The sequence below is a fragment of the Muscardinus avellanarius genome, assembly GCF_963383645.1.
Source record: "Muscardinus avellanarius genome assembly, chromosome: 8".
Classification (NCBI taxonomy): domain Eukaryota; kingdom Metazoa; phylum Chordata; class Mammalia; order Rodentia; family Gliridae; genus Muscardinus; species Muscardinus avellanarius.
Genome location: NC_137794.1, coordinates 53,915,790 through 54,203,289, shown reverse-complemented (window position 1 = coordinate 54,203,289; position 287,500 = coordinate 53,915,790). Strand labels below are relative to the sequence as shown.

At 40.8% G+C, this 287,500-nt stretch overlaps 4 protein-coding genes and 3 pseudogenes across 12 annotated transcripts; 5 read left to right on the top strand and 2 right to left on the bottom strand.

Moving 5' to 3' along the window:
• The first annotated feature begins 50,418 nt into the window (after positions 1-50,418).
• On the top strand, positions 50,419-55,282 carry LOC308266050 (HIG1 domain family member 1A, mitochondrial-like; annotated as a pseudogene). Its single transcript has 3 exons — positions 50,419-50,472; positions 52,265-52,375; positions 54,937-55,282. The product of its transcript is annotated as an HIG1 domain family member 1A, mitochondrial-like (transcript).
• A 618-nt stretch (positions 55,283-55,900) lies between these two features.
• LOC308266049 (large ribosomal subunit protein uL15-like) lies at positions 55,901-56,847 on the top strand (annotated as a pseudogene). Its single transcript has 2 exons — positions 55,901-56,115; positions 56,533-56,847. The product of its transcript is annotated as a large ribosomal subunit protein uL15-like (transcript).
• A 39,486-nt stretch (positions 56,848-96,333) lies between these two features.
• On the bottom strand, positions 96,334-104,345 carry PRDM13 (PR/SET domain 13; the record flags this gene model as incomplete). Its single annotated transcript, XM_080700779.1, has 4 exons — positions 104,080-104,345; positions 102,476-102,607; positions 102,075-102,195; positions 96,334-98,057 (listed from the first exon to the last, which is right to left on the bottom strand). The coding sequence occupies exons 1-4, from the start codon at positions 104,221-104,223 to the stop codon at positions 96,334-96,336; spliced, it is 2,121 nt and encodes a 706-aa protein (XP_080556905.1). The 5' UTR covers positions 104,224-104,345.
• Positions 104,346-140,686: 36,341 nt separating this feature from the next.
• CCNC (cyclin C) lies at positions 140,687-164,128 on the top strand (the record flags this gene model as incomplete). Of its 2 annotated transcripts, none has more annotated exons than XM_080700022.1 (12): positions 140,687-140,718; positions 144,159-144,265; positions 146,602-146,686; positions 146,845-146,914; positions 150,384-150,435; positions 153,996-154,051; positions 155,182-155,217; positions 155,895-155,986; positions 157,019-157,086; positions 160,614-160,693; positions 162,515-162,633; positions 164,046-164,128. In XM_080700022.1, the coding sequence occupies 12 exons, from the start codon at positions 140,687-140,689 to the stop codon at positions 164,098-164,100; spliced, it is 852 nt and encodes a 283-aa protein (XP_080556148.1). The 2 variants fall into 2 exon arrangements, with proteins under 2 accessions (XP_080556148.1, XP_080556149.1); XM_080700023.1 differs by lacking the exon at positions 164,046-164,128 and adding an exon at positions 163,406-163,457.
• Positions 164,129-171,343: 7,215 nt separating this feature from the next.
• On the bottom strand, positions 171,344-178,010 carry LOC308266048 (thiosulfate sulfurtransferase/rhodanese-like domain-containing protein 3; the record flags this gene model as incomplete). Its single annotated transcript, XM_080700089.1, has 4 exons — positions 171,344-171,416; positions 172,535-172,694; positions 172,782-172,955; positions 177,749-178,010. The coding sequence occupies 4 exons, from the start codon at positions 178,008-178,010 to the stop codon at positions 171,344-171,346; spliced, it is 669 nt and encodes a 222-aa protein (XP_080556215.1).
• A 2,792-nt stretch (positions 178,011-180,802) lies between these two features.
• LOC308266456 (actin-related protein 2/3 complex subunit 5-like) lies at positions 180,803-181,261 on the top strand (annotated as a pseudogene). The gene has a single exon. The product of its transcript is annotated as an actin-related protein 2/3 complex subunit 5-like (transcript).
• Positions 181,262-190,323: 9,062 nt separating this feature from the next.
• Positions 190,324-274,041, top strand: USP45 (ubiquitin specific peptidase 45; the record flags this gene model as incomplete). Of its 5 annotated transcripts, none has more annotated exons than XM_080700194.1 (17): positions 190,324-190,423; positions 193,886-194,055; positions 196,275-196,378; positions 199,505-199,605; positions 223,538-223,680; positions 224,693-224,788; positions 227,887-228,017; positions 230,607-230,694; positions 242,922-243,003; positions 246,306-246,397; positions 247,387-247,443; positions 248,216-248,356; positions 258,244-258,859; positions 261,400-261,497; positions 269,000-269,086; positions 272,732-272,885; positions 273,911-274,041. In XM_080700194.1, the coding sequence occupies 17 exons, from the start codon at positions 190,324-190,326 to the stop codon at positions 274,039-274,041; spliced, it is 2,391 nt and encodes a 796-aa protein (XP_080556320.1). The 5 variants fall into 5 exon arrangements, with proteins under 5 accessions (XP_080556320.1, XP_080556319.1, XP_080556321.1 ...); XM_080700193.1 differs by having other exon boundaries at positions 193,883-194,055; XM_080700195.1 differs by lacking the exon at positions 248,216-248,356 and having other exon boundaries at positions 193,883-194,055.
• Between the last annotated feature and the right edge of the window lie 13,459 nt (positions 274,042-287,500).

Genomic DNA, 287,500 nt, shown 5'->3' with positions numbered 1-287,500 from the left:
CCTGTGAGCTCAGCTCACAGGTTGAGCTCAGCTCTGTTCAGCCACAGAATAGAGCAAAACACGGGCTGCTGGGCATATCCCACAACAAGAAGAGCATATCCCTGTCCTCATTGTCCTAACAGATGCCACAATTTAGAGGAAGTCAGCTCCCTCCTGGACCGCTTGACCACTAGAGAGCCCCATTTGACCCTTGGGATCAACTGAGTAAATAACAAAAGGAGTTTGTTATATATATATTTTTCTTAATATATATTTATATAATCATACATACCTATAATTATAATTAATTATATATTATATATATGCATATGCATGTATGTATGGATCCACTACACATGTAGAGCTTACTGGAAAGTTGCTGCTTTTCATCCCTTAAAAGGATTAGTCATCCCTGATCAAGGAAGCAGAACAATTGTCTGAACTTAAGGCATTCTTCTGAGCACTGTATACTCTGCCCAGGAGTCAGTCCCATCTACACATCTCTGCAGATTCCCAGGCCATTTCTGGTGGTCTGGCCAGTGACAACAATTCTTACCCAAGACTGAGCCCTATAGAATAAAAAACAGAATCTCTTGCTTTGTAGATATCCAAAATACAAATCAAAATCACACATCTCTACATGCTATATCGCACAAGACCTCACCGACACTCTTTATCCCATTCAGAGTTCCCATTCTTTTTTTTTTTTTTTTTTTTTTTTGCAGGTCTGGGGATGGAACCCAGAGGCATTTGACCTCTGAGCTACACCCCCTGCCCTATTTTTTATTCTTTATTTTTTAAACAGGGTCTCACTAAGTTGCAGAGAGCCTCACTAAGTAGCTGAGGCTGTCCACGAACTGAGATCCTCCAGTCTCAGCCTCCCAAATACTGGGATTACAAGCATGCACCACCACACCCGGCTTCCCATTCATTTATGTACTGTTAAAAGTTACTCTGGGTTTGTTTGGTGGGGGGAAGTTGGTTGGTTGGTTGGTTGGTTAGTTGGTTGGTTGGTTGGCTGATTTTTAGGCAGGATCTCATTACATCGCCTAGGCTGGCCTTGAACTCCTGGGCTCAAGAAATCCTACTGCACATAACTCCAAAGATAAATTCCTTGTAGATTAAGGATTTAAGTTTCAAAAATTAGACAACAAAAATATCAAATCAATGAGAACAGTTACTATGTTGACATGGGAAAACTAAGAAGTTTTAAAGTATATAAAATATAATATGGATGTATTTTACTAATCAAAATAAACATTTCCTGATGGCAGAACATTCTATACTAAAAGCAAAATACATATTAGGAAAATATTTTTAATACAAAAAAACAAAAAAGGATTATCATATCTAAAATTAAAAATGCCCATTAGCCAGCCATGGCTTTTACTTATATTTGCACTTATAAAAATATACATTCATAAACCAGGCGTGGTGGTGCATGCTTATAATCCCAGCATTTGGGAGACTGAGACCAGAGGATCGCGGTTTGCGGACAGCCTCAGCTTCCTAGTGAGGCTTCTGCAACTCAGTGAGACCCGGTTTCAAAATAAAGAATAAAAAATGGGGCAGGGGGTGTAGCTTGGAGGTTGAATGCCCCTAGGTTCCACCCCCAGACCCGCAAAAAATATATATGAATATATATATATATTCGTAGTAATTATAAGTTATATTTATTTATAGTTACAGTTCACTCCAGGTAGAAAGTCATTATTCTGAATAGCCCTCCTAACTACTCCGCTTGGCCCTAGGAGTTGCTAGCTGGAACAGTATGAACCTCTTCTTCAGCCTTCAAACTTGTGATCCTCCTTTGAGAGCCCAGCCATTTTTTTTTTTTTTTCTTTCTGGTACTGGGGATGAAACCAGGGGCATTCTGCCTCCAAGCTACACCCTTAGTTATATTTTTTTATTATTTATTTGGAAACAGGGTCTCACTAAATTGTGGAGGTCCTCACTAAGTAGCTGAGGCTGGCTGCGAGTCTGTGATTCTCCTGTCTCCACCTCCCAAGTATTGGGATTACAAGCGTGCATCACCACGCCCAGCTGAGACCCCAGCCTTTGCTATTTCTACCAGATACCTATCTAGTAAGGCAACCCTCAGTTCCATAATATTTTTATGTCCCTGCTGTTTCTTTTTTTAATATGTATTTATTTACTCAATTTTTGGTGCATTGTAATCATACACCTTGATGAAGTTCAAGATGATAAAGGCATGCACGCACACAGCACTCAGTGCCCTCCCCAGTTCCCTCTCTCCGCCTTCCTGTGCTCAGCACAGTGACTGACTGATAAGTTCGTGTGTGTGCATCATGTCTATTAAGGAATTTTCCTTTTTCTCCCTCCCATTCCCCCCAGTTAGGTGGCTTTCTTTACTCATCTAAGGTTTTTTTTCTCCTTCAACAACACTAGAATCTACCATAAGCCTTAAACATTCAGTAGATAAAAGATATATTATCACTGTTTTTCTAATTTGCGTTTCTCTGATTTCTAAATACAGCATGTAATGCAATAGATTAAATTGAGCAAAAGAGGCAAGTTACTAAAATGTATAAATCAAAACTGAAAGTGGTTATCTATGCATACTGAAGCTTAAGAAGAATTTTACTTCATTATGTTTAAGTATTTATACTTTCTAAATGTAATTCAATATACATGTATTGTATAAGGGAAATAGCAATATTAGCCACCATTTTAAAATATCATCTACTCCTACAGGCCTGACTAAAGCCACTAGTGAAATGCAAGTCATCTATTCCTCCTTTTCTCCACACAGCATTTTGTCTTAACTTCCTTGTAGCACTTTCTCATCCTATTTTAACATGATCTTACATCATAAATGGAAAACCTTTGAAACCTGAGATATATAGCCACCTAACTGAGGGGGATGGGAGGGAGAAAAAGGAAAATTCCTTAATAGACTATATGTATATATATATATATATATATATATATATATATATATATATATATTCAGGTTTCAAAGGTTTTCCATATATATATATATATATATATATATATATATATATGACATATCTTACAATATGAGAGAAGACAAATCATTGCAGAAAAATTAGTGCATAAATGAATGGCTAAAAAAAAATTACATGGGACTAAGCACTCTTGTAACTCCAGCATTCGGGAGGCAGAGACCAGAGGATCACTACTTATCAAGGCCCTTCACAACTTGATGAGACCCTGTTTCAAACAATAAATAAAAAACTAAAAATAGGGCTGGGTGGGTAGCTCCGTGGTACAATGCCCCTGGGCTCCATCCCCAATACTGCAAAAAAAAAGAAAAAAGAAAATTCTATTAGTAGTGTCTATAATATCATAACTGTTTGATATCTTAAAAAGTGTTGCCCAGAAAACATACAACAATGAAAAAATATTGCCCTTTTTGAAATGAGACCGGCATATCTGAACTGGGGGCTCCTAGATTGCCAGGGGAAAAGGAAAGGATTCTGGCAATGTGCTGTTTACCTCCAGGCTTTCAGTGAATCTCCAGACCTGTCTGCTAATCTCCTGTGACTCCTCTTTTTACACAGGTGAGCCACAGACATTGGCCTCTTCTTGCCTCAGGTGTTGCCAGAATCATCATAATTGATTAAGCTGTGGGCCCAGAACACAACTTCTGTGCATGCATGGTGAACATTAATATCGTTTTGTCTCCTAGCAAGCTATTGTCAAGCCAGAAATAAAACCCCACTGTGAGTACCTTATGACCAATCAACTCCCAAAAGGTCTCCTTTGCCATGGCTAATTTCTTTTCTCTTCTCCTAACTCACATGAAAAATGTTGTTTCATTTATTCCTGGATTTGTTTGTTTGTTTCTGTTTTAGGCATCTTTATCAAAATAAGATTTGAGGTCTAAGGGCAGGCATTTGGACCTTTCTGGCAGGGACTCATGCCCTGGGCAAGCACACTTGATGATCATACGGTGCATGGTCCCTCCTCTCATGACCATCTGCTTGACTGGCTTGCCGCCCACTCACAAGCTCACTGAATTGTTTCACTAGGACACAGGTGCCAGGCTATCATGGGCTTAAATGAACAGCTCACATAATACAGCAAAATGTTCTTCTTCCCTTCTGAAAGATCCATTCCTAAGACAGCCTTACAGTCGTGCCTCTACACAGTTCTGAAGCTTGATTAAAGCTATAGACATGGTTGAACCAAAGATAATATTGTAATAGGAAAATCTTGAGAAATTAGTGGCCTTAGATCAAAGTAAGAGGGACCATTAGAGCTATGATGTTGGTAGAGATGTAGAATAAACAAGAATCATAGGACTCTAGAAGAAATCCTCTCTTCAAATTTATTTAATTAGATCCTTAAAAATCAAGGAAGGAAATATAAATTATAGGTATGCATTGTACCTTATCCTCTAGCAGAGAGGCAGAGGTAAGCCTTGTGTGCATGACCCAGCACTGTCACTTGAGACTTTCAACCTGCTTCTGAATCCCAATGTTTTTAAAAGTTAAATGGGGATGATAACTGGGCGTGGTGACGCACGCTTGTAGTCCCCGCGCTTGGGAGGCGGAGACAGGAGGATCGTGCAGGTTCAAAGCCAGCCACGCTGGCTTAAGAGGCCCTGTTTCCAAATTTAAAAAACAGTATAAAACAGTTCTGGGAGTGTAGCCCAGAGGTAGAAGGGCTTCCAGGAACCCCAGTACCACCAAAAAATAAATAAATAAAAATGGCAATGATAATAAAACCATGTGCTATTGTCACGATAACTATATACATTCACTCCAAAACATAATGGCTTAAAACAACAGTAATTATTGTCTCTCTGTGGATCATTATTTGGGGAGTAGCTCAGCTGGGCAGTTCCAACTCAGGAACCCTTGTGAGGTGGTGTTAGAAGTGGTACCTGAGTCGTCTCAATGGCTTCTTTATTCATGCATCTGGGCTGCAAAAACTAGGAGATCTTGGAGCATGGAACATTAGGGCTCCTCAGACACCTGCCTGCATCCATGGATGTTCCTTCTGCCTGGCTTCTCTAGAAGTGCTGCTTCAGGGCCACCAAACTTCTTACGTGATGCTTCTAAAGGAGTACATCCTGGGACTGGGGTGTAGCACAATCCTCAGCAAGCACACACACACACACACACACACAAAATCCTAACAGGAGAGTGCCCTGACAGAAAGCCAAGAAGAAGCTTGATTTTTTTTTTTTTACGATCCAGCTTAAAAGAAAAGTAGTGTCACTTTTACGTATTCTGTCCTTAGAGACAGTCACGAAGCTTTACCCCACCTCTCCATGTAGAAATGTCAGCTTTTGAACTCTAAGAGATGAAGTATATATGTTCTATTTTTGGAAAATAAAACCTACAATTCCATAGGAAGTCATACAAAATCTTTCATATTCTTTTTATGAACTACAAAACTCTATATAAATGTTATATTCAACACTAATAATAATAATAATAATAATAATAATAATAATAATAAAAACATTATATCTCTTTTTATCTTAGCCTGTTATGGGAAGTAATTTCTAGCGATTAAGCAAAGGGCAGAGTAAACTTAAAACTAAATAAATAGTAATAGCACAGAAACCATCTCTACTCAAAGATCAATGAGACATTATTTATAACAAAAAGTGTAAAGGAAGAGGTTTATCCATTTCTTTTTCCTCGTTTCTAAAAGAAAAATCACCTGTCTTAATAATATCTTTTCTTTTTTTTTTTTCTGCAATGTAGCAGAAGCTTAACGCAAGTCTTAGATGCGCCCCTAATTCAGTAGAATGAATATGAGGATTGCCTTGTTTGGAGGTCAAATACTTTCCAAACTTTCTGGAAGTTCTAGGAAGTTGAGAGCCACTTGGATTCACCTTACTAATTCAATACATTAAAATGTTAAGGGAGTTATTTATAGAAATACCAAATTTCAACTTTTGATTTAGAAGCTGAGCAACAGCGGCACATGCCTATAATCCCCGGATTTGAAAAGCTGAGGATCACAGGTTTGAGGCCAGCCTGGGTATCTCCATTTCAAAATAAAAATAAGAAGGACTGGAGATGTAGTTCAGTGGTAGAATGCCCTTCCATCCCCAGTACCTCAAAAAGAGAGAATTGAGATGGCCCATATCTGTGTTCACCGTGTGGGTAGATGAGAAGATAGTTTCCAGGATTCAAGATCCCTGAAAGTATACCTAGGTAAAGGAAATGTGGATCTAATCCCTACTTGAGACCCTATTTCCTTAAACAATCCCCTGATTCCTTCGTTCCTTTGTAGTCTTCCTCCCATGTCAGCCCCCTCAACAAGATAAATGTATCAGAAGATATGAGTTCTCTAAATGCTGAAATCATTGAACGCTGTCATTGCTGTTAGCATTAGAGAACTTTGCCTACATTCTGTTGTTAATCAAAAATTACTCAGGTGATCCTTCTAAGTGATAAAGGCAAGATACATAATGGTTTCAGGATTAGAATATAATAATATATGCACACATAATCATTCAATAAATAAATACAAGTCAGTTAATATATGTGCTGTCATGTGCATGGACTGTCTCTCTGAGTTGGCAACAGTGGTGAAAAAAAAGAAAAAGAAATTATTCTAAAAGGAAACACAGGAAGTGAGACAATTGTTGACATCTGGCAAGGAAAACTGGAGGCGGGGGAGGCTGAGAGAGAAAGGAAACCACGTGTTCCCTCAATTTACTTTTATACTTTTAAATTTTATGCCATATACATTTACTACCTAGTAAAAAATTCGTTTCCAGGTACTCTGGGATAGCTGTGGCCAGCATGCTTGAAAATCAGCTGGCATGGAGCTCCATGACAAAAGAAAGAACTCTAGGCTTTTCATGCCAAGCTTCGTTCTGGTTGGGATTGCACTGGTTTCTATAAAAAGTCACATCACCGTTTTAATTTAACATCTTATCCTGGATTCCTTTGAAAGCAGAACCTGAAACTGAAGCCGAAGTACAAGCAGTTCACTTGGGGAGTGATTTCAGGTTGCAGAGAGGAGAGGGCAGCTACCCTCAGAGGGGAAAGTCTCCGGCACAGGGTCCTTGTTGGCCACTCTTAGGGACTGCCATTCTTATCCTGTTGGAATATCTGAGCAGCTTTATGAAATGTGTCCATAACTTGGCTGGTAGAAAGGAGTAGCTACCCATCAACTCCCATCCCTGCCAGTTAAAATGAGATCAAAAGGATCTCACTTTCCTGGACTCGCAGGTAGACATTCTCGAGTGCCAACAGGACTTTCTAAGAAGTTCAATCCACAGGTGTCAGAGAAGCTCCAGGCAGAAAGCAAGAGTTACTTGCAGCCCAGACCTGAGATGTGGTGCTCCCGAGCTGCCCCTAAGCTGGGCCAGATGAAATGAGGCCAGCCCAGGCCACTCCCCTTCCCTGGCTGATAGAAGACAGAAGACACAGGGGAGTTCAATACAGTTACAAGAATTTCCTTCATCAATTGTCTTCAGCAATCTTCATATTTTTGTCCCTGAAAACCAGAATTAATTTTGTACTTATGAAGAGGAATTTAATATATAAAAAATTATCAACTTTCTGTTTTACATAAAGAATTTTTCTGGAAGGTTTTTTTTCTTTTAACAATTTTTTTATTGAACATAAATAGTATACATTTAAACTATATTTGGTGCCCTCTCCCCCCCTCCCGTTTTCCCTTCTCCCCTCCCACCAATGGTTGTCCAGGTTAACCATGTCATATTCATAATTTTACATATGTTCAGATGTAGACCCTCATTAATCAAGATCAGCCTTCCTCCTCTCCTATCTTTCCATTCAAACTTTGCTGATATTTCCCCTCCATTATCTGGAGTCCCACTGGTATCCTCTGTGTTTCCTAGTTTGGGCATATTAGAGGAAACATATGTACCTTCTCCTTCTGTGCTTGGCTGATCTCACTTAACATAATGTTCTCCAGGACTTTCCATCTTCTTGCAAATGATATAATTTTGTTCTTCTTTATGGCTGAATAAAATTCCATTGTGTGTATTTCCCAAAGTTTTGCTATCCATTCATCTGTTGATGGAGATCTGGGTTGGTTCCATATTTTGGCTATTACAAATTGTGCTGCTATGAACATAGGTATGCATATGTTGCTGTATTTCTCTGAATTCAACCCCTTTGGAAAAATACCCAGGAGTGGTATAGCTGGATCATATGGTGGATCTATTCCCACCTTTCTTAGGAATCTCCACACAGATCTCCATAGTGGTTGAACTAGTTTGCATTCCCACCAACAGTGTAAGAGAGTTCCTCTTTCCCCACATCCTCACCAGCATTTGTTGTTGTTTGATTTCTTTATGCTTGCCACTCTGACTGGGGTTAGATGGAATCTCAGTGTAGTTTTGATTTGCATCTCCCTGATAGCCAGTGATGAAGAACATCTTTTCGTGTATCTATTGGCCCTTTGTATCTCTTCTTTTGTGAAGTGTCTATTTAGTTCATTTGCCTATTTCTTGATTGGGTTGTTTGTTTTGCTAGTGTAGAGTCTTTTGAGCTCTTTGTATATTCTGGATATTAGCCCCCTATCAGAATGGTGGCTGGTAAAGATTTCTGGAAGGTTTTGAAGAACAATAACATTAGGTCTTTCTATAGAGAAGAATTGGAGGTCAAGGAAGATTTTCACCAAATGCTTTCTGTATCTTGAATGTTGAGCCATATTGACTGTATTTCCCATTTAAAAATAAAATTGGCTTTTAAAGATAAAAATCTTAAGCACATAAAATTAAAATATATTTGAGAAATTTTGCAAGATATCAAAAGAAAGAACACAGGCATTTGATTAAAGATGAAGGTTTGAATATGTATATTTATATCTACTCTATCTTAACCCCCTCTTAATTGAGCACAAAGAAGTGGGGTTTGGGGTTGTGTGTGTGTGTGTGTGTGTGTGTGTGTGTGTGGTACTGGGGTTGGAACCCAGGGCCCTTCTACCTTTGGGCTATAATCCTGGACCTGTTTTATATTTTATTGGGAAACAGGGTCTCACAAAGTTGCTGAGGCTGGCTTCGAACCTGTGCAATCCTCCTGCCTCAGCCTCTCAATTACTGGGATTACAAGTGTGCACCACCATGCCCGGAGACAAAGAAATGTTTTAAAGCATAAAACACCAAAGCAAAGACAAAAGAAGAGAATAAAGCAGCAACAAAATGTTGGAAACTGAAAAGTAGATGCAAGAAAGTGACATGGCAGAGAAAGAAGCAGAATCCTCCATCAGCTGTGAGGGAAGCAAGATGTACACGAAATTGCATCACAGAACCAGACACACTCGGGTGCTACAGGGACAGGTGCCTGTGAATGCGCAGTGAGGGAGGCTAGCCCAGGATAGTTGGCTTAAGTGAGTTTGGGAGAAGTTAGACCTGGGAGTCTCTTCTCATTCCACAAAGCTAGGGATGCCCCTCTCTCGCCCTAGCAAAGAAGGAAGAGAATAAACAAGAAGGACACTACTCTAAGAAAAGTAAGGATTAAGTAAAAGTGAATACTGAAAGTGAAGCCCCAGTGGTCCTTCCACTGCTCAGCTTCAAGAAGATTAACCAGTTTTATGCCTTTTGACAAGAGACGGGAAAGTCCTTCTCCAGAGAATCTAACCAAGCCAAAAGAAAATACCCAAAGATACTGACAAGATCGTCCAGACTAAAGTGCTCAAAACAATAGGTTTTAAAAGTCCCAATTCGCCTGGCGTGGTGGTGCACGCTTGTAATCCCAGCATTTGGGAGGCTGAGACAGGAGGATCACTGTTTGCAGCCAGCCTCAGCTACTTAGTGAGACCCTTTGCAATTCAGTGAGATCCTGTTTCAAAATAAAGAATAAAAAATAGGGCTGGGGGTGTAACTCAGAGCTAGAATGCCCCTGGGTTTCATCCCCAGTACCACACATAAAAAAAAAATTCCCATTTCTTGAAGGGCTCAGACAAGGATTGCAGGTTTGAGGCCAGACTCGGCAATTTAACAAGGCCTTCAGCAACTCAGTGAGTTGAAATATCAAAATAAAAGATAAAATAGGGCTGACGGTGTAGCTCAGAGGTCAGTGCATCTGGGTTCAGTGCCTAAAACCACACAAACAAACAAAAAAATCCTCAAGCCATATCAGTCAAAACTTTCAGAACACAAGGAACAAAAAGTAGATATAAAAGCATAAACAAGTCAGGCGTGGTGGCACACGCTTGTAATCCCAGCACTTGAGAGGCTGAGACAGGAGGATCAAAGCACAGGTTCAAAGCCAGCCTCAGCTACTTAGTAAGGCTTTCAGCAACTTAGTGAGACCCTGTTTCCAAATAAAATAAAAAATAGGTCTGGGAGTATAGACCGGGGGTAGAAAAGCCCCTGGGTTCCACCCCCAGTATCACCAAAAAAAAAAAAAAAAAAAAAAAGCATGAACAGAGGGGAAAAAGAAAAAAATGTATGGGAATTCGATTTTCAGTAACATTGGGAGCAATAGAATGATGGACATGCCTTTGAGTTTCTAAGAGGAAAATGCTTCCAACCTAGATACCTAGATTCACCTAGTTAAATTATCAATAAAGGATGAGAGGGAAATCTAGTGCTTTCAGACACACAAACTTTAAAAATATATACTTCCCATGTACTTTCTTAAAAAGGTCTTGAAAGAGCCGGGCGTGGTGGTGCACACTTGTAACCCCAGCATTCGGGAGGCTGAGACAGGAGGATCATAGTTCGCGAACAGCCTCAGCTACATTGTGAGGCCCTCTGCAACTCAGTGAGACGCAGTTTCAAAATAAAGAATAAAAATAGGGCAGGGGGTGTAGCTCGGAGGTCGAATGCCCCTGGGTCCCATCTCCAGACGCCCCCTAGCCCAAAAAAAAAGGTCCTGAAAGATATACTCCTCCAAAATGAGAGAGTGAACCAAGAAATAAGGAGATGTATTATCCAGAAAACAGAGACAGCTCAAGAGAAAATGGGCCATCCCAGGAGTGGTGACAAGAAGCCGAGGCCCTAGCAGCACCAGCCAGAGGAGCACACAGAGGACCTGGGGGAGACGCCATCGCAAAGACAAAATGCAAAAAAAACACATGGTGTGTTTGGGAGTATTGAGAGAAACTTTAAGTTTATTCCAGGTCAGCCTTGGCAACTTCACACAAGACCCTGTATCAATTTATTTTTTTGGTTGTACTGGGGTTCCTGGAAGCCCTTCTACCTCCAGGCTACACTCCCATACCTATTTTTATATTTTTATTTGGAAACAGGGTCTCCTAAGCCAGCACGCGCGGCTGGCTTCAAACCTGCACGATCCTCCTGTCTCTGCCTCCCAAGCGCGGGTATTACAAACGTGCGCCACCACGCCTGGCAACCCTGTATCAAATTTTAAAAAAACATTTTTTTAAGGGATGGGGGTTTAGCTCTGAGGTAGAATGTCCCTGGATTGGATCTCCAGTACCTTAAAAAAAAAAAGTTTATGTTTGAGAAATTAGAAAAAAAATTAGTGATAGGTACATAGCAGTGAGAACAGTGACTGACTCAAAAGAAAAACAAAAAGTCGTGTCAATATATATAATCAAGGACCAGATCTTAGCTCTGAATAGTATTTTACATACTCCTAATAACGGTGTAAGTCGACCTAACCAGAGCCTATGTTGACAGGACATCAGGGTGACAATCAGCTGAGGGGTGACCACTTGCAAAAATAAATAGACCAAATCTTTGTACTCCCCCATGGCAAAACTATAGAAAACTGAAACACCAAGCAGATACAGTGTAAGTATGATGTTTATAAATATGAAAAATATCAAAATAAAAATAATTAGTCATTACCTCCAGAGAACAGGAGGTTCAAGGGGAAGGGAGATGATTAAAACACATTTTTATTTAATAAAACTTATAGATCTTTTTGACCACTTAATCTACTTTTTTTTTTTTATTTGGCAGGTCTTGGAATGAAACTCAGGGGCATTCGAATTCCAAGGTACACCTTCTGCCCTATTTTTTATTCTTTATTTTGAAACAGGGTCTCACTAAGTTACAGAGGGCCTCACTAAGTAGCTGAGGCTGTCTGCGAACCGCTATCCTCCAGTCTCAGCCTCCCTAATACTAGGATTACAGGCGTGCACCATCACACCTGGCTGAAATTTACCATTCTCCTTTAATAGTTCTCCAGTTGTTGTTTCTTTCTCCAGTTGTTGTTGTTTTTTTTTTTTTTTCCTCTCTCCAGTTTCTTACCAAAGATTCTCTGGGTGGGTGGATAGATGACATTTGTCTTGACCCAGGACTGTGGTTGAACTACTTTCTGCATGGAAAGAAAGGAATCTGTCCTCTACTTGGGCAGGGTTATATAGGACAATTCAGGAATATCAAAGGGGTTGACCTTTTCTCAAAAAGCCTCTGCAGACAGGTTCACCCCTAACATTTGTGAGGTCCCAGGGTAAACATCCTACTTACAGTGTTATAAACAACCAGTGCCTGGCAGACAAGTAGATCTCAGGTTCCCCACCAGCCTCAGAAACTCAATGAGACCCTCTGCAAAAAATAGTGAGACCCTGTTTCAAAATAAAAAATAATAATGTAGGGCTGGGGGTATAGCTCAGAGGTTGAATCTCCCTGGGTTCAATTCCCAGTACCACAATCAATCAATCAATCAATAATAAATAAATAGTAAAAACATCTAAGTCAGATTCTTTGTTGAATGAATATGTTTTATTCTGCCACCTGCTTAAATGTAGCATCAGAACAACCTGGAAGGCCAGATTCAAATTTAGAAATCTCAGACCTTTCTGAGCTCTGCATGCTGAGAGAAGAGCAGACTCCCAGCCTCCAGCCGCCTTCTTTTTCTTCTCTGCTCCTTCTCACATGCAGGCTCCATCTTCCACCGCCCAATTCCATTTCTCTCTTTCTGGCTCTTTATGGGCTTATATCTCCGAAGGTGGCCAGGAGAAGAGTGAGGCCGAGCCAGCTGGAGTCCCAGTCTCCTTTCCTCTCCTGAGGCCCAGAGTGCCCAGGCCGGTCCTGCTTCCTCGGGAGCTCCCTTCCTCGGCATGCCTTCCTTCTTCCACCTGCCACTCCCTGCCTTCCTAAATAACAACCAAGCAATCAGGTGGACTGATCCTAAAGAATGTGCTCACAGTTATTAGATGTCCATAAGAGCCAACATATCATGTGGCAACGATGCCTTTTCAATTCTGAAAACAATGCCTTTCTGAAAACAATGTATTATTCAGAGAAATATCTCTGAAGCTCAGAATTACATATCTGTTGACAATACTGTGCCCAGAAGAGATGAGTCTCTACTTTGGCTGTGTGCTTTGGGAAAACCTGTGTTCCTGGCCTTGTGCCTCCCTATAGGATGAGGAGTTTGGAAGAGTTCCTCCAGAACCTGGTTCTCTCAGGAATTCTTTGCCCCAAAAGCCCAGGACTGTTCCTAAGGCAGATGTGTGCCTTTACTTAGTTTATTCTCGCACTGGTGGACCCTGCTATTATTTGGTTCATGAAGGTTGCTGGGCTCCTGTGGGAGGTGGAGGAACCTCCATCCCTGACTCCACAGTTTCTTCTTCCAAAATCCAGCACAGCAAATCTACCTTACACGGGAGTAAAATATGTGGCCAACTGCTAATAGTGCTTTTTGGTAGATATTTTCAATCCTGTAGGAGTTCAAAGGCAATGATGGCATCCATTCTATTTCTACTTTTTAAGAATATCAAAGTATGGAATATTAACTTCAATTATTTTCCCAATAAAGCCAAATGGTTTGAGACCCTGTGAGGATATGCCAAATGATAAAGATGGATAATAAATACTATTGCTAAAGTCCTAGGTAATCACTTATTATTTGACTAAATACTAGTAGCTACCTTGAGGTTTGGGGATTATGCAGATTCAAATGCTTTATTTTTAGTCATCTATTGCTTTTTAAATAAAGACCAGTCATTAAAAGAAGTATAAAGGGCACTGCCATTGAATAAAACAACTTGATGTGAACACCAAAAAATGAAAGTATGTCAGTACACAAAAATGATTTCTACCCAGTCAAGGAGGTACAGCCAGCCATTCTCAATTCTCAAATAGTACACCAAGGTGTCTCCACGACATTTTTAAACTGTCAAGGATAAAATACAGCACCTACTGGTTTGTCTTTGCCTTTGTTGGAAACAAAGATAGGCCACACTAGAAATGAGCACTTTGAACTGGAATGTTTACAGAACTTATTTTGCCTCCTAAAATAAAATGCAGCCAGACGTGGTGGCGCACGCTTGTTATCCCCACACTTGGGAGGCGGAGACAGGAGGATCATGCAGGTTCGAAGCCAGCCGCACTGGCTTAAGAGACCCTGTTTCCAAATAAAAAATATAAAATACATCTGGAAGTGTAGCCCAGAGGTAGAAGAGTTACATCCCTAGTACCACCAAAAATAAAATAAAATAAAATGCAAATTATGAAAAATAAGCTGCCATATTTTAGTCCAAAATACAAAAATGTAATAGTCATAAAAGCAGTTTTATCTTTGTATATGTGTTTGTGATACTTAGGATTAAGCTCAGAGGCATTCTACCTCCAAGCTACCCCTCCCTGCTCTTTTTATTTTTTTGTTTTTGTTTTTGTTTTAAAACAGTATTGCCGGGCGTGGTGACACATGCTTGTAATCCCAGCATTTGGGAGGCTGAGACAGGAGGATCCAGGTTCACTGACAGCCTCAGCTACTTAGAGAAGGCCATTTGCAACTCAGTGAGACCCTGTTTCAAAATAAAGAATAAAAAATAGGGCTGGGGGTGTAGCTCGGAGGTAGAATTCCCCTGGGTTCCATCTCTAGTAAAAAATAAAAATAAAAAAGTTAGACTTTTATATGTAAGTAAATATACATTAATTTTTTGAAGCAAAATTGTGATTAATAAATTTGTCAATAAATTGTCAAATTAATAAATTTTTCAATAAATCCTCTCCAATACAGAGAGGTGGCAAATGAAAGTGACTAGCATAGTAACTAGGCACACAGCCAGCATTCAGTAAGTTACAGATGCAATGTGCATAACATTTATTTGTGCTATACATGTATAAATACGTCCCCAGAAGAAGAAAAGCACCAACTTGAATTTTCACTAAGTGCTAATTGATATCAGCAACCTCTAAAAAGAGAAGAAAGCAGCAAATTAAAAGAGGAAAATCACTTGTAGAAAAGGAAAGGAACAAAAAATTGAAGTAAAATAGGCCTAAAAACATACTTTTACTCATAGTATGTTTAGAATAAGCAAAACACCACCCAAGCATGGCGGTACACACCTATAACACCAGTAGTTGAAAGCTTAGGACAAGAGGGTCTCAGGTTTGAGGCCAGCCTCAACAACTTAGCAAGACCTTGTTTTAAAACAAAAAATGAAATGGGCTGGGGATGTAGCTCAGAGATAAAACACCACTGGGTTCAATCTACGTATCAAAAAAGCAAAAAAAAAAAAGAATAAACAATATCTTTAAATAACATAAATATACATGATGTCATCACATATGTGGGAACCTGGCAAAAAAAAAAAAAAGCAGTCTAATGAAACAAAACACAAGAAGGAAAAATTGAATCAGGACCAGTTTGCAGAAAGTTGCTGCATATAAACCTAATGCTAACTAAATACAATCACAGGCCCACAAGATGGTACAGCTAAAGGAACCCAAAAGATCACCTAACCAGCTATGATATTTTGCAAAACACAAAATAAAGAGCCCAGGCGGTCTATCCAAGTTTATACCCAATCAGAGGCAGAAGCCAAACCTGAATCAGGATTTCTATCTCAGTGCCTTTTCTCATTTGCAAAAAAAAAAAAAAATAGCCTTTGTGTAGATGTGGCGGGGCAGAAGCGATGGTGGGCAGCCACTGGAGCATCCAAGGCAGCGATGTCTCACAGTACGAATAACATGCACTCGGCTGGCAATCAAAGGTGTCCGGGCAGCAAAAGGCCCTGAGGACTGAGAAGATGCTGCATTCTTCCTCCGACAGGACGTGGCTGCGGTAAAACATTCCTGCTGTCAACATGACCACTGTTTTTCAGCTATGTTTTCCACCTACCCTTCAGAATGGAAAAAAGCTCGCATCTCTTCCTCAGAATAGTTAAACACAGTTCATTACTCAAACGGAGTAAGCAGCTTTCAGAATGGCTGCAATGAGTTGGTTCCCTGGTAAATAGATTGAACATTATCACTGTACTTCATACCCTCAATGGAACTCTGTCTCGTGAATGGAATGGTATATTATAACTGGCATAAAATAGGCCACCACTTTAGTTACAACACAGGATTGTCCAAATAAACAAGCATTAATCATGCACATTATGTAGAGCATAATGCTTCAGAGAGCTTCTGCAAGCAGCTCCAAATGAACTCGACCAAATTATACCATCTGACAGCTGTTCCGTGACCTGTGGGAAATGAGTTGGTGGTCTCAGTCCAGTTCCTAGTGGACAGGTGTCCAAAGCACAAAAACTACCCTCACAATTGGGCCTAATTAGCAACCTGGTTGTTGCAGCCACAGGAAAACCTGGAGCCCGAGTCACCGCCATGCTGTTGGAGGCTCCTCCTGCCATCAGGTGGCCAAGAGCTGAGGGCTAAGTACAGACACGCTCGCAATGGCGCCTGCAGAAAATGTTGCTTCAGGAGAAACTGAAGGCCGCATCCAGGACGGGCTCTGCCTCTCGCCTGACTCCCCAAAGCCCGACTCCAAACTGTCAGAGGCAGGGGATGGAGTTCTGGGCACTGTTTTAATCTGCAGAAGGAACATGCTTGTCGTACTTAAAGTATTATGAACTCTCATCGTTTGTAAGGGCAACGGATTCATCCATTACACAACAACTTAGATTCCCCTGGATGCACAGCCAGTTTTCAAAACAGTTTCATTCATCCCTTTGCCTTCATTGTAACCTGCCTGCTACTGAGGATGCTACCTTCTCAGTAACCCTCTCTCCCAAGTGTTCAGTTAACTGTCCTCCAAGGCTCTACATGCCACAGTACCAGATGAAAGAGAAGTATTATTGTTCCTAAATGTCATGCTGGGCCATTTGCTCCCTTTCCTTGCACACTCGTTTTTCTTTGATACCCAAAGCCTGTTCTGCTCTCCATCTTTCTGTGATCACCTCTTCTGGATGCGCCATGTGAGTGAGCTCATGACGCAACCTGTCTTTCTATGCCTGCCTATTTCACTTAATATAATGAACCCTGCTTCTATCTACATTTGTGAAAACAAATGACAGTAGTTTATTATATTTTATGGATAAGCAGTATTCCATTGTGTACACATTCGCCATTTTCTTCATTTGTTCATCAGCCGATGGACACTTAGGTTGTTTCTATTTCTTGGCTTGTGTGAACAGTGCCACAGTGTGTGTGGGAATGCAGCTGTCCCTTCAACACACTGGTTTCATTTCATTTGGATATATCCCCAAGAATGGGATTGCTGGGTCTTGTGGCTTTTGTATTGTATTGTTTGTTTGTTTGTTTGTTTGTTTGTTGCAGGTCTGGGGATGGAACCCAGGGGCATTTGACCTCCAAGCTACATCTCCTGCCCTATTTTGTATTCTTTATTTTGAAACAGGGTCTCACTAAGTTGCGGAGGGCCTCACTAAGTAGCTGAGGCTGTCCGCAAACCTGGATCCTCCTTTCTCAGCCTCCCAAATGCTGGGATTACAAGCATGCGCCACCACTTAGTTTTCTGAGACATCTCCATACTACTTTCCGTGATGGTGAACCTATCACCCTTCCAATCAACAGAATGCAAGGGTTGCCTTTTCTCCACATTCCCAGCAGCACTTGTGATCTTTAGTTTCTTTGATAACAGCCATCTTAATAGGGTGAGGTGATTCCTCTGTATGAAGCTTTTTAGTTTGGTATAATTCCATTTGTTTATATTTGCTTTTTTCCTGTGCTTTTGGGGTCTTGTGCCCCAAAATCCTTGCCTATATCAATACCCTACATTTTTGCTAGCAGTTTTATAGTTTTAGGCCTTACATTTAAGTCTTTAGTCCATTTTGAGTTATTTCATAACTGGTGAGAGATAAGGATGTTTCATTCTTTGTGGATCTTCAATTTTTCTCATCATCATTTACTGAAAGACTAGCCTTTCTCCTTTGAATGTGATATTTAATAAGTGCCATTAAAAGGTTTGTTTGAGCCGGGCGTGGTGGCTCACGCTTGTAATCCCAGCACTGGGCAGGCTGAGACAGGAGGATCGCACAGGTTCGAAGCCAGGCTCAGCTACTTAGTGAGGCTCCCAGCAACTTAGTGAGACCCTGTTTCCAAATAAAATATAAAAAAAGGTCTGGGAGTATAGCCTGGAAGTAGAAAGCCTCTGGGTTCCACCCCCAGTACCACCAAAAAAAAAAAAAAATGGTTTGTCTGGCTGGGCATGGTGGTACATACCTGTGATCCTAGTGCATGGTAGGCTAAGACAGGAGGATAGGAGGATCACAGGTTCAAGGGCAGCGTGAGCAATTTACCAAGACCGTGTCTCAACATAAGAATTTTTTTAAAGGGCTCAGGTTGTAGCTCAGTGGTAGAACTTGCCTGGGTTCAATCCCCAGTATCGGGGGGGAAAAAAAATCTTTGTGGCTTAGCCTAGGTAAGGATCTCTTAAATAGGACATCAAAGGTGCAATCCATTTTAAAAACTGATAAACTGTATTTAATATTAAGAACTTCTACTCTTTTAAAGGCATTTTAAAATACAAGGCAAAAATGAGCCATTGAGTGGGAAAAAAGAGTTGCAAACCATATATCCAATACTGAACTTATGCCCTACACATATAAGAATTCTTAGAATTCAATTATAAAAAACAAACAATTCAATAAAAAGAGTGGATTAAAAACAGATGCTTCTCCAAAGTCGAGATGCAAATGGTAAATAAGTAGATGGCAGAAATGCTCAATATCCTTAGTCATTAGAGAAATACAAATTAAACCACCCTGAAATAGCACTTTACATCTATTCCAACTGCTAAAATTTAATTTGAAAAAAAATAACAAACAATATCCAGTTCTGGCAAGGATGTGAAGGAACCAAAACTTCTATACATTCCTAGTAAGAACACAAAATGGTACATCCACTTTAGAAAACAGTTCACCCATTTCTTTAAGCATTTGATTACCATATAACCCAGTGGTATTATGTACCCTTGGTATATGTCCAGAAAAAATTTGTCCACACATTTGTCCACACAAACACCATTACACAAATCTCTATAGAGGTTTTTATACACTGTTGCCAAAACCTGGAAAGGGTTTAAATATCTTTCAATTACCTAGTGGATAAATAAATTGTGCTATACTCATGGAGTGTAATACCTCTCAACAATAAAATGGAATGAACTACTGATACGTGAATGATTCTCAAAAGCATTATGCTAAGTGAAAGAAGCCAGACTCAAAAAGATACATACTGTTCGATTCTATTTATATGACATTCTGGGAAAGGGAAGATTGCAGTGACAGAAATCAGTTGCCAGAGCCTGGAGGAAGTAGGAGTCGACTGACTACAAAAGACCACAAAGAAACTTCGAGGATGATGGGGTTATTCCATATCCTGAACACATGTATGACAATGTATATTTGTCAAAGCTCGCCAAAGGGTGAATTTGACTATACACAAAGTATACTTTAAAAACCTGACTTCTTGAAAGACGGTCAAGAATAGGTACATGAAAGCTCATTGTCTATTCTCTCAAAACGTGTGTACACTTTTACATTCCCACGATAAAACATTTTAAAAGGGATGCCAATTTCATCCGAGTGTTCTGTGACTTCTGTTACAGCAGGCCATGCATTTTTTCTTTCAGGTCATGTATTTAGAATGCAAAAGTATAAGAGCGTAACTCAAAGCAAGCCAAAGACTAGAATTAAATGTTTACAAATCATATTTTGATGAAGTCCTTGCACCCAGAATACATAAAGAATTTTTCTTCAACTGAAGTCACGCAGAGCAAGAAGATATCAGCATAAGGGAATTTAGTATTCCTATGGAATTAATTCTCATCTGACTCCAACTTTTCACATTGAGCACTGTCTTAAATATTGGAAGTACCGAATGATTACTTGTACTTTTAAACCATTCTTTCGCTATACTATGAAGACTTTAGTTTCATCATCCTTTTTCATTAACAATAATTCATGATATGCCAGGAAATCAATACTTACCCCAGTACTTGTGTAAGGGATTTTAAGAAAATAACATTTACAAAATTTACAAAACTTATTTGTACCCCAAGGTATTTTAAGACATGGAAACAATTAAAGAAAATCACAGTACAATATTTATTAACTCTCATCTGACTCCAACTTTCCACACTGAGACAATGTCTTAAATATTGGAGCTACCTAATGATTACTTGTACTTTTAAACCATAGAGCTTATTTGGAGGAAGCAAAAAGTCTTGAAGACAAATCTGAGAAATTATACACTGCTTGTTATTTAAGTGTTTTATAAATTTGTACCAAAAGTGCCCTCTTTCTTGAAGACATTGGAAAAACCAGGTAAGTTCATCAATGTAAATAAAGCCCTGCCCTTTCATAATTCTGTTTAACTGCCTTGCAGGACTACCAGGGCCATGTGTGGTGAATGACTGTGCCAGCTGATCTGGAATTGAGGCATGCAGCCTAGGGGATGCATGTGCTTTGAAATCCAGCCCCTCTCCCTGTCAAGCCTTGTGTGCTTGCTGAATGGAAAGTAGCACCTTTTCTCCCCCCACATGGCGTCCTTTATGTACTTTGTGAGTTCAGAAGAGGGCACCTTTTTAACACACACAAAAATACTGTGAATGCTAGCAATGGCCCAAAGAACCACTTCCTAAAAATCAGTACAAGAATAACCACCCACATTAGAAATTAAATACTCCAAGTTTTTCTTCATTCATTAAATATGTCATATACAGAATAACTAATAAATATACATAGGAGATAGCATTAATTTAAATAAGTAAGCAATCATTGGTTTCTTTTTGACATCATATGTGTCATCATTGGATTTTCACATAATCTCTATCATCCCAATCATTAGGTAACAAACACGCAGATTAACAAATGCCCCTCTACATACATACAAAATTCACCCCTTAAGGAGAGAATGATAGGATATTTTCCCATCTCACTTAAAAACAACCAAATTTCCATTGTCATCTGAGCAGCAGAAAGCCAATCAGCCTATGCATACAGCCAAGCCATATCTGAAAATTGTAGCAAAACAAGATTGTGTAGAGAATTGGCAGTCTATTGTAAGTGATCCTACATTTAGCTAAGGAATACCAGATAAAGATATCATAAATATATGCCACCACGCTCATCTTGCCTTCAGTAACCATAACAATAACTTCTAAAATCTTTTATTAGCATCTCTTTGTTAAACTCTAATTGCTCTTCCTACACAGCTGTGCCACAGTACAGCTTAAGAAAGAGGGCTCAACTGTTAAGACAGTTATTAATAAAGTAATGCTGTAACAAACTGAAGGACCTGAGGAGTTCAAGAAAAGCAGGTCACCCTCACATCCTTTCAGAAAACCAAATCATGGACCATTTCTTAAATGCTAAGTTTCTCTATCTTTTTCTCTTAAATATAAGTCCCTAGCCGGAAGCACAAGAATACAGAGGTTAAGAACATGGCCCTGTAAGCTAAACTGTATGAGTTTGAACTCCAGCTCTTCCACTGACAAAACTGGGTGAATGGGAAATATTACTCAACTTCTCTGTGCCCTAATATATTCCTCTGTAAAAAGGGGTTATGGTAGCTTATAGAGTTATAAGATCTACATGGCTTAACAGCTGTAAAGAGCTTTAAAATGTGCCTTATAGCCGGGCGTGGTGGCGCACGCTTGTAATCTCCCCGCTTGGGTGGTGGAGACAGGAGGATCGAGGAGGTTCGAAGCCAGCCTCGCTGGCTTAAGAGACCCTGTTTCCAAGTAAAATATAAAATAGGTCTGGGAGTGTAGCCCAGAGGTAGAAGGGTTTCCAGGAACCCCAGCATCACCAAAAAAAAAAAATGTGCCTTATATTTTTGAGTGCTCACTGCTTAATACATTTAGACAAATAGTATGTATTTTTTTCAAGTATTGCTGTGTACCTTCCCTTACCAGGTTTGCTTGTTTGTTTGTTTTCAAATTTTAACCTGCACCTGCTACCTAACCACATCCCCAGAGACCAGCAAAGCTGAAAACTAACATTCAAGCTTACATAAACCACCCATTAGTGCTCCAACAGCTCGACGGTGAAAGCAAAGGAAAAGATTGTTTCTGGGAAATAGTTGCAAAGTGCTACAGATTTTCATTGAGGACCCAAGCCAGCTCTAAACCTTGGAGCTTTTCACCCTCCAGAGTGACACAATGTAGAATGACAACATTCTCATCCCTTTCTACTTGAGAAACTCCAAAAGCTGTTTGTCCCAGAAATATCTTGACATATTAGAAGTTTTCAGCTTCAGGAAATGAAATGTTCTACAGTGGAGGATTGAAGTATCTACAGATTTGACATGATATTACTTCATGTAGCACAGGAAAAAAAATTCTTCAAGAAGAAAAGTCTGAGATTTTATATATATATAAAGGGACATTATATATATATATATATATATATATAATTGTATATATATACAAATTTATATAAATATAAATTTTATATATAAAGGGATATCTATATATCCCTTAAATATTTAACCCATTTCTTGCCCTGCCCTCTTTCTGTATGCCCCCACCATTATACAACTTATTTGACAAATTCAACAACCAACAATATAGTTTCCACACTAAATTATTAAGCTTTACTTGGTTGATAGTAATTGAATCTCTGAACAAGAGTAGATTAACAATAAGTACATTTTATTTTTCACGAAGAAGCTCTAAGTGGCTTACTCCCCTCTCGCCTTCTGCTATCAGAAGGCTGGCATCTCTGTCCTCAGGCATGTCATATCATGGTTTCAAGATGGCAGCCTCAGCCCCAGATCATAAACTCAGGTAACATATTCCAAAGAAAGAGGAAAGGAAAGGAGCCCATTCTTGCCACTTCTCTATTTTTCTTTTTCAGAAGCACCCCTCACTCCAACCCAGCAAACGTGGCCTTATATCTCATGGTCCAGAACTATAGTACATGACCAGTCCTGACTGCAAGAAAATATGAAACAGGATCCAGGACTCTCAGCCTTTGTCATGAGAGGAGGAAAAAGAATGGCTCTTGAGTAGGCAGCAACAGAACCTGCCACACCTGCTTATAAAGGCTTTCCCCTGATTTTCCATCTGGAAAACCCTAATAATCTTTTAATAACCAATGAGCCTGTCATTTTTCTAGTAAATGTCCCCCAACCCAGCCATAGGCAGTGTTGAGCAATCACTCTGCAGTGATTCGACAGCATTTTGTCTATGTGAATGTCGCACTTTGCCTTGTGATTGTTGATGATAATTGTTTCCCCAGTAGAAAGTGAACTGTTGGGATGGGAAAAGAACACCTAGCATCTGCCTGGCTCTCTCTCAGGAACAGAGATTTTCAGAACTCCGGATGTGGACCACATGGCCCTCATCATGCCTGGGTTCATAAGAGAAGCTTCTGTTCCTAGCATCTTGGAGAAGAAATATTAAGCTCTTCCAGAGCCCTAAAAATAATGACCACCTAGTAAGACATCATTCAGGGCTCCTTCAGATCTCAAGTAGGAAATATTCAGGCTAAGCCTAGAATAATGGGTCCTATCAAGAGCACAGAGCTGTCAAAGGCTAGTTAAATCAAGAAAAGTTAGGATCCTACTAGGAGAGACTCACTGGCCAAAGATGGGATAATTTCAGCATCGTTAAGGATAATAATCGCAATGAACTGAAATATATCCAATATGTAGAATTACAAATCCCTAGTGACACTTTAAATTGGTCAGCTTTAGAAGATACTAGGATATCACTTCATTAAGTAAAAATTCGTTAGAAAAAATTATTTATCCTAACTTTCTCACCAGTAGATTGGAAGTTTCTCTTTATAAGAGTATTACAGTAAACTAATTTTAAAAAAAAAAAACTGACAGTATGATATCATCACTCTGCAGTCCCTAACAAATTAGTGATCAGGCACTGATTTTCAAAAGCTATTAACAGCCAGGTGTGGTGGCACATGCCTTACTTGGGAGGCTGAAGCAGGGGGATAGCAGATTCGAGGCTAGTCTCAGTAACTTAGTAAGCCTCTCAGTAACTTAGAGAGACCCTCTCTTAAAAATGAAGAAATAAACCAGACGTGGTGGCGCACGCTTGTAATCCCTGCACTTGGGAGGCGGAGACAGGAAGATCGTGCAGGTTCAAAGCCAGCCTCGCTGGCTTAAGAGACCCTGTTTCCAAATTAAAAAACTATAAAATGGGTCTGAGAGTGTAGCCCAGAGGTAGAAGGGTTCCATCCCCAGTACCACCAAAAAAAAAAGAAAAGTAAATAAAAGGTGAGGATGTCTCAGAGGCAGACTTGCCCCTGTGTTCAATCCCTAGTACCAAAAGAAAAAAAAGTTTACATTACAAATTAATAACAACCAAATATCACATGCATTGTAATGAAAGAACACCTCTATAAAGTAGTCATGTCAAAAAGAAAATTGAGCAGGGCGAAGTGGTGCACTCTTGTAATCCCAGCATTTGAGCAGCTGAAACAGGAGGATCATGGTTCTTAGGCCCCTTGCAACTCAGTGAGACCCTATTTCAAAATTAAGAATAAGAAATAGGCTGGGGGTGTAGCTTGGAGGTAGAATGCCCCTGGGTTTCATCCCCATTGCAGCGGGGGGAAAAAAGAAAAAAAGAAAAAAGAGCTTGAATCTGATCAGGCCTTTGGATCCAGCTATAATGTTTATTTTTAAAAAATAGAGATGGAAAAGGGCACGCTGTTTAACATGATACCTAAACAGAAAAATGGAGTTTATGGAGCTGGGCATGGTGATGCATGCTTGTAATCCTAGTATTTGGGAGGCTGAAAAAGTAGGATTGCAATTTGAGGCCAGCCTTAGCTACTTGGTGAGGCCCTTTGCAATTCAGTGAGACCCTGTTTCAAAATAAAGAATTAAAAAATAGGGCTGGGGGTATAGCTCAGAGGGAGAATGCCCCTGGGTTCCATCCCCAGCACTGCAAAAAAAAAAAAAAAAAAAAAAAAAGAGTTTTTGGGAAATGTCAGGACAAACAAACAGCCCAGATTCTTCAACCTATGAATTACAATAAGAAAAAATGTAATAAAAGAACAAACCTGCATATCTGTCCACTAATGGCAATATGTGAGACTTATTTAGATCCCGATTTCTAAGAAACTTTTTTTATAGCTCTGGGGATTGATTGAACTCAGGCCCGTGAGCATTCCAGACAAGTGTTCTATCACTGAGCTACCTCCTCAGCCCATGATTTCAAAGAAACTTTTAAAAACATATAATATCTGTCATATGACTAATCTAGTTTACCTACTGGCCATATGTTTTATCAAATGAAGAAACTGCTATTTTAAAATGTTCAATGTGGGATTGCAAACTAGACCAGCTGCTATGGAGAGCAGTGTGGAGAGTTCTTAGAAAACTGGGAATGGATCCACCATATGATCCGGCTATACCACTCCTGGGTATCTTTCCAAAGGGGTTGAAACCAGAGAATTACAGTAATATGTGCATACCCATGATCATAGCAGCACAATTCACAACAGTCAAACTATGGAACCAACCTAGGTATCCATTAACAGATGAATGGATTACAAAACTATGGGAAATAACACAAAAAAATGGAATTCTACTAGGCAATAAAAACATTACATCATTTGCAAGAAAATGGAAGGACCTGGAGAACATTATGTTGAGATTAGCCAATCACAGAGAGTGTAGAGTCATATATTTTCTTTAATATGTGCAGGATAGGGAGTAATTGGGATACAAGAGAGACTCCAGATGATGAGGAGAAGCCTCAGGGGAGCCAAGGAGAAGATTAAAGAGTAGGGATGGAGGAAGACTTAGGTTCATATATGGAAATACTACCATAGACTATGTTTATACATGTGAATATATACCAGCATCAATCTGGGTACTCTATTGGGAGGAAGGGAAGTGGGGAGGGAGCACCAGGAACATGTGCATGTATGTCATTCATTGTCAATATTATTTACATTGTAATACAAGACTATAATGCACCAATAAAAGCACAAAAAAGAAAAAATAATAATGATATTTAGGAATGATGATATTCCTAAATAATTATACTTAAAAATTTTCTAAGACTTTTTGCCTCTTGGAGATGCCTTTTTATCAGCAGATAAAAAGTGACATGTGAGGGATTTGCTTTTGGGTGATTTGGGGAAGGATTCTAAAGTGGTTAGAAAGATTATAATTTGTGGATCATTGGGGTGGGTGGTATTAAGGGATTTATCATAATGCCTTATCAATTTTTGCATATGCTCATTATTTCCTACAATAAAACATTTTCAAAATGCTTTCCTAGTTCAAAATACCAGTAAACTTTTTAAAAAATTAACTAGCTCACCCGGCTCACTAAGGATAAAGAAATGGAACAAAATTGGGCAAGACCGTATGTCAAGGGGAATTTGGCCAAGTGCCTAGGAGGAAAAGACTCTTTTTAAAGGTGGATCTTAAATAATCAACATAAGCGGCTCTATTTATTTGCTAGACTGCCATGGCCAAAATACCCTAGACTGGATGAGTTAAATAACACAAATTTTTTCCCTTTAGTTTTCTGGAGCCTAGAAATCCAAGATCAGAGTGTCAACAGGTCAGGCTTCTCCTGAAGCCTCTCTCCTTGGCCTGCAGATGGCCACCCCCTCTCTCTGGGTCCTCATGTGGCGCCTCACACAGGGGCATGCATCCCTTGTGTCTCTCCTTATGTCCAAATTTCCTCTTCTTATAAAGACTCCAGTAAGGTAGGAATAGGGTCTATCCTAATGACTCCATGTAATCATTCTCTCCAAGCACAGTCATACTCTGAAGTATTGCAGGTTAGGGCTTCAACACATGCTTGGGGGAGGGAGGGACAATTCAGCCAGAGCTGTGACATACTTAGCCATATGACATCATGACCTAACATCCTGGGAATTTGTCTGACTATACGACCTCCATCTATAAGACTAGAAAAAAAAAAAAAAGGTGGGAATTGTGTCAAGTTGGTAGGGGCACTTCATTTCAGTTTTTGCCGATGGATTCTAAGCCTCCCAAAAAAACTAAACCAGATCTAAAAGATATTCTTCTTAAAAGAAGACAAGGGTTTTGTGTTGAAATGGATTGGGGTGTACAGTTTCTCATCCAAACCCAATGAACCTGTCATAGCTTGGCTACTCAATGTCTTTCTGGCTTTGCTAGAGGCACCTTATCCCATGCAGAGAATGGACGTGTGTAGAGAAAACATGTCTCTGCTGCATACATGGCGGTAAAGAGTTAGCACGAAGCCCTCTGTGTACCATCTGTATTGACAGGAAGAGACTCGAGAAGCTGTCGGCCCACGCAACCACAGAGCTTGCCCTCCAAGGTCCAACAGTCCCCCAAATGGTCCCTCTCTACCTGGGTTCCCTGCCAATCTCTTGTTGAAGAGTTCAGCCAGAGCACGCAGGGCATTCTGTTCACAGGTGGTTTGGTTTGTCCTGTTCCAAAATTTCTAGGCACCTAAACAAATCACAGCACTCTTTCTGATCTTACTCTTCACTTGCCCATTAATCTGTCAATGAGATACAAAATTGTGGTGGTTTAATTGGGCATTGTTTTGAGGTTGTATTTCCAGGGACTCCTGCATCCCCACCATTTATAAAAGCTTACTTTAGTCCAAGGTTTCCTAATGGCTGATCCGGCTTCTTTGTGGGCTCAAAACCAGACCACTGAAGCCTATCAGACCCACCTGCACTGTGCTACCTTCTCACATCAGCTAAAATGTAGGAAGATTTTTTTCTAATACAACTCTACACAAGCTTGCACATTGTGGAGTTATATCCATTATAAATATAGAAAAACCCCTGTACTAATTCTCATACAAAAAAGTTCTCAGTCCTTAATTCATGAGGCTGACATAACAAGTTTCACAGTTGACACATTTTCTCTTTAGATGGCCACTAGGATTCATGCAGCCACAATACCTGGCCATTCCACATTCCCAAGTTCCACTGCATTCCTAGTTGAAAACAATCACGCCAAGTATTCCCTTGGCAAGCCAAGGCAAGGCCCATGGAAAGGAAATAGAGGGGAGGGTCTGAAGGGTGCAGGGAGAGCCGCAGTTCCAGTGCAATCAAAAGGGGGACCAGAGCTACGGAAAACTGGGAGTGATGAGCCTGCGGGCCCTCCGACTGAAGTTCCTGGGCAGCCACCCCAACCATTCTTTGCCATGGTCAACTTGACCTTTGTGCTTTCCAGACTGGGAGCCACAAGTGCTGGAAATCAGAAACCTGGGCCTTGATTAGGGCACCTGCCAGCCAGAGTGAAGGAAGCCGTGGAAACCCCTGGCCAATCCTTCCCTTTGCGTACAGGAGAAACAAGGGAAGAACCTACAGGTTGGAATTGGAGGAATTGGGCTTCAAATCCAAACTCTTCTGTTTGTTGTTTGTGTACTTTGGGTAAATAACTTCCTTGAACCTCTAGAGGATGCCAAGAAAATAGGTTTTAGAAGTTGAACCCAGCCCGTGTTCCAGTTCATGGATCCCAGTTCATGGTAAAAGACTCAAAAGAACTTGAACAAAAGGAGAGAGTTATTGAGAAGTTAAGTGGTTTGTAAAGTCACCTTACTAATTTAATAACAGACCATCTGTTAGACTCCTTGCAATGCTAAAAAGAAAAGCAAAATTAAAAAAATTAGCTAGTAGGAAATTTAAGCAAATTAAAGTCTTTCAATAGATAAATGGATAAATTTTGATATTTTCTCATAATGAATAACAGTTTAAATGAATTAATTATATAAAATTTATTCATTATATTAACATGTATGATAGAACTTGAAAACATACTTTTGAGTAAAAAACAAATACATCTTTTTTTGGGCATTGTGGAGTGAAACCAAGGCCATTCTACCCCAGCCTTTTTAATTTTTTAGTTTGAAATAGAGTCTCTTTTGTAAGTTGCTGAGGGTCACACTAAATTGCTACGGTGAGCTTAGAAGCTGCAATTCTCCTATCTTAGCCTCCCAAGTATTGGGATTATAGGTGTGTACCACCATAACCAGCTTTAAAAAAAGATATATCTCTTAAATAATTTTTTTTGGTAATGCTGGGGATCAAAAGTAAAATTTAAACACATAACATAGCTGGGCGTGGTGGCGCATGCTTGTAATCCCCACTCTTGGGAGGCAGAGACAGGAGGATCGCGCTGATTTGAAGCCAGCCTCCCTGGCTTGAGACCGTTTCCAAATAAAAATATAAAATAGGAAGCCGGGCGTGGTGGCGCACGCTTGTAATCCCCGCGCTTGGGAGGCGGAGACAGGAAGATCGCGCAGGTTCGAAGCCAGCCGTGCTGGCGTAAGAGACCCTGTTTCAAAAATATAAAATAGGTCTGGGAGTGTAGCCCGGAGGAAGAAGGGCTTCCAGGAACCCCAGTACCACCAAAAAAAAAAAAATATATATATATATATATATATATATATATATATATATATATATATAATAGGTCTGGTAGTGTAGCCCAGTGGTAGAAGGGTTTCCAGGAACCCCAGTGCCACAATAAATAAATAAATAAATAAATAAATAAATAAATAAATAAATAAATAAAATATATTATCTTAGATATATAATATAGAAAGAGAGCAAAAATATAAAAATGTAGACCTGGCAAGTTTTTAAAACGTAGGATAATTGTTATTTCTGGGGCTCTAGGGTAAATGGGAGCAGTAAAATATATTTGGTTTTAATACATCAGCTTTAATTGGATCCTTGTTGATGAAAAAAGCCATTAAAGATTTTTTAAACAACTGGGGAAATTTTAATATGGACTAAATAATTGCATCATCTTAGAGTTAATATTTCTAGAGATGATATTATTATTTGTGTAGGGAATAAACTGTATTTTTAGGAGGTGCATACTAAAATCTAATGATATCTACAGTATAATTTCAAATGGTATAGCAAAACATATGTGTTATGTACAAAGACACACACACACACACACACACACACACACACACACACACACCCCAAACAGGCAAAATCACTTTAGGGCTTTAGTAAACTAAAAAAAGCAGAGAAGTCCCTAATTGGCAACTTGAGACAGCTACAGCAAGCATTTCTGGGAAAACTGCAGATGAAGGTTAATGCTTCCAGGCCCAAAAGCCCCAGTACAAGAGTGGAGGCCAGAGTCCCCAGGCCCGCTTCTCTACTCTGACCTACGCATGGATGATTTCTACTACCTGCAGGACCAATCTGTCCTCTCAGCATACTTTGTTTGCTGCCATTATAACTCCAATTAACACAGAGAGAGCAATTTCCTTTTTGTCTCTATCCCTGACCATCCCTTGAGCTTCATGAGGACAAAGACCTGTCTGTCATTTTGCTGTTGTTCTGCCAGCATTTGATACGATGCCTGACACATAGTAAGTTCATAATAAATATTTTTAATTAATCTGTTAAGGCCATCTTCTAAGAGGAAAATGTCCCATCTCTTCCCTTCAGCCACCCAGCCATGTCACAAGACACAACAGACCCCATCCACATGCCCACAGGAGCACCTTTCTGATCAACATCCCTGCAGCGCTAGGTACCAGAGTCACAGTTGAAGCTGCCACAATCCCCATGCCTGTCCAATGGTTACTTCAAACAGTGTTTATTAACCGGGTGTAGTGCCACATGCTTATAATCCCAGCATTCAGGAGGCTGAAACCGGAGGATTGTGGCTCACAGACAGCCTCAGCTACCTAGTGAGGCCTTCCACAACTCAGTAAGACCCTGTTTCAAAATAAAGAATAAAAAATAGGGCAGGGGGTGTAGCTCGGGGGTGGAATGCCCCTGGGGTCCATCCCCAGTACTGCAAAAAAAAAAAAAAAGTGTTTATTTACACCTATAGAAATGTTTGCATGGCGCTGTAGTCCCCATGCTTGGGAGGCTGAGACAGGAGGATCACACAGGTTCAAATCTAGCCTCAGCAGACCGGGCGTGATTGCACATACTTGTAATCCCCACACATGGGAGGCAGAGACAGGAGGATCGCCCAGGTTCAAAGCCAGCCGCACTGGCTTAAGAGAAGATCCTGTTTCCAAATTTAAAACAAAAACAAAAACAAAAAAGTATAAAAGAGGTCTGGGAGTGTAGCCTACCCCGGAGGTAGAAGAGTTTCCAGGAACCCCAGTACCACCAAAAAAAAAAAAAAAAGCCAGCCTCAGCTACTTGGTGAGGCTCTCAGCAACTTAGTGAGACCCTGTTTCCAAATAAAATAAAATAAGTAAAATCCCAGGATATATTCAAATCGACTGTGTAGGAGTCAGTCCCTTCATACTTAAGACATCCTAATCAGAGTGTGGCCTATGCCTTGGTCACTGGGTGGCCAAAGGGGCTGGCATAATTTGTCCTAGAGAGAGAAAAATAAATATGATGTGCCTTAAAAAAAAGAAATGTTTGCATGATATGACTTGATTATCCTAAATATTCTTCACTTTCCTGATCATCTAAAAGTATTTACTATATCTTTGAAGCTTTAAGCAGGGCAAAGGCAGATACAGTCATCATCCCCAGTTCATTTACAAATATAAATAAATTAGATTTAGGAACTCCTTATTTTGTAAGTCAGTTATAGACTCAGTAACTCATAATCTCCCCTATGTATGATACTGTCTTGCACTGGCAGACTTATTAAGTTTCCAGACACAAACTTGCTGCATATAATCACAAATTAAGTGCATGTAGATTACTCAAAATGTAACTTAGAATATTTACAACTGAATTGTCCAGGGATTTCTCATCCTTCCTACTGTGGTGGCTAAGGGGATGTCCAGAAAGTTCAGCCTGGCTATGGACGTGGTATTAACAGAAAAGAAATGATGGCAGGAAAAGAAATTCAGGAGAAGTAGGGGAAATAAGCCAACATGAAAAATTTCCTAAAAAAAATTAGCTGATGAAGCCAGGTGTGGTGGTGCACGCCTATAATCCCAGTAGTTGGGTGACTGAGACAAGAAGATTGGAGATTTTCAGACAGCCTCAGCAACATAACAAGACACTCAGAAAACCTAGAGAGACCCCGTTTCAAAACCAAAAAAAAAAATTTAAAGGAAATTAAAAAGGACTCAGAGGTGGAATGCCCTAGGTTCAATTCCCAGTCCTACCATCCAAAAAAAAAAAAAAAAATCAATGGATGAAGAAATATGAAAACTACAGCTCAGTAAGTAAATATGATTATCACAAAACATGGAAGGACAAAAGAAGAGAGAAGAGTAGGTGGTGAAAAAAGAAGCAACACAAACGAGCAGGTTAAAAAATATCATGGGAACTGTGTCAATAGTTACAGGAGGTTGACAGGCTGTACCCTCCCACCTCAGCTCTTTCCTAGTGCAATCAGTCTCTGAGTATAATTTCTCTTAACTGAATTATTTGTCAATGTATAGGAGTTTACCACATAGAATAGTCCTTTTATTAACTTTTTTATTTTTATTTTTGTAACTTATGCATTATGATTACAAATAATAGTGGGTTTTGTTGTTACATATTTGTACATGTACAGACATGATTTGACCTATCTCATTCCCCAGAACCTGTCATTTTTAATGAAGCATCGCCCAGCAATTTATCTATTGTGCTAATACAGGTCTTTACCAATTCATGTTGTTGAAATTGTAGAACACCTGCAGCAGAACACTTTTTTCTTTAAAGTAATAGTTAAAATATCAAAATTCTTTTCCCAGAAATCCTAACATTTCTTGAAAATTCACTTGGGTTATTTGGCATAAGGAGGCTTATACTGTTTAATCCAATTTTCAACTACTAAATTGAAAGCAAATTATTTTAAGAGAAATATTTTAAACATGCCCAATTAACATCATACTGGATCCAACCTATGATTTCCAATGAATCTTCATAGAAATGCTTTTTCAGTGTAATTATGATTTCCGATGAATCTTCATAGAAATGCTTTTCCAATGTAATTACTAACTGAATCCCCTGAAAATAGTTTTTATCTTTCATTTTAAATATTTTAAATCAATATTATGTTTTACTTTCCTCAGAAAAAACTTTAGAAATGTACAATTAATCGCAACACAAAGTAACATGTTTTACTTTAAAAACAGACATTTTAACATAAGCTATAGCAGCAGAAATCTTCTGGGAAAAAAAAAAAACCTTCTGGATATCAGCCTTCAGGAAGGTTCTTCTGTAGCAACCTGTGGCCTGCCTACAAACCTTAATTAGTTTGAGAGATCATGATATAGAGCCTCTTCAAACTGGACAGGAATGGTAGCTCTCTGTGGAGAAATAGAGCAAGCTTTTGTACCAGGTAATTTAAGGAGCAGCAACAGGCTAATATGAAGACAAGAGACGGTGCAGCATGTGGTGTGGTTCTCAGCAGAGCCGCAGGCCCCTAATGAGGCCCAGTAGTGGATAGCAGCTGGTAGACTTGGGCTCAAAATAGGAGGCTCTGAGAGCCTTTATTTGCTAACAAAAGACTGCAAATTGCTCAAAGGCCCGAGTAGGCAATGAGAACATGTTCATATGGTGAGCCAGTATATAAATTTTCAAAACAAATATTACAATATATGAATTTACATTGCAATGAGAATCAAAAGAGTCCAATGATTGTAGACATTTTGGTAAGAATAGGTACAAAAATTGGCTATTAAATTCTGTATAAGAAAATCACCACCTGCTCTTCTGTCCATTCTGGAACACCCGGACTAAAATACATACAGCGTGTGTTGCAGCTATTTGGATAATCGTGCCGTACACTCCGTCTGCAACCCTGACCACTGACGGTTAAAGCGGGATGCATTTTGTGGTTGTACAAAATTCATGGAACTTATGCATGATGAAATTACTTCCAAAGCTACCCAATAATAAACCAGTAATTTAACAAACCATTTAAACCACAAGAAACAGCTAAATCTCATGTGATAAGAGAAGACCAAGACTGAACTAGGTTTTAAGGACTGATCCTAACTCAGTTTTTGTGGATGTGTACACACTTTTTGTACTCTGCTCAGTTCATTTTTTAATATTGAGCATTCTCTTCAGTAGTAGTTCTACTGGCAGACTATATACTAAAGAGTCTACTTGGTTAGAAATTAAATTGTTTCCTAGCACTACTGTAATCATCTCAGAGGTTTGTTTCTACAATTCTATATCACTTGAGAAAACATTTTTTATCTTTATTATGGTATAATTGATAAATAAAAATTGTATATATTCAAGATATACAAGGTGGTAATACACACACATACAAACACACACACACACACACACACACACACACACACATATGTAAAACAAAAATCTGTGTGAGTAGCACTGCAGATTGAAACCAGGGGCAAACTATCACTGAGCTACACACTACCAGACCCCCTTTTATTTTTTTTTTGAAACAAGGTCTCACTAAGTTACCACATACTGGCCTCGTACCTGTGATCCTGTTGTGTCAGTCTACCATATACTAAGGTTATAGGTGTGCACCACCATCCCTGGCTAGAACCATTTTAAATCATAAAGAAAAGGTACCAGTATAAATTGTAATTATTCTGTGTGCACCTTTAAACAAAGGAGAGCACTTCTTTCACCCACTGCAGATTCAAAGTAAAGACTCAGTCTTGTGCCTCAGGTCATGATTTGTTCATTCTCTTGTAATATGAACCATTTATTTAGTTTTAGCATATTTTGACACAGATTCTAATTACAATGCTTTGTTCTTCTGGTTCATGTTGTTGTTGTTGTTGTTGTTGTTGTTGTTGTTGTTGTTGTTGTTTTGGTACTGGGAATTAAGGATTGAACCAAAGTCTTTATACCTCTGAGCTACACCCCCAACCCTATTTTTTTATTTTGAAACGGGGTCTCACTAAATTGCTGAGGGCCTCATGAAATTGGTGAGGCTGGTCCTGAACCTGTAATCCTCCTGTCTCAGACTCTCAAGTACTGGGATTACAGGTATGTGCCTCCATGCCTCCTGTGTCAGCTTCCCAAATACTGAGGTTGAAATTTTTGGACCACCACAATTATGACTCCGTGACATAATTTGAGGATTTCTCTTCTTTTTTGTTGTTGTTGATGTTGTTATTAATAGTATTAGGGATTGAACCAAGGGTCTTGTTCCTGCTAGTGCCCCACCACTGAGCTATCTCCCTAGATCTTTTTTATTTTACTTTGAAATTAGTGCTTCACTAATTTTCTAAGGCTAGCTTCAAACTTGCAGTTCTCCTGCCTTAACCTCTGGTATACCTGGGATTATTGACATAAGCCACATGGCCCAGCCAATTTGATAATACTTCTGATTCCCATTTTTCCCATTCTTCCACATCTATTTTTAAATTTTTCCAGCCCATCAGTTGAAACGTGCCTCCCTTCCATGAGCACACACTGGGCCCTGCCCCGCCATCGTACCTCCATCTGGTCAATTCTGTCTGGCCCTGGATCACCTCACACTTTAATCTCTCTACTGTTTCACTCTGTGACCAAAGGCCTGTGGTGGTTCCTTTTCCTGAAGGATCTGTCTTATCCTGAGCCTCTACCACTTATCCTGGAGTTGACGCTTGTCTAAACATTTTACCTCCATGGGACTACTATAGCTTGGATTTGAAATTTTCCCAAAGATTGATATGCTAAGGGCTTAGTCACCAGCCTATGGTGCTATCGAGAGGTGATGAAAACTTCACAAGGTGGGGCCTAGTAGAAGAAAGTTGGGTCATGGGGGACATGCTCTGGACGGGGACACTGGGATCCTGGGCCCTTTCCCTCGCTGTCTCTCTTTTCTGCTTTCCAGCTGCTATGGTGTGAGCAGCCTCCTTTGCCACACATTCCTCCTATGGTGGACTGTGCCACCATGGGCCCAAAGCAACAGGGCCAAGTGACCATGGACTGAAGCCTCTGAAACTGTGAGTGAAAATAAGCCTTTCCTCCTTGTAAGCTGATGATCTTGGGCATTTTGCTGATTAATACAGTGGCCATTTCCTGGCCATTGCAACTTCCTCAAGCCACCCTCTGCTATTGTGTGGGAACATGTCACCCCCTTCTCACATCAGGCCCAGTTCATCAGGTGTCTTTACCTAGCCTCTGTTTTCTAACTGTTGCCCCTGTACCTTAATACTTAAACTAGGTCGCAGATAGAAAAAAGTTTCTGCTGACACTCAAGTAATTTCAAAAAGAAATTGAGGGCACAGAATGAATAAAGTTCATGATTAATTCCTCGCAATCTAGGCATGCATATTTAAACTATAAGTCACAGCCCACATCCTAAATTAGATATAATTTTTAAAGTTACTGCCTCCATTTAGGATAATTCATGCTACACACACACACACACATGCACACACACACACACACACACACACACACACACTTGCTCTCTCCCTCCCCCCCACAACTATGCAATTCATTAAACCTTTTTCATTGTTCATGATAGTGTAAGTAATAGCCTCATTGGAAAGTGTCTCATCATTCATTGGTGACTAGGGTAAGAATTTGATTGTTCAAGAGAAAATGTGGGTAATAGTTAGCCCAGGGGAAAGTACGAGGACATTTGGCTTTCCCCTTCTTCTGTTTATACCACATCCTCCCTACCCAGGCTGAGCCTGCCTCTATTCCATTTAGGCTTTGGTGTAGGACACACCAGAGGGAGAATCTGGAAGCAAGGAAGAATCTGTAGACAGTACACATGGGAGCTGGTCCACCCAACCAGAAGATTTTCTATTCCCATTCATCATTAGTACTAAAGACACAAATGTTCGTTTATAATATGTGCCCTAGTGGAAGCTGTGCGTGGTGGCACATGCTTGTAATTCCAGTACTTGGGAAGCTAAGACAGGAGGATCTGGGTTCATGGGCAGCCTTAGATTCTTAGTGGGGCCCTCTGCAACTCAGTGGGCCCCCATTTCAAAATAAAGAATAAAAAACCAGGCTGAACATGCAGCTCAAAGATTGAACCCAGGTGATGGTTCAATAATAATAACAAAAATAATAATAACAACAATAACAATGATCATAACTTATGCCCTAGTGAACTGATAATCCTGGACACTAAAAACAGATCTTTGCTTGGTTTATCTCCACAAATGGCTGCAACGGTGAGCAAGTGTGCCCAGAACCCCATTGCCCTTCTCCCTCACACAACCTCCTTCAAATCTTGATGAGCTGAGCCCATCAGAGGTCTCCAGAATATGATGCTTGTTCAATTACAATGTCCATTCAACTTTATTGTGGATTATAATGGAAATACCTGCCTCAGGCTAGAAGAGTGGTCTGGTCAGAAGTGAAAAAATAGGAGCTACTAGGCAGGGGCCGAGCAGAGCACCAGACAGCCAGGGTTGGTGGCCTTAGGGGCCAGTCATTTGTCACAAGCTGCAGTTGGTGAGCTTCTGGCGAAATTACCGAACCTCTAAGATGCCACACTGTGGCTTCCTAACTGACAGATGGAGCCCTGGTTAAAATATTCCCAGGCTTTTGATGAAGACTTTAATCTTTCACAATGTTTTTTGTTGTTGTTGTTGTTTTCTTATTAGCCTAGTGCTTTAACCCATAAAAATGGACATTTCTAAGATAGACTTTGCTCAGCAATGCTCTTTCTTTATGTACTCAATTTTTTAAGAAAATCCCAATACTAATGAATGTGACCAAAGAGTTATTAGCTTTTTATCCCAGTAGTAATAATTATACTCTTTGCACATATCTTCTTTGTATAAGTGTTCAAACCACCACTGTTTTTGAAAATAACATCACTGAACATACTTTTACACACCTACTAGTTAGAGTCTCCTCTTGTACATAAATAACACCATTATAATTGCTTTCTCATCCTACAGAGAAGCAAATAAGGCGACCTAACTGAGGGGATGGGAGGGGGGAAGAGGGAAACTCTAAAGCACATGATGTATTTAAACATATCAAAGTCAACACTAAGCCAAGCATGAGTAGGAGGGATGGGGAGGGAGTGGGGTGGGGATTGGGTAAGGGCTAATTGGGTGGTGTGTGCATGTATGTCTCCACAAGTCTTTTATCTCATTAAGATGTATGACTACAATGCACCAATAAAAATAAAAAATAAAAAAATTACTTTCTCAACTTTTTTCCTTTCTACTGGGTAATAATATCCAAGGAAATGAGAGGAACATAAGTTTCTGTATTTGGTTCATCAACATATGTCCAGCACCTGAGACAGTGTCTACCCATGAAATAAGAAATCTGTCAAATAAATGGTTAAACTGTGTAAAAAACATTTTAACATTCCTCAGTGCTATCATCAGGATATCTATGTCCAATTTTTGGATATGAGACAGTGATTTCCAGATGTCCCTTAGCTTAATGTCTAATAAGTCACCACCAAGAATCTGCCTTATTCCAGTATAGATAAAAAAAAAAAACTAGGATGGATCCCAAAAGAATATTCTCTCGATTTCCTATATTATGCAATATTTTAGATGACCAAATAATTTTTTTCTCTTGCTGCCCTTCAGTCCTGGCACGGATAAAGTATGCCATCTCTCAGGAAGCCTCCGGTCTAAACTGAGCTATCTGCAAATAGCATATAAGGACACCTTTCCTACCTTTTTGCCTTCAAACAACACACTTCAGCAATACCAAAGTACCTGTAGATTACACGTTCAGGCAAAGGTTCAAAATCTTTCCTCTACCTGGAAAATGCACCTGTTCCCTTGGTTATTTCTTCCTTGTCCTTCAACTCTCAGGTTGGATCGTTTCCTCCAGGGAGCCTTCACTCACTGCCCACAGCTGGTCCCTGCACCTCCCACAGAGCCCTGAGCTGCCCCTGTCATCACAAGTCACATATTTAAATGATCCATTTATTCACTGTCTCTCCCTTGATTATTAGCTTCAGAAGTGCAAGGGTTGTGTCATCTTAAGTTCTTCAGCTCTTAACCCGATACTGGGCAAAGAGTAGGTGTTCATGAATGTGTGATGAACTGATCAGAACCAGCAGTCCTGGCTTGGGAGGAACATGAATGGCAGGACAGGGTCACAGCCACGGCAGCACTTTCATCCAAGAAACAGAGAAACATGATGGGCAGTGGAAGTGCAGTGAGGCGGAACACGACCAGAAATGGCCCTTCCTTGCCCCGTGTAGGCAGAGGGCAAGACAGAACAGAAGGAGCAGGAGGGAGTGAACCAGGGCCAGGACCTGTTCCCCCAATTGGAGGTATGAGTTCAGTCCAGTAGAAGTTAAGCAGACTGAACAGAAAAAAATCAGTTCTGAGAAACTCATGAACAATAGAGGTTAACAAAAGGTTAGTAAGACAAAATAGTAAGTAACCGGATACAATGGCACATATCTGTAATCCCAGTACTTGGAAAGCTGAAACCAGAAGATCACAGTGTTCACAGCCAGCCTTAGCAACTTAGGGAGGCCCTTTGCAACTTAGTGAGACCCTTTTTTAAAATAAAATCGGGCTAGGGTACAGCTCAGAGACAGAATCCCTGGGTTCCATACCCAGGTATACACACACATACACACACACACACACACACACACACACACACACACACATATATACTCACACACAAAAAAAATAGTCACTTAGATTCTACAACTGCCCAAAAAGGACATACATTCTTGCAAAGAAAAGCCCCCAATAGCCGGACATGGTGACACACACTTGTAATCCCAGCATTTGGGAGGCTGAGACAGGAGGATCACAGTTCACTAACAGCCTCAGCTACTTAGTGATGCCCTTTGCAACTCATGAGACCCTGTTTCAAAATAAAGAATCAAAAATAGGGCCAGAGGGTATAGCTCAGAGGTAGAATGCCTCTGGGTTCCATCCCCAGTACCAGAAAAAAAATAAAATAAAATAAAAAGAAAGGCCCCTGGACTGGATATACCACAATAGAACACTGTGCAATCTGAATATTGAACTACATTTTACTGGTAATGACACACTTTGTTTCTAACTGGGTGATTTTCCATCTAAAAGGTGTAGCTCATCAAGAGAGGTAAAAGTACCTCATTTTTGGCTGGTCAACGACCACCATTAATTACTAGCCTAGTCACATTTTTTAATTCTACATAAAATAAAGAATACAGAATAAAGTTTAAAAAAAAGAAACTCAAAGAACTGAGCATCCAAAACTCCTTACAACAACCCAGATCAGGAATAACATACAATTACTGGGTGTGGTGGCTCTCACACTTGTAATCCCAGCATTTGGGAGGCTGAGACAGGAGGATCACAGTTCGCTGACAGCCTCAGCTACTCAGTAAGGTCCTTTGCAACTCAGTGAGACCCTGTTTCAAAATAAAGAAAAAAAAGCTGGGGATGTAGCTCGGAGATAGAATGCCCCTGGGTTCCATTCCCAGGACCGCAAAAGAAAGAAAAAGAAAGAACATACTATTTACACTTCCCTTGAAACTCCATGACCATGACAGCCTACGTCAGAATTTCCAGACAAAATAATTCTTCTAAATGCAAATTCCAGAAGGTTTTAATAAGTAAGGATGACTTACAGGCTTCCAAGATTGAAATGCTGAATTAAATACAGACAAGCAGGCTTCTTTACCATAGGACTTCTCAGAACCTTTATTATGTTAATGTGTATTATAAATCTCTAAGAAGTTAGTATCTTGAGCAGCATTTTACCAACACAATTGACTGCAACCCCTTTTTCATGGCCTAGAGTGAGCTCTTTTTGAGAGGCCTGAGCTAAATCCTGTGAATGGTTCCTGAACCAAAGTAGCTTGTAGTTCCTTAGAGAAGAGATGGATCCAAGTCCTTGAAACCTTAGGCTAGTTACCCAGAGATCCATCCCCACACAATACATTGTGATCCAGGAATAATATGCTTCCAGCCTGTCAGAAACCTCACATGGAAGTGGCAGATGCCAGGTGAACCAGCTGCTGTCAAGTGAACCACATCCCTTGGCAAGAGAAATGAGAAATTAATTAGTGAAAAACAAACACATTGACATGTCAGCTATTTCCAAGGAAATCTTACCCATTTTCTGGTCACCCATCTTTTGACTAGATTAAAATATCAAAGGATAGCAAGACCATGCCAAACTTTTAAATAGTTAACCTAGTTTTATTCCAACACTGAATTAAATTGAAATTATGAATCAGAAGTACCCTCAGAGCTGGGCATGGTGGCACACACCTGTAATCGCGGTACTTGGGAGGCTGAGACAGGATGATCGCAGGTTTGAGGCCAGCCTCAGCAATGTAGCGGGACCCTGTTTCAAAATAAAAAGGGCTGGAATTGTAACTCAGAGGTAGAATGTCCCTGAATTCAGTCCCCATTATCACACACACACACACACACACACACACACACACAGCACCTTCAGGAAAACCTTTTCAAGATTATACATACATGAATTAATCTGGAAGAAAAGGGAAAGCCGGGCATGGTGACACACACTTGTAATCCCAGCATTTAGGAGGCTGAGACGGGAAGATCGCAGTTCAAGGACAGCCTCAAGCTACTTAGTGAGGCCCTTTGCAACTCAGTGAGACCCTGTTTCAAAATAAAGAATAAAAAAATAGGGCTGGGGGTGCAGCTCGACAGTAGAATGCCCCAGTACCAAAAAAAAAAAAAAAAAAAGGAAAAGTAACAATGCAAAAAAAAAAAAATCACAGCCAATAGTAGCCTGAGTGGGAACACCAGCAGACAAGGCCTAGAGGAAAAAACATTGGAAGCAATAGAAGAGAGACTCTGATTTTCCACTCCCGACACACACAGGTCTCACCCAAGCAAAGCAGCCACTGGCCCCGGATGGCACAGAAGTTGTAGATCAAGTGATCCTCCCACACCCTCTGCAGCTGAAAGGACTGGGAATGGTGCTAAACCCAGAGACAGCCCCCTGCAGACGATCCAGTATGGAGAGGCCAGGCTGAGGAGCGTATTTCCCAGGCTTTGTCTTCCTTTGGATGGCAAATCCCACCTGCTGAGTCTTGGAATCTCATTTCTGATGCAAAGGGCTCTGATTTTGAGATAACTGTACATGAGCGGAAAGAATACAGGTATGGAGAAAGAGAAAGCGAATTTACTTAGTTGTTCTATTTCTTTTCAAAGTCTGGAGGTTGATGATTATACCACTTATTTCTTCTCCTGAAAATGGTAGTAAGATTCAGTTAACACTATTTTCATAACAATATGTCCAATTTTCTTATTCTCCCAAATCAACAGCCAGTGTCTTAAAAGCAAATTTCTGTGGAAAGAGATACTTTTAACAATCTATCCATGGGGAAGGAAAACATTCTTGCATAAAGTGGTTTCTTATTTATTCTAAAAATGCACACATTTTTCAAACTCAATTTCTCAAAAATTTCAGGTACAACCATTGATTTCAATTTTCCATTCCTTATCAAACTTCAAAATAAAAAGTCTCTTTTCTTTCCTATTCCCTCTCTAACTCCCACATATGAGAGAAAACATGTGGCCTTAGAATTTTGAGTCTGGCTGATCTCATTTTACACGTTATTCTTTAGGTCTACCCATCCAGTCAGTCATACCACTCCTTGGTATCTTCTCAAAAGAATTAAAGCCAGAATACTGTCTTGACACATGCATACCCATGTTTGTAGCAGTACAATTCACAATGGCCAAGTTATGGAGGCAATCTGTGTCCAGCACAGATGAATGGATAGAGAAAATGTGGTAGAGACACACAAGGGAGTTGTACTCACCCATACTGAACAAAAAGATGTAATTTGCAAGAAAATGGATGGAGCCAGAGAACAACCTTGAGTATCCACATATGAGGTGAGATGCCTACAAAACGACAGCAGAGAAAGCCAATATGAGATTGAGGGTAACTTAACATAAAGCACTGCTTATAAGACATTAGCCTATATTTTTCTGCATCCTGTAATTACCTTCATAATATGCCATATTCATCTCTTCAAAACTTATTGGAACTATTCATCTATGTTCAAATCAAATTATATTATTTAACAGTTCACTTCCTGCAATTGAGGCTCTTCTTTCTTACTAATTCATTTCTAAAGATCACATAAAAATAGATATATAACCCCCAAAAAAATTACAAATATGGCCTATCTGCAGATGAATGACAGCACACACTTGCTAGTCTAACATGCCCTCTCTTATTCTGGCCATGAACCAGTTTCTCCTTTTGGAAGTCAGCTCCAAGCAGCCTTTGTTTGTTGGTTGGTTGGTTGGTTTGCATATGCCAGGGGCAGGGCCAGAGGGCCTAGATGTATAAAAGCATCTCACACTCAGAAGGAGGCCCTCGGGCCTTTGTGCCAGTAGATGTGCAAAGAAGCTTAAGTAAGTGTGGGAAAATAGCAACTGCAGATCCGAATTTGCCATAAGGCAAGACCTAACACAGATTTTTTCTGGTTTTCCACAGACAGATGGAATAGCAGCATAATAGGCTTGGCCAAAGGGTCTCCTGAGCTATTCTCTCTATTTACGCACAGGACAGAGACAGTAAAAACACAAAGAGACCGTGCTTAGGAAGGAAGTGTCTCCTCAAGAGCCAAGCCCTCTACCGTCCATCATTTTAATCAAAAAGTGGGGAAAGGGACTAATGCAAAATGTTCCATGTCCCCCTTGAAGGTCAGTGCATTTGTTTCTGAGGGTAAAGCTTGCTGTAGGAGTGCCAGTCTTCAAGCTCAGTAGAGAGATAGTCTGCTGGCAAAGGGCAGCCAAGGCTTTTATCAAGTTGTATCTTAGCATCTCATCACTGACAAACTCAAATCTCACTCTTTGGAAAAAACAGCTGGATATTAGCCACTGGATATTGCCAAGGTAAAGGCAAGCCAAGGAGCCACAGAATGGTTTCAGCCACACCAATCCAGCTACACTGTTTCTTTGCAAGACCTGATAGTCCTGTGACTTCACATCAGTGAAAAGAGAAGGGGGAGATTTTCCTAAATATTCTTCACCACTGTCTTGGCAAGGACTCTATAATCACTACTGACCAGGAGTGGTGCACACACCTGTGATCCCGGTACTGGGAAGATTGAGAGAGGAGAAGCATAGGTTCATGACCAGCTTCAGCAAATCAGTGGGATTCTCAGCAACCTAGTAAGACCCTGTTTCCAACAAAAAGATCAAAAGAGCTGGGGGTGTTTCTTGGAGGTAGAATGCCCCTGGGTTCAATCCCCAGTACCACAAAAAAAAAAAAAAAGAAAAGAAAAGAAATCACTACCGGTTTTCCATCATTGAACAATTGAGCAAATAATGAACAGATAACAGAAAGAGTATTTTTTTTTGCAAAATTGCCTAAATAGATAAATAAGATTGGCCATGAGTTTATCATCATCTGAAGCCAGGACATAAATGTGCTGGACCTCAATATACAATTTTGCAATGCATCAATATATAATATGAGCTTCTCATATTTTTGAAAGTTTCTATAATAAAGTGTTTAGTTACTTTATATTTGTGTAATTTTTCAGTTGTTCAAACAAAACATGGCACTCCTATATAGTATGTGATAGAATGCTCATTTTAAAGATTTTTTAATAAGACTTCATAAAAACAACCCAATTGCAATAAAATTCTGCCCCCAAATACAATTCTTCCCATAAAACATGTTGCCTACACTCACCTAAGGAGGAATAATGTAACAATATTACCCTTTCAGAAAAGTTTTTAAAGGAATTCAGGGAGTTTTTATGAAATTCTAATTTTCTAGGGATATAACTGTGAGTCAAGTTTTGTGGTGAAAAAAAACTAAAAATCACTCTACTCCTATTCACCAAGATGCTCCGTCCAAGCAGAACCATTTCTAAGAAAGTGTCCCTGCTCTAGGGTCCACTAATGCAGACTGATAATGCCAAAAGCATTTTAGCACAATTTCAATCTGTTCTCAGCAAATGTTTAAGTTCAAAGAGGAAAGCCTCCTTTTTTTCTTTCTGTCAGCCTAACTCTATATGCTTATACACACTGTGAATGTAGCATAAATGATCTTTTCTGCACATTTCCAGCAGTAATATTCAAGTGCAAATGATTCATTTTAAAGCCTTTAAATTTTTTTCAAGCAGGTTCCATGTATGCCACTGAATGAAGAAAATTTTTATATTTTAACGCTATAAGAGATAGTAATGTCTCTGGGTCAAGAAATAAAATAACATGTTTTATATAAGAATAATGAGACAAGATTTCCAATTAAGTCTAAAAGTGATATTTGGAGAGAAATACATATTTCAGAGAAATAGCTGGTTTCACCTTACATATTAAAAGCACTAGAGTAGCCAGGCATGGTAGCGCACACCTGCAATCCCAGTACTTGGGAGGCTTAAGACAGGAAGATCACAGTAGGCCAGCCTTAGCAATTTAGCGAGATTCTCAGCACCTTAGCGAAACCCTGTTTCAAAAAAAAAAAGTAAATAGGACTGGGGTTCAATCCTCAAGACCTCGCTCCAGAAAAAGTAATGAATAAAAATTTTCAAGAACAGACTAAGACCATTTTCAATATGTCAACTTAAAATACAAGAGAGAACAACTCTTTGCTCTGTTAAGAAGAAAGGGTTTTTTAAAAGTCATTAGAAATCCTACCAAAACACGTTAGGAAAAGCGAAAAGTGTTACCATTTAGTCATCCTTACAATAAATGTACAATAGATATGCTCTGCAGAGTGCTAGCAACCAAGTGTCTAGTGATCCATAGGATACAATCCATGCTCTCTGTACTTGTCGGTGAGACATATGTAAACAGACGCGGACAATCGCTGCTCTTTTCATTCACAATAAAAAGCTGGGACAAGATTAAAATGCACCTTCCCTGATACGCTCCCTATTAATTAATATTAAATTTTATATTTTAAAGTGTATGTACCAGGGGTTCTATTATTAATATTTAAATTTGAAGACCTCTTAGAACTTTAATTAAAAAGCACTTGTTACGTATCAGTAATGACTCAAAATGTAAAATCCACTTAACTTCTTGATGTATTATCTATAGTTTCTCATTAAATATATTGAAAAGTACCCGTGTGTTTTTACTATAATTGACTTCCTTTCTTCTTTCTACACTGAAAGCATCAATCTGAGTATCATGCTCATCGTCTTATATTTTGTAAAGAAGAAAGGACTAAGAAATGGTCAGTCTAGTAGCTCCCTGAAACAACAATAACTCCCCTTGGATCCAAGGGAGAGTTCAGGAGAAACAGTAATAGAGTTCCCACTCAGCCACACCGTATCACAAAAGTGGTAATTACCTACAAAACCTGCCGCCTCTCTTCTCTTTTCTGTTTATCTCTCCTGACATTTCCTCAGCAGTGCTGGCTACAAAACATACTAAGCTCACAACAGACCCCGGAGAACTGAAACAGACTTTTACATTTTTAAGAAAAAGAAAATATCTAAGAGGAAGAATTCTATTATTGTTACAGGAAATAAACATATACTTTTTATTATTTCAGTACAGCATTAAATTCCATTGGTATCTAGTGTGTGTTTCTGTGTGCCAGCAATGCATTTTCGATTAAAAGACTATATCACAATATGTATATATAAAAGACATATATATATATCACGATGAATCCCACTATTACATATAATTATGATGCACAAATAAAAACCCAGAATTGTAGGAAATATATAAAATTAAATTGTATGTAAGGTACACTTATCATATTTCAAATAAAAAAGATATACTCCAGTAGGTTTGTTCAAGTGATGTAGTTTATGTCTAATGTGGAAAAAGTATATTTAAAATTTGATAGATTGATGACATAAAGTAATGATGTCCTATGTTAACAAATAATACTCCATTTTAATTTTTTAGACTAAGTGAAACTGTTGAAAATGTTTTATGGGTTTACATCATTTGAAAAGACTTCACACAAAAAATATATTTTAAAAAGATACCTAGCTGCATGTGGTGGCGCACACCTGTAGTCCCAGGACTTGAGAGTCTGAGATAGGAGGATCACAGGTTTGAGGACAGCCTCAGAAACTTAGCAAGACCCTATTTCAAAATAAAAAATAAGCCGGGCGTGGTGGCGCACACTTGTAATCCCCACGCTTGGGAGGCAGAGACAGGAGGATCACGCAGGTTCAAAGCCAGACATGCTGCCTTAAGAGACCCTGTTTCCAAATAAAATATAAAATAGGTCTGGGAGTATAGCCCAGTGGTTGAAGGGCTTCCAGGAACCTCAGTACCACCCAAAAAATAATAATAAAAAAAAATGAAAAATAAAAATGTCGGGGGTGTAGCTTGGAGGTGGAATGCCCCTGTGTTCAATTCCCAGGACCACACACAAAAAGAGGATGTTCAAGATTAAAGCAGCCAATGGAGAAGCGAACAACACTACACTCAAGGCCACACTGCAGAGCTATACGGCTTCAACCTAAAGGGGAAAGAAGCAAGGGTGACCCAGAACCAACAGCTGTAGCACTGCAGATGGATTCAACCCAGAGGAGCTGGGCCCACAGGAAGAAGATCAACCTCCTTACAAGGGAAAGGAGCCCCTCCCAAGGGTGAGAGAAGTAGCTCGTAGCAGGCCTGCCTCGCATGCAAGAGGTCCTACATTTTGTCCAGAGTTTTGTAGGAAAATATGATTTCAGTTCTCTTGGAGAAAGATAACGATACATCTAGGACATATGTAACTCTGTCCAACTTTCTGAGGATGCAATATGGCAAAAGTTATTTACAATTTAATGCATTTAATGATATAAACTCGAAATGCCATATGTTAACAAATAATTCACAGAAACTAGGATTTCCCCACCCCTCATTACACAGAGTAAATGTAACTGTTGAAAATTCTTTATGATTTCACATCGTAAGAATGCCCTCATAACATTATACTAAGTGACATTAGTCAGTCACAAAAAATAAGAAATCAGATGCTTTCCCTAATATGTGGAAGCTAAGGAGAAATGGGTCATAGGAGGAACTCTAGATGAAAAAGGAGATCCTATAGAGGAGCAAACAAGACAACCTAAAGGAGGAGAAAGGAGAGGGGAAGAAGGAAAATCTCTAAAACACACAAAGTACTTAAACATATCGAAGTCAACCACTAAGCCAAGCAAGGGAAGGAGGGATGGGGAGGGAATTGGGTAGGGGTTAAATCAGTGATGTGTACATGTATGTACACACAAGTTTTTTTTTACCCCAATATGATGTATGAATATAATGTACCCATAAAAATTTTTTTAAAAAAAAGAAAGCCCTCACAAAAGAATGCTTAAAGAAGATACTCCTGGATGTGATGGCCCACACCTGCAACCCCAGCATTTGAGAGGCTGAGACAGGAAGACTACAGGTTCAAAGCCAGCCTTAGCAACTTAGCAAGACTCTCAGCAACTTAGTGAGACCCTGTTTTAAAACAAAAAATAAGCTAAAAATAAGCAAAAAAAATTTCAAACGTGGTAGCCCACGTTTGTAATCCCAGCATTCAGGAGGCTGAGACTGGAGGATCGCAGTTTGTGGACAGCCTCAACTACTTAGTGAGGCCCTCTGCAACTCAGTGAGACCCTGTTTCAAGAAATAAAAAGACTAAAAAATAGGGCTGGGGGTGTACCTTGGAGGTATAATGCCTCTGGGTTCCATCCCCCCTACCGCAAAAATAAAATGAAATAGGGCCAGGGGTGTGGTTCAGAGGTTCAATCCCCAGTACCACACACACACACACACACACACACACACACACACACACACAATCTCAAGATTAAAGTAAACAACAGGGAGTTTTGAAAAGGGTGACTACAATGAGGATCCCTAACAACCTCTTCCTAAAGAGGAAAGAAAGGAGAAAGACTGAGACCCAACAACGCTGTAGCACTGCAGGCAAATTTAACAAAATGGAGCTGGCCCACAAGCAAACCTCCTCATGAGGGTTAACCCTCCCAAGGGTTAGAGCAGCAGCTCAGTGGTCAGGGCCTTGCCTCACATCTGAGAGCTTGGAGGCTCCTTTAGAGTTAGAACCATCTCATTTTGATGCTGAATCTTAGCCACCTGAGCCTGTTCCTCCAGAGAGAAGGCGTGTTCGTCAACAGTGTCAGCCCTGCCATCTCATGCAGCTTAGACATGAGCTATTTTTTGGACTCAGTGGCTACTTTGCTGATCATCATTACTGCTTCCCTAGTCAACTCAGACCTCACCAGAAACTTGGTGTCCCAGGCATAACTGTTGAGTGTGTAAGCTGCCTCTTAGGTGAAGTTCTCTTCTACTTGGTTACAATCATATTTTCTATTGAGTATCATGGTTTCCCTTATAGAGTTTGTATTCAGTTCTTAAACCTTGGCCTGGTGACAGCGATCTTTTGTTATTTGCCTTGTGCTGTTGATATTGCTGTCCTTTAGGCCCGGAAGCTTCCTTTGAGTCCAGAACTGATTACTGATGTCCTGTGTGCCAGGAGAGCCAGCTGAGATGTCTGCCGCCTGTTGCTCTTTTTCACACGTGGTGTAGCACTGTAGAAGGCATACTAAGAAGCCAGGCGTGGTGGCGCACGCTTTTAATCCCAGCATTTGGGAAGCTGAGACCGGAGGATCATGGCTCGCAGACAGCCTCAGCTACTTAGTGAGGCCCTCTGCAACTTAGGGAGACCCTGTTTCAAAATAAAGAATAAAAAGTAGGGCAGAGGGAGTAGCTCGGAGGTTGAATGCCCCTGGGTCCCATCCCCAGACCCACACACACACACACACACACAAAAAAAAAAAAAAAAACCCCAAAGTCATACTAGGAGAACCAAAGCAAATACATGGCTCCAGAACTTAGAATCTAGTTGTAGAGGCAAGAATGTTGGAAAGACAAGACGATCAACTGCTATCTAATCTTGTCAATGTGGAGAGGTGAGGAACTTCTTCATAAAGAATTAAATGTAGAAACCATAAAAGTTATGATCTAAATCTGTGTTTCTTCTGCTTTATGAAACCATCATATGTTCCCTATATTCTGTAAGTGACGAATGTAGGTGAAATAAGGAAAAGGAACTATTAGTTTATGATAAAATGACAAGAAGAGCTTCATAAAACATTGAGTTTGAGCTTAGCCTTGAAGGAAAAGAAGAGCACATTCAGGAATGGGAGACTGCACGCGAACAGCGTGTGTGAGGAACAGAGGAGATGCTAGCTGTGGTTACAATTAGGTCAGAAGATGCATCGGGCCTGGTGGGTTTCACAACTGCAGCCACGTGGGTCTCACAAGCACAGCTGCACCATGATAATGCAGGGCACTCTGACCCAATCTAAGGAGCAGTTACCAAAAACAAGAAAACAGTCACAAGGGGGAACATTCCAACCAAGACCGCCAAGGCCAGCCCCCACCGCCTATGAGCAACTGAGTCCTGCTGTTCCCAGGACCAAGCACCACCCCTTCCTTGCTCCCCTGATATAAAAATGTTCTGCTTCCCCTCAGTTCTGTTGCTCTCTTGCACAAGACAGCCCAGCGGCTTAACCTCACCTGCAATAAAGTTTCCCTAATTGGACCGGCCTCCAGTTGTCCTGTGTCTTGGGTCACGCTAAGCATCTTACAGTTACCTAAGTGGCACTAGGGGATGGCGATAGAAAAGAGTGTGAGCCGTACATGGAAGCAGGGGGAGCTGAGAATTGTGAGGAAACAAAATTACAAGTTCTTCAGGATAAATTCACCAAATGGAATCAGAGAATTCAGAGTTTTAAAAGACCTCAGAAACCATCAAACACAATTTTCTTTTTTGTGTGTATGTATGATACTAGAAATTTTTTTGTTTTGTTTTGTTTGCAGGTGTGGGGATTGAACCCAGGGGCATTTGACCCCCAAGCTACACCCCCTGCCCTATTTTTTATTCTTTATTTTGAAACAGGGTCTCACTAGATTGCAGAGGGCCTCACTAAGTAGTAGCTGAGGCTGTCTGTGAACCACGATCCTCCAGTCTCAGCCTCCCGAATGCTGGGATTACAAGCGTGCGCCACCACGCCCGGCGATACTAGAAATTGAACCCAGGGGAATTCTACCTCTGAGCTGCATCCCCAGCCCTATTTTATTTTTTATTTTGAAACAGGATCTCATTAAGTTGCTAAGGCTGGCCTTGAACCTGTGATCCTCCTGTTTCAGCTTTCCAAATTCCAGGATTACAGGCATGTACCACCACACCTGGCATGCAATTTTCAATCCAGAGCAATAATATAACCTACACATTGTCAGATGGCTTCTGACAGAAATTTTTCAGTAAGAGAACAAAAAGTCACTCCCTCTCAAGAGAGAATTCTAATTGTTGAAAACATCTTATTTGTGAAGTGATTATTGTTCCCTTTCTTACCTATTCAGATATATAAAGGCATTAAAATATGTCATCTTTTCCCATATGTCAGGCTATTAAGTGTCCATAATAGGTTGGTATTTATGGCATTGCTATGCAGAATATATTAGGATGATGACTATCAGTTCCAAGGTGATCCTATCCCAAAACTTCAGATCTACCTCAGTCCAAGAGGCCCCTAGAAACTGAGTCTTTTCACTCTCTTTACTATGATAAAATAAATTTATATCTCAACCTCCTCAAGTTACTCTGAATGAGACTAAGTTTGGTATCAAGATGAAATTCGTGTTTTCACAAAATGGAGCCTAACCTCAAGAAGTAAGTGAAAGATGCAAACAGGCTTTAGCCAAAATATATCTGATAACTGCATTCATGGGCCATGCAAGTTCTCCCTGCTGGGGAAAGAACATGGTTCTCTTAGGGAATGTTCGGGTTAGTCTGAAGCATATCAATATTTAGCATGTTGTAAATACCTTTATTTGTATTTCATATGACAAAGAAAGAAAGAAAGAAAGAAAGAAAGAAAGAAAGAAAGCAAGCTAGCTGGGTGTGGTGGCCCATGCTTGTAATCCCCGTGCTTGGGAGGCAGAGACAGGATAGCACTGGTTCAAAGCCAGCCACGCTGGCTTAAGAGACCCTGTTTCCAAAAATTTTTTTTAAAAAAGTATAAAATAGGTCTGGGAGTGTAGCCCAGAGGTAGAAGGGTTTCCAGGAACCCCAGTACCATCAAATAAATAAATAAATAAATAAATAAATAAATAAATAAATAAAATAAGCAAATTTCTACTGTACTATAAAGGCAGGACTTTTTTTATTCCTTATCTCTGTGCATAAGGAGTCCCCATAATAAGATGTGGGAAATCCATCCCTTCTGCAATTAATTCCAAGTTCTCTACTCAACCAATTGTTCACTCAAACCATTCAAATTATTGACTGTTGGAAATAGAAATCAAATATGCCTCTGTGTTGCCTTTATACTGTATGAAGCAGAGTTGCACAATCTTGGCAGCATTGCCATCTGGCGCCAGATGATTCTTTACGGTGAAGGTCTGTCCCGTGCACTGTAGCATGTGATCAGCGTCTCTGACCTCTTGCCTGGCAGATGCCACTAGCACCTTTGGTCTCCAGTCATGAAATTGAAACCAGACATTGCCAAACGTCCACTGAGAGTTCAAACTGTCCCATGTTAAGAAACACTGATATAAAATACAGTGTGAGTTCAAACCTGCTCTGGGCTCTGCATTCCAGGCACATTTTTAAAGTGGTGGTGGCTGCCCCTCTGGCTTACATCCACATCAAATCTGTGGTTTATTCCAATCCCTTCAGAGGAAAGTGTGAACACCCTGCTTCTTGACAAATGACTTTGATTATTAGATTGTACCACAATGTGCATCAAAGTACAAGGACAGAGCTTTACCTCCGCTGTCAAGACAACCGATGCCTCTTCAAGCGAAAGGAAAATCAAAGACTTGTAGGATGCCAGTCGAGTAGGAACCTTAAGCCAAACGCAAGTGCTGTGGCCACGGATGAGCACCTGGCACTTCCCCACGAGGGCTGAACACTCAAGAAAATTGGGACTTCAAATGAGCTTCCGTCTAACAAGCTGTAATTTCATTTCATTGGGGGGAGAGTAGAGGATGAGTTGGAGAAGAAACCAGGGGAGAATTCAACAGGACGGTCCATTTGCTAATTTAGTGAGGAGTTCAAGACAATCTTCAGAATGCCGCAAGACAAAAGCGTCATTATCTGTAATTACTGCTTACCAGTAGCGCAGATTGATAACAAGCTTCCTCCGCCAATCTTACCCCGCCATTATGAGAAGAGGCGATTAAACTAATTAACAAATCAACTTTTCTGTGCAACATTGGGCTCAATAGCAGAAAATAACAAGAAAAAGCTAGTTGATTGGAAAGGATGAAATGAGACAGAAATCTGAAGCTAACCACAATATGGATGGGGCGCTCGACTGACGAATGTATACATTTTGACATTAGAAAATCTGATTGCACATTGGAAAATAGGCAGCTATTTGATCAAAGCTACAGTTTAAATGGAAGGCACTTTATTTGATCATGAAAAGCATCTACAAGCACAACAATCGTGCACAATCTAGTATGTGGCTAATACAAATATTAAATAATAACTCACCTATGAAGAAGTCAGACTGTCAGCAACCTCACAAGTCTTGGTCATGAACACTAACTCAAAAAGGAATCACAAAAAAGCCCTTTTAGCCATAAAGTCACTTTTAAAAAAGAAGAGAAACAGAACTACTCTTACAGCATTGCTATCTTGTATTTATCTCAATTCCCAACATACACACTGGCAATAGAACACAGGGGCATTCTACCTCCAAGCCCATCCCCAGGCCTTTTTTTTTTTTTTAATTTGGAAGCAATTGCCTCACTAAATTGTTGAGGCTGGCTTTGAACCTGCAATCCTCTTGTCTCAGCCTCACAAGTACTGATACTGGTTTATAGACATGCACCACAAAACTCTGCTTATTCTCCCACTTTTAAATGGGGAATAGGTACCATTTCTTTTTCTTTTCTTTTTTTTTAAGCTATGGCACACAAATCTATTTTATTTAATCCTGACGAAATCTGAGGAGGTAACCATTTTATAAGGAAAATAGGAAAAGAAAGTATGTATACAAAAGGGTTAGCTAATATATAAAATGTTACAAAGCTAAAATAGATACCAGGTTAAAAAATTAGGCACTTGGATTCTCAGTCACGCATGTAATTCAAAACAATCACAAACAACACATTTTGGTTTAACTTCTACGTTAAACCAAAATGCCCATATTCCTGAAGAGCTGAAATGGAACCTCTTTGAGAAGTTACTCATTCGAGTCCTCTATATTCAGCACTATTCCAGTTGGGTCATTGTGCGATTGCTGTAGCTTTGCCATAAGTCATGAAATAGGTAAATGTAAGGCTTCTGACTCTTCTTTTCAAGATTATTTTGTATATTTGGGACCTCTTGAGATGTCAGGCGCTAGTTCTTTTGTGTGGTTGTTTGGGGATGTTATTGTTGCTGCTGTTTTGGTACTGAGGATTGAACCCATGAGCATTCTACCTCCAAGATACACCCTCAGCTCTTTTTATGTTTTGTTTTGAAACAGAGTCTCAATAGATTGTTGAGGGTCTCACTAAGTTGCTCAGACTAGTCTCAAACCAGTGATCCTCCTGTCTTAGCCTCCCAAGTACTGGATTACAGGCCTGCATCACCATGCCCAGCAAGGAAACATCTTGTTTGTGTGTAGTGCTGGGAATTGAACCCAAAGGCATCCTACCTCCAAGCTACACTCCCAACTCTATTTTTTTTTTAAACAGGATCTTACTAGGTTGATGAGAGTCTTAGTACTTGCTGAGGCAGTCTTCAAACCTGTGATCCTCCTGTCTCAGCCTCCCAAGTACTGGGATTACAAGCATGCACACCAAGACCAGCTTTAGGGAAACTTCTAAATGTGTTTTCATATGTGAGTCTATTCCTTCAACTATATATTTCACGAAACTTAAGTAAAGAAATGTATCTAATTGAAATTTATCATAGGCTGGGCGTGGTGGCACATGCTTGTAATCTCCGTGCTTGGGGGGCGGAGACAGGAGGATCACGCAGGTTCGAAGCCAGCCGCGCTGGCGTAAGAGACCCTGTTTCAAAAATATAAAAATAGGTCTGGGAGTGTAGCCTGGAGGTAGAAGGGCTTCCAGGAACCCCAGTACCACCAAAAAATAAAAAAAAATTTTTTTAATAAAATTTATCATATAGAAAAGCTGGTCAGGTAGTGAGGGCTTTCGCTGGTGTCGGAAATTTCTTCAAGCAATGACTGTGTCATCCAATACAGATGTCTCTCTTCCTTCATATGATGAAAATCAAGGATCTAAACATATCTGAAAAGCAAAAGAGGCACCATTTGTACCTATTGCAATGGCAGGTTTTGCAGCAATTGTTGCATATGGATTATACAAGTTGAAGAGCAGGTGAAATACTAAGATATCTGTTCACCTTATCCACATGAGTGTGGCTGGCTGCCCAAGGCTTTGTGGTAAACGCAATGACTCTCGGTATGAGCTATTCCATGTATAGGGAATTCTGGGCAAAACCTGAACCTTAGAAGAAGAGATGCTGTCTCAGTCATGTTGGAAGTGCTGGCTTTAGTTAGGCATCTCATGTTGAGGTTACAAGTTTATGTCAAAAGAGTGGTGGTGCATGATTGTAATCCCAGCGTTTGGGAGGCTGAGACAAGAGGATTGCGGTTCACAGACAACCTCAGCTACTTAGTGAGGCTCTTTGCTACTCAATGAGACCCTGTTTCAAAATAAAGAGAATAAAAAATAAGGCTGGAGTATAGCTCGGAGATAGAATGCCCCTGGGTTCCATCCTCGGTACCTCAAAATAAATAAATAAATAAATAAATAAATAAATAAATAAATCATTTGAGTGGATTCAGACTCAATACAATATTTTGCATAATGGCTTGTTATAGACTTGATTTGCCTGGTGACCAAATTTTTAGTGATTAGTTTGTTAACTAGGTTATTTAGGGGAGTCAACTTAACATAAAAGAGACACCGTCACCTAAATATGTCCATCCACCTTCTTAAACCTTCATAATGAAATTCCATCTAAAAAAGAATGTCAGCTAATGCTGAAGTACTCTGCTGCAGAATATGCTTTGGATGCTATAATGTTATATAAAAATCCCATTTACTCTTTCGTCTCGGCTGCCAACATGCCATCCAGACTGAGGAAGACTCAGAAACTTTGGGGCCACGTGAGCCACAGCCACTGCCGCATCGGCAAGCACCGGAAGCAGCCCGGAGGCCGGGGTAATGCAGGTGACATGCATCACCACACGATCAACTTTGACAAATATCATCCAGGTTACTTTGGAAAAGTTGGTATGAGGCATTACCACTTAAAGAGTGCCGGAGCCTGCCGGCAAGAGTAGGGATTCTGAAGTGAGGCATGAGGATGGAGAATTTTACATTCTAACGTGGGGGAGCCGCCAGCCTACTATCTCTACTGGTCGACCCCTGTTCGTGGGTCAGTATTTCCTACGGGTCGACGACTATGCCTGGGTCAGTATTCTCTATTGCGCAGACACTCCTGTCCAACACAACTTCTGGGTCGATCTCATCTTTATTGTGCCGACGCCAACTTGTTTTTCCAGAAGTATTTATTATACACAGCTACAGGTCAATCAACATTCTCGTGCTACCACCACCAGAATACAATAAAGAACAATACAAAACACATATTACAGATAGGTCAATCAGTACCCTTGTGTCATCACCACCTGATCTTCTCTCAGACCTTTTTGAACTTTCCATAACCCCAAACCTTGTTGACTCTGGGCGAAAGACAATCAGCTGAGGTAGAGATACCAATCCAGGGGAAGGCCTTAATGGCTCCCCACAAAAAAAGGAACCAGAGCTTTTGCCCAACTATCCATCTTGGTAAATTGTGGACACTGGTCAGTGAGCAGACAAGTTAAATGCTGCCAAAAGCAAGACCAGAGCTGCTCCTATCATTGATGTAGTGCGATAGGGTTACTACAAAGTTTTGGGGAAAGGAAAGCTCCCAAAGCAGCCTGTCATCCTCAAGGCCAAATTTTTCAGCAGAAGAGCTGAGGAAAAGATTAAAGGTGTTGGCGGTGCCTGTGTCCTGGTGGCTTGAAAGCCACACAGTTCCAGAGGTTCATTAAATGCTAACAACTTCTCTTCCTTTGTGGTCTGAGTATAGGGTTTTTTCAGTTGTAAAGTGCAAGTGATGCCTGAGGATTGAAGTACGTGTTAAGAGGCTTTTTGGTATTGTACTCTGAAATTTATAACAAGTGGGAAAGGGTGCCCTTAACCTATTGCCATTTTGGTGTTGCATGGTCTTTGCAGAATTTTCATGGGGCACACCATAAGGAGGGACAGTGTTAGAATTGAGGGAGTACTTTAAGACTTAACTCCTGAAATGAAGATTTTTGTATCTGGCTTCCCATCTTGGACCAAATACGTGGTCCAACTTGAATTTTAAGCATATCAAGGCTTTTGTGTGTCTGAGTGCGCTTGCCACTGTAGTTTGAACCCAATTGCATTCTACCCCTGAGCTATATCCCCACTCCAATTTGATTGTTTTGTTTTGTTTTGAAATTGTCTCACTAAGTTGCTGGGACTGGCCTTCAACCTATTCTGTCTTGCCCTCCCAAGAACTGGAATACAAGCATATTTGCCACCATATCCAGCTCATAAAAACTTAAAACATCGAGACTTCCGGGAAGATGGCGACCGAGAAAAGCGGGGCTTAAGAGTCCCGCTAACAACCAATCTCCATTACCACAAAAAGAGCGCCTTTCATAGCCAGAAAGCACCATCACCAGAAAAACAAAAAAACCCACCAGGCTCCAGAGAGAAAGCGGACTGAGAACAGAGCTCAGGGCCACAGAGGAGACACACGCGCCTGAGGACGCGGCAGCAGCGCCATACTGCCGGCGGCAGCGGCGAACTCAACAGACGGCTACAGCAAGCCAGGTGAGCCGCTGTGGAACAACCAGGCAGGATCTTTCGGCGCAGACAGCATTTAAAGCTCCCAGTGGCTGAGCTCAGCACACGCTGCAGGGATTCAGAGTGGAAATCAAAACCAGAGAAGAAAAAATACACCAGCCTCATGGCCGAGGGCGTGGCAGAGGCGCCATATTGCCACCGGCGGCGGCAGCAACAGTGAATTCACCGAGTCCAGTACAGCTACATCTGCGTACTCAAGAACAGTGAGTCAAATTGCGGGCCACAGAGGAGAAATCGCAGTATTGGGCCTCCTGGGACTTGACCCAGTGAGGGAGTAGTGGTGGCAGAGATATCACACCATAGGAGAACGTGCAACCTGGCACCCCCCATAGTTTAAAGCAGCCTCTATCGACTCCTTGGGTTGGAGACTCTGTGATACAACCCAGTAAAGGAGTAGTGGGGTCTGAGATAATACAGACTCGAGATCCAGAGCACCTTAAGTGAAGCCATAGTGACCCAAGGGAAGAACCCAGAGAAGGCACAAACCTCCGAAATCATGGGAAAGAGGAATAACACTGGAGTAATGAATGTGCACAACCCCACAACATCAGAACCTGATAAAACAGAAAATCAGAGATTTCTAGAAGATCAAATCAGGAAAATAACTGTAGAAATAATAGAGGTGCTTCGAAAAGAACTCAGAGAGAGCCAAAAAGAGATAAAGGATGCAATTAATGAAGTAAAGGCCTCAATTCAAAGCACAAACAACCGATTAGACCACATGGGGAACAGAATCTCGCTCTTAGAAGATGAGCAATCCAAAAATGAATGCATAGTTTCTAATCTAGAAAAAAATATCCAACAGCAGGAATCTGACATGGAAGAAATATGGGCCCATCTTAAGAGAGCTAACCTAAGAATAATTGGAATAGAGGAGGGAAAAGAAAGTGATACCAAAGGGATCAACAATCTCTTCAAGGAAGTAATAGCAGAAAATTTTCCAAATATAGAGCAAGAGGTTGATACACAGATCCAGGAAACTTATAGAACTCCCTTTAGACAGGATCGGAGAAGAGGATCCCCACGCCATATAATTGTCAAAATGACCAATGTGGAAGCCAAGCAGAGAATCTTAAAGGCAACAAAAACAAAGGGCCAACTGACATTCAGAGGCAAACCAATTAGAATCACTCCAGACTTCCCAAACCAAGTCATGAGAGCCAGAAGGGCTTGGAGTAACATATTCTAAACTCTGAAAGAAAACAACTTCCAGCCAAAAATTTTCTATCCAGCAAAACTTTCTATCAAATTAGATGGAGAAATAAGAAGCTTCCATGACAAACAGAAACTGAAGGAATTTATGTCTTCAAAACCAGCGCTAGAGAAAATACTCAAAGAGATTAACTACAAAGAAGAAATAGGTAACACTCACCAGAACCAGAGAAACAAGAGTTTCCATCCAACAGACAACTAAGATTGGTTATCTGTGGAGATTCATTATTTATGTTAGTCTTTTACCTATCTCTAAGTTGTATTGTTTGCCTTTATTGTTGTTAATTTTTAGGATTTCTAGTTGGAATATTAATATACCTTCAGATATAGCATTTGGAAATATTTTATCCAATTCTATTAGTAACTTTTAACTCTGTTTACATTGTCTTTGGATATACAATATTTTCTTTTATTTTTTAGGGAGTTTGTATATTCTTCTGTTGTCTGTGCCATTGAAATCATATCCAAGAAATCACTGCCAATTTCAATGTTGTGAGGTTTTATGACCCAGATTTTCTCCTAAAAGTTTATAGTCTTAAGATTTATATTTAGGTCTTTTATCTATTTTGAGTTAATATTTGTATATGGGATTAGGTAAAGGTCCAATTTTATTCTTTTCCATGTAATTATTATTTTTCAACAATATTTAGTTAAAAGATTATTATTTCCACCACCAAATGTTCGTGGAAACCTTGTCAAAAATAACTTGACAATATAGGGAAGAATTTAGCTCTAGGCTTGTATTTAACTCCAATGGTCTATATATCTGCCTTTAGAACAGTACTACACTGTTTCAATTATTGTAGCTTTATATGGTTTGAAATCAGAAAATATATATCTTCTAGCTTTGTTCTTTTTCAAGATCGTTTTGGGTATCTAGAATTCATATTCCATATTAGGATAGATTTTTTTCTGAAAAATAAATATATAAATATATGATAGTTTCACCTAAAAAAACAGAAAAAAATATGCTCTAGTAAGAAAGAAAGCGAAAAGAAATATTGAAATGCTATCTTTAAATCATCAAACGCTTGGTATCAGACAAATGAAACTGTTATGTGAGATTATCATTTTTAATTTTGGATAAATTGCTATAATACTAGATGTCAACCACTAAGCCAAGCATGGGAAGGAGGGATGGGGAGAGAATGGGGTGGGGATCGGGTGGGGGCTGACTGGGCGATGTGTGCATGTATGTCTACAAAAGTTTGTATCCCACTATGATATATGAATACAGTGCACCAATAAAATAAAATTAAAAAAAAGTAATTACAACAGGGTTATGAAATTAAAAATAAGACTATTTTACTTTAAAAAAAAAAAAACTTAAAACATCAAAGTGGATTCGATTCCAGAAAGCAGTTGTCAAGCATTCATAGATCCTCATGCACAGGAATCTTGATGTTCCAATAAATAAATCCTCAGGGCCAGAAATTAAATAATAATAATAATAATAATAACAACAACAACAATAAATCCCACTTAACCCATTTCATTTAACTTTTTCCATCGGCCTTGTGGACTGGTTTAAGAACTTTAGTTTCTAGGGTTGGTTGGCTCTTGAAGAACCCTTGTTCAAAAAAATGCATGATATGCCAGGCGTGATGGCGCACACTTGTAATCCCAGTGCTTGGGAGGCAGAGACAGGAGGATCGCGCAAGTTCAAAGCCTGCATCACTGGCTTAAGAGACCCTGTTTCGAAATTTTAAAAAGTATAAAAATAGGTCTGGGAGTGTAGCCCAGAGGTAGAAGGGTTTCTAGGAACCCCAGTACCACCAAAAAATAAAATAAAATAAAATACATACACATATACATATACATTGTGGAATGACTAAATTGAGCTAATTAACATTTATTTTACCTCACTGATAATCATTTTTGTGATAAGAACACTTAAAATCTCTTTGAATGTTCTTCTTAGCAATTTTAATAATACAATACATTGTTATTAACTAAAATCACTATGTTGTACAATTGATCTTTTGAACTGATTTTCCCTATCTTCCTGAAATTTTATATCCTTTGACCAGCATCACCCTAGTTCCACCACCACAATCATCTGGTTATCACTATTTCACTTCCTACTTCTACAAAGCCATCTTTCTTGGGTCCATATATGTATAAGTAAGATCACAGTATTTTGCTGATTTGTTTCTTTTAATATAATAGCCTCCAGGTTCATTTATATTTTTCAAACGACAGAATTTACTTCTGTTTTTGTTTGGGGGTTTTGTGTGTGTGTGTGTGTGTGTGTGTGTGTTACTGAGAATTGAGCCCAGAGGCATTCTACTTCTGTGCTACATCTCCAGCCCTTTTTATTTTTCATTTAGAAACAGGGCCATGCTAAGTTGCTGAGTTTTGCTAAATTGCCGAATCTGGCCTCAAACCTGTGATCCTCCTATCTTAGCCTCCCAAGTACTGGGATTACAGGTGTGTGCCACCATGCCTGGTTGATTTCTGTCTTTGTTAAGGTTTAATGATTGTGTGTGTGTGTGTGTGTGTGTGTGTGTTGTGTGTACCACATTTCCTTCACACATCCATTGATGGACACTTACTTTATTTCCATTTCTTGGCTATTGTGAAAAATTCTGCAATGAATATGGAAGTGGCATACAGATTTCATTTCCTTTTTACATATATGCAATAATGGGATAGCTGGATCATATGATGGCTCTATTTTTAACTTTTTGAGAACCGTCATACTATTTTCCATAATAGTTTTACTAATTTGTGCTTCTACCAACAGTGTATGAGAGTTACATATTCTTTTCATCCCTTCATCTTTTTTATAATAGCCATTCTAATAGGTGGTTTAAACGAACTGACCTTGGGAATAAAAGTTTCACCAAATGCCATGAGCAAAATTCTGCCATATTTTCAAATGTCAGTAAATAGGAGACCTGCTGATGCAGCAAGTCTATGAGATTTACTAATAAAAGCTTTGAATTTCTGACTGGGTTGCTATGATTTTTTAAATTCTCTGTGGCTCTTCTACATGGTGAAGAATATCCTGAAAAAAAACTTCTAAGTATTACCTGCAATCATAAACGAAATGCAGCAGTATTGTACCACATGCTGATATACCAAAAAGAAAGATAAATATTGTGTTTTATTAAACAGAAATTATCCCTAATCTTTATGAGCTTCATCCAATGTTTAAAAAGTTGTATCAATAGCCAGGCGTGGTGGCGCACGCTTGTAATCCCTGCGCTTGGGAGGCAGAGACAGTAGGATCGCGCAGGTTCGAAGCCAGCTGCGCTGGCTTAGGAGACCCTGTTTCCAAAAAAATATATAAAAATGGGTCTGGGAGTGTAGCCCAGAGGTAGAAGGGTTTCCAGGAACCCCAGTATCACAAAAAATATAAATAAATAAATAGTCGTATCAATAAACAGTGAGAAGATGTGACAAGACACCTAAAAAGATAAAAGGCTGAATTTGAACGGGGAAGAGGGTAAGAATTAAGAAGCCTAATGATTAAGTGGCACTAGGAAGTTGATGAGGAATTTGTTGAGAGTGACAGCAGCGTGCACTGAGAAATGAGGTACTTTTTATTTTTTATTTTAGTTTAGTTTAGTTTTTGTGGTACTGGAGATGGAACTCAGGGGCTTTCTACCCCCAAACCTATTTTATTTTTATTTTTTATTTGAAAATAGGGTTTCACTAAATTGCTTACAGTCTCACTAAGTTGCTTAGGCTGGCTTTGAACCTGGGATCCTCCCGTTTCAGCCTCCCAAGTACTGGGATTACAATAGTGCGCCATCATGCCTGGCAAAATGGTGTACTTTTTCCTTTCTTTCTTTCTTTCTTTCTTTCTTTCTTTCTTTCTTTCTTTCTTTCTTTCTTTCTTTGTGTGTGTGGTACTGGGAATGGAAATGGAACCCAAGGGCATTCTACCATCAAGCAACACCCCCAGCCCTATTTTTTAATTCTTCATTTTGAAACAGAGTCTCACTGAGTTGCAAAGGGCCTTACTAAGTAGCTGAGACTATCTGTGAACCACAATCTTCCTCTCTCAGCCTCCCAAATGCTGGGATTTCAAACGTGCACCACCATGCCCAGAAAAATGGGACACTGTTTAAGTGTGAAAATTAAGCAAATATAACTTAAGAGCACAGAGTGCTTGATGTATTTTGTATTGGGCTCTTTAGTTTGTCTATTTTCTATTTATTACTCTGTTTTTCCCCCTCTTTTATGGTCTTTTTTTTTTTTTGCAGACAAAAACAAATTAATAGACTCAGAGTCCAGGTATAGTTTCGAGACATGAAAAGTAAAGCATGTGGAATTAGGGTTCTTTAGTTTTCATATAAAGAATACTGAACTTCACCTCTTACTCAACCATTATCTGCTTTTTTTTTTTTTTTTTTTTTTTCCCCAGTACTGGCAATGGAACCCAGGGACATTCTACCTCTGAGCAACAACCCCAGCTTTTTTTTTTTTTTTTTTTTTTTTTTTTTTTTGGTGGAGGTGGTGGTGGTACTGGGGTTCCTGGAAGCCCTTCTACCTCCGAGCTACACTCCCAGACCTATTTTTATTTTTGGAAACAGGGTCTCTTAAGCCAGTGCGGCTGTCTTCGAACCTGCACAATCCTCCTGTCTCTGCCTCCAGAGCACAGGGATTACAAGGGTGCGCCCCCATGCCCGGCTTTATTCTTTATTTTGAAACAGGGTCTCACTGAGTTGCAAAGGGCCTCGCTAAGTAGCTGAGGCTGGCTTCGAACCTGCTCAATTTTCCTGTCTCAGCCTCCCAAATGCTGGGATTACAAGTGTGAACCACCACACCTGGTTTATTATCTGCGTTTAACCTATTTGGTAATATGGTGTGGGGAGTGATTATTAAAAATGCTTGTGGAAGCTGGGCGTGCAGCTTCCACATACAGGTGGTGCATGCCTGTAATCCCAGCATTTGGGAGGCTGAGACAGGGAGATCGTAGTTTGCCGCCAGCCTTAGCTACTTAGTGAGGTCCTTTGCAATTCAGCGAGACCCTGTTTCAAAATAAAGAATTTTAAAAATAGGGCTAGGGGTGTAGCTCAGAGGTAGAATGCCCCTAGGTTCCATTTCTAGTATTTCAAAAAGAAAGGAAGGGAGGGAGGGAGGGAGGGAGGGAAGGAAGGAAGGAAGGAAGGAAGGAAGGAAGAAAGAAAGAGAAAGAAAGAAAGAAAGAAAGAAAGAAAGAAAGAAAGAAAGAAAGAAAGAAAGAAAGAAAGAAGGAAGGAAAGAAAGAAAGGCTTCTGGAGCTGGGCGTGGTGGCACACGCTTGTAATCCCAGTACTTAGGAGGCTGAGACAGGTGGATCACAGGTTCAAGGCCAGCCTCAGCTATTTAGTGAGGTCCTCTGCAACTTAGTGAGACTCTGTTTCAAAATAAAGAATAAAAAATAGGATTGGGGGTGTAGCTCCAAGGTAGAACGTGCCCTAGGTTCCACCCCCAGTACTGCAAAAAAAAAAAAAAAATGCTTATGGACTAGAGAAGGACTGGCATTCGGTAGATGCTGAGGGCTGCTCTGACTTCTTCTGTGAATACAGGAGAAAACATAAGCCTGAACACATTTAGTGTTCTTCTGCGGGCTTCAGGATTACTTCTGGAGAGCAAGTCCTTATCAGGAGGAAGGAAGGAATTTTTCTTTAATCTCATTAAGCCTCTATAGCACAGGCTGATTTTCTCAGAAGCTCTTTAGTGACTTTTATTTGCTGCATTTTTCCAAACAGAAAACCAAAAGGAAAGGCACACTGGTGGCCTGACACTTCTGGATACTCTGGCAAAAGTCCTGGCTGTCACTGGGCATGGTGGGGCACACCTATAATCCTGCTTCTTGGGAGGTTAAGACAGGAAGATCACAGGTTCAAGGACAGCCTCAGCAACACATGGAGACCCTTTCTCAAATTAAAAATAAAAAGGGCTGTGGTATAGCTTGGAGGTAGAATGACCGTGAATTCAATCTCAGTACCACAAAAAAAATAAAAAGTATACTTCTGGCTGTCATCATGAGGATTTATCTAGCTTGCCTTACAGGATCCCTAACTCGTAATGTAGCTCAGGTTTCCTGGTCATAGTCACTAAAGAAGCAATGAGCACTCACCAACATGGAGGTCTCCAACCAGGTCTGATTTGACCAACAGCATGTGCTATTACTATATTCTTTGCTAAAAAGGTTAGAATCAGAAAGCATGCCTTATGGAATATTTAATATAAGGGAATTTTAAACTATTAATTGAAGTTTTCTATCTTGAAATGGTATCTTTCTCAAGATTCTTTATATTACATAACTTTTTATAGATCTCCTTGTGATTTAAGCCCTTGGGAAAAAAACATAGACCTTTAGTATTGTATTATTTTTCCAAACCCATTGTGTTTAAATCCTAAAACCAAGTTATAAAGTAGTGGCGACAGAAACTACAATTCTAAACAATCCTAACAAAAAAATCCACATATAAAGATATAATCACATTTGGGTTACTTTTTCATGCTTATAAATACTCTTACTGCCTTTCATCTTTGTTTCTCATAGATAAGATTTTGGACCTTCAAAAAGAATATACTTTTTTTGCATTCATTTGAACATCTTTTCTGGTTTAGAACTTGTCTCAAGGGAAAACCTTGAAAGAAAATTAAAACTTCTTTTTTTAAAGCCCACAGCAATTTATTAATATTTTAAGGCTTTTCAATACAGTTGCATTCACAAATTGAATTTGCACTGTTTGATATGAAACAATTGTTTTATTCCCACTTCAAGTGCTCCACTGTTTTCAAGCTTGTTAATTAAATGTTTTATTTTTAAAAATACTGTACAAGTTTCTCAAAACTTCATCTGCACCTGCTCCATTAATGAAAGGATGTCCTTGGAACAACTCCAGTTTATTAAGTGGAAAGCCATTTATTTCACACAAGAATTCAATCTTTTACCTGTAAGCTTTAACATGAGTTAGTGTGCATTGTATTCCTTCACCTTTTTATCTGCTGTCAATTAATTCAAGCATTTTTAGTGTATAGATAGAAAAGAAAAGATACGTTGTTTGGAATGTCACATCCAGTGCCTGCTGCTCTCTGCGTGTGATGAGCTGACATATTTGTACAGCTACTGAGTGTTTTTTTCTTTTAGCCTGGCCTTTGTGGTCTTGCCCAGCATCTTTTTGCCCAACGAGATTGTGTAGTATGATCTGATGAGATACAGGGATGGCGTGGAGCTGTGAAACTGCTACAACTTCTTGGGAATGTCCACGGCACCGCCAAATTAGCAAACTGCTCTCTGTCACATAAACGAAACAAGAGACACATGGGATCCTATAGGACCACCAAGACCGCATTAGTTCTTGCCAGAATCATTTAAAATTGGTAAGATAAAACAAGTCTTCAGCAAATGAGTTTTGGCCACAGATCAGTTTGAACCGTCCAACTACTGCAGTTGCGAACCCATTTACCCCTACTTCGCAAAGAAAGTTCATAGAGCCTGCTAAAAGAACCCTTAAAGCTGAAAAATATAAATGATATATTAAGTTAAAATTAATTAGGACTAGGGGTATAACTCCGTGGCACAATACTTGTCTAACATATGAAAGGCTCTAGATCTGATCCTTGGCACCACAAAAAAATAGCAATGGATTACAAAATTGCAAACACTAATTTTTTTTATTTACATAATATGCACATATGTCTATATACATAGTATAGAAAATTTGGGGTGATAATAGAATGAATGAAACATTCTCCTGAAGTGTACACTTTGATATTCTTTTGGCTTGTTTGAACTTTCTGGTTTTTTCTACAATAGACATGTTCTTCATTTGTGGAGTTAAAAATACTCTTTTTCTTTTACAACATGGTTTTAAAGACTTGTCAGACTGGATATACTGAATTCAAGAATTGAATAGAAGCCAGGCATGGCAGGGCATACTTGTAATCCCAGTGTTTGGGAGGCTGAGACAGGAGGATCATAGTTCATGGACAGCCTCAGCTACTTAGTGAGGCCCTTTGCAACTCAGTGAGACCCTATTTCAAAATAAAGATTAAAAAATAGGGCTGAGGGTGTAGCTCGGAGGTAGAATGCCCCTGGGTTCTATCCCCAGTACCACAAAAAAAAAAAAAAAAAAAAAGAACAGCCCTTTGGTCTCCAAACTGAATCAATGAAATAAAACCAAAAAAAACCTTATTTCTTAAGATATACATGTTACTAAATCATTTGCTTTAAAGATAATATTGATCATCATAAGAAAACATAAAAATGTTAAGAGTTAGAAAGGTCTGTGTCTCACCACTGCCTTTCCTTCTTGACATCACAAGCAACTGACTGTTTTACAACTGGCTTTGTGGGGTTTTTTATCTTATTTGTTTCAAGTCTAGAATCCAATCAAGAATCACACATCTTATTTAATCATTTTCTCCTTAATGTCCTTTAATCTAGAGCAGTTTTTCAGCTTTTTGGCCCTTTTTTGGCGCTCATGACATTAACATTTGGGAAGAATTTAGACCAATTGTTCTTGAAGAATGCCCTTCAGTCTGAGTTGGTCTGCTCCTCACAATTTGATTCGGTTTAAACATTTTGACAGAAACACGACATGACTGGTCTTGGCTCCTGAGTGCAACTTATCAGGGCACATACTTTTGCTCTATTACTGGTAACACTAAGTTGGATATGTTGGTTATGGTGTCTGTGATAGACTGGAGAGCTGTTTGGTAAGTAGACTGTGGTGTGAAACGAGTATTTAGTCCTACCAAGTTGTAACAAACAACTTCACCCAAAGTTTTGTGGCTCTACACAGAAACCATATGGCTCTTATTACTCTCCAACTACAAGAGCCTCTGAAAGTCCACCGTCCCCACATGTCACTCTTAGCACCTTCCCAAAGCCCTCCTTCAACCCCCCAAACCCTGAACCATGGCTTATTTTTCTACTCCCTTCCTTAGTCTTTTCTGTCCTTCCATTTGAGCCTACAACAATCCCTTATCAGCAAGTTCCCCTACCTCATGATTTTTTTTTTTTTTTTTAGTACTGGGGATGGAACCCAGGGGCATTCTTCCTCTGAGCTATACCCCCCAGTCCTATGTTTTATTCTTTATTTTGAAACAGGGTCTCACTAGTTCCAGAGGAAGGGCTCACTAAGGCTGGCAGCGAACCTGCGATCCTCCTGTCTCAGCCTCCCAAATACTGGGGTTGCAAACAGGCACCACCATGCCTGGTTTCCAGCTGGATTTTTAGTTCATATATGCCATGGAAATAAAATATTGATTAAAGCCCTGGCAAATACACTGCAGAACTTTTTTTTTTTTTTTTTTTTTTTTTTTTTTTTTTGCAGTACTGAAGATGGAACCCAGGGGCATTCTACCTCTGAGCTACACCCCCAGCCCTATTTTTTATTCTTTGTTTTGAAAAAGCGTCTCACTGAGTTGCAAAGGGACTCACTAAGTAGCTGAGGCTGTCTGCAAACCACGATCCTCCTGTACCATGAATATTTAACAGAATGCGTCCTGTATCTTCAGAGACCAGCTGAAACTGAGGCCTCCAGCCCTTCCAGGACCCCACAACCCTGGAGCTCTCTTTATTAAAGAACATTCCCTGGCCTCTTCCAAGGTATGTGGACTTTGCCCTATTTCCTCCTGCACCCACACAACTCCACTTCCACACAAGGCTTCCAGAGTCCTGTCACCAGGAAAGTAACGTGACTTTTCTCTATTCCCTTCGAATCTCTTTGTATCTCTTGGTATCTGCTTATATTCTTCCCTCTATCTTGGCTCTTTCAATCATTCTTTGGGATTTCAATATCCATTCTTAAGGAAACGAGAAGAAAAGAAAAGAAAAGAAAAGAAAAGAAAAGAAAAGAAAAGAAAAGAAAAGAAAAGAAAAGAAAAGAAACTTGCCTGATGTGATGGCACATGCCTGTAATCTCAGTACTTGGAAGACTGGTTCAGGAGACTTGAAGGTTCAAGGCCAGACTGAGCAACTTAGTAAGACCTTGTTGCAAAAATAAAAATAAATAGGGCTGGGGGTGTGGCTGGCTCAAAAGTAGAGTACCCTTCAGTTCAATCTCCTTTGCTACATACATACACACACACACACACACACACACACACACAAAAAAAAAAAAAAAAAAAAAAACTTTTCCAGCTGAACATGGTGGTTCACACCTATAATACCAGGTACTCAGAAGGCTAAAACAGGATGATCACAGGTTTGAGGCCCACCTGGGCCTCTTAGGAAAACTCTATTCCAAAATAAAAAATAAAAAGAGGGAGCTGGGAATGCAGCTCTGAAGTTAAGTGAGTGTGTGAAGCTCTGGATTTCATCCCTAGTACCACAAAGAAAGAAAAAATAAAAAGGTGGGGTGTGGGGGTGTATGTCTGTAACCCCATCACTTGGGAAGCTGAGACAAGAGGATGTCAAGTTCAAGGCCAACTCACTAACTCAGTAAGGCCCTCAGCGACTCAGTGAGACCCTGCCTCAAAATAAAATAGGACTAGGAGTATAGCTTGGAGGCAGAATGCCCCTGGGTTAAATCCCCAGTACTAAGAAAGAAAAAAAGGAAAGAAGAATGAAGAAAGAAAGAAAGAAAGAAAGAAAGAAAGAAAGAAAGAAAGAAAGAAGAGAAGAGAAAGAGAAAGAAAAAGAGACTTTCCCAATGGTACCACATTTTAAAGGCTAAAGAGTTTCCCTTCATTCTATTTAGGCAGTTCATATCCACCACCACAATTTGTATCTTAAATATATCTAAATAAGTTCCACATCTGAAGTCTTATATACCAATGTTATGTCCCCTCTTACCCTTTAAGCTTCCTCCCACCTGCCTGTACACCTGAGCCTTTCTTCTTCATGACCTTGACAAACTTCCTGTGCAACTGTGAGACTGTCACTTCCTCAACCCCTTTGCAGATCTATCATTTCTCCTGTTCACATTCTCTTAATCCTGAACTGTTACCAAGATCTTCAGGAAAATTAATCATAATTCCACAAAGCTTCTGCCTCCTTGTTTCCTTGACTGCTCCTCCCCAACTTTGCTCTTCTCAATAATAGCACCAAGCCCAGATCGCAAGCCTGAAATGCACAGGTTAGCATTACTTTGTCTCTTTCCTTTCCCTCAAACATGAAGTCTGTCTGCAGGTACTTAAGATCCTGTCTCCAAAACATAGGCTTCAACCACCAAACACAAGTCACAGCCTCCATTGTTGATACCACCTCAACCCACTGTCATCTCTCCTTTGGTAGGCGGCAATTACCCAGACAGCCTTTCTGTGAGTGTGTGTGTGTGTGTGTGTGTGTGTGTGTGTGTGTGTGTGTGTGTGTGTGTGAAAGACAGAGACAGACAGAGAGAGAAAGAGAAGAGAAGGGGGAAAGGAGAGAAGAGGAAGAAGAGAGAAAGAGAGAGGAGAGGAGAGGAGAAGAGAGGAGAGGAGAGGAGAGGAGAGGAGAGGAGAGGAGAGGAGAGGAGAGGAGAAAAGAGAGAGAGAGAGAGAGAAGAGGAGAGGAGAGAGAGAGAGAGAGAGAGAGAGAGAGAGAGAGAGAGAGAGAGAGAGAGAGAGACTGACTCTAGGTATTGAATTCAGGGTCATCTACATTTTAATGGATTTTCCAAAATTCCCCAAAGTAGAGGAAATGGTAAAATGAACCTCCTGATGTTTACCAATCTTGATGTTTTTGCATATATATTTTAGAGTAAATTCAAAGCCTTGTGTCAGTTCACCTGTTAATATTTTTACACCAGACAAAGTGGACAGTTATTCCTTAAAATCATCTAATACCAGCCCTATTTTGTTTTATTTTATTTTACAGTACTGGGGATGGAATCCAGGGGCATTCTACCTCTGAGCTACACCCCAGCCCTGTTTTTTATTTTTTATTTTGAAACAGGGTTTCACCAAGTTGCAGAGGGCCTCACTAAGTAGCTGAGGCTGGCTGCGAACCACTATCCTCCTGTCTCAGCTTCCCAAATGCTGGAATTACAAGCGTGTGACACCACGCCCCGTTTGTTTTTTATTTTGAAACAGGGTCTTGCTTATTTTCAAAGTACTAGGATGACAGGCAGGTGCTATCCAAAGGTCACTGTGACTTTTTTGAAACTCGCCTGCACTGCCTAATGCCTTTGGAGGCTTCTCCCACACTCAGTATCTCTGCTCAATTTCCTCAGTGCTGCCTACCTTGATTGCTTCAGCTCACCCTCACCCCTCCTCACACAGGCCTTTCTCTCTTGGGAGCAGTAGGCTCATCGCTGCCATAAGGCATTTGCCTATTCTTTGCCCTTTGTCTCGAATGCTTTCCATTCCATACCCAATGTCTGGTCATTCATACCTCATATCAACGCTCACTTCTTCAAAATTACCCCTCCACAGCCAGACGTGGTTAGGTGGTACACACCTATAATCCCAATATTTGGGAGACTGATCGTAAGTCAGAAGCCAGTCTTGGCAAATTAGTGGGACTCTGAAAATTTTTAATAAATAAAGAGGGCTGGGGTGTAGCTCAGTAGTAGAATGCCCCTGGGTTCAACTCCCAGTGCCACAAAAAGAATGATCCCCTGACAATCTGATTTATAGAAGCTCCTGATCTCTTCTGCCACATCGCTCAGTTTTGCCTGCATAACACAGCCCTGGTACCATGCTCACCCACTTACTTGTTCCCCTTTGTCTTCTGCCACTAGAATGCAAGTTGCATGAGAGCAGGGACTTCACTCACCACCGAGCCCACTAACACCTAAAAAGGCACCTGGCACAAAGTAGATAGATGCTCAAATGTTTGTTGAATAAATGCAATGCAGACTGGAAACAAATATAAATCTATGGGTTCATTTTTCTCATCGGCAAGGTGGGGAATAATACTACCCAAATCATCAGGTAATGATGAGGATCAAAGTAATTAATATGTATAAAAGGTACAGGGTGGTTTCTATCATACAATCTGCTATTATTGCTGTATGTTAAATGAAAGAAATAACAAAAATAAAAAGGCTTGACATCCAGTAGGAAAAAACCTTTACCAGAACTATCACCTACTGAGTCATTAATTTCATTTAAATGAAATGTATTATCCAGGCGTGGTAGTGCACGATTGTAACCCAAGGACATGGGACGCTGAGACAGGAGTATCGCAGGTTTGAGGCCAGCCTCAGCAACTTAGCAAGACCCTGTTTCAAGATAAAAATAGGCCATAGATGAATATAGCTCAGAGGTAAAATGCCCCTGGGTTCAATCTCCAGTACCAAGAAATGTATAAATAAAAATAAAGATATGTATTAATTACTTACTATTTTCCTGTTGCTAAAAGTAGCACTGCAGATATAAAACACAAGACACAGTTTCAATTCTAAAGCTCACATTTTAGTAAAGACAACAAATGAATAAATAATGGTGTCAGATGTGTTAAAAATACCATAATATGGATTTATACAGGATGCACTGGGAATAATACCACTGCAAGGAAAATCCAGGATGTTTCAACCAAAGAAATAAGACTTGAGTGGGGTTTCTCTCCTACACTAAGGAAAGAAATTGCATTCAAAGCAGAGGGAACAGCACGAGCAAACAGCCATCCATGCAGCCCCTGCACCCTCAGCAGCCCGGAGCATCCTCCACCTGTAAACCCAGTCCCGCTCCAGTGATCATTAGACATTTGAGACTCCATGCCATTATGATGCATTCAAGGTCACCAGAGAGCACGTGGAGCTAAGGTTCCCCTCTCTGGGTCACCTATTTCTCTCGTGCTGAATCAGGTGTGTGCATGCCTGTCGAGGCTCTGTCTGCACAAGCATGCTGGATCGCTGGGACCCATCCATCTGCCATCCCACACACTCAGAATAAATGCAACCCTCCCTCCTCTTACACTGAAAATAAACCAGCATCATTACCAAGTTGAAAGCTGGTTATTCCCACTAAGCCAAGCATGGGAAGGGGGTGGGGGGATTGGGTAGGGGCTAACTGGGCGATGTGTGCATGTATGTCTACACAAGTTTTTTTTTTTATCTCATTATGATTACAGTGCACCAATAAAAAAAAAAAACTTAATGTAAAAAAGAAAACTGGTTATTCAACTCTTTCCTGCTCCCATTGGACTTTGTATTTCTGAAATTCTTATTTTCCTCCCAAACTAAACTCCTGACCAGTCTCCCAAATAGCCTTCTAAAATTCTATTCCTGTCTATCTCTGCTCAGCAGGCCCCATGATTTCCTGGGCACCCAGGTATGTGTAGCTCTAATGGCTGCACAGCACGTGGCATGAGCCAGGCACTCAATAACATTTTCAAGAGTGAGTGAATGAAGGATGGAAAGACTTATAATATGTGCATATGATTTTTATTATTATAAATAAAATTATAAATGTATATATACTGTATACCCACATGCAAAAATGTTGTAGTCTATATATTATCCCACATATCAGCTTTTAATCATGTCAAATACTAGAAACGGTTTCAACTGAATAAAGTACTATGGTATATAATGTCTGAACATAGTAAATACAAAAATATTGTGAGCTATCTAACTGTAGATAGATAATAAATCTATGAAGGGAGAAAAAGCTGAAAGTTTATCTTTAGTGAAGAGAGAATTATTATTATTAATGCTCTTGTAATGTATAGATAACATACTTACAACCACCTGATCCCATCATTAAATAGACAAAGAAAGCTGATTTATTTTATTCTCTTCCATTTCCTGCCCTGCTTTTAAAGGATGTTTCATAATGGAAGAAATAACCACGAAAGCCAAAGTTAATAGGGGAAGAAGAAACCATCCATGTTTATATATTATGTGCTATTTGCTACCAATCAGAAGAGTTGCAAGTAACTAAAAACTATTGGCTTAAAGCAACAACATTTTCTGAGTGGGAGTCACTTCCCTTGCACTGGCGGGTGTCCACTGATTCACCTGGATTCTGTTTGCTTGCACTGGGTCTGACAGGCAAAGGACATGGCCAGCTGGTTTCCACAGAGATATGTTTCCTGGTCTGCGGAAGGCCTGTGAGACTGTCAGAAAACAGCTGCCTCTATCTCCCCAACCAGCCAGAAATAAGCTGAGCAGAACAAAACCTTGAATAAAAAAACCTAGACTTTTCATGCAAGGACAAAAGGCAGTTATTAGGCATACCAGGAAGGTTCTTTTATAGCTGGTAATTACATATAAATTGGGGACATATAATAAGAAAAAAATCATTTCCCTCTTCATTCACTTAAAAATGTGATTTCTGCAGTCATTATATAATTACTGGTATTTTTCAGTAACATTATTAGGAATAAATGGACTACTGTTTCTGAAATTATCATAAAGATAAAAATACTGAAACTTCCTTATTAGAACTGGTTGTTGAGTAGGTAGAAAGGGAAAATGGTCCCTTTCTCTAAAACAGCAATCTGAACTTTTTTCTATGGCAAAAGGGATCAATCTGTCATTTTGCACCTTTAAAAAAGTGATCCCTCCTATTTTCCCATATATTCTTACAAGACCTCCATCTTGCTTAAATTCAACCTCCAAAGTTCTTATGTCTGTTGCTCTACGATTTGGTGCCTCACCATTTCCTGCTCCCAAACCAATATTCTAACAAAGACAAAGGTAGGAAGTAGGTTCCTTTTTTTTTTAATTTGAGAACTTAGCCAGTCATTGTATTATCAGCTTTACACTGCCGTAATAAAGTACCCGAGGCAATTAACTTATAAAGAAGAAAGGTTTGTTTGGGCTCACAGTACTGGAGGTTTCAGTTTGAAACCACACGGTCTCATTGCTTTGAACCTCTGATGAAGTCAGCACATTGTGGTGGCATTGCATAACAGAATAAACCACTTACCTCTCATGAAGCAGAAAGTACAGAGAGGACAGGCCAGGTTCCTACCATCCCCTTTGGGGGTCTTGTCCCCGGTGGCCTAAGGACCACCCATAAGGATCCATCTGCTAAAGGTCCACAGAACCTCCCAATAGTGCCACCCTGGGGATCAAGCCTTTAATATATTGACCTTTGGAGACACTCATCAGATCCATATCAGACATCCTCAAAAATACAAAGCAGGGAGTTTGTTTCCCCCATCTTCAACATTTTCTTTCTCTGCTTTCTCTCCTCCCCCAACCGCAGTACTAGAGATTCAACTCAGAAGCATTCTCCTTCCAAGTTATAGCTTTTAAAATTTCTCTCTCTCTCTCTCTCTCTCTCTCTCTCTCTCTCTCTCTCTGTGTGTGTGTGTGTGTGTGTGTGTGTGTGTGTGTGTGTGTTAATAGGAATTGAACCCAGGGCATTCTATCTCTCTAAGCTACACCCCCAACTCTATCTTATTTTTTATTTGGAAACAGCGTCTCACTAAGTTGCTGAGGTTGGCCTCAAACCTGCGATCCTTCTGTCCCCACCTCCAAGCAATGGGATTACAAATGTGTGACACTGTACCTTGTTTCCTCTGCTTTCTACCCACTGAACAATCTTCATACCTAGAAATTCCCCGAGTAATATCCTGAACCTAGCCCACAGTACATATATGGTCTTTTTCCATTGTAATGATCTTCCTTCATCCAAGGGAATAGTCTCACATTACATTCCCAGCTATACATTCCCATCTACACATTTCATTTTCAGATATGCATAGAAACAAATGGTAGTAGTTAGCGGATAATTAGATAAACAAAATGCTGCTAATATGTTCATAAATGTATCTGTCTTCGTTCTTCTCATCCCTCTCCCAGATAACACCATACCTTGACCTGGTTACAATTCACAAGTCTTCCCAGGACCCTAAAAGGAGAATACCAGCCTTGAAGGCAGGCACTATAGCTGAAGAGAAAAAGTACTTTTCTAGGCTGACCTTTCAGGTCTTCCCAAATCATATCACAAAGACATCAAAACTACACCATAGGAAAAAAAGAGCTGACACAGTCTGTAATTGTCATTACCTAAAAAGTTGAAAGCTAAGAAAGGGAGAGACTTCCCCATGAATACTTGGTTCCTGACCATTTCTCAAAGTAGTGTCAGAATTAGAGCTGCCAAGTTCCAACTGTGCCGAGAACGTAGCCAGAACTATTTCCACCGGAAGGATGAGTGAACCAAGCAGTGGCGCTAGCTATGGAGATGTGAGCTTTAAAAAGGTAACAACGAGCCGGGTGTGGTGGCGCACGCTTGTAATCCCCGCCCTTGGGAAGCAGAGACAGGAGGATTGCGCAGGTTCAAAGCCAGCCGCACGCGCTGGCTTAGGAGACCCTGTTTCCAAATAAAGATATAAAAATAGGTCTGGGAGTGTAGCCCGGAGGTAGAAGGGCTTCCAGGAACCCCAGTACCACCAAAAAAAAAAAAAAAAAAAAAAGGTAACAATGATCCGGGCATGGTGGCACACACTTGTACTCCCATCACTTGGGAGGCTGAGACAGGAGGATTGCACAGGTTCAAAACCAGCCTCAGCTACTTAGTGAGGCTCTCAGCAACTTAGTGAGACCCTGTTTCCAAATAAAGTAATAAAAAAAAAGGTCTGGGAGTATAGCCCAGAGGTAGAAAAGCCCCTGGGTTCTACCCCCAGTACCACACACACAAAAGAAGGTAACAATGGAATTTTACTCAGCCATAAAGAAGAACAAAATTATGTCATTTGCAGGAAAATAGATGAAAATAGAGAATATTATGGTAAGTGAGATTAGCCAGCCTCAGAAAGTGAATAATTGTGTGTTTTCGCTCATATGTGGAAGCTAGAAAGAAAATGAGTGACAAAAGAAACCTCAGATAGAGGAGTAAAGACTTCAGTGGAGCAATAGAGGGTGATTTGGAAAGAGAGGTAGGGGAATAGAAAAGTAATGAAAGTAACCGTTTAACAATTTATTAATCATACCCTTGGATCCCTGAAACATAACTTTTATCATCAATGGCTTCAAAAATCATTCTGGCATTGGTTTTAATTCAGGTGTATCACAGTGTTGTAAAATTCAATTTAGCCTATAAAATATAACATTAAGTATTTGGGGGATTACATTAAGTAATATATTTTTCATTAATAGTGTACCATTAAGAGAATAAGAAATGAAAGTCTATTGTATGATTCTTTAAATGTGCTGTTCACCGGGAAGATGGCGACCGAGAAAAGCGGGGCTTAAGAGCCCCGCTAACAACCAATCTCCATTATCACAAAACCAGCGCCTTTCATAGCCAGAAAACACCATCACCAGAAAAACAAAAAAAACCACCAGGCTCCAGAGAGAAAGCGGACTGAGAACAGAGTTCAGGGCCACAGAGGAGACACACACGCCCGAGGACGCGGCAGCAGCGCCATACTGCCGGCGGCAGCGGCGAACTCAAAGGACGGCTACAGCAAGCCGAGGTGAGCCACTGCGGAACAGCCAGGCGGAATTTCTCCACGCAGAGAGCGTCTAAAGCTCCAAGTGGCCGAGCTCAGCACACGCTGCAGGGATTCAGAGTGGAAATCAAAACCAGAGAAGAAAAAATACGCCAGCCTCATGGCCGAGGGCGTGGCAGAGGCGCCATATTGCCACCGGCGGCGGCAGCAACAGTGAATTCACCGAGTCCAGTACAGCTACATCTGCGTACTCAAGAACAGTGAGTCAAATTGCGGGCCATAGAGGAGAAATCCCAGTACTGTACCTCCTGGGACTTGACCCAGTGAGGGAGTGGTGGTGGCAGAGATATCGCACCATAGAAGAACGTGCAACCTGGCACCCCCCATAGTTTAAAGCAGCCTCTATCGACTCCCTGGGTCGGAGACTCTGTGATACAACCCAGTAAAGGAGTAGTGGGGTCTGAGATAATACAGACTCGAGATCCAGAGCACCTTAAGTGAAGCCATAGTGACCTAAGGGAAGAACCCAGAGAAGGCACAAACCTCCGAAATCATGGGAAAGAGGAATAACACTGGAGTAATGAATGCGCACAACCCCACAACATCAGAACCCGATAAAATAGAAAATCAGAGATTTCTAGAAGATCAAATCAGGAAAATAACTGTAGAAATAATAGAGGTGCTTCGAAAAGAACTCAGAGAGAGCCAAAGAGATAAAGGATGCAATTAATGAAGTAAAGGCCTCAATTCAAAGCACAAACAACCGATTAGAACACATGGAGAACAGAATCTCGCTCTTAGAAGATGAGCAATCCAAAAATGAACGCATAGTTTCTAATCTAGAAAAAAATATCCAACAGCAGGAATCTGACATGGAAGAAATATGGGCCCATCTTAAGAGAGCTAACCTAAGAATAATTGGAATAGAGGAGGGAAAAGAAAATGAAACCAAAGGGATCAACAATCTCTTCAAGGAAGTAATAGCAGAAAATTTTCCAAATATAGAGCAAGAGGTTGATACACAGATCCAGGAAACTTATAGAACTCCCTTTAGACAGGATCGGAGAAGAGGATCCCCACGCCACATAATTGTCAAAATGACCAATGTAGAAGCCAAGCAGAGAATCTTAAAGGCAACAAAGACAAAAGGCCAAGTGACATTCAGAGGTAAACCAATTAGAATCACTCCAGACTTCCCAAACCAAGTCATGAGAGCCAGAAGGGCTTGGAGTAACATATTCCAAACTCTGAAAAAAAACAACTTCCAGCCAAAAATTTCCTATCCAGCAAAACTTTCTATCAAATTAGATGGAGAAATAAGAAGCTTCCATGACAAACAGAAACTGAAGGAATTTATGTCTTCAAAACCAGCGCTAGAGAAAATACTCAAAGAGATTAACTACAAAGAAGAAATAGGTAACACACACCAGAACCAGAGAAACAAGATTTTCCATCCAACAGACAACTAAGATTGGTTATCTGTGGAGATTCATTATTTTTGTTAGTCTTTACCTATCTCTAAATTGTATTGTTTGCCTTTATTGTTGTTAATTTTTAGGATGTCTAGTTGGAATATTAATATACCTTCAGATATAGCATTTGGAAATATTTTATCCAATTCTATTAGTAACTTTTAACTCTGTTTACATTGTCTTTGGATATACAATATTTTTTTTTAGGGAGTTTGTATATTCTTCTGTTGCCTGTGCCATTGAAATCATATCCAAGAAATCACTGCCAACTTCAATGTTGTGAGGTTTTATGACCCAGATTTTCTTCTAAAAGTTTATAGTCTTAAGATTTATATTTAGGTCTTTTATCTATTTTGAGTTAATACTTGTATGTGGGATTAGGTAAGGGTCCAATTTTATTTTTTTCCATGTAATTATTATTTTTCAACAATATTTAGTTAAAAGATTATTATTTCCACCACCAAATGTTCGTGGAAACCTTGTCAAAAATAACTTGACAATATAGGGAAGAATTTAGCTCTAGGCTTGTATTTAACTCCAATGGTTTATATATCTGCCTTTAGAACAGTATTACAATGTTTCAATTATTGTAGCTTTATATGGTTTGAAATCAGAAAATATATATTTGCTAGCTTTGTTCTTTTTCAAGATCGTTTTGGGTATCTAGAATTCATATTCCATATTAGAATAGATTTTTTTCTGAAAAATAAATATATGAATATGATAGTTTCACCAAAAAAACAGAAAAAAATATGCTCTGGTAAGAAAGAAAGCAAAAAGAAATATTGAAATGTTATCTTTAAGTTATCAAAAGCTTGGTATCAGACAAATGAAACTGTTATGTGAGATTAACATTTTTAATTTTGGATAAATTGCTATAATACTAGATGTCAACCACTAAGCCAAGCATGGGAAGGAGGGATGGGGAGGGAATGGGGGGGGATCGGGTGGGGGCTGACTGGGCGATGTGTGCATATATGTCTACAAAAGTTTGTATCCCACTATGATGTATGAATACAGTGCACCAATAAAATAAAATTTAAAAAAAATGTGCTGTTCAAATATATTTCTATATTTTAAACTATATTAAACTTGTGATGTTAGTGTCAAAAAAAAGAAAGTAACCATTTAAATAATGCTGTGTATACTTATGCGATTATCAATACCAATTTCAATAACATATATTGAGGAGAGGAAATGGAGTAGGATCCAGAGGGAAACACACCAAGTGTTGTGTGCATGTATATTCTTATCACTCTATACCTCATTATGTGTTTAGGAGTTGTCAGCACCAAGCAAAGCAGGGAGGGTTGTGTGAAATCTTGGGACCTTCCACAACTGGCTTGACAAAGTCCCGTGCCCCGAGCACAGACCTGCTGGCTAGTTTCCCACTCCTGGCTGCCAGCTGGCTCCAAGGGTCTAAGAGCCTGTGCCCCCGGCTCCCAGGAGCAGAGGGCAGCAAAAAAGAGGCAGCTCTGCCTGCAGATGGAGCCGACCATCTCAGGGCCAGCTGCCCTCCTCCTCCTAGAGCTTCCTACTGAGAGGCCCAGAGGGCTGCTGGATGCTCCCTCCCAGCCCATCAGCCTTGGGACAGTCACCACCAGGGCACCAGGGCCCTGGGATCCAGTCACTCTCCACCCAGAAGCAAACAACCCCACTGGACTGGGCAGGTCTGTCAAGTGATTTTTACTTTGAAATGAAAATATGAATTGGGAAAATCCTACTGTTGCCTGGGTACTAGATGACATTAAGAAATTGTTCGTTTTGTTGGATAAGATATTATGATATAATAGTTATGGGGGAAATGGCCTTGGTGCACACTAAAATATAAAGAGGTCGTTTGTGATAACTATAATGTATTATAAACTACTTTAGCAAAGAAGAAATAGAAAAATGTTAACAATTACTAAGTAAGGTGATAGAACTACATTAAAGTAAAAACAGCCAATGTTTTTAGCACATGTGAAAATATGTATAAGCCTACCAAGACACTCCCATGTTTTGTACCTTATTAACCAGTCTTCATATCCTTAAGTAACTGCAATCATAACAGACGGTCATTTTTTAACCTTGATACTTAATATTTGGCGAAGTAAGCTATTCAATCTTTTTTATATTTGTATTAGTATATTGCAGCTCTACATCATAGTGAATTTCAATGTGATACAAAATACACATGCATATAGCTCTTGGTATACTTCCATAAACAGTCAATTTTATTTGGCTTTTCTCACTTAGTATTTTCAATTTTCCTCCATTTTACCTTAATAGTTATTTTTAACATTACCTCACAATATGCCATAATATTCATACTCCCTAAATAACCTTGGCTCACTTTTGAATGTTTAAGTTTCTTCTATCCTATGTCTTATTACTTTCTGTTTTATGATTTAATGTTGCAGTGAAAATGTGTGCATATTACTTTATGCTTTTATTTCTCTAAAATAAGTAAATATTCAGAAATATGCGAACTGAGCATATATATGTATGTGCATAAATTTCTCCAGGGCTGTGTGAATGTGCATTTTTATCCCTGGCAAAAATTTTCCAGATTGCTAGATAAATTGTTAATATTGATTTGAGTGACATCAGTAAAATGTATTTTTGTTGTTTTGTTTTGTTTTTCATTAGATGAAGTTTCACCATATTAATCAGGCCTCAAATTCCTGGCTTCAAGAGATCTTCCTGTCTCCCAAGTAGCTGAGACTATAGGTACATGCTACAGCCCCCAGCTCTCATGTTTATACATAAGAATGTTTCAGTGTGCATATCTTTTATTTCTATGAAGAAAAAAATATCTTTGCACATCTTTGTTTACCATAACCTTGGTTAATTCATATCATTTGCTAATTATCATTGGAGTCATGATACTTTCTCATAAGTTTTAATGAGCTATTTCTATATTACTATTATTATTATGAATATTTTTCTTATAACTGTTTTCCTTTGTTTTGCTTTATTTTTGTGGAGGACAACATAAGCTTTTATTATTTATATATTTAAAGGTATTGGGTTTTTTTTCCTTTTTGTGTGGGGTGGGTGGGTACTGAGGATTGAACCCAAAGGTGTTCCATTATTGAGCTCTACCCCAGCCTATTTATATTTTTATTCAATAAGGTATCTCTATTTTATTGCAGGCTGGCCTCAAACCTGCGATCCTCTTGTCTCAGCCTCCCAAGTATTGGAATTACAGGTATCCACTACCTCACCTGACTTTTTCTTTCTTTTTTAGGCAGTATTTCTCAACAAAAGAAAATACCTGTAATATCTTGACCCAAAGCACATTGCCAACAGTGATCAACACAGCGCCATACTACTGGGAATGTATCATTAACATGCCAACTCCTTCCTCTTTCTCACATCCTTCCATACAGTCACAAATCCTATCAATATTACTTCCTGAATATTTTTTTGTGTGTGTGGTACTGGGAGTGGAACCCAGGGGCTTTCTACCTCCGGGCTATACTCCCAGACCGATTTTATACTTTTTTTGGAAACAGGGTCTCACTACGTTGCTGAGAATCTCACTAAGTAGCTGCAGCTGGCTTCGAACCTGTGTGATCCTCCTGTCTCAGCCTCCCAAGCATGGGGATTTCAAGCGTGCGCCACCACGCTGCCACTTTCTGAATATTTAACTCTAGCCTCTCCTCTGCATTCCTGTTACCACTGCCCCTCATCATATTTCACCTGAATTGCAGAATGATCTCCCTGACTCCAAAATAATCCTCTCATGAGGAAGTACTGCCTGTCTGCATCACCCTCGATCTTCCAGAAGCCCCTCCCCATAGACCCCCTACAACTCTTTAGACTCCCAAGCACAATTAGCCAATATGCTCTCAATGTTCACCTTTGCTAAGCATTTCTCAACCATCACTTCAACGGACCCTCATATGAGCCCTTTTTTTGTGTGTGTGGTGCTGGGGTTCCTGGAAGCCCTACCTCCAGGCTACACTCCCAGACCTATTTTATATCTTTTATTTGGAAACAGGGTCTCTTAAGCCAGCACGGCTGGCTTTGAACCTGTGCGATCCTCCTGTCTCCGCCTCCCAAGCGCAGGGATTACAAGCGTGCGCCACCACGCCCGGCTCATATGAGCCCTTTAAATACCATTGTTGTCCCCATTTCACAGATGTGTATTACACTGAGGAATGTTCAGGTTACATAATTTCACCAAATTCTTACAGCTTGAAAGATCCAAAGCCAGGTTGCAAACTAGCCTCTCTTAAACCCAAAGCCAAGACCCCTGGAAAAGCCAGGCACAGTAAGACGCTGGGTCCTGGGCGGGGTTCGCGCAGGGCACGCCAGCCGGGGTCCGGGTCGCAGGACTCTGGGCCCCGGGCCAGACCGCGCATAGCACGCCAGACCCCTGGAGAAACCGGGCCCAGTACCCTGGGTCCCGGGAAGGGGTCGCGCGGGGCATGCCAGCCAGGGCCCAGGTCGCGGGACTCTGGGCGCCAGGCGGAGTAGTGCAGAGCACGCTGGACCCATGGGGAAACCGACCAGGTCACAGTGCTACTGAATGCCTGATCCCACTGCCTCCTCAAACCACATATACTTCTTCTCATATTAAAAAAAAAAAAAAAAGAAAAAGAAAAAGAAAAAGAAAAAGAAAAAGAAGAAGAAAAAATATCGGATATCGGAGAGGAGTTAAGAAAGCCATGGCGGATGCCAGGACACTGGAGATGCAGACAAAACTTATCCAAATGCACTGGAACTTATGGAAAAATTCCCAGTGAAGGAGGACTGCTGTTTCTCTATATTGTTAAAAATCTTGGACATCACCTGTAAGGAGAGAGTTTAACGAAGACCAAGGAGAAAGGCGGTATTGAAAGCGGTCTCCGCGATGGCGGTGGAGACTTGTATTCAGGAGAAGCAGAAATCGGATTCTACCAACCTTATTTTTTTTGGAGAAAACACACCAAATGTTGAATGCTACCATCACACATGCTTAGGAACACTGGACAACATTCAGAGTGGAAAAAGAGCCTGGGAAGGATTTGAAATGGTGGAGGCAGTGGCAATGGCAGTGGCCAGTATTCAGGGGAGGCAGTGATCTGATGCATTACACCTGGAACCTTTGAAATAATAACCCCAGAGGCAGAATGTTACCACCACACACCCTCGAGAACATGGGACAATTGGTTGGGCAAAAAGGGTGCTCAGATTGGAGCCTGTCGAGGGGTGAGGCCAGCGACGGACACAGCAAAGCTGGGATTGGAGCCTGCTATGAGGCAAGGCTGCTACTGAGGCCTCCGAGGCCAGGATCGGAGCCTGCTGAAGGGTTAGGCCGGTGCTGGGGCCAGCGAGGCTGGCATCAGAGTTTGCCATGAGGCAAGGCCAGTGCTGGGGCCTCCGAGGCCAGGATAAGAGCCTGCTGAGTAGTTAGGCCGGGGCCAGGGCCAATGGCCAGCATCAGAGCCTGCCGTGAGGCAAGACGGCTACTGGGGCCTCCAAGGCTGGGATTGGAGCATGCCAAGGGGTTAGACCAATGCTGGGGCCAGCGGCCAGCAGCGGAGCCCTCCCTGAGGCAAGGCCAGTGCTGGGGCCTCCGAGGCCGGGATAAGAGCCTGCCGAGGGGTTAGGCCGGTGCCGGGGCCAATGGCCGGCATTGGAGCCTGCCGTGAGGCAAGGCTGCTACTGAGGCCTCTGAGGCTGGGATTGGAGCCTGCCGAGAGGTTAGACCAGTGCTGGGGCCAGCGAGGCTGGCATCGGAGCCTGCTGGGAGGCAAGGCCGGTGCTGGGGCCTCCAAGGCCGGGATCGAAGCCTGCCGAGGGGTTAGGCCGATGCTGGTGCCAGCAAGGCCGGCATCTAAGCCTGCCATGAAGCAAGGCCGGTGCTGGGGCCTCTGAGGCCAGGATAAGAGCCTGCCGAGGGGTTAGGCTGGTGCTGGGCCAGCGGCTGGCATCAGAGCCTTCCGTGAGGTAAGGCTGGTGCTGGGGCCTCCGAGGCCGGGATTGGAGCCTGCCAAGGGGTTAGGCCAGTGCTGAGGGCAGCGAGGCCGGCATCAGAGCCTGCCATGAGGCAATGCCGGTGCTGGGGCCTCCAAGGCCAGGATAAGAGCCAGCCGAGGGGTTAGGCCGATGCCGGGGCCAGCAGCTGGCAACGGAGCCTTCCATGAGGCAAGGTCACTACTGAGGCCTCCGAGGCTGGATCAGAGCCTGCCAAGGGGTTAGACCGGGGCTGGGGCCAGTGAGGCCGTCATCGGAGCCTGCCGTGAGGCAAGGCCGGTGCTGGGGCCTCCGAGGCCGGGATCGGAGCCTGCTGAGGGGTTAGGCCAGTGCTGGGGCCAGCAAGGCCGGAATCAGAGCCTGCCTTGAGGCTAGGCTGGTGCCGAGGCCTCCGAGGCCGGGATTGGAGCCTGCCGAGGGGTTAGGCCGGTGCCGGGGCCAATGGCTGGCATTGGAGCCTGCTGTGAGGCAAGCCCACTACTGGGGCCTCCGAGGCCGGGATTGGAGCCAGCCGAGGGGTTAGGCTGGTATCAGGGCCAGGAAGACCAGAATTGGGGCCTCCCATGAGGCAAGGCCACTTCTTGAGCCAGCGAGGTCTGGATCAGTCCACCGGGTAGCCAGGCCACTACTGGGGCCGTCAAGAGTGGGATCGGTACTTGCAATGCGGCATGCACAGAGAAATATCACAGAAAATATAAATCAGATGCTTCCCCTAATCAGCAATAACTAGGAGGAAAGGGGCAACAGGAAGAGGTTGAGCTATAGAAAGGGCCCTATAGTGAAGCAACTAAGGTGACCGATCAGAGGGTATGGAATAGGGGAGGATGGAGTCTCTTTAAAATGCAGGAGGTACATAAACAAATGTATCAAAGTTAATCACCAAACAAGCATGGGATGGAGGGAGGGGGAGGGGATGGGATGGGGGCTGGATGAGATCTAATTGGATGATGTGTGCTTGTATATCCTCTCAAGTCTTGTACTCCAGTGTGATTGATATATGACTACAATGCACCAATTAAAAAATAAATAAATAAAATTTTTTTTAAAAAGTAGATGGAGAGAGGACATGTCTCCCTTTCCAGGTGATAAAACATCTATCTACCTGAAAAAAACTCTTGGAAAGTTGAAGTTTGAAAACATCCTTAAAACCTTTCATTTTATTTCTTTTATTTCTAATGTGACATTGCTTGAATTAACTGTTAGTAAATTAGTCAGTATTTTTTCATATAATTAATACTGTCAAAATGCAATAAAGTCTGATTTAAAAAAAAAAACCCAAAGCCCATATACTCTTGGCCACTGCACCACACTTCCTCACAGTGAGCCCCTCACCTCTCAGCAACACTGTCTGCCACTGCCCCAAACAACACTGCCCTGCCTGGAATCCTCACATCCATCCCTGCTGCTTCTCCACTCACTCACCTGCCTCATTCTATCGTGTCTTGGAAATGTCCTTCCGGCTCCATTTTTTTAACCCTTGACCTAGATGACTATTGGCCATCATTTAAGACTCAGCTCAGTGCCATGTCCTCTGGACAGCCTTTCTCTATGTAATTCCTTCCCTGCCCTCACCCTCTTCTCTCTCTTAAAGGAGAAACTCTCCTATGTTTATGTTCATCACCGTATCCACCACATGGTTTTATCCTTGTCTACTCCTATCTTTGCCTCCTCCACTAGACTATGAACGTCTTAAGACAGTCTTAATCATCCTTATGTCCCCATCCAGTGCAGCATCTCTCAGGTAGCAGGCTCTCAGAACTTCATCAATATTCAGAAGAATAAAAAATGTGATACATCAATTCTCTAATATTTGTTGAATACTTATCATGTCAAAAATATTTTTGAAGTAAATAATGTAGTCCATGTCCAATAATGCACCTAACAAAATAAATGGCTGAGTCTCACAGTCCACCAGCTGTGGAAGTTCACAATTTCAACATGTCACCTTGGGATGGGACAGTCAAGGAAGGCTACAGAGGAGGAGGAGGAGGACTTTAAATGAATATTACAAGATGAATAAGGCTCAGAAACAAAGCCATATATCAATCATCCAAGTCTGATGTTTGAGAAAATGCTTAGGTTGGAGATCATGGTTAGCAATGAGTGGTAAAACTAAGTTGATCTTCTTCCTTGTGATCCTGAACTCTATCAGATCAGCTGGTCTCTAATCCAACAAGTTTCCAGATTCAAATTTGGTTAAGGGTAATAAACCTTTCAGTAATGAGTTTCTTATTTTAACTCTCAGACTGTCTCCTAGACCAAGAAACCATCAAAATGCTTCTATATGAATAAAGCCAGTCTTAGCAACTTAGTGAGGCTCTCAGCAACTTAGCAAGACTCTGTTTCCAAATAAAAAATAAAATAGCTCAGAGGCAGAACCCCTCTGGGTTCAATCCCCAGTACCAGTAAAATATAAATAAATAAATAAATAAATAAATAAATAAATAAATAACTCTGGTTGTTAGATCATGAGATCCACTAATAATGCTAAAGTGTCAGAAACATGTGTAGCCTCCCGTAATATATTCAACAACCATCCTGAGGTCACAGAGGTCTTTCTGCAAAATACATGTCATTCTGTTTACATCAAACACAGAAAACTCATTTACAAGTGAATGTCATTTTCATCTTTGTTCCTTGGCCAAGCACATCTATTTGCATTCATTTGTTTCCCTACTGGAGTGTTCGTCAGGATTCTACAGCTGGTGTGGGTTGTGCTCAGTACCTGCCACTTGCCAGAGGCCTGCACGCCAGTCGTCCAGTTATAGGCCTGAATCATAATTCCAAACATTGTTTTACACAAGGTGCTTTTAAGTGCTATGCATCATGAGGGAATCAGAATTTGACACCAGTGTTCATAGGAAACAACTTTAATCATTCAAATGCATGTGCATGAAGCACATTCTTTCTTCATATTAGCCAAACATGACATTTTTCATATTTCTTGTCCTAAAGTAGTACAATTCTATAGTTAAGGCCTCCCAAGGTCCTTTGCCAAATTCCCAAAAGAACAAAAGGATGGAGTTTGCCTCACTGTTGCCTCACTATGTGCAGAATATGGCCCAGAGCTGAATGTGACCCTGAGTCTCCCCAGTGTAGGTTGAGCAGTCAGCCCATTATGCCTCTGCTAGAGCCTGGCCTGGTTCTGACACAATCCGGCCATCTCCATGTCCTCGATGGCTCCCTCCCCACTGCAATCAAAGCAATAATGGCTTCTAAAACTGCCTGCATCCCACCTACAAATTCACTTACCACAAGTTACTCACTGAATCTTGAGGACAACCCAAAAGTCTATCAACACGAGAACCAGTTTAAATAATCTGTGTACATCTACATAGTAGAACACTGTACAACAGTGAAAGAAAAAAATGTGAAAAAGCTGTCTTTGAACTGTTATGAAAAGCCACCAGTGTATATTTTGAAGGAGGAGGTTACTGGGAATTTAACTCAACAGCATTCTACTTCTGAGCTACACCTCCAGCCCTATTTTATTTTTATTTTGAAAAAGGGTCTTGCTAAGTTTCTGAGGGCCCCAATAAATTTCTGAGGCTGGCCTTGAATCTGTGATCCTCTTGGGATCCTATCAGCCTCCCAAGTACTGGGATTACAGGTATATGCCACCATGCCTGACTCACAAAGATATATTCTTAAAATATGTATATAAGACATAGAACAGTAAACATCAAATCTTGAAGATAAGGTAAAAATAATACACCTAGACTAACGATGTAGCTCAGCTGAGAGCCCTTCCCTATCATCTACAAAGCCCTGGTTCTGTCCCTAGCACCATAAAAAAAAAAATCATTCTTGCTTGTTTGCAAATAAAAAAGGAAAGATTAGAAGTTTATAAGAAATAAAATAAGTTGCTAAAAAGTGAAGATCCAAATTTTGTTGGTTCTGAAATTCAGAATTTGGGGAGTCCACTTCAAGAAGTAGAACACAAAATTAAATATAGGTAGGTCTTAGGAGGGACTCTTGCCAGTGAGCTTCACAATGCATCTATCCGTGGTGCTAATCTGTGGGTTGACTGGGATATACAGAAATGAAGTAGAATTAAGACTACTGAATATATATTTATTGGGAGTTTTGACCTTTAATCATGTAAGATATTACCTATTTTTAAAAATGCAAAATCTACTTTTAGGACACTATGTACATCCGGGCTCCAGTTGTTTGAGGTCTCCTCTATCTCTTCTACTCTTTCCCAATTTTGTTCTAGTTTGTGATTCTGACTCAGCCTGGTTCTTTCCAGATGATACCGTGCCTGACATTCTATTTTGACCTTGTCCCTAGATTTCTCTTTTCATAATCTCCCTCAGCTCTACCGATAACAGAGAAGCTTCAAGCCAACCAGTCCCACCTCAACATCTGCCTGGCCCAGACTCTCAGGAATCCAGTTGGTACACATGAAGAATTTGAAATTAATTAAATTTAATTAAATTAATTAAAGTAAATTATGCACCAGGTGATCTCCAATCTCCAGGATGCTAGAAGACTGGCAAATGTATAGGTCCTAACTTGGGAATTCTATGGTTCTCTAGCAGTCCACAATGGAGCCCAGGAGCATTCTATCTTCAAGCTACACCCCAGCCCTAATTTTTATTCTTTATTTTGAAACAGGGTTTCACTAAGCTGCAGAGGGCCTCACTAAATAGCTCAGGCTGGACACAAACTTGCTATCCTCCTGTCTCAGCCTCCCAAGTATTGGGATTACAGGTATACACCACCATGCCCAGCAGTCCTGAATTCTTAACAGAATCAAATTATCACGCTATCATCTAGAGTCCTTAGGACACAGGTAGACATTCTAGACCCAGTCCTATATTTTCATGTTTGTGTTTAGTAAAATCAAGCCAAGCTAGACTGAACTGAATTCAGGAATATACCAGAATTCAAATGATTTCATGTATACAACAAACTAAAGATAGTCTCTAACTTGATTTGGGTTTCAGCTGAAAAAGGCTGCAAACCCATTTATCTGTCCATTTATCTCATCATCATCCTGTAAGATACAACATTCTGTGAAACATAAGCCTCAGTTCCCTTATCTGAAAAATAGATCATTGTAAAGATTAAATAGATAATGAAGATTTGATTAAATGAGTGCTGCTAAGAAAACCTTAAGGCAAAGTCAACTCTTCTCTCATTTTATGAGAAAATTTCAGCCAACATAAAAATCACAAAGTCACAAACTACCAAATCAACAGAAAACACACAAATTAATTGTGGAAACAAATGTAGGTCAGAGTATATGTACAAAATACCTGCAGATGGCAAAGCCAGCACATGAAACCAGATTTAAATATGCGTTCTTTAAGTAATTCAGAAAGCCTATCCCATCAGCTCCCTGGTGTGTTTTCTTTTCTCAACATCTTCTTTATTGCAAAGGCATTTCTTTTTCCTGCTTTCTGAAAATTGCAAATAAGCTTATAAAATGCGACATGCTGCATTGAGTCACTTCTCATTGGGGTGACTTTTTGTATACCTGAAAGCATTTTGCTGCTCACAGATGCATTCAACTATGGTCCAATGCCCTCAACTGAGCTTGATTTTGACCTCGTCGTGTCTCCATTTTCCTTAAGGTGATAATTCAGGAATCAACTACTCAGTGTCAAACTTAGAATCTTTCTGCCTCTTTTTTTTTTCAAGGATTTTTTTAAAAGGTTCTGAACAATCTCTGACATTCGCTATGTTCTTATGTAAAGCTATCTGCTATTGCATATCTCTTTGCTGTATCTCTTGTCACATAAAACATTTCTACTCAAATTGCTGGATTTGAGTATCTCCCATTCAACTACAACTTGCCATAGAATATTGAATTTTAAATCACTCTCCAAGCATAACTTCCAGAACTTAACTGTACTGACAGCATTAAGATAGGAAATGCAACAGAATGTGTTGGTGCATGCCTGCAAACCCAGTGCTAGGGAGGCTGACACGGGAGGATAACAAGTACCAGGCCAACCTCGGCAACTTAGTGAGATATTGTCCCAAAATAAAAAGGCCTGGGTAGAAAGCTTGGAGGTAGAATGCCCCTGGATTCAAACCCCAGCTCCAAAAAAGGAAATGCATATTTGCATCCATTCCCTACAACACTAAATTATGCAAATGGAGCTATGGATAGGAAAAAAAGTAGCGAATATGTATTATATTTAGAAATCTAATATATTTTATTTTAAGTGGTTTCCTCGGTCTATGTGAAAACATTTCACTCTCAATCTAAATCACCAAAAATCTATCTTTTTATGTTATCGACTTTCATATTCCTTTTATAAGCTTGTCCTTTAATTTTACATTACCTAAAAAGCTGAGGTTCAATTGAGTAAAACCTATCGTACTTGAAATAAAATCAATATCGTCAAAGGTTACATGTATAAATATTGTCCACCCAGTATTGGTCCCCTTTTGAAGGACCCCCGATGGTTTCCAAGCCAAAGGCCTTAGCGAGATATCGGTCCTACAACGTTTCACCTAATTTGAATTAAACTACGTCGCAGATGACAGAAGCTCTCCTTTCATCTTTTGTAGGAAGGTCACCCAACCCAGAGCGAGCGCCACGCTCCTTCTGGAACTAAACTCGTTGGCCCCGCCGTCTGTTGAGTCCTCCCGTTGACAACTCGCACCTGGGTGGCCAAGGGTCACATCTGACCTCCCGACGGCGCCGGCGCCCCTACCCTCTTCTCTTTGGGGAGGTGGCAGATGGCTAAGGGCGCTGGTGCCGCAGCTCCCCGCCACCGAGATCGGGGCACTTAAACAAGCACTAGTTGGGGCAGCAGCTCCCCAGGCCTCCTGCCGGGCGCCGCGGATTTTCCGCATCTGGCTCTCCCCCAGGGCTCCGGGACAGCTCGCCTCAACTTGGTTTTATTCCCACGCCTTTGCCCCAACCCAGAACCTGGAAACTCGGGTTCCCAAGGAGAGTGAGACTGTGAGTTGCTGGAGCGCTACACGCACCGAAAGCTGCTAACAGGTCGCCCAGCGGGGTGAGGGCGGGGAGGCAAGTCCTCCCCCAGTACCCAGGGCTTCAAGGGGTGGGCCAATGGGAGGTCTCGGAATAATGAGGCTCAGGCACGCTCCGCCCTCCCGGCTCTGGAACTGCCCCCTCGGTGCTTCCCGGTACCTCTAGTCTCCACAACTGAACTTCTCCCCCCCACCCCCACCCGGCACTGGAGATGAAACCCCCAGGGGCATTCTACCTCTGAGCCGCCACACCCCAAGCCCTATTTTTTTATTCTTTATTTTGAAACAGGGTCTCACTGAGTTGCAAAGGGCCTCAGGAAGTAGCTGAACCGCGATCCTCCTATCTCAGCCTCCCGAATGCTGGGATTATGAGCATGCGCCACCACCCCCGGCGCACCACTGCCTTTCTAACCACTCACCTCCCTCCGAGTCTAGGCAGCCGGCGTTACTTTCCCTGGAGTAGAGAAAGCATTGCCGAATTGCACTTCTTCCTGAATTTTTTTTTTTTTTTTTTTTGGCGGGGGGGCGGTCTGGGGTTGGAATTCAGGAGCATTCGACCTCTGAGCTACATCCTCTGCCCTATTTTTTATTCTTTATTTTGAAACAGGGTCTTATTAAGTTGCAAAGGGCCTCACTAAGTAGCTGAGACTGTCGGCGAACCTCGATCCTCCGTTCTCAGCCTCACGAATTCTGGGGTTACAAGCGTGCGCCACCACGCCTGGCTCCTTCCTGGATTCTTGACAGTCGCCCGGATCAAGAAGGAAGTGAACCCACCCGTGCTCAAGTTCAAACCTTTCTGCTCAGCCAAGCATTTCAAAAATTAGTGAAAACAAGCGGGAAAAAAAGTATTCTTCCCACTTGATTAGCCCTTTCAACCGGTACCTGAGCTTAAAATGGAAAGATAACCTGATAAGAGGACTGATGAAGTCTAAGTTTGGAAGGTTTTAATTTAATGACGTTGATGGGAGTTCTTAAGAGTCTGTAAGTAAGCCTATAGGAGAGCAAGTACCCTGCAAAATTATGTCAGTGCTTACAACAGGGCGTCAGCTCTTACCTCCGTAGGCTGATATCCTTGCGGTGAACGCACGAAGGGCCTCCAGAGTCGTATTATTTGAGAGCTTACTGTGTGTCAGGTGTGATTCTAAACAGCTTACTCGCATCAATTCATTCAATGTTCAAAACACCCTATTGCTTATTTTGCCCTGTTTTACAAGTGAAAACTATAGGTTATAGAGAGATTGGCCCAAAATGCCAAGCTAATAAGTACCAGAGGCAAAACTAAAACCCAAATGTGTCTGATATATTTAGGTTATCAAAACATTTTAATGCCCCAATTAACTAGGTCCGATCTGCAGTCTTTTCCAAAAGGCATAAATTTTCCCATTTTTTTTCTTTTAATCTTTTTGTATAAAATATCTAGGTAGAATATTAGAAACTTCCCGTGGCTTCAGTATTACTCTCAAAGTTAGTTTTGACCACCAGAAAGAAAAAAGACTAATTGGATGGAAAGGAGTGGGAAGAAAAAGACAAGGGACTAAAAAATAATCTAAGAAACACTAATTAAATTGAGCCACTCAAAATAAATAATACTATTGTTCCTGATTGTATATCACTAATTTGGCTTTGCCAGTGGCATAAATAATGACACAATGTATATACATGAACAAATATATGGATTATGTGAGTCAACCTATGGAGAATTACAAGCCACCTGTGGTTAAGAGTCTCTTAAGTCTACGTTTAATTTTTATTTTTAAATTGTAATTTATTTCTAATAACTTCTAGGAGATATAGAGTTACAAAGAAAGAAGCAGAAGGCTGGGAGGTTGTTTATTAAAATTTTTTCAATTCTCAATGTGTTTTCTTTGACCAAGCTATTTTTATTTCTGTATGGGTTTTTTTCCACACAAAAGTTACAGGAATTAGTACTAAGATAGGAAATGGCATGAGGAGGCAATAATTTTATAGCTGATAGAACTTTCCCCTGTTTCAATTCTGGGCAGCCTTTTTCACAGTCCCTGAGGACTTACATGAGTTTTTTTTTTTTTTTAATCTTTTTTCCAGTATTCCACTACAATGGTGAGTTTGGTTTCAAGAAATAATTGTTTCAAGACAGGACCATGACACTAAGCAGATGGTGAGACTCTGAACTCTTGGAGCATTTAGCAAGCAAATTCTTGGGATTATTTCCAGTCCTATGTGGTAAGGTCCCCCTTAACCTGGTGGGCCAAATCCATGGTCCCTTTCAGGGAGGAAAGAGCTGCAAGTAACATAAGAATAGGTCCTCATTTAAAGGTAGTATCTTTATCACCTTATTTGCATGTGTAATCTGCATGTATATAAGAAAGCCCTTTAGGCTTCTTTTACAAAGCAGAGTACCTTTTCGTCAGTTGGCATTGGACACCTATAATTCCTACCACAGGTCTCACAGGAAAAAAAAATCTTTTTTAAGTCAAGCACAGTGGTGCACACCTGTAATCCTGGTACTTTGGAGGCTAAGACAGAGGGATCACAAGTTAGAGAACAGCCTGGGCAACTTAGTGAGACCCTATTTCAAAATTTTAAAAAAAATAGGGCTAGAGATGTAGCTCAGAGTTAGAATAGGTTTAATACTTAGTACAAGCCGGGCGTGGTGTCGCACGCTTGTAATCCCAGCATTTGGGAGGCTGAGACAGGAGGATCACGGTTCGCAGACAGCCTCAGCTACTTAGTGAGGCTCTCTGCAACTTAGTGAGACCCGGTTTCAAAATAAAGAATTAAAAAATAGGGCAGGGGATGTAGTTTGGAGGTTAAATGCTTCCGGGTTCCATCCCCAGGCCCGCAAAATAATAATAATAATAATAATAATAATAATAATAATACTTAGTAAAAAAAAAACTTTTTGCAGATTACCATCAATGGAAGTCAGATGCCAAGCCCCACCCATGCCTCCTGTTTTGATGTGCAAGAAAAGGTCCAGCAGACTATCCCTGGACCGACGAAGTGTTTCCTAAGAGACAAATGGACAGCAGAGGAGACTTGCAAAGCATTCAAGATCCAGAAAACAGAGGGCATATTTAACTGAGTTAAGTCATCAAGATTATACCCAGACTCTCTAGAAACCTGCCAGAATCTTCGCATCAACCTCTGAGAAAACTGCTGCAGACTTCGGCTTTTAGGGTACCTGCTCTTAGTTAAGGGCCTGACTAATCCTCCATTTCTAAAGCATAATTCCCTCCAGGGTGTATATGGGGAGAAGGGAAACTGTCTTATGATTTTAGCTTACAAAATTATATTCTTTACATTCTTCCACTAGCTAGCATTTTTTTAGAAAAAACAGTAAATATGGTCATTGCTTGTAACTATACTTTATATCCTTCCATTAGCTAGCATTAATTTTTAAATGCATTAGCTAGCACTAATTTTTTTTAAACAGCAAATACAAACACAGCTTCTAAACATTGCTGTTCTAGTGAGTGTGTTTTCTGTAAAATGGGGCCAATAAATGATAGCACACGATTATTGGAAGAAGTATGGGGAGGGAAATTTAAATAAAGCAAGCAGATCTGCACCTCCAATAACATAAGATTCTCCTTTAGTATTTGTTGAATGAATGTGAAAATGTATGTGTAATAAAAGACACCGACTAAGGTTTTTCTTTTGCCTCCCAAGGAAAGCTCTGTCAAATTGAAATGCACAAGAAATAGTGATTCTACATTTCCATAATTCTTTATAACAAAAGATTATGTGTGGGAATTTTTTTTTTCCTTGAAGGTCCTTAGTTTCTTTCAGTAAGCACGAAAAATACTTAGTATGATTAACAATGGTTTCAGAAACCAATTGTTTTGCCTGCTAACTGGGAACCTGTGAAACGCACATATTTAAAAGTGTGTTTCCGTCTTACAACATTGACATTTATTCTATGAATAATCAAAGTATTCAAGTGCCTAACAATTTAAGTCTTCTTAAAAGTTTTCAAATTAAACTATGCCTTTAAAGAATTTTCTAAAACTGTCAAGTGAACAAACTCTCATTTGTATCTTTATTTTTCTTAAAGATTGCACAAACTGGAACCAAGACCAAAATACTGTATTCACTGTACATCATTCATTATAAAACAGCATACACATTTGTACTCTACCAAATAGGAATTTTTCTTTAAAATTATATATTGCGTGCTCTTAGATTCATGCTTTAGATATTTTACATTTATCATTAATCTCTCATAAATAATTGCAACTTGACCAATGTGTACACCTGCTACCACTGTATATTCATTGCGGCAAGGAGTCTGACGTGAGAACCGAAAAGGTCAAACCAAGTGTATGGACGTCGCATCTACTGAATTGTGACTTGTTTTGTCTATGCAGTGAAATGCTAATGCAAAATTCACACAAAGCGTTGTTTCAAAAGGCACAATTCTCCAAGTACAATTTTTAAAATACGTGGCAGTTAAAATCGGGACCCTCGAGGGCGCTGTGACGTTGGTATTGTGATCTGAACCCTAGGACCAAACCGACTGCAATTGGACGAGGTGGGGGTGGGGTGGGCCTTCCCAGGAACCCAGAGGCCGGGGCCGCAGAGACCCGCCGCCCGCGGGCTGCCCGGGTGGCCGAGTTGGTTTGTGCCATCTTTGAACTTTTGCTGAGTTTCAGCTCCAGAACCTCTCGATCGGCCAAATCTGGCACCGTTCCCCAAACACCTGCTTTGTCGACCGGGCCCCTCTTCCCAGAACTGGGTTTCCTCCTCTGGCAGAACCTCGCTCCCAGCCCTACTCGGCCGCGCCCCCACCGCGCCCTCGGGGGCCGCCGGGTTACGAGTCGTGCGCGCCGCCGCCCCGCGCCTCGGGGTCGCTCTGGTCGTCGGTGAAGCAGACGTCCACGTCACTGTCCTCGCTCTTGGGGTCGCCGGGCTCCGGGGGGTAGCCCGGCTCCGCGCCCGAGCCGTCGCCCGCCTTGGCGAGCAGGCTCTGGCCGGGGTGGCGGGACTTGACGTGGCGCTCGAGGTCCCGGCGGCGCACGAGCACCTTGCCGCAGAACTCGCAGCGGTAGGGCGTGTTGCCCTCCGCGTGCAGCCGGATGTGCTTGTTGAGGTTGCTGGGGTCGCCGAAGGGCCGCAGGCACACCTTGCACTTGAGCGGCTTGTAGCCCGTGTGCGTCCGCATGTGGATCTTGAGCCCGTACTTGCGCGAGTACAGCTTGCCGCAGTACAGGCACAGGTGGCCGGTCTTGGGCTTGCCCGCGCCGCCCCCCGCGCCCCCCGCGCCCCCCGCCGCCACGACGGCCGGCGGCAGCGCCCCCGAGTCCAGGCGGCCGCGGCCCTTCCCCGCCGCCATCTCCGACAGCTGCTGCGTGTGCATGGCGATCTCCCGGTCGATGTTGGCCAGGGAGCCCAGCTCCGCGGGGCTCAGAGCGGCCGCCGCCGCCGCCGCCGCCGCCGCCGCGGCCGCCGCCGCCGCGGGCGCGCTCAGGTAGGAGAGGGACTCGGGGTATTTCAGCAGCCCGCCGAAGTGCAGTTTGAGCGGGTAGTAGGCGGCGGCCGCCGGGGAGCCGTAGAGCAGCTCCCCGTTGTAGACGGTGAAGGCCGGCATGACGGCGGGCAGGGGGCCGCACTCGCCGCCCGGGTACGCCTTGAGCGCGCCGGCGTCGAGCGGCGCCAGGGCGCAGCGCTCCAGGGCGGGCGCGGGCGCGGGGGGCAGCGGGGCGAAGCGCGCGGGCAGCGCGGCGGCGGGGGCGCGCTCCACGTGCTTGAAGGCGGACGCCTCCTCCGGGGGCCCCGGGAGCAGCGGGAAGCCGCGCAGCGCCGCCGAGCAGGGCAGGCCGGGCGGGGGCGGCGGCGGCGGGTCGCCGGCCAGCAGGCACTTGGGGTGGTGGTGCTGCGCGTGGTGGTGGTGCTGGCCCGCGCCGCCCGCCGCCGCGCCCTCCCCGCTCCCCGGGCGCCCGCCCGCCCGGCCCCCGCCCAGCAGCCGGCCCAAAGCCAGCCCGGCCCCCGGCTTGCCGCCGCCCTCCTCCCGGTAGGGGTCGCCGTGCGCGGCCGCCCGGGCCAAGCCCGCGGGCTTGAAAGCCGAGCGCACGCCGGGGTAGAAGGCCAGGCCGCCGCTGCCCCCCGGGGAGCTGCCCACCAGGCCGAGGAAGTGGCCGTGCGCTCGAGCGGCCCCGCTGATGTCCAGGGCGCGGTCCGGCTGTTCTCTGCCCTTCTTGGGAAGCCCCCACTTGCCCGGGGGTGGCGAGGTGGCCGAGGGCGCAGAGGAAGCCTCGCGCTTGATGCTCTCCCGCGCCCCGCAGGTCTGCGCGGCCGGCGGCTGGGGCCGCAAAGTGCTCGCCGGGGCGGGCCCGGCGATGTCGGGCGTAGTAGGTTTCGGGGAGAAACCGAGGCCATCGGCCGGCGGGGCGGCGGCTTGGCGAGCCGCGTGCTCGTGGTGCAGGAAAGCGCGGCCCCCGCCGCCGCTGAGCACGCAGTGGAAACGCAGGTGAGCCTTAAGGCTGTTGGGGTATCTAAACGTCCTCCAGCAGTACCAGCAAATGTAGCGCTCCTCCCCTGGGCGAGAAAGAGTGAAAAAGCGACCCCGTGAGAAGGGAACCAGCCACGCAGAAAGCCTGGGCTCACTCAAGGCCAAAGCCCAGGTTTTAACCAAGCGGTATGGGAGAAGCAGTATTTTGGGGGTAGGTTGAGTAAGTGAGTTCGGTGCTCCATTGTATCAAGGACCCGAAAAAGCCCCAAAGTGCACACCCTTATCACCTTCTCCATCCTCAGGACTACTTAGAGGGCAGGAGGGGTGACCTGGACCTTTCCAAGGAAGACTTCCTCTAGGCCATCCAAGCAAATCTTCGTTGGGAGGGCAGTGCTCGGGCAGGCTGGCCAAGGAAGAGCAGGGAGCAGCTGTTGCTTTAAATCAAGTATCGAGGGTGTGCTGTGCCTGGGCCCATCTGTTGGCTTTTGCAGAATAGGTGGCGTATGTCAAGGAGTTTGGATAAACTGAACAAAGGCCAATCTAATAGTCGTGAGCGCCTCATTACCAGGCGAGACAATATCCTGTATGTATGGGCCATATGTAATCATTCCTTTTCATAGAACAATGTCTTTTGTGTCCACTACCCACCCTTTCTACCCCCTCCCAGCCTTAAACATTTTGCCTGAGGTTTTTCCTGGAGCGTGACCAACTGAAGGACCACATAGGGACTATGATTTGCTATCCTTCAAACATTATTTGTACCTTTATTTCCTCTTTAACTCCATTTAATTTGATGGGAGAGAAAAAATCCTACATCCCAATATTCAAGAAAGGATGATGATGTTCTAAAACGATGTTGCATTTTCTTGCCCCACCTGGTAAGTAATTAACTCCTAAGTCGCTGCACAATTTCACACTTAGTAAAGTCTTTGGAGGAGATATATGAACTGTTAGCATTTTATTATGTAAATGTATATAAGTGAGAAATCTCAGCTTTTTATTATAACTCATCAACCATATTAATTATTACTAATTAATGGGCTTCACTGTGACATTTCCATACATGTGTATGTCATCCTGATACTCTGCTTCCAATAAGCACAGAATTCTGTACTAGGTACTACATATATGTTTGCTGTCAAATCTTTGTTTGCATTTTCTATCACTAGCAGTGTTTTTAATTTTGCCAGGGCATGTGAACGCAATCCAGAGACACAGATTCTGATCGATTGACAGATTCTGATCAGGAGATAGAAGTTAGTGTCCATTCCAAAAGGTCATATTACTTCTGTACACAGAAAAGCCATCCTGCGGTTGGGTCTGTTTAAAAATGTGATTGACTGACAATACTGAAGGGAGGGATGTCTGTGAGAAGGAAGTTAATCGAGTCACAAGGAAGTGTCCAAAGTGTGTTATCAGTCTTTTGAATTTAATGAGAAATTAAATTCTCCCTTCTTAAGTACAGGTAACTCAAACTTTTAAAACATTACTACAGAAATGACAATGGAAAAAAGTCCAAGTCTATTTGTCTTCATGTATATTAACTATTGGCTTTCAATAAAGCAGGTAGTCCCACTTAGTAACAAAGATAGAAGCTCAAGTGAGAAGCAGTTTACTTCAACACAGGCCAAGGGAGAGCAGGAAGAGAAGAGGGGAGAGTAGAATTTGCCTGGAACCCTATCCTAATTGTTCATAGAAGTCTTAGATAAAATCACTTATACATTCCTGTTGCCTTGTCCTGAACATCTGCATAAAATAAGTTTTGAAAGAGACAGAGAAATGATCTGAATTATCTGGTGAGTATGTTGACTTTAATACCTTAGCCTCCTCTAAAGTTACAAATCTCCCTCTCGTTACTACTACTTTCGTTTTTTTGTTTTGTTTTGTTTTGTTTACCCAGGGGCATTCTACCTCTGAGCTACACCCCCAACCCTATTTTTTATTCTTTATTTTGAAACAGGTTTTCACTGAGTTGCAAAGGGCCTCATTTAGTAGCTGAGGTTGTCTGACCCTCCTGTCTCAGCCTCCCAAATGCTGGATTATAAGCATGAACCACTACATCAGACTCATCACTTCTTAAAGAGGATTTTCAGAGTTTAGCCCAGAATGACTCAGCCACTGCAAAGCCAAGTAATCTTTGTTCTTAAAACAAAGTAATTTTCTTAATCTTAGCATATAATCAAAATCCACAAAAGTTAGCCAGTATTAAAAAACTAAAAGTCATCTGTACTTATTTCTTCCTCTTCTCGAGATTTAGACAAATACTGGAATCAGTACATCTCTTTTTCAGTTTATCTTTATCAACATGTTCTGCAGACTCTGAGATCCAATTCATGCCCAGTATATTAAACACTTTAAAAGTGACTTTGCCTCCTCGCCTTCATGTAACTCTTAAGAGGTCAAGATTTCAAATATCTCCAGGCTAGCCGGGTGTGGTGGTGCACACTTGTAATCCCTGAGCTTGGGAGGCAGAGACAGGAGGATCACATAGGTTCGAAGCCAGCCTCTCTGGCTTAAGAGACCCTTAAAATATAAAATAGGTCTGGGAGTGTAGCTCGAAGGTAGATGGGGTTCCATCCTCAGTACCCCACACACACACAAAAAAAATATCTCCAGGCTGGGAATATCAAGTTTAAAATAACTCACACTTTTCCTAAAAGAAAAATGAGATCTGTATGTATGTTTGTGTATGTACGTGTGTCTCTCTCTCTCTCTCTCTCTCTCTCTCTCTATATATATATATATATATATATATATATATATATATATATATAAAACCATACAATGTTTATAAATGTAATTGGCTGAAATAAAAACAAGAGAGCTTCTACTTATACTCAAACAGGTTGCTTTCATACTATTTGGGAGTGCCCAAGGAAGGATGTTCTCTGTAGAAATAGCTGTCCCTAAAAGCCATTGGCCCTCCAAACTGTTCTAAAGTAGCAGACTTGAGAGTCCTCCTTTATGGGGGATCTATCCTTCTCTTTTACTGGGAGAAGTTGATAAGAGAAATTAATAATGTGATGCAGTGAACAAACTACATTAGAATAATTTATGAAATTATAGATACAAATCTATTCACCAAAAATAAGAATTAATTTACAGAGGAAAGAGATACTTTGAAGTGACTATTCTGACTTCATGAAGTGTTTTCCATATCTTTATTAATTTCTTTATACTTATTTCTAAAGGAATGAGATTTTGAGCAGCAATTCAGGAGATTATGTTAAAATATTTTGCAGCATCCATTATGTTGACTTGAAATACCAAATGAGTCTTTAAGAGAAATTACAGACAAATTAAAACAATTGGCAAGGAAAAAAGAAAGCCATGGAAGTTTGTGTGTGAAAAAGGAGTCTCCAGCCCTCAACTGGTGCAGTACCTCTCAGCCTTCTTTCCACAGGAAGTGTTCTAGGGAAGGTTTGAAAATGCTTTTCTCTTTAGTTACTGCACCTTAATTTGCATAAATCCGCTCTTGGCTTTGGAAGGGATCAAATAAATCTAAGAAGAAACTGGGATACATCCCAGATTCAATTTAAGGAGGGAGGGGAAAAGGAACAAATACCATTTAAATGGAAAGGCCTTGGTACCTGCCAACAGACCAGCTGTAAGTACCGTAATGCTTCTAAAATTCTGTAGAACCACATTGCTGTCCTAGAAACCCAAAGAAAAAATGCCCTTACACCTTGTAAAAGCAGTTCAGGTTTGAGTTATGCTGTCTGGAACTCATGATGTAATCACTGTGACAATATTTTAAGATCCCTTTATTGATTCTTAATTAGGTAATTTTAATTAGGTTAATACATTTAATTAGGTCAATACATTTTTGCTTTGGTGTGCACCAGAAAAGGACAATCCTGTGAAGTTCAGAGTATTTTTCCCCTGCCACCTTGAGTCAAATTACTGTCACTGCCGTTATCATTTACTGTTGGTTCTAAGAAGATAGTGGTGAAATCTCCTCTCTGCCTAGGAGGGGACTGGGATTTCAGTTTTACATAGCTAGGAAGAAAGTCCCTTCAGCTTTAGATCCACCCTCAAGAACTGGAGGGGCTGGCCTCTCTCCCACCCACCAACCCCAGCCTGAAGGCCTTTTCAGAGGGTACCTTTCTCATCATGGGTTGGAGTCGCTGTCGTGGGGATGTCGAACCACTGAGCCAAGGAGTTGGAATACCACACAGTCAGCTCCTCCCCAGGCTGGACATCTCGCAAGGCTCGGTAGAAGATCTGGGACGCGTGGAATAAGAAAGCTCTGTCATTTCCTAGGTAACTCATCAAAATGCAAATCATCATAATGCTGCGTGACCCTTCAGCAGCTACTGGGCTTCTCTAAATCTCATTTCTGCCATTCTTCAAACGGAGACACCATACAGTAGTGCCTACCTTACAGAGCTATTGGGACATTTACATGAGACCTTTAACTAAAGCGTCCTGGCTCTTAATATGTTGTTGGCCACAGTAGGGACATTTAGGTCGATGGAATTGGGGTGAGGGGAGCCCGCAGTACCTGTCCTCCGGGTAAATCTGCAATAGCTTCGAGAGTCTGTTCCTGGGGACTCCTGGCTGCCCGGATTAACCCTATCCACTCCAGAGGGGAGCCCCCCGACTCGTCCACCAGCTCCCCTCTCACCATGCGCACCTGCAACACAAGCAGTGGTCGTTCTCTCCCGCACCACGGCCAGGCCCGCAACCCAGAGAAAAGTTCTTGCTCCACCCCTCCCCCAATCGGGAAATGGCTGTGTTCACTTTCGCCAGACCTCCAAGGGCCTTAGGGCCCTAACCTGGAGGATGAACAAAAGGGAGGCTGGCTGATACCGCAGGCCCTGTCCAGTGCGCCCCAGTAGACACCTTGGCCGCACCAGCATGCTAAGAGCATCCTCCCATAACGCCAGGGTGCACCTTGCATCAAGACATTCCCCACCTCCGCCACTTGCAGTTCAGAGAACAACCCAACACCAGGGTAGAGACTTTTCGAAGTCAGTCCCAGGGCACAGAGCAACCCTACCACATCCCCATCTCTCCAAGCCTCCCAGTTCTCGCTGCTCCGCACGTAGCTGCCAGCGAGCCGGCAGTGAAATCCTCTGAAGCAACAAAGCGCTGGCAGGGAAGTCTTGCCCGAAGCTAGCTGGCCATTTAAAAGCCATTAAATTGCGTTTAAAGAGTAATGCTGGTGTGCTGCAAACCCTGGTTTAAACTGGGATCTGGGGCCAGAGGATTGATTGCAAGGAGAGCGAAAGATGCGGGACACCGGAGCTACTTCTTACAAGGAAGCGCTAGGCAGCGGCTAATGTCAAGATCCTTCCCTACCAGACTTTTGCCTGCCTTTCCGGGTCGCTGATTGCCGACCTTTGGCTGCTAGGACGCCCCCACAGCTGGCAAGAGCCTTTAGATCCCCTTCACTGACCAGGGATCAGGACGCTGTTTGGGAAGTCATGGCTGACAGGTTGGCCCTGGCGTCTCCGGGTAGGGACCCTGGATTCCGCAGGCACCGCGGCGCGATGTCCCCCGCGGGTGGGCGCCCCTGGCTCTCCGCGTCTGCGTCGGAGCTACCGCCAGGCTCACCTTCCCTCCATTTGCCCTAAACCCACGAGCAAGCCGGAGGAAAGAAAAATCTGGGGGCGATTCCAGGAACTGAAAACCTCCCAGTGATTATCTTCCCGGAGGAAATATTAAGATAAATTTAAGCCTGAAATTAGCATACAAGTCCCAGATGCCCAGTGTCCCCCCAGAGGAAGGGTATGTTGCAGAGAGGGACAAGGACCAGGGTGGAAGTTTGGGGTGCGGGGGGGGGGAGGCTTCAACACCTTGCTAAGAATACCCAGAGCTTTGGGGCAACCGCGACCTCGGACCGGTACTGGCCCGCGGAGAGCCCGGTGCACTGTGCTGGGGGTGAGGGGTGATGAATTCTCTCAGCCACGTCCTCTCCCTTCAGCTCGGCACACGCCCAGCTCTCAGTTGATGAGACTTGCTGGGAATCATCGGAGTCCCCTTCGAGGAGGCACATTTAGCAGGTAAAGACTCAATCACCCGGGTCCTCCGCTTCTCTACTCTTTCCGAGGGTCGGGGCAAAGGGATGTGAGCCGCAGCGGTGGCGGCCTGAATGACCAGTACCTTTTTCTTGGGCCCGGGCTCCCTTCGATCTGACAGGTACTTGCCCAGCTTGAAGGTGCCGGGCACCGGCCCGAGGCGCAAGCCGGCCGGGATGCAGCAGTCGGCACTCACGCTGGTGGCCGAAGCACGGGCGGCTCCGTGCATTGTTGCCACCGCCGCCAGGCAGGCGCTGGGGCGCGCCAGGTCCTCCGCAGGGCGCGAGTGGCAGAGCCCGAGCCGCGTGCGAGCCAGGGAGCCGCGCCCCGAAGCGCGTCCTCCGCCTGCGGAGTGACGCGGACGGGTGTGCACTGCGCCTTTTCAATGGGGCGGGCGCCTTTTGGCACCATGAGCGCAAGGGCGCGGAGTTTGGTGAGAGACTTGAGCTGCGAAGCAGCTGCTGAGTCCCACCCGAGAGGGTCACATGGAGTGGTTCCCTCAGCCCCCTGCATAATCGAGGCCTCTGAATGGCTCGGCACACAATGGTCCAGGCGACCTTCCCATTCCTAAAAATCCAATTTGTCAAGGGCGAAGAAAAGGCGCTGGTGAATCAAAGGTCCGGCGGGACCATTAATCCTCAGCATGGGGTATTGTCCCTGAGACAGTTACGATATTTTAAGTGACAAATCCACTGTATAATTTCTCCATAAATTTTACTTCCTTTTATTGTTCGCAGACAAACCAGTTTTGGGAAATAAGTGACTACTTTAAGTCTACTTGGCTGATTCCTTTGAGCCTTGGTCTACTTCAAAGATTTTTAATTCTCTCCCCTTGGCTTTATTGTAAAGGAGATTAAACAAAGCGATGGGGACTGTTTGGAGGACTTGTTAACTTCTATTGATTTCTGGCGTGTGCCATACAGAAATTAGGCAGGTACTTGATGGGAAAACACCAGAAAATACCTACACTTTTTAAATAACGGCCATATTACCATTTCAGGGGATTGGGTTCAGGCCAGTCATCTATTTAGAACCACTTTATTTGTTCCCTCTGCCCTGGTTCACCCCGAAATATGAGCCCTCTGGACCAATTTGAGAAGGCCAGGTCAACTGTGTACTACTTCTCTGGAGAATAGGAAGGAGCGGCTAAGGGGATACCGACCATGCTCTAGGGTTGGAGAGGGTGTCCTTCTGCCGCCAGATTATTAATCACCTCTGCTGGACGTGTCAATCCCGATAGACTCAACCCGTTTTGCTCTTAAGTTTAAAACTGGAACAAAGTCCTTCCCTTGAACCAACAAACTGGATATTACTTTTTATTTTAATAAACTTATCACAAAGCAGTCTTTCAGAAGCTGCTAAGAACAGGGCCAAGGTGGGCACTTGGGTCGTCCCCTGCTTAATGCCCTCCCTGTTCTTGAACTAACGGGCCAGGTACTTTGCGTGAAGCCTGAGTCTCCCCCTCCCTTTCTTTCAGAGAAGTTCTTTGTGTGAGGACAGTGAATAGGACCAAGGTGGGCACTTGGGTCGTCCATTGCTTAAAGCCGCAGGTTCTTGAACCAACAGGGCCTGTACTTTGCATTAAAGCCGACCCTTCCCCTTTTCTTTCAGGGGAGGTTCTGTTTGTGCGAGGACAGTGCTCATCAGGTATCGGTGACAGTTCTGCTGTGATTTGTGATCCACTGAGTCCTGCTAATCCTGGGCACCTTCCCCAAAATTTAAGGCAGCCAGCATGGAAGCCCCACACCATTCCCAGAGAGGCCCAAGGGGTAATGGGTTTCCCGCTGGGTGTCAGAAGCTCAATCACTCAATCAAAAGCCACGGGACCCCAGGGAGCAGCGCCCATACTGGCTTCTCCCCGTGGCTTTGCCCAAGGAAGGTGCAACGCACTGGTGGACCCCAGGAGTGGCTCTTGGTAAGGAAAGCGGCCAGACACAGGGTGGCAACACCTGTAACGCCACAGTTTGTCCCAGGAGGGCGCTCAAAGAAGCTCAGTGCAGCTTCCCGGGCTGGAAACCTGTTTGGGCCACACCGGCTGGGATCCGCAGACTCTCCGACTCATTCTGTCTGTCCTCTGCCACTAAAGACTCAGGAAACCTCCAGCGAATTACTTCAGGGCCTCAGTCTCCTGATCCATAAAATGGAAATGTGGGGTGTAAATGGACCCTCGGCTCTCACTCCGCTGTTCACCCCTGTTTGCGTGAACAGTGGATAACAAGGACCTGTAGCATAATGGAAGTTCCCAAACTCGTGTTTTGCAGTAATTCGAGAATTCAGGTCAGGTCAAAGGGCTCGGGGCAGACCTTTCCCGACACAGGGAGGGCTGGGGTCCGTGTAAACTCCAGGGCCTAGGTAGCCGCTGCTAGGGGCTCCGCGGGTCTGGGCCACCACCACCTACCATCCCTCTGGCCGCCAGGCCCAACGCCATGCCCAGCGCCACTTTCTGAGGAAACTGCCACTGAAATTTCTCCCCCCCCCACACTCCAGTGCCCCTTGTTGGCGTGGAAGACTGTCCTCCGGAGAGGGGAGGGAGCCTTTGATCTGGCGGCCTATGAATGGCAAAAGCGGGGGGAGGGGAGGCGGAGAGGAAGCCGCACCGAAGAGTTGAGGGCAATAAATTTAAGCCATGAACATGTCCCTCTAACCTCTGGCCTGGCGACTCCGGGATGACACCCAGTTTAAATTACCAGCACTGAGAGCGGGAAGGGGCGAGCGCAGAGCCTGGGTTCGGGGCGCCTCCCCGGCCCTCCTTAATGAGTGAAAAAGCGTGAACGACACGCGAACAATTTTATCAATAGGACCATGTAAAGGCCGACTGCGAGGAAAGTTATTTATTAATATAGCCAATTGTGGCTGGTTCCCAGCCCCGCGAGAAGAAAGAGACTGCGCCAGAGGCGTTCACACCAGCTCGCAGAGTTTTATTCTGTCCTGTGGCTCAGAGTTGAAGTTCCCCAAGTGAAATAAATTGTCCACAAAGGAGGAAAGGAACACATTTTCTTTTATTTTTCCTCCCCTAAAAAGCAAGGGTGAAACCAATCTAATGTGCCCAGTGGAGCAAGATGGGCCGGTGAAAGGCTGGGTGTTAAAAGTAAAAGCGGGCTGTGAAGCAAATGGGATGGAAAATTAAATGAAATTAAATAGCTTGAACGGCCGTATTGTCCCTTATTAAAAAGACACATTAATTACATGGTCTCAGCCTTATTCAAAGACAATGTTGAGACTCAATCAAAACATTCCACTCGGCTTTTTATCGACTTAAAATGGGCGTCCAGAGGCCCTGTTAAAGCGAAATCCCTCCCACTCCGAGGTGCGGAGAGAGTGGTTTGGGGGCGGTGGGGCTCCCAGCCCACGCAGAACCGCGCAGGCCCTGCGGGGCCGGGGAACAGGTTGCCTCTAACGAGGCTCGGATGCTCGGGAGCGGCGGCGGCCGGAGGGACCGGCTGCCGGGTGGGGGGATGAGGGGGGTGGGGGTGGAGCTGAGCGCCTCGCCGCGCAGGGGCGGCCCGGGCCGGCCGGGGTTAGGAGCGCGGGGCGCGGAGCGCGCGGCCGGCCGGGCCCCGCCAGGGGGAGCCGAGCATCCCAAGGACTGGGGGCTGAGCCGCGCGCCTCCTTCTGGCCTCGCTGCTCTACCGGAGCGGTCTACGCCGCGCAGAGCCCTTGGACTTTAGATCCCCCGGTACGGAGGACCAAAGTGTCTGCCCCTGGGGGCTTGGCCTTACGGGCGCAGGTGATGGGGAGTCGCCCCCAACACCCCGCCGCGGGCGCTCAGAGTCCCGGGCCTTGATGGAGTGGGTGCCTGTGGGCCAGCTTCCCGAGACGAGGCCGGGGGGCCGGGGCGGGGCGCCGGGAGACCCCGAGCTCAGGGGCGAAGCTTGCGCCTGAGATGGGCAGGACGCGCCCCCGCGGGTGTCCGGGCGGCCGGGCCGGCGGGTCAGCGCAGACCAGCTGCGCGGCCCCGGGGCGCGGGTGGGACATTACGGCCGGGTGTGAATGGGGCGGCGGCGGCGGACTCTGGGAACGCCACCAGATGACACGCCGGCGACGAGGCCATTTTCTCCTTAATTGCCAGGCCGGTGGATGAGCGGCGGTCGGGAGGCTCCAAGCTCGCAGCCAAGGACGCAGTTGTTGTTGTGTTTTTTTCTTTTTTCTTTTTTTCCCCTTTATTAAAGTCCCCCTTTGGAAACGGCTCAATAAAAGTATTCAGAGTCCCTCTCAAGTTGCCTTTTAACCGGAGTCCCCCAACTTACTTCGTGGTTCTTTCGGTTGACGTGGTGCAAAGAAAAGTCAGCGAGCGTGTTGCGGAATCGCAATGTCTCGGGCTCCGGCGCATTCAGCGCCGCTCCGCCGGCCTCCGCCCAAGGAGCCCGCGCTCAATTCGATTTTCCTTGCTGTTGGGCACATTTAGGAGCGCCTCTATTTGTGAAGTTCATTTCTAGGCAAATGTATTCAAGAGCTGATGGGAATGAATAGGACCGTGTGTCAGCCGCCCCTAATTGGGATTAAAGCACTTAAGAGCATATGCGGAGTGTGACGGAAATTCTCAGGTCGCATTGTGTTCGGACTTCCACCCGCTCGGACACTCCTCCTCCAAGAGAGATTTATAAAGATTGCGGGGAGAAACTGAGGCGAAACGGAAAGGAGCGGGCTAATGGCTCACGACGGGGCTGGTGGAGGTGACAGCCTCTGAGTAGAGATGCTGCGGATAATTGAACGCGGGCGGGCGGGGGAGCAGGTCTGAACTCTTTAATCAGACAGGCGGGGAGTTAAAAGGCGAAATAAAGATGTTCTTGAGATTCCCAGACGGGTTTCCCTCCTTTTCTTTTTTCCTTTCCCTTGAAGAGGCTGGCTTTATTTCTTTTTAACTCTGCTCCCACCCTCATCGCCCCCTCCCCCAAAAAACCATACTCTGTCTTGAAGCAATAATAAACACAATTTGTTACTTGAAATGGGAGAAGGTCACAAAAGAAATTTTAAAAGAACAATATTTGTTGTGTGTGGGAAAACTTCGCACTTGGATCAACCAGTGAAAATGGGCCCTGGTGTGTGCGTTTGCATGTTTTATATACACGAAGTTACAACACAGGTCTAATGAAAAGAATTCACATTTATTCATATTGTTTATTTATGCGTACAGTCTGTGAATCTCCACCCAGAAGTAGCTGCTGGGTTTGGAGGCTGAGGCAACAGTGTTTTGTTTGTTTGTTTGTTTTGTTTTGTTTTTGTTTTTGGTTCTGGCTGTTCTGGGGGTGGAAACCAGGGGCTTTCTACCTCCGGGCTACTGGGCTATACTCCCAGACCTTTTTTATATTCTATTTGGAAACAGGGTCTCACTAAGTTGCTGAGAGCCTCACTAAATAGCTGAGGCTGGCTTCGAACCTGTGTCATCCTCCTGTCTCAGCCTCCCAAGTACTAGGATTACAAGCTTAAGCCACCAGGCCCAGCTGGCAAAGTCTTTTAAAAGCTGAAAATTAGCAAGGAGCCTAGGCTGGGATAGCAAAGAAATTCAAAAGGACAGGTAAACAAAAGATGAGGGGGGAATTCAATACTTTCAAATCTTCAAATTTCCTCCTAGGTTTTCTAGTTTATTTAAATTCATCTGTAAACATGGGTTCCTTGGGAAAATGGGAAACTCTGTGAATCTGAGTTCAAGATAGGAGGGAGTCTCTCTGTCTCTCTCTCTCTCTGTCTCTCTGTCTCTGTCTCTGTCTCTGTCTCTGTCTCTCTCTCTGTGTGTGTGTGTGTGTGTGTGTGTGTGTGTGTGTGTGTGTGTGTGTGTCTTAGGAATGTTTTCAAGTAAAGTTATTCCTGAGAATTTTTAAAATTAATCTGCATAAAGGCAAGAGAGAAAGAACAAAAGGAAGAAGAGGTGGGGATCTGAAAAGGGGAAATAGCCAATAACTTCTATAAATAATTTTTCCTCCTCAAAGTCAGGCTCCCAAACTCACTGCAGGGACCTCTATTGGCCATACGGATTCCAGAATCCCCTTCCTCTGCCTTAATGGAACCTGTATTTTCCTACTACAAAGGGGAGTGCAGACAGAGGGGATAGCTGTATGACAAAAAAACTCCCAGTGGTGGGCAATGAGTGGAATATTTTCTATCTCTTTCAGTCTTGGAGAGACCTATAAACCTTTTTCTCCCCGTTGTAGTATGCCACATAATAAAACACTTCATAGAGTTGTGTTCAAGAGGATTTTTTTTTAACCCAAACCCCAGCATAACACTCTTTGGAAGGTGATGCATGATGGGAGGAAAATGGCCTGGCAAACACCTCTCCATCGCTTGGGACAAACTGAGAATGATGGAAGTTCATCAGATGGTCACCACACAGCAATAAGAACAAAACAAGAACAATTTCCAGTTACATCCCAACTAAGAACCAAACTCAGGTTGACACCAGGATCTCCCAGTAACAATCAGTAAGTTCACTAGTAGATCTTGTGTGTGCTCCTAATGTCACGGGTAATTTTGTGTCTGATACAGTGTTATCACTCCTTTTATTTGTGCTCCTGGGATTTGTGTCCATCAGTAAATGATGATACATTTATCTTCCTGAAATCAGGTTGGAATTTTATATATCCTTCATTTTACAGTAGGGATTCACATTCTCACATCAAAAAGTAGAAACTTAAAGCCGGGCATGGTGGCCCAGGCTTGTAATCCTAGTTACTTGGGAGGCTGAGACAAGAGGATCTCAGGTTAACAGCCAGCATCAGCTACTTAGTGAAGCCCTCCGAAATTTAGATCCTGTTTCAAAATTAGAATTTAAAAAATAGATCTGGGGGTGTAGTTCTAAGGTAGAATGCCCCTGGGTTTAATTCCTGGTACCACAAAAAAAAAGTTGAGACTTGAGTTAAGCATGATTTAATGACTTACATGTAATAAAGAGAGAATATGACAGAAGTGATGACAGTGTGTGGTTTTTTAAGATGAGCCATCACAGATTCCTCCTTCATATTTCTAGGGTATTGATGAGCTATTTAATGATTTTAGGATTTATAATTAATTAAAAGAAGAAAAATTGCAATTGTAAATTGTAATGTAATTGTAATGTAAACCTTTAGTTTTCAGACCTGTTTGTGTTTTGGGTTTTTTTTTCTTTTGTACTAAGGATTGAATGCTGGGACATTCTACATCTGAGCTATGCCTATAGCCCCTTCTTTAAAATTTTTGACAAAAGATCTCACTAAGTTCCTGAGGATGGCCTTGAAACTACAATCTTCCTGTCTCAGCCTCTCAAGTACCAGGATTACAGGAGTGTGCTGCCACACTTGGCTTCAAATCCTTACTTTTCAAATATATATGTTTAAGTATTTATAGTGGAAATATAATGTTGGTAATTTAAATAATTCTGAGATATGAGGGTAGTGGGTATAAGTATAGAGCATTTGATATTTTAGGCTGGGCAACTCTTTGTTGCAGAGGCTGCTATATCTTTGTTTGATATCAGCAACATCCCTGACTCCTACTTCATGCCAGTTGCATCTGCTCCCCACTGCGACAGAGGCCTCACCTCACTTAACTGTCCTCAGAGGACAAAAATCACTCCCAATTGAGAACATCTATATGGGAAATAACATTGGCCAGAAGTTGATTATTCTTTAATTTGAGTGCTAAGTATGTAAGAGTTCTTTTCTACATTTATTCGAGTTTTTTCAAAATAAAATTCTGTTTAAAAATAAAATTTTAGCTGGGCATGGTGGTGCATGCTTGTGATCCCAGTACTTGGAAGGCTGAGACAGGAGGATCCTGGCTCACGGCCAGCCTCAGCTACTTAGTGAGGCCTCTGCAACTTATATGTGATCCTATTTCAAAATAAAGAATAAAATATAGGGCTGGGGGTATAGCTCCAAGGTAGAATGTCTCTGGGTTCAATCCCCAGCACCACACACAAAAAAATAAAAAATTGAAATAAATTTTCAAAAAAGAGGTAGCAGAATAGAAGAGATATACAGGTGTGTGTATATACCCAGTATACTTTTGAAATATGAGAAAGAGAGAGAGAAAGAGAGAGAGAGAGAGAGGAGAGAGAGAGAGAGAGAGAGGAGAGAGGAGAGAGAGAGAGAGAGAGAGAGAGAGAGAGAGAGAGAGCAGGTTGGTGTGCATGGTGGCATGAACCTGTAATTTCAACAACTCCAGAGACTGAAGCAGGAGGAATATTCAAGGACACCTTGAACAACACGGCAAGACCTGATTCAAACAAAACAAAGCAAAAACAAAACCAATAAAGGGTTCTTGTGTTGTGGGGTGTGTGTGTGTGTGTGTGTGTGTGTGTGTGTGTGTGTACTGGGGATAGAACCCAGAAGTATTTTACCTCTGAGTTACACCCTCACCCCAATTCTTTCTCTCTCTCTCTCTCTCTCTCTCTCTCTCTCTCTCTCTCTCTCTCTCTTTTCAGTACTGGCTGGGGATTGAACCCAAGGGCATTCTACCTTCAAGCTTCACCCCCAGCCGTATTTTTTATTCTTTAATTTGAAACAAGGTCTATCTCACTAAGTAGCTGAGGCTGGCCCAAACCTCCATCCTGCTCTCTCAGTCTCCACGTGCTGGGATTACAGGCATGCACCACCATGCCTAGCTCCATTTTTCTTATTTGGAAACAGAATCTAACTAAGTTCCTAAGGGTCTCAGTAACTTCCTGAGGCTGGCCTTGAACCTGCAATCATCCTGTCTCAGCCTCCCAAGTACTGGGATTCCAGACATGTGCCGCCACCCCTGGCTATTTCTGTGCTTTGTTTTTTAAGGAGCTATACCCAGGATGAACAAGAAAGAATGTGCCTAATTACAGAATCTACTATCTAGATGAATGTGTAAACCTCACAGTTACAGTGATGCTCTACCACAGGCATGCCATCCACAGCCTTCACAAACTGCTAACCCTGTGGCATTGAATAAAACTCTATGCTCTTCTCAGGTGGAAGAGGAACCATCAAATATGGACTGTGATTTGATCAGTTATAAGTGGCCTAAGTTCATTTTATTTGCATATTTTTAAAAAAAATCTGTGAAGTTATTCTACATTTATCATTGACCTTTGTGGCTTGCAAGGGGAGTTGAGAGTCTTCTGCATTATCAAGGAGTTTGGGGATATTGTGCCTCTAACTTCATGTTCTAAGACACACCTGAACTAGCAAGGGTTCTTTGGCGTTGTGATGGGTTGTACTGTGTCCTCAGAAGTTCCTGTGTTGAACTTCTAACCATCAGTATCCCAGACATAATCTTCTTTAGGAAAGAGGTTTCTATATATATGCAAATTGAGTTAAAATGAAATTATCAGCACAGCGTAGTGGCGCATGCTTGTAATCCCTGCGCTTGGGAGGCAGAGACAGGAGGATCACGCAGGTTCGAAGCCAGCCTCGCTAGCTTAAGAGACCCTGTTTCCAAATAAAATATAAAATAGGTCCGGAGGTAGAAGGGTTTCATCCCCAATACCAAGAAAGAAAGAGAGAAAGAGAGAAAGAAAGAAAGAAAGAAAGAAAGAGAGAGAGAGAGAGAGAGAGAGAAAGAAAGAAAGAAGAAAGAAAGAAAGAAAGAAAGAAAGAAAGAAAGAAAGAAAGAAAGAAAGAAATTATTAGACTAGACCCCAACATTGGTATCTTCATAAGAAGAGGAAATTCGGGCACAAACACACTGAAGGAAGAATGTGATATGAACATGAAGACCTCCATGTACAAGCCAAGAACAGTTGCCTGGAACAGATTCCGCCCTCACAGTCTTCAGAAGGAACCACCTCTGCCAACAACTTGATTTGGGACTTAATGTCTTCAGAAGTGAGACAAGAAATTCGTGTTATTTAGGCCATCCAGCTTGTGGTACTTTGTTATCATAGCCCTAGTAAATGATACAGGTACAGACATCAGAAACTCTCTGAGCTGGGTGAGGTGGCGCACAGTTATAGACTAGACCCCAACATTGGTATCTTCATAAGAAGAGGAAATATGGGCACAAATTCGAACAGAAGATCACAGGTTTGCAGCCAGCCTCAGCTACTTAGTGAGGCCTTCTGCAACTTAGTGATACAGACCCTGTTTCAAAAAAAAGAATGAAAGCTGGGTGTGGTGGCACATGCTTGTAATCCCCGCGCTTGGGAGACTGAGACAGGAGGAGGATCAATTAAAAATAGGGCTGGAAATATAGCTCAGAGGCAGAATGCCCCTGGGTTCCAACCCAGTACGGAAAAAAAAAAAAAAACTCTCTGTTTGAGACAGAAAGGATATTAGTTGATTTTGGATGGATACCAGAAAAACTGGCTTAAAGGCTGCTCCCCAAAGAATACGGGCCCAATTAAACCGCAGGATGTCTCCGCTGGCTATACCGCAGCCACTGCACAGGACACAGGCCCCACAAATTGTACCAAAATTGACTCTGAGCATGCATCTCTGCCTCTACAACCTCAGGAAGGTTGATATTTCTGCTGTTGCCTTCATAGGAATGGATCCACACAGCTGCTCGCTTTGTCATATTATCTACTTCCAGACCAAAGTCTTGGATGGCAGCACCTGACTTATAGCCAAGGCAGCATTCCTGTGCCCTGGATGTAGAAAGAAGGCTGAGAAACTGTGCTTCTGATTTCTTTTTTTTTTTTTTTTTTTTTTGTGGGTCTGGGGATGCATTTGACCTCCGAGCTATACCCCCTGCCCTATTTTTATTCTTTATTTTGAAACAGGGTTTCACTAAGTTGCAGAGGGCCTTACTGAGTAGCTGAGGCTGTCCACGAACCGTGATCTTCCAGTCTCAGCCTCCCGAATGCTGGGATTACAAGCGTGCACCACCACGCCCGGCTGTGCTTCTGATTTCATGGAGTCATAAGGTAGGATATTTCTACTCAAAGCTGAAGTTTCATAGACTGGAGAAAGACAGGCAAGAGAGCAGGGAGGGAGGAATGAATGAGAAAAGCATAATATATCATCATTACATTGCTTTCGCACTGCTACAGAGTCTTCTGGTAGCCTCCCCAGTATCTATTCTCCCCATCTTCTAATATAATTCTGATCATGGCATATAACTGTTGGTTACATTGTTGTCTAGAACTAAGACTGTGTTCCCCAGCCTCTTTTTAACTAGATGTGGCCATGTAATTTCTGGTCAATGTGATTATAAGCACCATGCTATGTGACTTGCTCTGATCAATGGGACATCAGAAGTGTAACAAGCCGACACTTCAGTATTTTGACATTTGGACTTACCCTTTTGATATACTATTGATTGCCACATGAAGAAGCCTGATCTAGTCTCCTGAAAAGACAACATGGAGACAGAGGCCCAGTCCCCAGTTGTCCATCAAAGACTAAAGACCATAGCCACTTGAATGAACATAGGTAAGACCAGCAAAGATCCATCCAGTTAAGACCAACCCAAATTGCAGAATTGTGGGGGAAACGCCGGGCATGGTGGCGCACGCTTGTAATCCCAGCACTTGGGAGGCTGAGACAGGAGGATCGCACAGGTTCGAAGCCAGCCTCATCTACTTAGTGAGGCTCTCAGCAACTTAGTGAGACCCTGTTTCCAAAATAAAATATAAATGGATTTGGGAGTATAGCCCGGAGGTAGAAAGCCTCTGGGTTCCACCCCCAGTACCACCAAAAAAAAAAAAAAAAAAATGTGTGGGGAAATACATTGTTGTGTTATGTCACATAGTTTTAGGGTAATTAGCTATTCAAGAACAGACAATAGATAGACCTCTTATAAATGAATTGACTCACACATGTGATCCCAGTACTTAGGGGGCTGAGATAAGAGGATGCCAGGTTTGCAGCCAGTCTCAGCTAATTAGTGAGGCCCTGTTGCAAAAAAAAAAAAATAGGGTTAGGGGTATAGCTCAGAAGTAGAATGCCCTTGGGTTCAATTGCCAGTACAGCAAAAAATTAAAATAAATAAATAAATAAATAAATAAATAAATAAATAAATAGAATATAACAGATAAAATGATAAGAAATAGTAGAGAGCTGCATTCAAATGATCAGCTGCATAGGAATGTAAGATTTATTATTCACATCTTTGTCTGTCTACTTAAATAAGAGATGGCCAAGAAAATAGAGTTATGATTGATCACAAGTATGAGGGACACTTTTAAAATGTCCACTCAAGCTGGGCATGGTGGTGCACTCCAGCACTTGGGAGGCTGAGACAGGAGGACTGCAGGATCAAGGCCAGCAGCAGCAATTTATTGAGGTTTTCAGGAACTTAGTGAGAACCTGTTTCAAAATAAAAATAAGCTGGGTGTGGTAGTGCACACTTGTAATCCCTGCGCTTGGGAGGCAGAGAGGATCGCACAGGTTTAAAGCCAGCCTCGCTGGCTTAAGAGACCCTGTTTCCACATAAAATATAAAATAGTTCTGGGAGTGTAGCCTGGAGATAGAAGGGTTACATCCCCAGTACCACCAAATAAATACATTTAATTCAATAAAAAATATGGATGGGGTTGTAGTTCAGAAGTAGAATATCCCTGGGTTCAATCCTCAGTACTACAAAAACAAAAAGCCCACCCAACAGCCATCATCCATCCTTCCTTCCTTCTTCCCTTCCCTTCCTTCCTTCCTTCCCTTCCCTTCCCTTCCCTTCCCTTCCCTTCCCTTCCCTTCCCTTCCCTTCTCTTCTCTCTCTCTCTCTCTCTCTCTCTCTCTCTCTCTCTCTCTCTCTCTCTCTCTTTCTCTCTCTCTCTCTCCATCTCTCTCTCTCTCTCTTCTTTCTTTTGCTACTGGGATTTGAGCTCAGGGGCATTCTACCTCCAAGCTACACCCCCGCCCTATTTTATTTTTATTTTGAAACAGGATCTCACAAGGTTTATGAGAGTCTCACTACTTGCTGAGGCTGTCCTTGAGACTGAAATCTTCCTGTCTCAGTCTCCCAAGTACTAGTATTACAGACATACAGCACCACATCCAGCTCTTTCATTTGTTCTTTCATTCATTCTTTCTTTCTTTCTTTCTCTTCCCCTCCACCTAAAATACAGGAGACTGAACACACAGGCCTCACACATGCGAAGCGAGTGCTCTACCCTATCCCCATCACCCTACTTCATTGTTGTTTAACGTACCCCTGTGCTTTTTTTTTCTAAAGCCAAGTGCTTTAGAAAATGCTAAGCCTCGGAGGTTCATCTTGACTGACTTAAGTTAATAATGGTAGTTCTCTTGTTTTTTGTTTTGTTTTGTTTTGTTTTGTTTTTGTGTGTGAGTGTGTGTGTTACTGGGGATGGAACCCAGGGGCTTTTCTACCTTCAGGCTACACTCCCAGACCTGTTTTATACTTTATTTGGAAACAGCATCTCACTAAGTTGCTGAGAGCCTCACTAAGTAGCTGAAGCTGGCTTGAAACCTGTGTGATCCTCCTGTCTCAGCCTCCCAAGCGCTGGGATTACAAGCGTGCGCCACCACACCCGGCTTATGATTGGTTTAACAAGGGGCATAGGGAACAGTTCTGGAGAGACATACCCAAAGGCAAGCGTTTGGGATGTACATGGAAAGATTTTCTCTCATCTTAAAAAGCGGGGTCCAAAAGGAAAAGTTCCCATTATTTATGTCTTTGAATATTAAGTGAACATTAGATTCTTAGAACAGCATCAACTAACAATGAGGAAACAACAATCTTATATGAGGACAGAATTCAATATATTATAGGGGCCACAGGCTTGTCATTGAACCATTTTACAGAACTGAATTCATAAACATTAGAGCAGGTGTGTGTGTGTGTGTGTGTGTGTGTGTGTGTGTGTGTGTGTGTGTGTTTTACTGGGGATTGAGCCCAGGGGTATTCTACCTTTGAACTATACCCCCAGCTCTTTTTATAATTTGTTTTTGAAACAGAGTTTTACTAGGTTTATGAGAGCTCACTATGTTACTGAAGCTGGTCTCAAACCTGTGATCCTCCTGTTTTAGCCTCCCAAGTCCTGGGATTACAGGTATGCACCACCACACCTAGATGAGTGGCTATATTTTAAGAAAATAATATCAGAGGTAGCAAGTGCTATGAATAATATTGCAAGGAAATGCTAAGAAACTAATGTAGAAAGGTGCTATTTTACATGGGGTGGCTAAATAAAAAAAGGTCTTTCTGGTATATGATGATGTTTTATTCAAAGTAAAGGAGAAAACTATGGAAGATACCTGTGGAGCTGTAAAGGCCCGTAAGTGGAAGTGTATCTAGTAATTTCAAAGTTTAGGAGGAGGCCAGCATGACTGGAATAGAATGTTAATGGAGGAGGGGTAGGAGATGAGATTAAAAAAATAATAATGGGACTTTTCTTGGAGGGCCTTTTGAACCGTGTTAAAAACTGTGGATTATACGCTAATGATATGGAGAATCATTATGGGGTTTTGAATAGGGGTGTGACACAATTGCAATTTTTCTTTGGAAGACTCACACTGGCTACAATATGGATAAGCAGGGGACAAAAGTGGAAACAGAAATTAATTAGAAGACTATAATAATATCTGGGAGAGAAATTATGACTTGGACCAAAATGATGATGGTGGTGGTGGTGAAAGGGAGAGGAAAACTTCTGAAGATGTTTCTAAGATAAAGCCTCCAAGATTTCCTAATGGATTGAGTTAGGGTATGGAAGAAACAGGAATCAAGGGTTAATACCAGGTTTTGTTACAAGCAAATAGTTATGTATGGCTTTGCCATTTATTAAGATGAAAAAGACTGAAAGACCAGAAATGTTTAGGAGGACAGTAAGAGCTCTTATTAAATCTGAGATGGTCTTAGCATCCTCGCTAATATAATCCAAAAGGCCTTGATCACACAGTTTACAGGAAGGGAGATTTATTTGCTCACAGTTTCTTGGAGATTCCAGGTTCCGTTTATGTGAGTCTAGATTCTAAATCTCAGGTCATGGCGGTGAGGGGAGAAAGACAAACAGACAGGCAGGCAGGCAGAGAGATGGGCTCTGCTCCTCACCTCAGAGACCAGAAGCAAGAGAGGGGAGGAGGAAGAAGGATAGATAATCCCCGACACCACCAGGGACCCCTCCTCAGCAACTAAGCCCTGTCCAACATTGCTACCTTGTTTCCATGAGGACTAGGGGTACGTTCTAAATACAAACCATTACAGATGGCTATTAGATGTTCAAGTGGAGAAAAAAATTAAGTCAGAATTGGGAATATATATGAGTTTAGAATTTAGAGGAAGAGTTATACTAGGGCTATAAATTATAGAGTCATCAGTACATAGTAATTAATTATGGCATATTCATTTAAAGCAGTGATAATGGATGGGATCGTTAAAGAAATGAGTGTATATAGAACTGGATGACCCTTGGGAACTGCAATTTTTAGAAATCAGAGAGGTCAGGAGGAAACAGCAAAGAAGATAGAAGGAGCAATCAATCAGTGAGGTAGAAGAATTAATGGAGTACTATCCTTGAAGTCAAAGTTTCTGGAAAAAAGAAAAGAGGATTTCTATGAAATACTGCTGAAAATCATGTTGGATGAGAGTTTCAGAGTTGACCATGAAGTTTAGCAGTATGGTATTTGATTTTTATGTATTAATTAGCAGGGAGAGTGAGAAAGAGAGAAAGAGAGAGAGAGAGACAGAGAGAGAGAATATTGAAGAAAATGAAGTAGAGACTTTGATTATGGGTTACACATAAAATTAATTTTTCTATAAAGAGAACCAAAGAAATATGGTGGTATGTGGAGGGGATATATGATTACACAACTGCAGGGTTGTTACAGTTTGGACGATATTATAACAGGTTTATATGAGGGTGGCAATGATTCACTAAAATGAAAAATATTGATGACACAAGAGAAAGGAGGAGACAACTATTGAATTACTTGAGAGTTAAGTCAGGATAAATGATAGCAATGGTCCTGAAAACTTCTAGAATATTGGAAGACAGCTTCAACAATTCAATCCCTACTATTCTTCTTCCTCACCACTCTCCACATCACAAAACTGAGAAGGCCTTAAGGATCATCTTAAGATCCCTTCTTCATTTCATATGAGAAAACCGATGCACAGAAAGTTGTATTCTCAAAGCCATACAGGCACTGAGAGGTACAACCTGCCCTTATTTTTTATAGCTTAGTAAAAAAGGAAGGTCAGAAAAGCAATGCCTCCTTTCCATCTTGGTCATCTTATACCTTCTCTTGGAAGTCAAAGGAATTGACTAAATTCTAACCATTGCTCTTTTATGAGCAAGAAGGCTGTTCTGTAGTCACCATCCCCAGCATTGCCACCAGCCCTCCTGTGCAGCAGGACTGGATCTGAGTCGATGAACCAGGATGCATGCATCTAAAAACCCTTTGATTCTGGGGTCTGAACCAAAGATGGTATAGTCCATTTTCATTGATCATTGGGCAGGTGTTGTTTTTTACTCCCAAGCTTGTTTGACCACCATATTTAACACAGCCCTCCCATTACCACATCTCAATGAATAGGCAATTCCTAAAAGCCATTTGTACTGCAATTCATGAAGCAAACTATCTCAGAACCAATTGGGCATCCACAGGCTCCAGGTTTGAACCATCAGGCACTTAATGAAAGTACAAATAGCCAAGTGGATTGGTGTACATCTGTAATTCTAGCTACTCAGAAGGTATCAGCAGGAGGACACCAGGATTTTTTGGCCAGCCTGGGCAACACAGCAAGACCATGTTTAAAAAAATTTAATATATGTAAAATATGTCAGATAAGGAAATATTTGACTTCTGGGTTTCTCAAATAAAATAAATTCCAATCAAATGCAGTAGTACAAGCCTTTAATCCTAGTACTTAGGTGGCTGAGGCAGGAGTATTTTTGTGTGTGGGGGGGGTCTGTGCATGGAACTCAGAGGCATCTAAACTCTGAGCTACACCCCCTGCCCGATTTTTTATTCTTTATTTTGAAACAGGGTCTCACTGAGTTGCAAAGGGCCTAAGTAGCTGAGGCTGTCCACGAACCAAGATCCTCAGGTCTCAGCCTCCAAAATGCTGGGATTACAAGCATGCACCACCACACCCGGCTGAGGCAGGAGTACTATTGCAAGTTTGAGGTTATTGTGTATTTGTGAAACCTCATTATGATCAGATAAAATATGTTCCCTGAAGAGCTAGGGTTTATATAGTTAAGTAGGAAGTGTTGTAATCTCATCAGTAGATAAATCTGTATATTAATGCATTAATCTGGGTGGTAACCTAGGCTAGTGGACTGTGGCTGGAGAAGGTGGGTCCCTGAGGGTGAGGCCTCAGGGATTGTGTTTGTGTCTGTGAATCCTCTTGCTTGCTTGCTTGCTTTCTCTGCTTCTGGCCTCCACGATGTGAGAGCGGACAGAGCTTTGTGTGTTCTTTCTCACTCTCTCTCTCTCTCTCTCTCTCTCTCTCTCTCTCTCTCTCTCTCTCCATTTCCCATAGTCATTCCCTGAGCCTCAGACCCTGACCTTGCAGGGACTGAACTCAGAATCTCAGAAAAACTGTGAATAAAAAAAAAAGAAAGAAAGAAAAAAAGGAAGAAAGAAAGAAAGAAAGAAAGAAAGAAAGAAAGAAAGAAAGAAAGAAAGAAAGCAGCTGGTGTGGTGGTGCACGCTTGTAATCCCAGTACTTGGGAAGTGGAGACAGGAGGATCACACAGGTTTGAAGCCAGCCTCAGCTACTTAGTGAGGCTCAGCAATTTAGTGAGACTCTGTTTCCAAATAAAACATAAAATAGGTCTTGGAGTATAGCCCAGAGGTAGAAAGCCCCTGGGTTCCATCCCTAGTGCCCCCCCAAAAAAAGAAAGAAAGGAAGAAAGAAAGAAAGAAAGAAAGAAGAAAAAGAACTATAAACTGAATAAATAAATTTTCCTTCCTCTACATTGTACAGTCAGTCATTTGGATTATAGCAGATAGAATGTTGACTGAGACAAACCTTGTTTCAAAATCAAAATAAAATAGGGCTGGGGGTATACTCCAGAGGTAGGATGCCCCTGGGATCAATCTCCAGTGCCACAAAAAGTAAAAGATAAAAAATTACAAGGAGATCTTAATATGATAATGATTCTGGAACATATGAACATCTGAAAAATACTGGTTCTTGTTTCTGTTTCCTTCTAGTCTAGGTTGGTCCCATGTATGCTTCCTTTTCCTCAATATTTTATTGTACAACAAAAGACAAGTTCCTTTCTCTGTTGTTAGAACAAATAAGTTATACCAAAAATTGTGCTAAAATCCACAAGTTTGCTTTAAAGCTATCAAAAACCTGGCATAAATTCAGGACAGGTTTTTTGTTTTTTTGTGTTGTGTTGTGTTTTTAGACCTGAGATTTGAACCCAGGGTCATTCTATTTCTGAGCTACACCCCCAGCCCTATTGTATGTGTTGGGGGGATACTAGGGATGGAACCCAGAGGCATTCTACTTCTGAGCCACACCCCCAGCCCTATTTTTTATTCTTTATTTTGAAATAGGGTCTCACTGAGTTGCAAAAGGCCTCACTAAGTAGCTGAGGCTGGCTGCAAACTGTGATCCTCCTGTCTCAGCCTCACAGTTCTCATATAGCCTCAGCTATTTACTGAGGCCCTTTGCAACTCAGTGGGTTGAAAATGTGTTATTTGAAACCTAGTTTCAACATAAAAATAATTTTTAAAAAATAGGGTTGAGAGTGTAGCTTGTAGGCAGAATGCCCCTGCGTTCCATCCCCAGTACCAAAAAAAAGAAAGAAAGAAAAGAAAAGAAAGAAAGAAAGAGAAAGAATATGTACCTTTTTCCTACTATCAAATCAATTTAAGACCAAGAATATTTATGTATTTATTCATTCATTTATTTATTTATATTTGGTACTGGGAATAGAACCCAGGGGCATTCTCCCTCCAAGTTATACATACCCCCTTCCTATTTTTTATTCTTTATTTTGAAACAGGGTCTCACTAAGTTGCAAAAGGCCTCTCAGCCTCCTAAATTCTGGGATTACAAGTGTGTGCAACCATGCCCAGCTCTAAAAAACTTTAGGTCTGCCAAGCTGATTCCACTTTAAAATGAGACATTTGTTTTAAAAATGATGCTAGTCAGGATAGAAAACCTTTATTCTTTCCTGATCACTTTCTAATTAGGCACTATTTTCTGCCTTGCTTACTAGAATTATTTCATCAAAAGGAGACTGAGTAAAATTTAGTCTGAATATATGACTTTAAAGACCCTCAACCTCAACAACTGAAAGGTTCTGTCCTATGGAAAATTTCTGCCCAACTTCCTATTGGAGGTGGTCAGACTTTCACAAAGAGTAAAAAAATGTTGAGTGGTTGAATAATTTGACAATTTCTGTAGCCTAACCGTGACATGCGTCTGTTTGCTTTGGTTCTTGAGCTAGTAGGAGGGAATGCTGGGAGAGGCTAAGAAATGGGGATTCGTTTTAGTAAAGTGTTTCTGCTCATTTTTACAACTAAGGTTTTGCCTGATGTGTTTGAAATTAATTTACCTTTCAGCACCGTTTGGTCCTTTAAAAACTGGTTAGAAATTTCTAACATTACAATTCTACCTCCTTTTCAAAAAATAGATGCGAAGACTCGATTGTACATTCTGGAAATACTAAATTTACAGTGAATGCTGGAATCGCCAAAAGATTTCTCTTTGTGGAGCAGGGCAATTAATCGGGATCTCCAGTGATTAAATAGGTCATTCTTGACAAGAAATTATTGCTTAGGGCACAAGATTTTACCTCATTCTATCAAAGTGATGCTCAAGTTCAGAAAGCTGTACACGAAGCGCCCTTTGACGAGCACAGGAGGCGAGAAAAGAATGATGTGTGAGACTCCACAAGTTCTCCCGTTTGGCTCTTTGGGCCCTGTCACGAAATTGACCTCTGGTGACGATGGAAATAGAGGAGGAGTAGGGATGTCAGGGCCCTGCCAAGGCTCTGCCCTGCTGCTGAAGAGCGAGGCCCCAATTCCTGGGAAAGGAGTAACAGCAGGAAACCCATAGACAGGCTCTGCGGGACTGAGCTCAGGTGTGCCCTGGCGCCAGGTCCAACTCCTATGCCCAAAGCCCCAGGGAGGAGAGCCCAGCCTCCTCCAGGGCCCGGAAAGGGCGCAGCGTCGGGGTCCCTCTCCTTCCTCTGGAGACTGGACACCCCAGCCAGCCAGGTTGTTTTCCTGCCGACTCTCCCTGGTCTCAGCGTGGAAACTTTGCTTCTCCTTGGCAGTCTCTCCAGAGGCGTTTTTGCCTTCTTAAGGATCTGCTTCTCTGGTGGTGAAACACATATACCGAAAAACACCCGCAGCCTCAGAGCTAGGAGCGAAACTTGAGTATCTATGCATTCCTGGGCCAGGGTTCCAGGAGCCGTCCCCGGACTCCAGACAGAGCTGGGCAGCCATCTCTGAATCTCGCCTAGTCCCCAGCAAGGCACTCGGCTTTGCACTGGAGCTCTGGAGCTCTGGAGCTCTGGAGCTCTGGAGCTCGGCGTGTGCCCTGCTCAGTCCCTCTACCTGCCCCACAGCCCTGCACCAAGCACTGCTTACTGCTGAGAGCGACGGCGGCGCGCAGGAAGCCAGACCCTTGGGCGCGCAGCTTGCAGAGCTGGAGAATCCCAGAGAAGGAGGCGCAAAATTCCAGAGGCAGGCGCCGGCTGCTACTCTATCGGACATGTTGGCATAGGACTCTCAAGGCAAAATGCCTTTCAAAATAATTCCACTAAATCTTTTCTACTGGTGATAAAAGACGTAAATGACAATTAAAAAAAGAGAAGCAAGAATCCACATTTGTCTGTAAGAGTTTGATAATGGACCTCTTAGTGTGAACATCTTTCTCATCATTAATTCTCTCATGGTTTTATACTGCCCATGAACACGGAACAGTATTTCTTATGGGGCAGCTCTGAGCCTGTTTAATAGGCATCACTCTACTCTCTCCCAGGCTTTTCGAATATGGCCTTCCATGCTTTCAAGAGCACTGCAAATTAAATGTTGCATAGACGCCCTTCAAAGTGTCTGAAGAACCTGGTGAACCACACACAGTGACACACAGAAAAAAATGGGCTGCTTTACATGCACTGTCCCAGGCTCCGGGCTGAAGTCAGGCCCCGGTGCTCTGGAAAAAATGAACCAAAATTGAGTACTTGAGGTCACTGCCTTGAGGAAGACAAGCAAGGCTAACAAGACGACTTTAATTTTTTTCATGGTCATTTATTTTAAAGGTTTGGGACACCATGCATGATGGCACCAGCCTGAAATCTCAGGCTGAGACAGGAGGAGAGCAAGTTCCAGGCCAGCCTCAGGTACTTAATGAGGCTCTCAGCATTAGTGATGCCCCATTCCAATTATTTTTAAATGGGGCTGGGGTTGTAGGTCAGAGGTAGAATGACCCTGAGTTGAATGCCCAGGATCACACACACACACACACACACACACACACACACACACACACACAAGCACACACACTATATTTGGGGCTAGAGGTTGGATCAGTGGCTAGAGCACTTGCCAAGCATAGGGAAGGCCCTGGATTCAATCTCCCCCAAAGATTTTACTATATAAAATAGATTCTACTTAGTCAAAGAGTTATGGTTTCAGCTGAAATAAACCTGAAGTCCATGCAAGTAGCCATGTCTCATGGAAAAACACAGGAAATTGATGGCCGCGATTGTAAAAGGTTTCCTGTGTTCATAGTGAGCAATATGGTTCTGTATACTATTCTTGACAAGAAAGTATGTTTGTCAAGAATGAAGACCATTTTTTTATTTTAGAAATATGTATAGATAAAAATGTTGAAATTGTCAGTTGAGATATCTGGCGAAGTCTAACATGACCTTTAAATAAGCACAAGCGACAGGAGGGATCACGCAATATTCTTCTTGGGGTATTATCTCTTCCTCCACTAGTCCTCCCTCCGACTCCTGAATTCACCAGGACTGTCAGTGCTTGGGAATGTCAGGCAGAGGCCACCCAGTTCCCGAGCTTTTGGCTTAAGTAAAAAGCTGCGAGGGCTTCCCGGGGGAGTCTGGGGCCGGGCTGAGCAGAGGACGCAGCCCTGCCTTCGCCGAGCGCTCCTCCGCGGCCGCTGCTCGCGGCACCTGGCCCAGTTGTTTGGGGTTTAGCTGCAGGACGGATTTCAAGCGCTCTCTGTCTCTGTCTGAAAATTCCCGGTCCCGGGAGGTCGCCCTCTACACGCCGTCCGGGACTGCCAACCCCAGTGCGCGTCCCAGCTGCAGAGTGAAGTCGTGGGGAAGCAGCGACCCGAGGGGAAGAATCTTGTTTCTTTGGGGGCCCAGGGTCGCGGAGGAGGGGAACCGCGCCCGGCTCCTCAAGCCCCAGGGGCCCGAGCCGCAGCTGGGCGGACGCCGTCGACAGGTGTGTGCAGCCGAACCCCGGGCCCGGGAGGCGGCTGGCAGCGGAGAGGAGCGCTCGGGCGCGTCCGCGGGGGGATCATCTGGCTTTGGAGTCGCTCCCCTGCACGCTGCAGGCTCCGCAGCTCTGCCCGCAGCAGCAGCAGCAGCCGGACTGCGTTGACACGCACGCCACCCAGCGCCCGCCAGCAGCGGCTCTCAGCTGGGCTTTGCTCTCCCGGCTTAGAGCTCTTAGCACACTGCTGTAGGTCTCTGTTGTGGGTCTCCAAAGGAAGAGCAGTGGAGTGTCCTTACCTTCAGCTCGCAGAGTGAGCCCTGGCACACAGCAGCGCACAGTAAAACGCTGGCTCTTTCATTTAACAAACGTTTGTTGAGTTCCTACCACGTCTTAGACCCCATACAGCCAGCGAACACAGACAAGGCCTCTGGCTTCAGGGAGCTTACATTTCCAGCTGATTGGAAAAAGAAAGGAAGGCAAGCAGGAAGGGAGGGAGGGAGAGAAAAGAGAACAGGGCATCGAAAAGCTGTAGAAGAGATGTCAGTTACAGGCCACTTTCCTATTGACCATCTCACTGGGGTGGGGGTGGGGGAAGGGCCAGGGAAACAAGACAACTAGAACCATCTGCTCCTTCTTCCTGGTGTGTGTGTGTGTGTGTGTGTGTGTGTGTGTGTGTGTGTGTGTGTTCCTGAATGTGAGTGGGGATACTGTGGGGAAGAGGAGGGAAGAGGGAGACAGAGGAGAGAGGGAGAGAGAGAGAGAGAGAGAGAGAGAGAGAGAGAGAGAGAGAGAGAGACAGAGACAGAGACAGACAGAGAGAGACAGAGAGAGGAGAGGGGAGAGAGGAGAGAGAGGAGAGAGAGAGGAGAGAGAGAGGAGAGAGAAGAGAGGAGAGAGGAGAGAGAGAGAGAGAGAGAGAGAGAGAGAGAGAGAGAGAAAGAGAGAGAGAAAGTATTGGAGGATTTCCCACAGTGGCTCTGTGTTCTGTGGAAAGGAATTACCTTTCCTTTTTTTCCTGCCTTTTTTTTTTCTTATACTTTTTTTTTTTCCTGCTGCTGTGTGTATGTGTGGTACTAGGGATTGAATCCAGGGGCATTCGCCTCTTAGCTACACCTTCAGCTCTATTTTATTTTATTTTTTATTTTGAAAATTACCCTGGCCTGAAACCTGCAATTCTCCTGTCTTAGCCTCACAAGTACTGGGCTTACAGGTGTGTACCACCATGCACCACCAAGGGCAGCTGGAATATCTACTCTCAAATGGTATTTAGCATATTTTATCTTGGTTTAGGGAGGAAGACTTGTATATTATATTATTCTACTTTCATGGAGGAGGACCCAATGAGCACAAAGACTTAGTAACTGGGGAAAAAAGAGACTGAGATGAAAGGGGCATTCAGACAATACAATCACTAAAAAATGAACCAAAAAATGGGGACTAACATTTCAAATTTTCCTTCTTAAAAAGAAGCATTATGGCTTTAAGTCATATGAACTTTTCTGTTTTAGCTTAGATCAAAGCTTGCCAATCAGAGGAATTAGAATAATATAATAAGTATACTTTGACAGCCTCACTCTGAAATGAAGTCTATAGTAATCCTGCTACCCCAAGACCTCTCACTTCTTCAGCTGTTTAGATGGGTCTGGGGTAAAAGGGAAAGAACTGAAGGTCCCTTGAACAGAATGCCCCTGAGAGTCTAACCCTGGGGGTGGGAGGCACACTTCCTTCTCTTTAGCTCTACAAAATGCCTTTGGAAAGAAAGCCGATTAGTTCAGGAGGAGTGATGACATCAGATGAAAAAGTCAGGAAAATGGGTTCACAGAAGTAGAGCCAAACAAGGAACTCCTAAGGTATTAGTCAGACTGATGCTGGATGCTGGGCTAGATTTACGCCACAATCAGTCTGTGCAGTAGTGGTTGAGCTAGTTTTTCCAAAGCTGTGATTCCCTTAGTCCTCTTTCTTTCTTCCTTCCTTCCTTCCTTCCTTCCTTCCTTCCTTTCTTTCTTTCTCTTTCTTTCTTTCTTTCTTTCTTTCTTTCTTTCTTTCTTTCTTTTGTGGTAGTGGGGTTCCTGGAAACCTTTCTACCTCCAGGCTACACTCCCAGACCTATTTTTTTTATTTGGAAACAGGGTCTCTTAAGCCAGCACGAATGGCTTCTAACCTGCGTGATCCTCCTGTCTCCGCCTCCCAAGCATGGGGATTACAAGCGTGCGCCACCACGCCCGGCTGTGATTCCCTTTCTTTTTTTTGGGGGGGGGGTGGTGGTACTGGAGTTCCTGGAAGCCCATCTACCTCCGGGCTACACTCCCAGACCTATTTTATAGGTTTTATTTGGAAACAGGGTCTCTTAAGCCAGCACGAATGGCTTCAAACCTGCGCCATCCTCCTGTATCTGCCTCCCAAGTGCGGGGATTCCAAGCTTGCACCACCACGTCCGGCATGTTATTCCCTTTCTAATATGCCTCTTTGAACTTCTCCAGAAATGGTCCCAACATTGGGAATTACTACCAGCAAGCATTCTTATTCTGATTTACACATCAAGCATCAGATAAATTAAGCAACTGATCCAAGCTACATAGTGAAAGAGCCCATTTTAGCAACAGGGTCTAACACTTAGCTTAGTTGTTCTGCCCACTATTCCTAAACAATATAATTACATTTTAGTAAGGAAACAAAATTTTGTTACTGAAGACTTCCTAGTAGCTCAGTACTGTGGAAGGCCTGTGGCAGTGCATTATTTGCTTGTCCTTAATAGGTTCCACATTGATTGCATACCTGGCGTGTTCTTTCTTGGTATTGTCAATATAGTACAGAATTGACACACACTACATGCACATAGACTGGTATTGCTTCCTGGTTCCAGTAAACTATCTATGTAAATCTGGGCATATTTTTTTAATCATCTCATTCATTAAAAATGTATAACACCTACTTAATAGACTTGTATAAATCAAAGTTTACATGTAACTATGATAACATCTCAGGTAGCAGAGTTAAATTTCACACAAATAGAATCATGAATTTATAAGCCAGGCATGGTGGTGCACGTTTGTAATCCCCATGCTTGGGAGGTGGAGACAGGAGGATCGTGCAGGTTCGAAGCCAGGCCCACTGGTTTAAGAGACCCTGTTTCCAAATAAAAATATAAAAATAGGTCTGGGAGTGTAGCCTGGAGATAGAAGGGTTTCCAGGAACCCCAGTACTACCACCAAAAAAAGAATTTATTACTTAGCAGATGACTAAGGAATTCTGTGTTCAATAATGGAAATTAAAAGACTATTTATAGCCAGGTGGGGTGGTCCATGCTTGTAATCCCAGCATTTGGAAGGCTGAGACAGGAGGATCACAGTTTGCCTGCGGAAAGCCTCAGTTACTCAGCAAGGCCCTTTGCAACTCAGTGAGACCCTATTTCAAAATAAAGAAAAAAAAATAGGACTGGTGGTGTAGCTCAGAGGTAGAATGCCCCTGGGTTCCATCCCCAGTACCACACACACACACAAAAAGACTACTCATATTAAATATGACTTTAATTGTTGTTGAATTTACAAGTTGTAAGTAAAGATAGCACTAGGTCTGGTGTGTAGCTCAGTGAAGGAGTACATGCTTAACATGCGCTAGGAACCAGATTCCATCCCAAGCTCCAATAAATAAATAAATAAATAAAATCCTAGATACAAGATGTTATCATTAACTTACCAGATTCAAGAATCTTCTATCATAATTTGAATAAACCATGGCTTTCAAAAAAAAGGAGAAATTTTAAATTAACTTATTCAAGGCCCTTCTCTTATTAGCTATTGGTGCCTGGTTATTTTGCCTCCAATATTGCCACTAATTGTGTGTGTGTGTGTGTGTGTGTGTGTGTGTGAGAGAGAGAGAGAGAGAGAGAGAGAGAGAGAGAGAGACAGACAGACAGACAGACACAGACATACAAGGGATTGAACCCAGCCCTTTGTATTTTTTATTTTGAAACAAGATCTCACTAAGTTGCTGAGGCTGGCCTCAACCCTGTGATCCTCCTGTCTCAGCCTTCCAAGTACTGGGTTACAAGACTGTATCACCAGATGCAGCTACCACTAATTTGTGTGTGTGTGTGTGTGTGTGTGTGTGTGTGTGTGTGTGTGTGTTACTACAGTTCCTGGAAACCCTTCTACCTCCGGGCTACACTCCCAGACCTATTTTTATATTTTTATTTGGAAACCAGTGAGGCTGGCTTCGAACCTGTGCAGCCATCCTCCTGTCTCCGCCTCCCAAGCTCGGGGATTACAAGGGTGTGCCACCACGCCCGGCATACCACTAATCATTTTTTATTAAACAAAGATAGCCAGGTGTGGTGATATATGCCTATAATCCCAGTATTTGGGAGAGTAAAACAGAAGGATTTCACATTCAAGGCCAGCCTCAGAAATCTAGTGCGACCCTGTTTCAAAATAAAAAACAAAAAGGGCTGAGGGTGTATTTATTTCAGAAATAGAATAGCCCAAACAAAAACCAAACCAAAAATCAAATAGTTCCTGCTGGGTGTGGTGGCACACGCTTGTAATCCCAGCATTCTGGAGGCAGAGACAAGAGGATCGCGGTTTGGTTCATAGAGAGCATCAGCTACTACTTAGTGAGGCCCTTTGCAACTCAGTGAGCCCTGTTTCAAACATAAAAAGAACTAAAAAATAGGGCTGGGGGTGTAGCTTGTAGGTAGAATGCCCCTGGGTTCCATCCCCAGAACCGCAGAAAAAAAAAAAAAATAGTTCCCATGAGACCACTTAAAGTCTTTCACTATACTGAGTAGGCCTTGTTTTCCAACTCCACATTAGGAGGAACAAAAAATTAAAAATATATATGATAAAAGTTTCTTCTTCTCTCTTGAAAGGATCAAGAAAAGCCGGGCATGGTGGCTCATGCTTATAATCCCAGCCCATGGGAGACTGAGACAGGAGGATCACACAGGCTCTCAGCAACTTAGTGAGACCCTGTTTCCAAATAAAGTATAAAATAGGTCTGGGAGTATAGCCCAGAGGTAGAAAAGCCCCTGGGTTCCACCCCCAGTACCAAAAAAAAAAAAAAAAAAAAGGATCAAGAAAGAACTGGGTGTGGTGGCACATACTTGTAATCCCAGTACTTCCAGTACTTGGAAGACTGAGATTGAAGGATTGCAGATTCGTGGTCCTTCACAATTTAGTAAGAATCTATTTCAAAGTAAAAAATAAAACAGGGCTGGGAGTGCAGCCCAGAGGTAGAATGACCCTGGGTTCAATCTCCAGTACTGGAAAAAAAGAAAAGAAATAGTCAAGACAAATATTAGTATTTTGGACTAGGATTGAACACAAGTAACTGATATCATGAAAAGTGAAACTGTGACTAAAAGGGGACTATTGTACTTAAAAAATTTTTTTAGCAAAGACGATTTGTTTTTGTTTACCCATTTAAAATTATTTATTTGAGAAAACCATATAAATACATTATTATGAATCCAGGTATATTTGTTTTATTTATTATTTTATTTTATTTTATTGTTTGTTTGTTTTGCAGTACTGGGGATGGAACCCAGGGGCAATCTACCTCCAAGCTACACCCCCCTATTTTCATTTATTTATTTATTTATTTATTGCGGGTCTGGGGATGGAACCCAGGGGGCATTGACCTCCAAGCTACACCCCCCGCCCTGTTTTTTATTCTTTATTTTTAAATATGGTCTCACTACGTTACAGAGGGCCTCACTAAGTAGCTGAGGCTGTCCACAAACCGTGATCCTCCAGTCTCAACCTTCCAAATGCTGGGATTACAAGCGTGTGCCACCACACCCAGCTCACCCCCCTATTTTTTATTCTTTATTTTGAAACACGGTCTTACTGAGTTGCAAAGGGCCTCCCTAAGTAGTAGCTGAGGCTGTCCGTGAACCATGATCTTCCTGTCTCGGCCTCCCAAATGCTGGGATTACAAGCATGGACCACCACACCTGGCTATTATTTGGGTTTTAATACTAATAAAATTACTATTTTGTATTGTAATGGTTAATTTTATGTGTCAACTTGGCTGGGGAAAGGGATGCCCAGATAGATGGCAAAGCATATTTCTGATATGTCTGTGGTTTTGTTTCTGGAAGAGATCTGCATTTAAATTGTTAGACAGAGTAGATAAGATCACACTCACCGATATGGTTGAACATCATCTAATCTGTCGAAAGCTCAAAAAGAACAAAAAGGTAAAGGAAGAATGAATATACTTATGGAACTGGGACGTCCATTTTCTCCTGCCCTTGGCATCAATGTGTCTGGTATGTACCAACTAGCTATTTCCGGACTCTAGCTTGCAGAAAACTGATCGTAGGTGTTTTCTCTACAATCAAGTGAGCCTATATAAATTTCCTGCTTGTTCTCACTAGGTTGCTGAGGTTGTGCTCAAACCTATGATCTTTTTGGCTCAGCTTCCCAAATATTGGGATTACAGGTATACACTACCATGCCTGGTTGGCATTCAGATGTAATATGTAATAATGATTTCAATTCATTTTCTTAGAGTTTATTCTAGACTTTCTCCCTTATTTGTAACTTCTTCTCTGATAGTAACCTGGCTTCTATTATGTACTGTCCATCTACTGATGTTTTTCAACCCCGGTATACATTTATAGCAGGTACAGAGTTATTTACACAGACTTCTGTGAGAAAGTTAAAATTGAATGTTTTAGGAGCCAGGCACGGTGGCACACGCTTGTAATCTCAGCATTTGGAAGGCTAAGACAGGAGGATCCGGGTTTGCAGCCAGCCTCAGCTACTTTGTGAGGCCCTCTGCAACTCAGTGAGACCCTGTTTCAATATAAAGAATTAAAAATAGGGCTGGAGGTGTCACTTGGAGGTAGACTGCCTCCTGGTTTCCATTCCCGGTGCTGCAAAAAAAAAAAAAAAAAAAAAAAAAAAGAATGTTTTAGAAGCACCCTCAAGTAATCCTGAAGTAAAGTCAAGATTAAGGACCTGACATAGAGCACGGTGGTACACACCTGTAATCCCAGGAATTGGGACACAGATATAAGGTTCAAGACCAGCCTCAGCAACTTAGCAAGACCCTGTTTCAAAATAAGAAACAAAATGGGCTTGGCTGGATTGTAGATTGGAATTAGAATGGCCCTAGGTTCAATTTTCAATATCACCACCCCTAAAAAAAAAAAGGACCACTAACCATTTTAATACAATCATGCTTATTTTCATCATGGCTGCCCCTAGTAGTGCAGAAGGCCAGACAAACTTTTTTTATGTGAGACCTCTATATAAACAAACAAAAGAAAGAAGGAGAGAATGAAGTTCATTGGAAATGATGTTGAAAGCTCATGATGTAGAGAAAATCTAAAGAAAATAAAAACTAAAGTCACAATCAGCAGAGATTTTTGACAGAAAATACACACAATGGGGAGATAGTATAAGTCAGTTGGACAAGAAACAGAAATATCCATTAATTCTGAACTGTTTTGTAATTACAATTCTAGTGCCAACCAGGTTTGTTTTTATTATTTTTTATTGTAAGTTTATGTAAGTAACTTTGCAACCTAAAGGGTTTAATTATATAGCTTTGAGATATAAGTAAATGAAAAGAAGGGGAAATATTGTCTAGTGTTCTGGGGACAATAATGTAGTGAAAGAAGTTGGTAGGGTATCCAGTCCATAGCTAGATGGTGAGATCTGCTCTGAGCTTCAATTTGAAAAGTATATAAAAGTCAGATTTCAACTATTTGGTAAGATTGCACAGACAAGTGGGCTTCCCAAGTGTTTGGAGACCAGGCCTTTATTTATTTTATTTTATTTTATTTATATTTTGGTGGTTCTGGGGTTCCTGGAAACCCTTCTACCTCCGTTCTACACTCCCAGACCTATTTTTATACTTTTTTATTTGGAAACGATCTTCCTGTCTCCACTTCCCAAGCGTGGGGATTACAAGTGTGCGCCACCACACCCGGCCAGGCCTTTATTTTTGCATACTCAGAAAGATGAGATGTCAGCATAGACTATTTCTTAGTTGTGAATACACATTAATCAAGGCCACCGAAACTCACATATTAAAAACCCAGTATAGCCGGGCGTGGTGGCGCACGCTTGTAATCCCTGCGCTTGGGAGGTGGACACAGGAGAATCACCCAGGTTTGAAGTCAGCCCCGCTGGCTTAAGAGACCCTGTTTCCAAAATAAAAAGTATAAAAAATAGGAAATAGGTCTGGAAGTGTAGCCCGGAGGTAGAAGGGCTTCCAGGAACCCCAGTACCAACAAATAATAATAATAATAATAATAATAATAATAATAATAATAATAAATACAAAGTAAAATAAAAAATAAAAAAGGTAAAAACCCAGTATAGCCGGGCGTGGTGGCACATGCTTGTAATCTCAGCATTTGGGAGGCTGAGACCGGAGGATCTCAGTTCAAGGACAGCCTCAGCTACTTAGTGAGGCCCTCTGCAACTCAGTGAGAGCCTGTTTCAAAATAAAGAATAAAAAATTGGGCAGGGGGAGTAGCTCAGAGGTCAAATGCCTCTGGGTTCCATCCCCAAACCCGCCAAAAAAAAAAAAAAAAAAAAAAGAGAAAGAGACCCTGTTTCCAAATAAAAATATATGAAAAAAAAATAGGTCTGGAAGTGTAGCCCCGAGGTAGAAGGGTTTCCAGGAACCCCAGTTCCACAAAATAATAAATAAATAAATAAATAAATAAATAAATAAATAAATACCCAGTATAAGCCAGTATAAGCTGTGTACTCATATAATCCCAGTACTTGAGAGGTTGAGGTTCCAGGCCAGCCTTAGCAACTTGGTGAGACTCTGTTTCAAAGTGAAAAATGAAAAGGGCTGGAGGTGTAGTTCAGTGATAGAATGCCCCTAGGTTCAGTTAGTACTAACACACACACACACACTGAATTTATTGATCTACATGAATAATAATAATTATTATATTGACCAGATACTTTTGTTTACTGCTTACAGTGTTATCTTTCTATAAGCAAATCCATGTGGGAAACCAAATTATTATTGGAAGATTATTCGGTAAGTATAAAATTAGATCAACAGAAGTTAAAACTAATACTATCAAGTTATAACAATCTAATATACCCACTTCTGGTCTAAGAACATACCTGCCAAAGAGTCTAGATACTTACACCTGTGGGTTAGAACACTGACCAGTCTGGACAGTGCAATGGTTATAATAATGGTCCCTCAAAATGTACACATCCTAATCCCTAGAATCTATAAATATGTTTTATTATGTGGCAAGGGAGAATTAAGATTGTAGATAAAATTAAGAGTGCTAATCAGATAGATTTAAAATAAAATTACACTGGATTATCCATTGGGCCTTGTGCAATAATCACAAGTATGATTTAATCACTTTAAATATGGAAAAGGGAGGATGAGAGTCAATGTCAGAGTAGTACCATGTAAGAAAGACATATCCAGCCATGGCTGGCTTCAAAGATATAAAGGGGTCTCACACCAAGGCATGTGGTAATCTTTAAAAGCTGGAAAATCCAGGGAAACCATGAGAACCCCTAGAACCATTAGAAAGGAAAACCCTGCTGGCAACTTGATTATAGCTCAGTGAGACTGACCTCTAGAATTTCTGACCTCTAGAACTGAACTATAAGATAATAATTCTGCTTTTTATTATTTATTTACTTATGTATGTATACTCCCAGACCTATTTTTTATACTTTTTTATTCGGAAACAGGGTCTCCTAAGCCAGCGCGCGCGGCTGGCTTCAAACCTGCGCGATCCTCCTGTCTCTGCCTCCCAAGCGGGAGATTACAAGCAGGTGCCACCACGCCCGGCCTCTTTGCGTTTTTAAATACTCACTTTTTCAACCTAATCTACTATCTATATCATATTAAAGCATATCCTCTTGCTGGGCATAATAATGCATGCCTGTAATCCCAGCTACTGATGGGCAGGGACTGAGGCAGGAGGATCACAAGCTCAACCTGGCCTACCTAGCAAGACTGTCTTAAAATGCAAAATGAAAAGGGTAAATCTGGGTGTGGTGGTACAGGCTTGTAATCCCAGCATATGAGAGGTTGAGAAGGATTGTGGTTCACAGACAGCCTCAACTACTTAGCGAAACCCTTTGCAACTCAGTGAGACCCTGTTTCAAAATGATGAATAAAAAAATAGGGCTGCAGGTGTAGCTGGGAGGTAGAATGCTCCTGGGTTCAATCCCCAAGTACCATTAAAAAAGAAAGAAAGAAAAAAGAAAAGGGTAGGGGATGTAGTTCAGTACTTGCTTAGTATGTGCGAGACCCTAGGTTCAATCCCCAGTACTTCAAAAGAACAAAAAACAAAAACAAAAACAATTCCCCAAAAAAGACCCACACCAACTATGTAAGAGTCATGTTCAAAACTAGTATTTTTTGTGCCTACTATGTGTTATGCTCTGAACTAATGATGATATAAATAAGACAGTGTTTTTTGGAAGGAAAGTGCAGAATTAGGCATAAGGCAGAATTAAGTGGTAGTCCATGATAGAAATAAAGTGTAATAGAAGCACTTAGAATATTATTGATATTAATTTGTTGCAGAATTATCATCTTCTAGATGGTGCCAAGCAGACAAAAAAAACTGAGAAAGTTGAGGAAATCCCAAACCTCTGTGAAACAGCAAATGGCTTGGAGTTTATTAAGCTAATGCCTTTCAAAGGTTTCTTGTTTTCATTTCTCGGAATTGAACCCAGGGACATTTTACCTCTAAGCTACACCTCTAACCTTTTTTGTGTTTGTGTGTGTGTGCAGGGGGTCTGGAAATGGAACCCAGGGGCATTTGACCTCCAAGCTACACCCTCGGCCCTATTTTTGTATTTTTATTTTGAAACAGGGTCTCACTAAGTTGCAGAAGGCCTCACTAAGTAGCTAAGGCTGTCCACAAACCGTGATTCTCTGGTCTCAGCCTCTGGGATGCTGGGATTACAAGCCTGAGCCACCATGCCTGGCTTTGTATTTTTGTTTTGAAAAAGGTCTCACTATGTTGCTAAGGCTGTCATGGAACCTGCAATCCTTCTGTCTCAACCTCCAAAATACTGTAATTACAGGCAATGCACCACCATGCCTTGTCGGGATCCAGCCTGACAGCAGCGGGGCTTGGAAGGATGATGAGTACTGAAGGCCCGATCACCACACAGAGCCGGGAGATATGTCAAGCAAGATCTCGTTTATTCCTCTCCAAGCAATTATATATATAGCACCAAACCACGAGGGGAATTCCCATGGGAAATAGCCTAGCCTATCGGAATAAAGATCACTAGCACGTAGTTCACAGCCAATCCCAGGCCAGTACATGAGCCATGCGGAAGCTCCTTTAAAGGTAAAAAGGGAAAAACTGCTCAGTCTCCCCACCCATAATGAATGGGGAAACCACGCCTTCGTAGCTTCCTCCAGGCGCCATCTTAGCCCCTTTTCTGCTGAATCATTTTACTGCGGAAGTTCTTAAACTTTACCTAAAGCTTTGCCTTAGGCTGCAGGCTGCTCAGGCCGAGGGAGGCTGCATCTCTTTAGGTGCTGTATGGACACACCCCATCAATGCCTGGCTTCAGACATTTTTTACTATGATCCACAGGGTAACAGACAGCAGTGTTCACAAATACACTATGTGCTCCCCTTAACATTTCTCAGCATCCCTGGCAACTGAGTTGGAGGCAGGTGTGTAGTCTGCTCAATGAGCCATGAGAAGAATTGTGTTGTTCTTGCTTCCAGTCTCCTAATACCGGGGAGAAGCCAGTGGGAGTCCTCTATGCTTTCTAGAAAGACTATAAGTTTAGAAATAAAGAATATCAACATGCAATAATTAAAAGATAGACACATATTGGATCTTTGAAGATCTGAAGGACAATTATCAGAATGAGTAAGTCAATTTCATGGGATTTCATAGGAGTGATACATGACATGTAAAGTAGATTCATGTTAAGCTATGGCTATTTGGGATAAAAGTGGAGAGCTCTGGTCACAACTTTGTCTATTCTAGCTCATCCAGGCTAATTCACACAGTAATAAATGCATTTACATCTTGACCTACTTTTGGACACACACACACACACACACACACACACACACACACACTGGGTTAATTTTTTTTTTTTTTTTTTTTTTTTTTTTTGCGGGTCTGGGGATGGAACCCAGAGTCATTTGACCTCCGAGCTACACCCCCTGCCCAATTTTTTATTCTTTATTTTGAAACCGGGTCTCACTGAGTTGCAGAAGGCCTCACTAAGTAGCTGAGGCTGTCCGTGAACCACGATCCTCCGGTCTCAGCCTCCCAAATGCTGGGATTACAAGCGTGGGCCACCACGCCCGGCTCAGTACTGGGTCAAATTTGAAAACATATCCTGCCTATTTCTGACATACCTAAAAATTTATGTTCTTTGTTGCTTAGGAAAAGCACACTCTATTTCATCACACCTTAATTTGTCTTTACCTACAAAAGAAAAATAGAGTATTAAACTGCTTGAGAACTCTTCCTTCCTATGAACAATCTTTAGGTGTGTCCAGTCATTTAGAAAGGAGTAAGCTTTAAGTGTAATGTTACAGTGGTAATAGAAATGAAAAAGACAGAAACACGATGTTATTTATTTTGTAAAGTCAAATGTTTGCATTTTTGCAGTGTTTTCAGTTGGGACATAAGCACATACATATACACATATATGCACTTATATGTTTATACATGTTTTAGGTGTTCTACAAAACTAGTGATTCTGTGGCATTAAAACACTGCTGACTAGAAGTCTGCGAGTTTATCACTTTTAGAGAATTCCATTAAGAATGCACTGGGAGCCAGGTGTGGTGGTGCAGGTTTGTAATCCCAGCATTTGGGAGGCTGAGACCGGAGGAATTCGGTTCGCAGACAGCCTCAGCTACTTAGTGAGGCCCTTTGCAACTGAGACCCTGAAAAAAAGTAGAGCAGGGGGTGTAGCTCAGAGGTGGAATGCCCCTGGGTTCCATCCCTAGACCCGCAAAAAAACAAAAACAAACAAACAAAAAAACGCACTGGGCTTGGTGCCAGTGGAAACTCCACCAAGAATACTTGATCCCTGAGATCAAAATCATCTTCATTTAAAAGCTGGGCGTGGAGGGGTTAGGGTGGTGCCGGGGCCAATGGCCGGCATTGGAGCCTGCCGTGAGGCAAGGCCGCTACTGGGGCCTCCGAGGCCGGGATCGGAGCCAGCCGAGGGGTTAGGCTGGTATCAGGGCCAGCGAGACCAGATTAGGGGCCTCCCATGAGGCAAGGCTGCTGCTTGAGCCAGCAAGGTCTGGATCAGTCCACCGGGTAGCCAGGCCACTACTGGGGCCGTCAAGAGTGGGATCGGTACTTGCAATGCGGCATGCACAGAGAAATATCACAGAAAATATAAATCAGATGCTTCCCCTAATCAGCAATAACTAGGAGGAAAGGGGCAACAGGAAGAGGTCGAGCTATAGAAAGGGCCCTATAGTGAAGCAACTAAGGTGACCAATCAGAGGGTATGGAATAGGGGAGGATGGAGTCTCTTTAAAATGCAGGAGGTACATAAACAAATGTATCAAAGTTAATCACCAAACAAGCATGGGATGGAGGGAGGAGGAGGGAATGGGATGGGGGCTGGATGAGGGCTAATTGAATGATGTGTGCTTGTATATCCTCTCAAGTCTTGTATTCCAATGTGAATGATATATGACTACAATGCACCAATTAAAAATAAATAAATAAATAAATAAATAATAAAATAAAAGCCGGGCATGGTAGCGCACGCTTGTAATCCCCGCACTTGGGAGGCTGAGACAGGAGGATCGTGCAGGTTCAAAGCCAGCCTCAGCAACTAAGTGAGACCCTGTTTCCAAATAAAATATAAAATAGGTCTGGGAGTGCAGCCCAGAGGTAGAAAGCCCCTGGGTTGCATCCCCAGTAACACACACACACACACACACACACACACACACACACACACACACACACAAATCATCTTCATTTATTTCTCTTTTCAATCGCAGGAAGAGAAGTCACAAAATCTTATACTTTGTTACACTGCCAGAATGCCGCTTTTGGAGCCCTGGACGATGGGCTACTTCCTCCTACAAATGCCGCCAGTGAATGCAGCCTGGTGGACCAAAGACCAAGCCCCCGCGGTCCTAGTGGGAACCGCGAGGACTCTTGTAAAGCTCTCGCGAGAGCCTACCACCGCCGGAGCCCTCGTGAGCGTGAGTTCCGGTGTCCTACCTTAGCACCCCATTGGCGGGCTCTCGCCGCTTCGGGGCGGGCCGGAACTTTTGTCTGTAGGAACAGGTTTACACAGTTGAGTGTTGCCAGCCGGCGTCTAGGAGAATCGGATGCAGTTCTCTTCCTCTCGCCGGCGCCGCTGCGGAGCGGAGCAGAGCTGATCCGATCCAGCAGCGCGGTTACCGGACCGGCTGGGTCTATGGTCGCTCCGCGGGCCGCTCCGCCGGCTGGTGCTTTTTTATCAGGGCAAGCTGTGTTCCATGGCAGGGAACTTTTGGCAGAGCTCCCACTAGTAAGTGATCTTCCCGATTCTTGTCCGGTGCGGGTCGGGGGCGGGAGGTCGGGCCTGTGGCTCCTGGGCCTGGATCCCGGCCGGGGTTCGGAGCGCCGGGGCCTCAGGGAGGCTGCAGAACCCAAGCCAAGTGCGCTTTTTTGAAGCGACTCCTTTTTCCGACCTGGCCAGGTTGGGGGGGGAGGTGAAGATCTGGGGGAGGGAAGGATGGGGGTGGGATCCAGTCTCCTAGAAGGAAGATCCAGGAGTTTAATTTCGGGTTCGTGGTGAACTAGGCCGTGGCGTGCGATGAGGTGGGCATAGGTGTGGAGGTGTGTCTCCTACACGGCCGAGCTTGACGGTTCAGAACGCTTGTGGCTTGCTTTCGCCTGGGAGTGGTTCAGGGGAACAGCCTTGTGATCTTTGTCATACACCTCTCTCTCTCGAGTGGATTTAATCTTCCGAGGAGGAAGTCGGGCTTGTTTTCTCCCTGCTAACCGCTTCTTGCCACTACTTTCTGCCTAAATGGTGTTTGATGTTGACAAGGTATAAGGCACGTGCTCTTAAAATTTATCCTTTCACTAGCCTTATATTTTGTTTTAAAAGTATGTTAGCAATGGAAAACATAAAATGGGGATGGAAAGGTAAAATTAAGGACTGGGGCTATAGGTCAGTGGTACAGCCCCCAGTAAAACACACACACACACACACACAGACACACACACACACACACACAGACACACACGAAAAGACGAAAAGCCAGAAAACTTTTTGAAGAATAGTAGTATGGGGGTATTTTCTGTACCACATTTTGATTTTTTTTAATTTTACGTTTTTATATTGCATGGGCTTCGGAATAGGACAATGAAAATAGGATGTTATTAAGAAGATCCAAATATGATGATAGAATTATAAATCCGGAAATATTTAAGTGACATTTGGATAATCATTTGAAAAAATACTTAGCTGTAGCCTTGCTTTATACTTTATACCAAAATAAATTCCAGATGGATCAGAACTTGAAAGAAAATAGCCTTTAAGGTTATTAGAAAATATGGGTAGTATATTTTTAAAAATCACATTTGAGTCAGGAAAGGTTTTTTTCCATGCATAACATATAAGTAAAAGATGGATAGATTAAATAAGTGCTTCAGATTTCTGCGTTATAGATAAGTGTTGAGAAAATAAAACCTGGGAAAAATTTTGCAGCTTGACAAATGCTTTATTATCCACAATATATAAATTTTAGATAAAAAGATCTCTGAATCATAAAAAAGGCAATCCCGTTAGAATAATGGTCATATTAGAATTAACAATGTACAAAAGAGCGGGCATCATGGTGCATGCCTGTAATTCCAGTACTTGGGAGGCTGAGACAGGAGGATTGCGGGTTTGCAGCCAGCTAAGGCTCTAAGCAACTTAGTGAGACCCTAACTCCACAATAAAATAGGGCTGGTAGTGTAGTCCAGTGCTAAAAGGCCCCTGGGATTCATCCCAGGTATGACCAAAAACAGGACAAAACAAAAAATTATGTACAAAAGAACTGTACTTGGTCAATAAAGGCATGAGAAAGGTGTTTGACCTCAGAAGTAATCTAGTAGGGGCAGAGGAAAGAGTGGCATACTACTTCACCTTTCGAAGTACTTGAAAGATTAGCAGTAACTCATAAAAGTTAAATGTTTTAAGACACATAAGAACTGTGCCCCCCCCCCTTTTTGGTACTGGGGATTGAATTCAGAGGCATTCTACCTCTGAGATACACCCCCCCAGTCCTAATTTGTTTTTATTTTAATAATGAAAAGCAATAATCTATATATCTGTCAACAGATTGACTAAATAATGATCCATAATGCTGTGCAATGGCATAAAAGAATGCTGAATAACAAGTTGACTTAACACTTCATACACATAGCTGATTGATAAAAGCAGGTTGCAGAGTAGTGTTTTTGGTTTTCTTTTTTAGTGGTACTGGGGATGGAACCCAGAGGCATTCTACCTCCAAGCTATACTCCCAGCCCTATTTTTTATTCTTTATTTTGAAACAGGGTCTCACTAGGTTACAGAGAGCCTCACTAAGTGCCTGAGGCTGAACTGGGAATTGAACCCAGGGACATTATACTACAGAGGAGCTATACCGCAGTCCCATTTTTTTTTTCTTTATTTTGAAACAGAGCCTAACTAAGTAGCTAAGGCTGACAGCAAACTTGCAATCCTCCTGTCTCAGCCTTCTAAGTACTGGGATTGCAAGCATGCGCCATCATGCCCAGCTTGAGTATAATAAATTCTAAAGCAGCTTTTAACAAGATTGAATTTTCTGAAATGAGGAAAATTGAATACCCTCCTTACTCATGAACAACTGAGAAAACATACTTAATCAAATCTAAGGCATCATCAATTGATGACAATTCCACCATTATTTATGTATCACTAAAAGAATCAACATACTACTAATTAAAATGCTAAGACATCACTCTAAGATGGATCTTCCTATCAGTGTTAGAATCACTGAAATACAATAACCAATACTCGGTAACCAATACTGAGAAATAAGAGGGGAAAAATTAGAACAGAATTATTTCAGGGCATATTTATGTTTATTTACTGACATAATTCTTATTTATAATTTGTGTTTGAAGAAACTGTAGGAGCCTGGCCTGGTGGCACATACTTCTTTTTTTTTTATTTTTTTTTAGGGTGTAGGGATGGAACCCAGAGGCATTTGACCTCCGAACTACACCCCCAGCCCCATTTTTTATTCTTTATTTTGAAACAGGGTCTCAGTGAGTTACAGAGTGCCTCACTAAGTAGCTGAGGTTGTCTGCGAACTGGGATCCAATGGTCTCAGCCTTCCAAATGCTGGGATTACAAGTGTGCCCCACCACGCCCGGCTGCATACTTCTAATCCCAGTACTTGAGAGGCTGAGATAAGAGAATCATGAGTTCATGGCCAGCCTCAGCAATTTAGCAAAGCCCTCTGGAACTCAGTGAGACCCTGTGTCAAAAGTAAAAAATTAGGGCTGGGGGCCGGGCGTGGTGGCAAATGCTTGTAATCCAGCATTTGGGAGGCTGAGACTGGAGGATTGCGGTTCGCGGACAGCCTCAGCTACTTAGTGAGGCTCTCTGCAACTCAGTGAGACACGGTTTCAAAATAAAGAATAAAAAAAAAAAAATAGGGCGGGGGTGTAGCTCGGAGGTCAAATGCCCCTGGGTTCCATCCTTAGACCCACACACACAAAAAAAAAATAGGGTGACGGGTATAGCTCAGAGGTAGAATGCCCCTGGATCCAATCTCCAGTACCACAAAAAGAAAGAAAAAATAAACAGGGAAATGTTCTTTTAAGTGTTATTTCTTACACCTTGTACTTCTGAGAATATGAATAGCCTGTTCAGTAACTCTGTTCTGTAACTTTTTTTTGTTGCTGTTTTTTTTTATGGCATGATTTAACATCTTTCTTCTTTAGTTTGCAGTGGATTTTGGATAAACAAGATCTGTTGAAGGAACGCCAAAAGGACTTAAAGTTTCTCTCAGAAGAAGAATATTGGAAATTACAGATATTTTTTACAAATGGTAAGCTTTTTTTTATTGGTTGAGGTGGTATAGTTGATTACCTTTGAGAGTGTTTTTGTATAATTTTTACTTAACATTTTTATATGTACTTTTTTTTTTCTTTTTTGGTACTCGAGATTGAGCTCGGGCATTCTACCTCTTAGCTATACTCCCAGCCCTTTTTATATTGTATTTTGAAGCAGGGTCTCACTAAGTTGCTGAGGCTGGCCTTGAACCTATGATCTTTCTGTGTCAGCTTTTCAAGTATTGAGACTACAGGTTACAGAGCCACCATGCCTGGCTTACAGGTCTTTGTGTGGTACTGGGGATTGAACCCACAGGCATTCTAACTCTGAGCTACATCTCTAGCTCTGTTTTATTTTTTTATTATAAAACGTCCTCACTAAGTTGCTTAGCTTGACTGCAAACCTGTGATCCTCCTGTCTCTGCCTCCCAAGTACCAGGATTACAATTGTGAACTACTAGGCCAAGCAACGTATATTCTTTTCTTTTAGTGATCTGAATAGAGGATCTCAACAATTATTTTTTCTCCTGCTTCCTTTTTTTTTTTTTTTTTTTTTTTTTTTTTTCCCCTCGGTACTGGGAGTGGAACCCAGGGGCATTTTACTAAGATCCTTCTATCTCAGCCTCCCAAATGCTGGGATTACAAGCATGGGCCACCACACCCAGATGGCACTCAACAATTTGAAGGTATTAATCTCCGAAAGCCTTATAATGCAACCCAGTTGATTGGTTAAAGCAAACTATTTTAAAGATAAATGATTCTTTAAATTAATATTTTAAGCCGGGCAAGGTGGTGCATGCCTGTAATCCTAGTACTTGGGAAGCTGAGATAGGAGGAGGATCACAGGTTTGCAATCATCATTAGCTACTTAGTGAGACCTTGTTGTAAAATAAAGAATAAAATAGAATGGGGACTCAGAGGTAGAATGCCTCTGGGTTCAATCCCCAGCACCACAGGGGAAAAAAAGAATATTCTATAGTCCTTATTTTTACCTTAGAAGTTTGGTTTGGAGCTAGGCACCACGGCACACACTTGTAAACTCAGCTCTTGGAAGGCTGAGAAAGGAGGATCGTACAGGTTTGAAGCCAGCTTCAGCTACTTAGTGAAGCTCTCAGCCCCTGGGTTCCACCCCCAGTACCACCCCAAAAAAAAAAGTTTGCTTTGGAGGAAAGGGGATTTAATCAGAAGAACTTGACTCTGTCATGGGATACCTTTGTCACATGATATTTCTAACTCAGTTACCCTTTTGCAAGCCTCACTCTCTGTTTTGAGGATTCATTAGGGTTTTTTTTTTGTCGATAACGAAATGTTAGTTAATAAACAAAATGAATTTGGTAGGTTTCTAACATTTTCTTTTTATACTTATGAAAGCATTAAAAATATTTAGAAGATAGAGGGAGACTATCATTCAGTATTCTTACTGCAAGAATAAATTTGCAAGCTGAATTTGCAAGCTGGGTGTGATGGTGCACACTTGTAATCCCAGCATTTGGGAGTCTGAGACAGGAGGATCGTGGTTCACAGACAGCCTCAGCTACTTAGTGAGGCCCTCCGCAACTTAGTGAGACCCGTTTAAAAATAAAGACTAAAAAAAAAATTCAGGGCAGGGGTGTAGCTCCGAGGGCGAATGCCCCTGAGTTCCATCCCCAGACCTGCAAAAAAGAAAAAAATTGGGCTGGGGGAATAGCTCAGAGAATAACCCCAGTTTCATCCCCAGTACCACACACACACACAGAAGAATAAATTGGCAAATCCTAGTTATAGACCACTGTGACTGAAGTAAAGCTCTATAGCAAGTACAAAATCTCTTTATTAAAAATGAATATAGCTGGGCATGGTGGCACACACTTGGAAGGCAGAGACAGGAGGATTTCGCAGGTTTGAAGCCAGCTGCACTGGCTTAAGAGACCCTGTTTCCAAATTAAAAAAATGTAAAATAGGTTTGGGCGTGTAGCCCTAAGGTAGAAGGGCTTCCAGGAACCCCAGTACCCCCCACATACACACAAGAATTTAGTCAGCCGGGCATGGTGGCGCACGCTTGTAATCCCAGCATTTGGGAGGCTGAGACCGGAGGATGGCGGTTCGTGGACAGCCTCGCTACTTAGTGAGGCCCTCTGCAACTCAGTGAGACCCGGTTTCAAAATAAAGAATAAAAAGTAGGGCAGGGGGTGTAGCTCGGAGATCGAATGCCCCTGGGTTCCATCCCCAAACCTGCACCCCCCCAAAAAAAAAAATATAGTCATGACTTAAATGCATAAGAAGTTACTGTTTAAGGTAATACTAAAAATGATATCAGATGATCCATTTATAAATTTTATTATTTTCCTTTTAGTTATCCAAGCATTAGGTGAACATCTTAAATTAAGACAACAAGTTATTGCCACTGCTACAGTCTATTTCAAGAGATTCTATGCCAGGTAGGGCTGTTTTATTTTGGAAATATTTTTGCCTATTTGAAATTCCTATCTAATGATGGTGAACTATAGTATAAATCAATTGTTTGCCATAGTTATTGTGATTTTCCCCCCATTTTTTAATGGGTGATATTTAACTTTTGTTTTATCATATTTTTTAGGTATTCTCTGAAAAGTATAGATCCAGTATTAATGGCTCCTACATGTGTGTTTTTGGCATCCAAAGTAGAGGTATACAATAATTTTCTATTCCTTCTTAAAGTATAATGGTTAATCTATCCAGTTTTTATATTGCCTCTGTAAGGATAGTGGTAATAATGGATAGCAATTTATACAAAATACTGAAATTATGCAAAAATCAAAGAAATATATGCAAATCTCTTATGTATCTTTATTTTATATACTTAACAAACATTGCATTTACTATATTAAGTGCTTTTACAAATACTGACTTAATCCTCACTGTGGGGTATATGAGAACTGAAACATAAAGAGATTAAGGACTTACCAAGATCATACAACTAGTAAGTGGCAGAGCCAGTATTTGAACCTGGGAATCTTGCTCCTAATCTTGTAGCTTAACTGTTTTGCTCTATTGCCTTTAAGACATGATTTGGCACTAAGCAGTATTAAGTGCCATAGCTTATCTACTATGGCCCGAGAACCCCCACCCTCACCCCCCAGTACCCATATGCTGCTTATTTCCTACCATCTTCCTTCCTTGCCTCGATGTCTGGCTACCTACCAAGCTATAGGGAAGACAAAAACTGGTAGACCTCTTAGCTGTATAGATTGTAACAAGTAAAAGTTCGTATAGTGAGGGTAGAAGAATTAAATGAGAGAGAGAAGAAAAATAGGAACCTGTAGCTGAGATTTAATTTATGCTCAACTTATTTACCTTTTGGGGTTTTTTGTTTTGTTTTTGGTGCTGGGAATTGAACCCAGGGTGTTGCACATGCTAGACAAGAGGCCTGCCACTGAGCCATGTCTTCCATTCCTACTTTTCAGTGTTTTAGAGAGATCAGCTTTTAGCTAAAATTCAGGTACTTAAAGCCAATTTTATGAAAACTGGCTGTGTTTTATAACAAATCTGTGCAGTTAGTGTTAAAAAAAACAACCCTTTGCATTATGTCTCTTTGCATGATGTTTTTAGAGTAGTAATTACATTCTTGAAATCTGAATGTGATTTTAACCTAGTAATTTACATTCCTTTTGTATTTTTTTTTTCCCTTTGCCGTACTGGGGATGGAACCCACAGGCATTCTCTGAGCTATACCCCCAGCCCAACCCAATTTGTGAGTCTTTATTTTGAAACAGGGTCTCACTGAGTTGCAAAGGGCCTCACTAAGTAGCTGAGGCTGTCTGCAAACCATGATCCTCCTGTCTTAGCCTCCCAAATATTTGTACCTATTTTGATTGAGTTGTTTTAGCCATTGTTCAGGATTATCCATTATACCTTTCTCAACTTACCTAAATAGTGAGAATTTACTGTTTTACCAGTAGTACTGAAAGCTTTCCAGAGGTTTAAAGTTTTCTGGTTGCAAGAGGTATTTTAAGGAGGCAAAGCCAGCTTTGTTATTGTTAAGCTCTTTAATGGAAAAGAAAGTGATGATAAAAGGCTTTTACTACTTGGCGAGTGATGGTGTACTCTTGTAATACTCTTGTATACTTGGGAGGCTGAGACAGAAGGTTCATAGTTTTCAGGCCAGCCTCGGCAATTTAATGAGACCCTGTTTGAAAAGAAAAATAAGGCTGGGACTATAGAGGTAAAATGCCCTTATGGTCAGTCCCTAGTAACACACACACACCACCACCACCACCACCACCACCACCTCACTCACACAGCCTTTATTATGGATGTTGTGTCCAAGTATTCTCATGTATTACTTGGTTTTATTTAGAAATTACTATGTAATATTTAATTTTATATATACTTTTTTTCGGTACTGGGGATGGAACCCAGGGTTATTCTACCTCCAAGCTATACCCCTAGCCCTATTTTTTATTATTTTGAAACAGGGTCTCACTGAGTTGCAAAGGGCCTAAGTAGCTGAGTCTGGCCACAAACCGAGATCTTCCTATCTCAGCCTCCCAAATGTTGGGTGTACCTACCATGCCTGGTTAATTTTATATATTTTAAAACCAGTATGGGGTGTTAGGACAAAATCTTTATAAGCCTCCACTCTTACAGCTAATTTGGGGATTTTAATTTGTCTTGCTTTTGTTATTTTGTGAGTGATGCTTAGAAGTGGAGGTCGTGCTTAGCATGTGGAAAGCCCTGGATATAATCCCCAGCACCATAAAACAAAAATAATAACAAAAACTTCTGTTATTTGGTTTACTGAGCAAATCTCTTTTATGGATTACTGAATGAAAGTTTTTGCCTTAAGAATTTTGAATCAAGAATTATTCCTGGCGGGCAGGATTTTTTTTGGTTGTAGCATTTTTTTTTCTTAATCTCTATGACCAAATCTTTCTATGTTTAAATTAGTTATATGGAAATTTTATACAAATGGTGTTTAGGAAGTTGTTTTAAGACCTTATATTTTAATTTTCACTTACTGTGGTTAAAGTTTAAATATAAATATATACAGACATACATTCCCCCTACACAGGGTAAGGATGTAGGTTGAAGGTTTTTGAATAGATAGTTTTAGTTTAGTTGCTTTTGTTGGATAAGAGGCCAATTCTCTATTTTTCTCTTTTAAAACAAAATGAAGGTTTTAGAAACTAAGGAAGTTTATTTGAAATTAGATTATATATCTAAAGAATTACCTAATAATTTTTTTTTTTTTTTTTTTTTTTTTTGTGGTACTGGGGTTCCTGGAAGCCCTTCTACCTCCGGGCTACACTCCCAGACCTATTTTTACATTTTTATTTGGAAACAGGGTCTCCTAAGCCAGCGCGCGGGGCTAGCTTCGAACCTGCGCGATCCTCCTGTTTCTGCCTCCCAAGCGCGGGGATTACAAGCGTGCGCCACCACGCCCGGCAATACCTAATAAATTTTAATTACTCTTATAGTAGTGGTAAATTAGGTTGAAAGAGAAAATGAGAACTAACCTTGGAAGCCTTATTTTTTATGATTCTTGTTTCCTGTTCCAAAAAGGATAATGAGTGCTTGTATAGGCTTTATATTTATGCTGGGCATGGTGGCGCACGCTTGTAATCCCAGTTCTTGGGAGGCTGAGACAGGAGGATCGCACAGGTTGAAAGCCAGCCTCAGCTATTTAGTGAGGTTCTCAGTAACTTAGTGAGACTCTATTTCAAAGTAAAATATAAAATAGGTTGGGGGTGTAGCCTGGAAGTAGAGGCCCCTGGGTTCTACCCCCAGGACCAAAAAAAAAAAAAAAAAAAAGTTAAACTCTAAATCTTGTTTTGAGATTTGACATTTTATAATTAAACAGTATGTGGTATCTCTCAGTCCAGGTTTACTTGAATGGGAAGCATAGGTAAGTGTAGTAAGTGTAGACAAAAACGTTTTTAAAGGTTCATCTTAAATTGTGACAGTTTCAAGGAAAAGTAATAAATACATTTAGAAGTTTAAATACTTTATTACAGTAATAAAGTAGATATAAGCTGAACAGACTATAAACATTGAGGGGAGCTCAGAAATAATACTGCTTTGAATAGACCTCAGATTAGATACCTTGGATGTGTTGGGTTAATATGTACTGGATCTCATCTACTTCTCTTCCTCTAGGAATTTGGAGTAGTCTCAAATACAAGATTGATTTCTGCTGCTACTTCCGTATGTAAGTATGAAGTATATCCTCCTTTAAGGATGCAATTCTAAAGAAAGCTCCATAATAATAAATACTTTTTAGTTAATGAAACATATGAAAGATTAGTTGGGTTTATATCTCCTGAGAATACCTATCTACTCAGTGGCTCTTAATTTTATAGTAATGATAATTCATTTCTTTATTGTTTCTTAATTATTAGCCATTATTTAATTCTTGTGCTAAACTGTTTCTTTAGCAACTGTAATGTTTGTCTTAGAATTATGTCTTTTCAAACCTTCAAAAGAAAAACTTGATGCAGTGGAGGAAAAAGCTGAGTCTAGTAGTTGAGCTAATTTTAGCCCCAGTTCTGTCTTTTAGTTGCTGTGTTTTGTCTCTAAGCATTGCATAGCTTTCAGCAAGTTTCTTTATCTCTTGGCCTTAGTTCTTTAAAAAGATGGGGTTTAAGCTGGGCCTGGTGGCGCAAACCTGTAATCCTGGTGTTTGGGAGGCTGAGACAGGAGGATTCGGTTCTTGGCCAGCCTCATCTACTTAGGCCCTTTGCAACTCAATGAGACCCGGTTTCAAAATAAAGAATAAAAAATAGGGCTGGGGGTATAGCTCAGAGGTAGAATGCCCCTGAGTTCCATCCCGAGTACTGCAAAAAAACAAAGAAGATGGGGTTTAATTATCCAAACCATGACATTAAAGAAAATAACATTGTAAGATAACTATAAAGTACTGCGCACAGATTATAAACATTATGCTGTGTTCCATCTTTATTGATTAAGCAAAAAGATAATTGAAGCTTTCAAAATTATTTCTGAAATAATTTGGGAGATGCAACAGTAGGTATCAAGATAAATGCAAGGCATATAAGGATAAGACAATAATAAGTTGTGCATGTAGAATATTAATATATAGAAGAAATATAAGTGGTATAAGGTAGTTACAGAGAATGCTATAAGTGTTTTGAATGAAAAAGATTGCTTGTTAGATGAATTCTTCAAGGTTTAATAGAATTTGGTGAGCCAGGCATGGTAGTGCATGCCTGTGATCCCAGTGCATGGGAGGAGACAGAAGGAGGATCACAGCCCTTTTATTTTTTATTTTGTAGCAAGATCTCCCTAAGCTGCAGATGTTGACCTTGAACCTGTGATCTTCCTTCTGTGGTGGCACATGCCTGGAATCCAAAAAAATGTCTGCTAAAAAAAAAAGTAGGGGAATTTAGTTATGTGGGGTTTATTTTGAAGGTAAATTTGAGCATATTATTGAGTTATGAGACAGATTTAGTGAAGGAGAAAAGGTTTTTGGTTTCTTTGGTTTTTTTTACGGTGCTGGGGATGGACTCCAGGGGCATTCTACCAACAAGCTAAACCCCCAGCCCTATTTTTTAGTCTTTATTTTTTGAAACAGTGTCACTGAGTTGTGAAGCTGTCAGCAAACCGCGATCCTCTGGTCTCTGCCTCCCGAATGCTGGGATTACAGGCATGCGCCATCACACCCAGCTGAGAAAAGATTTAAAATGAAAAAAATAGAGATTATCAATTGAATAAATGAAAACAGATGCACAAATGGTAGAGTTAATAAAACAGAGGAAGGATGCATTTTTCTCCAAGTTGAAAGGTGAGGAATAAAAGTTAGAAAAATCAGGTCAGGTATTGGGGCGGGGTGGCGCATGCTTGTAATCCTAGTACCCAGGAAGCCAGGACAGGAGGATCACAGGTTCATAGCCAGCCTCAGCAACTTGTGAGGCCCTCTGCAACTTAGTGAGATCCTGTTTCAAAATAAAGAATAAAAAATAGGTTGGGGGTGTGGTTCAGAGGTAGAATGCCTCTGGGTTCAATCCCTAGTTCCACAAAAACAAAAATAAGATCAGCCATAGTGGTTCAGCTTTTCATTTGGTTGTGACAACACATTACAAGATAATATTATGAGGGCTAGAGATGTAACTCAGTGATAGAGCGCTGCATATGTGAGTCAGCCTTGGGTTTACTCTGTAGTACTGAAAAAAAGCAAGTTAGAAAATCAAAATGCAAAGCATTTTAGCATGGAATAGGGGAGAAATTGACAGCCTAAAGTAAATCTAATCTCAATACAACTATTAGGTTTGAAAATTCAAGGCTTAGTTATGTAGATTTGTTTTATGTACAGGTGTAGTTTTACCTTATTATTATTACGCACCTATTTTTCTTGTGCACATTATACCTTGTTTTGTTTGTTTTTTGGTACTAGGGATGAAACCCAGGGGCATTCTACACCTGTAGCCCTATTTTATTTTTTTATTTTGAAATAGTCTCACTAAGTTGCAGATGGTTTCACTAAGTTGCTGAGGTTAGTGGCAAACCTGCAGTCCTGTCTCAGCTTCCCAAGTACTGGAATCACAAGTATGAACCACCATGCCCAGCTTATACCTTTTTTACATTAAAAGGAATAGTAAAACTCAGATACCTTAATAGGTATTTTCAGAACTAACTAAAGGAGTGAGGAAAGGATACACATTTCCTAATTCTAGGTTTCAGTTCTTGGCAGATGTTACATATCTAAATTAGCAGCAGTATGTTTAATTTATAAAACATCTTACCAATGTAGTACATAAAATAGAATTCCTTTTAAGCTGACGGAGGTCACTTATACAAATGCAATGATCACAAAACAGATGCCCTAGAACCTGTCAATAGTTGTTTGATTGAATTATTTGTATTGTAATTATTGGAACATAATTTTTTTCAAATAGTACTTAAATGTGTGCAACTCCTACCATTTTGAGGAGATGGAAGATTGATGGTTAACATTGGTTTTTCGTGTGTGTGTGTGTGTGTGTGTGTGTGTGTGTGTGTGTGTGTTTTACTGGGAATGAAACCCAGGGGCTTTCTACCACCTGTCTAGCTCCCAGACCTATTTTATATTTTATTTGGAAACAGGGTATCACTAAGTTGCTGACAGCCTCACTAAGCAGCTGAGGCTGGCTTTGAACCCTCAAAGTCCTCCTGTCTTAGCCTCCCAAATACTGGTCTGGCTTCATGTACTTTTTAGTGACTAACAAGAGTGGTAAAAAGTATGAAAAAAGTTCTCTGTAGGTGTCTAAAAAACAAGACAAAGACGACTTTTGCCCATAAATTAAAATACATCTTTAATTTCAAAATAACTCAATATAAATAAATCTCAGAGATAACCCCTGTTAACTCTGTTTGCCCTACCTCCCTCCCAACCCCTTTTCCTGCCTTCTCCCTCCCTCCCCTCTCTTTATATGCCCTCAGTGTTTCCTCTCAGCTAACTTACGAGAGAACAGAACAATACCATTCTAGAACTAGCAAGATTTTAGAAATGAGAAAAGCCAGTGTTTTCCTTTTTCAGTTTTTCCTTTTTAAAGCAGAACTCTTTCTTAATATTTCAAATATAAAATAGATGAGGGTGAGGGCTTTCCTGCTACACATTCTTTCTTATCCCTTGAAAACAAAACTAAATTCCTAAACACTGCCAAGAGTCCCTACTGAAAATGATTTAGTCCTACCCTCTATACTGTGTGAAAGGAATTTTGGCTTACTTCATTTTATTTCTCAGTTTAATTGCTTTTTTGTTTGTTTCTGCAGTAAAAACTAGATTTTCATATGCCTTTCCAAAGGAATTTCCTTATAGGATGAATCATGTAAGTATAGATAAAGCACTGTCAAATCTATATATCAAGTAGCTTCATTTTATAGTAGAATAAACTTAATAGTCTTTTATAAATGGCAGTTTCAAATACTATAAGAATGTAGACATTATTTTCAGTTAAAGCTCATTTTCAGTTAATGTAGTTTCCACATTTAAAGAAAAATACATAATAGTTGTGGTTATCACCTATGGCTGCTCATTAGTATTTTTTTTTAAATTCCCAGGTGATACTAATGCACATCTGGGATAGAGGACTACTAAAATGGAACATTACAAAAACTATATTTGACAAGTTACATTATTTTGTAACATGAATTTGTTGTTTTTGTTTTTTGCGGTACTGGGGATGGAACCCAGGGGCATTCTACCTCTGAGCTACATCCCCAGCCCTATTTTTTTATTTTTTGAAACAGGGTATCACTTCTCACTGAGTTGCAAAGGGCCTTACTAAGTAGCTGAGTCTCGTTTCAAACCTGTGGGATTCTCCTGTTTCAGCCTCCCAAATGCTGGGATTATAAGTGTGTGCTACCACACTCGACACTACAGGATATTTTAAATAAAAATGAGTGTTAATATTGCTGGGGCTTGATGTATGTAGCTCAGTGATAGAGCATGTGCTTATTACTAGCATATTGAGCCAGGTATGGCAGCGCACGCTTGTAATCCCTGCATTTGGGAGGCTGAAACAGGAGGATCACAGTTAGCAGACAGCCTCAGCTACTTAGTGAGGCCCTTTGCAACTCGGTGAGACCAGGTTTCAAAATAAAGAATAAAAAATAGGGCTGGGGATATATCTTGGAGGTAGAATATACCCCTGGGTTCCATTCCCAGTACAGGGGGGAAAAAATAGCATATGGGAGACCCTCAGTTCAACCCACAGCCCCAAAATAGAATGATTTTAAAAGATTGGCTTTTCTTATAAGGATTTAATGCTTTTTAATCATAACTACATGAATTATGTTATAGTAAAGAGTAATTTTATATGCTCATTCAAATATAAGCTGTGTTTATTTTCTTAGCAAAAGCGAGCAAATTGATGTATCTATAAGTTGTATGTTTAACTCTTGTAAGCATGCTCTTGTAATTAGGCTTCTTGTTGATATATGGTAATTTTTTTAACAGATATTAGAATGTGAATTCTACCTTTTAGAACTAATGGTAAGTATGTTTCTTTCTTATATTAACTGTAAAAGTTATTTTCACATTTAATGGCAGAAAATATTTCATGTAATGATTTGTAGGGAGATACATTTTAAATCCATCTAAGTGATACATGAAAGTGAAATCATAGTAACCTAGTGACATCATCATTTCCTTTGAAACCTATAAAACAATTTGTATATTCTACTCTGGATGGAAAAGTTATTCTAGTATCTATAATAAAAGGATTACAAGAAAACAAGTCAGGACATTAAACCACTGTAAATTATGTGCACAATTTGTGTATGTGTGTGGTATTATTTAAAGTTAGATTATGTCTTTGGCAGAATTATGCTCCTCCAGTTGGGAATTATGGATTTATAGGCTAATAAGAGGTTTCAGTGTGTTGCAGATGTGACACTTTGAGTCTCTAAGGGAATGAATGGATGCTGACTGACTGCCAACCGATTTACCAAGGTATATTCCAGAGAGAGCACTGCCTTCACTATTATAGTAGAGTTTAGGGCTGCCATAGTGCTTGCTTAAGAAAATAAAAAGGAAGCAAGCATGAGTTAAAGAAATTCACTTTGAAATAGGTGATTGAAATACATTTGAGATATAATTGGGTATTGATAACGTTTTTGTGTTGTAATACATCTGTTTTTATACATACACATTTTTTAAACTGTTTCTAGGATTGTTGCTTGATAGTGTATCATCCTTATAGACCTTTGCTCCAGTATGTGCAGGACATGGGCCAAGAAGACATGTTGCTTCCCCTTGCATGGTAATTAGAACAGAAGTTATTAATAGTGTGACATGTTATTAGATAGGAAGGCTAACAACTAAGTATGAAGTTTGGTATTTTTAGTCATTAAACTGGTACCCCAAGATATTTTAGATTTTTTTATGTTGAGCTTTTGGAATTTTTATAACTATAGTGTTATAAATATTAGAAGTGATATGTATTAAATTATTTGATAAATATCCCTATTAAAATTTTATTTTGTATGAAAAACACTGTTGACATAAAAATCAAGAATGAATTTATTGTAATCCCAGCATTTGGGAGGCTGAAACTGGAGGATTGCAGTTCATGGATGGCCTCAGCTACTTAGTGAGGCACTCCTCAACTCAGTGAAACCCAGTTTCAAAATAAAGAATTAAAAAAATAGGGCAGGGGCCGTAGCTCGGAGGTTGAATGTTCCATCTCCAGTCCCGCAAAAAAAAAAAAAAAGAATGAATTTATATTTTAAATAATCCAAATATTTCTTGATAGTATTCAAAATACATATAAATTCATCTTATTTATGTTTTTTTTTAATTTTCTAGTTTTTCAAAAATAAAATGCTGGGCATGGTGGCACATGCTTGTAATCACAGCATTTGGGAGGCTAAGAGAGGAGGATCGTGGTTTGTAAAAGCCTCAGCTATTTAGTGAGGCCCTTTGCAACTCAGTGAGACCCTGTTTCAAAATAAAGAATAAAAAAAACAGGGCTGGAGGTGTAGTTCAGAGGTGGAATGCCCCTGGGTTCATTTCCCAGTACTGCAAAAAAAAAAAAAATTATATATAATTTTTTGAGGGAGTTCAAAATTTAGAGTATGTTTATATTCATTGGTATATATATTTTATATTTATGTATACTTACTGTTGTATACATGCATCTATCCTTTTGCCTTTATTTCATCTTATGGCTGTGATTAGTAATAGAAAAAAGAAATGTGTACAAAGATGGGAAATCTAGTCCTCTGTGAGAGAAAATGTACAATGAGATGAAGTAGTTCTGCTTTCAGTAATAACATGATTTACATTTCTATAGGAGGATAGTGAATGATACCTACAGAACGGATCTTTGCCTGCTGTATCCTCCTTTCATGATAGCTTTAGGTATGTAAGCATGGTGTGCCTTTATTAGTTAAATTGTTATAAACCTATTTAGGTCATCCTAAAGTAAATTTCACCCCTCTACTTTATGTTTTTATGTTTCATGAAGTAATAGACTAATCCTTGCATGTGAACTTTCAATTATATGAACTGCAACTGTCACAAATCAGGATTATTGTTTCCCCACCCCCTTTTTTGGTAAGTTTTTTGTTTTTAAATCATTTAAAATAATTTAATCAGTATCTACATTGAAATTTTTTGCTTAGAGAGAAAAGGTCAGAACTAAGCATGCTACTCTTAGTTGTGTGTCTTATAAAAACAACTGGCCCTTACCTTCATTTCCTGGGCCCATTTAAGTACTCAGAGGTTGAGGTAAAGGAGCATCTATGGTCCTGACTGTCTTGGGGTGAAGGAGAAATTAGCTTTCATTTCCCTCTCTGGAAAGCAGTGAAGGAGTGTGTTAAAACCGTCTTTAGAATTTGTACTAAGTTTAAATTTGCTTGCTTTATAATTGTGGGGAAATCACTTAACCTTCTTGAGTTTGTCTCCTTAATTGTAAAAAGGGGAAGAGGATGGATAGCTTATGGAGCACCAAGCAATGCCTATTATATCCTAGGCATTTATTGATTTTTGTTCCTTTTTCTTCTATTGATTTCCATGGCTCCATCCTCTCAATTTTCCCCCTTTTTTTTTAATTTTTATTTTTTGCTAGTTGAAACTTACATTTTATTAGTTTTTCTTTTTTCAAGTATTCCTAAATATTGATGTTTTTATATCCAGGGATGACCAAGAGATTCTATTTCTATAGCATTTGGTGTTTCTTATACAGCACTGTATTTAGAGGCATTCTGATGTGGCATCTGGGTTCATGGGAAGACGTGCTGTGATATGTATAGGTAGGAAGGAGGGAATGTCTGACAACATCCGTAAGGTTTTTGTTCTTCCTAGGTATTCTCAGTAAGGCCCATGACTTCTATAGTCTCTTACATGCTGAAGCACTTAAATTTCTTTGCCAAGATCTTGCTCATGAGCAGTTCTTTATATTCATTACCCTCTTACATAGCTCCATTTGACATCCCATTGACACCTCATACCTCATGATCAGGAGCTCATCACCTTGTTCCAAAGTATGCTCTTTCATTTAATGTCTTTGCTAGCTTGGTGAATAACACTAAGTAGTTACCTTGGTTGGGAACCCAGCAGTTAGGTTCATCGATCTCCTTCAGTAGCCATGTATAGCTGATTGTCAGTATCTTTTGTACCTTCCTTCAATTGTCTTATCTCTTTTGTAATCTCATAGCGATCTTCTCCTTTTTAACCAGTTTACCATAGCAGCCTCCTAAATGGCTGCTTGGTCTCAAGCATGCCTGTGCTTAGAGATAAGAGAGCCAATTTGTCCTCTGTACTGTTCAGGTAGGTTAACAGTGGTTCTCAGTGAAGGATAATTTCACCTTCAGAGAACATTTGGCAATGCTTGGAGATCGTTTCATTTGTCACACTGGGGTGGGTTGCTATTGGCATCTAGCGGGGAGAAGACAGGGATGCTGCTAAATGTTCTAGTATGCACAAGACAGTTTCAAAGAATTACACAGCCAAAAAATGACTATAATACTAAGGCTGAAAAACCGTGAGCTGAAATAAGCTTTTTAAAATACAGAATATGGGCCAGGCGTGGTGGTGCACACTTGTAATCCCAGCGCTTGGGAGGTTGAGACAGGAGGATCGCGCAGATTCAAAGCCAGCCTCAGCTACTTAGTGAGGCTCTCAGCAACTTAGTGAGACCCTGTTTCCAAATAAAATATAATATAGGTCTGGGAGAATAGCCCGGAAGTAGAAAAGCCCCTGGGTTCCACCCCAGTACCACAAAAACAAACAAACAAACAAAATGCAGAATATAAGCCGGGCGTGGTGGCTCACGCTTGTAATCCCTGCGCTTGGGAGGCTGAGACAGGAGGATCGCACAGGTTCGAAGCCAGCCTCGGCTGCTTAGTGAGACCCTGTTTCCAAATAAAATATAAAATAGGTCTGGGAGTGTAGCCTGGAGGTAGAAAGCCTCTGAGTTCCACCCCTAGTACCACCAAAAAAAAAAAAAAAAATGCAGAATATGAGTCGAGTGCCAGGGCACATGCCTGCAATCCCAGTACTTGGGAGGCGTAAACAGAAAGATTGCAGGTTCACATCCAGCCTCAGCAAGTAGTGATACTCTAATCAACCTATCAAGACCCTGTTTAAAATAGGGCTGGGGATGTAGCTCAGAGGGAGAATGCCCCTAAATTCAATCCCCAGTACCACACAAAAATAAATAAAAATAAAGTGCAGAATATATTTCCTAAACAAACTTTCTAGTGCTTCCCCTAGTTGCTATGTAAAATCTGTACCTTCATTTTACTATTTATATATATGCTATTCTCTGCTTTTCCTCAACTTGGCTCAGACATCACCTCTTTAATGTCATCCCACCTCCTCACCTTCCTAATGTCATCTCAATTTAGACTGTCATCTCTGTTTCTTTTATTTTGTAGTACTGAGGATGGAACCCAGGGTCATTCTACCTCTGAGCTACACCCCCAGCCCTATTTTTTATTCTTTATAAGTACCTGTTTTTATTTCAATTATTTGGCAACTCAGTCCCTTCTAGACTAAGTCCTACTCTAGCTTAATTTAACCTGCGACATCACGTATATCAGTTCACATTTGAGTGGTGGTTCTCTTGTTTGTTCTTTTTTGTGTTGCTGGGGATGGGACCTAGGGCTCATGCATGCTGTATGAAAGTGCTCTACCACTTAGCTGCATCATCATCTGCTTGAGTTTGCCTGTTCTCTTATCCTTGGCAAAGATATATGGATAACCAGACCAGGGAATATGACTTTTAACAAGCTTGGGTGGGGTTAGGGTAGCCAGGATATTCAGTAGAAATTGTTTGAGGCAAAATTGTGATGTGGGTTATTGTCTTTGGGTTCTCTTACTGTCTTTTTTTAGTTTCACTTGTACATAATGTAATTTTATATAATGTGTTACTTTTTTTCTAACCTCTTATTACAACACTGAATTTTGCACCAGTGTGCTCAGTTATCCCATAATTTGATGTGCTAATAACTTAAAAAAGCAAAAAGTAGAGATAATATCGCTCTTAATTTACATGTCATAATATAATCAACATTGTTAAAACTTAAGTGTATTGATTGGCTGGATGCAGTTTGACTGCTTTGTACTGCTGTTCAGAGATTGCTTTTCTGTTTCAGTCTCATTGGATTTTTTTTTTTCTACCCTCCCTGATATCACCCTTTCAAAGCATCTTGCACCATAATTAATACCCAGTAAGGGACAGATGTCAAGAATCTTTATGCAGTCTAATAATTTTTTCCTGTCTCAGATTAAATTGTTGAGATGGTCAGTGCCAATTATTAAGTTGTAGTTATAAAAGTTTTTAAGCTAGTATTAGAAAATATTTATGACATTTATGAGAATCTTTAGTTCTAAGACTATGTTTGCAGTTAAACATGAGCAGTTGTCCTTCATTTTCTTTTCAGCTTGCCTTCATGTAGCCTGTGTTGTACAACAGAAAGATGCCAGACAATGGTTTGCTGAGCTTTCTGTGGATATGGAGAAGGTACTCTTTAAAATTCTATAAACTTGAACATTTCAAAATTTGTGTTGCCAGATTGTGACGGTGCATACCTCTAGTTCCATAACTTGGGAGACCGAGACTGAAGGATCAAAGGTAGACTCAGAAATGTATTGAGATCCTCAGTAATTTAGTGAGAACTTATTTCAAAGTAAAAGTAAAGTAGGGTATGGCTCAGAGGTAAAACACCCCTGGATTCAACCCCAGGTATCAAAAATAAAATAAAATTCATGTTTTATTTACTTATCAGCCTGAAATCTTATGCCTATCAGGGTAAGAAGATTATTGTTTTAAAAAAATAATGAATTAGCTGGGTGTGGTGGTACACCCTTGTAATCTCAGTACTTGAAAGACAGCCTGGAGGATTACAAGTTCGAGGATAGCTTGGACAACATAGCAAGACTCTCAGCAACCTGTTTCAAGTAAAACAATAAAATAGGGCTGGGGTGTATCTCAGAGGTAGCATGCACCTGGGTTGAATCCACACACAGAATAAAAAACACAATACCACACACAGAATAAGAAACACCCAAAATCAAACAAAAAATATGAAGAAACAAAGTTGGGTGTGGTAGTGCATGCTTGTAATAGGTACTTGGGAGGCTGAGATAGGAAGTTCACAGGTTCAAGGCCAGCGTGAGCAACATAGTGAGACCCTCTTTCTATTTATTTATTTATCTACTTACTTATTTATTTACTTTATTGCGGTACTAAGGATTGAACCCAGGGGTATTCTACCTCCATGCTACGCCCCCAGCCCTATTTTTATTCTTTATTTTGAAACAGGGTCTCACTGAGTTGCCGAGGACCTCACTAAGTAGCTGAGGCTAGCTGCATACTTGATGACAAGAATTTTATTATTTAAATTTGTCTCATATTTAAACAGAATGGTAAAATTTTTGGTTTGGTAGGTTGTAAGGTAGTCTCTAACTTCCAGGATTACTTTAAAAGTTACCTAGTAAGCCAGGCGTGGTGGCGCACGCTTGTAATCCCCGCGCTTGGGAGGCGGAGACAGGAGGATCGCGCAGGTTAGAAGCCAGCTGCACGCGCTGGCTTAAGAGACCCTGTTTCCAAATAAAAATGTAAAAATAGGTCTGGGAGTGTAGCCCGGAGGTAGAAGGGCTTCCAGAAGCCCCAGGACCACCAAAAAAAAAAAAAGTTACCTAGTAACCACTAAATGCTACAGTGAATTTCTGTAACATCCTTATCCTTTCACCAGCAAAGTGGTGTTTACCCTCTTTTTTACATTTTCTACTCAAATGTTAAGTGTATCAAAATGAACCCAAGGTTAGGTCTAATCAGGTAGAGAAGAAAGGGTTAGTTTGGAAACTGGATATTACAGATTATAGCTGCCAGTTTTTGATTACCTTAACTTGGTTGTAGAGTAATTAACAGAGAATCCAAAATAATGTCTTACATACACTACCTCCCCTTAAATTGTTTAAAACAATGTTAGAGGTGTATAAAGGGATAGTGGCATATCCCTTCATGATTGGAACCTTTAATTTTGTACCTCGTTATTTTGTTTAATTTAAGAGGTCCCAGACAGGAGGAAACCAACTAGATAAGGATAGTGCATATGTGTTAAAACATAAGAAGCTAGGGGGGAAAGCCTAAATAGCAGCATAGAGAGAAAAAAAAATACTTTCAATTTTGTTAAGATTGTCCAATTTAACCTGAATTCTCAAAAGACAGAGACTCATCTTTTTACTGCTTTCTGAAGGATACTCGTATGTGATATGTATTTTTTGTTTATTAAATGTTGCTTGTTTTGCCACTTAGAACTTTTCAAATACTTTCTTTTAGATTTTGGAAATAATCAGGGTTATTTTGAAACTATATGAGCAGTGGAAGAATTTTGATGAGAGAAAAGAGATGGCCACTATTCTTAGTAAGATGCCTAAACCAAAACCACCACCAAACAGGTACTTTGTAGATTTTTAATTATTGATTTAAGTATATATTAGACTCATTTATCACATATGTTGTATCTTTTTCTTAAAACTTCATGATTCATGTTAATTTTTTACATTATGACTTGATAGAGTAAGATTGTCTCATTAAAAAAAAACTAATATCATCTTTAGTAACTTTTCCTAATGCAGTGGGGGTCTATTACAGGTATCCCTCAACATATAGCCCTATATTATACATACATTTAAATACTACAATTAGGCAAGTTTAATATTAGGCAAGTTTATCTATTCAAGGATAAGGAATTCTGTAGTTGATTTGACTGCCATCCCTCTCACTTGCAAACACATACTGGTTGTTACCCTATTTTATGAATTTCAGTAGCAGTTTTCAAAACTTTTAATGATCTGATATGGTAAAGATTAAGAACTTTGGTTTTTGAATGACCCTATGATCCACAACACACAACTAACATTGTTTTGTTAAATATTGAATCATCTGTGCTAAGATGTTTGTTGTTTGAAATGGGATCTGTCCATTTAGTTCAGTGGTCCTCACCCCTTACTTATGTATCAGACCATGTGAGGTAAGGGAAAAAGGTGAGAAGTAAAATAAATGCTGCCTATCTTAATTTCTCTAGAAAGATAATGAATTTATAAAAATTAAGATATAGATCACTATTGATTAAGTTAATGTTGCAGTTTGGGGAAAAGTGATGCTTATAAAAAGGAGCTGTTTAAGGCAGTCATTCAAACAGCTACCTTTGGATGCATTTTTTTGCAGAAATTCCCTGAGTGATTCTCCACTAGTGGCAGGGCCTGAAGCTTCAAGATGATGGTGGACAAGATAAGGCAATAACCCTATTGCCACAGTTACTGGTATTTTCAGCTTTAGTTATTTTTATTTTGAATATTCAGCATTTTTCAGAAAATTACCATTTTTTTCTGACTTATAAAGGTTTGTTATATTACATATACTTTTATTATACCATTGGACAATAGGTTTTTGGAAGAACAGTTGGTTTTTGAAAGAATACTTGATTTTCCTAAATAGTAGGAATAGGGTTTCATATGTAAGATTTAATTTCATAGGAAATTTATTCAGAATAAGCTGTGATCTCTATGTTGAGTGATACCTGTAATAACAATGATATCCTATACCCTAATTTAAGTCTTTTGAGTGTATATGGACACTAACTTCCATACTGCTTGTTATGTGTGAGAGCACAAAGTTAAATAAGAATAAAAACTTAAAATTAAATGTTAGTCTTCTGGATTTTAATTTTCTACATCTGTGTCTTATAATCAGTAATGTCTTTTGTTTTGTAGAGAATAATGAACTTTGAGAAATGAGTAGGCTTATCAGGGTGTTGAAAACGAATCTTTTAATTGGTATAAAATCTCTTTCTTCCCCATCTGAACAGTGAAGGAGAGCAGGGTCCAAATGGAAGTCAGAACTCTAGCTACAGCCAATCTTAAAAACATTCCGAAGAAATCCATAGTGGACCACTTGGAAATAAACCATTGGACAGAGTTCAGTAATGTCTTCAGTGGAACACAATTGAAAATGAATAGCTTGTTTCTGTCAAGCCTATTGGGAAGTGATTTTATTTTTGCAAAATAAGTTTTTCTTTACCAAATTTAATTCTCATACATAATTGATTAAATCTTTCCAGTATAAAGGTTTGGGAAGGTTCTATGGGGACCAACAGACAGACAGACATAGACATTTCAAGTTTAATGTCTTTTGATTATATTATTTCTTAATTTGGGTAATAGAAATTGTAGCTTTTTATTAAGCCAGGAAATATGAAATGTAATTTGTTTTAAATTCTCTTTGGTCATTGAGGGACCAAGAAAAGGACATAACAAATCAATATATGAGGAACTTTTTAAGTTAAGCATGAAAACTATATTTAAGGAATCAAATCTTACAAAATCTAGGAAGATTTTGATAATGATGTTGATGATTTCAGGGAAATTAATCAAGTACGTATTGATTTTAAAATGTATTTTATTCAGTAGTTTTGGTATCTTGTCATGGAAGATACTAGCCCAGCCTACCAGAAAAGTGCAATATGTATAGCATTCTTTAACATTTTTAAAAGTTATATTAATTTTGTAATCATTTTGAAATGCTGGGCAAACAAAAAAATCCTACATGACGTTATTTGTAATTCACAATTAACCAGGTATTTTGAAAGTATAATTGGATAAAACGTCATAATGTTAAAATTTGGTAAAAATTTTAATGTTAATTTTTTAATCTGCATTGAAAAGCTTGTGTTTTTTTTTAATAAGACATACACACCCTAGTTTAATTTTGTGTCTTTTAAATTTAATGTAGGTAACCTGAACAAGGAACACAATCAGGTTTCAGGCCAGTTTGATACTGGCTATTCTTAATTCTCATGTGAGTGTCAGTGGGATTGTGCTGTCTGTTAAACTTAGTAAACTAATCATTTTCTTCAGACTTGAAGGAGAGTGGTAAAACTTGGAGTCATAGGACATTAATGTACAATTTTAGGATTACAATTTTCTATAAATCAGTTGTGAACAATGAATTATTAAATGTCGACTTCCTAGTATAAGACTGCAAGAATAAAAGTAAGTTCTTCAGCTTTATTGACTAATGTCTTGAATTCCTCAATTTGAATTTTCTGTATGTGTTTTCTGAGAATTCTTTAGATAAATATCAAATTAAAACTTTTTCTACTTTGTTAGTGGAGTAATCTTTAAGTGGTTTATAAACAGCCTTGAAATATAGATGTGCTGCTTCCTTACGGAGAGTATCAGATGAACTGGAATTGGAGACTGTAAAATCATTAGTAGTGACCAACATGAGTCTCCTAAGCTTACGATAATGTAAGAAATAAAACAAACTCTCCTCAGGTCTGAAAGAACTGAGGTTCTAGTGTTGGGCTTGGATTGAATGGGCAGAGTGATTATCACAATCATTAACTCTTAAGTTTTTCCTTTGAGCCTATCTTTGCTTTTTAATTTTATTATTTATTTACTTATTTATTGCGGGTTTGGAGATGGAAGCCAGGGGCATTCAACCTCCGAGCTACACCCCCTGCCCTATTTTTTTTTTTTTAATTCTTTATTTTGAAACAGGGTCTCACTGAGTTGCAGAGGGCCTCACTCAGTAGCTGAGGCTGTCCGCGAACTGCGATCCTCCTGTCTCAGCCTCCTGAATGCTGGGATTACAAGCGTACGCCACCATGCCTCGCTAATTTTATTTTGTAGCTTAATATATGTCTTGTAGTTTTTTTGTTGTTGTTTTGTTTTGTTTTTTAATGCAGTACTGGGAATGGAACCCAGGGCATTCTTCCAAGCTACACTCCCATCCCTATTATTTAATTTTTATTTTGAAACAGGGTCTCACTAAGTTGCAGAGAGCCTCACCAAGTAGCTGAGGCTGGCTGTGAACCACAATCCTCCTGTCTCAGCCTCCCGAAAGCTGGGATTACAAGTGTGTGCCACCACGCCTGGTTTTTTTTGTTTTGTTTTGTTTGTTTGTTTTTGGTACTGGGAATGGAAATCAGGAGCATTCTACCTCCGAGCTACACCCCCAGCCAGCCCTTTTTTTTTTTTTTTTTAATTCTTTATTTTGAAACAGGGTCTCACTGAGTTGCAAAGGGCTTCCCTAAGTAGCTGAGTGCCTTATCTTACTGTGAACAATTGAAAGCAACATGTAAGAGTGGGTAAAGCAGCCTAGTAAGTATCCATGTACCTGCCATCCAGCTTCAGCAGTTATCACTTCACAGTCAGTGTCATTGTATCTGAACTCTCACTCCTCTACCCCCAACTTACATATTATTTTGAAGCAAATCTCAGGCAGTGTATCATTTCACCTATATTTTAGTACATACTCCTAAGAGATAATGGCTATTTAAAAAACTACAAGTGTGCCTAAGAGTTGGTAAAAAAAATTCTTAATTATCAAATATTCAGTTCCGATTTTTAATTGTGTGTGTGTGTGTGTGTGTGTGTGTGTGTGTGTGTGTATGTGTGTGTTAATGGCAATAAAACCCAGGGGCGTTCTACCTCTGAGCTACACTCCCAGCCCTATTGTATTTTTTTATTTGAAACAAGGTCTCACTAAATTTTCGAGGCTGGCCTAGAGCCTCTGATCCTCCTGTTGCAACCTTCCAAGTACTGGGATTACAAGTGTGCACCACCATTCCAAGGTGTTATAAATATCATAAAATTGTTAACTAGTTCTAATCAATTTTTTTTTTCTCCCCCTGCGGTATTGGGGATGGAACCCAGGGGCATTCTACCTCCGAGCTACACCCCCAGCCCAATTTTTTATTCTTTATTTTGAAACAGGGTCTCACTGAGTTGCAAAAGGCCTCACTAGTAGCTGAGGTTGTCTGCAAACCACAATCCTCCTGTCTCAGCCTCCCAAATGCTGTGATTACAAGTGTGCACCACCACACTCGACTTAATCAAGATTTAAGTAAGGAGTACACATTACAACTCATTAATAAATCCCTTAAACTATTTTAATTCATGGGTTCTTTATTTGTAAAAAAAAAATTCCTTTTTTGGTTTGGTTATCTACTGAGAGTTTGCTGTGATCTGAACTTTACTGATTGCATCCTTGATATGCATTGTTCTTTTCTCCTTTGTGTTTTCTGTATATTGGCAGTTGAATCTAAAGGCTTCATCACATTTAGGTCCTTTTTTTGCAGGTAGACTCCTGTAAAAGGTGGTAGTCTTTCATCAGGAGGCATATAGTGATTCCTGTAACTTGTCAACCACTGAAGATATGTATTCTAAAGAATTATTGGCTACACTGTCCAGTATGAAAGCCACTAGCCCCTTGTGGCTATTGAACATTTAAAATGTGGCTAGAGCCAGGAGTGGTGGCACACACTTGTAATCCCAGCATTCGGGAGGCATAGACTGGAGGATCACAGTTTACGGACAGCCTCAGCTACTTAGCGAGGCCCTTTGCAACTCAGTGAGACTCTGTTTCAAAAAATAAAAAGAATAAAAAATGGCGGGAATGGTGGCTCACGCTTGTAATCCCCACGCTTGGGAGGTGGAGACAGGAGGATCGTGCAGGTTCGAAGCCAGTCACACTGGCTTAATAGATCCTGTTCCCAAATTTTAAAAAAGTATAAAATAGGTCTGGGAGTGTAGCCTGGAGGTAGGTTTCCAGAAACCCCAGTACCACCAAAAAATTTAAAAATAGAAAAAAAAAAAAAAGACAAAAAATTAGGGCTGGGGGTGTAGCTCGGAGGTACAATGCCCCTGAGTTCCATCCCTGGTACTATATTGAGATGTTGTAAATATAAAAATACATGTTGGATTTCAAATACTTAGTACAAAAAAATGTAAAAATCTCAAGAATTTGTTTATAAAGATTACATGTTTGTTTGTTTTTTATGGAACCAAGGGGGTTTTCTACCTCCAGGCTATACTCCCAGACCTATTTTATATTTTATTTGGAAACAGGGTCTCACTAAGTTGCTGAGAGCCTCACTAAGTAGCTGAGGCTAGCTTTGAACATGTGCAATCCTCCTGTCTCAGCCTCCCAAGGGCTGAGATTACGAGTGTATGCCACCACACCCGGCTAGATTACATGTTTTAAATTATAATATTTTGGATATTTAGGATTAAATAAAACATTAAAATTAATTATACCTGTTTCTTTTAATTTTTTAAATGTAAGAATATTTAAAACCACATATGGCTTGTATTAGACAGTGCTACTGAAACATAAAGAAACTGTTAGGTCCCTGGCCCATTTCATCTACCTCTTCTCATTCCCAATTCTTTCTTTTAACTTTTAGCCATTTCTTTGCTGTTTACTTTCACATTTCCAAGCATCAAGCTTTTAGTCTTGACATTTGTTTTATTTGAGCACTTAACTGTATGCCAATTACATTGTAGGCGCTCTGTACTTATTAAATTCTCAGAGCAGTGTTACTTTAGAGATGAAGAAACTCAGAAATAAAAAGCTAGCTGGGCATGGTAATCTCAGTACTTGGAAGTTCAAGACAGGAGTATCGCAAGTTCAAGGACAGCCTCAGCAACTAGCAAGGTCCTCAGCAATTTAGTAACACCCTGTTTCAAAATAAAAAGTAAAATAGGATTATTTTCAAGGGAGAATGCATCTGAGTTCAAGCCATAGTACCAAAAGAAAGGAAGGAATGGAGGGAGGGAAGGAAACTTTAAAATCACAGATAAAGTATGAGGTTAGGATTCAATTAGAATTCTTAGAGCCTGGGCATCTGAGCTCTAAGTAGTTCACCATATTGCCCCCTCTGCAACCTTCCTCTTTCTTTTTTATTTTTTCAATTGTAAATATTATCTACTATCATCTTTCTGTGGAAGATAAAGATTTTGGTTTCTCCCATATCTTTCCCTCTTCTTGCCCTTCTTCAACCTGGATCTGCACTGGGACTTGTGTCATCACTCTTTAACTTTACAATTTTGTTAAGTTCTTATTTAATACATATTATGCTTACATAGATAGTATCTTCAGCATTGCTCCGATTTCATTCCTTTTAAAACATTTTTTTCTAGAGCTAACAAGTATGTTGATTGTAATATATTTTATTTGCTTTATATTTTTTGTTAATTCATCCCAGAATTATTTGTCATCACTCATTTTCTAAAATCACTCACAGGGAGACCTTTTCCCTTCTCATTCCTTCTCCTCCTCCTCCTCTTCCTCTTCATCTTTGTGTGTGTGTGTGTGCACGCGTGTGCGTGCGTGTGTGTGTGTGTATGTGAATGAGGATTGAACCCAGAAGCATTCTACCTCTAAGCTACACCCCCAGCCCTATTTTTTTATTTTATTTTCAAACAGGTCTAAGTTGCAGAGAGCATCACAAAATTGCTGAGTTTGACCATGAATCTGTCATCCTTCTGTCTCAGCCTCCCAAATACTAGATTACAGGCATGCACCACCATACCTGGCAAAACATTTTTCTTGAGTCCTTCATCCAGTCTAGACAGGCTGATTTCTAAGCCAAGTACCACTGCTGTCATCAAGTTGATCATATTTGCACTTTTCCTCTTTTCTCTTTATAATTATGCAATATATGGGGAATCTAAGTCATGTGTGCATGAGTGTGATACACACACACACACACACACACACACACACACACTGGGATAGAACTCAGGAGCTACCTCTGAACTACAACCCTAGCCCTTTTCTAAAAATCTTGTTTTAAAACAGGTCTTAGCCAGGTATGGTGGCCCGTGCTTCTAACTCCAGCACTTGGGAGGCTGAGGCAGGAGGATTGTGCAGGTTCAAAGCCAGCCTCAACTACTTAGGGTCTCAGCAACTTAGTGAGACCGTGTTACCAAATATAAAATAGGTCTAGGAGTGTAGCCTGGGGGTAGAAAGCCCCTGGATTCCATCTCCAGTACCACAAAAAAACAAAAATGGTCTTGCTAGGTTGTTGAGAGTCGAATTACCTTGCTGAGGCTGTCCTCACACCTACATCCCTCCTTTCTCAGTCTCTCAAGTTCTGGAATTATAGGCATGCACCACTAAAACCCACTCATATCTTTCAAGTAGCATCTTATTTATACTTTGTGTAATGTGTTCTTGTTATTCCAAGGATATTAATTTAGGCCTTATTTGATTTTCTTTACACTTTCAAAGAAGAATCTTAACTTTTGTGTGGGGATTCTTTATATTTGAGAAGAATGATGAATGATAATTGGAAGGTCTCTGTGCATGGGTAAAACTTTTTAGTGGTGGGCTTCATTGTAAGGTAAGTGAGCAACAAGACGTTTTTATTGGCCACCTTCTCACATTCAACATCATTTTCTGAAGGTTTTCCTTTAGAATGGATCCATTTTTCCTGAGAGGTATCTTGCAGGTTTCTATCTTAGGTGGTACAGACTGAGCTGTACTAGGTCTTGGAGGCAAATGAGGGTGAGGAGATTCTGTTCAATATCCAGAGTTTCAGTTGTCCGGAATCTTCCTTTCCTAGGGGTCTCACTGCCATTTCTGTCACTAGATGTTTAGTTGGAAGTTCACCTATCTTCCTTACCCATTAATGTAAAATGAATACAAACAGCAACCTAAATAGCAGTGCCTATAAACCTGTCATATGGTACAGATTCACACAGTAATGGTATTACTGACTGAAGTTTAAATGTTTTACATCTATTATCTGATACAATGTTTGGTACTATATTATGAAGTAGGAACTATTATACCCACTGAGATCTAGACTACCATTATAATGTCTTATTAGAATTTCCTTTTCTCTTTTCTCTCTTTATTCTTATTCACAAAGAAACTTGTAGCACTGAAAAGTAATGGTGATGATATCCTGTTTTTCCACTAATAAATTGTGGTCCATATAGACAATGAACAATATTGTTTACTGGGTGGTAAGAGTAGCCTCTTTTATTAATAGAAGCTATATACAACGAACAGCCATACATAAAAGTCACTGTGTTTTGGAATACTGTTAAACTATACTGAACTACTTCAAAGTTAATTTCTATAACCAAACTCATTCCTATGGCAAGTCATTTTTACATTACCTTACTTTTTAAAAGGAGGGGAGGGTTAATATTCTTAGTTTACACATGAGAAAATGATGGGACGTATAGTTGACTTACAGATTCCCCTAGAATTCATCATTGGTGCCAGCGGTGCTGGATTTTTCATTTGCTCATTGCATCAGCTTAAGCAACACATGCACAAGGAAAGAGCCAACCTAGATCCCAAAATTCAGTTCTCTTGTTTCTTCTCTGGAAATTCATAGGTGACCCATTCTTTCCATCCTCCAGCATAGTGCTGAGCACTGAAAACACACAGCAGATAGTTAGTGCTTTAAACATTTTCTCCAGGCCGGGCGTGGTGGCACACATTGGTAATCCCCGCTCTCTGAAGGCTGAGAGGAGGATTGCGCAGGTTCGAAGCCAGCCTCTGCTGGCTTAAGAAATCCTGTTTCAATATAAAATAGGTCTGGGAGTGTAGCCCAGAGGTAGAAGGCCCCTGGGTTCCATCCCAAGTACCACCAAAAAGAAAAAAAAAAAAATTTCTCCTGTTTTATAACAAGGCTGACAGGAACTTTAGGGATATACTCACCATACTATTTAGATTCTAAACTTGTTTTAAAGATTAGGTTGCTTTCAAGTAGGATGATGAAAAGATGGAGGCTCTTAATCCTGCTCTCCTGCCTCTCTTAATTGTAAGATGTTTTTGTGTGTGGGGCGGGGGTGCTGGGGATGGAACCCAGGGTCATCTGACCTCCGAGCTATACTCCCAGCCCTATTTTTTATTCTTTATTTTGACACAGGGTCTCACTAAGTTGCAGAGGACCTCACTAAGTAGCTGAGGCTGTCCAAGAACTGTGATCTTCCTGTCTCAGCTTCCTGAATGCTGGGATTACAAGCGTGCGCCACCATGCCCAGCTTGATTTTTTTTTTTTTTTTTAATGTGCTGTGTAATCAAACCCAGGGCCTTCCACATTGTGTACATGTGCTCTACTACTGATCTCCATGCCCATTCCCCAGGGAATTCTTTTTTTTTTTTTTTTTGGTGGTACTGGGGGTGGAACCCAGAAGCTTTCTACCTCCAGGCTATACTCCCAGACCTTTTTTATATTTTATTCGGAAACAGGGTCTCACTAAGCTACTGAGAGCCTCACTAAGTAGCTGAGGCTGGCTTCAAACCCGTGCAATCCTCCTGTCTCAGCCTCCCAAGCGCGGGGATTACAAGCGTGCGCCACCACACCTGGCTTAGGAAATTCTTAAATAGATCAATTAAAATGTATGTTTATTTTTATTTTTAGCCAATGTGATAGGTTGAATCCAGGGCTAGCGTATATATCCCCAGCTCCCAAAATGTCTCTTTAAATAAATGGTTATGGAACACTGCAGTATACATTTTTAGTCCATTTTTATTTCCTCTACACACCTGTTAAATCCCAAAGATATTGCTGTGTCCAGGGCCTTCTTGCTTCGCACTCCAGCTAAACAGGAAAACACTAGACTGTCAGATTTGGATGGCTTCGCTTCATGGTACTTCTCTTTGAAGTCTCTTGCGTTCATCTGTAGAGCTTCACTTACTTCATCCACTGAAAGAAAAGGCCAACAATTGAAGTTTTAGATCCAGTGAGTTACTGAGTTATTTCTTAGTCATTTTGTAGACCAATGTCACTTACATGGTATATTGATAGACCCTGGGATTTTTCCAGATTCAAGAATTTCCCATGTCTCTCTAACATCAATTAACATAATATTCTTAGAATTCAGCAGGTTCTTTAGTTCTTTATAAGTAACAGCATTAGAAATAGCAGTACAAAAATTGCGGCAGTTACCCTTTATCGAGTTCAAACCTGGAAAAAAATAAAACCATTTATGTAATTTTATTTTTAGTTTTTTGGTGGCACTGGGGGTGGAACCCAGAGGCTTTCTACCTCCAGGCTATACTCCCAGACCTATTTTATATTTTATTTGGAAATGGTCTCACTAAGTTGCTGAGAGCCTCACTAAGTAGCTGAGGCTGGCTTCGAACCTGTGCGATCCTCCTGTCTCAGCCTCCTAAGTGCGGGGATTACAAGCATGAGCCACCACGCCCGGCTCATTTAAATGACATTACTATTAACAGGTGGAAAGAGTAGGTTAAGAGTTTTCCCCTTGGTTTCAGTCATCTTTTTAGTCTATAAACTATGCGTTTAGAGCCGGGCGTGGTGGTGCATGCTTGTAATCCCAGCATTCGGGAGGCTGAGACCTGGAGGATCACAGTTCGCGGACAGCCTCAGCTACTTAGTGAGGCCCTCTGCAACTCAGTGAGACCCGGTTTCAAATTAAAGAATAAAAAAATAGGGCAGGGGGTGTAGCTCAGAGGTCAAATGCCCCTGGGTTCCATCCCCAGACCCACAAAAAATAAAAAAATAAACTATGCATTTATTTTGTATTGTAACAAAATGACAAATTTTCTCTCTTCCTGAAACCCTCATAATTTCCTGAGTGAGAGGAGTGCTAGGATTGTCTTCTGCTCTTATATTTGGCCTTTTACCCTGGTTCCTGACACACATCTCCTAAATCCCTTGGAGTTAATGGGATGATAAAAAAAAAAAAAAAAGATTCTTCTGTTCAAATAAGAGGATTTGCTACAGCTTCAGGATGGATCTGATCACCTGGAACTTTATGCCCCATCCTCCAGGGGGTGGGGTGGGAGTAGAGATTTGGTTTAGTTAGTTATTCTTACACGATGAAAATAAAATCAGGTATGGAGTTCGGAGTATGTCTCAGTTGGTTTGTACAACCATGTGCTGGGCGGATGGTGCATCCCAACTCTAGGGGTGAGAGAAGCTCCTGTACTTGGGACCCTTCCCGACCCCATAATATGGACCTTTACATATGGCAGTCTGCCTGTATCCTGTAAAATAAATAGATGTGTGTTTCCTGAGCCTTTCTAGCAAATTATTCAACCTGAGAAGAGGGTCATGGGAACCCTTCATTTATAGCCAGTTGGTCAGAACTATGGGAAGCCTGGACTTGCAACTGGTGTCAGAAATGAGGGCTCTTTGCAGGACTGAGCCCCTGACCTGTGGTGTTCTCAGTAACTGTGTAGTTCAGAAATATGTTGTAAGGCACCTAGTTGATATCCAGAGTTGGAGAACTGCTTGATGTAGAAAATCCACACTTGTGAAAGGTGTTGAACAGAGTATAGACAAAGAACCTTTCCACTTAGGCACTCATCCTGACTTCTAGCAACAGGAAGCCAGCTATCCTTTTTCCCTGAGTGCTTGATGGGGCCTTCTGCCAGGTCTATAGTCTAATCCCTCCAAGCCCTTTAATTGACAGAAGCTTAGAAATATACTTTCAGTGTTTGGTATCTGGATTATGTAAATTATTTTAAAATCTTATGCTAATCCAAGTTATATTTAGTTTCATTTCCCCTTGCAAGGAGAGATAGTAAACCAGATACTAGATGTGGGTTCCTTACATTTTATTTATTTATTTTTATTTATTTATTTACTTATTTATTTATCGTACTGGAGATGGAACCCAGGGGCATTCTACCTCTGAGCTACACCCCAGCCCTATATTTTATTCTTTATTTGGAAACAGGGTCTCACTGAATTGCGGAGAGCCTCAATAAGTAGCCGAGGCTGGCTTCGAATCTGCGTGATCCTCCTGTCTCTGCCTCCCAAGCGCGGGGATTACAAGCGGCGCCACCATGCCCGGCAAAAGGGTGAAATTTAAATGAGGTCTGTGGATTAGTTATTATTTTACAAATATTAATTTATTCCAATTAAGTTTACATTAGGGAAAGCTGGGGAAGAATAAAGGGAACTGTTTCATGTTTAAAACTTTTCTATAGACCTAAAATTATTTTTTTAAAAGAAAACCCAAAGATGGGCGTGGTGGTACATGGCCTGTGATCCCAGAATTTGGGAAGCTGAGACAAGAAGATCTTAAGTTTAGGGCCAGCCTCAGCAGCTTAGCGAGAACTTCTTTGAAAATAAAAAGTAAAAAAAAGGGCTGTGTGTATAGTTCAGATATAGTTCAGAGATAGATTGTCACTGAGTTCAATGCAAATACAAAAAAAAAAAAAAGGGAGTGAGGAAGAAAAATTCTAAAGTAAAATAGACTGGGTGTGGTGGCATATGCTTGTAATCCCAGTACTGGGAGGCTGAGACAGGAGGATCACAGGTTCAAAGCCAGCCTCAGTAATTTACACTTTCATCAACCTAGTGAGACCCTGTTTCCAAATAAGAAAGTTGGGATTGGGTGTAGCTTGGAGGTAGAATGCCTCTAGGTTCTATCCCTAGTACGTGTGTATGTGTGTGTGTATGAAGTTAATATTCATATTTCATAACAAAATGACTACTTTAAAAAAGGTAAATAATTCCTTGGGATGGAGGGAAATAATACTTCAATATTTGTTCTACGTATTAAACATGAAGTGAAATTGATTTCATTTGTGTGTGTGTGTGTGTGTGTGTGTGTGTGTGTGTGTGGCACTGGGGGTGGAACCCAGAGGCTTTCTACCTCCAGGCTATACTCCCAGACCTATTTTATATTTTATTAGAAACAGGGTCTCACTAAGTTGCTGAGAGCCTCATTAAGTAGCTGAGGCTGGCTTCGAACCTGTGCGATCCTCCTGTCTCAGCCTCCCAAACGCGGGGATTACAAGCGTGTGCCACCACGCCCAGCTGAAATTGATTTCAATGTTGTGGACCTAACTCAGAGGTAGAGTTCCCCTGGGTTCAATCCTCAGTAACACACAAGCACACCACCATCAACAATAATAATAAGGGTGGCAACAACAACAATAATAATAAGCCTGGCATGGTGGCACATGCTTGCAATCCCAGCATTTGGAAGGCTGAGACAGGAGGATGGCGGTTTGTGGCCAGCCTCAGCTACTTAGGCCCTTTGCAACTCAGTGAGACCCTGTTTCAAAACAAAGAATTAAAAAAAAAAAATAGGGCTAGGGGTATAGCTCGGAGGTAGAATACCCAGGGTTCCATCCGTAGCACTGCAATAATAATAATAATAACAACAAATAATTAGTGTATGTACAAGACATCCAGTAAGTTATTTCTGCTTTTCCTTCAGGATTTACATACCCTCTTCCTTCTGAAAGGAGTTTCTTTCCGCCCCACTTCTACATAGAACACTCATTCCCTTTAAGACCCAGTTAAATGTCACTGTCACCTCCTCGTTAGTCTAAAAATTCCACTTCTAGATATCTATTCTAGTAAAACACTTGTTCATATAGACAAAGGAGCATGTACAATGATAACTACTAAACTGTTTATATAATAGCAAAAAACTAGAAAACAATGTACATCAATAAGCAGTTAAATAAAATGTAGTATATCTATACTATGGAATATATGCAGCAGCATTTAAAAGCTTATGATTACCTGAAACGGAATTACAGAAAAGTATGTACAAATCACATTAATATAGAGTGTATTTCCTATGCACCTTCAGGTATGTATACTCCTCAAAATGTGTTTAGAAGGATTACACACTTGTAATTCCAGTATTTGGGAGCCTGAGACAGAAGGATAACAGGTTCACGGCCAACCTCAGCTACTTAGTGAGACACTCCGCAACTTAGGTGAAACTTTACCTGGGGGGAGAGTGTGATGGCGATGGAGAGATGTATAGAGGGCGACTTGTGCTATGCTTTTTTGTTTGTTTTAATGAGAATCTAATGTGATATTAGCATATGGTGTGTGTGTGTATGTGTTGCTGGGGAAACCAGGGGCATTCTGCCTCTGACCTACAACCCCATGCCCTCCTTACTTTTTATTTGGAAACAACATCTAGCTAACTTGCCTTGCTGAGGCTGACTTCCAACCCGAGATTCTCCTATCTCAGCCTCCCAAGAGCGTAAGTTTTTAAATGAAAAAGGCACCTTTCTCTAATTTTCTCCAGCTCAAGCAGAATCCCTTGTCCTTTCCACAGCTGTCTCACCTGACCAAGCTGTTTACATAGCTTAATATTTACATAGCTTTACTTCTGATTCAGAAATGGCCTACTGAGCTACAATGGCTATGTCCCCAGCCCCAGGCCTGCCAGATTAGGTGTCCAATAAATGACTGCTGAGTAAAGGTGAAAGGAAACAAGGTGCAAAGAAAAAAGGAACGGGAGGGTGGTGTTATGCTGGGCACCTGCAGCTTTGTCCAGAGATTAAAGTTGACGCTAAAGGTCAGACAGCATGTAAGCACATAAACAGGACTAGAGGCCTGCTCTCAGCTCTAGTCCCGGGCCCTCAGCTGTCCACCTTCGCTTCTCTGCTTCTGCTTCCTCATCAGGTTAGCCGGCCATGGTGGCACACACTTGTAATTCCAATATTTGGGAGGCTGAGACAGAAGGATAACAGGTTCACGGCCAACCTCAACTACTTAGTGAGACACTCCGCAACTTAGATCCTGTCTCAAAGTAAAGAATAAAATCAGGAGGACTTTTTCTAGTTCCGACAGCGTTATAATTCTGGATGGCTTGTTTCATCAAGCTCTGAGCGATGCTCGGGGCCTAACTTCCAAGGCTGGGACTGGCCATCTTGTGGCTCCAATGCTCCGCGAACTGACCTTCACAGCCCAAACAAACACCACTACCATTACAAATGCCCTTCCATGCCAGCACGCCGGCGCACGTTTACTCTCCTCGGTTCCCCTGAGCAACCCCAGGCCCAGACAGCCCAGATCTGAAGGAGGCAGCGGGTGCTGCGTACTCCGATGCCAAGAGTAAAGGGCCTCGCTCGCCACTAAAGGTGCGAGCACCCAGATCCATGCCATCCCTGCCCTGGTATCCGAGATGCCGGGCGCTCTCGTTTCATAAGCACCAAGCTCACCGCAGAGCGCAGTCTCCACACCATCAAAGACCACACTGCGCACAGTACCCAGCAGCCGCAGGGGCAGCATGGTTCCGCCGGCGCCGCCGCCGCTGCCACTTCCGCCCGGGCCCCGCCCCCACCAGCGGGCCCCGCCCCCATCCCGGGCCCCGCCCCCGCCAGCGGCGGTACTGCTGCGGACCCGGGCGTCCACCCAAACAGCTTCAAAAGCCAATCAAAGCCCGACGTGGTGCCGCGCACTTGTAATCCCAGCATTTGGGAGGCTGTGAGACAGGAGGATCGCGCAGGTTCAAAGCCAGCCTCAGCTACTTAGGCTCTCAGCAATTTAGACCCTGTTTCCAAACAAAATATAAAATAGCTCTGGGCGTGTAGCCCAGAGGTAGAAAACTCCTGGGTTCTATCCCCAGTACCACAATAAATAAAATAATAAAATAAATAAAATAAAAACCGATGAGCAGGGCTCAGTGGCACACACCTATGATCTCAGTACTTGGAAGGCTGAGACAGGAAGGTTACAAGTTAGAAGCAAGCCTCAGCAACTTTAGGGAGAAGTCCTAAGTCTAGGCAATTTAGCAACACAAAATAAGAACTAAAATGGCTGGAGGTGTAGCTTGAAGTTAGAATGACCTTAGAGTCAATCCCAAAATAAACAAGGAATGGAGGTGTAGCTCAGAGGTAGAATCCTTAGATTAAATCCCTAAACCCCCCAAAAAAGATTTAAAGTAAACTTCAGTTTATAACATGATTTTCATATATTGGACTAATTGAAAGAAAACTAAATGGACACTTTTCAAGAATTGTTCTTAACTCTAATACCTGGTTTAACTGATGTCAGTATTAAAATAATCTCATACTGTCATCTCCCCTCCAAGAACTGATGATATTTGGCCCTAGATTTGTCAGGGGTAGGATCAACTGTTTATAAAGTGTGTTCCTTCCCATTGCTACAATAACAAGCTACAGATTTACTGGCTTAAAACAACACAAATTTATGTCTACAGTCCTTAGGATCAGCAATCTCAGATAGCTACAATCAATGTGACCAGAAGCCTGTGTTCCTTTTGGAAGCTCCAGGGAAGAATTTATTTACTTATCTTTTCTGTCTTCTAGCAGGTCTCCTTCCTTGGTTTGTGGTCCTTCTCCCTCTTCAAAGCCAGCATCTTAGCATCTTCAGATCTACTCTGACTCTTACCCACTTCCTCTGATCCTCCTGTCTCCCTTTTATAAGGACCTTTACATTCATACCACTGAGATAATACAAAAGAATATCCCTGTTTCAAGATATTTAATAACATCTGCAAATTCCTATTTACCAGGTAAGGCAACACATTCACTGGTTCCAGGGATTAGAACGGGACATGGGCATCTTTGGAAAGGTTACGCTAATATTTAGCCTACCACAAAAATTTTCTCAGTTACTTGAAGTTTATTATCAATTTGATTCCCAAACATAATTAAAGCTTTATTTAACTAATTTTCTTTCTTTTTTTTTTTTTTATTTTGCGGTCCTGGGGATAGAACCCAGGAGAATTCTACCTTCAAGATATACCTCCAGCTATATCTTTTTTTCCAAACATAATTAAAGCTCTATTTAACTGGTGTGTGTGTGTGTGTGTGTGTGTGTATGTGTGTGTGTGTGTGCACACGTGCGCGCGAGCGTGCTACAGCATCTCATGCAGATCTTGAGAAAGCTCGATCAGGGGATCTGCAACAGCGTAGATCCCCCATGAAGTATGTCCAGCATTCCTTTCTTCAAAAAAATTATTTTAGGGTTATTTGGATTAATATGTACAACTGGAATTTTATGTATAAACATTATAACTAAAACTGATGGGCAACGGCTTGTGAGAGACTCAGGCAGCAAAGATTTTTTTCCCAAGAATAAAGTTATTGGGCCAGAGATTAAGTTCAAACTGACTTAGTCTGAGCCAAGATTAAGTTTGAGTCAGCCTTGTAAAGTGAGACAAAACATACTGTAACTATTTAAATGTCTGACACCCTGCCCTGAAGTATGTAAATAATAACTTTTTCCATCCTTGGTAATCCTGCTTGCATGGCTATGCCCTTGCTTTTCTGCCGACAAAGAAAGTATAAAAGTTGTAACAAATCCTGAATAAAATGAAGAAGATTGAATCTGATTTCTCTCATCGACCTCAGCTTCCCCTTACCAACACACGAACCTCGACTCTTGCTAGGGCTGTACCCCAGCATGTGTGTGTGGTTCTGGGGATGGAATCCAGGGGGATTCTACCTCCGAGCTACACCTCCAGCTTTATTTCTTTATTTCTTCCAGTACTGGGGATGTAACCCAGGAGCATTCTACCTCTGAGCTATACCCCCAGGTGCCAATTTTTAGTCTTTTTTTTGTGTGTGTGTGGGGGGGGGGTCTAGGGATGGAACCCAGGGGCATTCGACCTCCAAGCTACACCCCCTGCCCTATTTTGTATTCTTTATTTTGAAACCAGGTCTCACTGAGTTGCAAAGGGCCTTGCTAAGTAGCTGAGGCTGTCCGTGGACTGCCATTCTCTTGTCTCTACCTCCTGAATGCTGGGATTAAAAGCATGAGCCACCATGCCTGGCCCCCGGCTCTATTTTTTATTATTTATTTTGAAACAGGGTCTCACTAAGTTGCAAAGGGCCTCACTAAGTAGTAGCTAAGGCTGTCCATGAACTGCCATCCTCCTGTCTCACTCTCCCAAATGCTGAGATTACTAGTGTGCACCACCATGCCTGGCTCTCTTTAACTGCTTTTCAGTTAAAAAAAAAAAAAATCCCGGCACCAGGCTGCGGGTTCCAGCCGGGCTGGGCCTGCCGAGGCAGGGGCTGAGCAGAGACAAGGCCTGACCATGGTGCGGCTCCTAGATGTCGAAGAACACGTGTCGTCCGCCCACTTCCGGAAGGTGGACATGGACTAGTACGACGAGAACAAGTTCGTGGACAAGGAGGACAGCGGCGACGGGCAGGCGGGGCCCCACGAGGGCCAGGTGGACTCCTGCCTGCGGCAAGGAAACATGACAGCTGCCCTCCAAGCAGCTCTGAAAAATCCTCCCATCAACACCAAGAGTCAGGCTGTGAAGGACCGGGCAGGCAGCATTGTCTTGAAGGTGCTCTCATCTCCTTTTTAAAGCCAAGGACATCGAAAAGGCCGTGCAGTCTCTGGACAATAACGGTGTGGATATCCTAATGAAGTATATTTATAAGGGCTTTGAAAGCCCATCCGACAATAGCAGTGCTATGCTCTTACAGTGGCACAAAAAGGCACTCGCTGCTGGAGGAGCTGGATCCATCTTGCAGGTCTTGACTGCGAGAAAAACAGTGTAGCCCTGAGGAGCCGGAGCGCTATGGGAATGGGAGTTGCTGGTACAAAGACCAAAACAACCAAATGCCACCGCTGCCCCGGGGCAGCGTCTATCTCAGCCTTGCCTTCTTGCTTCTTTTTCCTATCTGTAAAGAAGAAAATCACGTGCCAGTTTTCCTTTCATGAGAATTAGGGTAACAGGAAAGTTGGTTCAACAGGAATGTTTCATCTTTGCATAACGATCTCAAGGACGTGTGCACACCAGTGTGTATAGAGTATAATTGACATTCACGTTTAATTGTGCAATTTTTAACCCCCAGTGGCTGGTTTTTGTGTTGCTTTATGTTCTTTTTAACTAATACTGAGAGAACTGATCAGAATTTGAAGCCAGTTTTCTAACTCGTTGCTAATCGTTGATTTAAAATATATACATATGAGAGACTGGCAGCTATTAGCATTACAAAACTGGACCATATGTCCCTTATTTATGCAAAAAAATGTTTTTGGAAAAAATGTTGGTTGAAAACCACTACCAATTTTCAGCTTTATTTCTTCTCTTGCCTCCAGCCTATGCTGGGAGTTTAAGTATGTTACTCCTTTAAGCATCCAATTATCATGGCCTCTTAATTTTTCTTTTTGTTTTTTGTGGTCTCCCAGGGTCCAGAGCAAGGAGTCTTGCTTTATACAAATGTATTTATGAAATATCAGAAAGGATAAGAAACCTATGATGCAGTTCCAACTCTGGGCAGCCTCTGAATGAAATACTATTCCTTTAGAAACAGAGAAGCTGCCTTGGACATTATGAGGGAGGTGAGGGTTTCAGATACCACTTCAGATGCTCTATCAATGTCTTCATTTATAGGATCTCAGAAGATTTGGTTCAGACCCAAAAAAATACACATTCTGTGTTTCAGCTCAGTGTATCTTTTTTTTTTTTTAAAGAAAATGCCACACAGGAAAAAAAAAAAAGAGTTTACTCTGTTGGACAGACCAAATCCATTCTCAGAAAGTGATCGGTGCTTATAAGAAGCTATTATAAAGTAGCTCCAAAACAAACCACCTGAAAGCAGATGACCAAGATGGAACTCAGCCTGTGTTTAGTATTTACATTGTATACCAGTTTCATAATCACGGATTTATATGAAAACGGATGCAGAAATTCTATAAACTCTGCTGTTTTCGATACCTGCTTTTGGTTTCATTTTGTTTTGTAAGAATGATGAACTTCAAAAATAAAATGTCAGTGTTGAATAAAAAAAAAAATCTTGACGGGCATGGTGGTGCACACTTGTAATCCCTGTACTTGGGAGGCGGAGACAGGAGGATTGTGCAGGTTCAAAGCCAGCCTTGCTGGCTTAAAAGACCCTGTTTCCAAATAAAATATAAAATAGGTCTGGGAGTGTAGCCCGGAGGTAGAAGGGTTCCATCCCCAGTACCACTAAAAAAAAAAAAAAAAAAAAAAAAAGAAAAGAAAAGAAAGAAAGAAAGAAAGAAAATATCTTATATTTGACAAATTTTTTTCCTGTAGCATTTTTTTCTGAAAAGATGAATGTCTTCCTATATGTAACACAGTGCCATACTTGGCTTGTTTTAATCCTTAAAGCAAAAAGATCTTGTCAAGAGAGAATCTTGATTACTGCTCCCAAGGTGAGAGTGTCTAAATCATTCCTTCAGGGAGAGTCAGTGAGGCTTAAAGTGGGATTAAAGGGGATAGAAATAGCTTAACTCTTCTGGGAAATGTCTACTAGTACTGAGTTAATATAAATTTTTAATTCTCTAGCAATTCATTTTATCTGTCATAACTCTTGTGCAAGTGAAATGCTGTTAGAATGGAAGGGATTTTTAAGAGACTTAGGTTTTTTTCCCCCCTAAATCCATACATTTCATATAACAGAAAAATAAGATGAAGAATTTGAGCTGGTTGTGGTGACACACGCTTGTAATCCCCGTACTTGGGAGGCTGTGACAGGAGAATCACGATTTGAGGACAGCCTCAGCTACTTAGTGAGGCACTCCAAAACTTAGTGAACCCGTGTTTCAAAATTAAGAATAAAAGCCGGGCATGGTGGCTCATGTTTGTAATCTCTGCTTGGGAGGCGGAGACAGGAGGATCGTGCTGGTTCGGAGCCAGCCTTGCTGGCTTAAGAGACTCTGTTTCCACATAAAAAAGTTAAAAAATAGGTCTGGGAGTGTAGCCAGGAGGTAGAAGGGCTTCCGGAACCCCAGTACCACCAAAAAAAAAAAAAAAAAAGAATAAAAAGTAGTACTGGCTGGGTGTGGTGTCACATGTTTGTAATCTTCCTGCTTGGGAGGCTGAGACAGGAGGATCGCACAGGTTCGAAGCCAGCCTCAGCTACTTAGTGAGGCTCTCAGCAACTTAGTGAGACCCTGTTTCCAAATAAAGTATAAAATAGGTCTGGGATTATAGCCCACAAGTAGAAATCCTCTGGGTTCCATCCCCAGTACCACAAAAAAAAGAAAAAAAGAAAAAAATATATAGGACTGGAGTGTAGCTTGGAGGCAGAATGCCCCAGGTTTCATCTCTAGTTCCAAAAGAAAAAAAAAAAAAGATTTCAAAATGTATGGTCTTTCATGTGTCTTTTTAAAAAAAAGGTCCACTACCATAACTTAAAATAAACACTTATCTATTGGCTCAGCATTTCCACTACTACTAACTTATCTAGTGAAAACATTTGCACAACTAGGCAAAGATAAGTGCAATTCAACAAGGGACTGATTGAAAAAAATGCCACACCCATTCACTGGAGTCCTAAACCACTAGTCAAAAGAATGAGGCTAATATGGAACTCAGTCAACTGAAGGAAAAAAATGTATACTGTAAACATATCATCTTTTTTTTTTTTTTTTTTTTTTTTTTGGTGGTACTGGGGTTGCTGGAAGCCCTTCTACCTCTGGGCTACACTCCCAGATCTATTTTATACTTTTTTATTTTTGGAAACAGGGTCTCTTAAGCCAGCGGGGCTGGCTTTGAACCAGCGCAATCCTCCTGTTTCCGCCTCCCAAGCGCAGGGATTACAAGCATGCGCCACCACACCCAGTTAAACATATTATCTTTAAACATTTTTTTTTTTTGGTAATGCTAAGGCATTATACCTCTGAGCTACAACCCCAGCCTTATTTTGAAATGGGTCTTGATAAGTTGCTGAGAGTCTAAGTTGCTGAGGCTGGCTTCAAATCTTCTACCCTCCTGACTCAGCCTCATAAGTAGTGGTGTTAAGAGAGTGTGCCACTGCACTGGTAAGACATATTATCTTTTTACTAAGGTGAGCCTCAGCTACTTAGTGAGGCCCTTTGCAACTCAGTAAGACCCTGTTTCAAAATAAAGAATAAAAAATAGGGCTGGGGGTATACCTCAGAGGTAGACTACCCCTGGGTTCCATCTTCAGTACTGCAAAAAAAAAAAAAATAATAATAATAGTAATATAAACTGTGCATGGTAGCATATGCCTGTAATCCTAGTACTTTGGAGGCTGGAGCTTGATTATTGCAGGTTCAAGACCAGTTTCAGCAATTTAGCAGGACTCTTAGCAACTTAGTAAACTTTAGTAAAACCCTGTTTCAAAACAGGAAATAAAAAAAGGGCTGGAAGCAGCTTGAAGGTAGAATCCCCTAGGATTCAATCCTCAATCCCACAAACAAATACATACATACACAGACACCCCTTATGATAGAAGTTTAAGAATATATGCTGGGTCTGGTGGCCCACGTTTGTAATCCTAGCATTTGGGAGGCTGAGAGAGGAGAATCGCGGTTCACGGACAGCCTCAGCTACTTAGTGAGGCCCTTTGCAACTCAGTGAGATCCTGTTTCAAAATAAAGAATAAAAAATTGGGCTGGGGATGTAGCTTGGAGGCAGAATGCCTCTGGGTTCCATCCCCAGTACCGAAAAAAAAAAAAAAAGAAAGAAAGAAAAAAAAAAAAAGAATATATGGAGAGCTGGGAACATAGCTCAGACATAGAGGCTTGCTTAGTATTGTGGGAGCCTTGGGTTTTATTCTCAGCACTCCAAGAGGGCAAGGGGGCTAAATATGTACAGACTATAGCTTAGAAATATTCCAAACACTTCCAGACAGGACAACGATGGTAGAATTAAGATGTTTAGCATTATTTTTAATCTTAAGTGACTATATATTTTTACTTGACATTGTGTCAAAATGTCATTGCATCAGTACTAAAAGAAACAACTAGGTAACCTTTACAAGTTATTTCTTTCACTGAACAATCCACCACCTAGTAAATTTTACTTCAATTAAGTGGAGCTTGTGGCAAGAGACACAGGCTGCAGAACGGTAATGAAGAAAAAAGAAAAAAAATCAGGATGATCGATTGTGGATGCCAGCGGTGAAGTTGGGAGTTCGGAGGCCATCCCAGAAGCCAGCAGCTCTGGGAGCCACGCTGGAAGGAGAGTCCAGTCCATCCGGGACGCGGATTGGACGCGCGCGCTCCAGCCCGCCCCGCCTCGCCCCGCCCCTCGGAAGCTCCGCCCCGCCCCTCCGCCGCCTTGGGCGCGTGGACGCCAGGCTCCGCCCCTTAAACGCCCCGCCCCTCGACCGTCCTGGGAGCGGGGACATTAGGCTCCGCCTCTTGAACGCCCCTCCCCGCCTCTCGGCCGCCCCGGGCGCGGGGACGCTAGGCTCCGCCCCTCTGGCTCGCGGCGGGCGACCGCGCAGGCGCAGTGTCTCCTGGTTGTGGACGCGGCGGCCCGGCCGGGCGGGGTGAGTCAGGGGCGCGGCGCTGGGGTCGCTGCCGCCACGCTGCCTGGGCTCTGGTGACCCGGGCCCGCTTCGTGGGCCGGCGGGCCCGGAGAGTGTCGGTCCACTCGCTCCGCGTCCGTGTTCGGGGCGCCGAGCTCCCGGCGGGCCGAGGGAGCGCAGCCCGGCCCAGGGGTGTCTGGGCGGCCGGGTCGGCTGGAGGGCGGGATCCCTGCGGCCCCGCCGCGCCGCCCAGCCCCGCGACCCCTCCTCGGCTAAATCGGGGTGCGTGTGCCAGTGGCCCGGGCAGCGTGTCTAAGCTGGGCTTTCTGGCCGCGTGGTGCTTTAGGAACTCTGGAGTGGGGCTGCCTGGGTCCGCATTCCCACCGAGCACCTAGTGGCTCCACTCTGTTTCAAGTGTAAACTGTGGAAAATATTAGTAAACTGCCTCATAAAGTACTTGTGAGGATTGAGTAGGTTAAAAATGTATAAAATGCTTTTAAAGGTGAGCATGGTACAAGGCAAGTTAAGTGCCATTCATCATTTTGAACCTGGATATTCAAAAGGAGATGGTATCCTTTTACTCTTCTTCCCACCCTGGAAAATAACAGTCCAAGAATAATTTATACGTGTGCGTGTGCGTGTGCGTGTGCGTGTGTGTGTGTGCGCGCGCGCGCGCACACATATATATGGGTTTTTATTTGCACAAACTTTTTTTGCGGTACTGGGAATGGAACTCAGGGGCATTCCACCTCCTAGCTACACCTCCAAGCCCTATTTTTTTATTCTTTATTTTGAAACAGGGTCTCACTGAGTTGCAAAGGGCATCACTAAGTAGTTAAGGCAGTCTGTGAACCGCAATCCTCCTGTCTCAGCCCCCCAAATGCAACACAAACTGTTTAAAAACAAAACTTTTCAAACAAGTTAGTTGCATTTCTTTTTTTATTTTTGGTACTGGGGATAGAACTTGGACGTTCTACCACTGAGCTATACCTCCAGCCTTCTGTTATTAATAATTATTATTACTATTATTATTACTACTACTACTATTATTATGAGGGATTAAACCCAGGTGCATTCTACCTCTGAATTATACCTTCAACCCTAGAACTTGGAGGCATTCCACCTCTGAGATATACCCTAACACTTGTTTTCTTGTTTTTTGTTTTTTGTTTTGGTACGGGGGATGGAACCCAGGTGCATTCTACCTGCAAACTACCCTCTCAGCCCTATTTTTTATTCTTTATTTTGAAACAGGGTCTCATGAGTTGCAAAAGGCCTCACTAAGTAGCTGAGGCTTTCGGTGAACTGAAATCCTCTCGTCTCAAGCCTCCCAAATGCTGGGATTACAAGCGTGCACCACCATGCCCGGCTACCCTAATCCTTTTTAAATGTTTTGCTCTGAAACAGGGTCTTCCTAGGTTGCTGAGCGTTAGGTTGCTGAGAGTCTGGCTAAGTTGGTGAGACTGATATTGAACCTCCAATCCTCATGTCTCAAGCTTCCCAAGTACTGGGATTATAGGCATGTGTCATAACAGCTCATATTATTGTTTATTTTGAAACAGAGTCTTGCTATATTACAAATTCTGGAGCCAGTAATCCTCTTGTCTCTGCCTCCTGAATACTGTCCGGGAAGTACTGGGATTGTAGGTGTGCACCACTGCACTCTGCTGCATATCCTGTATTAAAGAAGAGAAGGTGTTAGGTGATTCTAAAGTAAAAAGTTGTAAAGTTGGATGTTTGAAAACTCACATGAGAAAAATGGCCAGAACATATTTGTGCTAAAAAGACCACAAAGCAGGTCTAAGAGACCTATGCACTGGGAGTCATCAGAGCCTTTACAGGTTGCCTGCCACCTCCTGCACATCCTGGTCTCCTCAATGGCCAATTTTCTTTCTGAGTCAGGACACTAAAGGACAAAGGAGTGACTGATCAAGCAAGTTGGAAGAACCAGGAAGTTGTGATCCGAGAAGGGAATAATGTAGTTAATAAATTAGGGAATTTGGAAAGTTTAAGAGTAAGACCTTTAGAGGGGAAGGTAAGCTGGACATAGTAGTGCACACTTGTAATCCCAGCATTTGGGAGGCTGAAACAGGAGGATCGCGGTTCACTGACAGCCTCAGCTACTTAGTGAGGCCCTCTGCAATTCAGTGCAATTCAAAATAAAGAATAAAGCCAGGCGTGGTGTCGCACGGTTGTAATCCCCGCACTTGGGAGGGGGAGACAGGAGGATTGCACAGGTTCGAAGCCAGCTGGGCTGGCTTAAGAAACCCTGTTTTCAAATGAAAATATAAAAATAGGTCTGGGAGTGTAGCCCAGAGGTAGAAGGGCTTCCAGGAACCCCAATACCACCAAAAACAAAACAAAAAAAAAAAAGAATAAAAATAGGGTTGGGGGCGTAGCTTGGAGGTAGAATGCCCTTGGGTTTCATCCTCAGTACTGGAAAAGGAAAATATGGTGATTTTTAAAAAATGCATAAACTAGGTGTGTTGGTGCATGCTTGTAATCTCAGTACTTGGGAGGCTGAGACAGGAGGATCACAGGTTCTTGGCCAGTCTCAGCTCTTTAGTGAGACCTTGTTTCAAAATAAAGAATAAAAAAATATGGCTGGAGGTGTAGCTCAGAGGTAGAATTCCCCTGGGTTCAATACCCAGTATTAAAAAAAATGCATAGCTTATATCTAAACTCTTTAGAATTAACTGAATTTTTAAGAAATATAGGGAGCCTGATGTGGTACACATGCTTGTAATCCCAGCATTTGGGAGGCTGAGAAAGGAGGATCAAGGTTTAAGGACAGCCTCAGCTACTTAGTGAGGCCCTTTGTATAGCTCAGAGGTGAATGCCCCTGGGTTTCATCCCCAGTACCGTGGGTGGGGGGAATGAAAAATATGCATATGTGTGTGTGTGTGTGTGTGTGTGTGTGTGTGTGTATACACACACACACATATATATATATATACACATCTCTATTTAGATAAAGATATAGAAAATATTAATAGATATGGAGTCTGGATAGTATATATGTATCGTACTATTTTTTTTTAACTTTTGTGGATGTTTAAAATTTTTCATAATAAAAAGTTGGAGGAAAAATGTTACAGCTTGAGAAGATAGAAATGTATTTTCTCAGTCCAGCACTAGGGCATAGAGAGAAAGAGTTTTGCTGTACTTGGCTTGTAGCTTCCATTCCTGGTCCAAAGTGATTTTTCTCAGCTCCTACTGTCAGCTAAAGGGCTGGGAGAAAGGGCAAGAACAAGACACTTTATCCAGAAGCAGAACTTATTTCACTGGTTCATACTTTTTTTTCTTTCATCTAGATGTCATATATCCAGGGATCTGGGGGTATGTCTTAGTTAAAGCCATTATAGCAAATAACCATAGACTGGCTGACTTAAACAATAAGCATTTCTCAGTGCTGAAGGCTGGGGAGTCTAAGATCAAGGTGCTGGTAGATTTGGTATCTAGAGAAATCTAGACCCTGCTTAAGCTCGACTTATCTATCTTGGCCATCTCCTCCTTGTATTCTCACATAGATATAAGGTTAGCTCTCTGGTGTCTTCTCATTACCAGAAGCTAATCTTATTTACAGAGGCTCTACCCTCATGACCTCATTAACCTCCAAAGATTTCATCTGCAAGTACCATCACATTGGGGATTAGATTTCAACATATAAATGTTTCAGGGTGGTGGGAGGATCCATATAGTTAGTCCATAAAAGGGTAGTTGGTAAAAGTGAAATGGAATGTACTCTTTGTATATTGACTTTTTTGTTTGTTTAGTGTTGGGGAGCAAATCCACTCTGTATATTGTTATTTTTTTTTTTTCTTTGTGCTACTGAGGATTGAACTGAGGGCTGTTCTATACAGCCATTTTATTTTATTTTATTTTTTTGGTGGTACTGGGGATGGAACCCTTCTACCTCCGGGCTACACTCCCAGACCTATTTTATATTTTATTTGGAAAGAGGGTCTCTTAAGCCAGCGCGGCTGGCTTCGAACCTGCATGATTCTCCTGTCTCCGCTTCCCAGGTGCGGGGATTACAAGCCTGCGCCACCATGCCCGGCTATTTTGTTCTTTTTGAGACATGGTATTGCTAAGTTGCCTATGCTGTCCTCCAATTTGCCATCCTTCTTTCTCAGCCTCCTGAGTCATGCCTCTGGGATTACAGCCGTGCACCACCATGCACAACTTGATTGATTTTAATAAAGATTTTATTTCAGCTAGTGTTCCCCTTTAATATTAATTTACTAGACCAATTAAAGTTGAGGTCATTTCAGTTTTCATATGCACTAAATAAGATACATAAAATTTTAGTTTTGAAGATAAAATCATATTTATTTTTTTCCCCCTTCAAACTTTTCAGTAAATAACAGATGCGGGTAAAGGATCCATCGAAAGCTTTATCTGAGAAAGGCAAAAGAAATAAAAGACCTTCGATACCTCATGATGAAGATTCTTCAGATGACATTGCTGGTAGGTTGTGATACCAGGCATCCCCAATGGTGTTGGGGAAAAGAAAAAGCACTGTCTGTTTTTAATTAATAAATTAATTACTCTTTTCATTGTTTTCTATGTAAAGTTGAGAATTGAGTTCTAAAATGTCTTGGTATTTTTATTGAGGTTTTGGTTAGCTTCTAAAGTAAATTAAAATTGGCATTTTGGGTTTTTTTTTTTTTTTTTTTTTTGTTCCTTTCTCATGGCCAGTTAAAACCAAGTCTCTAAACCACCAGTGGTTGGCAGATGGTAACACTTAGTTGTTGTGTTTTTTGTTTTTGCGGGTCTGGGGCTGGAACCCAGAGGCATTTGACCTTCCAGCTACACCCCCTGCCCAATTTCTTATTCTTTATTTTGAAACAGGGTCTTACTGAGTTGCAGAGGGCCTCACTAAATAGCTGAAGCTATCTGCGAACTGTGATCCTCTGGTCTCAGCCTCCCTAATGCTGGGATTACAAGCATGCGCCACCACGCCTGGCCAGATGTTAACACTTGGGAGCTGCCAGCTTTAGGATTTGTTTTTCTCTGTTGCCTCTTGTCTTAGGTTTTGGCCTCTGATGATTTTCCTTGTTTCCTTGCAGTTTATCTTTTTATTTAAAAAGACGTTTTTGATATATTGTTTCCATTTTTATTTGTTTACTTATTTTGGTACTGGAGCTTGAACCTAGAGGTATTCTACCTTCAAAATACACTCCTAGCCTATTTTATTTATTTTTTAATATTGAAACAATGTCAGCTGGGTGTGGTGGCACATGCTTGTAATCCCAGCATTTGGGATGCTGAGACTGGAGGATCTCAGTTCAAGGACAGCCTCAGCTACTTAGTGAGGCCCCTTGCAATTCAGTGAGACCCAGTTTCAAAATAATAAAAAATAGTGCTGAGGGTATAACTTGGAAGTAGAATGCCCTTGGGTATCCCCAGTACTGAAAAAAAAAAAAAAAAAAAAAGAAAGAAAAAAAGCCTCCTAAGTATTGGGATTACAGGACAGGCGTGCACTACGCCCACCAGCTTTATTTCCATTTTTAAGTGTTTTAAACTTGGATAGTGTTTCAAGGTAGTTAATTTTGCTGTATTGAAGGAAGGCTGAATTGTATTTTTAAGTATTCTGTTAATGTAGGTTTTTTTTTTTTTTTTTGGTGGTGGTGTTAGAGATTAAATTCAGAGCTATGGGCATGTTAGGCAAGTGCTCTGCTACTGAGATACATCCCCAGCTCCTGATTATTATTATGTTAGCTCTCTGTTTTCTGTAGTTACCACTTTTTTTCAAATTCTTATTACTAGTCTTCCCTGAATAGGGGTGTGTGTGTGTGTGTGTGTGTGTGTGTGTGTGGCATGGGGGACTAAACCCAGGGGTATTCTACCTCTGAATTACATTCCCAGCCCTATTTTATTTTTTATTTTAAAACAAGGTCTCACTAAGTTGCTGAGGGCCTTGCTGAGTTGATGAGACTGGCTGTGAACCTGTGATCCTCTGTCTTAGCCTCCTAAGTACTAGGATTACAAAGTGTGCACCACCATGCCTGGCTTGGTTTATGAATGGGCCTTTCTTTAGTGGCATAGGTCCTTGCTTTTCAAACACACAACCAACTTTAGAATGACTACTTTTATAGCTTGCTGTTGATGTAAAATTAGAAGTTTTAATGCTTTATTCAGATTTATTTTTGTTGAAATTGTATTTTATTATACATAACTCATGGGGAATCACATTATTAGTCTTCAGGATAAAGTGGAACTAATGTAAGTTTATTAACTGACCTCTTTTTAGTTAATAGTAGATAGAAAAGAATGTTAAGCATTTAGGAAGGAAAGTGAGAAAGGTGAAATGCACACACTCCTATTTTTCCTTTTCAGGTTACTTAGTTCTTTTTTTTGATATTTGATCTTGGTAGGTAGTTGTAGTTTCGATGGGCAGATACCTGAGGTAGAGAAATTAAAGTGTTCATGTATTTGGGAAATTAAAGTGTGATTTTGCTCCTTTGGAGAATGTAGTTATTAGAAGACTTAAAAACATATTTGCCTAGTTTGAATCATTGGTCTCCACTCAGTTAACAAGTTCGAAAGCTGTAATAAAGGATCATTATAAGGATCTAGCAAATTAATTATTAAGGAGAATTCTGAGAAATCTGGTCCTATAAATTATACCAGTGTGTGTTCCCCTTTCTCCCAAACAATGAATAGTAACATAGTAAAGCTAGTTTATGTAAAAAACAATTATATATGTGTCTTTTTGGGGGAGGCTTGCTATGGGTTGAGGCCAGGGCCTTTCACATGCTAAACTAGCACATTACCTCTGAGCTCTTCCCCAACTCCTTATATGTGTATCTTTTTTTTTTTTTTTTTTTTCTATTTCTTGCAGAACTGGGGTTGAACTCAGGGCATTCTACCTCCAAGCTATACCCCCAGTCCTATTTTTTATTCTTTATTTTAAACTAGGGTCTCACTAAGTTACGAAGAGCCTCACTAAGTAGCTGAGGCTAGCCGAGAACCTGTGATCTTCCTGTTTCAGACTCGCAAGTACTAGGATTACAAGTGTGTGCCACCACACTGGGCTCCTTAAATGTGTATCATAACAGACAGAGAATACATTCAAAATGCTAAACACAAAGTATCTGTTCAATTAATATTTAACTTCCTTAATTTTATTTATTTATTAAGCTTTTTGTTTTCTAATTAATTTTAGACTCAAAGGAAGGTACCAAGAAATGTCTAATGATGTCCCATATATTCTTCACCTAGCCTTCCCTGATGTTAGTATTTTGCATTGTATTAGTTCAATGTCAAAACCAGTGATAGAACTCTTAGCTTATTCAGTTTTTTCCAGATGTACACACACTTGTGTGTGTATGCAATTTTATTACATGTGTAGTTTTGCATACTTCAATAACGTGACTGTACCATCACCATCCAGAGTGTTACCCATTTATCTGTACAGCCCCTGTCCCTCCTACTCCTTGGCTATAGCCCCTGGCAACCACTAATCTGTTCAACTCTAATTGTTATTTCATGAGTGTTATATAAATAGATGTGTATAATATGTATCCTTTTGAGTTATTTCATTTTTTAATTTCCATGCCTTTTAGTTAACAGTGCTTTTTAGTGTGTGTGTGTGTGTGTGTGTGTGTGTGTGTGTGTGGTACTGGGGAAGGAACCCAGGGGCATTCTACCTCCAAGCTACACCCCCAGCCCTATTTTTGATTCTTTATTTGGAAACAGAGTCTCACTGAGTTGCAAACGGCCTCACTAAGTAATAGCTGAGCCTGTCTGCAAACCTCTGTCTGCAAACCACCATCCTCCTTTCTCAGCCTCCCAAATGCTGGGGTTACAAGGGTGCGCCACCACGCCCAGCTTAGTTAACAATGTTTTAATGTACCTTTTGCTTATTAGTGGTAGCACTGGTTCAGCCAAGAAACTGTTCACATTTTGCTTTATCTCATTCAGTAGGTTTAACTTGCCAACACATAAGCCATGCTGTCAGTGTGAATCATGTGAAGAGAGCAATAACTGAGAATCTGTGGTCAGTTTGTTCAGAATGTTTAAAAGAAAGGAGACTCTATGATGGACAGCCAGTACTCCCTTCAGATATTTGGTTGTGCCTCAAGTGTGGTTTTCAGGTAAGGAAAGTGCTGTTTATGCTGAGTATGTTGTATACCTTTCATAAATGCATATAAGAGTTGGGCTCTTGGTCATACCTAGGACTGACGATAAATTTTTCCATATTTTTATTTTTATTTTTGTGGTACTGGGGAGTTGATTCAGGGATGGTCTACCTCTGAACTTTACCCTAGCCCATTTATTATTTTATTTTATTTTATTTTATTTTATTTTATTTTATTTTTTGCGGGTCTGGGGATGGAACCCAGGGGCATTCGACCACCGAACTAAACCCCCTGCCCTTTTCTTTCTTTCTTTCTTTCTTTCTTTCTTTCTTTCTTTCTTTCTTTCTTTCTTTCTTTCTTTCTTTCTTTCTTTTATGTGATTTTTGGTGGTACTGGGGGTGAAACCCAGAGGCTTTCTACCTCCGGGCTATACTCCCAGACCTATTTTATATTTTATTTGGAAACAGGGTCTCACTAAGTTGGTGAGAGCCTCACTAAGTAGCTGAGGCTGGCTTTGCACCTGCGCGATCCTCCTGTCTCAGCCTCCCAAGCGCGGGGATTACAAGCGTGCACCACCACGCTTGTATATAAAGCCCGGCTTTATTCTTTATTTTGAAACCAGGTCTCACTGAGTTGCAGAGGGCCTCTCTAAGTAGCTGAGGCTGTCCGCGAACCTCGATCCCCTGGTCTCAGCCTCCCAAATGCTGGAATTACAAGCGTGCGCCACCACGCCCAGCTAGCCCATTTATTTTTGAGGTACTCAGTATTAAACCCAGGACATTATACCTCCAAGTTACACCCCCAGCACCACACAAAAAAAGAAGTTATTGATATAATAAAAATTTTTCTAATGAAATTTAAATTATGCACTTAAAAAAGAGGAATTTTATTGTCATGCATAGAAATAGGACCACTTCAGGGATGGCTAATTCAAGAGAAAGAACATTAAAAACTGATGTTTCTTTTATTTTTCTTCTATGCCATCCTCACTTCATGGTTTGATGATGATGATGATGATGATGATATAAGTATATAATATACAACAATCACCAGAGCCCAAAAAGAGAGTTCCCCAAAAGTATAGGATTATAGGCATATGCCACCAAGCTCAGTAAGATTTGACTGTCTTTCAAGTTGTATTAGCCAGAATTATAGTTTTTTTGTTTTGTTTTGTTTTGGGTTTATTTTGGTGGTACTGAGGGTGGAACCCAGAGGCTTTCTACCTCTGGGCTATACTCCCAGACCTTTTTTATATTTTATTTGGAAACAGGGTCTCACTAAGTTGCTTGAAAGCCTCACTAATTAGCTGAGGCTGACTTCGAACCCGTGCGATCCTCCTGTCTCAGCCTCCCAAGCGTGGGGATTACAATCATGCCCCACCATGCCTGGCTTAGTTTTTTTTTTTTTTTTTTTTTTTTTTTTAAACACACTGGTGAATAAACCCAGGGACATTCTACCTGTGAACTACACACCCAGTCCTATTTTTTTTTTTTTTTCAGTACTGTGGGTGAAACCCAGGGGTATTCTACTTCCGAGCTACACCCCTAGCCCTATTTTTTATTCTTTAATTTGAAACAGGGTCTCACTGAGTTGCAAAGAGCCTCGAGGCTGTCTGCAAACTGCAGTCCTCCTGTCTCAGCCTCCCAAATGCTGGGATTACAAGCATGTGCCACCACACCTGGCTCCCAGTCGTATTTTTTATTCTTTATTTTGAAACAGGGTCTTGTTAAGTTGCAGAAAGCCTCACTAAGTAGCTGAGGGTGGCCATGAACCTGTGACCCTCCTGTCTCAGCCTCCAAATTACTGGAATTAAGCCCAGCCAGTATTTCAGTTTTTTTAACTGAGTGAAATTACTATGATCTGTTTGTGTCTCACTGTTTCTCATTGGGGTTGGATGAAGTGTGTACAGGAATGGGACATGGGAAGAGGGCATGCTGGCCTACAGGATGTTCAGTGTTCCATAAGGTGCAAGACTGAGCATCGATACCTTTCTAAATGATAAGGGAAGTAACTTGGCTTATGATTGTGTGAGGTAAATATTATATAATGAAAAGTAAGCCTCTTAGCAAATATGAAATTTAATAAAAAGCATTATTTTTTTCTGAAACTGTTCTACCTTTCTTGAAATGAAAAACAAAACTATTTCAGAAATTTTTTTAATACAATATATGTTTGGATTCTTTTGAAGCAAATTTATATGTAAATCATGCAAATAGCATTCTGTTAATTTTCAGGGATGTGGTAAAAACTCAGAAAGCCAGCATTCACTGAAGCACTTCAAGAGTTCCAGAGCAGAGTCCCACTGTATTGTGATTAATCTGAGCACATGGATTATATGGTAAGTACATTAAAAAAAAAAAAGATACAGATATTTTATCTGTTTATGTTTTCTTAGCCTGAACACAATCTATAGGGTGTGTGTGTGTGTGTCTAGAGGGGGGTGTTGCCTCAGCCTCCCCAGTAGCTGTGATTACAACATGTGCCACAACATCCAATTTAAAATTAATATTGTACATAAATATAAAATCTAAATTATGGGAAAAAATCTAGTTTTCCTCCTTTTTTTTTTTTTTTTTTTTTTTTTTTACAGTACTGAGGATGGAAACCAGGGGCATTCTACCTTCAATCTATATCCCCAGCCCTATTTTTTTTTATTCTGTATTTTGAAACATAGTCTCACTAGTTGCAAAGGGCCTCACCAAGTACCTGAGGCTGTCCGCCAACTGCAATCCTCCTATCTCAGCCTCCCTAATGCTGGGGTTACAAGTGTGCACCACCACACCCGGCTTTCCCCCTTTTCTATAGTATTTTCTTTGTACCATAAAGAAAAATTATCTTTAGTTGATTTTTCATAATGAATTTGACATAGAAATCCAAAGTTTTAGTGGTACTTCAAGTGGCCTGGTCATTCTCTGTGGGGGAAAGGGAGAACCTCTGTGTGTATGAGTTTCTTATTTATAGATATAAAAAACCTAAGCCAGGCATGGTGGTGCATGCATGTAATCCCCATGCTTGGGAGGCTGAGACAGGAGGACCACACAGGTTCGAAGCCAACCTCGGCTACTGAGTGAGGCTCTCAGCAACTTAGTGAGACCCTGTTTCCAAATAAAATATAAATTAGGTCTGGGAGTATAGCCTGGAGGTAGAAAACCTGGTTCCACCCCCAGTACCAACCCCCGCCCCCAAAAAAGATATTAAAAACCTACTTATATATACATAAAATATATATAAAGTATACTTATGTTATAAGCTTATATAATATACAAATATATGTATATGTTTTTTATGCGTGGTACTGGAGATGAAGCTCAGGGGCATTCTACTTCTGAGCTATACCCCGAGTCCAATTTATTTATTTATTGGTACTGGGGATGGAACTCAGGGGCTTTCTATCTCCGTGCTATACTCCCAGACCTATTTTATACTTTATTTGGAAACAGGGTCTCCAAGTTTCTAAGAGTCTCACTAAATAGCTGAGGCTGGCTTCGAAGCTGTGTGTCTCAGCCTCCCAAGCACTGGAATTACAAGTGTGCACCACCACGCCTGGCTCTGATACATGCCTATGTCTCAGTATTTGTGAGGCTGAGACAGGAAGATTGCAGGTAGCAGGCCAGTGTGCAGTAATTTACTTACAGAAGAAAAAATAGATTAGAACTGGGTGTGTAACCCAGAGGCAGAACCCTCTTCTCACTCTTGAGTCCTTCCCTAGTAACACACACACACACACACACACACACACACACACACACACACACACAGAGAGAAAATAATTAAAATGACATTTGGGAGCTGGATTATGTTGGCATACACCAGTAATTGCAGGATTGTAGGTCTGAGACTAGCCTCTGCAATTAAGTGAGCCTCTCAGCCACTTAGTAAGGCCCTGCTTCAAAATAAAAACTGTAATAGGGCTGGGGTGTAGCTTGAAGGTTCAATACCCCTGGGTTCTATCCCCAGTAACCAACTCACACCCACAATCACAGTTGGGGGTCTATAGAATCACTTTTCCTGTCAAAGGAAGATATTCAAGTTTGTAAGATGTATCTTTAGGAATTTATTTATTTATTTATATTGGTGGTACTGGTGGTGGAACCCAGAGGCTTTCTACCTATGAGCTATACTCCCAGATTTATTTTACATTTTATTTGGAAACAGTCTCAGTAAGTTGCTGAGAACCTCACTAAGTAGCTGAGGCTGGCTTCGAACCTGTGTGATCCTCCTGTCTCAGCCTTCCAAGCGCGGGGATAACAAGCATGTGCCATCACGCCTGGCTATCTTTAGGAATTTAAATATGCTTTTTTTTATTCTAATTTTCTTTTACTTTCTCTTTCTCTTTCTTCTTTTTGGAACCGGGGACTGAACCAAGGGGCATTCTACCTCTGAACTAATCCCCAGCTCTTTATTTTTTGTTTTGAAACAGTCTGGCTAAGTTGTTGAGGCCCCAAACCTGAGATTTTCCTAAATCAGGCTTCCAAGTACTAGGATTGCAAGTGTGCACCACCATACCCAACACCCCAGACAAAATTTAAAAAGTATTGCTTTCTTATCTCTTTAAGTGGCACTTTTGTCACTTAGTGATTGAGCCAGAAACCTGGTAGTTTTTGTTGTTGTTGTTGTTGTTTGTTTGTTTGTTTGTTTCCTTAAATTAAAAAAAAATTTTAAGCCAGGCATGGTGTCACATTCTTGTAATTCCAGTACTTGAGAGGCTGAGACAGGATGATCACACAGGTTCGAAGCCAGCCTGAGGTACTTAGTGAAGCTCTCAGCAACTTAGTGAGACCCTGTTTCCAAATAAATATAAAATAGGTCTGGGAGTGTAGCCCGGAGGTAGAAAGCCCTTGGGTTCCATCCCAAGTACCACAAAAAGAAAAAAAAAATTAACCTGTTAATAAAAGAAAATAGAATGGTATGATGAATTCCTCTATCCCCTAAACATCAATTCATAGTAACTCTTGTTTTTTCTAGATATTTAAGGTAATGTATGAAATGTATTTTTTCTTGCTGAGAATAAAACCCTGGGCTTAGGTGTGTTAGGCAAGCACTCTAACACTGAGCCACATTCTAGCTCTGTAAAACTTTTTTAAAAATTATTTTGGTATTGGAGATTGAACCCAGGGGTATTATACCTCTGAGGTACCCTCTATCCTTTTTTATTTTTATTTTGAAACAGGGTCTCTCCAAATTGCTGAGTATCTTGCTAAGTTACTGAGGCTGACCTGGAACTTGCAGTCCTCCCAAGTACTGGAATTACAGGTGGGCACCATTGTGCCTGGCATGTAAGCTTTCATTTGAATGATACGGTTCTGTGTGAATTGTCCTGTCTCTAGACTTACCTAATGCCTTTCTCTCTGTATTTCCTCCCATATAATTTAAAGACAAAAGTGGTCAAATAAGAATTGTGTTACTAATGTGAAAAATTAATGAAGGTGCTTTCATAATATTTGTTTAAATTTTTATTTTTCAGGTGTTACGAGTGTGATGAAAAGTTATCAACACATTGTAATAAGAAGGTTTTGGCTCAGATAGTTGATTTTCTCCAGAAACATGTTTCTAAAACACAAACAAGTAAGTTAAACAATTGCTAAAGGAATTTGCATTAAATATGTTTTAGTCTTCATATAAAGAGTTTATAAATTCATAAAGAATAACTTAGATTTCACTATGACATCTTAGCCTTAGAATTTGAGTAAAGATATTATACGATACATATTTTTTTTGTACTGTGGATTGAACCCAGGAGCATTCTATCTGTGAGCTATACTCTTAGTTCTTTTTATTTTTTACTTTGAGATAGGGTCTTGCTAAATTACCACATGCTGGTCTTTAACCTGCAGTCCTCCTATTTCTGTCTCCCAAGCACTGAAATTAAAGGTGTGCACCAAGCACTGAAATTAAAGGCGTGCATCACTGTATCCGACTTATGCCGTGTGTGTGTGTGTGTGTGTGTGTGTGTGTGTGTGTGTTACTGAGGGTGGAACCCAGGGCTTTTCTACCTCTGGGCTGTACTCCCAGACCTATTTTATACTTTATTTGGAAACAGAGTCTCACTAAGTTGCTGAGAGCCTCACTAAGTAGCTGAGGCTGGCTTTGAACTTGTGCGATCCTCCTGTCACAGCCTTCCAAGTGCGGGGATTACAAGTGTGCACCACCACCTCAGCTGCCATATATTCTTAAGTGGCAAGTCATAATAATATATATGATATATTTCAAATACATATGTATACCATAGCTATATCTACATATCATTGATATATCAATATATAGATGTATACCAATATGGATATCAATATTGATACATATTCATATATAATATACACATCAGTTATGTATTTGTATATATAACTGATATATAATTTTTTTGTGTGTGGTACTGGGGATGGAACCCAGGGGCTTTCTACCTTCAGGCTACAATCTCAGACCTATTTTATATTTTATTTGGAAACAGGGTCTCACTAAGTTGCTGAGAGCCTCACTAAGTGGCTGAGGCTGGCTTCAAACCTATGCGATCCTCCCGTCTCACCCTCCCAAGTACTGGTACTACATCAGGCCCTTGTTTTTATTCTTTATTTTGAAACAGGGTCTCACTAAGTAGCTGAGGCTGTCCTCGAACTGTGTTTCTCCTGTCTCAGCCTCCCAACTGCTGGGATTACAAGCATACGCCACCATACCCAACTTATATAAAGTTTTTTATAGTATTAGAAATTGAACTCAGGACATGGTCTGTGCTAGGCAAATGCTCAAACAATGAGCTACATCCCCAGTCCTCATAATGTTTTTTTGTGATGTATTTACATAACTAATATGAGGAGCTGAAGAATGTAGTGACTAGATCATTGGGTTTTAAAAAATTAGACAGTTTTAGCCGGGCGTGGTGGCGCACGCTTGTAATCTCCGCGCTTGGGAGGCGGAGACAGGAGGATCGCACAGGTTCGAAGCCAGCCGCGCGCTGGCTTAGGAGACCCTGTTTCCAAAATGAAAATGTAAAAATAGGTCTGGGAGTGTAGCCCCGAGGTAGAAGGGCTTCCAGGAACCCCAGTACCACCCAAAAAAAAAAAAAATTAGACAGTTTTGAGTTTAATTTAGGTTCCCCACTTATTGGTTATGTGGCTTTTACTCCTTATTTTCCCTACTACAAAATTGGGCTGCGAATATTATTTTGTGGGGTTGTTCTTAGACTTAGAGGTAACACTTCATAAAGATTTAGAAAAAAATATTCATAGAAACACTTCGACAGAGCCTGCCATGGTGGCATATGCTTGTGATCCCAGTATTTGGGAGGCTGAGACAGGAGGATTGCGGTTTGAGTACAGCCTCAGCCACTACTTAGGCCCTTTGCAACTCAGTGAGACCCTGTTTCAAAATAAAGAATAAAAAATATGGCTGGGGGTATAGCTCAGAGGTAGAATGCCCCTGGGTTCCATCCCCAATACAGTTAAAAAAAAGAAAAAAAAATTACAAAAACACTTGGACAGTGCCTACTTACTGCTTATGAAACAACGTCTTATTAGCTGCTACATGAGTACAGTGAGGTTCTTGTGCTAACTGCCTGCAGTTAGGCCAGACTTCAGTTAAGGCCTCTTGTTGCCCATAGACTGCTCTTCATCAGGCACATGAAAGTTGAGGATTTCTAGCCACAGCATTTCTGACTAACCAGCTATAAACTGGGGGCTTCCCACTACCTCTTCAGATTTGATAACTTGCTAAAATAATTCAGAGAATTCAAGAAAGTTAAAGTTGTGAGCCGGGTGTGGTGGCACACACTTCTAATCCCAGCATTTGGGAGGCTGAGACAGGAGGATCGCAGTTCGAGGAAAGCTTCAGCTACTACTTAGTGAGGCTCCCTGCAACTCAGTGAGACCCTGTTTCAAAATAAAGAGAATAAAAAATAGGGTTGAGGGTGTAGCTCGAAGGTAGAATGCCGCTAGGTTCCATCCTTAGTACTGCCAAAAAAAAAAAAAAAAAAAAGAAAGAAAGAAAAATACTGTTTATTATAGTAAAAGAAGATACAAATCAGAATCAACCAAAAGAAGAGGCACATAGGCCAAGGTCTGGGACAGTCTCAAATATGAGCTTCTTTTCCACTCCACAGGGATGAAGTTCCTACCCCTCTCTCCCACACAGGTTTCTACAGCAGTATACACATATACATATGAGCATTGTTCGCCAAGGAAGCTCACTGGAGCTTTGGTGTAGAGAATTTTTACTGGAGTTTTATTGTGTGGGTATGATTGGTTGAGTCATTGGCCACTTTGATTTAATTCAGTTTCTAGTACCTCAATTGTCTAATCTCATTGTTTTCTTTCTGGCATGGCCTGCCTCTCCTAATTGTCTCTTTTGCATAAATGGTCCAGGGCCTTCAGTGAGTCACTTTGTTAACATAAACCATCAACTGCAGTCCCAGGGGCCCCTGTGAATAACAGCACTCCTCTCACGCTGGAAATGCCAAGGATTTAGAGAGTACTTGCCAGGAAACTGGGACAGAGGCCAGCCAAATTCTTTAATATATGGCAGTAATATATTATTAACTTTATAAATTATATAGTTGTCTAACAAACAAGTAATGTATAATGTATATAATATAAATTTAAGAACATAAAGGGAACCAGTTTCTTTCTTTTTTTTTTCTTTGCGGTACTAGAGATGGAACCCAGGGGCATTCTACCTCCAAGCTACACCCCAGCCCTATTTTTTATTCTTTATTTTGAAACAGGGTCTCACTGAGTTGCAAAGGGCCTCACAAAGGAGCTGAGGCTGTCCTCGAACCACAGACCTCCTGTCTCAGCCTCTCAAATGTTGGGATTACAAGCGTGCGCCACCACACCGGCTAGGAACCAGTTTCTTTTTTTTTTTTTTTTTTGGTGGTACTGGGGTTCCTGGAAGCCCTTCTACCTCCAGGCTACACTCCCAGACCTATTTTATATTTTTGAAACAGGGTCTCTTACGCCAGCGCGGCTGGCTTCGAACCTGCGCGATCCTCCTGTCTCCGCCTCCCAAGCGCGGGGATTACAAGCGTGCGCCACCACGCCCGGTGTGGAACCAGTTTCTTTATCTAAAAATAGTAAGTACCTCCCACATATCAGGTATTACACTTATTTAGTATGTAATAATGAAACACAATTGATCTTTTTTTTAAAAATCATTATTGGCCCAAGGAGTTGGTACAGAAGTGTATAACTTCTGGTAATTGGTACAATGGAACAATTGCAGAGATAGGAATAACCTGTTAGTCACAATAATGATCAAAGGAGGCCAGTATGGCTGAAATATAGTTTGTTGGAGAGTAGAATGAGATGAACTTATGAGGTGAATAGGCTGGCCATGAAGGATATTGTAAGGAGTTTCATAGTAAAAAGTATTTATTTGCAGTAGGCATGGTGGTATATGCATAATCCCAGTATTGAGACAGAAAGACTACAAGTTTGAGGCCAAGCTCAGCAACTTTGCAAGGAGGATCGCGGTTCATAGACAGCCTCAGCTAGTTAGTGAGGCCCTTTGCAACACAGTGAGACCCTGTTTCAAAATAAAGAATAATAAAAAATAAGGGCTGGGGATATTGCTCAAAGGTAGAATGCCCCTGGGTTCTATCCCTAGTACCACAAAATAGATTAGATAGATAGATAGATAGATAGATAGATAGGGCTAGTGGTATGCTTCAGAGGTAGAGTGCCCCTGAAAAAAAATCTCCAGTACCCCCCCCCAAAAAATCTGTTTGGTTGGAAGTATAATAGAAGTTATAAAAGTGTTTTCTTAAATTTTTATTGGTGCATTATAGTAGTACATCATAGTGAGATTCAAATTACTATATTTATACATTAATTAAATTAATACATCACTTGGTGTGTTTCCCTCCACATCCCACCCCAATTCCCTTTCCTGCCTCCCCATACTTGTTAGTGAGATTGGTAGTGATACCTTTGTATATGGACATTAAGTTATTTGAACTGTTCTCCTCCTCAAGCCTTATTTTCTTTTTATTTTTCCCTCCCCACCTTCCTCCCCCAACTCCCCTTATAATAAAGTATTTTCAGCAGGCAGGAATCACAATCATTTCACTTGATTTTTTTTAGAAAACAAAGATAAGCTGGGTATGGTGGTGCCTGCTTGTATATCTGATACTTGGGAGGCTAAGATAGGAGGATTGTAGGTCCATTGCCAGCCTCAGCTACTTAGTGAGGCCCTCTGCAACTTAAGGAGATCCTGTCTCAAAATAAAGAATAAAAAAATATGGCTGGGGGTGTAGCTTGGTGGTAGAATGCTCCAGTTTAATATTCAGTACTGCAAAAATAAAGATAACTGGATGGGATGGTACACACCTGTAATCTTAATACTTGGGAATCTGCAACAGGAGGATTGCAGGTTCAACGATAGTTCTCTGTATCTTAGGGAGATCTTGTTTCAGAATAAAATAAGGCTGGAGGCCATTAAGAAGGTAAAGGAGATGATGATGATGATAATAATGATGATTGTGGTACTAGGGATGGAACCAGGGACATTCTACCTCCAAGCCCTATTTTTTTATTCTTTATTTTGAGACAGGGTCTCCCTGAGTTGCAAAGGGCCTCACTAAGTAGCTGAGGGTGGCCAAGATCCGCAGTCCTACTGTCTGAGCCTCCCAAATGCTGGGATTATAAGCATTCACCACCACACCTGGCTGGTTACATTTTTTTTTTTTTTTTTTTTTTTTTTTTTTTGCGGGTCTGGGGATGGAACCCAGGGGCATTCGACCTCCAAGCTACACCTCCTGCCCTATTTTTTATTCTTTATTTTGAAACCGGGTCTCACTGAGTTGCAGAGGGCCTCACTAAGTAGCTAAGGCTGTCTGCGAACCGTGATCCTCCAGGTCTCAGCCTCCCAAATGCTGGAATTACAAGGGTGCGCCACCACGCCCGGCTTGGTTACATTTTTAACTTCTGTATGCCCACTTGCATACTTCTGCCTCTTGTTCTATTAAATGAGAGCTCACTTGGAGCTTGGGAATGGAGTCTTTTTAGGAGCTATCCTAACTTTGGCCCACTGGTGTAATAAACTTCCTCTTTTCTCCCCTAACTGGTGTTGGGTTGATTATTCTAGAGAATTTCTGTAACACGGTCACTAGTGAGGTGACCTTGGGTAGATTACAGTGTATCTGCACTTATTTTCCCTCAACACTTGTCTTTCTTGAGGTACTTTAGGTAATAGAGGTTGGTAAGTCCTTACCCTGGAGAGGCTTAAGATCAGAAAGAAGAGAGGAGATAAGAAAGTGATAAGAATGCAAGCAAAATGAGTTCTTGATCTTAATTGATGTTCAAAGCCTTTCAACTATTCAGAGACATGTAATGGTTGGTTGAACAGTAAAGAGGCTATAGATGAAGTGACTTTCAAGCTGGTCCTTAAAGGATGAGTTTTGGGCAGAGGAAGATGAAAGAAGAAATCACCTCAGTGATTGGGAAGCACCAATAAAAGCCTTATTGTGTTTGTGGGATCATAAACCATAGCTGGATGGTGGGAAATAGGCTCTTGAGGTAGTTTTGAGGGAAGTGGAACCTTCAGAGTTAGAATGCTGTGTAATCCTGAGTTCATAGTTACCAAGTTCTAGGGTGAAATGTTTTTGCCTTTGTGATCAAGCTCCTGATTTTCTCAGGCAAGTTTGATTTAAAATAAGATCTCATGAAATGTTAGAAGTATTTTGAGCCGGGCATGGTGGCGCACGCTTATAATCCCAGCATTTGGGTAGACTGGAGGATCCAGGGTCGCAGACAGCCTCAGCTAGTTGCAGAGGTCCTCTGCAACTCAGTGAGATCCGGTTTCCAAATAAAGAATAAAAATAGGGCTGCGATGTAGCTCAGAGGTAGAATGCCCCTCATTCCATCCCCAGTACCAGGAAAAAAAAAAAAGTAGTATTTTGGGTTAGTAATCTGTACTTTGATAAGAAGCTTCATTATGTTGTTATAAAATACTTTGAAAATCAAATATTAAAGTTGCTATCCAGGTTTCTAGGAATGCTGAGTATGCATAGTTTCATGGTTATTTTAAGTGATAATTCTGGACTGTAGACCTGTAAAAATTCCCATATGTACTTAAAGGGATATGAAACTATATAGTGCTTTTGAGTAAGAGAATAAGTGAGTTTTTAAAGACTTTTTATGCTTTTGCACTAGGTAATAGTGACTGCTGAGGAGAAGGTCTGTATTTGGACCTTACACATATTTGCACTAATCTCATTTAGAATACATCTAAAACTGCTATTACATATAGAGAGAATCTGGGATAGTGCCCCATCCACCTCTAAAACTAGTTTGCTTGTCAGATCACTAACTTTTGGTCTCATTACTCCTTTAGATTCTTAAAAAATGTACTGAGAGCCGGGCATGGTGGCGCACGCTTGTAATCCCAGCATTCAAGAGGCTGAGATCAGACGATCTCAGTTCATGGACAGCCTCAGCTACTTAGTGAGGCCCTTTGCAACTCAGACCCTGTTTCAAAAATAAAAAGACCAAAAAATAGGGCTGGGGGTGTAGCTTGGATGTACAGTGCCCCTGGGTTCCATCCTCAGTACCACAAAAATAAAATAATAAATAAATAAATAAACAAAAGGCTGGGGCTGTAGCTCAGAAGTAGAATGCCCCTGGGTTAATCTCCAGCACTCCTCTCCTCCTAAAAATTACTGAGGCTTCAAAGAGCTTTTGTTGTCTAAGTTATACCTATCAGTATTTATCATGTTAGAAAATAAAACTAAAGATGTTGAGTGAAAAATAACAGTAATTCCACTACCTGTTAGTAGAAATACCATGTTTTTAGGAAAGATAATTTTTTAAATAATGGCATTTTATATTTTACAAATCTTTTCAATGTCTGGCAGTGTAGAAAAGAGCTGGATTCTCATATTTGCCTCTAACGCATTCTGTCATTCTGTTGTGATATCACATATTCTCTAAGCCTCTGGAAACTTGCATGGTATAATTGAGAGTGAAGGAAAGTGTTTTTAAAAAGCTAGTAACAGCCGGGCATGGTGGCGCAAGCTTGTAATCCCTGCGCTTGGGAGGCTGAGACAGGAGGATCGTATGGGTTCGAAGCCAGCCTTAGCTACTTAGTGAGGCTTTCAGCAACCTAGTGAGACCCTGTTTCCAAATAAAATATAAAAAAAGGTCTGGGAGTATAGCCTGGAGGTAGAAAGCCTCTGGGTTCCACCCCCAGTACCACCAAAAAAAAAAAAAAAAAAAAAAAAAAGCTAGTAACTTATGAAAAATACTTTTGACCTTAAGGACCACTGAAAGGAGGAGGTTGGCTTCAAACCCACTTGAGAAATGCTGAGTAACATTTCTGTCTCTAGTGTTTGGCTTCAGCCTTACTTATCCACTAAGGCTTAGTTTAAATCCTTCTAGGATACTTTCCCAATCTTTGCCTTTTCTTTGGAACTCAGTGTATGTGCAGCCCACTTCAGAATCTAGTAACACTCAGTTTTATGCTCTACCTTCCTCCTCCTCCTCCTCTTCCTTCTCCTCCTCCTCCATGCAGTATGGAAGCTTGAACTCAGAGGCATTCTGACTCTGAGCTCCACCCCCAGCCCTATTTTTAATTTTTACTTTTTGCAGTACTGGGGATGGAACCCAAGGGCATTCTACCTCCAAGCTACACCCCCAGCCCTAATTTTTATTCTTTATTTTGAAACAGGGTCTCACAGAGTTGCAAAGGGCCTCACTAAGTAGCTGAGGCTGTCTGTGAACTGCAATCCTTAGGCTCCAAAATGCTGGGATTATGAGTGTGCGCCACCATGCCCGGCTTCTTACTTTTTATTTTGAAACAGGGTTTCATTTAGTTGTAAGGGCCTCACAAGTAGCTTGTGTCTTATTTTCTCTCTTAAAACTCTATGTTCTGGCTGGGCATGGTGGTGTATACCTATAATCTCAGTACTTAAGAGCAGGATTGTAGGTTTGAGGACAATCTCAGCAACATAGTGAGACTCTTAGCAACCTAATGAGACCCCAATTCAAAACAAAAAATAAAAACAGCTAGGGGTATAGCTAAGAGATAGGATGCCCCTGGGTTATGGACAAACAAAACAAAACAAAACAAAATGTATATTCCTCAAGGTTTGGACTATCACATTCTTTTATTTTCTCCTGTGGCTCAGCAGTTAATACTACTGAGTTAAACTGAAGTGGAATGTGAACTTTTTTTGTGTTTGTGGTACTGAGGATGGAACCCAGGGGCATTCTACCTCCAAGCTATACTCCCAGCTCTATTTTTTATTTTTTATTTTGAAACAGGGTCTCACTGAGTTACAGAGAGCCTCAGTGAGTAGTAGCTGAGGCTGTCCTTGAACTGCGATCTTCCTGTCTCAGCCTCCCAAATGCTGGGATTACAAGCCTGTACGACCACACCTGGCTGTGAACAGTTTTTACAAAACTGATAGGTTAGCTGGGCGTGGTGGCGCACTCTTGTAATCCCAGCATTGGGAGGCTGAGACCTGTAGGATTGCGGTTTGTGGACAGCCTTAGCTACTTAGTGAGACCCTCTGCAACTCAGTGAGACCCGGTTTCAAAATAAAGAATAAAAAATAGGACAGGGGGTGTAGCTCAGAGGTCAAATGCCCTTGGGTTCCATCTCCAGACCTGCAAAACAAAACAAAAACCTGATAGGTAAGATTTGTTTTTTCGCCCCCTAAAACTCTGAATATTGAATATCAAAACTATTATTTATTCAATCTTTTACTATATTTGAGTTTCCTCTCATGCTATGCCACACTTGATTTTGGAAATGCATCAGTAAGTGAATGGGATCTCATTGCCCATCTTTTGATCTCAGGAGGGATGTAGAAAAATTATAGTTGTTTCTTGTTTAAGTAATGTAAGATGGAGTAAATACAGGGGACTGGTGAGAACACTTTGGAATATCTGACCTAGACTCAAGGAGCCAGGACATTTTTATTTAGAGGAATAGCTTGCTAAGCCAAGAACTGAAGGATATCTAGAAATTATGTAGGCAAAAAGGAAAATGACATGTATTCCAGGCAGGAGAAATAGCTCACTGATGAGAAAACTTAATAGATTTAGGGAATTCTATAGAGATGAAAGATTGTGTTTTGTGGTATACGGTAATGGTGAGAAGTGAGACTCAGTAACTAGAATTAGATGTTTAAGGCCCTTGTAAATTTACAGGTTGTTTTGAGAGCAGTGAGGCCAGTGTTAGGTTTTAAGCAGAGAAGTAGATGGTCCCTTTGAGTTTTTTGTTTGTTTGTTTGTTTGTTTGTTTGTGGGTCTGGGGCTGGAACCCAGGGGCATTTGACCTCTGAGCTACACCCCCTGCCCAATTTTTTATTTATTTTTAAACAGGGTCTCACTGAGTTGCGGAGGGCCTCACTAAGTAGCTGAGACTGTCCGCGAACCGCGATTCTCCAGTCTCAGCCTCCCGAATGCTGGGATTATAAGCGTACACCACCACAACCGGCTCCTTTGGTGTTTTTTGATAGATCACTTGACATAAAGTATGAAGAAAGAAACTCATATATCTATATGTATGTATACTTGCTTGTTGCCTGTTGATTATGTTAGTATTTCATTATATAACTAAATAAATATTTCTAAGGCTAATGGTTAACTAGAGTTAAGTTTTAGAATGACTAGGTAAGCTAATTATTATGTGGGTTGAAGGTAGGAGGCAAGTTTTTACTTTTAAAGATTAAACTTCTTTTCAGCTATTGAAATGGGCAAATTGCATTAATACTACATGGCTGGTTTAGGTAATTGCATTAAGCAGTTGAGATGAACTCCAGTGCAGGTTCCCAGAAGAAAGCTTACAGCTGTGTAGATTTTACATCTGATGTTAGGATTTGCTTTAAAAAAAAAAAAAAAAAAAACTCCCTTCACTTTCCCACTCCATAATGAAAAGGTCATATATAGCATACAATTTTAAAAGGGAAAATAAAAATTCTTGTGAGACAGAACCAGAAATAGGTGTTATTAAAAAGTAGACCAAGCTGGGTGTGGTGGTTCAGGCCTGTAATCCTAGTACCTGGGAAGCTGAGACAGGAGGATCACAGGTTCAGAGCGAGTTTCAACAACTCAGTGAGGCTCACGTCAATTTAGCGTGACCCTGTTTTTAAGTAAAAAATAAAACAGGGCAGCCGGGCGTGGTGGCGCACGCTTGTAATCCCCGTGCTTGGGAGGCAGAGACAGGAGGATTGCGCTGGCTCGGAGCCAGCCTCTCTGGCTTAAGAGACCCTGTTTCCCAATAAAAAGTATAAAATAGGTCTGCGAGTGTAGCCTGGAGGTAGAAGGGCTTCCAGGAACCCCAGTACCACAAAAATAAATAAATAAATAAATAAATAAATAATAAATTAATAAATAAAACAGGGCTGGGCATCTATCTCAGTTTCCAGCAAAAAATACACACACACACACACACACACACACACACACACACACACACGTAGACCAAAAAACTAGATTGTAAAAAGATAAGTGGCTACTGGGGGTCGTGGTGGAGGAGCAGAAGGAATGAATAGGGGAAGCACAGGATTTTTATGGCAGTGAAACTACTCTGTATGCTACTATAAGGACAGATACATGTCATTTTGCATTTGTCCAAAACCATAGAATGTACACCACCCAGAGTGATCCTAATGTAAACTGTGGTCTTTGGATGGTAATGATGTGTCAATGTAGGTTCATCATTTATAGTAAATGAACCATTCTGCTAGGGGAGGCTGGTAATGGGAGAGGATATACATATATGAGGACAGAGTGTTTATGGCTCATTTTTGCTGTGAACCTGAAACCTTCTCAAAAAACATTATTTTTAAGTGAGTCATATGTTCTCTGAAAGGTTTATGAGATATGTTATTTCTGTAGTCTTATCAGTTTCACTGAAGCACTGCACAAATACTTATAGAATGCTTTTGGTTAGCTTTTTTTGAACTACACAGTAAGTGACAGTATCATGTTATTTTCCAGACTAATAAATCTTACTTATAATTTTAATACTAGTGGGATGTCATTTTTAACAATAATAAAGAAAACAAAACCTAATTTGTTAAATTCATTAAATCAGTGCTATACAAAAGACACAAATTATGTCATTTTAATTTTATAAAATATAATTTTTCTGTATCTTTTTGAAAAAACAAGATAGTAAATAAATGGTATATTTGGGATCTAAGGATAAATAATACAATAACCTTTTATAGTAACAATTTGAATTTAATTAGTACTTTTTTTTTAAAAGGTGAGACAGCTGAGTGTGGTGGCACAAGCTTGTAATCCCAGCACTTGGGAGTTTGAGACAGGAGGATCACACAGGTTCGAAGCCAGCCTAGCTACTTAGTGAGGCTTTCAGCAACTTAATGAGACCCTGTTTCCAAATAAAGTAAAAAATAGGTCTGGGAGTATAGACCGGAGGTAGAAACGCCCCTGAGTTCCACCCTAATAACACACACACAAAAATAAAAATGAAAGGTGAGACAGTTTTTTCTGCCATAAAATGATGGTTGTGCTCTTAAGAAATTTTTATTTTAAACATGAATATTATTTCTGCCATCTTTTTGTGCTACCATAGGGGTGTGCATGAATGTCCTGGCTGATGCTCTGAAGCATCAATACCAAGAAAAGCAACAGTACCAAAAGGCAAATGCCAGGTGCTTATTAGGCTGTGCTCTAAAGTAATTGCCTGGTTTCTAACTGATGATGAAACATGTTACATTGGTAAATTTGAAGTCATCAATGACCACAGAGCTGGAGAATTGTTGTGAATGTCATAGGCAGGTTAAATAAGTATGGAGTGATCAGCCTTAGATTTGGATGTGCAGCCTAGAGACCTAGAAAAATGGCGGAATAATCTCCCATCTCATTTGTTTGGTTTCATTGTATTGACAACCTCTGCTGGCATTGTGGACCACAAAAAAGCAAGACAAAAGCCGGGCACGCTTGTAATCCCCGCACTTGGGAGGCGGAGACAGGAGGATCGCGCAGGTTTAAGAGACCCTGTTTCCAAATAAAAATATAAAAATAGGTCTGGGAGTGTAGCCTGGAGGTAGAAGGGTTTCCAGGAACCCCAGTACCACCAAATAAAGAAAGAAAGAAAAGAAAAAATAATAAAAAGCAAGACAAAGACACACAGAAGGGAAAATCCTGTGTCTTTTATCAATGTATGTAAAACATATGTACAAATAAAAACATACATAAACTCTGGTGCTTTCATTAAAAAAAAAAAGCACTAAAGTCAGGTGTGGTGATGCAGGCCTATAAACCTGATACTTGGGAGGCTGAGGCAGGAGGAGTACAGGTTTAAGACCAGCCTTAAACAGCTTAGCGAGACAGCAACTTAGTGAAAAGTCTGGGAGTATATCTTAGATGTAGAATACCTCTGAATTCAATCTCCAGTATAAAAACAAAAACGAGTGCTAAAAGTAGTTATTTTTGTATATACAAGGAGTTGAGGCTAGAGATAGTGGATGTTTAAAAACAACTTTTTTTTTTTTTTTTTTTTTGCGATACTAAGGGTGGAACCCAGGGGCATTCTACCCCCTAGGTAGACCCACAGCCCTATTTCTTATTCTTTATTTTGAAACAGAGTCTCACTGAGTTGCAAAGGGCCTCACTAGGTAGCTGAGGCTGTCTGCGAACTGCAATCCTCCTGTCTCAGCCTCCTGAATGCTGGGATTGCAACGTTCACCACCGCACCTGGCTTAAAAACAACTTATTTTTTATGTGAAAGGATTTAAATCCAAAGCTCCCCATCAGAACCACATAACAGAAAATTACTTGAACTATTACTTTGAATTATTACTATTTTCTAAGTTCTCTTAAAGATGGCACATACCTAGCTGCTTTTCTGATACCTGGAGCTTCGTTGCATACAGTGGGTATGTAGGGCGTTAGGGCTTACTGCTTTTGAGGAATGATTTGAATAGGACTGCCATAAACTGTAACTGGTAAAGCTGTAAGTCCAAAACCAAAGACATCAACAATCAGTTACATCCCCCTGAAGAGTAATGGCCTTTCCTTTCATATCACTACTAGACATTTCACTGGTGTCTTGAACAGTTAGCACATTTACAAACCTTACATTCTGTATTATAACAGGCAGAAGGTCATAATGTTTGTGTGTGAATTCTGAAGCTAGACTGCTTAGGTTTGAATTTTATTTACTGTTTGTGGTATTAGGGATTGTACCCCAGGGGCATTTTACCTCTGAGCTACCCCCCCATCCCCTTTTTATTTTGTAACAGGGTCTCACTAAATTGTGGAAAGCCTCGCTAAATTTCTGGGGCTCTCCTTATATCTGTGATCCTCTTCTTTCAGCCTCCCAAATATTGGGATTTTAAGCTTATGCCCGACTGGGTTTGAATTTTCTATCTAACACTAACCAGGTGTGTGCCTCTGTGTTATTCTTTCTAAAATGAAGACAATTATCAGAGGTGGTAATTATCTCAAACTGTTACTTTAAATAAGTAAACTGCAAAGTAAATTTATTTCCTCCTTTCCTATAGAAGAGAAAGAAGGCACCAGTGTTCCTCTCTGGTTTAACTAAGGCAATTCAAAAATACTTACACCTTTGAAAGCCAGGTGTGGTGGCACATGCTTGTAATCCCAGCATTTGGGAGGCTGAGACAGGAGGATCACGGTTTGAGGACAGCCTCAGCTACTTAGGAAGGCCCTTTGCAACTCAGTGAGACTTTGTTTTAAAATAAAGAATAAAGCTGGGCGTGGTGGCGCATGCTTGTAATCCCCACACTTGGGAGGCAGAGACAGGAGGATCACACGGGTTCAAAGCCAGCTGCGCTGGCTTAAGAGACCCTGTTTCCAAATAGAAAAGTATAAAAATAGGTCTGGGAAAGTAGCCCGGAGGTAGAAGGGTTTCCAGGAACCCCAGTAGCACCGAAATAAGTAAGTAAATAAATAAATAAATAATAATAATAATAATAATAATAATAATAAAGGAAAAAACAGGGCTGGGGGTATAGCTTGGAGGTAGAATGCCTCTGGGTTTCACCCTCAGTACTGGGAAAAAAAAAATGTTCATACCTTTGAGAGAAGAGAGGTATCACTTTAGTACTACTTGGCAACAAACTAAGTAGTATTACATGGCTATTCTCAGTTTTCTCCCACGATAAACCACATTTCTGTGTATTTGCCCTTCTGTTTTGTAGGCTATTTTTTTTAATATTTTGACCAAATTATAAATGCATCTTAGATTCTTTTACTGTTGCTAAACTGTTCTGAAAATATAAAAAAGGTAAAATTGACAACAGCCCATTTTTCCATATTTAACTTCATATTTTGTTTAGTTTTACCATAGTGAAGTTTTTAATGCCATTGTTGTCAGGCCATCAGTCTTTTCTGTAATGGTTTTTAGCCTTTGCAGTCATGTTTTAAAAGTTTTCTGGTACCTTATGTTTTGTTGCTGGGCTGGGACTGTAACCCAGGGCCTTACATCTGCTAGGCATGTTCTTTTACACTGAGCTATATACCTAGCACAGAACAGAGAGAGAGAGACAGACACAGACAGACAGAGAATTGTTAGCATATTTACAAACCTTATCATCCTTTATTATAACATGCAGGAGATCATAATGTTTGTGTATGAATTCAGAATTCAGACTGCTTGGTTTTGAATCTTATTTATTTATGGTATTGGCAATGGAACTCAGGGACATTCTACCTCTGAGCTACACCCTCACCCCACTTTTATTTTTAATTTTGAAACAAGATCTCAATAAGTCATGTAAGGTCTCTTAAGATGTTGAGGCTGGCCACAAACCTGTGATCCTCCTGTCTCAGCCTTCCAAGTATTGGGATTACAAGTATGCACCACCATGCCTGGCTCCAAAGATATTTTTATATTTATGAATTAATTTTAAACTTGGATTCTAAAAGAAATTATATGATTTTTAAGTATTCGAGTCATTTTTGTTTTGCTGGTGTTTCCATCAGTTTTCTGTTTTGAAAGACCAGAGACTTGTATAAAACCTAATGGGCCTACTCAATTAATTAGTTATTCAATGATGCTCAGATCATAGGATTAAAGGTAAACTGTGGAGATGGAAAAGAGCTTTAAGAAATCTACAGCCGGGCGTGGTGGCGCACGCTTGTAATCCCAGTGCTGGGGAGTGGAGACAGGAGGATCACACTGGTTCGAATCATCCTTACTGGCCTAAGAGACCCTGTTTCCAAATAAAATATAAAATAGGTCTGGGAGTGTAGCCCGGAAGTAGAAAGGATTCCATCCCCAGTACCACCAAAAAAAATTGAAAAAAAAAAAAAAAAGAAATCTATAGTCAGTGGTGGCACAGGCCTATAATCCCAGTACTTGGGAGACTGAGACAAGAGGACTGTAAGTTTATAGCCAGCAACCTAGCAAGGTTCTCCGCAACTTAGGCCCTCTTTCCAAATAAAAGTAAAATAGAGCTGGGTGTGGTGGCGCACACTTGTAATCCTAGTATTTGGGAGGCTGAGTGAAGCCCTCAGCAATTTAGCAACTTAATGAGGCCCTGTTTCAAAATAAAGAATAAAAATCTGGGTGTAGTGACACACGCTTGTAATCACAGTACTTGGGAGGCTGGGACAGGAGGGTCACACAGGTTCAAAGCTAGCCTCAGATACTTAGTGAGATCCTGTTGCAAAATAAAATATAAATAGGTTGGGGTGTAGCCCGGAGGTAGAATCCCCTGAGTTCTATCCCCAGGAACACACACACACACACACACACACACACACACACACAAAAAAAAAAAAAAAAAAAAAAAAAGAATAAAAAATCGGGCTTGGGAGGTAGCAACTTAGGACCTTAGCAACTTAATGAGACCCTGTTTCAAAATAAAGAATAAAAATTTGGGCTTGGAGTGTAGTTTGCTCCTGGATTCAATCACCAGCACCACACATGTAAGTAAATAAGTATGAATGCATATATGTATGTAAAATAAAATAGGGCTAGGAGTGTAGCTCAGAGGTAGACTGCCCCTGGTTTCAATCCTCACTACCATTCAAAAAGAAGGAAAGGGAAGAGGGAGAAAATTTAGTTGTAGAGATAGCACTTGCCTAGGCCTGGGATTGGAATCTCAGCACACGCACACACCTAGAATGCCTGAAGTTCTCTGGCTCTTTATTGTTCTATTAGGTAAAGGAATATCTGATGACAGTTCTGGCAATAGAGAAGTAATAAGTAAGGTAGAGATGATTAAGTCTTTTTAATAAGCTAATCCTTCAATTTGAGTGAACAAAACAAATGAATGATAATCAAAATTTTCTGTAAATTGTCTTTTTTGTTATTATAGCACCTTTGTCATTTTTATTATACCATACTTGAAAATGTCTTGAAGTTCAGGTTTTTTGTTTTTTTGGGGGGCAGGTCTGGGGATGGAACCCAGGGGCAGTCGACCTCCAAGCTACAGTCCCTGCCCTATTTTTATCCTTCCTTCCTTCCTTCCTTCCTTCCTTCCTTCCTTCCTTCCTTCCTTCCTTCCTTCCTTCCTTCCTTCCTTCCTTCCTTCCGGTGGTACTGGGGTTCCTGGAAACCCTTCTACCTCTGGGCTATACTCCAGACCTATTTTATACTTTGTATTTGGTAATAGGGTCTCTTAAGCCAGTGTGGGTGGCTTTGAACCTGCGAGAGCCTCCTGTCTCCGCCTCCCAAGCGTGGGGATTACAAGCTTGTGCCACCACACTGGCTATTCTTTATTTTTTTAAACAGGGTCTCACTAAGTTCCGGAGTACCTCAATAAGTAGCTGAGACTGTCTGCAAACTGTGATTCTCCGGTCTCAGCCTTCCAAATACTGGGATTACACGCTCGGCTGAGAAGAGTTCTTAATAGTGAATATGGCCAACCAGGTATTGGGGCACATACCTGTAATCCCAGTACAGGGGAGACTAAGACAGGAGGATTGAAAGTTTGAGGCTAGCCTCAGTAACTTAGCAGGACACTCAGTTACTTAGTGAGATCCTGTTTCAAAATACACAATAAAAAGGGCTAAGAGTATAGCTCAGAGGTAAAAATGTCCATAAGTTTAGCCGGGTGTGGTGGCACACGCTTACAACCCCGTGCTTGGGAGGCTGAGACAGGAGGATCGCACAGGTTCGAAGCCAGCCTCAGCTACTTAGTGAGGCTCTCAGCATCTTAGTGGCGAGACCCTGTTTTCAAATAAAATATAAAATAGGTCTGGGAGTATAGCTGGGAGGTAGAAAGCCGCTGGGTTCCACCCCTAGTGCCACCAAAAAAAAAAAGTCCATAAGTTTAATCTCCAGTAAACACACACACACACACACACACACACACACACACACACACACACAATGATCTAAAATATTTGTACTACCAATCCTAGTGTGGTGACACACACTTTAAATCCCAGCATTCAGGAGGCTGAGATAGGAAAATCGAGGTTTGTCGACAGCCCCAGCTACTTAGTGAGGTCCCTTGCAACTCAATGAGACCCTGTTTCAAAATAAAGAATAAAAAATAGGGGTGGGGGCATAGCTTGGAGGTAGAATGCCCGAGTTCATCCCTAGTGTACCGCAAAATAAAGTAAAATAAAATGAAATAAAGTATTTGTACTACCAGATTGAGAAATCTTTGTTGTCTCAAAAACAAAATAAGCATCATTCTTAGAAGGTATACGTTGCTTGTTATTAAAACACACATACCTGCAAGTATGTCAAATAATTGAAAGGCTGATTTCAGACACCCTTGTTGTAAATAGAATCTTTTCTCAGAAGTTTCTTAGTGAACAAATATGTAACATGTCTAAAAGTTTTTTTTTTTTTGTTTTTGTTTTTTTTTGGTGGTACTGGGGTTCCTGGAAGCCCTTTTACCTCCGGGCTACACTCCCAGACCTATTTTTGCATTTTTATTTGGAAACAGGGTCTCCTAAGCCAGCGCGCGGGGCTAGCTTCGAACCTGCGCGATCCTCCTGTCTCTGCCTCCCAAGCGCGGGGATTACAAGCGTGCGCCACCACGCCCGGCTCTAAAAGTTATTTTGAAATATTAAGTTATTGTAAATTTCAGGCTTGACATCTCTGATATTTATTTTATCAATTCCTTTTACTCCAGTCATAAATCATGAGCAATTAAATATAAATAACTATAGTGGTTTATACAATACCTGGCATGCATAGACATTTGATAAATCCATTGTATTTAAATTGTTACATATTATAAGTATGCTATTTAGTAAAATAAAAATCCTTGCATTTTTACTTTAAATAAAATTCTGTCTCTTAGACAATGTGCCTCTGTTTTTGTAGTTAAATTATCTGATCTATTTAACATTGAAGTCTAACAACATTGTTAGTCTTGATATTTTCTCACAGGCTTACATATAAAAGTCAACAAACAGGCCCTTGCCACTTGTGTGAAGTGGGTATTTAACCATGAAATAAGCTGTTTTTATTGCCGTTGCCCTGTGGCTATGTTCTTTCTGGCAGTGCTGTCCATATTTGGTGGCTATGCATGGAGAGCCAGGTGGTGCAGAGAAGCCTCGCACAGTGAAGCGTGGAGATATCTAGGTTTGACATTTGTCATCCTTTCCTGCTGAAGGGAAAGGGAAAATCTGTTTTTCCATATGTTTATGCTTTTTTTTTGCCTGCAGTTTTGTCCAGATGGTCTTATGAACATTGTTTACTTTGGGACACTATCCCAGATGTTTTGAAAACTGAGGGATAAATGTGGCACACAGATATATAAATGACTTTCATATTATGATTTTAAAAACTATCTGCTTTTGCAAGATTAAAATATAATTTATTTCTGAGAATATTTTTCCAAGTGAATAGTATATATGTATTATATAGTTATTTATAGTTATAATCCAGAGTTTATTTTCCTCTATCATTCTATTTTCATGTTAAAAAGCTAAAAGATATTAGAATAACATTTATTAAGAATGTTAAGGAAATATTTTTTGAGGAATCACATTTGTTTGGGGTTGCATATACCCAAAGAATCTTGCCTCACCGTCTTTTTAAATCTCATTGTATACAAATCATTGATGAGAATTTAAGTGGTAAATGACAATGAATTTATATTCAGAAGATTATCATTGTGACGAGTAAGTCATGCTGAGACTGAGTTTTGTAAATGTAAAATCAGAGAACTTGCAGGGTGTACAAGTTAACTTGTAATCCCCGTGCTTGGGAGGCAGAGACAGGAGGATCGCACAGGTTCGAAGCCAGCCTCAGCTACTTAGTGAGGCTCTCAGCAATTTAGTGAGACCCTGTTTCCAAATAAAATATAAAATAGGTCTGGGAGTATAGCCCAGAGGTAGAAAGCCCCTGGGTTCCACTTCCACTATAAAAAAAAAAAAAAAAAAAATCAGAGTTAACTGCCTTGCTTAAAAAGATTGAGTAATGCTTGGATGTGGTTATTTTTCATCTCCAATTTCTTAAAAATCTCCAGGAAACCATTTATTGGTAATGGATATAATAAGAGTTGGAAAAAACAAGAGTTGGAAACTTGTCTACTCTAGAGTCTAGTTAGAATCCCAGATATAAACCAGAGGCAGACTGCTCTGTCTGCAAACCCAACCAGGATTCTCTCTTTGTATAGTGTTTCTTAAGGATCCACTGACATTTTCCATTTACCTTCATCTTCTAGAAGGTTTGAATATTGTTGTTCTCTTTCCTCTTTTCCTTTTCTCTCTGCTTGGCCTCTGGACTTCAGTGACCGGCTTCATTGATTGTACTGGCCTCTGCTCCAAGCTCTAGTGTAGGGTTAAAATCTTATTGCTGTTACACTATCTGGAGGAAAGGAGAAAAGGCCCCTCTTGCTTTTTTTTTTTTTTTTTCTGCATTAACTCAGGATTCTTGGGTTGGGAGTTCAAAACAACTCTTGAATATCTGGACAACAGATATACAATAACAACCAATAGTGTTTTCTTAAAAAAAATCAAATGAGAGCCAGGCATGGTGGCGCACACTTGTAATCCCAGCATTTGGGAGGCTAAGACAGGAGGATTGCCGTTCATGGACAGCCTCAGCTGCTTAGTGAGGCCCCCTGCAACTCTGTGAGACCCGGTTTCAAAATAAAGAATAAAAAATGGGGCAAGGGGTGTAGCTCAGAGGTTGAATGGCCCTGGGTTCCATCCCCAGACCCACCAAAAAAAAAAAAAAAAAAAAAAATCAAATGGGATCCAGGTGTGGTAGTACATGTCTGTGATCTCAGTACTTGGGAGACTGCTGGGACAAGAAAATTGTAGAAAGTAGACTCTCATCAACCTAGTGAGACCCTGTTGGAAAATAAAAAATAAGTCTAGGGTTGTAGCTCAGAGATAGAATGCACCCCCCTATTCAATCCCCAGTACTAATAAAACAAAAACAAATGGGGCTAACGGGAGAAAACAATAAGGTTTATAAAAAGATATTGCAGGGTAGAATAAAAGTTGTTAAAATTTGGGGAAATTTTTTTCCCCATGAAATAGATTTGCTTAATGAAAGAGACATCTTAGAAATCAGTGTTTTTTTTTTTTTTTCTCAATGAAATGTTTGCATGCTTTAGAAAGAAAAGCTGGGCTGGAGATTAATGAGAAGTCCCTGGGTTCAAGTCCAGGCGTGCATGCACGCGCACTCATACACACACACACCACACACACACATCATGGAAACCACAAAGCCAATATGAAATACAAAACACTCTTTGGAAGTCCAGAAAATCTAACTAGAAATAAACCTGAGGAAAAAATGTCAAGCATGTGCAGGAAATGAATAAAGAAAAAAAAAATATGAGAGCAGAGAAGCAATAGACCTGAAGAATAACTTGTGAAAAAAAGGATTTTGCCACAAATAACATGTTGAGGGGCTCTTGCTGATTTTCATAGACTTACATAGTGCTCACCATGCAAGGGCTTTGTAATTATTAGCTCATTTAATCTTATGAAAACTTCATGAGAAAATGTGTTACCCCATTCCATTGATACCAGAGTCTAGTACCTATGTTTTTCTTTGGCAAAAGTCACAGCTCCTGAGTCAAGCCCTATTTGAACCAAAAACACATGTATGACATCAGCCTGCTCCTACCTGAGACTAAAGCTTCTCCTGATATTTGCTGTCTGTGCCTGCCTTGAGAACAGGGCCATGTCCATACCATCTATCTACTTTCATGCCAAAATACAGAAATGGAGGAGGTGTCAAGTTTAGTTCCTCTTAAGTCATCAGCCAGGTAGCACACAGCTGTAATCCTGGTACTTGGGAGGCTGAGACAGGAGGATCAAAGGTTCAAAGACAGCCTCAGCAATGCAATGAGACCCTGTTTAAAAATGAAATTAAAAAGGACGAGGGGTATAGTTTGGAGGTAGAACAATCCTTAGTTCAATGTCCAGTACCACAAAAAAAAAAAGAAGAAAGAAAGAAAGAAAGAAAGAAAGAAAGAAAGAAAGAAAGAAAGAAAGAAAGTCAGTCAGTCATCAGCCGGGTGTGGTGGCCCAGTATTGAGAGACTGAGACAAGAGACTGGCAGGTTTGAGAATAGCCTTAGCAGTTATAATGAGACACTCAGCAACCTACTGAGACCCAGTTAATAATAATAATAATAATAATAATAATAATAATAATAATAATAATAATGCGTAAGAGGGATAAACATCTACTAGGCCCACTATTTAATCTTATAGATTCTCATTTATGTTGAAATTTTGTTATACATGTCTCCTCAGTGCTGTGTCCCAGTGGAAGTGTGTGTGTGTGTTTCTAGGGATAGAACCCAGGGGCATTCTGCCTCTGAGCTACACCCTGAGCCCTATTTTATTTTTATTTTGAAACAGGGTTTCCCTAGGTTGATGTGAGTCACACAACTTACTGAGGCTGTCCTTGAGCCTGTGATCCTCCTGTCTCATTCTCCCAAGTACTGGGATTATAAGAGTGTGCTACTATGCCTGGTTAGATCTATAATTTCTGATGATTGAAGGGAATTTGAAAGAGCATCCACTTAAGACCAATGCATTTGAGAACTTGGTGATTTGTTGTCAAACTTCAAATGACAGTCAGCTTTCCACATTCATGGGCTCAGCATCCACAGAATTAATCAACATCAGATTGGAAATTCAGAAAGAAAAATTATGTCTGTACTGAACATGTACAGATTTTCTTTTTTCTCTTTTAGTTTTGAAATAGGGTCTTACCAAGTACCTCTCAGGTACTGGGATTACAAGCATTTGCCTGGCTCAGACTTTATTTCTTGTCATCATTCCCTAAACTACAGTATACCAACTATTTATACTGTACTCACTATTAAAAGTGATTTAGAGATTATTAAAAGTATACAGGAGAATATGCATAAGTTATATGTAACTACTATACCACTGGTAGATTTGGGGACCATGGAACCAGTCTCCTAGGATTGGATATACTAAAGGATGACTGTGTAACACTTGTGATTCAGAGAGCAATATGCTATTAAATATGTTTAATCAACCATGTCAGTTCATAAATGTTAGGAATTGCTCTTTTTTTTGTTGTTATTGAATATCAACTAATGTAATTTTAAGATTTACATTATATAAATTGAATCATATACTTAAGTATTTTACTTTTTCATTATACTCTAGACCTATTAAGTTTTTTTTTTTTTTTTTTTTTTTTTTGGTGGTACTGGGGGTGGAACCGAGAGGCTTTCTATCTCCAGGCTATACTCCCAGACAGATATATATATATATATATATATATATATATATATATATATATATATATATTTTTTTTTTTTTTTTTTTTGAAACAGGGTCTCACTAAGTTACTGAAAGCCTCACTAAGTAGCTGAGTCTGGCTTCGAACCCATGCGATCCTCCTGTCTCAGCCTCCCAAGTGCGGGGATTACAAGCGTGCGCCACCATGCCCAGCTGACCTATTAAGTTTTTAAAATTTTAATTTTGACAATTTCAAATTTATAGGAGAGGTGTGAGAGTAGTAGGAATATTGCCACACTAAGATGGCAATTTTCCTAATTCCATCACTTCTGTTTATTAGTTGTTACTTTCTCCTCCCCTTTTTCCTTATTAAAGACACTAGTGTCAATTCAGATACATTCTATGAGTTATACTCTCTGTTATACTACCTGTATTTTCTTTTGTTTTTTGGTACTGGGGATGGAATCCAGGGGTGTTCTAGCTATATTCCTAGTTCTTTTTATTTTTCATTTTGAAACACAGTCTCACCAAGTTGCTGAGAAAGTGGGGGTTACTTCCATTTTTCTGCATATTGTTAACCAGTTTTGCCAACACTATTTGTGATTTTTTTTTTTTTTTTTTTGGTGGGTCTGGGGATGGAACCCAGGGACATTTAACCTCTGAGCTACACCCCCTGCCCTGTTTTTTATTCTTTATTTTGAAACAGGTCTCACTAAGTTGCAGAGGGCCTCACTAAGTATCTGAGGCTATCTGCGAACCGCGATCCTCCAGTCTCAGCCTCCCAAATGCTGGGATTACAAGCGTGCATTACCATACCTGGCTTATTTGTGATTAATTTTAAATAATATATTTAAATTGTCACAAGGCATGTGTTTAATTTCATCTCTCGTCAGTAATGTTTTCTCTAACCTATAGATGCATTTTCTAAAATTTTAAAACTTTGTGAAGAAAAACTTGAAACTGATGAAGTAAAGAAGGGACGAAAAAGTAGCAATATATCATCTGTAAAAGGAATCACGAATTTAGGAAATACTTGCTTTTTTAATGCAGTCATTCAGGTAAGTGTCAATAAAAAGATTTATGAAGTATTGCTGGGCGTGGTGGCGCATGCTTATAATCCTCAGGCTTGGGAGGTAGAGACAAGGGTTGCGCAGGTTCGAAGCCAGCCTTGCTGGCTTAAGAGACCCTGTTTCCAAATAAAATATAAAATAGGTTTGGGAGTATAGCCCGGAGGTAGAAGGGATCCATCCCCAGTACCACACGCACACAAAAATTATAAAGTATCAGTAATTTTAGTTAATTTATATGGACATTTGGTAAACTTGTAGATTGTTAAATGACTGTTAAATGTTCCTCTTTTTTCTTTTCTTTCTTTTCTTTTTTTTTTTTCCAGTACTGGGGATTGAACCCAAGTGCATTCTAACTCCATAGTACACCTTAGCCCTATTTTTATTCTTTTTTTTTTTTTTTTTCTGAGATACTGGGAATTAAACCAAGGGCATTCTACCTCTGAGCTACACCCCCAGCCCTAGTTTTTATTCTTTATTTTGAAACAGGGTCTCACTGAGTTGCAAAGGGCCTCCCTCACTAAGTAGCTGAGGCTGTCCGCGAATGGCGATCCTCCTGTCTTAGCCTCTTGAATGCTGGGATTACAAGCATGAGCCATCATGCCTTGCATTATTCTTTAGTTTTTTGAAACAGGGTCTCACTAAGTTGTTGTGGAGTACCTCACTAAGTATTTGAGGCTGGCTGTGAATCTGTGATCCTCCTTTCTCAGCCTCCCAAATACTGGGATTACAAGCATATGCCACCATGCCTGGCTCTTTGTTTTAAACAGTTTTTGGCCATCATCATACATCTCCATAAAGGTCTTTTGTGTATTTTAGCATGGCTTTATCATAATAGTGATATTTACTAAATATAAAATGTGTTTGATTCACTTAGACATTTTTAAATAGATATTTTACTATGCTAGTTGAAATTTGAAACTTTGAGGGATTATGCATTTCCTAAGATCAGAAATAAATTAATACAACAGAATCAGAAGATTTCACTTTTACTTTCTTTTAGAACTTGGCACAGACTTACGTTCTTTTTGAACTGATGAATGAGATAAAAGATGATGGTACAAAATTCAAGATTTCTCCTTCCTTAGATTCCCAGCTGGTAAGTAAGAAGTTCTGGATAGAGCTGTTTTCAAATGAGCAACTGATTCTGCCAAAACATATCTTTTCTACTTCTTAGAACTATCAATTGGGATGGTAACCAGAGGACTTGAGAAAAGAATTTAAAAGCATTTTGCAAAAATACTGAATCAGATTTAAAGTTTCTAAAATCATAGCCTTAAGATATGTATGGCTCAAGCCAGGCATGGTGGCACATGCCTGTAATCCTAGTACTTGGGAGGCTGAGACAAGAGGAGCTCAAAGGCCCTCCACAACTTAGTGAAACTCTATTTCAAAATACAAAATAAAATAGGACTGGGGGTATAGCTCAGAGATAGAATGCCCCTGCCTGGGTTCATTCCCTAGTAACACAGACACATACACACAAAGAAATATTATGGTTCAAACATATCACAATATGTTTGAACAAAAATAATGCAAAGAAAGTGAAGATGCTTTTAAACATTCTGAAAAAAATAAAATGTATTTCATTTTAATTGAGTTCAATGTCTAGGGCTATTGTTTATATTGTTTTATTGACATTTATTTCGATCAGGAATTTTTGTTCTTTAACAGAAGACTTAGTAGTGAGCATTTGAAGGTTTTTTGAAGCTTAGTCTGATGGTGGATTTTTAAGCTAGTGAGAAAGAAAAGAAGAGAAGAGAAAAAGCAGTTTCTGACATTTCGAACCTGGCCTAATATCCATGGCCAGGCTCTTTATTCAAATAACCTTACAGCAGAGCAGACTCAGACTCAGTTTCTCTGAGACTGTGATAAAATGAGACAAAGCAAGTGTGCTTCATAAATTTTTTTAGACACAGTTTGAAAAAGCAAGGTCTCTCTGCTATTTGGAATTTTTTTTTTTTTTGTGGTACTGGGGTTCCTGGAAGCCCTTCTACCTCTGGGCTACACTCCCAGACCTATTTTTACATTTTTATTTGGAAACAGGGTCTCCTAAGCCAGCGCGCGCGGCTGGCTTCGAACCTGCGCGATCCTCCTGTCTCTGCCTCCCAAGAGCGGGGATTACAAGCGTACGCCACCATGCCCGGCTTGGAAAAAATTTAACACCCTCTCTTGGACACAGTAAGAAATGGATGGCTGCTGCTACTTTACCAGACGTAGCTTTATCCTCATTGCCATCCGTCCTTCATAGATACGCCTTGGTAGAACAGCCAACTGTACAGTTACCTCTGTTTGTGGGCGGCATCCAATCTAGGGTGAATCTCTTCTCAGATTCTTCCCCAATTAATCAACCAAAGCCACAGTCCTGTATCATGCTTTCTTATGGAGGCATTGCTCAGTTCCCAAGGGTGTGTTCTACATCACTAGAACAAGTAACCAACTCACTTTGTTTAACTCTAAGTGTGTTCCTGGTAGATTTTGGCTGGAGGGCATTGACACTAGCAATGATGATTTTAATTAGAAATGTAGCCGGGTGTGGTGGCGCACACTTGTAATCCTAGCATTTGGGAGGCTGAGACAGGGATTGTGGTTTGCAGACAGCCTCAGCTACTTAGGGAGGCCCTTTGCAACTCAGTGAAACCCTGTTTCAAAATAAAAATTAGGGTAGGGGGTTTAGCTCAGAGGTAGAAATTCCAGTACTTGCCAAAATAGAAAAAGAAAAAGAAAAATGAGAGCTGGGCATGGTGTTGTGTGCCCGTAGTTCCAGCAGAGTGTGTGTGTGTGTGTGTGTGTGTGTGTGTGTGTGTGTACACGTATGTTAGAGAAAGTTTGTTTGTTTATGACGTGACTTTTGAAAATGATTAAAAGGGAGTTTTTTAAAATATTTAGCCCAGTGTAGTCATCTTAGATTGTTCTTCTGGTAGGCAGCTTTGAAAGACACAGGGAATAACTTTTCTTTTTTGTGGTACTAGGGAATGAACCCATGGGTATTCTACTTGAGCTACACCCTCAGCCCTGATTTTTATCCTTTATATTTTAAACAGAGTCTCACTAAGTTTCAGGGGCCTCACTAAGTAGCTGAGGCTAGCCATGAACCTGCTGTCAGCTTCCCAAGTACTAGGATTACAAGTATGTGCCACCATGTCCAGCAAGGATAACATATTTTAGAAAACAAAACTTGGTGGGGGGAAAATATAAAGTGGGACATCAGAGTGTGCTGACACATGTCTATAATTCCAATACTTGGGAGGCTAAGACAGGAGGATCACAGGTATGAAGCCAGCCTCAGCAAGTGAGTGAGGCTCACATCAACTTAGTGAGATCCTGTTTCCAAATAAAAAAATAAATTAGGGCTTAGGGTGTAGCTTAGAGGTAGAATGCCTTTGGGTTCAACCCCCAGCTTAGGGAAGAAAGGAATTACTAATCTACTTGATTAAAAAGTAGGTAAAATTCTGTGAAAAATCTTCCTTCCTTCCTCGATAAAAAGCAGGTAAAAGCCTGTGAAAAACCTTCCTTCTGTCCTTCCTTCACAAAATTTTACCTGCTTTTTAGGAAGGAAGGAAAAAAGGAAGGAAGATTTTTCACAGAATTTTACCTGCTTTTTATCAAGTAGATTAGTAATTTTACTTATAACAGTACATTCAGACAGTTATAAAGCTGGGCATGGTGGCACATGCTTGTGATCCTAGTACTTGGGAGGCTGAGAAAGGAGGATTGCAGGTTCTTGGCCAACCTCAGAAACTTGTGGAGCTCTCCCTAACTTAATGAGACTCTTTCAAAATGTTTCAAAATAAAGAATAAAAAATAGGGCTGGGAGTGGAGCTCAGAGGTATGCTCCTGGATTCTATCCTTGGTAACACACACACACACACACACACACGCACGCGCACACACACACACACACACACACCCCAGAGAGAGAGAGAGAGAGAGAGAGAGAGAGAGAGAGAGAGAGAGAGAGAGAGAGAGAAGGAGGGAGGGAGGCAGGCAGGCAGAGGCGCGCAACTACTTTTTTAGAGCAAGGCATTTAATCTTATTTTCTACTTTTATATATTCATTTATATATTAAGAAATAGTTTATTAATATACTTGAGCAATTTAATTACTTTCATTTAAGCAAAGTACAACTCTTATATTTTTAATGATGCTTAGTTTTAAAACTATGTATTTCTGACATAGTTGATTATGTTTTTCAAGGACCCATTAGTGGTGGAACTTTCAAGCCCAGGACCACTGACCTCAGCCTTGTTCCTGTTTCTTCACAGCATGAAGGAGACTGAAAAAGGACCACTTTCTCCTAAAGTTCTTTTTAATCAGCTTTGTCAGAAGTGAGTAGATCTGCTAGGCATGGTGTCACACCCTTGGAATTCCAGGACATGGGAGGTTGAGACAGGAAAATTGCAGGTCTGTGACCAAGCTCAGCAACTTAGCAAGACCCTCAACAACTTAGTAAGACCAGAGAACATGTTTCAGAATAAAACAATAAAAAGGGCTGGGAGTGTAGTTCAGGGGCATATTGTTTCTGGGTTCAACACCCAGTACCACAAAGAAAAATAAAGTCCTTTATTTATTCTTCACAGTAATGATTTTACTAAGATGCTGTGGTAAAGACCACAGGTTGGAAAAGAATTTCAAGACAAAGAGTAAAAGTAGGACAGATTTTGTTAAGAGGAAAGTGTTTGCATAGAGGGTCTGCAGTGGCCAAGCATGAGAGCAGGACTGGGTGAGAGTGGCAAGCCTTGGCAAACGGGGAGGCCGCCTCTCTAGCCTCTCTTGCTGTGAGCCTGCATTGTGTGTGCCCTTAGATTTTCTTTGTCTGGTGTCCTTAAGGATGATGGGGTTACATGGTGTTGATTGTAATGCAGCTGGGCTTGTGGTGGGGGTCGTGTTTCTGAAGCTGTGACGTAGCAGGTGGGGCTCTTTTGGGTCTAGAGTAGACTCCACTTGGGGTTCCCTGAAGCCTATGGTGGACGCCTCCTGAGGCCAAGCAAGGCACCACATTAGACATTTTCTGTGAAGATGTATTGTTCCCCTTATTTTGAATAAGATGAATATTTTCATCTATTTGGCATTTTTCTCTTTAGCCTTAAAGTTTGATAGCTCATATAGGCTTCATTAGTGATTCTATAAGTCATTGTAAATACTTTTTTTTTTCTCTAGGTAAAAGAAAGACAATCTACATTCATTAGTTTTCTTCAGTGATTTATGTAGAGGGCAGTGAGCAGTTCACACATGGCTGAGATGGAGTTACAGGCAGAGACATGGTAGAGGCCCTTCTATGTTCCGGAAAGATTCCTTTCCTGTGTATGAGCTTTAAAAATCATAACTGCCTCTCATTTTTCTTGCCACCTGGCAAGTGAAGCTCCCTGAGGATTGGCACTGCCCTCCCAGTCTTTTTCCACTCCACTGACGCTCCTTTATACCTGTAGCACAAGTGTAGTGTCGTGCAGCTTCTGCCTCTTACACTGTCGAGCAGGGCTAGAATTGGTGTTCATCTTGGTTCCTAATCTTTTCTCTGATCTACAGGTAGGTTCCATCCAACACATGTGGACAGGGAAGCCCACCAAGGTAGTGAATGAACATCAGCAATGTCATGAGGTTATTTGCTGCTACTTAGCAAAAGAGGAACTGAAATGGTAGATTACAGGCTAGATTAACTAACATTTGAGTTAGCTTTCTGGCAGTCAGGGACTCACATTAGTGCCTTATTAGGGTAGATGCTTATCATGAGACAATGAGAAATAAGCTTAGAGTACTGGGCTCAGAATCAAAAGCCCTGAATAGAGGTCAGTGGCACTTAGCTGGTGCTTTAGTTTTCTCAGGTATAAAATGCAGTTCCCATTTACCGTGAGTTCCTTAACAGTTTTGTTGTGTGTATCAAATGAGATGTTATTTTATCATAATGAAATAATTGTAAATTTGTCTTGTATTATATAAGGTATTATTATTTTGACAAGATCTATTCTCTTAGAACACGTCCTAGATTTAGTACTTGTTGGCATTTAAGGCAAAATGTTCATTTTAGATTGAAACTTATTTTAGAATCTATATTAAAGTTACTAAAATCAATTAAATATTTACTGTCGGTATATTCATAAGTAGCATCTGATCGTGTGTGTGTGTGTGTGTGTGTGTGTGTGTGTGTGTGTATGTGTGTGTGAGAGAGAGGCATGAACCCAGGACCTTTCAAACACTCTACCACCAAGCTACAGCCCAGCTCCCTAATCTTTTTATTTATTTATTTATTTAATTTATTTTGTGTGTGTGGGTCTGGGGATGGAACCCAGGGGCATTCGACCTTCGAGCTACAGCCCCTGCCCTATATTTTATTCTTTATTTTGAAACCGGGTTTCACTGAGTTGCAGAGGGCCTAAGTAGCTGAGGCTATCCATGAACCGCAGTCCTTTGGTCTCAGCCTCCGAATGCTGGGATTACAAGTGTGTGCCACACGCCCGGCTTAATCTTTTTATTTAATTATATTACAATATAATTGTCAAATTCTTAAAGAAAATCTATTTACAGACATCAGTGTATAGTTGATTTATAGTTATAATTAATCTGTTTTTCTTGTCATTTTTTTCCATGGTACTGGAGGTTAGATAATATATCTGGGATATACCATAGCACTAATTTATTTTTTATTTTTTGAAACAAGGTTTTGCTAAATTACCTTATGCTGGCCTTGAACCTTGAACCTGTGATCATCCTGTCTCAGTCGCCCAGAATGCGATTTCAGGCATTCTTTAAGTTCCCAGTAACACACACACACACACACCACCACCACCACCACCACCACCACCACCACCACCACGCCCGGCTGACTCTTTTATTTTAAAGTGATTTTAAATAAGAATTAACATTGATGAACTATGGATGATTATTCTCTTTTTTCCTTCCTGTTTTGTTTTAAATAATAGGGCACCTCGATTTAAAGGTTTCCAGCAACAAGACAGTCAGGAGCTTCTCCATTATTTGCTGGATGCAGTGAGGACAGAGGAAACAAAGGTCAGGTGTCTTAATGTTTGTCTATGTTCTCTTAAAAAAGGACAAAAAACTGAAAAACTAATTCTACTATAATTTTAAAGTGTAGTGAGGGCAGGGGATATGTAACTTAGTAGCTGATTGCTTGCCTAGTATATGCAAAGCCCTGGGTACAGTGAAAAGTAATTTGATTTTTTTTTTTTTTTTTGGTATTCTATGCTCCTTCCCCATCTTCTGTAAGATTATTTTCTCTTATCTTTTTATAGCCTTATTATGCCTTATTGATGTGCTTTGGTGTAAATATAGTAAATCAATTCAAACTTGCTTAAATGAAGAAAAGAGAATCTTAGCTGGACATGGTGGTGTGTTCCTACAGAGCCAAGGCAGGTCTTAACCCTGTGATCTCCTTTCTCAGCCTCCCAAGTGCTTGGCTCACAGGCGTGCACCACCATGCCTGGCCTCATCCATACTTTCATTGACTTCTTAGTGACTTTTGAATTCAACTTTTGGAAGTGTTACTCCCTTTGCCACCTCTGCTTTTGCATGTTTTGATTATGAGCCCTGACGCCTTCTATTTATTTTTATGTCACTTTCTCTCCCTCTCTCCCTTTTCTTGGATTATGGTCTCTTCAAAGAATGGTACTGGGTATTATCTACGTCCTGTATTCCTGACAGCGTTTGTGAATGTCTGTTGAATGAGTTGTCTCTACTTAACCTTAATTACAGCTTTATTTTGAGGATTTGAATTTGGAAGAAAACAAAATTAATATCTAAATAAGTTACATGAAGCCTGGCGTGGGGGCGCATGCTTGTAATCCCTGATCTTGGGAGGTGGAGACAGGAGGATCACGCAGGTTAGAAGCCAGCCTCGCTGGCTTGAGAGACGCTGTTTTAAAAAAAAAAAAAAAATAGGTGTCTGGGAGTGTAACTTGGAGGTAAAAGGGTTTCCAGGAACCCCAGTACCACCAAAAAAATAAAAATAAAAAAAGTTACACATGATAGTTTCTTGAGAATTTGCAGTTACTTTGGATATATTATAATTTGGGTGAATCAATAGATTAATACTTGCATTATCTCAGTTAAGAGTTTTATAATTAGTTAGGTTTGGGGGATATTAGCACACTCCCCCTTAGATAATTAACTAGTTAATTATTTTTGTGGTACTGGGAATTGAACTCAGAGGCATTTTACCTTGGAGTTACACCCTGGCCCTTTTATTTTTTGTTTAGAAACAGGTCTTCCTAAATTTCTGAGCCTGGCCTCCAACCTGTCTATGATCCTTTTGTTTCAGCTGCTCAAATACTGAGATTACAGGTGTGTACCATGCCCAGCTCAGCTAATATTTGATTACCTTTTCCTAGAGCTAGGGAATTATAATAGTTCGAATCAACTTTCTCAGACTCCCAAATAAATGGTCTTTCTGATTGTATGCAATGCTGCTTTTTTTTTTTTTTTATGTATTGGGGATGGAACCCAGAGGCATTCTATCTTCAAGCTATACCCCCAGCCCTTTTCTTTCATTCTTTTGTTTGTTTGTTTCTGTTTCATTTTGGGTTTTATTTTTGCGGGTCTAGGGATGGAACCCAGGGGCATTCGACCTTCAAGCTACACTCCTTGCCCTAGTTTTTGTTCTTTATTTGGGGTCTCACTGAGTTGCAGAGGGCCTTACTAAGTAGCTGAGGCTATCCACACACCTTTGATCCTCCTGTCTCAGCCTCCGGAATGCTGGGATTACAAGTGTGCAGCCACCATGCCCAGCTTCATTCTTTATTTTGAAGCAGTGTCTCACTTAGTTGCAGAGGGCCCCACAAAGTAGCCAAGGCTGCTTGTAACCCTTCCTGTCTCAGCCTTCCAAGTACTGGGATTACAAGCATGAGCTTACAATATTGCTTATTAAAGTTTAGTTTTAATGCTTGCTCATTCATGATCTGTATAAATAGTATTTTTAAAGCCTATTTAAGTTATAACCATAATTTGAAAAGTATTAAATCTGATTCAGTAACTATGGTAAAGTAATATTCTCGTTGAGGCTACAGGTAAATGTTGGCAAGGTTGGAAGAGATTGTCCTTCATACTATGAATGATAGATTTATTGTGATGCTCCTGGACCTACAGACGACATAATAGTTACTTCAGATTATCAGTTGCTGGAATGGTTTTTCCCTCAGATTTGCAGAAATATGTTTATTACATAATGGTCTTGTATCATTGTAAATGGATTAAAAATGACCTCCTTGCATTGTTTTTCTCTGTTATTAACAAAAATAATAAAGTCTATACTGGAGATGGAACCCAGGGGCATTCTACCTCAGCCCTATTTTTTATTCTTTATTTTGAAACAGGGTCTCACTGAGTTACAAAGGACCTCACTAAGTAGCTGAGGCTGGATGTTGACCACAGTCCTCTTTTCTCAGCCTCCTAAATGCTGGGATTACACGCGTGTGCCACCATGTCCAGCTTCTGTTATTTTTTTAAAATTAAGTTGTTGTTTTGCCAGAGTGGTGCTTTGGGGTGCCCAGTATCTTCAAAACTTAGACAGCGCACATTAGTTTTGAAAGCTCTTCCCTTTCTTTCACTGGTTTTGAAAGCTCTTCCCTTTCTCCCACTAGTTGATGGCTCGAGATGGCCAAGTCCGCAGGTCTCTTGGTGTTTTGAGCAGGAACAGCCGGGGCAGTCAGTGACAGTGAGAACCGGGCAGGAGCCACATTGTCTATCTGGGAACACCACAGCTGCTGGTCATGCTGTGTTGGAGCAATTGCTGCCATGTGTTTCTGATTGAAGAAAGGGTCCTGCCACCAGGACCTTTAAGTCAGAATTAAAAACTACTGACCTCCTTTCATATCATTTCATTGAATTCTTTTCTTAGGAATATAAAGTTGAGGATTATACTCTTGCCGAATTAAATAAAGCAATAAAGGGGCCATTGTGCAGAAGTGATACATTTTATATATAAAATACATAATTGTATTTATTGAAAGCAATTCTTTTATAAGCAGTCTTTTCAGCTTATAAATTTGTACGTTTTACTCTTTTTCTTCTTGCTTGAGTACTCACTAAACTTTTTATTATCTTCTCAAAGATATATTACTTTAAGCCAGGTCGCATGGTGCACACCTGTAATCCCATTACTTGGGAGACTGAGACAGGGATTGAGGATTTGAGGCCAGCCTTAATTAGCAACTCAGTGAGACCCTGTTTCAAAAGAAAAAGGGCTAAAAGTGTAGCTAGGAGGTGCAATACCCTGAGTTCAATCCCCATTAACCACCCCCCAAAAAAAATAGTCACTTTAATACATTGTTAGATAGGATTATTTTAAAGGCAGAATATCTCAAATAGCTTAAATTGTACATTATATGCTTTTTATTTTTATTTTTACAGGTCTGGATGGAACCCAGGGGGCATTTGACCTCTGAGCTACACTCCATTCCCTGGACTATTTTTTATTCTTTATTTTGAAACAGGGTCTCACTAAGTTGCGGAGGTCCTCCCTAAGTAGCTAAGGCTGTTTTTAAACCGTGATCCTCGGGTCTCAGCCTCCCAAATGCTGGGATTACAAACGTGCACCATCAGGCCAGGCTTGCACTTTTATTTTTAAAGGACATTGAAGATGGAGATTTGAAACAATTGAAACTTGATACTGCTAATTGATTAATGTGTTGCAGTTGTTAGAAGCTCCCTTACCAAAGTCTCTATCTTTTTAACCTAAATGGTTCAAAGCCCAAGTCCTAACAATGAGGGGTTGTATAGGGACCAAAACCCATTTATTTTATTTGACATGATGAATTACCTATTAATTAACTCTGTTTCTTTCTTTGTGTGTGTGTGTGTATGTGGTACTGGAGATTGAACCTAGGCCTCTGAGCTACACCCCCAGCCCTGTTTTTTCTTTATTTTGAAACATGGTCTTACTAAGTTGTGAAGGACCTTACTAAATTGCTGAGGCTGGTGGAGAACCTGCAATCCTTCTGTCTCAAACTCCTAAGTACTGGGATTACAAGCATGCTCCACCTTGTCCATCTTTAACTATTAAACATTTTAGAGTAGAAAATATAAACATGTGGTTAGGATACAAAAAAAAAAAAAAAAAAGAAAGAAAAAGCCTAACATTCAGCAGTTAATAATTTAAGTAATTGCATTGTTTTTATTTCTTTTTTAGAATGATGTAGCAGTTTTTTACTTTTTGGATACGTTTGATTTTGCATTTCAGAATGTAGCAAGGCTCATTAAATCTCTAACAGTTATGTCTGAATTAGTAAAATGATTAAGTTGTAGAATAAATTTATTCTCAGTTGAATTAGAGGTCCTTGTCACCTTGTGGAGGTGAGCATGGTGACACATGCCTATAATGCCAGTACTTGGGAAGCCGAGACAAGGAGGATTGCAGATTAGAAGCCAGCCTTAGCAACTTAGTGAGGCTCTCAGCAACTTAGTGAAATCCTCTTTCCAAATAAAAAATAAAATAGGTTTGGGGGTGTAGCTCACTGGTAGAATGACCCTGGGTTCAATCCCCAGTACAGGGAAAAAAAAAAAAAAAGGCTGTGCATGTGTGCGTGTGTACATGTGTGTGTATGTGTGTGTTTTGCTGGGGATTGAACCCAGAGACATTCTACTTCTGAGCTACATTTCCAGTCCTTTTTATTTTTATTTTTTATTTTGAAACAAGGTCTTGTTAGGTTACCGAAAGACTCACTAGGCTACTTTTTCATTAATTCTATTAAATATTTCTCTAATACATAATTTATACCACTCTAATCTTTTTGTTTTAGTTCAATAAATTATTTCTATTTTATTTTATTTTTTGTGGTACTTGGGGTGGAACCCAGGGGCTTTCTACCTCTGGGCTATACTCCCAGGCCTATTTTATATTTTATTTGGAAACAGGGTCTCGCTATGTTGCTGAGAGCCTCAATAAGTAGCTGAGGTTGGCTTCGAACCTGTGCGATCCTCGTGTCTCAGCCTCCCAAGCGTGGGGATTACAAGCATGCCCCACCACGCCCGGCTTCAATAAATTCTTTTTTTCAAAGCATTAACATTAGTTTTAATATAGGCAATGCTTGAATTGTATTGCTTCAAATTTATTGAATCAGAATTGGAGGTTATTTTAATATTTAATAGCTTTTGAGAGACATTTTATTATTTTTATTTCCTTAGCATATATTTCAGGACAGCATAAAGTATGAATTACTTCATGTTTACCTTTATACTCTACTTTGTAATTTAAATATTTTGAATATTATATTAACTTTCAAAATATGCTTAATGAAAATAGTGGTTATAGGAAATAAAATTTGCTAAACATAGCCAGCACACAAGTGGAACTTGTTTTCATAGTTGTTGGAGGTAGAGAAATTAAAATTTTATTATAAAATATGTATCATACACAGAAGAAAGTATGTGAATATGTAGTTTATGGCAAAGTAAGAACCTAACATGAATGTGGTGGCACATGCTCGTAATCCTAGTACTTGGGCTGAGACAGATCACAGGTTTGTTGCCAGCCTCAGTTACTTAGTGAAGCCCTGTGCAACTTAGTGAGACCTTGTTTCAAAATAAGGAATAAAATAGGGCTGCGGGCACTATTCAGAGGTAGAATGTTCCTGGGTTCTACCCCCAGCACCACATACACACACACACAAAAGAATCCAAACTTACTATCACCACTTTTCTCGGTCACTACAACCCTAGGTAAAAATAGTATTATCACCACCTTTGAAACTGCCTGTTCTTTGTAAACATGTCTTCCTTTCCTTGTTAGAGATAGCTGCTATTTTACTTTTGCAAATACCATCCCATTGCTTTTTCACATCATTTTGAGAACTGCCTGTGTACCCTTAAACAGGATGAATTATTTAGTTTTGCAGACTGGGTAGTAAACACACACCTATTGCCATTATTGGCTGAAGGCTCACAAAAGAAGTTATACTGAGTCTCTGGTGTAGTCGGGTTTTGGCCTCTCAGAGTTTACCAGAGCATATCCTAGGGAAGTCAGTGGGCAAAACTGTGGACGTGTTCTTAGCCGGGCTTGTTCAAGTCATAGTGTCTGGCAGGGGTGTAAGAGAGACAGACTAGATATCTGGCTCAAAAAGGCCAGAGGCCTTTGACTTCTGTGCATTTTCTGCTTCTGAGTTCATCATGGCCCCTTTCTGCTCTGTTCACTTGGTCAACGCAGACAGTTCTGAGGGGGTAATATATGTCCTTGTTGATCCAGGCAGCAGAGCATGGAGAGGACAGTGAGAACATTAGCAGTTTATTTTCTATATATGCTGTTCTCAGATTAAAAACATGGTACAAGCCAGGCCTGGTGGCATGTGCCTATGATTCCAGTACTTGGCAGGCTGAGACAGGAGGATCACAGATTTGAGGCTAGCCTTGGCAGCTTAGCAAGGCCCTTGGCAACTTAGTGAGATTCTGTCTAAAAAAGAAATTTGGGGGGGGGTAGTACTGGGGTTCCTGGAAACCCTCTGAGGTACTGAGCCTCACTAAGTACCTCCAGGCTACACTCCCACATCTATTTTTAAACTTTTTTATTTGGAAACAGGGTCTCTTAAGCCAGTGAGGCTGGCTTCAAACCTGCACGATCCTCCTGTTTTCGCCTCCCAAGTGCGGGAATTACAAGTGTGTGCCACCACGCCTGGCGAAAAAATTTTTTTTTAAAGAACTGGAGGGATATCTAGGAGATAGGTGCCCCTGGATTCAATCTCCAGTACTGAAGATGGTGATGATAATGATGATGATGGTGGTAGTGATAATAACAGTGGTGGTGGTCGTAGCTATAGTAGTAAATGTGGTACGTTGGCAAATGGCATCTTGGTGTTGGCAGTGTGCCTGGCTTGAGTCTCACCATCAGTTTGGATTAGTGACCTCCCACATTTGATGCAGAGGTGTCACTATGGAATTCCTCCTAACTTTGTTCCTGGGAATTGCCTTGCCTTCCTTGTGTGTTGGCACTGCTATTGCTTACATCCTATATGGTTGTTTCTCTTGATTTGTGTTCTTGTCCCCTGCATCAGGATGGAGATCACTAATCCAAAAACCAAAGCACTTCTGGTCCCAAGGATTTTGAGTAAGAGATATTCAACATGTATTCACCTTCCTCTACTTTGTCTTTTTTCACTTAACATACTGTAGTGATCTGTCCGTATCAGAAGATAAGAAGCTTCCTTATATATTTTTGTATCTGAACATTGATGGATGTTTCTTATTTTCAGTGATTTTGTATAGTGAATAATGCTATGATGATTAAATGTGTGATCTACATGTGTGTAAGCATAGCTATAAACACAGAAGAGAGATTGCTGGGTCAATTGATATATGGATTTGTAATTTTGGTAGACATTATCAAATTGCCCGCCATAGATAGAAATTATGCCATCTCCGCTTCATACCACATAAGAGAGTGCATAGCCCCACCAGAGTGTTCCTTAAACTTCTGAACTTTTGCAAATGATAGGTGAGAATTGTATCACTTGGTAGTTTTGGCATGCATTTCTCTTTTTGAATGTGTCTGAACATCTTTTCATCCATAATTTTTTGTCTTCTTGCCCAGGTTTTTTATGTTTTTTTTTATGATTTCTAAGAGGTTTTTACATTCTAGGGAGAAAATGTGTTTGCATGCTTGTCGTTTCTGTTTTGATTTTGTTTATAATGTGGTGGTATGTTTTTATGTAAATAAAAGTTTAAATTTTTTGTAGTTTTAAATGTAAAAATAATTTTTATTACTTCTGAATATATGAATATATGTCTCCTAATAATTTAAGATTCAAGATTCATATCTATCTATCTATCTATCTATATATTGTGTGTGTGTGTGTGTGTGTGTGTGTGTGTGTGTGTGTGTGTGGTACTGGGGTGGAACCTAGGGGCTTCCTACCTCCGGGATACACTCCCAGACCTATTTTATACTTTTATTTGGAAACAGGGTCTCACTAAGTTGCTGAGAGCCTCACTAAGTAGCTGAAGCTGGCTTCGAACCTGTGGCAAACCTCCTGTCTAAGCCTCCCAAGTGCTGGGATTACAAGTGTACACCACTACACCTGGCTAAGATTCACTTTTTGACTTAAACCTTTGATCCACTTAGAAGTTATCTTGTAGCCAGGCATGGTGGCGCACACTTGTAATCCCTGTGCTTGGGAGGCGGAGACAGGAGGATCGCACAGTTTTGAAGCCAGCCGCACTGGCTTAAGAGACCCTGTTTCCAAAAATATAAAAGTATAAAATAGGTCTGGGAGTGTAGCCTGAGGTACAAGGGCTTCCAGGAACCCCAGTACCACCAAAAAAAAAAAAAAAAAGAAGTTACCTTGTTTTGTGGTTATTTCTATTTTTCTTATATGGAATCTTGTAAATGTCTGAACTCTCTAGAATATTTTTCTTATACCCCAATTATATTAATTTTTCATATATATTTTTGGGCTTTTTTAATGACATTTCCCCTTTTTTTCTGTCTGAGTGCTAGGATCATAGAGTTTTTAATGAATTTTAATACATTTAGTAGGACCAGTCTTCCTTACCATACTCTATTCTAACTAGAGGGTATGTGTGTGTGTGTGTGTGTGTGTGTGTGTGTGTGTGTGTGTGTGTGTGTATGGTACTGAAGATTGAACTCAGTCAGGGGCATTTTATCTCTGAGTTATACCCCCAGTCCTGTTTTGTTTTGAAGCAGGGTCTCCTTAGGTTGATGAGAGTCTCACTACTTGCTGAGGTTGCCCTCAAACTGTGATTCTCTTGTATCAGCCTCCTGACTACTTGAGATTACATAGGCATGACTACCAGGCTCTAACTTAGAGTTTTTATTGCTCTTCTGTTTATTTTCTGTATTTAGTTTAGAATCAGTTTTTTCCTTCACCTTTCCCCCCCTTTTTAAAAGAGCACCAAACTATTGGTATTTTTTACTAGAACTGTTAGATGTATACATTTGGTAGACTGGTTGAAAGGTTTGTAAATAGAACCCTAGCCAAGAGTATGGAATGTCTATTTGATCAAGTTTCTTTGTGTCTTTTTTACATTATTTATTTATTTATTTATTTATTTATTTATTTATTTATTTATTCTTTTGGTACTAGAGATGGAACCCAGGGGCATTGTACCTCTGAGTGACAACCCCAGCCCTGTTTTTTGTTCTTTATTTTGTAACAGGCTCTCACTGAGTTGCAAAGGGCCTCACTAATTAGCTAGCTGAGGCTGTCCTCGAACTGTGATCTTCTTGTCTCAGCCTCCCAAATGCTGAGATTATAAGCGTGCACCACCACACCCAGCACTTCTTTGTGTCTTTGAGTAGTGTTTTAAAGTTGTTCTTATGCGCACACCTGTAATCCACCCGCTTGGGAGGCAGAGACAGGAGGATCACGCAGGTTCGAAGCCAGTTGCACTGCGCTGGCTTAAGAGACCCTGTTTCCAAATAAAAATATAAAAATAGGTCTGGGAGTATAGCCTGGAGGTAGAAGGGCTTCCAGGAATCCCAGTACCACCAAAATAAATAAATAAATAAATAAATAAATAAATAAATAAATAAATAAAGTTGTTCTTATAGATCTTGTACATTTCATAAGTTTATACCTAGATATTTTACCTTTTTAATTACTATAGTTATAAATGGAGTATTTTCTTCCATATCTGTTTTTATTTGAGTATACAAAGGCTATTAACTTCATATTAAATTCTCTTATAGTAGTATTTCATTACATTTGGTTCTTTGGGCTTTCTCAGGCAAATGGTCATATTATCTGCAAATAATTTTACTTTTCATTTTATACTTCTAAGATTTATTTTTCTATCTAAATGCATCAAGTAGAACTCTATTACAATGATAGTTTATGGTAGTAGTAAATATTTTATTTCCAGATATTTAAAAATTTTTTTCCTTAAGTGATACTGGTCTATGTTATACGCAGTCAGGTTTTTTTCTTGGGGTGTGTGTGTGTGTGTGTGTGTGTGTGTGTGTGTGTGTGTATGTTTACTTGTATTATGCTTCATGAACATAATTTTTAAGTTTCCTTTTTCCTGTGTCCTGGAACATAGGTTTGGTGGTATTCCTCTGTGATATTGTTAGGGCCTGGGGCTTTTTATAAGGCTTACTACTTAAAAATGTTCTTTTTATTCATGATAGTTGTAAGATTTTCCGTCTCTCCTGGGTTAATTTTAATAATTTCTTTTTTCCTGGAACATTATGTAGTGTATTTTTTCTTTTTTCCTTTTTTTGGGAGGTACTAGGGGGAAAAATGGGAAAAAAAGGAAGTATTCGGGATTGAACCCAAGGACATTCTGAGTTACACCCTCAGTCATTTTTTACTTTTTAAATTTGAAACAGAGTCCCACTAAGTTGCCAAGAGGGTTTCACCAAGCTGCTGAAGCTAGCCCAAACCTGCAACTCTCCTGTCTCAATCTTCCAAGTTTTGGCCTGTACCACTGCCTGAAGCTAGGTGTCCTTTTTTAAATCTATAAATTGAGCCGGGTGTGGTGCACATGCCTGTAATCCCAGTACTTGAAAGGCTGAGACAGGAGTATCACAGTTTCAAGGACAGCCTAAGCAACCTAGCAATACCCTGTACCAAAAGAAAAGAAAAGGGCTAGGGTTTCACTTTGGTGGTAGAATGCCCCCCTGGGTTCAGTCCCCAGTTAAAAAAAAATTCTGTAAGTTGACTGCTTCATATTTGTCTTTATACTTCAACTGATTTAAATACTTAAGGTGCTGACATTTCTTCTTAACACTAGGAAACATTTTGGATTCTGATGCATAGTGTTTTTATTCCCTGGGAAGTCTGCGATTGAGTTTAGTTTTTCTTTTGACATAATTTTTTGACAACAGAAATAAGCATCATTTTTACACTGCAAAGTCCAGTTGAATCATTTTATATATTAAAATGTGATATATACTTAGCAAAATGTCTTTTGAAATATAATTAACAAGCTTCCCTTCATAATATGAATTAGGGAAGACAAAACTCATCCACTAATTAGGGGCACATCTAGTATGACAGTCATTTAGTAAGTTTAATAAGTCTTTTTTTTTTTTTTTGTGGTGCTGTGGGTGGAACCCAGGGGTTTTTCTACCTCCGGCTAGACTCCCAGACCTATTTTATACTTTATTTGGAAACAGGGTCTCACTAAGTTGCTGAGAGCCTCACTAAGTAGCTGAGGTTGGCTTCGAACCTGTGTGATCTTCCTGTCTCAGCCTCCCAAGTGTGGGGATTACAAGCGTGCACCACCACGCCCAGCCAGTTCAATAAGTTTTTATTTTTGGAATATGTAGTTCCATTTCATTCTGAAAGTTTTCTGTGAAATTGAATTTTTTCTAAGACATACACAAAAGATGTAAAAATGTAAAGCAAATCATTTCCTAAGAACTGCTGAGGACATGATCAGTATTGAGAATGAGACTCAAATAGAATTATATGTAGGATTTCTTTTTGGTGTGAATATTAATTGATATTCTGGACTTTAAAGTGTGTGTGTGTGTGTGTGTGTATGTGTGTGTGTGTGTGTGTGTGTGTGTGTGTGTGTGTGTGTATGCGTGTGCGTTTATCTGTGCATGTGTTCTCCATGGCGATCATACTTGATAGCTATTTATTTATTTATTTAGTGCTATTTATTTATTTATTTATTTAGTGGTACTGGGGATTGAACGCAGAGACATTCTATCTTTGAGCCACACCTACAGTTAGATTTTATTTTTAATTGGCAAATATGCTTTCCCTAGATTGATGAGAGCCTCACTAAGTTACCGAGGCTGGCCTTGAACCCACGATCCTCCTGTTTCAGCCTCCCAAGTATTGGGATGACAAGTGTGTACCACCATGCCCAATATAACTTCTTACTTATTAAGGTTTTCTTCATAGACAAGAAATTTTAGATGATCTACTTTATTTTTTCTTGTCCTAATTAAGGAAAGTCATTTTAAAGAGAGTGAGAAAGGAAAGGGAGGGGGCATAAAGTTACTCTAAGACTATGAAAAATGAAACCAGGCTGCTTGTTTTTATAGACTGATAAAAATACTTTAAACCCAGGAGAGACCTAACATAGGAATTTGACTCTTGCTCATGAGAATTTGGCTTTAGAGAGTTCTCATGCATGGAATTTCAGAACTGAAAGGAAGAACATATTTTTACATTTAAAAAAGAATAATAATTAGGTATTTTATTTTCAAATTGGGAAACTGAGATCCACAGTATACCTTGCTTTTTGTAAGTCCTTTAATTAAGAGCATGAGGACTGAGTTAACCATTACTAGACCAGATTCTATTAATTTTGTTTTACAGAGAATACAAGCTAGCATTCTAAAAGCATTTAACAACCCAACTACTAAAACTGCTGATGAAGACACTAGGAAAAAAGTCAAAGGTATGTTGACTCTTAACTTTTGAAACTTTTTTCTAGAAGAAAACATTTTCTTTTCAGGAGAAAAAGAAGCATTATATTAACAAATTTCCTAAAGTAGTACCCTTAAAAGGATGATTTACTTAGCAGTGGCTATAAGATCTCTACCAGGACATAGAAAGAATATCATAATGTCTCCGTGTCAGTTTTATTTTATTTTATTTATTTATTTTTTTGTGTGTGTGGTCCTGGAGGTGGAACCCAGAGGCTTTCTACCTCCGGGCTATACTCCCAGACCAATTTTCAATTTTATTTGGAAACAGGGTCTCACTAAGTTGCTGAGAGCCTCACTAAGTAGCTGAGGCTGGCTTCGAACCTGTGCAAGCCTCCTGTCTCAGCCTCCCAAGCGTGGGGATTACAAGCGTGCGCCACCGCGCCCGGCTCTCCGTGTGAATTTTAAAAAATAAAAAACTTTAAGCCAGTCATGGTGACACATGCCTATAATTTGAGTATTTGGGAGGCCGAGATAGAAAGGTTGCAGGTTTAAGGCCAGCCTTGGTAACTTATTGAGGCCCTGTTTCAGAATAAAAGATCACACAGAAACCAGGTGTGGTGACACATGCCTGTAATCCTAGTACTTGGGAGGCCTCACAAATTTAGTGAAATTCAGCAATCTAGCAAAACCATGTTTCAAAAAATAAAAAAAGGGGGGCTTGGCATTTAGTTTGGGGGCATAATCCTTGACTTCAGTCCCTAGTGCCGTAAATAAATAAAAAATATATACATACATTCATACATACATAGCTGGTGGGGGTATACCTTGGAGGTAGAACTTCGCTGAATTCAATCCTCAGTACCACAAATAAATAAATTTGTATCCATGTTGACAGTGATAACCTTACATGATAACCTTATTCAAAGGGAGACTTGAAGAATTTTTTTTCCCCAGTGGTATTAGGGATTGAACCTAGGGGCATTCTACCTCCAAGCTAAACCCATCTATATTTTATTTATTTTACTTAATTTTTATTTATTTATTTATTTTAGAAACAGGGTATTGCTAGGTTGATGAAAATCTCACTAAGTTGCTGATGCTGGCTTTGAACCTGTGCTCCTCCTCTCTCAACCTCTCAAATACTGGAATTACAAGCTCGTGCCAGTAGCAACCTTCTTTGGAAATTTACATTTGGCATATTGTGGCTTTTTTTTTTTTTTTCCCCAGTACTGGGGATGGAACTCAGGGCATTCTACCTCTGAGATACACTCACAGCCCTATTTTTAACTATCTTGAAAAAGGGTCTCACTAAGTTGTGGAAGGCCTTCCGGCTGCGAACCTGTGATCCTCCTGTCTAAGCTTCCCAAATACTGGGATTACAAACATGCACCACCAATCTCGGCTATATTGTATCATTTTTTGTGGTCCAAAAAATAGACTTTTGTATATTACTTAGGTCTATTTAGATAAAATTCTTTTCTTTGAGGGAGGGAAATAATGGGGGTTACACCCAGGGGTACTTTTACCTCTGAGTTACATCCTCAGCCCTATTATATCTTTTTTGAAACAGGTCTTGCTAAATTGCTGAAACTGGCCTTGAACCTGCAGTCCTCCTGATTCAACCTCCCAAGTACTGAGATTATAGGCATGTGCCACCACACTCAGCTTTAGATAAAATTCTATGTGCTTCAAAAACTGTTGCAAAGAAACCATTTATGGGTGGGAGTTCTGATTAAGTCAAAGTTAGATGCAGTTTGCCTTTTGCTTGTGTTTGCTGTTCATTAGTCAAAATATGGAACAAAAACAATGATTAATCAAAGCTGTTCAATCATATTTTTGTATATTTGCGTATGAGTTTATCTATTACAATAGTAACAATGTACCTAGTCTTAATGTATATTCTATTTTGAAATTTTAACTGTTGGTATGATGCTGTCATTTTTAGAAAAAAATTTTAAAATACTGTTTTATTCTGCTCTAACTTCTATTTTTGTTTCATAATGTTTATATTTCATTTCTATACTTTATAAATAAATATACTTACATTGTTTTTAAATGCTCCAAAACTATTACCACAGTTAAAGGTTCAAGATATTTAGTTTCTCCTGATTCCTTTATGTTGCTCTTTATTCTTTTGTGTTGAGGTAGTGCCACCTAGTGTATGCTTAGAGTAACAGCCTAGTTTTTTTTTTTCCATTTTGGTAATCTAATTTTAATTTCTTGTATAATTTTTCTTAAACATATTGATTTATCATAGTATTTTAAAATAATTATTTTAGTTAATATATTTATTGATATGTTAAATATAAGTATTTTCTGTCATGTGGTGCTTCAGATAATGTTTTAAATGATTTTAAATCCTGTTTGCATGAAACTTCAAGATAAGAGGCCCCAAAATGATAGTTTTGTTTTTTGCAGTACTGGGGATTGAACTCAGAGGCATTCTACCTCTGAGGTACACCTTCCCAGCCCTATTTTTTATTCTTTATTTTGAAACAGGGTCTCACTAAGTTGTGGAGGGCCTCACTAAGTAGCTGAGGCTGGCTTTGAACCTGCGATCCTCCTCTCTCTGCCTCCCAAGTAGTGGGATTACAAGTGTGTACCACCATGCCTGGCTAGAAGAGAAGTTTGAAATAGGGTTGAATAGTTTTTCTAATATATTTTATCCATCATGATTTGTTAAGGAAACTTTCAAGTTTCCATTAAAGTAGAGAGAATAGTATAATGATGCCTTTTGTACCTGTCACCCAGCTTAAGCTGCATTCATGATTTACAATGTTTAGTTTATTTCTTCAACCTTAGATTATTTTAAAGCAAATCAGTTTCCTTTGTTTCATAAATATTTTCTAAGCAAAATTATTTTAACTTTTAAAAATAAGCCTATGTTTATATGTGCACGGATAATTTATTAACTTCTTATTTTCATTCTTTTACTGTGCTGTTTATTGTCTTTTACAACTTTTTTGTACCATAGTCTTGACATCTGTATCCTGAAAGCATAATCTTCTTCCCTGTTCTGTGTGCCTCCTAGTAGACACAGAGGCTTTGAAAGGTTTAATGGGAGCAGCTGAGATGTAGTATGAATAGTGGCATTGCTTTACTTATTATACTTAAATTTAAGAACAGTTCAATGTTTCTTGGTAGCTGATGATCATATTTCCTCTACGAAACTATAACTGGAAAAAGACATTAGAACACTATATAGTAAAATATACTATTAAATGTAATGAAGGATGTCTACCTTGTTCAGATTATTTTTGAATAAACAGATAATAGCATGTGACACTGTTGGATGGTTGATATTTTTGTGTTAAAAGTATGATTTTTACAGCATATGGGAAAGAAGGTGTGAAAATGAACTTCATAGATCGGATTTTTATTGGTGAATTAACTAGCACAGTCATGTGTGAAGAATGTGCAAATGTAGGTACTTTGGAATTCAATTCTTGAAATAGATTATAATCACACCATTTTATTGTGTTTTATTTCACATATATCATAAGCAGTCATTTTAAAAATTATGATTGATGACTACATACTAATCTATAAAAGTCTTTTAAAAATATACCCTATACGCTTAGAAAATAAACAATTATTTTTCATAGATGTGCTCATGTGTGATATTTTATTTTTCCTCTTGACACACCTGTGAGGTGCTTTTGGCCTATCTTAATTTGCTAAAACATATTAGCTACTTGTTTAGATTTATGTGAGAGAGAAATTTCTGTTACGAGAGTACCTATTCTACATTGCAGTATCCTAGAATATAATTCCAGTAGAAATAATACATAACTAAGGGTGATCTATCACAATTGACTTAACTTTTATATTTGTATGTTTCAGTAAAATCTTTCTAGTCTTGACTCATGTTTGAGTACTTTTAAATGCCATCTATAACAACAACTTAAAGCATGCATACATTTTTATAGATTTTTAATTGCTTGATGAGGATATTTCTGAAAGTATATTGTTTAGAGTATGATAAGTATAAATGTGTCATATTTTGATGGTAAAATGAAAAGTTTTGATGGCCATTTTCCTATCCTAGATTATGGAGTACTCTTCTGCCCTCTGTAGTTTTATAAAACCAGGATTATAAATTATATCTCCTCCTAACTTGTTCCATTGAAACACAATGTATCAACATGGTATTGCTTCATTTTCTATAATGTTTAACATAGAAATTGAGTTCACTCTCACAAAGGTAGAAAGTATCTTTTAAAGCAGGTGTATCCTAAGGAATCTACAAACCACTGTCACACTCTGCTTTTTTCCATGGCTTTTTCTTAGCATTTCATACTTTGTTATAAGTTTAAATTTTAAGTTTCTGGAAAGTTTGAGTTCTTTGATATTTTACAAAGCTACATGTTATTAGAATTCTAATTAAGTTCTCAATCTGTTTTGTTTTTAAGATCTCCACAGTGAAAGATCCTTTCATTGATATTTCACTTCCTATAATAGAAGAAAGGGTAAGGAGAAAAAAAGCTCATGAGGTTTTTTTGAGGAATATTTATTCATCCGTTCATTTTGACATTTGTTGAGTATATTGTTAGATATCTGAGAGCCATTATTTTTTTGTGTATAATTGTGTTAGTAGCTGGGCACAGTGGCACATGCATGTAATCCCAGTACTTGGGAGGCTAGACAGGATGATTTCAGGTTTGAGCTCAATGTCAGCAACTTGGTGAGACCTCAGTTCAAAATAAAAAGGGCTGGGTGTGTAAATCAGGTAGATGGCCTTTAAGTCCAATTACCAATATTCCCACCACCAAATGAGTTTCTTTGGTGTGTTTGATACTGGGGTTTGTGCCGGTGTGCACAAAATAAGCTTCTGTTCTTATTATCCAGAATATTTCTTTTCTTTTCCTTTTTTTTTTTTTTTTTTTTGCAGTACTGGTATGGAACCCAGAGGCATTCTACTACAGAGCTACACCCCTACCCTATTTTTTATTCTTCATTTTGAAACATGGTCTCACTAATTTGTGGAGAACCTCACTAAGTAGCTGAGGATGGCCTAGAACTGTGATCCTCCTGTCTCAGCCTTCCAAGTACTGAGATTAGTGTGCACCACCATGCCTGGCTTATCCAGGAATTTAAACTTTATATTTTTATTTTGAGAATTAATATTAAGGATATAATCATTTTTTATATTTCAAATGAGTTAGAGATTTTTAAAAGAAGATTCTATCTAGAATATATTTGCTAAGGACGTTCTGTGTTTTGTATATGGCATCTACATAGGTTTCAAAACCTGTACTCTTTGGAAAAATGAGTAAATGTAGAAGTTTACATGAGACAGATCATGATCTGCACAGCGATCCTGTTGCTGTAGAAATTGCGCAACCCAGAACTACGGAGAGGCACTCTTCATCTAAAGAGAAAGTAAGACTATGAGCATTGGTTAGACATCTGCTTTTAAGTAGTTTTTATTAAGACAAATTTCAAAATATATAAAAGTAGAGAAAATAGTATAATAAACTCCCATGCATCCATTTCTCAGCTTCATAAATATCAACTGATAATTACGCTTTTGCTGTATCTCCCACATTTTCTCCTTCTAGTATCCCAGATTATTTCTACTAAATCCTACATATATCATATACGTCAAGGTATGTTACTAAAAGATACTCATTAGGCGCACACTTGTAATCCCAGCATTCACGAGGCTGAGACTGGAAGATCACGGTTCACGGACAGCCTCTGGTACTTAGTGAGGCCCTCTGCAGCTCAGTGAGACCTGGTTTCAAAATAAAGAATAAAAAATAGGGCAGGGGGTGTAGCTCGGAGGTAGAATGCCCCTGGGTTCCATCCTCAGATCTGGCAAGAAAAAAAAAAAACAACTCATTAAGGGCTGTGGGTATAGCTCAGTAGTAAAGCACTTCCTTAGTATGCTAAAAGCCCTGAATTCAATTCCCAGCACCTCAAAAAAAAAAAAAAAAAAAGAAAAGAAAAAGAAAAAAATCCTATTTGCAAAAACATACAGACCATCATCATACCTAAAAATATAACTTGTAATGGCACCAAAATTCAATCATTACTGAAATCTCTGTAGCTGCCTCGTATATACTCAGGTTTTGTTTTGTTGTTTTGTTTTGTTATTAATTTATTTTTTAAATTGGTGCATTGTAGTCATATATCAATCACATTGGAGTACAAGACTTGAGAGGATATACAAGCACACATCATCCAATTAGCCCTCCTCCAGCCCCCATCCCATTCCCTCCCCCTCCCTCCATCCCACACTTCTTTGGTGATTTACTTTGATACATTTGTTTATGTACCTCCTGCGTTTTAAAGAGGCTCCGCGTCCTCCAGTATTACATACCCTCTGATTGGTCACATTAGTTGCTTCACTATAGGGCCCTTTCTATAGCTCAACCTCTTCCTGTTGCCCTTTTCCTCCTAGTTATTGCTGATTAAGAGAAGCGTCTGATTTATATTTTCTGCGATATTTCTCTGTGCATGCTGCGTTGCAAGGTACCGATCCCACTCTTGATGGTCCCAGTAGTGGCCTGGTTACTCAGTGGACTGATCCAGACCTCGCTGGCTCAAGCAGCGGCCTTGCCTCATGGGAGGCCCCAGTTCTGGTCTCGCTGGCCCCTGCACCGGTCTAACCCCTAAGCTGGCTTTGGTCCCGAACTTGGAGTCCGCAGGAGTGAACTTGCCTCACGCCAGGCTCCGATGCTGGCCATTGGCCCCTGCACCGGCCTAACCCCTTGGCAGGATTCCAATCCCGGCCTCGGAGGCCCCAGCACCGGCCTAGCCTCAGGGCAGGCTCCAATGCCAGCCTCGTTGGCCCCAGCACCAGCCTAACCCCTCAGCAGGTTCTGTTCCCGGCCTAGGAGGCCCCAGCACTGGCCATGTCTCACGGCAGGCTCCGATGCTGGCCTCGCCTCACGGCAGGCTCCGATGCCGGCCTCGCTGGCCCCAACACCGGTCTAGCCCTTCGGCAGGTTGTTATCCTGGCCTCGGAGGCCCCAGTACCGGCCTTGCCTCACGGCAGGCTCCGATGCCGGCCTCGCTGGCCCCAACACCGGTCTAGCCCTTCGGCAGGTTGTTATCCCGGCCTTGGAGGTCCCAGTACCGGCCTTGCCTCACGGCAGGCTCTGATGCCGGCCTAGGAGGCCCCAGTACCGGCCTTGCCTCACGGCAGGCTCTGATGCCGGCCTCGCTGGCCCCAGAATCGGCCTCACCCCTCGGCAGGCTCCAATCCCGGCCTCGGAGGCCCCAGTACCGGCCTTGCCTCATGGCAGGCTCCGATGCCGGCCTCGCTGGCTCCAGCACCGGCCTAACCCCTCGGCCGGCTCCGATACTGGCCTCGGAGGTCCCAGCACCGGCCATGCCTCACGGCAGGCTGCGATGCTGGCCTCACTGGCTCCAGCACCGGCCTAACCCCTCGGCAGGCTCTTATCCTGGACTCGGAGGCCCCAGTACCGGCCTTGCCTCAAGGCAGGCTCTGATGCCGGCCTCACTGGCCCCAGCACCGGCCTAACCCCTCGGCAGGCTCCGATCCCGGCCTTGGAGGCCCCAGCACTGGTCATGCCTCACGGCAGGCTCCGATGCCGGCCTTGCTGGCCCCAGCACCAACCTAACCCCTCGGCAGGCTCTTATCCTGGCCTCGGAGGCCCCAGTACCGGCCTTGCCTCACGGCAGGCTCCGATGCCAGCCTTGCTGGCCCCAGCACCGGCCTAACCCCTTGGCAGGCTCGTATCCTGGCCTCGGAGGCCCCAGTACCGGCCTTGCCTCACGGCAGGCTCTGATGCCAGCCTCACTGACCCCAGCACCGGCCTAACCCCTCAGCAGGTTCTGGACCCGACCTCGGAGGCCCCAGCACAAGCCTTGCCTCATGGCAGGCTCCAATGCCGGCCTCGCTGGCCCCAGCATCAGTCGAACCCCTCGGCAGGTTCCAATCCCGGCCAAGGAGGCCTCAGTGGTGGCCTTGCCTCACAGCAGCTCCAATGTCGGCCACTGGCCCCGGCGCCCGCCTAACCCCTCAGCAGGTTCCGATCACTGTCTCTGTGGTTATTATTTCAAAGGTTCCGGGTGTAATATATCAGATCTCTGCCTCCCCTGAGTATTGGCCACTGGCATTGCCACTGCCTCCACCATTTCAAATCCTTCCCAGGCTCTTTTTCCACTCTGAATGTTGTCCAGTGTTCCTAAGCATGCGTGATGGTAGCATTCGACACTTGGTGTAATTTCTCCAAAAAAAAAAAGTTGGTAGGATCCAGTTTCTGCTTCTCCTGAATACAAGTCTCCACCACCATCGCGGAGAAATCTTTCAACACCGCATTTCTCCTTGGTCTCCGCTAAACTCTCTCCTTACAGGTGATGTCTGAGATTCTTAACAATATAGAGAAATAGCAGTCCTCTTTCACGGCAAATTTTTCCATAAGTTCCAATGCATTTAGATAAGTTTTGTCTGCATCTCCAGTGTCCTGGCATCCATAATGGCTTTCTTACCTCCTCTCCGATATTTTTCTTTATCTTTTTTCTGTTCTGGGCCCGGTTTCTCCAGGGGTCTGGCGTGCTACGTGACGTTCGGCCCGGGGCCCAGGGTCCCGGGCCCCGGCTGGTGTGCCCCGCGCGCGACCCCCGCCCAGAACCCAGCGTCTTACTGGGCCCGGTTTCTCCAGGAGTCTGGCGTGCTACTCGCAGTTCGGCCCGGGGCCCAGAGTCCCGCGACCTGGGCCCCATCTGGCGTGCCCCACGCGCGACCCATGCCCAGAACCCAGTGTCTTACTGGGTCCGGTTTCTCTAGGGGTCTGGCATGCTACGCGCAGTTCGGCCCGGGGCCCAGAGCCCCCTGTTTTGTTTTGTTTTTGTGGTACTTTGGATTAATACCCAGGGACATTTTATCTCCAAGCTATATCTCATCCCTTTTTGTTATGGTGCAACTGTTACGGGGCCCTGTTGGGCTCCCAAACTGTAACAGTGAGAGATGTAACCTCGGGTTCTTCTTCTGAACTATCTTAGAAAAGAATAGCACGAACTCTCTGTTTCCTATAAGCTTAAGTGATTTTATTGTTACAAAGATGGAAAGATAGGACATGGGGTGACTTAAAAAGAAGTCACCGAGCCGGGCATGGTGTCCCATGCTTGTAATTTCAGCATTCGGGAGGCTGAGACTGGAGGATCGTGGTTTGCAGACAGCCTCAGCTACTTAGTGAGGCCCTCTGCAACTCAGTGAGACCTGGTTTCAAAATAAAGAATAAAAAATAGGGCAGGGGTTGTATCCCAGAGGTCAAATGCCCCTGGGTTCCATCCCTGGGTTGAATCCAGGAGTGTTCTGCCTCTGAGCTACACCCCCAGCCCTTTTTATTTTTCAAACAGGATTTTGAAGCCACTTGTAATCCCAGCATTTGGGAGACTGAGACAGGAGGATTACGGTTCATGGACAGCCTCAGCTACTTAGTGAGGCCCTTTGCAACTCAGTGAGACCGTTTCAAAAATAAAGAATATAAAAGGGGGGCTGGGGAGCCGGGCGTGGTGGCGCACGCATTCGGGAGGCTGAGACCTGGAGGATCGTGGTTTGCGGACAGCCTCAGCTACTTAGTGAGGCCCTCTGCAACTCAGTGAGACCCGGTTTCAAAATAAAGAATAAAAAATAGGGCAGGGGGTGTAGCCCGGAGGTCAAATGCCCCTGGGTTCCATCCCCAGACCCGCAAAAATAAATAAATAAATAAATAAATAAATAAATAAATAAATAAATAAATAAAAATAAAAGGGGGGCTGGGGATGTTGCTCAGAGATAGAATGCCCCGGGATTTTATCCCCATTACTGCCAAAAAAAATAAATTTTTTAATAACCAGGATTTTGCTAGGTTGCTGAAAGTCTTGCTAAGTTCCTGAGGTTGGTCTCAACTCTGCAGTCCTCTTGTCTCAGGGGAGTACAGGCATGTACCACCATATCCTATTTTCTTATGAGATTTCAGAATATTAAAGCATTTTAATAGTGTTGATGTACTTCTATAAAGCACTGGGTATTAAAATGTGAATCTAAATGATTTTTTCTTTATTTTTATTTTAAAAAGTTATAAAGAGATTCTGTTATAATTGGCCAAAATAGTTTTAATAGATGTTATCCTATTGTTTGGGAAATACCATGCACATAGAATTGGCTAGGAACTATGATATATAAAAACTTTCTAACTCTAAGATGGATACCACATGGGTATAATTTAGCTTTTACAGAACTAATTGTAACTATCCTTTACTAATTTCTTTATGTAATGACACAATTCAAGTTACTTTTTTTGTATGTTTTAGTTCATGGGAGAGCAGAAAAGTTTGCATGTTTTTCTAAAATTTAAAAAGCACAATCATAATAACAACTTTAAGATACTGTATTCAGGAAGCAAATAGTTAAGTGGCATAAATGTATTTTAGTCATTCAGAATTTTGTTTAGAAGTTGATTTTCCAGTAATTCAGTAGTATTTTGGTAATTGAATCAGAATGATTTAATACGTACCAATTTCAGTGTTAGTTTAGTAAAGATATATGAAGTCTTATTTAGCTAAAAACACGAATAGAAAGATTTAATTTTGAAAAACTTCTAATATTGGCTTTAATTTGTTATAGTGTATCTGTAGCAAAAATAGAAGTTCTTTGCATCTTTAAAGTTAATAAAAGTACAAGTATTGAGTAATAGTAAACATTTTCATCTCTTTGCTAAGTTATACTACAGTTATCTCATTAAAACTTTACAAAGACTGGGCGTGGTGGCGCATGCTTGTAATCCCCACACTTGAGAGGCTGAGACAGGAGGATCGTGCAGGTTCGAAGCCAGCCTTAGCTACTTAGTGAGGCAGCAACTTAGACCCTGTTTCCAAATAAAATATAAAAAATAGGTCTGGGAGGATAGACCGGAGGTAGAAAGCCTCTGGATTCCATCCCCAGTACCACCCCCCCCACACACACACACACACAATGGTGATAATTTGCTGAGAAAATCTTGCCTTTGCATTGGAAGATATTATCACTGCTTACCTTGAAAAACTAATTTTGTTGTTGTTTATTGATAACAGAGTCAAATAATGAAATCCAGTTAAGTAGAGCAGCATAAAACTAATATGTGGAGCTGGGTGTGGTGGCGCATGCTTGTAATCCCAGCACTTGTGAGGCTGAGACATGGGGATGGCAGTTCAAGGACAGCCTCAGCTACTTAGTGAGGCCCTTTGTAACTCAATGAGACCCTGTTTCAAAATAAAGAATAAAAGATAGGGCTGGGGGTGTAGCTCAGAGTAAAATGCCCCTAGGTTCAATCCCTAGTACCCCCCTCAAAAAAAGCAATTTTTTTGTTTAATATGTGCAATTTCTAGTTTAAAGACAGAAAATATTTTAATAAAGAACAAAAGGCAGATATATAAGCAAATACTTGTCAATAGACATATAAAGCTGCTTCTTAAATAGATCAAAATCTGAGCTAAAATGACTTATAACAAATGACCATCAAGCTTGGCCTCATGGTTTATGCCTGTAACACCAGTACTGAGGATCTCATTAACTTGGGTCCTCAGCAACTTAGTGAGGCTCTTCTTTCAAAATAAAAAATAAAATAGGCCTGGGGAGTGTAGCTCAGAGGTAAAATGCCCTCGGGTTCAATTTCTGGCAACCCCCCCCGCCCGCAAAGAAAAACCCAAACCAAATGGTAACCAAAAGGTAAACTCTGTGGGGTCTGTTCTGTAAACTGTAAACTGTTCTTCCCTTCTTTTCCCTCCCTATCTATGGCATTAAAAAAGGAAGAAAAGTCAAGATAAGAAAAGAAAAAAATTCTTAAATGTAGAAACTGGAAAGTATCAGATTGATGTATCTGTTTAAAATTTCAGGAAGAAATTCAGAGGTCAAATTTTCTGGGTCATTCAAATATGTGTTAGTTTCTGAGAAATTGTTACTATGAAATTGCTGAAACTTCTGTTGTACCTTCATCCTTAAGGTTATATTCTGAAGATAAACTGATATCCTGTTTCCAAATAAAGTATAAAATAGGTCTGGGAGTGTAGCCTGGAGGTAGAAAAACCCCTGGGTTCCACCCCCAGTACTACCAAAAAATAAAAACAAAAAATAAAAATATGAAACATAAAAAGTACTCTATGCCAGGTGTGGTGGCACATGCCTATAATCCCACTTCTTGGTAGGCTGAGACAGAAGGATTGCAGGTTTGGGACCAGCTTCAGGAACTTAGTGAGACCCTATTTAAAAAATAAATAAATAAGTAAATAAATAACTAAAATGAGTCTGGGATAAAATACCCCTGGGTTCAATTCCTAGCAACAAAACAAAAGTAGTACTACATAAATTTCACATAGTGAAAGTTGTTGGATGTTATTATAAACTTTATTATTTATCATGTGCTCCTAGTAGACCAGATACATATGGTGAAAAAAATCTTATTTTTATTCAGAAAATTTGAATAATTAGCTAACACAAGAGCTACTGTTATCACACACACACACACACACCACCCTAATTTTTGCAGTACTGGGGATTGAACTCAGGGGCATATACCTCCGAGCTATATTCCAGCCCTATTTTTTATTTTGAGACAGGGTCTTTATTCTTTATTTTTATTATTTTTATTATTATTTATTTATTTAATTGGTGGTACTGGGGTTCCTGGAAACCCTTCTACCTCCAGGCTATACTCCTAGACACCTATTTTTTTATATTTTTATCTGGAAACAGGGTCTTTTAAGCCAGTGAGGCTGGCTTCAAACCTGGGTGATCCTCCTGTCTCCTCCTCCCAAGCTCAGGGATTACAAGCGTGTGCCACCACGCCTGGCTTTTGATTTTTATTTTTTATTCTTTATTTTATTCTTTACTTTGAAACTAAGCATGGTGGGGGGGGGGCTCACTAAGTAGCTGAAGCTGTCCACGAACCTTCTATCCTCCATCTCAGCCTCCCAAGTACTGGGATTACAAGGGTGTACTATTGTGCCCAGCTCTATTTTTCCAATTTTGAAGATGGAAAAAATTCAGACACAGACATTTTATATTCTTTCTATCCCTCTGAATAGCTGAATATCTAGTATGTATGCAAGTCAGGACAATCTTTTGCTTTTTAAATTTTTTTTGGTACTGGAGATAGAACACAGGCATTCTACCTCCGAGTGACACCCCCAGCCCTGAATTGCAAAGCACCTCACTAAATAGCTGACCACAAATCGCAACCCTCCTGTCTCAGCCTCCCAAATGCTGGGAAAGGACAAGATAATTCACACTTTAAACTGTGTATAACCTTTTATGAAACATTTCTGGAAGCTTAAAATCTTTGATTAAATCTGTGGTTGGCCGGCCTCCCTCCCCCAATTTATGTTGTTTTACCTCCGTAATACACTATCACTGTGCTATAATACACTGTCACTGCGCTATAATACACTATCACGGGAAACACCGTTTGACACTTAGTCTGAGCAAAAAGTAGCAGATTTAATTGGCAAAGTAAAGATTAGATATAAGTAAAATATTTTCTTTCAAATCTATGGCAGCAGGCAACACTGTCTTAATAGAGTTTTGTAGTTTGTTACTTTTTTTGTGTGTGTGGTACTGAGGGTAGAACCCAGAAGTTTTCTACCTCCGGGCTGTACTCCCAGACCTACTTTATACTTTATTTGGAAACAGGGTCTCACTAAGTTGCTGAGCCTCACTCATTAGCTGAGGCTGGCTTCGAACCTGTGGGATCTTCCTGTCTCAGCCTCCCGAGTGCTGGGATTACAAGTGTGGGCCACCACACCTCGCTGTAGTTTGATACTATTTAATTTGTTTAAAATATTGGTTTATACCTGTAATCCCAGGACTTTGGAGACTTGAAACAAGAAGATCTCGTGTTTGAGTCCAACCTCACCAACTTGGGGAGAGCTTCAGCAATTTAGTGAGACTTTTCAAAACAAAAAATAAGAAGAACTAGAGGTTTAGCTCGGTGGTAGAATGCCTCTGGGTTCAATCAACAGTATGGGGTGTGTGAAACTTCTACATTTAAAATCAACAAAAGCTGGGTATGGTGGTACATACTTATAATCCCGGTACTTGGGAAGCTGAGACAGGAGGGTTTCAGGTTTGAGGTTGGCTTTAGCAACTTAGTAAGACCCTGTTTCAAAATAAAAAAAAAGGCTAGCCTACCGTGGTACCTCACACTTGTAATCCTAGCATTCGGGAGGCAGAGGATTGCGGTTTGCAGACAGCCCCAGCTACTTAGTGAGGCCCACCACAACTCAGTGAGACCCTGTTTTAAAATAAAGAATAAAAAAGAGGGCAGGGGGCATAGCTCCAGTCCCCCTCATTCAGTACAGTAATTAGTAGGTAACTACTGTTGTTATTTTCAGTGCAAATGTTTACTTTAAATTAGAACTACTCACTGGGTGTGGTGGCGCAGGCTTGTAATCCCCGTGCTTGGGAGGTGGAGACCCTGTTTCCAAATAAAAATATAAAATAGGTCTGGGAGTGTAGCCCGGATAAGGGTTCCATCCCCAGTATCACAAATAAATAAATAAATAAATAAATAAATAAATAAATAAATAAATAAATAAGATTTATTCAAATACCTTTTTGCTGCCAGGCGTTTTGCACATGCTTGTAATCCCAGCACTTGGGAGGTTAAGACAGGAGGTTCGTACTTCGGGAGCCTCAGCTACTTAGGCCCTCTACAACTTAGTGAGACCCAGTTTCAAAATAAAGAATAAAAAGTAGGGCTGGGAGCTGGGCGTGGTGGCCCACGATTGAAATCCCAGCTTTTGGGAGGCTTGAGACAGGAGGATCGTGGTTCACGGACAGCCTCAGCTACTTAGTGAGGCCATTTGCTATTCAGTGAGACCCTGTTTCAAAATAAAGAATAAAAAATAGGGCTGGGGATGTAGCTCAGAGGTAAAATGCCCCTGGGTTCCATCCCCAGTACCGAAAAAATAAAAATAAAAATAGGGCTGGGGGTAGCCTGGAGGTAGAATACCCCTGGGTTTTATCCCTAGTACCTCAGAAAAAAATCAGTAATAATAATAGCAACAACTTTTTGTTCATACATGAAGTTACTTGTTATCAAGTGAAGACTATGGGGAGAGAGAGGAGTCTGATGGGAACTGGAGGGAAACACTGGGAATGTTGGGTGCCTGTGTTTATTGATGTAATGAAACTCACTATGATGTATAGTTACAATGTACTAATAAATTAGAACTATTTGTCAGTATACTGTCTGTTGATGTTAGTCGAGGTAGTTAAGTGAGAATTTACTTTTAATAAGGTCATAAGATTCTTTTCTCTGAAAACTATCAACTTGCAGAATCAACTGATTCGAGATAGAAAACATACAAGAAAGTTGTCATCTGGAGAAGAGAAACCTGTGGTTCCAAATCAGAGGAACGGAAAGCTGGGCGCTTGTGGGGACTTGGAGTCGCCTCTGAATGAAAGCCCGGCGGAGGGCAGCGAGAAGGAGGCCAGCCACTCGGAAAGCAGCGCGGACGCTGACAGCGAGGCCTCGGAATCCGAAAGCGCACCGCGGCAGAGGGCGCTGTTCAGGGCCCCGGGCGTCCACCCCCGGCCCCCGTTCCCCAGGGAGGCTGGCCATGAGGATGGGGGCGAGGGGATGGCTGCGGCGATGTCTGAGCTCTGTTTAAGCAACCCTGTGATTGGAAATAGAGATGTTGACAGAGAAAGTCGGCCACTCCATGTTCCAAATAATTTAAGCATTTCAGAGGAGAAGCAGATGCAGTCTCACAGTCCTCAAAATGCCTTTCAGACCCTTTCACAGAGCTATGTGACTACTTCTAAAGAATGTTCCATTCAGTCCTGTCTCTACCAGTTTACGTCAATGGAATTGCTGATGGGGAATAATAAGCTTCTGTGTGAGAACTGTACGGAAAAGAAGCACAGGTACCCAAAGGAAACCAGTTCTGCAGGTAAACCTTGAGCTTAGTTTTTGTTGCTGATGGATTGTCAGTGACTAGTGGGTTACTGATCCCAAATGCAGGCCCCTGAGATCCTTCTACTTGAGCTACTTGGCGGGGACTACCATGTTCGGATTTGTGCCTCAGCACTTAAGGACACTGCCTGCATAGAGTAGATGTTTTTAGCTTTTTTTTTTTTTTTTTTTTTTTGGCGGGTCTGGGGATGTAACCCAGGGACATTCATCCTCTGAGCTACACTCCCTGCCCTATTCTTTTTAATTCTTTATTTTGAAACAGGGTCTCACTAAGTTGTGGAGGGCCTCACTAAGTAGCTAAGGTTGTCCTTGAACCGGTATCTTCCTGTCTCAGCCTCCCTTTTTTTTTTTTTAATAAATTGAAGAGCGGGAAGTATACATCTCTGCCTTAAAGATGCAAGTCCACATAATTATTGATGAAACTAGTTATCAGAAGTCTACCCCAAAGAAATATCCCTAACACTTAATTGTTGTTATCACTTGTGAGGTTGATAAGATTAACAACCTCTGAGCTGGGTGTGGTGGTGCATGCTTATAATCCCCATGCTTGGGAGGCTGAGACAGGAGGATCGCACAGGTTCGAAGCCAGCCTCAGCTACTGAGTGAGGCTCTCAGCAACTTAGTGAGACCCTGTTTCCAAATAAAGTATAAAATAGGTCTGGGAGTGTAGCCCGGAGGTAGAAGGCCCCAGGGTTCCACCTCCAGTAACACACACACACACACACACACACACACACACACACACACACACACAGATTAACAATCTCCGCATATCCGTCATGCTGTAAACTCAAGATATACATTTAAGAAGTTTAAATAGTTGTATACTATGAAGTGAAGTAATGACTATGTTTAGTTGACCAGAGAAAAGGGGAAATTTTTAGTAAGAAATTTTCAGTGCATCTGTAGCCTTAATTGAATGGAACAAATACTCAGTGATTAGTTATTTTATTACAGGCTTGTACCACCACACCTGGCAGTTGTTTTAAAATGTAGGTTTTATTATTATGTAGGTATGGTGAAGCCAAGAAATCAAAAGATGATTGCAACCTAAAAAAAAAAAAAAATAGTTACATCCAGACAGGCATGGTGATGCACGCCTGTAATCCCAGTACATGGGAGGCTGAGACAAGAGGACCTCAGGTTCCAGGCCACCCTCAACAATTTAGTGAGACCCTGAGCAACTTAATGAGATCTTGTTTCAAAATAGAAAGAAAATAGGGCTGGGAGTATAGCTCAGAAGTAAAAGACCCCTGGATTCAACCTCCAATATCATAAAAAATAAGTAAAAATTAAAAATAGAGTTTTCAAGAAGGAGTGGCATGCCATGCGGTGGGGCCCCACACAGGGGTCAGCCAGGAGGCTGAGAGGCAAGGGAAAACATGAAGAAGGACCCTTGTTGTGATCTCTGAAGGAATGGGTGACTCAGGGTGTAGGAGGCAGGGAATTGACTAGTTTGAATAATTTTAGTGGACTCTGAATCTAGGAACTGTCTTTAATTATCTGATGCCTGACCCTGGATTAACTAGGGCAAGTGGATAGTAGCCAGAGTATAAGAGCCCAATAACATAATTTGTTGAGGTATGGGGCTCTGGACTGTTTGGTTTGTGTATGAGAAGCACACTTAGTTTACAATCTCTAGAAATTAGTCCTGGAAGAGGCCATCTCTCCAATGTCATTAGGACCCTAGATGCCAAAGTATCAGAAAAAACATGCTTAATGCCTGGCGTGGTGGCGCACGCTTGTAATCCCTGCGCTTGGGAGGCTGAGACAGGAGGATTGTACAGGGTAGAAGTGAGACTCAGCTACTTAGTGAGGCTCTCAGCAACTTAGTGAGACCCTGTTTCCAAATAATGTATAAAATAGGTCTGGGAGTATAGCCTGGAGGTAGAAGGCCCCCGGGTTCCACCCTAAGTTAAATATACAATTACCCATACTCGAATCCTGTCATAAATCCTTTCTAACACACTGTATTGAAATCCCCTGTGATTCCCAATGCTGTGGGCAGGGTTCTCCCTTTTCTGAAATGAATAATAGACTTAACTTTAAATTTCAGGTGTATGCTGGTAGTATTTGGTTAGAAGGCATTGAAATAAGTTACTATTAGCCAGGCATGGTGGCACATGCCTATAATCCCAGCCCTTAGGAGGCTGAGACCAGAGGATCACAGGTCCAAGATGAGGCTATAGCTTGGAAGTAGGATGCCCCTAGGTTTAATCCCTGGTACACCCTTTTCCCAAAAATGAAAGAAGTTATTATTAGCCCACCTCTTTCTAGTATCCAAAATTTTGTTATAAGCATTATTCTAAGTCCTATTTTTTGCTTTGTTGTGTGCTTTAAACAAACACCCTTTAGTGAAGTTTTGGAAAGGAATAGACACCTTGTAATCAGAAATCCAAATTCTTTAATATTTTAAAAAATGCGGTATGATGCTGCTACATACATGTTTGCCATATTATATTGTAAGTGATATGTGAAAATTAAATCTTGAAAATAAATTTATTATATTTTATGCAGAAAAGAAAGCAGAAGGAGTTTACACTAATGCCCGGAAGCAATTGCTTATTTCTGCTGTTCCAGCTATCCTAATTCTCCATCTTAAAAGATTTCATCAGGTAAAAGTTCTTTTAATCATTTTCATCATGTGTTTTTAAGTTTTTAGTCATTTGAAATACTATCAAGGATTTGATAGCAATGTATTTAATTTAAAATTTTATTCTGGGCGTGGTGATGCACAATTATAATCCCAGCATTTGGGAGGCTGAGACAGGAGGATCACAGTTTGTAGACAGCCTCCGCTACTTAGTGAGGCCCTTTGCAACTCAGTGAGACCCAGAGGTAGAACGCCCCTGGGTTTCACAATGCCAGTACCATAAAAAAACAAAACAAAATAAAAATTTATCATGTGAGATTTCCTGGTAGTCTAGCTATAGTAATTTATAAGATTTTTCTGATTAAGATTAATTCACAATATTTGAAGATTTAGGCAGGGATCTAAGTGATACGTGTTTATGTATGTAATGGAAAATTATTTTTGTGTGTGTGTGTGTGTGGTACTGGGGTTCCTGGAAACCCTTCTACTTCTGGGCTACACTCCCAGACCTATTTTATATATATTTTTGGAAACAGGGTCTCTTAAGCCAGCAAGGCTGGCTTTGAACCAGCGCGATCCTCCTGTCTCCGCCTCCCAAGTGTGGGGATTACAAGCGTGTGTCACCACACCCGGCTGGAAAATAAATTTTATTAAGAACACTGATAAAGCTGGTATGGTGGCACACACCTGTTATCCCACTACTTAGGAGGCTAAGGCAGGGGGATCACAGGTTCAAGGTTAGGCTCAGAAATTTGGCAAGGCCCTCAGCAACTTAATGAGACCCTGTTTCAAAATAAAAAATGTTAAGCCAGGTGTGGTGGCACATGCTAGTAATCCCAGCATTTGGGATGCTGAGACAGGAGGATCGTGGTTCGCAGAGAGTCTCAGCTACTTAGTGAGGCACTTCGTTACTTAGTGAAGACCGTATTTCAAAATAAAGAATAAAAATAGGGCTGGGGATGTAGCTTAGAGGTAGAATGCCCCTGGGTTTCATTCTCAGTACCAAAAAAAAATAAAAAAAAAAAAAGAAATATGGATGAAGGTATAGCTTGGAGATGGAATGTTAAGTAATAAGTATTAAATAATTAATAGATAAATATAAAATTAGATTAGGATGTACCTCAGAGGTAGAGTGCTTCTGGGTTCAATCCCTAGTACAAAACAGTAACAACAACAAAAACATAAGCAGCAAAGTAGTAAAGTACACTCAGCTTCCAGAGCTCTCATGATCCTGCTGAAAGGATGATTGGCTGAACATTGTTTGCTAGGAATAAATACAGACTGGCTCCAAGGCAGGCTCCATACCAGTTAAGATTTCACGGTGGAGGCAACTTACTTTTTTGGAGATGTGGCCTCAAACTTGAGATCTTTCAGCAGTAGCCTCCCAAGTAGTTGGGCTTACAGAAATGCATCGCCATGTCTGGCCAAATGTAAATAATTTTAGTTTGTCAGGTTTTTCTTTGGTTATTTGTAGTTTTAACCTAGTGCCTTTCCTCAATGGGATTTTCTTCTTTATTTGTATTAAAATTATTTTTAAATTTCTCTGGAAAAAATGAATAAATTAAAATTTTATGGTAGCTAAGAATTTGGTTGGAATTATCAATAAATGTAGCTAGGCATGGTGGCTCAAACCTGTAGTTCCAGTAGGGAACTACATCCTAGGGAGGATGAGACAGGAGGATCTTGGGTTTAAGGCCAGTATGCTGTAACTTAGCAAAAACGAACACATACACACAAGTATAACGTAAAGCTATTACATTATGATAAAAGAAGAATCTCAAATTAATTGGGAAGGGGACTGGAGTTATCAAAGATCTTAGGGACAGCCAGGCATGGTGGTGCAGGCTTGTAATCCCCATGCTTGGGAGGCAGAGACAGGAGGATTGCACAGGTTTGTAGCCAGTCTCGCTGGCTTAGGAGACTCTAATTTAAAATACATATATATTTATATATGTCTGGGAGTGTAGCTTGGAAGTAGAAGGGTTTTCAGGAACCAACCCCAGTACCACCAAAAAAAAAAAAAAAAAAAAAAAAAAAAGATTTTAGGGATAGTACAGCTTGAGGAAATAAAAATTTAGAGCTTCAGCCAGGTGTGGTAGCTCACACTTGTAATTCCAGCACTTGGGAGGCTGAGACAGGAGGATCGCACAGGTTGAAAGTGAGACTCAGCTACTTAGTGAGGCTCTCAGCAACTTAGTGAGACCCTGTTTCCAAATAAAATATAAAATAGGTCTGGGAATATAGCTTGGAGGTAGAAAAGCTCCTGAGTTCCATTCCAGTACCACACACACAAAAAAATTTAGAGCTTCACTCTATACCATATTATATTCCTTACTATATGGAATATAGATGTTGGGGATATATAGTCTTATATATTATATAGTTTTATATTATTTATTATGTAGCTTTGTCCCAGTCCATATTATATGGACTGGGACAAAACTTATTTGATCTGACCTCAGTGTATAAGACTATGTGTGTGTGTTTGTGTTACTAGGGATTGAACCTAGGGACATTCTACCTCTGAGTTATACCCCTACAGTCCAGTTTTACATTTATTTATTTATTTATTTATTTATTTATTTATTTATTTTGTGGTGGTGTGGGTTGAACCCAGGGGCTTTCTATCTGAGCTCTTCTCTCAGCCCTATTTTATTTTTCTTTTGGAAACAGTCTTGCTAGGTTGCTGAGGCTAAGCACAAACCTTCAATCCTCTTGTTTCAGCCTCCCTAGTACTGAGATTACAGGCATGTACTGCCATACCTATCTGGTATGAATGGCTTTGGAAAGATAAAACCCGTGAATGAAATCTTAAAGACAAAGTTATTTTCATGTATGCACGTGTGTGCTGGGATTGAACAAAGGGCCTTAGATATGCCAGGCATGCCCTTTACCATGAGTCATACCCCCAGCATCTTTGCAGCATTTCAGGATGGCTGCAGAAGGGCAGAAGAGACTTTTCTCTACACGTCTCCTATATCCACAGAAAGATTAGATGAATTTCTTGATTTTGTTTAGTCATGGTTATAGTAATTCAGAGAAAGTGAAATGGCCTTGTAAAGCAGAAGCTCACGTATGGAGTCTCATCACATCTGAATGCCTAGCAGAAGGGGCGCATCTGCAACGACTGAACAAGAGGATCATACCAGATGGCAGAAGCTAATATCACAATGTACCACAGTTAATGTACAGTTGGTACTTACATCCTTTTTAGGAGCAATATAAATAAAGTATTCATGTGCTTAAAGGGAAATATTTATGAACATCTTATTTGTTTCTTGTCCTCAAGTGAAATGTACTATCTCAGCAAGCCTACATTTTCATTCCAGAAGGTTGAGAATTGTAGGGAGCAAAGTCCTTAAATAATGTTTGTTTCTAGTTTCTTAGCATTTCTTTCTTTCTTTTTTTTTTTTTTTTTTTTTTTTTGTGGGTCTGGGGATGGAACCCAGGGGCATTTGACCTCCGAGTTATACCCACTGCCCTATTTTTTATTCTTTATTTAGAAACTGGGTCGCACTGAGTTGCAAAGGGCCTCACAAAGTAGCTGAGGCTGTCCGTGAACCACAATCCTCCGGTCTCAGCTTCCTGAATGCTGGGATTACAAGCGTGCGCCACCATGCCCGGCTGTTTCTTAGCATTTCTAAACACCCATTTCTCTGTAGTATATCAGAAACATCCACAACAATTAAAGGAAAATCTTAAACTGGTTAGAAATCTTTCTCATAAGTATGGCAAATGTTTAACTTTTTTTTTTTTTTTTTTTTTTTTTTTGGTAGTACAAGCATGCGCCACCACGCCCGGCTTTGGTTAGCATTTTATGTATGTAAAGAATGCTTAAAAATTAATTAGAGAAATATCAAGACCCCGAGAGCAAGATGAGTAAAGAATATCAGTTGACAGTTCTAGAGGAAGTATAAATTCCAAGAAAGTATGAAAATAAGTCCATCCTTCCCCAAAAAATAAATGCAAAATAAAATGACAGTGAGAGTTCTTTTTTAACCTGTTCCAATTAGCAAAAATATAATAGACCTAAGAAGGATGAAGTGAGAGGCACTCACCTTTATCAGCAGTGTAAGTTGGTAACACCTTTTGGAAAGTGATTTAGTGATTTTTATCAAGAAAATTAATGTTTTGAGCTGGGTGTGGTGGCACACGCTTGTAATCCCAGTATTTAGGAGGCTAAGACAGGAGGATTGTGGTTTGCGGACAGCTTAAGCTACTTAGTGAGGCTGTTTGCAATTCAGTGAGACCCTGTTTCAAAGTAAAGAATAAAAAAATAGCCGGAAGTATAAAAAATAGGTCTGGGAGTCTAGCCCAGTTGTAGAAGGGCTTCCAGGAACTCCAGTACCACCAAAAAGAAAAAAAAAAAGAAAGAAAGAAAGAATAGGGCTGGGGGTGTAGCTCAGAGGTAGAATGCCCCTGGGTTCCATCCCTAGTACGGGGGGTGAGGGTGGAGATAAAAATAGGGCTGGAGATGTAGCTCAAAGAAGGCCCTTAGGTTCAATCCCCAGTGCTACACACACACACACACACACACACACACACACACACACACACACACACGTTTTTAAACAAAAGTACCTTTTTTTTTTTTTGTGGTACTGGGGTTCCTGGAAGCTCTTCTACCTCCGAGCTACGTTCCCAGACCTATTTACATATATATTTTTTATTTGGAAACAGGGTCTCTTAAGCCAGAGAGGCTGGCTCCTAACCAGCACGATCCTCCTGTCTCTGCCTCCCAAGATCCTCCTGTCTCCACCTCCAAAGTGTGGGGATTACAAGCGTGCGCCACCACACCCAACATAAAAGTATGTTTTTATTTGTTTGTTTTTATTTTGGTACAAGGGATTGAATCCAGGAGGATTCTACCTCCAAGTTACACCCCCATGCCTTTTTTACTTTTATTTTTATTTTAAATAGGGTTTTGCCAAGTTGTTGAGGATCTAGCGAAATTGCATGACCTGTGATCCTTCTATTTCAGCCTCTCAAGTGCTGGGATTACAGGCTTGTACCAGCACATATGGCTACAAAAGTACTTTTTCCTAAGTAACTTATCTTCTAAGAACTTATCTGAAGAAAATAGAGAAATTCCACCTATAGATTATGCCAAATATAAGGCCTAACCATAGTATGTAGTGCCTAGGACATCAGGTTTACATGGGGAAATGCTTACAATGTATTATTATTATGGAGGGAGATAGAATATGAATATGAATGAATACACTAGATAATTTTCAAAAATTACTCCCTATAAAAATATTCATCTAAGCCAGGTATGGTAGCACATGCCTGTACCAGGGTACTTAGGAGGCTGAGACAGGAGGATTGCAGGTTTGAGGCCAGCCTTGGCAACTTGGGCCCTCAACAATTTAGTGAGATGCTGTTTCAAAATAAAAAATAAAATAGGACTGGGGTTGTAGCTCATTTATACAACTGAGGTTGTACAGTGCCCCTGGGTTCAGTCCCCAGTGCAAAGGTCTTTGCAAAATATCTTCATGTGGGTGACTTTGTTTCGGGTCATCCCACTATGTCACTCTGTGGCGTAGCGCTTTACTCTAAGCTCTAGCTCTCCCTCTTTACAACCTGTGTTTCTGTCTTTGTAATAATAAACTCATTTAGATCTTCAAAAAAAATCTTTATATGAGGTCATTTTTATATATGAGGTAATTTCTCAACAGTGAAATACTGTTTGGGGAGAATATATTAGCCTGAAATAATCTCAGTGCTGATATTGGAAGTTTATAAAGGTCACAAGATGAAAAAGGAGTCAAAGAAATCAAATGTAGATTAAATAACTATTCCTGGGACATGACTTCATGATTTCATTGCAGATATCATGATAAACCTTCCAAAAATCACTTGAAAAAACAAAATCAGTTATAATGGGTATGGTTTAGCAAAAAATTGCTTGTTTGTTTGTTTGTTTGTTTTCTTAAAAAAAAGTAAGACCCTGGTTTGGTGGCACACATTTGTAATCCCAGTGGCTGAGACAGGAGAATAGCAGGTTCACGGCCAGCCTCAGCTACTTTAGTGAGGCCCTCCACAACTTAGTGAGATCCTGTTTCAAAAATAAAAAAGAAGCCAGGCATGGTGGTGCACGCTTGTAATCCCAGCATTCGGGAGGCTGAGACCGGAGGATCGTGGTTCGCGGACAGCCTCAGCTACTTAGTGAGGCCCTCTGCAACTCAGTGAGACCCGGTTTCAAAATAAAGAATAACAAATAGGGCAGGAGGTGTACTCGAAGGTCGAATGCCTCTGGGTTCCATCCCCAGACCCACAAAATAAATAAATAAGAAAAAATGGGCGAGTGGATAGCTTGGAAGTATCTTCTTATTCTAACAGGGTCTGTTTATATTTATAGATCTTCTACTGAATATATTTAATAGTCTGCCAGCTTATTTTTTATTACTATTGCATAATACAAAACATAAATTTGCAAGGTTTGTCTTTGGGAATTAAAAATAGAGGTAGAGCCTATTTAAAAACATAAAGATTGATTTTGATTTGTATAATATATAACATTTATTCTCGTTGATAAGATATTCCAAGAGTCCAGGTTTTATTCTTGTTAATGAATTTGAGGTTTAATCATGAAAAGGGCCTAAATTCATTTTTACTTTTTTTTTTTTTATGGTACTGGGGTTCCTGGAAGCCCTTCTATGTCCGGGCTACACTCCCAGACCTATTTTTATATTTTTATTTGGAAACAGGTTCTCTTAAGCCAGCGAAGCTGGCTCCGAACCAGCACAATCTTCCTGTCTCTGCCTTCCAAGCGCAGGAATTACAAGCGTGCGCCACCACGCCTGGACATTTTTACTTGTTTTTGAACTTAACATAGCTCAGATTGCCTAGAGTCAAGTTCATTGTTAACAATTCACTGAACTGGGCTTAGAGCACCAGAGTCCTGACACTTTATTTGGATATATTTTTATGATAGCACATAAATCAGTAGCTTATGCTTTAACAATTAATTTTATGTGTCCATAAGTGTTGAAAAGATACAATGGAAGTAATTACTTCCCTTATAGTTCCTGAAAAATATCCTCATTTAAATGATAATCTTTTTTTTTTCTTCTTTTTTTTTTGGTGGTACTGGAGGTGGAACCCAGGGGCTTTCTACCTCCGGGCTATACTCCTAGACCTATTTTATTTTATATTTTATTTGGAAATAGGGTCTCACCAAGTTGCTGAGAGCCTCACCAAGCAGCTGAGGCTGGCTTCGAACCTGTGCAATCCTCCTGTCTCAGCCTCCCAAGCGTGGGGATTACAAGTGTGCGCCACCACGCCCGGCCTGATAATCTTTTTAATAACAGTTTGTGAAGTTTAATTTTTAACTTAGTAGTGTTAATTTTGGACTCTTCTTTGGTCATGTTTATTTATATATATATATATATATATATATATATATATATATATATATATGAAATAAAATATCTTTTAGAATTCTTCTTTTGGTTTTAATTGGCAATGCTTTAGATGTAATTAAGTTTGTTACATTAAAATTTTTATTTTGGTTTTTTTAAGGCTGGCTTGAGTCTTCGTAAAGTAAACAGACATGTTGATTTTCCACTTACACTTGATTTATCACCGTTCTGTTCCGCTACTTGTAAGGTACTGTATCTTAACTTATTTATTTATTTATTTATATTTGAAACAGGGTCTTACTAAGTTGCTAAGGACCTCTTTAATTTGATGAGGCTGGGGTCAAAACTGCAATCCTCCTGTCTCAGCTTTCCAAGTACTGGGATTATAGGCGTGTGCCACCATGCCCAACTAATGACTTTTTTTGTGTGGGAACCAAACAGTTAAAGGGTAACATTGTGTCCTGTTTCTGATTACTAGCTAGAAGTCCATGTTTTGTGGTATGTAATACATGCTTGTTGAACTTATTAATATTTTCAGTACATTAACTTATAAAAAAATATCATGAATGCAATTTTCTGGTGAATCTAGTTTATCCATTGTGGAGTACCAGTACTAGCTATAATTGTTAACACTCATTATTCCTAGAATTTGGTAATGGGAAAATAATGAAATTTAATAAGCTCTATGTTAAACTTATGAGAATATTACAGTTTTTAAAAGTACCTATTAGCCAGGGGTGGTGGCGCACACTTGTAATTCCAGCACTCAGAAGACGGAGACAGGAGGATCACATTTAATGGACAGCCTCAGCTACTTAGCGAGGCCCTTTGCAACTCAGTGAGACTCTGTTTCAAAAATAAGAAGTAGGCTGGAGGTATACCTCAGAGGTAGAATGCCCCTGAGTTCCATCCCTTACACTGCAAAAAAAAAAAGAAAGAAAAAAGAAAATGAAAAAAAAGTACCTGTTAGCCAGGTGTGGTGGCACACACTTGTAAACTTGTAATCCCGATGGGAGGCTGAGACAGGAGGATCTCAGTTCTTAGACAGCCTCAGCTACTTAGTGAGGCCCTTTGAAAATAAAGAATAGTAAGCTCAGTGAGACACTGTTTCAAAATAAAGAATAAAAGCCAGGTGAGGTGGTGCATGTTTGTAATCCCAGCACTTGGGAGGCTGAGACAGGAGGATTGCACAGGTTCAAAGCCAGTCTCAGCTAATGAGTGAGGCTCTCAGCAGCTTAGTGAGACCCAGTTTCCAAATAAACTATATACCGGGCGTGGTGGCGCACTCTTGTAATCCCCGTGCTTGGGAGGCTGAGACAGGATGATCGCACAGGTTCGAAGCCAGCCTCAGCTATTTAGTAAGGCTTTCAGCAACCTAGTGAGACCCTGTTCCCAAATAAAATATAAAAAAGGTCCGGGAATATAGCCTGGAGGTAGAAAGCCTCTGGGTTCCATCCCCAGTACCACCAAAAAAAAAAAAAAAGTATAAAATAGGCCTGTGATATAGCCCAGAGGTAGAAAAGCCCCTGGGTTCCACCCCCAGTACCATCGAAAAAACAAACAAACAAAAAACCAAAATAAAGAATAAAAAATAGGGCTGGAGGTAAAGCTTGGAGGTAGAATGCCTCTGGGTTCTATCCCCAGCACCACAAAATAAAAAAGTACCTATTGTGGAAACTTTCTAGCATACACAGAAGTAGACAGAACAGTACAAGGAAACTAGCACCCAGCCCTAAAATATCAGATCTATGGCCAGTCTTGCCCCATTCATGCATTCTTCCATTCATCCTCTTTTTTTTTGGGGGGGGGGTGGTACTGGGGTTCCTGGGTTCCTGGAAACTCTTCTAACTCCGGACTACACTCCCAGACCTATTTTTATATTTTTATTTGGAAACAGGGTCTCTTAAGCCAGCACGGCTGGCTTTGAACCTGCACGATCATCCTGTCTCCGCCTCCCAAGTGCGGGGATTACAAGCGTGCGCTACCACACCCAGCCTTCATCCTCTATTAATATCATTTCACCCAAGCCAGGTGTCGTAGTGTACCCTTGTAATCCCAGCATTGGGGAGGTAGAGGATTGGGGGTCGCAGACAGCCTCAGCTACTTGGCAAGGCCCTTCGCAACTCAGTGAGACCCTGTTTCAAAAATAAAAAAGACTAAAAACTAGGGCTGGGGTGTATCTCAGAGGTACTGTGCCCCTGGGGTTCCATCCCTAGTACCCCCCCCCACAAATATATATGTATATAATTTCACCTATAAATATTCCATTTTATGTCTCTGAAAGATAAAAATTACTACTTTTTTTGTTGTTGTTTTGGTGGTTCCAGGGATAGAACCTAGGAGCATTCTACCTCTGAGCTCTACTCCCAGCCCAATTTTTTTTGTTTCTTATTTTGAAACTGGGTCTCACTAAGTTACACAGACTTTCACAAGTTGCTCAGGCTGGCTGTGAACCCGCGATCCTCCTGTCTCAATCTCCCAAGTAGTGGGATTACAAGTATGTACCACCAGTCCTGTCTTACTACTTTTTTTTTTTTTTTTTTTTTTGGTGGTACTGGGGTTCCTGGAAGCCCTTCTACTTCCGGGCTACACTCCCAAACCTATTTTATATTTTTGAAACAGGGTCTCTTAAACCAGCGTGGCTGGCTACGAACCTGCGCAATCCTCCTGTCTCCACCTCCCAAGCGCGGGGATTACAAGCGTGTGCCACTACGCCCGGCTTCTGCCTTACTACTTTTTAAAAAAAAAAATTATTATTTTTTGCAGTACTGGGGATTGAATCTAGGGGTATTGTACTTCTGAGCTACACCCCCAGCCCTATAGGAGGGTTCTTACTAAGTAGGTGAGGCTGGCCGTGAATTTATAATCCTCCTGTCTCAGCCTCCTAAATACTGGGATTACAAGAGTGCACCACCACACCTGGCTTAAAAATTATTTTTAAACAGGATCTCATTAGTTGATGAGGCTAGCCTTGAACCTGGGATCCTTCTATCTCAGCCTCCCAAGTACTGGTATTACAGGTCTGTGCCACCATGCCTGGCTCCCTACCCTTTTAACGTGACCATAATATCATTTAAGACCATAGTTCTTTCATCAGGAAGCACATAGTACCAATTATCTATTTTGCATGATAACCAGTGGTGCTTAATGCTAGATCTGTGAGTTCATTAAGAATTATAGAATCACTGTGATATTCTCTTTTATACTTTATTGGTGCATTGTACTTATACTTCATAATGAGGTATGAAGTCATAGGACTATACATGCATACAACACTTGGTGTGTTTCCCTACAGATCCCATCCCTCTCCCTCCCTTTCTGCATAAATCACATTGAAATTGATATTGATAATTTCATTTATGTGCACAGCATTATTTAAACTGTTACTTTTATGACATCCCCAGTTCTCCTCTACCCCTAAACCCCCTTATGTTGCTCCATTGGAGTCTCTACTCCTTTATCTAAGGTCTCTTATTACTCAGTTTCTCTCTAGTAACACATATGAGAGAAAACCCGGGGGCATTCTACCTGTGAGCAACACTCCCAGCCCAATTTTTTATTCTTTATTTTGAAATAGAATCTAAGTTGTGAAGGGCCTCACTAAGTAGCTGAAACTGTCGGTAAACCCAGATCCTCCTGTCTCAGCCTCCCGAGTACTGGGATTACAAGTGTGTCTCCACACCCAGCTCACAAGTACTCTTTTTTCCTGTAGACCAGCCAGGTAGAGAATCTTGTCAAGCATTTGCAATTTTTGCCAGCCTAATAGGGGTGAGCAAGTATCTCAATATAGTTTAATAATGCAATTTTCTTATTTTAAGTTGTATGTACATTTACTTTTTCCTCACAATATTTCACTGAATGTAACTAATTTGGGATTTTCTTTGTTTAAAAGAATGTAAGTGTGGGAGGTGATGTTCTGTACGGTCTCTACGGCATAGTGGAACATAGTGGCTCAATGAGAGGAGGTCATTACACTGCATATGTGAAAGTGAGGATGCCCTCCAGAACGTTGTCAGAACACATCACTGGGAAGAAAACTGTGCCTGGTATGCCACCCTAAGTATATGTTATTCTTGGCAATATGTGGGTTTAGTCTTCCCTTTTTGGAAGAAGTTATTATGCCACAAGTGTTAAATGTGAATACCTCTTAGAGTGTTTAAATAATCTAAGAATCTTTTTATTTATTTATTTTTTCCCAGTACTGGGTATTGCACCCAGGGGCATTCTACTTCTGAGCTATACCCCCAGCCCTATTTTTTTTTTTTTTTTGGTGGTAGTACTGGGGTTCCTGGAAGCCCTTCTACCTCCGGGCTACACTCCCAGACCTATTTTATTTTTGGAAACAGGGTCTCTTAAGCCAGCGCGGCTGGCTCTGAACCTGCGCGATCCTCCTGTCTCCGCCTCCCAAGCACGGGGATTACAAGCGTGTGCCACCACACCCAGCTAGCTCTATTTTTTATTCTTTATTTTGAAACAGGGTCTCACTAAGTTTGCAGAGGGCCTAATTAGATGAGGCTGGCTACTAACCTGTGATCCTCCTGTCTTAGCCTCCCAAGTACTGGGATTACAAGTGTGGGACACCATGCCTGGCTTGAGAATCTTAATTATCCTAAGTCTTCCCCTTAGATGATATGAAGTGGCATGATTTTTCAAAGCATTGCACCATTGTATGTTGCAGTAAAATAGTGTTTTACTTAACAATACCAACATTTTTTTGAAATTACACCAGGTCCTCAGAGTAGAGTTGGAGTCAGAAATTTCCTGGTTTTGCTTATGGATCATCAAATTAACTTTGCTGCCTTCACCTCCTTTTGTAATTATGATTCTTTTCTCTGAGCAAATAAATATTTACAAGGCTAGATATTTAAGTGCTACTAACTGGAGATGATTATTAATTATTCTCATAGTATTAGTGCTTTGAAAGAATTAGTTCATTTTGGAAAATTATTAATCCAAGAAGAAATGGACTCAATAAATCTTGCATTAGATATAGTTTGTAATGATTATGTTGCTATTTATAACTTAGAGAACATAAAATCTACTTATTGTAAAATTCTTTTTGCTTTGCTAGGTTTGCAAGAACCTGATGGTGATTTGGCAGGCCACTGGGTCTATGTTAGTGACACCAACGTGCAGGTCGTTCCAGAATCAAGAGCACTTAGTGCACAAGCTTATCTTCTTTTTTATGAAAGAATATTATAATTGTCAATTGTTTATGGTAATTATTATTTAGCTCACTTTTATTTGAATGCTGCAATGGTAACCATAATATATAATGTGCCTTTGTAGTCTCTCTTATGTAGGAATAGCATGTCTTGCAAATACTTTTTTATTATTATTTTCATGAATCCTTTTAAAGTAAATTAAGTTTACTCAGCATCTTCAAATTCATATTTTTAAATGTAAAAACATGTTTTTTTCCCCAAAATATTGTCCTAGGGAAACAAATCCAAATATATAGTAGTAAGAAAATGCCTTTATAATATGGCTCATTATTATTACCATTCCGAAATAATTCCTGAATACAGTGATTCCTAAATGTTTCCTTCTAGATCTCATGTACTCTACCCTGTGCCTTTATATACTAATTTTTTTAATGTTTTAGCCTTTTTAAACCATATCCCTGTTTTGAGCAATCATATTTCACACTTTATGTGCTTATTATTTTTCAAATAAACATTAAAATGAATTTGTAACTATTTAAAGAAAATTACTCATCCATTTGCCATTTCAAGTCATCTCAGGGCTATCCAGTGGTGTATGTGTTTAGGAAACATTGTTATAGCTACATGAAGTCATATCTGATAGAACACAGATAGTTACTTTGTCATATTTTATATGATTCAGCCATATAAAAAAGTTATCACTGTAATTTTGGTAGTGTGGATTTACAAAGAATGTGTTGATTAGCATATGAGTTTAAGGTTGTGGAATGAAAACTATAAACAGATCATTTGCTGCCTGTTCATAGAGGAGATAAAGATAATTTGTTAAGTGGTTGACTAAGGTTGAAACATAATGGTAACATTCAGAATTGGTAAACAGAAGTCAGTAATCCATATAGATTATCTGATACCTTTGAAATGCAAATTAGCAAATTATATTTGTAAATGATAGAGTTTTATTCTTATACTTAAAAAGAAAATACACAAATGCATTTTATATTTCTGTATTTCAGTAAACATTAAAATGGTTTTGGGGTATAGAGATCCCTTCTTTTAGTCCCTTTTAACAAGCATCCTTTAAGGTGGATTTCACTTATTTTAATGAGGCACAGAGCTGGCAGTTCTGTTTTCTTTTACATAAAGTAAATGATAACAAGAACATGGTAGTTTCTCCCCTCTAGAATGTAAGTTATTAAGCTGTCAAAACTTGGCATGAAAAATATTACTATGACTTAGGCTTAAATTTCAAAACCTTATGGCTACTGTAGTGTCATATATATATATATATTTTTTTTTTGGTGGTACTGGGGTTCCTGGAAGCCCTTCTACCTCCGGGCTACACTCCCAGACCTATTTTTACATTTTTGTTTGGAAACAGGGTCTCCTAAGCCAGCGCGCGCGGCTGGCTTCGAACCTGCACGATCCTCCTGTCTCTGCCTCCCAAGCGCAGGGATTACAAGCGTGCGCCACCACGCCCGGCTACTGTAGTGTCATATTATTGAGCCAAAACATAACTGCATGGTTTTAGCATCCTAATCATTAGTGCCAATGAATGATACTATAGACAGTATCAGATAATTGCCTAGAAAGGGAAAAAAGAATAAGTTTAGTAGCTGTAGATAGTTTGTGGAAATATTTAACCAAGACTGACTCTATAAGTGCACATAACATTGTCAAGGTTACCAATGTTGCCTTTTGATATCTGGGTAAATGCAATTGTAATTAGTGTTAAAGATGGGAATGGTATACAAATGCAGAGCTGGAAAATGTCATTATGTAAATTCTGTTTTTAAGTTACTGAAATTTCAGTAATGTTTTTGTTGATTTTTAACAAGTGAAAATTGGGGAAATATACCTTTGTTAAAATCTGTAGAGCCCATTTATGTTCTTATAGTTTCTTAGTATTAGTATTTTGTATTTAATTGTATTCAAATAACATGGAAGACTTTATTCAGTACTAGAGCAATGATTTTTTTAAATGCTAAATTTCTTTATTCAAGTCAGCAATCTTGTTAATAGTAATTGCCAACAAATCATATGTACACAGATGAAAATATTGTCACCTCATTTTTCTCCCGAAAAAGACTATTAAAGAGGCATGCTCTTTTTATTAGATGGGCAGTTGTTTCTTAATTCAGATAGATATCTACATAGATACCCATACCTGCCTTGGGTCAGGTACTATGCTGACACTATTTTATCATCTTTTTAATGGAAAGACGTATAGATTTTTGACAGTATTGTAACAGGAACATGCAAATTAGATGCTTTATTTTCATTTCCTTAATATTAAGTGAGCTTTTTAATTTTTTATTTATTTATTTTTTTTTCTTTTTCTTTCTTTTTTTTTTTTTTTTTTTTGGTGGTACTGGGGTTCCTGGAAGCCCTTCTTCCTCCGGGCTACACTCCCAGACCTATTTTATATTTTTGAAACAGGGTCTCTTACGCCAGCACGGCTGGCTTCGAACCTGCCCGATCCTCCTGTCTCCGCCTCCCAAGCGCGGGGATTACAAGCGTGCGCCACCACGCCCGGCTAAGTGAGCTTTTTTAAAATTTTTTTGCGGTACTGGGGATGGAACCGAGGTGGCATTTTACCTCTGAGCTACACCCCCAGCCCTACTTTTTATTCTTTATTTTGCAACAGGGTCTCACTGAGTTGCAAAGGGCCTCACTAAGTAGCTGAGGCTGTCTGTGAACTGTGATCTTCCTGTCTCAGCCTCCCAAATGCTGGGATTACAAGCGTGCGCCACCATGCCCGGCTTAAATGAGCTAATTCTGAGATTTAGTTTTTATGGCCTAGAGTGTATGAATTCTTTTTTCTTGTCATCTGAAAATAGAAAAAAAATTGACTTTGATGTCCAGGAATTTTCTAAATGTTGCTTTTGTAATAGAGCATGTTCAGTACACACGATTCTGCACTTAGATTTTTGTTTTTGTTTTGAAATTTCCCAAAGAAGATTTGCAGGGATATTAAATTGTGAAGCTACTGTAATAACAATAGTTTTCAGTTACCTCAGGAAACAGTACAAATAAATGAGAATGTTTACAGATCATCAGTACGACTACCATAGCGTTCAATTGAATGAATTTAAGAAGTAAAACAGAGAAGTTTCGCTAGCTCTACTTAGAAACTGGTTTACAGGGTATGTGTAACCCCAGTTCCTCCTAGTGTTTCCATAGTTAAAATGATATTTTGATTATGTGCCAATTATTTGAATATTTTTGACAAAACTAAATATACATCTCTACCTAAGATTTTGTCATTAAAGGTTTTTAAAAATTATGTGAAGACCACCTTTTTAGGTGGCTAGGAGAATGATGGTATCAATTTGAAGAGCAGTTGATGTACTGACAGAGCTATTTTATTATATTTAATAGCTCTCTGTTTGCATGTGCAAAGACTTTAATCAGTGATTTTATGCAATAGTTGAATAAAATTTCCTGAAGATTAAGCTGTGAAATGTAATCATCCCACATCTTTTTGTAGTACAAAATATCTTGCCTACTTTTCTTAACTTTATATTCATAATTTATTTTCCTGCATGATACCTGATCAAATAAAACCAAATATGTGCAATAAAATTGAGCCTTTAGAAAGTGTCCAGTATATTATTAAGAACTATTTCTAGATCTAAAATGCTTTTTTTCATGTAGAAATCATTAAATGTTTAAAAGATAGATGACTGTATTTTAAATTTTGAGTAATAAATTCATAATGTCATTCCTACTATTTTATCCTTACTTTTTTGCAGTGTTTTTAGAAAATAGTTATATAACTTATTGAGAATTATTTTGTTGTTACTGTATAAACATCAAAATAAATATTAAATTCTTATGTTAAAAGATTGGTCCTGGAGTTTTTGCACTGTATGTTATGGACAATGTTTTACAACTGTTTAGGTCCTATTTGCTTATGTTTTGTTCCCCTTGGGCTGCTATAGCAAAATAGCAAGAACTGGGGTGCTTAATAACAACAGAAATTTATTTCCTACAGTACTAAAGGGTGAGAAGTCCATGGTTAAGTTGCTGGCAGATGCAGTGTCTGGTGAGGGTCCAGTTCTGTTTCTTGGTGTCTTCTCACTGCTTTCTCACATGGTGCAAGAGGCGAAGAAGCTCCTGAGGCTTTTATGGAGGCAGTGGCCCCATTCATGACTGCTCTGCTCTCAGGGCCTAATCAGTTCCAAAGGCTCTGCTTCCAAATACTCTCACATTGGGTACTTGTGAATTTCACGGGACACAAACATTCAGTACATAGCATCATACTGAGCTATATCCCAGATATCCCCCATATTTTAGAAGTGCACTATTTCAGAACAAAAATTTATATATGTGGTGTTGGGATTGAAATCAAAGCCTCAAGCTTGCTAGGCTTGTTGCTTTTCCATCGAGCTACATCCTCCACCCAGAAAACAAATACCTTATATATAAGATTTTAGTGTGTACCAAGGGTATATCTTCATCCTTTAAGATAGTTCTCAAAATGTTTTATTTATACAGGATTGTTCCTTAGGAAATATTTTACCTATCTGTATATTTTAACCCTTCTTGGATTATGTAGCTCTTTGAGATTTTGATGAAAGTTATATATCATCTTTCACTTGTTCAGTCATTTAATAAGCATTTGTCAAATGCCTCCTATATGTTTGGTGTTAGGGTTGCAGTAAAAACCCCCACAAGAGACAGAAATCTCTGAAAAAATATAATGTCTCTCAGATATTTTAAGAAGGAGTAAGAAAAAGATATATCAAATGTTAATGATACAGAAAGAAATGAAGCAATAAGCTTATAGAGTGAGGTGGGATAAAAGGCATTTTGATTAGAGTCCTGATAGTCCCCAAAAGAAACCTGAATATTGGGGAAAGAGTGGGTTTTAGTCCTCTCTTCTGGCATTATAGAGGCTGGGAAGGGCAATCTTGACACTTGTATATTCCTAGAAAAATGTGTATGCCAACTTTTTTGTGTGTCATTTCAGAGGCTCATGGACCCCCTAAAGCCATTTCCATACATTTTTAAAATTGCTCCCAAGCAGAATGTTCCAAATGTTTGCATTTCTGTGCTGGATTATACTGTAATAACATAATTCTAGTGGTACAATACAAAACTTAATCCTTGCTTACTCAAAGTTCACTGTTAGTCTAGGCAATCTATAAAGGTAACTGTTTTCTAGTTGGTGACTCTGTAATGTGGTTGATTCAGACTTTGAATTCACCATTTCAAACCAGCCTTTCCACTGTGGTAGGAGAAGAGAGGACTAAAAGGTTTTGTACCAGCAGTTTGTTTGTTTCTTCATTTTGTGTCACTCAACCCATTCGCCGGAAATAGTCACATGACTGCCTACTGCAGAGAAGGATGGAAAGAGTAAATTCCTCACAGGCTCAAAAGAAATGCAGATTGGGATACATGAGAAGTCTCTATCACAATCTACCCATCTGGTCACTCAGCTCACTCTTCTAGAATACCTGGAACACTGTTGTTCCCTGTTCAAAAGATAGAGCTCAAAAGGCCCATCCAATAAGGCTTTCTCCTCTAAGACCAGGCTCCTGCTCCCACTTGTCTGGAGACCCAGGAACTAAAAGACAATGCTGTTTTCCACATCCGTACAGTGATTGGAACAGAGAACCATAATCACTATTTTGATCCACAAAGGAGAAGGATGGGAGACAGTGTCAGGTCCCTAACCTTGAGTACAGAGTATGTTCATGATTAGATTTCTTTTCTCTTCTCTAGGAAGAATTCTCTGTCCATTGTTCTTTGCCCCAGCCTTCATACTCTGGAAGGAGATTTTTTGTTTTGTAATTAACCTCTGGCTACATCTGAATGGCTGTTGGAAAATATGTGTTATTTGGAAGTTGCACAGTTTTGTTTTGAATTTATTTCCTAGATGATTGAAAGCTGAAGTTTTTTTTTTTCTTTTTTTAATTTGGACCAGTCAGAAGTTCTTTTAATAAAGACTTATGGTTTCTTTTTCAGTACAATTATTTTGTTATTTTCTTTTTTTTTTCTTTTTTTTTTTTTTTGGTGGTACTGGGGTTCCTGGAAGCCCTTCTACCTCTGGGCTACACTCCCAGACCTCTTTTTACATTTTATATTTGGAAACAGGGTCTCCTAAGCCAGTGCGCGCGGCTGGCTTCGAACCTGCGCGATCCTCCTGTCTCTGCCTCCCAAGCGCGGGGATTACAAGCGTGCGCCACCACGCCCGGCGTTATTTTCTATTTTGAAACAGGGTCTCACTAAGCTGCTGAGGGCCCAACTTGCTAAGGGTAGCCTCGAACCTGTGATCCTCTTACAGCCACCAAATTACTGGTATTACAGGCATACATACTATATCTGGCTTTAGTACAATTCTTAAAAACTTGGACTCTCATCTATTTTTAGTCAGATTCTTATCAGTATCCATACTAGAGGGTGTGTGTGTGTGTGTGTGTGTGTGTGTGTGTGTGTGTACGTACGTGGTTCTGGGTATGGAACCCAGGGACATTCTACCTCCAGGATATACCCCCAGCTCTATTTTTCATTCTTTATTTTGAAACAAGGTCTCACTAAACTGTGGAGGGCCTAAGTGGCTGAGGCTGGCCAAGAACCTGTGATCCTCCTGTTTCAGCCTCCCAAGTACTGGATACAAGAGTGTGCTATCATGCCTGGCTTAGAGTTTTTTGAAACAAAGAGTTCTTGGGTTGGCTAAACATTTGTCCGTTGGTACCCAAGGGAGACTGTTTCCAGGAAACCCCTCCCCGCAAAGAAATCTAATAATGCTCAAATTCCTTATATATAATAGCATAGTTTTTGCATGTAATCTACCTGTATACTTTAAATCCTCTTTAGGCCAGAGTACCTAATAGAATGTAAATGCTTGTAAGGGAAATTATGATTGTTTAATGACAAGGGGGAAAATCCCCTTTGTATATATTCAGTAGAGACAAAATTATTTTCCAAAAAAATTTTTGTTTTGGTGGTACTGGAGTTCCTGGAAACCCTTCTACTTCCGGGCTACACTCCCAGATCTATTTTTTATATTTTTATTTGGAAACAGGGTCTCAAGCCAGAGAGGCTGGCTTCAAACCTGTGCGATCCTCCTGACTCCGCCTCCCAAGCACGGGAATTACAAGCGGGCACCACCACGCCTGGCTCCAAATATTTTCAATCTGTAGTTAGGATGAGTCAATGATGTAGAACTTGAGGATAGGGAACCCTAGGTAAAAATAGTCAACTATATTTCTTTGCTTTCTTGCCCCATACTTAGGCTCTAATGGGGAGAGAGATACTTTTAACCACATTTTCACCTTCAAGCATTTTATTCCCCTCCAAGTGAGGAAAAAAATGGGACTCCACATTTTAATTGACCCATTAAAACATTTTCCAAAATAAATACAAAGCCCACACCCTTAGTTATATAATATTTGCTACAAGGCTGAATTTTAATTATTCTGTTACTTCTTTTTTAAGTTTATGTTTTATTGCTTAGAGTTGAAAAAAACCTAGCCCTGTGAGCTTCAAATCTTTTTCAAATCTTCTCTTCTGTCCTGCTTTGGTTTCATAAACCACCCATTTCTGCTCTACTCTCTCCTTTTCTTAGAGGTAGAATGCCCCAGGCTCAATCAGCAGTAACACACACACACACAGTGTTGCTAGTGGAAGGAAATACATCAAATGATGTTTGCATGTATGTCTGTATCACTTTGAATTTCACTATGTGTAAATTACATTGCATCGATTAAAGTTTAAAAAGTTGCAATTTTTAATAATTTGTAGCATATTTGTGTGTGAGATATATAAATGGAGACAGAGTGGGGATTGAATCCCCCCAGGGGCATTCTACCTCTGAGCTATACCCCCAATCCTATTTTATTTTTCATTTTGAACAGGGTCTCACTGAGTTGCAAAGGGCCTTGCTGAGAATAGCCGGGTATGGTGGCGCACGCTTGTAATCCCAGAGCATTCGGGAGGCTGAGACCAGAGGATCAACGGTTTGCTACAGCCTCAGCTACTTAGTGAGGCCCTCCACAACTTAGTGAGACCCTGTTTCAAAAACAAAGAATAACTCGGGCTTGTAATCCCCGCGTTTGGGAGGCAGAGACAAGGAGGATTACACAGGTTCGAAGTTTCCAAATAAAGAGCCTTAAGAGTCTCTCTTAAGAGACTCTATTTCCAAATAAAAATATAAGATAGGTCTGGGAGTGTAGCCCGGAGGTAGAAGGGCTCAATCCCCAGTACCACCAAAAATAAATAAATAAATAAGTAAATAAAAATAATAGGTAGAATGCTCCCGGATTCTATCCTCAGTACCGCTAAGAATAGTTGCAAACTTATGATCAGCATTCCAAGCACTGAAATTAGAGACAATTTAGATTCTTAGTACACTCTTTAGCTGTGCAAAAGCTTGTTACTTGTGGAAAGGCATTTCTCAAGATGTAGCTAAGAAATACTCTATTTTTGGAACTTTTTTTTTGTAACTTGAAGCTACTAAGTAGGTACTTTGAATACATGAACGATGTTCCTAGTAAAACACTGTGGAATCAAAGTTTCTTTCCGAGAAACTGCACTGCATTCGTCCCTTAGTGGGGCCATCTTGTAGTTTAGAGAAAGCAGCAGCTGGACGGAAAGGAGACTTCGTGGGCACTTCTTAAAGTTCTCCAAGAAAGCAAGAAATGTCAGGACTAGCTTAACCAAGTAGAACTGAGCAAATGTCCCCAGGAGGTGGCGCGATGTTTTGAGTTAACAAAGAGAACGATGGCTGCGGGGTCAGCTAAGGTCTCCGCTTTCACTACCTATCAGGACTGGCCACCTGCAAGAACACATACTCTGCTTCCCCGAAGCCTAGGCGGCGCTCAGTGAGACCCAAGCCTGGACTTCTTCCAGAAGGCTGAGGCCAAATGCTCGCTCGTCTGAGATGCTGCTCCCGGGTCACTGAGCAGCTAGCCCGAGTTGGCTGGAATTGGCCCCGGGGCCCCTCCGTGAAAGTGTAGACGCGAACTCAGTTCTTCCAAAGCAGGAATGTTCTTGAGGAAAAATACACTTCACCTTGAAGAAGGAATTTGGGGGCGCCCTCTGTAAATAACACGTAGGCTCTTGGATTTCTGCCCACTATACTGAAAAAAGTGTGCGGAGCACGGCGCCGGTTTAGAAAGAGCCGCAAAGCAGAGGAATGAAGGTTGGGATAGTTGTACAAGTGGTTTTGCCCACAACAAAAATGGCGTCAGAGAGCGTCAACTCCGGTAGAGCCAAGGGCTCACAAGCCACAGAGAACTAGTATGGCTTCAGATGACAAGCGGATGTTATTGCTATTCACTTCCGGGCTAGACTGACCGGCCGCCATCTTGTCTTGTTCGTGAAGAAGTAGAAGCATCGAAAGGGTTGGGAGAAGCATTACAGGAACTGTGGCAACAACGGGGTTCCGGAACGAGAGTGGGTAAGTGATGAAGAACAATTACGCGTGGGGGCCTGCCGGAATATTACCGCCCTCGTAGAGTCGATGGAGAAGGCTGCAGGCCTTAAACGGGCTGCGTACGCTGCTTGGCGCGACCGCTGGAACCGCCTTCCCTTAAAGCAGCGGCGTCCGCCTGACTTGGTGAATCAGAACGGTGCCCGCGGTGGAAAAGAAATGTTCTTAATAAACCGTCTTCACGACCTCTTCTAAGAGTCTCCTCTCCGACGAGACTGGACTAATTGTTAGGCTCCTGCCCGGCCGTTAAGTACTGCGCGTGCGCAGAGGGAACTCTTGGGGGACGGGGTGCAGCGGGCGGGGGCGGAGGGGGCCGGGACCCGAGCGCCGACCCGAGCGACTGCACTGCGCAGGCGCGGCGAGGGGAGGCTGCGTCCTCTTACATTTGGGTACGGTTTGTGTTGCCTTGTTGTCCAGTGATGGATGTTAAGTATTAAAGTTCAGAAAGGAGACAGGCAGTATCCAATAGTTCAGTTGTTTGGCCCTGTGCTGAAAATACGGTAACTGAATTGTCATCCAAACATATTTGGCACTGGACAAATTTTAATTATGGGTGTTATATTGTTATTCTGATTTAAGATCCTAATCCCTCATAAATCTTCATTCTCCCCACCCCGTCCCCAATAAAGCAAAATAAACTTGAAATTTCTCTTTGAGCATAGGGAGGGAAAAATAACCAAAGCAAGACACTAAAGATTTTACTTCTGGGATTGTTTTGTAAAGTATGGAAGGACTATATAGAGAGAATAATAGTAAATCAGTTGTCTTAAGATCTTCTTGAGAGGTTCTATTTTGCAAAATTATTAGTTTTATATTTTAGAAGAGTTTTTAATTTACAGGAAAATATCCTCATCCATCCAGCCATTATTTTCTCTGTATGGTACTGTGTTACAGTTAATGTTACAATACTGTTATTAATATTAACTGAAGAGCCAGGGATGGTGGCCAAGTTTGTAATCCTAGCATTTGGGAGGCTGAGACAGGAGGATTGGGGTTATGAACAGCCTCAGCTACTACTTAGTGAGGCCCTTTGCAACTCAGTGAGACCCTGTTTCAAAAATAAAGAATACAAAATAGGATTGGGGGTATAGCTTGGAGGTAGAATGACCCTCGGTTCCATCTATCCCCAGTACTGCAAATAAAATAACTGAAGTTCATAGTTTATTCCTAGTTCTTTAGTGTTTACCTCAAGTTCTTTTTCTGTGTCCTGATCCTATCTAGGATAACACATAACATTTAGTTGTTATGTGTCCTTATTCTCCACTTAACTGTGACAGTTTCTCTGGTGTTTCTCGTTTTTTATTACTGCTACGAGCTGCATTGTATTCCCCCAAGGTTTGCTTATTTATTTATTTGGTGGTACTGGGGTTCCTGGAAGCCCTTTTAACCTCCGGGCTACACTCCCAGACATATTTTATACTTTTTTATTTTTGGAAACAGGGTCTCTTAAGCCAGCGCGGCTGGCTTCGAACCTGAACAATCCTGTCTCTGCCTCCCAAGCGCGGGGATTACAAGTGTGCGCCACCACGCCCAGCTTCCCCCAAGGTTTAAATGTTAACGTCTTACCTTCAGTACTAGAATGTGATTTTATTTGGAGAGTCTTCTTTGTTGTTGTTGTTTTCTTTTTAAGTACTGGGGATTTAACCCAGGGGCATTCTACCTCTGAGCAACACCTCCAGCCCTTTAAAAAAATTTTTTTCCCAAAACTGGGGATTGAACCCAGGGCATTCTACCTCTGAGCTATACCCCCGGCCCTAATTTTATTCTTTACTTTGAAACAGAGTCTCACCGAGTTGCTGGGGACCTCACTAAGTAGCCAAGGCTGGCTGTAAACCTGGGATCCTCCTGTCTCAGTCTCCCAAGTACTGGGATTATATGTGTACCACCATGCCTGTTCAAATATTTTCTTTTTTAAATTTTGAAATAGGGTGTTGCTAACTTGCTAAGGATAGCCTTGAACCTGTGATCCTCCTGTCCCAGTCTTTCAAATTCTGGGATTATAGGTGGCTTCTGGCTGAGATATAGTGTTTTTAAAAAGGTAAAACGAACCAGGCGTGGTGGCACACGCCCATAATCCCTGTACTTGGGAGGTGGAGACAAGAGGATCATGCAGGTTCGAAGCCAGCCTTGCTGGCTTCAGAGACCCTGTTTCCAAATAAAATATAAAATAGGTCTGGGAGTGTAGCCCAGGAGGTAGAAGGGTACCATCCCCAGTACCACCACCAAAAAAAAAAAAAGGTAAAATGAGAGTTGGGCATGATGGTACAAACTTGTAATCCCAGTACTTGGGAGTCTGAGACAGGAGGAACACAGACCCTATTTCAAAAATAAAGAATAAAATACAGGGCTAGGGGTGTAGCTAGGAGGTAGAAAGCCCCTGGGTTTCACCCCTGGTGCCTCAAAAAAAAAAAAAAAAAAAAAAAGTAAAATGAGGGTATTCAGTATGACTGGATTAGGAAAGATTATTAAGACTCTGAGGGAAGACCATCTATAAACTAAGGAAAGTAGCCATGGAATGAAATCGATCCTACTGAACTTGCAGTCCCAGAACTATGAGGAAGTATATTTCTGTTGCTTAACCACTTAGTTTGTGGTACTTTATTATGGCAACCCTAGCAAATTTCTATACTGATCTAAACATTTTTGTTTAGATCATGATAGAGTCTCATCCTACTAGAATTTGCCAGATGTTTTCCCCATGGTTGAAATGGTGTTAGTGAATTCGGGAAGATGACCACAGAAATAAAGTACCCTTTTCATCACATGCTGTATACAGTACATACTATAAACTTGTTTAACACATTGATACTGATTTTGATCCCCTCCCCAAGATAATGTTTGTCAGGTTTCTCAACTGTAAAGCTACTCCATTCTCTTCTTTTTATACTCTGTTCTTTGGAAGAGAATTGCTTTGCATAACCCCTTCCTTCCTTCCTTCCTTCCTTCTTTTTTTTTTTTTTTTTTTTTTTTTGGTGTGTGTGGTTTTAGGTATTGAACCCAGAGGCATTCTACCTCTCAACTATGCTACCAGCCTTTTGTATTTTTTTATTGTTTTGTTTTGAAACAGTCTCCTTAGGTGATTGAGAGTCGGCTGAGGCTGATCTTGAAACTGTAATCTTTCTGTTTCATCCTCCCAAGTTTCAGCCTTCCAAATACTGAGATTACAGGCAGGTACCACCCTCTCCTGCTCCATAACCTACTCTAAAGGAATGGAGAGTTATGCTTCCTGTCCATAATTTATTTACATGGGGGATTTGTTTCTCCTTTTGCTTATTAATTTATTCATTATAGACTTGTGGATACTTATTTGTAATTTGTGTTACAGTCTGATACTACTTTGTTCAAACTGTTCCAGCTTTGGGATAGGATGGTAGCCCACTCTTGTAATCTTACTACCTGGGAGGCTGGGACATAAGGTTTGCATCTGACCTCTGCAGGGCCTTAGTATGCTTATTCCCTCCCTTTGCATACCCCCGTTAATTTTTTTTATAGCACTTTCTTATATTTCCTAGCATTTCAAGAAGGTCCAGGTTCATCTTTTACATTTCCTGCCCCAGTCATGGAACTAGCTATATCTTTGAGGAACTGTAATTCCTTTTATTGCAGAATTATAGTAGAATCAAGGTCTAGGTGCATATTAGGGTGTCACTTCAGGCCTTCTCTACACATTTATTTTTCTGTTATTACTATTTTGGGGGGTGTTTATAACCAAACCATCCAATTTAACAGTAGTGTGTGTGTGTGTGTGTGTGTGTGTGTGTGTGTGTGTGTGTGTGTACTGGAGATGGAACCCAGTGGGCATTCTACCTCTAAGTTATACCCCCAAGCGCTATTTTTTTATTCTTTATTTTTTATTTTATTATTCTTTATTTTGAAACAGGGTCTCACCAAGTTGTAAAGGACCTCACTAAGTAGCTGAGGCTGGCCGCGAACCATTATCTTCCTGTCTCAGCCTCCCAAATGCTGGGATTACAAGCCTGAGCCACCACGCCTGGCTTGACAGTACTCTTTTGAATACTATACTTTTGAGTTGCAAGCTGTAAAATAATTTATTATG